The sequence below is a fragment of the Excalfactoria chinensis genome, chromosome Z, assembly GCF_039878825.1.
Source record: "Excalfactoria chinensis isolate bCotChi1 chromosome Z, bCotChi1.hap2, whole genome shotgun sequence".
Taxonomy (NCBI): domain Eukaryota; kingdom Metazoa; phylum Chordata; class Aves; order Galliformes; family Phasianidae; genus Excalfactoria; species Excalfactoria chinensis.
This window is the reverse complement of record NC_092857.1, coordinates 9,391,079-9,679,436: the sequence shown is the minus strand read 5'-3', so window position 1 is coordinate 9,679,436 and position 288,358 is coordinate 9,391,079. Positions and strand designations below refer to the sequence as shown.

The window sequence follows — 288,358 nt, the reverse complement described above, 5'->3', positions numbered from 1 at the left end:
CAGTGTTAGCAGATGGACTCTGTTGAATGGATTTGTAAACGAGAGATGACAGTTCCCTGGAGTATACATTTCTGCTTTTCATGCCTTATATGCCTTCTTAAAGATTATTGGTTTGAAAATGTGCACACATAAACAACATATATACAGCTAGAACAAAGTTTAAAACACAGAACTTTTCACCTCAAGCTGGGATTCTCTCATCACCCAGTGTTATAACAAATATCCCTTTCCAAAAAGTATTAGGAAGAATTATATACTCCACAGTGTGAGCTGAAAGTCAATATATTTATGCTCTGTGGGATATAAATTGATGTGATTCCATTCCATTGCCCTGAGTGAGAACAACCAAAAAGCACACCAGAAAAGAAATTATTCTCAACTCCAAATACTGTCTCACTATGCACTACTAATATATAACATGTCACAGTACTTTATTGCTTCATTCAGGTCTATGAAGTTTTGATAAAGCCATCGAGAGCAGTTCATGCAACAAGAAGGTGTTTTGTATCTATGCATTTAACATGAAGCAAAACCCAAATGCTCATGCCAGGTATCAAATGGCAGAGTGTTTCCCTACAAAACATGTTTTCATGCTACACTAGGCTTACAACACACCTGAAGTCACTTCTCTTGCAGAAGCTGTGGCATATGGCAAGATGCCATGTGGACCTGCATATGGAGGACTGATAAATCTGAAGAATATTTTTCATTTGCTCTTACAGAGGGGAGAAATCTTCTGCTCATTTTGATCCAAAACTTTAAAACTGAAGATAGGAATTTTGGGATGTATCAGCCTAAAACTCTTGAGGGATAGTTACAGAGACAGTGAAGCTGAACTCTTCCTGTATTGGCATATGAAAACGCAAAGCCACAGGTCAGGGTTTGGAAGGATCAAACTGGATATCAGAAATACTTCCTCACTACAAGGATTGTACAGTATTGCAAAAGGTTACCCAAAGTGGAGGTGGAATCTGCTCCATGGGAGGTTTTCAACATTTAACCACAAAAAAATCATGGCTGATTTGATATAGCTTTGGCGAAGGTCCTGTTCCAAGTAGGATGCTGGTCAAGCTGACCTCCAGTTCCTTCCAACCAACATTTCTGTGATTTTATTATAAATCAAAGATGCAACAAATGATATATAGCAACAATAAGAAACAACAGCAGAACAAATCACAGAATCATAGAATCCCAAGGTTGGAAAGGACCTACAAGATCACCCAGTCCAACTGTCCTCCCATCACCATTGCTACCACAGCTACTAAACCACATCTTGTAGCTACTCATCCAGACACCTCTTGAATGCTGCCAGGGACAACAACTCCACCACCTCCCTGGGCAAAAATTAAGTCAATTCAGGATTGGAAAAAAGGTTGAAAGAACTTAAAATGGACTAGCTGTGTTATTCTTCAACACCAATGAGCCTAAGCAACAGCTAATAATGGTTATATGTGCGAGCTTCCCATAAAAAAAGCATTTGGGAGCATTCTCCATTCAGTGTTCCTTCCAGTACTCACAATATAAGGGAATCAGTAGGTGGTCAAACGGAACCTACACTGGCTTTACCAGAGCATAGAAAATGAGGCAGATCATCTTGATAGCTTTAAGATGGACTCAGCATTGGAAGATAACTGTTGATGGTCTATTAGCAGCAGAAGCAGACCTGTATATATGTGCCTTTGTTCCCCAGTCCCTTCTCAGATGTTCAGCAAATGCTCACAATGAATGCTGTTTTACAGTTTGAATTGTGCTCTGCCTTTCTGTAGGAAAACTAGGCACATAATGCGGGCTTAATAATCCCCATAACAATTCAATTTCCTGTGTTTTTTCCCACTCACATGCGTGCTTTCTTTTTTTCCCAAGGACAAAGTAGTCTGTATTTCTTTAAAAATATTAATTTTAAAATATTACCACTACTGCCCTCTTATTGGCTGCTAAGTTAAAGAAGAAAGAATTTACTCAATGTCATCCTACAGTCAGACTCTGAAATGAAATAAAAGTATTTTTGAATTTCATTATTTTTCTTGAAGACACCCCAACTTATAATTGGTCCCAAGCTGTTCCTTAATTTCTCCATATTTGTTCTTACCGTGTTTTATTATCATGAGGACAGGAAATATGAGTCAGTAACCCTAAGATCATCCATTTCACTCACTTGTGGGGGGTTGAGGCCCAAGGCAAACAAAAAGTGTCAAATATTTCAAATAAACTGAAAATGCCTCTACCATTCGCCACCCACAGCTGAGTTCACATTTTCAGTAGAATCATAGCTCGTTTAAAACATATTTAAAGAATTAAGCATAGTATCCACACAGAAAGGAATGTTTAGGCTCTCAACAGTTGCTTCTGGAAAGTAATATATTGTAACGTTTTCTTTTAAACAGAACAGTTAACATCTTCGGATAAATTTTATATATGCTTTGATGGGTAAATAAGGCATATACATATGCTTTGGGCTACTGAATGTGTCTGTATATATTGACCAGACCCAACATTTTCTTGTTGAAAAAAATTCAGTAATTTCTTTCAAATATCCTTTTTTTTTTTTTTTTTTTTTTGACCTCTTTGTTTTCAACTGAATTACAAACAGCTGAAGGTCTGTTCTTTCAGTACTCTCTGTCACACAGAAAGCATTATGTCCTGGAGTTCTCTAGCACTCATCTGCTTTCCAGAGACTCTGAAAACTGTATTTAAGGTCAGAGGTTCAAAGAATTTAGGTAAGTTTATATGTGCTCCTCCAGACACACCTCAGCACAGCTAAGAGACTCCGGAGTGTTACTCCTGTGTCAAAACAGTGACTGAAGAAAACATCCGGCACCATGTGGTGACTGCTGGTGCTCTAATTTATTGAATTACCAATTATTACTGAAGTGACTAATCAAAAGCACTTAGGCAATGAATTCTTTAGCTGTAGAGCACAGTAAAACCTCTGTGTTATGAGAAAAGCATTCACAGAAGCCAGAACACAGAAGAAGATACCTTCACTAGCAAAGTGGAGCAGTGACAAAGAGGACAAACTATTGCCTCAGTCTGCATCGTCAGGCTTCCTACATCTCTCACATTCTTGAAAGTCTAGGTGGGAAGTGGGGGAGCAAAATCCTTCCCACTGATAGCAAAGAACAAATCTGAGATCAGCTGATGTGAGTGAACATGTGCAAGTCCAAGAGACCAGCCAACATGCATCCCAGGGTCCTGAAGGCTGATGTCATTGCCAAGCCACTCTCCAGCACATGGGAAAAGTCATGTCTGCTCTTTAATGTCACTTCCAACACAACTTTTTCTAAGATTCTATGATTAACAGTAATCTGTGCTTCTTCTATTTAATTAGGGAAGCAGGAATTGTGGGTTGTTCATTTAATTTAGGATCCTAAAATCTTTTAGACCTATCTTCCAGGTGTCTGAAAGCAAATGCCCTCCCCACCCACGCTCACCAAATGATGGAATTTTTGTTCCTTCACAACTTTTTAAAACATTGTGTATATTCTAATGTCTGATATGAAGAAATGCATATCTTGGGTTGTCAGACAAAGTGGGAGACCTGAATAATAAGAGGGCAGAGGGAAGGAGTTTTACTTAATTTCTGCACTGCTCTAGTGCCCTGAGAAGAGCAATCTGTAGCACTGAGTGATTTTCTACTTTCTGATGAGCTCCTTAAGCAGATCTTCCTGCTGATAGAACAAAAGTATCCAAATTTAACATGGTTCTTTAAGTAAAATTGTCTCAGAGTCATTTTGCTGATTAAATGGAGAGACTTTATGATGGTATTTGGCCTCTGTTTTCTTCTGAAGTCTTGCATTTCCTACACTAGGAAATTCAGTTGACTTAAAGCAGAAGTTTTTTGTAGAAGGTTTGCAGGATATTCAGTGCATCGTTATACATTTCCTTGCCATGTCATAGGCTGATTTGTGTCATGTTCTTACAGTGCTCAAGAAGCCTGGGAACAGATCTGAGTCTCTTATTACACATTTTTCTAGAGAAATGTGTACCTTTGAGAAGAGACAACTGCTGTTAAACCAGACTGTGTTAAACCTTCCATTTCCTACATCAGAGCAACACAATATAAAATAAAGTCAGGTGTGGGCCCTTTGCATTAAGGCAATGAGTACGGCACAGTCTGGAACATGATTTCTACCAAATTTATAATAAAGTCATTAACCTTATAAATAGTTATATTTCCCTCTCAGCCTGTCTGTCTGGAAAAGCTCTGCTAGTCTGATTGCCTCCTGATCCTTAACACAGTTTTATACATTTATGCTTAACTCAGATCAAATCACACACAAGTCTTATGCAAAGAGAAGGTTCCTCTAAATATTACCCCTTCAAGTGCAATGTGATCTGAAGTTCAAGCTAAGTTCTTGTGACTCATCAAGAATAATAATGTTTCTTCAAGACAAATTCTGGCATCAATTTCACAGCCTCACATTCACCTGTGCAAATAAATCAATGCCGAATTTGATCAACAAACAGACCCCTTTGGAAACAGCACTGTCCTCTTCAGAGTTCAGTAAACATTCTGCAAGGTCCAGGTCACCTTAATTTAGGTTTTTCTAAATAATTTCTCTTTTTTTTTTTCTCTCTCTCTCTCTAAAAGAGAATCCAGAGAATTTGCTCTCAGAATTTTGTTTTTGGTCTCTTCATGTTTTAGCCACAAACCAGAATTGAGCAACTGTAAAATAAACTGGAACTGCTGATTTGCCCAGCTTTCTGACTGTTTTGATATGTTTCAATTCAGATTCATTTCTAAATAACTTGAAGGTGAAAAAACCTCAAGCATAAATAACAGTTCCTAAATAACTTTATTTTGTTGTTTGTTAAAATGTTCCTTTCAAAAATTTGGCATAAATATGTTCAAGTTTCTTGTTCTATCAGATAATGAATACTCAGAAAATGAATAGCTTTTCTAACAGTTAGTAAAACTACCTGGCGGGAAGTGTCAGCATGTAAAGTGAGTGATAGTAGCAATGAGTCTAGGCAGAATGTGAAATAAGTTAAGGCAGGTTAGGTTGTCGGGGTAAACATAAAACAAAGGATTTGGAACTAGAAGTATGTTTGAACAATGAGAACATAATTTATGGTGAGTAACCAATGAAGACAGAAAAATAAGGAAAATCATTTAGTCATCAGCCTGGATGAAAGGTGATCCACCCAAGGTGATCCACCCCTAAGTTTTTTCTGAATTTTGTACCAGCAACAAAAGCTTGATAAAAATCTTCATTTTCCCTCTAAGTTCTTCATTTTCTAAAACAAAGCAGAAAAAAAAAATCGAACCAAGCCAAAAGAAAAGAAACAACCAGCAACTAAGATACGCGTACTAAATGCTTTCACACCAGGATGATGTTCTGTGAACATAAAACCTGGGATGATTTGTGGAGGTTCCAGCACAACAGAATCACAGAATCACAGAATGACCTGGTCTGGAAGGGACCTCAAAGATCATGAAGTTCCAACCCCCCTGCCTGGCAGGGCCACCAAACTTCCACATTTACGAGGTCAGGTTGCCCAGGGCTCCATCCAACCTGGCCTTGAACACCTCCAAGGACGGGGCATCCACAACCTCCCTGGGCAGCCTGTTCCAGGACTTCACCACTCTCCTAGTAAAGAACTTCCCCTTAACATCCAACCTAAATCTACCCTCTTTCAACTGAAATGCATTTCCCCTTATCCTGCTATTATCAGTCCTTTCAAAGAGTTTACTGCCCTCCTGGATATAGGTTCCCTTCAGGTACTGAAAGGCTGCAATGAGGTCACCCCGCAGCCTTCTTTTCTCCAAGCTGAACAAGCCCAGCTCCCTCAGCCTGTCTTCACAGGGGAGGTGCTCCAGTACCCTGATCATCTTCGTCGCCCTCCTCTGGACCCTTTCCAACGGCTCCACGTCTTCCTTGTACTGAGGGCTCCATACCTGGACACAGTACTCCCAATACTCCAGATGGGGCCTCACAAGAGCAGAGTAGAGAGGGAGAATCACTTCCCTGTCCCTGCTGACCACCCCTCTCCTGATGGAGCCCAGGATACTGTCACAAAATAATGTCACAAAACATTTGTTCCTAATTTCATCTTCCTCATCAGTTTTGTGGTCTGCATTGCTCTAGAAGAAGCAGTTGTTACAGTGGTTGCAACCTCACAATTCAAGACCTAAACGTGATCTATAGTTACTGAAATTAGAATCAAAAGCTTGAACTGTCATCAGAAGTGAAGTAAGGACTTGTAGACAGCTGTCACAGTTTGTAGGCCATTTGTATTATACTTTAACCTGGGCGTCAAGATCTCTGTTAATCACAGTAAGACTGTCCTTCAGATAGAGTGTGGCAAAGACAGCTTCTTTCACTCTGAATGAAGTTTGCTGGGAAGTCACAAACTAATAAAAGCTGTATATTCAGACTTGTCTAAAGGAGGTTTTTTCAGTGCTGTGGGCTGAATGCCTGTAGCAACAAATGGAAACTACAAACAATTTTTTTAAGAGCTTTTTTTTTTTTTTTTTTCTTTCTTTCTTTCCACAGTATTGTTTTCATCTTGCTTGTTTCAGCTTGAGTTGGCTGGTTGTCATCTGAGAGGTTATTTCCTGACCTGTGCTGGTGCTTTAGATGTAATGATAGCAGCATCAGCAAAGAACAAAATAAATACTTGGGGATTACCATTCTATTGCTGGTAGCTAAGACTATGGCATTTCTCTCCTCTTCTCTCATTATTATCATTGATAAAATAATCATAATGTAAAAAAAGGATAGCACTGACCTTAGCAGGATGTCTGAAGAGCCATTGCCTACTACTAGTAAAAAAAAAAATCTAGTAGTCTACCCCTACGTACTCCTGGTACATGATAAAGATGCAGATGTTAGTGCTAGTGTGCTTTGCTGCATCAAGATTGCATGAAAGTCCAATGGTCCGACCAGGTGTGTTTCATGTACATTTAAAACCTGGAAGTTTTCAAATAGCTTTGGTTTAAACTCTGCTAACTAGCCTTCCAGGAGGTCAGGTAATAGAACCTCTTATTTGATCTTGCTGATTATTTTTTCCTGTTATTTGGCCCCAGAAGAGAGTCTAGAATCAAGTCAGTAGCAGGAAAATACTCTGGCTACTGGTAAGCTGGGAGATGAAACGGCACCCTGTAATGTCATCAATTCAGCTGTCAGTGCCATTCTGTAGTCTAAGACTTACAGAAATTGTTGCAGCTGCTATTACCCCATTCTGAGTAAAAGAAAAATTAGCCTCCACCCACTAGAATGTCTTCAGTTTCCAGACATTTTTTAACAACTTTTCAATAAAAATAAGTTATTTTTCAAAATTCTGAGTCTACTACTCAGAGTCTGAAGCATTATTAAATGTTTTCAAAACTTTTACCAACTTACTTCAATATCCATCAGTGGGAATACAACTTCTCTGTTTCTCTGCCTTGCTTAGAGTTTATGGGCAATATCTTCCTTGTGAGCTATATGTTCAAAAAGAATTTACACTATTTTAGCTGCACTTTGTTGAACACTCATGTGACTCATCAACTGGTCTTGTTATTAGTGTGACAGCACAGCCATGTGATTACTTTGCTTGAAATCACGCCTTCTGCAGGCTGTGGAACCAAATCAACAGTATTCACTACACATATCCAGACTTTGGATTTCCTTAGCTAATCTTTATGCCTTTCTAGCTGAAAAAGTCTTTCAAAGACACTACTCATGGCTTCTGGCAAAGTGAGCTGCCAGGAATAACAAAGCTAGGCCTTATTTTAATATGTATTATTTCATACAGATAGAGATTTCTACTATCCTAGCTCAGGTCAGAATTTGATCTCTGGGGTCTACTAGTAATAGCCAGCTTCCGAATTGCAAAATCACAGCTCTTAGATGCTAAGTACCATGTAGAGTGGCAGTCAACCACTCTGGCCTCCAACGTCCAAAGCTGATGAAGCCAGGGAAAGTATAAAACAGAAGGCTGGAGAGTGGCAGATTCAAGCAGATGCGTTAAGACAGAAAGAGCCAAACAGAAATTCATCTTTACCTGACCATTTTCAAAGCAGAACACTCCCTATTGATGAGGTAATTATTTCCATATCAATATGATTTTTCTAAGCTCTTTATTATTTTATTATCCCCTCTCCTCGCAATGTTCAATTAATGCTGTCTTTGCACAGGCTGGGTTAGCTCTGCATTTCTGAGTTAGCAAGTGCTATCAAGATTCCATTCATTCCAGCTGGGGAACAGCGGACTGTGGGAACGGTTACAGAAAGAGAAATTCCCCTTCCCTCTCTCTGTTTTTCTCTCCCTTTCTAAACCTTTTTTCAGGATAAATATTTAAACACCAGAATGAGGCAAAACTCCCACAAGGCTGGAAGCAGACGAGCTCACTCCAGACTAGTCTGCAAAATAGCTTTTTTGTTTCATTTTTCTTTTCAGTGTCCAAGCTTAAAAGATTTCCAACTTTTAAATTGCCTTTGAAAAGAAGGGAAACCATATTACAGACACTTTGGTGAACATAACAAACTGGGTATGACTTTTAGTTCCAGGAATTTATACCATGTAATTACTAGAATATGTCTTGGTGACTAATAATAATAATAATAATGATAATAATAAAAGTCAGAGAAATTTTGGGAATAAAGCAGCAGAAACCTGATTTTTACTTCTTCAAATGACCACAGAAGTCACTGTCGTTCTGCCATCCTTTATCATTTTTATCCATTGTCCATGTAGAAGTTCAGGCTGGATGGGCTCTGAGCAAACAGAGCTAGCTATAGATGTCCCCATTCATTGCAGGGGACTTGTACTAGATGACTTCTAAAGGTCAAATCTTTCTATGACTTTATGACTCTGTAGGCTTTCAGTCAGGTGAAAGCAATTTCCCTACTTTGACGGTTTGTAAAATACTCCAGAGGCAGCAGTGGTTGCAGTTTCCTTATGTAGGATATGCGTATACACATATAGCAGGGTTTAATTGGTGAATCATTTCTAATTCAGACAAGCCTCAGTCAAATCTTCCTTACTGTGACTGGATATGTCAGAAATTGTATTAATGAGATTCCTCTGTCTGTGTATCACTTAATCCCTCAGGTAATACAAGCACTTAACTGGTAATTCCATAAACATGAAATTACTATTAGTGAAACTTTGTGTCATCTGAAGATATTTTTGCAGAATGCCATGTTTTCCACTACTTAGTTTAGGTTTAGGACAGGGAAACTGAACACTGTGTTAAGATTAGCTACCAACAATAGTTTCTAGTGTGGTTTTAATTTGTGGAAGAAGAGTGAATTAATGGTCTTGCCATTAATGGCCATTGTCATGTACAGTGTTCTGATTTCTGCTAAGCTAGTGTAGATTCAAGCAGAAAACATGGCCTGTTTCATACATGGCACAATTTCCACTTCAGTCTATCAAAATTTCCTATGTCCTTGTGTTTTAAACGAAATTCTATTATTTCTATTCTATTCTTCATTCAGAATAGAGGAGACTTTGTCCAAATTTCATACACTGTGTTTTGTATACAGCTCAGATTTCTGTCTTCATTATAAGTAGTTGTTTCAGTGTCTTATTTGCTATTCATATGCCTACTCTTTTTTCCTTGCCTCTCTTCTCTCCTCACTCCTCAGGACACACAGAGATTATGCTGCAGTAAAAATCTGATCAGTCGCATAGTGTTTTCCACTCACTGTGAGCTCAGAAACTGGACTGTATTCAACAGTTCTATCCATGGTGGAGGAATGCAGTATATTGATTCTTTGGGTGTAAACTTGTTATATTTCCCAGCAACTTCCATTGAGGACAGAATTAGAAAAGATCCTTCCAAATGATTCAGGGGTAGGTGTTAGACTGTTTTGCAGCACTGAGTCTAGCTGGCACACAGCACTGTGTGTTGACACAAAAAACGTCTCCTACCCTGACGGAGAGGCCTGCCAACACACAGCTTATTTGTTAGTGGTCAGTCCCAAACTGTGAGCAGTAATAGTTAGACTAGGCGCTCCTCATCCTCTTCACCTCTGCTAAGAAGCACAGGATCCATTTTCATCCACCTGTTCTTTAAGAAAGGTTCTTCAAGATACGCTAAAGATTACTAACAAGGAGTCTGATACTGGGAGAACACTTATAAAGGTCAAATTATGCTGGATACCACCAATACCATGCCAGCCCACTTATCTAGCATGCCTTGGCATGGTCTGAGTATGGATGAATTTAATGACCATTGAAAACTTCCCCAACAAAGCCATTTCCAGGTCTTCCTTGCTCCTACCACTCTCACTAGATACCAGTGTGGCAGTAGCAGCTGTACATGACCCTGTTGGTCTATATTGACTCTTTCCACCCTTTGAGGAGCGACCTCTTTCACCGGGAGTAATAGGAAATGTTTTGGCAAATCCTCTTACAAACAGAGTACATAATTCCCTAAAGAGTGAATAAATGGTGTAAACACATCTAAGGAAGACTTGCTTCATCTGAAATTTTATAAAAATTCTGCACTTAAGATGAAAGTAGGATAAAGAAATTGTTCCTTCACTATTTGCATTATTCTACATTATTCAAATGATGCTTTATCTGCATGCTGTAATATGTCCAGCATTATCTGAAATAATTATCTGAGTAACATTTTCCTTTATGGGCTGGACTTGCCATTGTGTTTTGTTGTTGCTTGGATGTTCATTGGCCTTGCCACAGAAGAAGCTTTAAGTCCCACATCTAAAATATTATCTACAAATTAAAGAACTAAGCTGTGATCTTTCTGTTTGATGTGTGAAATGTGGTGAACAGGAAAATCTGTAGGAAGTTGACAACAGTAAATCCAATCTTCTATGTTCTGAAATCTGTTTGTTTGCTGTTAAACAACAATTCAAAAATAAATGCTCAGTAACTGTTAGAAGACGAGACTCTGACTTTTCATCCTGCAAGTGGAGCCAAGAAGGTTCCCATTTCATTTCTCTGATCTCCTAAGCTGACTGCCAGCAATGCTAAAGAAAACAAGAGTAGAAATTCTTTGCATTTCTGAAAGGCACTAACCTCTTTTTTTCTTTATAGCTCACCTTCAAAGCTTAGATCTCATTCATACAAAGCAAACAAAAATTTTCAAGGAAAATATCTCATTTTCTAGTTCATATATGTAGAGATCTTTCTCTTACCACTCAGACTCACTAATTCCCTTTGGGATTCCTTACAGAACCTTTATTCTTACAGGCAGATACAACAGGATTCTCTGCTACATGGAGAAGATAAAGAGGAACACATTTTCTCAACCAAACATTTTTCAGATGAGAAGAAAAGTTAATGTATTCTTCACTTAGAAAACTTAACTGTCAGTTACCTACTTGTTACTCCCACTGGATGTAATCTGCACAGGCAGATTACAGGCATTATATGGCATTACATGACGTACATTACATAATCTGTAGAACAAGTAAGCATTGTCTAATCACAGCCTTCTCTCCACAAGCAGCATGAAAGGTTTCTGGATGAGTTCTTGGACATCCTATATTTTAGTTAAAAAAAAAAAAATCTGATTTTGTCTTAGAATTACCAAAGATAATCACTTTTGCACAAGATGAGAATTAACAAAATAAACCAACAATACCCTCTTTAGATTAATTTCATTTCTCCATAAAAAAAAAGTCCATACAAACTGTAGGCACTCCATCCACTCTTTCAACCCCATTTGCTCAGCTTGGGCACAGTGTCACCCTCCAGAGTCAATACTTCTTTTTCAGCCCTTAAAAAAGAGCTTCAATTACTCAATAGAAAATTTTTCCATCGGCAGCCTTTAAGAAAACTTAGTAGTAGAATAAGTTAATACTAACATCTCTGACACGTTATGTATGATCTCCAGGGTTTGACATGTAATCTAGTTTTATAAACTTTGTGGCTGAAACTTGATGTCCTTTGTTGTGTTCTTCTACTTTTGTTTCTCATTCATTCTTACAGTTCACCAACTATAAAGTATAGGAATAAAGGATATAAAAATCTGCTCATGCAACAAGAACCCAGTCATGCACCTTTTCTCCTGTAAAACCTAATACTAGGTTGTCCAGAACATGTTTTTCTTAGTAATAATCTTCAATGCAAAAAGCCTCCAAGCAGTAAGATAAAATCACGTTTTTCACTGTATCTGTTACTTATCTCCTTAGCTTCTCTGTTCTAGCTTTTTGAAATAGTCATGATAGAGTTAGACTTTCAAAATTATATGACATATTTACTTCATTATATCATTGAACAATCCAATTGTTTCTACAGACATAAAAAGCAAAAGTAACAAAAAAAGGATAAAAATCCAAAAAACATACTTTACAATAAGTTCAGCTATTAGTATTTTTTCAAACATCTGTACTTCTATATATATATATAAGCAGTGTCCACAGATGCATTTCTGATCTAAGTGATTTTTGTGCAACATGCAGCTAAATTCAGCCATAGTCTATGTCTGCACCATAACCATTCATTTAAATACCACTCAGAAATCTGACTCATCCATGCCAGTAGTTCAGTAGATATATATGTATAAATATTTTATTAAGTCTTTTGACCTGTTACTTAGACTGCTTTCTCCTTGCAGCTAGAATAATTTGTAACATGTGGCTGCAAATGCTCTTCTAAAATTCTTTTTTCAGTATGGCTAAAGATAAAGACCCCATCATAGTGACATGAGCACCCTTTTGTGTTTTGTCTACCTCTCTGTACAGTGGTGGTACACATCCTGGGCTGAGTACAAAAGGACACAGTCTAGTTCTGCTGTATTAATGGAATCCAATTGGATTCAGAGAATTCAGGAATGTGTGCCCTTTCCATCTTTTAAGTTCTGTCCTTCATAATGAGGCTTCCATGTATTTCTGTGACAGTTGTATCAGGCTACATTTTTTCCACTTGATTTCAATTATGTCATATTAATATGGGCTTTAGCTAACTTCTAGTTTTACTACTTTGCAAATAGACTAATAAATATCTGAAAAAAAAAAAAAAAAAAAAGATGAATGATTTTTCCCTCTAAAAGAGGAATTCACCTCAAACAATCAGGTCTTCATCAATCTGATTTCTAAAAATATAATGTACTTCTTGTTACTCCACTGATTTATTTCTCTTACTGAACATCATACTAATTGTGTCTAATTCAAACTGCATTACGTTACCTTGTTCACTGGGGTCATTCATGCAATGAAACAAGTGCATTTTCTTAACAAAGATGTTTATTTTGGGGGGACAGAGTTTAAGGCAGAAGAAGGAGTGCCCAAGGCTTTCATATATATGCTAGATCCCCCTGTGAAAAACATGTTACAATGAACTGTCTGCTGGAAGCTTCATGTGAAGCTTCTGTTGGATTCAATAAAAAATTCACTTCCAGTGACACTAAGTCATGATAAAATCACAATGACAAATCCAGATAATGAGTTTATGTTGAGGTCATCTTTCAGGATTTAAGGTGATAAAAAGACCAGCAAGAGCTAATGTTAATATGACTGTCCAAAAATACAGCATGAAAAAGGTTACTGTCTTTTAATTGAAAAAGAGATTAAGTATTTCCATTTTTTTTAAAGGACATTCCCTTAAAAATTAATGTTAAAATAACAAAATATTTGCTTTGTAGTCCAGCAGCAGAAGCTGAAACAAAAGTCTCTGAAATCAGTCCCAAATGCCACTGTAAAAGTTATATATATAGCACAATTTTATAGACACATGAAATGTGAAATGAATTTGGATTTGAGTATCATTTCAAGGAGCCAAATAGTAAACTCTGAGGGCTTTTTATTTCTACAATGGAGACATCAACAATGTTAACAATGGCAGCTCAAAGTTCTAATGAAAGCCTTAAATGCTTGTAAAATATTAATAACTACTAAGCCCATTTGTTCACTAGTGGAAAAAATCATTTCATTTTTATGTTTTCTCCACAGATCCTTTAGGTTGGGCTATACTCGAAGTGCTGACCACAGTAAGAACCCCAGACATATAAAAGAGCCCAAGCAGTTACAGTACCTGCCAAAGACAACTGTTAGTTTAAGCAGCAGTATGGTGAAAACACATTACACCACTTGGCGGGGTCAGACAAACGCACACAATTTAAAGAGAGAGAGAAACCAACCATAACTAAAATCTTGAGGAGCTGGCATGAATCGCCTATCTATTTCCTCTTCCTCTGAAAATGCAGAGAGAAATAGTACTATTCCCTCCGTTTCCCAGTCCCATGAATCAGAACTGAAACAAAATCAAATTGATTTTTTCCTTCCATGCAAACAAAGGACACACTGATGCTGGAAGGGTGCTTGACATGCTGGCAATTCTGCTTCTGTTTCTGTTACAACGGCTCTGAGGCTACAGAGTGGTAATCTGCCTGGTACAGAAGAAAAGGTCCTCATCATAGTGAGCATGATACCTATATGTATCCTAAGAGTGTTTGTCTTAGTCATGTAAGAAAGGAAGGTATTACTGCCTTCAGTGAAATCGTTCTGTGGGAAGAATTTAAAATCAAGAAGGGACTTTTGTAGCAAAAGGTACTGCCTTTCTGTGTTTGAAGGTAATCTGAGTGAATCTGAAGCATGCATCACAGGGAATACCAGTTGCTTTTCGTTTCTCTCTCAGTGTAAAACTCCTTTAATTCTGATTTCATTCATCTAATTGAAAAGCAGCTGAATCAGCTCTTTCCAAAAACAACTCGTGAAAGGTATTTTCTATAGACTACCATTGTACTGACAGAAAAAAGTTAACAGAGTTTCATCTCTATCATCCTACCATGCCACTCTTTTTGTATTCCGTGTCCCTGCTCCCAGACACTGAATATCACATAGCCAGCAGACTGAGGCCAGTCTGTCCAGTACCCATACGAGAGCTGGTGCTGTTGGAGCAGATCCAGAGGTGGGCCATGAGGGTGCTCATAGAACTGGAGCACCTCTCCTGTGAAGATAGGCAGAGGGAGCTGGGTTTGTTTCACCTGGAAGAAAGAAGCTTCCAGGAAATCCTCACAGTGGCATGCCAAAACTTAAAGGGAGATAACAAGCAGAGCAGAAATCATTTTTTTACACAGTCTGATAGGAGAAGGGGGAGTGGTTTTAAACTAAAAGAGGGGAGATTTAGATTAGATGTCAGCTCCTAGGATGTGTGTGTTATTCTAAGAGTGGGGTAACCAAGGCAGGCAAATGGGGAATGGCCCATCAGTAAGGGCATAACAAGGCAGTTTGCATGGCAGTTCACAAAAGGAGAGTGTAAGGTCCACCTCAACTGGGAGCAGTGAGAAACATCACTCCATTGAAATGCATATGGTAACCATCCTCTATAATGATCAGGCTGAGACAGAAAGTGATAATGGAGGAGCCACAGTCTTTCTGGGTTGACCTAGATAGACCTCAGAGGGAGAAAGCAATGGAGCTGCCCAGACCATTAGCTGTGGGGGGCCTACAGAATCTAGAAGTCTCCCATGGACCTGAAGGAAGAGGAGTTGCCAAAGGTGCAAGCCTGTCCAGCTTGATGAACTTTCCTCTAGGGTGGCCACATTTGATGAGGAAATCTCCAGGCTGAGGAATATCTGTGAATCAAAGAGACATTGGTGAGTGGTATCATACAGTGACACAGGCAGACCGACAGCCCTGTCTGAAAATAAGCTAGCTTCCAACCCCAAACAGAAAAATGGCAAAAACATGCAAGATGATGGAGACTGATTCCCTATCTCTGCTTGGAGCAGCAGGAGCAGCTTATTTTTTGCTACTGAAGTTCATGGGAAATAAGCAGGCAGACACGAAACCAGCATCGTGACTAGAGAAATATGAGCTATTTGCTATCACAGAAGCATTGTAGGTTGAATTGTACAACTGGAATACTACCACTGAGGGCTACAGACTTTTTAGAATAGCTAGGCAGGGTAAGAGGGGCAGGGGAGTTTCCCTCTGTGTTAAGTGGATAGATTGCAAAAAGCCGCCTCTGCAAAACAGCTGTGATCAGGGCAAGAGTTTGTGGCTTAAAATTAGGGTCCAGACCAATATAGGACATTTAGTGGGCACAGTATGCTAAGGACAGCCTGAAAAAGGGTGGCCTATAGATGAGGTCTTCTTGCTTCAACTGTAAGAGGTGTCGTGCTCACAGTCTCTCATCCTTATGGGTGATTTCAACCACCTTGGATATCTGCTGGTAAAATAATGTGGCAGGTTGTATGCAATCCTGGAGATTCCTGGAGTCTGTTGAGGATAACTTTCTGGTCCAAGTTTGGACTGACCAACCAAAGGTGAAATGGCTATGGACCTGATGATCACCAATGAAGAGGGGATCATTAAAGAGGTTAAGATCAGAGGCAGTCTGGTCTGTAGCTGCTATGCCCTGGTCAAGTTTGTGATGCTGAGGAATATGGGCAGGGCAAAGGGTAGAATCTGGACCCTCAACTTCAGAGAAGTAAATTCCAGCAGTTTAAGGAATTACTAGATGAAGTCCCTTGAGAATTCATCCTTAGAGACATGGGAACAGAACAGAGCTAGCAGCTACGTAAGGATACTTTTTTTCCCTCACCCATTTCAACCTCCTCAGGACTATGGTTGAGAGGGCCCCCTGGGGAGTATCTTTGGAGAGTGTGGGAGCCCAGGAAGGTTGGGAATACTTTAAGGAAATTGTCCTAAAGGCGCAGGAGCTGACTGTCCCAAAATCGCGAAAGATGAGCCGACGGGTGAGGAGGCCGGGCTGGCTGACCAGAGACCTTTGGCTTGATCTAAAGAACAAAAAGAGAGTTTACGGTCTCTGGAAGAATGGGGGAGCTACTTATGAGGATTACAGGTTTGTAGTGAGGCTGTGCAGGGAGAAAATTAGGAAGGCCAAGGCGCAGCTAGAACTGAGCTTGGCTTCTAAGGTTAAGGAGAATAGTAAATGTTTTTATAAACACATCAATACCAAGAGGAAGGCTAAGGAAAATCCCCATCCCTTGTTGGATTCTGAGGGAAACTTGGTCACTGAGGATCGGGACAAGGCTGAGGTACTTAATACCTTCTTTGCCTCGGTCTTCAATAGTTATGCTTGTAACTCCCTGGGAACGCAGCCCCCTACACTGGTAGACAGGAAGGGGGAACCAAAAGAGCCTTGCGTGATCCGTGATGAGATGGTTCTGGATCTACTTAAAAAGCTGAATGTTTATAAGTCCATGGGGCCGGATGGGTTGCACCCTAGAGTTCTGAGGGAGTTGGCGGATGTGGTCGCCAAACCACTGTCCATAATTTTTCAGCAGTCTTGGCTGACTGGGGATGTCCCGGTGGATTGGAGACTGGCAAATGTGACGCCTATCTTCAAAAAGGGTCGGAAAGATGATCCTGGCAGCTACAGGCCCATCAGTCTCACCTCGGTGCCTGGGAAGGTTATGGAAAGGATAATCTCAGGTATCATCATGGACAAACTAAAGGTCAGCCATGGGATCGGGCCTAGTCAGCATGGGTTTATGAATGGTAGATCCTGCCTGACTAACCTGATTTCATTCTATGACAAGGTGACCCGCTTAGTAGATGAGGGAAAGGCTGTCGACGTGGTCTACCTGGACTTCAGTAAGGCCTTTGACACTGTCCCCCATAACATTCTGGTAGAGAAGCTGGCTGCCCGTGGTTTGGATGGGTGCACGCTCCGCTGGGTGAGGAACTGGTTGGATGGCCGGGCCCAGAGAGTTGTGGTCAATGGAGTGGAATCCAGTTGGCAGCCGGTCACAAGTGGCGTCCCCCAGGGCTCGGTGCTTGGGCCGCTTCTGTTTAACATCTTCATTGATGATTTGGATGAGGGGATTGAGTGCACCCTCAGTAAGTTCGCAGACGACACTAAGCTGGGAGGGAGTGTTGATCTGCCTGAGGGGAGAAGGGCACTACAGAGAGACCTGGATAGACTTGATCGATGGGCCAAGGTTAATGGAATGAGTTTCAACAGGGCCAAGTGTCGGGTCCTGCATTTTGGTCATAACAACCCCAGGCAATCCTACAGGCTTGGGGAGGTGTGGCTGGAAAGCTCCCAGACGGAAAGGGACCTTGGTGTGCTGATGGACAGTCGGCTGAATATGAGCCAGCAGTGTACCCAGGTGGCCAAGAAGGCCAATGGCATCCTGGCTTGTATCAGGAATGGTGTGGTGAGCAGGACTAAGGAAGTCATCCTGCCCCTGTACTCAGCATTGGTGAGGCCTCACCTCGAGTACTGTGTCCAGTTTTGGGCACCTCAGCACAAGAAGGACATGGAGGTACTGGAGCAGGTCCAGAGAAGGGCAACGAGGCTTGTTAAGGGCTTGGAGAATCAGCCCTATGAGGAGAGACTAAGGAAGCTGGGGCTGTTTAGTCTGAGGAAGAGGAGGCTGAGGGGAGACCTTATTGCCGTCTTCCAGTACCTGAAAGGTTCTTACAGTGAGAGTGGGGCAGGTCTATTCTCACTACTGACTTGTGACAGGACGAGGGGAAATGGCCTCAAGTTGCGCCAGGGCAAGTTTAGGTTGGATATTAGAAAGAACTTCTTTACAGAAAGGGTGGTTAGGTACTGGAATGGGCTCCCCAAGGTGGTGGTTGAATCGCCATCCCTGGATGTGTTTAAGAGCCGCTTGGATGTGGTACTCAGGGATATGATTTAGCAGAGGTTTGTTGTTGTGGTATTGTTTTGTGGTTGTTTTTTAAGAGATAGGCTACTGGTTAGGCTGCGGTTGGACTTGATGATCTTCAAGGTCTTTTCCAACCTGAGTAATTCTATGATTCTATGATTCTATGATCATAAAAATAAAGGAGAAGAAGCAGGCAGTGGAGCTTGTACTATCATGCATACAACAGTGAGTTTAAACAGTTTGCACTCAACAGCCTTGTGCTTGAATGAACCCATAATGCAATGCAAAATGTGGATAAACTCTATTTCTAAACTGTCCGAGGTGATCAAACAAAACCAAAAAAATGTCTCACAGAATTTCCATCTGGAAGCATGAATTGGCTGAGCTGGATGAACAAACCTTGTCAAGTCTTCCCTAAAGTCTGGCCAGGATATTAACTTTGAAACAAAGCCTAGTTTCTCTGAGTTCTGTTTTGAAGATTTCTTCTCTATTCAGAATGTCTTTTTTCACCATCATTTTAAATGAGAGGAATTTGGAAATACATGTGTCATAAGCTCAATTACGTTGTTATCTAGAACTGAGCCCAGAAAACTAACTTATGGTTGTAATTATCTGCTTGGGGCACTCATAATGCTTTGCATGATCTAGTAGCTATGACCACTAGAATTACATCTGTCCCATGTGAACTCAGCTATCAACAAAACTCTGTAAAACCCATTCCTGCATCCTGCCTTAATATGATGCAGAAGCATTGGAGGATTGTGAGGAATATTTGAGGGAGGCCTCCTGGTAATAAATGTTTCTAAAAAACCTATTCCAAGTAATATCCTGAGGGTCATATTCCTGCTGTATATAAATTGTACCATTGACTTGTAAACCACTGGGGAGAGTCTGGAGAAGGGTGCAGGGAGACCTAATAGGGACAGACTCTTTAGCAATGTCTGTTGTGATAGGCCATCCATCCAGTTCTTTACACAGAAAAGACTGCACCTGGAATAGGCGCCCCATGGAGGTAGTTTAGTCACCTTCCCTGAATGTGTTTAAAAACAGTTTGGATGTGGTGCTCAGGGACATGATTTAGCAGTGGGTTGTTAGAGTTAGGGTAATATGTTTAGGCTGTAGTTTGACTTGATGATCTTTAAGGTATTTTCCAACCTGTGATAGTGGTGTCCACCAGGACTCAGTGCTGGGACCGCTTCTGTTTAACATCTTCATTGATTATCTTGATGAGGAGATTGAGTGCACTCTCAGTAAGTTTGCAGATGACACCAAGGAGGGAGGGAGTGTTGATCTGCCAGAGGAAAAAAAGGCACTACTTTTGGTGTTTTTAGGTGGTTCCCTGGTTCTTCTTTGTGACCCTTCTTGTAGATGGGCATCACTATGACAAACTTCCAGTCCTCTGGGAACTCTCCAGTTGACCAAGAACACTGATAGATGGTAGAAAGCAGCTTATAAAATCACCTCTGCCAGTTCCCTTAGTACCCTTGGGTGGGTCCCATCTGGAGCCATGGACTTGTGTCAGTGCAGGTGGAGTAGTAGGTCTCTAAGTGTTTCCAACTGGATCACAGTGGTTTTATTATGCTCCCCATCCCAGACTTCAAGGTCAGGGGTTGAAGTATCTTGAGGATAATTGGTCTGACTTGTAAAGATGTAAAGAAGACACTGAGAACTTCAGCCTTTTCCTTATCCTTAGTGGCCATGATCCCCACCACCTCCAGTAAAGGATGGAGATTCTCCTTAGCCTTCCTCATACTGTTTATGTATTTGCTAAAAAGTTTTTTGTTCACTTTTAATTCAGTGGCTGATTTGAGTTTAAGCTTGGCTTTTGCCTTCCTAATGTTCTCTCTGCATAGAAATGATTCCTTGATTCGCTCAGACACAATACCAATAGTGCTCAGTACTCACCAGCCATACTACTATGCAAGAAGAATCAACAAAGATCTTAATCCTGTGCCCACCTAACAGAAGAGGAATCTTACTGTGGTTATGAAAGATAACTGGTTGGGAAAGCAAGTGAAGTCCAAAATTAATTTAGATGGCTAGGTAAATTTTCAGACTTTTAGTAATATGACTTCATTTCTTTGCTGAGAGGACATGTTGTGACGGATCAACTGTATTTCTTTCTATTCCTAACAATAGCAAAATATTTTCTCAATCAGGATAAAACACAGATTCACAAGGAAATCTTGTCTTAACACTAATGCTAAAATCTTGAGGTGTATATCCAGTTATTTAAAAGCATGATTTTTTTAAAAATATTTCCTTTTTCCAATTGGCTTTCCACCTTTCTCTGAGAAAATATGTCTTAATGTGTCTCACATTTTGCATTATGATTCATCACCTTACAGCATCGATCATATTTGGATTGTTGAAAAGTGTGGAGTTTGAAGGGAAAAATGAAAAATTTGGCCTGACAGTTTCAGGCTGGGTGTTCTCTGCCCACATGTTCATGGACACCTCTCTTTGTACACAGTGCTAAAAAAATATCCACGAACCCCTTCACTCAGCCAAGGTCGTCTCAGTTAGTGGAGGTGAAGAAAAATATCTTTGACCTGTTTTTGTTCATTTCCAGGGTATTATATGTCAGCTGAATTCAGGTGAAAACTTCAACTGGAAGAAGGTGCAAGACAGTATCAGAGTTAGTGAAAAGCAAAAGACAGATTTGACTGATTTATGATACTCAGGAAAGCAGTCACATGGAAAAGCACTAATAGTCGAGCTGTGGTGAGCAACAGTGAGGACATACTTCTGTGATCTTCAAGAGTTTGTCATGAGGTGCCATTACTTCACAAGCAGCTGCTGGTGATGCAGCTGAAGTTCCTGGCTGAAGAGGCTGAATTGTTTGTGTTCCTTTGTCTCTAGCTGCATTTACAAGTCCCTACATTTTTCATGTCAGCAGTCATTTATCTGCAGCAGCAGCAGGAAACAAGCAGAGCCAAAGTTGATCTAACTGCATCACAAGTAAGAGCTCAGTGGAACGTCATGTGGTCTATGGAAATCTCTTAGCTTACACATAAACAACATACACAATTCAAGGAGGGAAACAGACCTGTTCTACTACAGGAGCAGGAGCAAACCAGTTTTGTATTTCACATGCCCAGTTTTGTGGTTATTTTAACATTTCTTCTCTCCTAACAGAACACCTGACCAGAACAGCCCTCCTGAGGACTGTCTGAGTCTGAAGTCAGACCCCAGACAGACTTTTTCTTTATTCCAGGTTTCTGCTGCCAGGGTGCCTTATTCATTTAGACCTTGGAAGGCCCTTGGAAGAGTGTACTAATACTCTTGTGTACTGTTATTTCATTAGTTTACTCCTCTTTTGATTTCAGATTATAAAGTCATTCCAAATTACAAGAGTTCAAAGTAAATACTGTTTATGAGCTCTTAGACTGGGATTCAAGGAATCTATTTTCAGCTGTAAAAGTGGGGCAGCTTGTCTACACTGGCCATCAAGACTTCTCTGTCAGGAAGAGACAAGGCCCTTCAAACAGCAGTTCACTTCAGCCAGAAACGGATGCCTCAAATAAATTGGATGAATCACCATCCAGAAGCTTCTGTTGTTCTCCAATGATAGTAGAGCTTGAGCAACAAACCTAACTGCGTTTCAGGTTACTCAAAATGTGTAGAAATATTTTAGTATATTTTAAACTGTTCATTATGCAGATCTTGAAACTTTGGAAAGAGTCTTGCAGGTGCCTTTAAAAAGCCTCTCAGTGAGATGAGAGCTGCACTTCGTACATTTACCACAGATGGTTTAGATCATTTTAGAAATGATTGAAGAGACGAACAGAAAGCAGACCTACCAGAAGAAGGTAGAACAAAGACAAGCTACAAAACTTTCTCCCACAGTGTGTTGTGGGTTCACCTGGAGTAAACTGGAGTCTTGAGGAGTTTAAGGCATAGAAATTCATGGACAGTCACATATACAGCACACACAGCCAACAAGGCACACAGTAACAAGTTGTGACAGGCTGCAGGACTGATCCAGGGATGCTGTGCTGTATTTTTCCTGATATATATACAAATATATATATTTATATACTTTGCCTTACAAATCTGCTTGTAGCCACTGTTGGAGTAAGAGTATGAGTTGGAGGGCATTATTCTGTCAGTTGTTCATGACTGCTCAGACTGCACATTCTTATTCCATTCCAGTTCCTCATTCACATATTTACCAGCTCGGAATCATCACTTTTGAAGATGAATCTTGTAAACCAAAGCTAAAATACTTGCCAATTAATATAATCTATCACTACAGTTCAATCACTTATTATATAGGCTCTAAATATAAAGGCTGAAGCTCTTCCTATAATGATGTCCCTAAAACTGATAATGGCAACAGTTACTTTTGTTATATCTATTTATATTGTTAAAATAATTCTCATCAGTAAACATGCTCAGCTGAACATTTTACTATATTCTCTTATTCCTCATTAGTATCTACCTTTTTTCCATTTTTTTTTATTTTTTTTTTATTTTTTATAGTAAGCTCCCATGTTCTACCTAGCCTTATTCTGCTGCCTTTATTGTCCATTCTGGTAAAAAGAAACCACATGAAACGGAGGAAAGACTAATGCTTTTATGTGGTCACCACCACGTAAGCCAAACCAGCTTCTTGGTAGCTTTGGACTCTGAAAATCTGGGTTTTAGCTCTACATCCTGTAAAGGAAGGAGGTAATATGACAGGATGCAGATGAGAAAAATAGGAGCAAACTAAATGCTTTAAAATGTTGTGATTCTCAATTAAAAAAAAAAAAATAATGGTGAAAATTTAATTACTATATTAATTGTCTGGGTTAGTTTTCAGTAGAAGTTGTGGGATGTTACAGCAACTGTTAGCTGTACTATGAAGGGCTCGTGGGAAATTTCCCTTTTGATATTTAGACTGAGAATTCATCACAGGTGTGCTCACAGAGACTTCAAGAATCTCTGGGCATGTGGCGTTCTCACCAATTTGAATTAGGAATTAGGAACTAGGAATTGAATTAGGCCTCACTTATTACTGTATATTACAGCAACACAATTAAATGCCTGCTACATCACTGGCAGATTTTTACATCTGTTAAGTAATTTGTTATAGCTCCAAATGAAACCAGATATTGTAGAAATGAAAAGGGTCTAAAAAAATGGTACAAATCAGGAATGGTTGTGATTCTGAGGAAAAACATTTGAAGAGTTCTGGGGAGATTTATTTGTTTGTAGTTCGTTTACTCTCCTGCAATGTGGAATGAAGGATAAATCCAACAAGATCAAAAGGCTGTTCATCTTAAGGTGTTGAAAATAGGAAATAAATAAAAACAAGCATTCTTTTAAGTAATGATTCATTATATCTTATGAACATGAATAACTGAAGGAAAAACATATTAGAGGACTTGCAAGAAGTGCATTGTATTGCATGAACTGTACAAATACCCTCTCTTGCATAAAACATGATTTAATTTTGGGACCGTAGTATTTAATGAATAAGCCAACCACCATCCAATAGGGCTAGGAAGAATTTTCCCTTTGTGCATATTTTACCATAATTTTCTATTTCAAGGTTTTCTTGCTTGAGGCCCATGCTGGAGATAAAATACAGGAATACTGGAGTAGGTGAACTGCTGTGTGCTCTGATCAGATTGTGACAAAAATCCTTAACAAACTGCATGGTTTCTTAATAAATATGAACCTTACTAAACACTTTCAGTGACTGTTTGTAACATCATGGAAGTGTTCCAAAGATAACCAAACCCAATCTTAAGGAAAAAACAGCAACAGTAACATAACATTCAAGTAAATGAGAGAATCTATGTGAGGAGAATTAAAAATGAACTGAGAAGTTTTTAGTCCAATCAGTAAGAATAGACAGCATTTTGGTTTCTAATAGAATAGATCTAATGTAAGAATATAGAAATACACATCCAAGGGAACATTAAACAAACTTAGCTAAACATGGCGAGCAGTGCAGTTAAAGCAGTAGAGAGCTGAATGACAGCTAATCCATCTTCTACAAGGGGATCAAGAGGCATGAGATGGTATTATGCAGTTTTAAGCACTACATTTTTTGAAAGATGCAGATTACCAGGAAGAATCCAGAAGAAAGAGTATTGAAAAGAAAGAGTACTGAAAAGAAAGAGTATTGAAAAAGAAAAGAAGAAGCTTAAAAACTAAATTTATTTAGAACAAAGAAAATCAATAAGTGTATGACTGTAGCCCTCTGATATATAAAACATTGATGATGTACAATGATGATAGAATGTCATTAAACAGAAGAAAGTGTTAGAAAAAATCTTATTGTGAATATTTCTGGATATCAGGGAATATGTTCTAATTAAAGAAGATGCGGAAACAGTGCAAAAAGGTACTTGGGTATGGCATCTTTTAAGGATCTTTATGAACAGTTCAGAAAAATATCTGTCAAGCAAGAGCAAAGATATCTGGTTCTGTATCAGAGCAGTTCTGGATAAGATGATGCATCACTGTTCCCCATAGCCCTCTAATACTACCAGGCAGATGAATTCCAAGGGAAGATTCCTTGTGCTTAGTGGGAAATCCCAGTGGGCAATGCCAAGGAGAACAGCAGGGAATCTGGGACAAGAACAGCTCCAGTACTTGGAGATACACTGGAAAATCTGTAACATACCACACAAGCAGCTTTTGTAATTCCCTATCCTGGTATGTATTCATCATTCAAAACTAACATTACACAGATGCCAAAACCTACATTGTTTTCTGTTCTGATTTATATTGTGGTTAAAACAGAGAGAGAGTGCCCACATTTTCATACAAAATACTGAATTCATGTACAAAAACTCATTTTTTGTCTTTCAAGTTAATGAAAAGAAAGGTCTTTTGAGATTTTTTTAAGACTGTAGTCCAGCCACCTTTAGGACAGACAATAACTGGCATTCAGTGGAGAAACACATTGTTGAAAAGGCTTAAAAGATGAATTGTTCTTCTATCAGGGAGAAGGACAAAGACTCGGTGGCAGATTCTGGAGCATTATCAAACTTCAGTTTTTTAGGCAACCTATCTGTTTCCTTTCAACATACAAAAATGTTGGTCACTTTCTGATTCTTAATTGCTTCTAATTGATTATGTCCAGTTTCTTCTGACAGCAATGGAGGTCACTCTTCTTGAACTATGAATTACATAGTAATGGGTTGAATTCTTTCCAAATTATCCTCACTAGAAATGATCATTATTATGACAGGGATTTTTCAAGAACTGTCATGATGCTGTCAGATACCATATAAATAAATAGGAGAAGTCACTGTTGGTCTACAAGGGCAAAAAGTTCATTTGTTCTGTGACAGCTTCCCTCTTACTGTCTGTATGTTTAATTTCTGGTCAACATGATGATAGTACTTCAGGTAAAATTTGGTCTCGGAGCAGCTTTACAAATCACCACAGGAAATGCTCATCACATTGGTGGTAGCATCAAAGACACCGCAAACAATAAAATCATGGGGTCTGGCAACAGCTATCAGATACCAGGAACAAAGGAAATCACACAAAATCATAGAGGTGTAGAAGGATCAGAGCATGTGAAACTGCTTTATTTGCCTGCCTGTTGTGTCAGAGATGTGACAGCACTTCAGAGGCCAAGGCTTTGGTGGTGCTCTTCACCTATTTCTTAAGCATTATATAAATATATTATTTATTAACTTATAATACCAACTATTGACACATAACATATAATTAGAACATAGAGCATGTTTAAACTTTAACTCAAAGGAGGAATTTTAAAATGAGGCAAAGATATTAGTTTTGATAGTAGGCTGGAATCCTGAGATTTCACTTCTTTCACCTGCCCTATCCAAGCCAGCTTAGCACTGCTTACACCAAAGGTCAGAAAGCTTGAATTAACACTTGGGGATCCAGTGATCATGGAGATTTGTAAGGTACAACCAGCTCTATAGGCTTCCTTTTTCAACCTACAGCCAGGTCAGGGTTAATGTAGAACATGCATTCCCACTGAAATCCTTGTGTTAGAGTCAGTACATGCCTATTACCCCATTTCTATACAGACATAGAGACAATAGACCTAAGAGATCATCATGACTTTTAATATTGTGGTTTTGAAGTGGCAATTGTAGCAGGGAGAACTCCAAAGGGAAATAAATAAATAAATAAAACAAATGAAGTAATTAATTTGTCAGTGTTCTCCAGAGTTGCTCTAAATTCTTTCACCTCTCTCTTGATTTAAGAAAGAGCCTTCGACTTTTTTTCCAAGCCAGTGGGCAAGGAGGGCATTTGGGTCTTGATGTTACAAGAGCTAAATTATAATACTATGCATGTTTTTGGAATGCCAGGAATGTGCAAAGATTTTGAATTTGTACTTCTAGGATTACATTTTTTAACGCAATTAAATCTGGCTGTGCCAGAAGCAGTAGCTGAAATTATAGATTTGGAACAGTTAATCATAGGATCTTCCAAAGTATATGTAAATCAAGCACCATGATTATTTTTAAATGAACCAAGAAGCACTTTGTTTTGTTTAATGAAAGCTTTTTAATACCCCAAATTCTTGTATGTTTGCATGTGTCCAGCTATTTATCTAGAGGCAGGATTACATCTACATTGGAAAACAAAGTACCCAGGAAGGAAAAAATATGTAGAGACTGTGAAGCATCATTGATATTTCGCAAACACAGGATAACTGATGAAGGCACTATGAATTGTACAGTGTGTTCAGACACATATTTGAAGCCTTTCCAGACTATTCAAGCCTCTGGAGACTTGAGGCTGAAAATATCTTTTTTGACAACTCTCCTACAATGTCTATCAGACCACTAAACTCAGTGCTGGTACCCACAAAGAGGACACTAATCCTCTAATCCAATGAAACTCTGAAGACCAAAGTGGATCTGCTGAGATTATTCTGATACTTTAAAATTTTGATAAAACTGGGTTATCCTGTCACTGTGGCAACCATTCTTGTAATGAAAACAGAAGCTATGCCCTGTCAGTAATGTAATCTCATTCAGAGGATGAGCTTTGTTCAGAGCCGTGAGTAAGGCTGTTTGGAAGCACAGTATGGACCTACCCAACTACATATCCACAGCTTTATAGCAGCAGAGGACACAAATGAAAAAGGCATCTTAAACAGGCTGACTGTCAGTCAGAACTATCAACTTGAGTGGTGTTTTCAGTGCAGTTCAGATGAGGAGAATGCTCACTGCAGAACAATATCATGAGCAAATTCCTCATTTGAGCTTGCCAAGGACTTGGACTCTGTTTTGAGCAGTAAAATACAAAATTCCAGTGGTAAGCAAATTAGTCAGGTATAAAAGCCATCCTTGCCAATACTCAATTCTTCTGTGACATGGTGGGAGAAAGTCAAGCAGAAGTAATATTAGACTTTGCAAGAGCCTGTTTACAGAACTGGTCACTTGAACATGGATGGGTAGGAGACCTGAACTCCCAAGAGATTTCCCAAGGAAAAGATTTATTGTGACATCACCTATTGCATACTTTCATTTTCCAGCTAATAATTATCTTAAATGGGTCTTCACAGCTGACAGAACTTGTTCTCAGACCGATACACCTGTAACCATGCATCTGTATTTGTCCCAAATCCAAGGCACAGTATGTTCCCATGCCTGCTCTGCAGAATTCTTTCTGTTCTAACAAAATTTCCTCCTTTCCTAAAACCAGTACTATTATCACAATAACTGGAGAGGGAGACCCTAGGATCATACATGACATCAAATGGCTTTTTTTTTTTTTTTAAGAGTTGAAAACAAATAAAATAAAATGCAGCTGCCATCCAGCTGCCAAGTAGATCTGCTTGAAGTCTGCACAAATGGCAATGCTTTGAAGAGAAAACATCTTTAAGAATTTATTTAGCTTTTACAGGGAGGGCCTGCTTTTCTCTTTCCAAACTCTCTGAGGTGGGTCATTCTTGAAGAGACAAATGATGATTCCATCTGTGCAGCAGTTTTTCCCATCAGTTCTGAGACTAGGAATTGGGCAGACCTAGTTCCTGAAACTCATGCCATCTCCACAATGACTCCATCAGTCAGAACTGTATTTGGAAGGGACCTCAAGGATCATGAATATCCAGCCCCCCACTGCCACAGGCAGGGCCACCAACCTCCATATTTAATACTAGACCATACTGCCCAGGGCCCCATCCAACCTGGCCTCCGGGGACAGGACATCCACAACCTCTCTGGGCAGCCTCACCACTTTCATAGTAAAGAACTTCCACCCAACATCCGACCTAAATCTTCCCTCTTTCAACTTAAAACCATTTCCCCTTGTCCTGCTGTTATCTAACCTTTCAAAGAGTTGACACCCCTCCCATTGATAGGCTCCATCTAGGTACTGAAAGGCTGCAATTAGGTCACCCTGCAGCCTTCTTTTCTCCAGGCTGAACAAGCCCAGCTCCCTCAGCCTGTCTTCACAGAGGAGGTGCTTCATCTGACCATCTTCATGGCTCTCCTCTGGACCCTCTCCAGCAGCTCTGTCTTTCTCGTATTGGGAGCTCCATACCTGGACACAGTACTCCAGATGGGGCCTCACAAAGGCAGAGTAGAGAGGGACAATCACCTCCCTGTTCCTGCTGGCCACCCCTCTTCTGATGGAGCCTAGGATAACATTTGCTTTCCAAGCTGTGAGAGCACACTGCTGGCTCATGTTGTTTTTCATCCACCAGGACCACCAGGTCCTTCTCTGCAAGGTTCCTCTCAAGGACTGCTCCTTCCAGTCCTTGTATATGCCTGGGATTCCTCCAGCCCAAGTGCAAAACCCTGCACTTTGCTGTGCTGAACCAATCTACTTTGCTGTAGATTCACCTGGGCTCACTTTTCAAGTCTGTTGAGGTCCCTCTGAATGGCTTGGGAGGCTGCTTTCTCTAGGACCATTTTTATCCCCAGCCTGCCTTCCTTCCAACCATGAAAGGTAATGCTGATGATGCACAAAATGGTAAAAATAAGTAATATGTCTTCAGAATTACTGATAAACCTCTAAAGTGATTGTGATATCCATTTCCTTTTACATATTTCTATAGAGAGAAATGAAGTACCTTTTCAGTCCCCATTCTAATCATAGCAGTAGACAACCTGCATCCCAAGGGGCACACACAGCCCTGGACAGCTAGCAATGCAAACACACAAGATTATGAACTTCTACTGTTATTACATGATTTTTAGTAATATTTTTTGTGAGTTGTGTGTAGGTCAAGCACGGCCTGTGCAGGCGACAACAGAATGCTGTGGAGGGGAGTGTGCAGTGCTGTGCTAACACCACCTCTCACACCCACCACACACACTCAGTCAAAATGAAACCCATGTGTGTTGCACATTACATGCACTTGTTTTTCAACACATATTTGATCAGTGTTCCATGAGAACAAGGTCAAATACCTCACTAGTTTTATGTTTTTACTGCACTCCTTTTTGATTTTCAATAAAAAGCAGAATAAAATAGAAGTTTTGTTAAGTACATCAGCTGCAGTGAATATTTTTTTAATGAGACCCAAGACAATTTCTCTTCACTCAGCATGACCCAGGCAAGTCAAAATGTTGGACACACATGATCTAAGGCAATTTGGCATAATGGAGACAAAATATTAAAAGTGCAGTTTCTTTCTGAATTTACTGAGATTTTTGTTATCAGTGGAACTACGGGATTCAGCATTAAGCTCATTATTATTTCAGTAATAGACTGAAAGACTGAAATAAAATGTCTGTTTTCTCACTGCAGTTTGAAATCTGCAGACATGGAATTTTCTCAGATGTTTGAGAGACTAAATTTCTGATATTCAGTGGCATTCTGGATGACCACGAAAAATGTTTCTTTCAGCCAGTAATATGCATCCATTCCATCTTTATGAAACAGAATTGTCACATTCATATCAGCATATGAATTCTGTGCCTAAAAAATAACCAGAATGTTTTGCAAACACCTCACTGGGGATAAGCCAATAAAGGAAATTATATGGTCTCTCTACCAGAGGTCCTTGTGAGGACATTCTCATCATGTAGTTGACACCAACCTATGAGGTGGGTGGTAGTGTGTGGTTCTGAGTGACCAATTATGTGCAAAGGTAAAGAAAACACTGAAAGCAGGCTGAAAAACACAGCAATTCACTATTGTATTTTTTCACCGAATCATATTTTACTTAAAGACATATAGAATGTTTCAAATTCTGAAGTTAAAAAAAATACTGCTGGAATTCCAATGCTTTTTTGTAATAAGCTTGTGTGCCGCTGTCTAATTTTGTAGCACTTCAACTGCTTGTGACACGTGGTGATTTCATGATTCAATGGAAACAGTACTTTCAGATCAGTCAGTTTATATGATGTCAACTAACTTTTCTAGCTTTTTTTATGTAATCACAAGAGGGATAAAAATGGGAGGATTTATTTCATTTTAAATAATTTCAAGATTACATTATTATTTAATTTTGTTAATTCCATATTAAAGGATCATTTTCAATAATGTGTAATTCCAGGAGAAGCAAGCTGAAGGGAAAAGGGTTTTCCATTGTAAGATCCCCACTTCCATCTCCTTGAAGATTTAGCACAATATATATGCATTTTGGTCTTTAAGGAGAGTGAAGTAGGGCTTGCAGATTAGTGTTTATGATACAGTTTTCCCTGGAAGATTTTGCATGGTTGGAGAACAGGTAGTATCATGACCACAGTAGCATACAAGTAAAGCTTAATTAATAGAAAGGGGAAATGGTTAATTATTTGGATTGTTTAATGCTTTGAGTTATTTTTGTTAAAACCTACTTAAGTCAAATACCTGAGAGACACCTGGGAGAAATATCAAATCCATTTTGTATTTCACTGGACAATTGAGAAAGCTCATAATATTCATATGGGACCTCCAAAGAGCCTCTTAGGGGAAACAGGTGAGATCGGTTTAAATATTGCCAATCCTTTTAAGAGGAAAAGCATTTGTGAATGCAGCACCCTGAAGAAATACAAAAGACAGCTTCTTTTTCCTTCTTCTCAGTTCCTTGGCTGGATATTTCTAATCCTGGAGGAGTTAATTTTCTCTAATATTATCCTTCAGGATGAGGGCACAGCAGACTGCTATACCACCATATGATCCTACCAGTAATTCCACTATTTAATTTGCAGTTTGCCATGGCAAGACTTCTGTTTCATAGAAGTGGCAGAGCACACCTTAACTAATATGGAAGCTGGAGAACATCACAATTAGATTTCCCTTAAGATTTTCAGTGCTGACTGGAGTATTTTGGTTGTAGGTTCAAAGCCATACTTGCTAGACTTAATCATTTCTGCAAGATCAGATTTGAATGGCAATAGCTGGCAGTAGAGAGGAAGGAAAGAGAAAACAGTACTGAAAAGACAGTTGAATCACAGCTGGGGATGATGGAGATGAATCTTCTAATCAAATAATGTTAAACTAACTCTGGAAATAAAAATATAAAATAGAAAATTATTTACAGTATACAATGGAAATAGATAGCAATTCTAAGAAATACCAGAAAAATCCAGGAAAAAAAAAAAAAAATATATATATATATATATATATATATATATGGAACATAAATAATTAAAATAGTCTTCAGCACCAACACAAGAAAAAATACCATTTCACAAACACATGTTCTCCCATGAAGGCAGTTTTAGGTGCAATATTAAAATAAGTTTCACATCTAGTCTCATACTTAGTCTCAATACAAAGATATGTAGTTTAGAAACTGAAATCTGAAATGCGTCTATATGTCAGAGATACCAACTACTGAGTAGGTAACATCTTTCTAAGGATATTATTAATCTGTATTCTTTCCCCTCGGCTGTGAGCATTTGATTGAAACTATAGGCTCTCTAGGCCATGAGCATAGGACACTTAATATAATAACCTCCTAAGTTATTAGAATTGTTTCTGTAAATCACAGATCAAGATACAATGAAGTACAAAGGTCAGGAACTACTTACTAGCGGATCAAAGTATCTAATAGAAAACTTGGATAATCAAAACCAAGTGTTTGAAACAATCCTGACGCAAAATCAAACACAGAGGTTTATTTACCAGTTACCTCAAGAAGACTGACAACCAAATGGTTATTTTTTCCAAAATACCCAAGTGGTTTTGATAACAGGCATGTTGGCCAGATACTCTTGTTATTTCCATCCAGTTTATGGGACATTTTCTGGCTATCAATGTTTGGTTTTCTCAGCCCTTTTTATACCAGAAACCTTGAATTAACCCCAAACAGTTGGTTTTTTTTTAGGTTAAAAGCAGCCAGAGTGAATATCAGTTAGCATTGAGAGCTGTAAAGTTTCCCAAATTGTACACGTGTGTGTGTGTGTGTGTGTGTGTGTGTGTGTGTGTGTGTATAGCTATGTATACTTTGACTATAGCAAAAATAAAAAATAAAATAAAAAATTAACAGACATATTAAGAACTTTCCTTGATCTATCTTTCCTAATGTTCTATGGACAAATCCATTAACACAAAAACAAATGCACAAACAAAATATTTGCTCACAACTCATGCAAATTTAAAAGACGTTTCTAATGGATCTAGTGGTAAGTTCTTCATATTTCTTCTGTTCTTTTGGGATTTTAATGTTGTTTCCTACTGTGTTGGGGACCTAAAGGCCCCTGACTGAAGAATGATCCTATGATGGAACAAAGTTCTCTACCAGTTTTAAGGGAAGGAATATTTGTGGTTTTAGCAAACAGTGGAGTTTGCCAAAGTGAAATTCATAACTATGTCTTCAGAGAGCAGTGCTCAGGAGATGGATAGAGCAAAGAATAGATCACATTAGTTAGCAATGAGATTAACATTTACAGACCAGAAGATGCTTTTCTAGTTCTACCACTGCCTGTATTTACAGAGTCTGACTTTGTAATTTGGCTAGTATCTCTTACGGGAGATTTTGGTGTGGATAAGATATATCACTAGCAATGCATATAATGACAAGGCAAAGGAAAATAAAAGGGAACTTGAAAGTTTATTTTTAAGCTGTTCTAACATTTGAGAAATCTCCATTTAATTAGTTTTCCAATTTGACTGCATTTACATTTGTAAACATTTTTGTTGATGGTCCAGAAGAAATAGATAGATGATAGATAGATAGATAGATAGATAGATAGATAGATAGATAGATAGATAGATAGATAGATAGATAGATAGATGGGGAGATCCCTGAAACTTAACCCATTCAGAAGATACTGTGAAATTCTTACAGAGAAACAACAGAAGAATAAGAGTTTCTAATTCAGTTGTGTTTATTTCCTATTTCCTAGTGTTCTCATCATCCAGATTTCTTTCTGCTACTTTCAGATGACTGTCATTTACCAAGTACCAGAAAAGTATCTTTATGAATCTATGGAGAAAGTCATAGTTATCTGGTCCATAAGTATTGTAATATATGTGTCCAGAATAACCTGGAATCTTTCAACTGACTTACCCACATCTACAAGGAGATGTTTCTTTCTACTGCAGTTTTTAGAGTAATGGACCTTTTTCATAAAAAGAAGCCTCTGTATCCTTCCTCAAGATCAAGTTGTATCCTTCCAGGCTCGAGATTCTCTTTCATAACATAGCTGGAAGAGTGAACAGTACAAACAAGTAAGCAGCACATGTCCAGGATTGTACGGCAAGAATTCTCAGTAAGCCACTGTCCTGGGGGAGAAAGGAATATAGAGTTGAAGCCCAGAAAGAAGAGGGTGGATTGAACCTGGTACTCTGCCTCTCTCTTCCCAAGAATGTAACCTCTGAGTTTCTGCATAGTGAACACTTACACTACTCTGGGAGAAAGACTGATAAGTAGGGCAGAGTAGAAATCTGCAAACATGTTCTGGAAAAGTCTACATCCATCTGAAACACATTCAAAGTAAAGAGATGAAGGTATTGGGAAGTTTAACATTAATATCTTTTACTTCTACAGATTTTAGGCACCTACAGGATTAAACGACAGCTGAACAGGGATTTAAAGGATCTAACTGTTAGGTTTAGTCACCTAAATCCCACATTAACATCTAAGGCCATTTGTGTGTGTAGGCCTTGGTCCAATAGCATCTCTTGCTGAGGAACAGAGTAATGTTCTTTGTTAACAATAACAGCGAAGAAAACAAATGCAAAGCAAAGATACCTTTTTTTACCCTACACGGATGTAGAGAGAAGATAACATATTTTCAATCAGGCAAATGGAGTTTAATCTCAAACTTTAGATCATCTGTTGTGCATAGCTTGCTATTTTCTTAGGCCAACTAAAACAGAATGGAGAAGTCCTCCAATCAGTTTCGCAATCAGGTTAACAGAACATTCTTTATTCTTCACATTAGCAGAATTCTTACAACCTCTGTTAAAACTAGTTTGTTGTTTCTTCAATTTTGTGTGAGTCAGGAAAACAAAAAATCAGTCTCTAAATAAATCTCGGAAACTAGTAAAAACAAAGCGAGTCCGTAGGGCAAAGCACTTGTAAAATAGCCAGATAGAACAAACAAGTAGAATTAATTTTTACATAAAGTAACCCTGCTTTAAAGTTCACTAAACTTAGCAGCATGATTTGGAGAAATTCCCCTTATATTATTTCTTATATTACTTCTTAGTGAAATAAAATAGTGGAGAAACAGACAAACATCTTAACATCAAAACAAATTGCTAAGATTGTATTTCTCTTAAGTTACAATTGGTCTTTTCCAGAAGGGTCATCTACCTTCTTACTGTTTACTGATATCTGAGCAATATAATTATGAAAATTAAATATAGGTGGAAGGACAAATACATATTAGTGTTAATCTTTCCATCAGCTTTTCCCCGCGTTCTGCCAGCCTCCAAAACGTGATTGATTACATAGTCACTTTCCAGTTTGCATTTGGAAATTGGTTGTCAGAGTTCAACATTCAATGGTTTCTCTGCAGGGAATAAATACCTGGATTAATGTGTAATTCAGCACTCAGTTGTATTTTGAAAACACAATCTTTGTGTTTAGATGTATTTTTACTTAACTAGGAACTGTTCGAAAAGTCTGAGATCAGGCAAGGCCTCATAAAAGTATCCCAGAAACTAAACAAGGCTATTAGGATCAGGGACATAACTCCAAACAGTTGAATTTCAATGTGATGCATCCCTTTTATTTGCCTGTTATCTGTTTCAATGAACAGAGGCCACACAAAAAAAAAAGTACTAGAGTTTTTGCTGTTCTTCCCTTAACCAATGAAATACTGTTTTAGCAAAATTTAGCAAAAATTAGCAAAACAGCAGGGTCTTTCCTGCTGCTTCAAACTGATGCTCTTTCACAAAATAAATAAATAAACTCTAAGGTAAAAGTAAAACCACCCATTAGGAAATAGAAAACATTTTGGTAAACACTTTTACTGTTTTTCCTGAAGAAATGTATTCATTGCATGAATAAAGCCAGAGGAGCACAGATTATTTCCAGGAACAGCACAGCAAGGATAACGTGTATAGCCTGTGTTGCAAACACTTTGGTGAAATATTTCTTTTCTAGGGTCTTTTCTTTAACTTTATTGGGCACATCTGCCCTGAAGATTTTTCTTTCTTCAGTTAAACTTACTCTGGATAAAATACAAATAAGGAGTACTGGATTAGTCAAATTGCATACATTTTCAAATAACATTTTGCTGGAAATTGTTTTTATACAGTCAGGCTAGCTAATAAACTCTCCGGACATTGTTTTCTCACTTGCCCTGTAACTCCCACTCCTTCAAATAAAATGGCATTCCTTGTTTCTGTGTGGCTGAAATGCACATTTCATTCGAGAAAACCAATTTATTTTCTGGAAATGCTGGGCATACGTATTTGAGCACATTCCTGATATTTGTACCCAGGTATGCGCCAAGTCTATTAAATAGTAAAATAGTGTCTTTTGCTTTTTCTGGAATTTGCAAGTAGTAGGCATTTGTCATGTCTTATAACCCCGCACCTCCCTACAACTGTCATACTGGAAAAGAAAACATATTAAAAGATGCATCTGTGCAAGTTAACTTTAAAACAACTTCTAGGCCCACAGTTATAAAAAATGGAAAACATATTTCTCTCTGAATAAAAAAAGCAAGTTAGCTAATCAGTCCTTAGCCTCAGGGATTCGGAGGTGTCACCTGTGGTTTCTCCCTTTCATGCATAAAACCCGCCTTCCAAAAATAGCAGAGATATGGGCCATAAACCATAGAGCGATTCCTTCTCCACCTTTACAGCTGCATGTTCTAAGTTATTTGTTCTCCAGCGTAGTAACACTTAGGCTAGCCCTAAATAGTCTTGTTTCAGCATCTGAATCACTCTAGGCTCGGTAGCACTGTGCTTGGCAAAATCTACTTGACTCATGCATCAAAAAGGCAGCCAAGGACATTTTACAGTTTGAAACACTTCCTTTTCTATCTCTGTCATCACTCACAGGTTTTTTAAAGAGACATTAGTAAAACCAGGATGTGTTAACCTCCTCTGAGAGGTTAAAAAAAAAACCCTTCCAGATTTCAAGGACAACAAGATCCTGTGACATTTTTCTTTGACCTAAGATGGATGTTGACTTTTAATTTCTGTTTCAAATTGCCATATCAGATCCATACCTGATTTCAAAATCAGGATACAGATTCTGGTTTTGACGTTATCAGTGAGACTTACCTCACCTCCACTTGGGCTGCCTGTGGCTGGCCCTCCGACTGAGCTTGTTGTTGGTTTTTACAAGTCAGTGTAGGAAATCTGGACCTCTGGGTTATTCATCCTTGGTGCCTAACACTGGAAAGACAGATCAGCACCTGAAGCTTACAGAACACAAGCCCGCAGTGCATTAATAACTAACTTTCCACAGATTTCAGTCAGGCCTTGTTTCACTCAGCCATATCAGCAGCAGCCGCTGTGGCCTATGAGGAGAACAGCCCCTTGCTGAAGCCTGGAGGGCTGATCTCTGGCTTTTGCGGCAGAAAGTTTCCTTCCTCTGGGCAGAAGTTTCTAGAAAACCTACTTCTGCCCTGCCACTCACCTCCATCATTTGCTGTTGTTTAAGAGGAAAGACATGCCAGTGCCTTGACATCTGCTTTCCCTCTGAGCTTGGGCATGCTGGGGAACCATAACCCTGAGGAATGGAGAGTCAGAGCTGAACATGGCACCAAGACAGGGCCTCGCCAGCTTACACTGCACCCAGTAACAGCAGATCAAGCTGTGAAAGCCCCATGTACTACTTCAAGTGTATCCCTGAGTCCCCAGGTCTGTCCAAAGACAAGGAGCAGGGTGCACTAGCTGAATTTGCCTATGGGTACCAGAGGGGTGAGGGGTTGCTTCATTGCACCACGTTGTCGGTCTGCCCTGCATGGCATGAAAACAATGAAATAAATTATTTACGAGGATGATTTATTGAACATATTTCTCTTTGACATCAGCGAGCACCAAAGGATAAGAGTAGAACACAACTCATTCTCTTTGGATGGCAATTGAAAACCCTTATTTAAAAAACAAAGCAGGTAAGCCAGATCCCTGTCCCACAGACTCTCTGCTGCATATGACCATTTTGCACAGCACAAGGCTTTCTTCCTGTATGCAAGCAACATGACAGGGGGCTGTTTCACTTCAAGGAAAGCAGAGGCATCCCATGACAGAAATTAGAAAGTCTGAGGAAGGAATGAAAACCAAAAGAATATTTGAGGTTGCAAGATGGGCTGAGCATGCAGCGGGAATTCGCTGCCCAGCACATTCTCACATCAAAGCTCCACTGTTTGCTTTGCGCGCTCACACGGCAAATGTGACGTTTGCACATTTTTGCTGTGGCATACCTTTCCTTTGCATTGAAGAAAGGCTTTGCTCCTTTAGCAAATGTAGAGATAGGTTTTCTTCCTTTCTTCTCTTTCTCCCTTCCCACCTTTCTCCCCTCCTCCATCAAAAAATTTGCCATCTGACTGAACCCTTTGAATGTTCAAAAGCATGAAACAGTAAATGTCAGAGATTGGGCTTTCCATCTGTTTATACTGGAGTCAAATCCAAGCACTTTCAAACACCATGTCCAAACGTAGATTTCAGATGTAAGTAGTATGATTGCTAGACTGAAGCTTTCACTTCATGCAAAGACTTATGTGACTTCAAAAACACTGCTTCAGCACTAACATGCATATCATTTTATCAAAGGAAATTAGAAGATTGCTGTGATCTTAAGAGATAAGGAACTCCAAAGGGAGACGATTCTGGTCTCATTTGTGTGCTTCACATTTTTAATGAATCTAATATAACACAAGTCTTCTTTCTGTGGTTTATTTTCAGCAGACACTCGCTTCCATGTAGACAGACTGATATACTCGAGCTGTATCTTCATATGTGTCTGAGGACATTCCATGGAAGTCAGATGATTATGGAATGTATAAAATTCAGAAGCTGACTGACCTGAAGAGAACATTAAAGTAAACTGTCAGGACTACTTCTAGTCCTTTTGAGATGCCAGAATTCATCTGAAGTCAGTGGACTTATGACAAAGTAAGGTAGATAAAGACTTGGGCTCTTCCTTTCTGGTCTGAGCACAAAAAGTAACAGCAGTACTTGGTTTATGTCTAACTTTTCCTAACACTTTTCACTGCCAGCAATGGAAGAGAATCACATAGTAAAATTTCTCTGTTGTACTAACAATCTGACCACAATTTTCAAAAGCAGATGTTTTGATTCATTGATACCATCCATTCTCATGCTATTTGCCCAAATTCTTTAGGTTGAGCGATCATTCAGTGACCACTATATTCAAACTTTCAGCTGTTCCTCAGGGCTCTTTACATTTCTGGATTTCATAATCTGGATTTTTTTCAAACACATTAAGAGCATTTTTTTTTCTTCCTTGTAAGTTTAATTATCTAAAAATCTCTCAGTCGTGACTGAATTTGATATGGCTGAGCATTGCTGTGCATTGCTAGCCCAAGTCAACAAAACTGCATTTCATCTAGTCAATAATCAACCTATAATGTTGAAAGACCTTTTTCGCCCCAGAAGTGTTCAGTTGAAAACCTTCCAAAATGCTGTTCTTATCAGATTCAATAGGGCATGCTGTAGGTAACTGCTACAGCTATATGAAGAATCTAGTTATTAAGCATTTATATTTACTTCATTCTTGATGTTTAAAACATTCAAATAGTTGTAAAAGGAGAGTTAAAAGTCATAAAGTTATGTAAAAAGAATTGAAAAAAATAAGAGATGGAAGATTCGGGTGATCTAATCACAATAAACTTGGAGACAATATTGTTACTTGGAATACCTGAATACCAGAAAACTGCAAAAATGTGAATTTGTGCAGTTTAATTGTATTTGTAGTGGTTATTCATCAAGTCAAAAGCTGGCAGTTTCTCACATCTTTCAATGTGCAGACACAGGTAGAACTAACAAAAAATATGGTTGTCATCTGATGTAATTCTGTTGCTCTGAAACTGATAAAGAGACATTTATTCAGACAGATGGATCATCTTGCTATTGTATACATGCATTATGTCTAGATCAAGAAGCCTTACATTTTGTCTAAGGACTGCAAGCGTCACCATAGTAAATATATATATATATATATTACTGCTAGACCTCAAAGATCATCAAGTCCAACCACAACATAGCCATGCTACCCTAACTCTAACAACCCTCTGCTAAATGTCCCTGAGCACTACATACAAATGGCTCTTAAACACATCCAGGTATGGTGACTCAACCACCCTGTGGAGCCTATTCCAGTGCTTAACCACCCTTTCTGTAAAGAAGTGTTTCTTGATATCCAACCTAAATTTACCCTGGTGCAACATGACATCATTTCCCCTCATCCTGTTACCTGTCACCTGTGAGAAGAGACCAGCTCCTTTCTCACTGTAAGCGCCTTTCAGATACTGGAAGAGAGCAATAGGGTCTTTTCTCATCTTCCTTTTCCCCAGACTGAACAGCCCCAGTTCCTTCAGCCTCTCCTCATACGGCATATTCTCCAAGCCCTTCACAAGCCTTGTTGCTCTTCTTTGGACCTGCTCCAGCACCTCCATATCCTGTCTGTACTGAGTTTTCCAAAACTGAACACAGTATTCAAGGTGAGGCCTCACCAATGCCGAGTACAAGGGCAGGATGACTTCCCTAGTCCTGCTCACCACACCATTCCTGATACAAAACAGGATGCCATTGGCCTCCCTGGCCACCTGGGCACACTGATGGCTCATATTCAGCTGACTGTCCATCAGTACAAGATCCCTTTTCATCAGGCAGCTTTCCAGCCACTCCTACCCAAGCCTGGGGTTGTTGGGACCAAAATGCAGGACCCTTGGCTCTATTGAAATTCATACAGCTAACCTTGGCCAATTGATCCAGTCTATCCAGGTTTCTCTGTACTACCCTTCTCCCTTCAGGTAGATCAACACTTCCTCCCAACTTGGTGTCATCTGCAAATGTACTGAGAATGCACTCAATCCCCTCATCAAGATCATTAATAAAGATGTTAAATAGAAGTGTTCCCAGTACCAAGCCCTGGGGGACAACGCTTGTGACTGGCTGACAACTGGATTTAACCCCATTGATCACAACTCTTTCAGCCAGGCCATCCAGTCAGTGTTTCACCCAGTGGAGCACACACCCATCCAAACCATGGGCAGCCAGCTTCTCCACAAGAATGTTATGGGGGACAGTGTCAAAGGCCTTACTGAAGTCCAGGTAGACCAACCACATCAACAGCCTTACCTTCACGCTCTGAGTGGGTCACCTTGTCATAGAATGAAATCAGCTTTGTCAGACAGGATCTACCATTTGTAAATCCATGCTGACTGGGCCTGATCCTCTAATTGACCTTTAACTGGTCCATGATGGTTCCCAAGATTATGCATTCCATAGCCTTCCCCAGCACCAGTAAGACTGATAGGTCTGTAACTACCCGGACAATTTTTCGGTCCCTTTTTGGAGATGGGCACCACATTTTTCAGTCTCCAGTCTGCCGGGACATCCCCAGTTAGCTAGGACTGCTGAAGGATGATAAAGAGTGGCTTGGGAACCACATCCCAAGATGTGGTTTAGAGTTAGGGTACCATGGTTAGGCTGCAGTTGGACTTGATGATCTTCAAGGTCTTTTCCAACCTGGGTAATTCTATGATTCTATGATTCTATGATTCTATGATCCACCAACTCCCTCAGCACTCCAGGGTACAGTCCATCCAGCCCTATGGACTTGTGAGCATCCAGCTTTTGGAGCAAGTCCAAACCATCTCATTGTGGATCATGCAGGGCCCATTCTGCTCCCCATCTATGTTTTAGCCTATCATCATCTAGGTAGCACTAGAATTTATTACTTATGGTGTAGAGTAAAAATATAACAGGAAGGAAAACATAATAAAATGAGTTGTCATTTTTTTCTTATTTTTGTATCTATTGATTAAAGAAGAAATTCTTACCTGTGAGAGTGATTGTACTATCATTTGTGGAGAAAATAAATTTATTTCTGTTATGGTTTTGCAATACCTGCCATCTACCTCCTCCACAAAAAATTATATTAATGATTGGAGACAAATAAATTCTCTGTAGATTGTTCTAAGCAAATCTGTTGTTTTCTACTTTTTTGCTAAAGTCCTGGTTGGAATGTTTTGTCCATGGATATCCATGTGAAAGGACCATAGGTAACTAAAGGGATCTTTGAAGGTCATCTAGTCCAACTGTGCTAGCAGATAAAGTATGGATCTATTAGAGACAGAGAAAAGACAACCTGCAGAATTGAAATGAAGGTTCACTCTCTCTGCCATCTTCTGAGGCCAGTTACTAGAAAACATTAGAAAAGCATTGCAAAAAGTTAACTGGCAGCTTTTTCACATCTAAGGCTCCTTGGTTGCAGAGGAGAAATTATGCTCTGCATACTGACAGAGTGGCTCAGGTCTACAGTTGTCATCTCTGTGGGACCCAGAAAAAGATGAAACTGGAGATGAGTTCTGTATGCACCCTCCAAACATGGGATACACAGCATGGCAAATGCTGTTTCAAGGTCAAAGAACATTTATTCTAAACTCCACTTCCCATGATGAAATATTGTTTTCCTTCAGCCCAGTTCTCTCAGTCAGCCTTAAGATGGGGATTTGGGGATTAGACCTAAATGAGTTATTTACATGAAAGGATAACTTGTGGGTCAAGTTCAACAAGAACTGTTAGAATAAGCAGTGCAGGGCTGCCACAAGTTTGAATAAAACCAAATATTACTATATTTCTGGGAAGAAAATAAACACTACCCAAGAAATGAAGTGCTCAGAAATCAGAGATGTGTTTGACCTGAGCAGTACATACCATGGTGTTGTTCCTCAGGTCGGCATTCCCAGCAAACAACCAGCCAGAACAACGCCACCGCTGAATGCAGTCACCACACTGTTAACCCAGCCATGAAATGCTGGGAACTCAAACAATAATGTTCTAACAAATTGAATTAGCTTTGTTCCCACCCAACTTTCCTTTCTCCCCTTTCACTTTATTATTTAAAGATCTGTTACCAAGGGTTTGTACAGCAATTTAATCGTACCAGGCCTGATCCTGGGAGGTGCTGGATACCTTCAGCTAGCACTTACCACACATCACTGCAGGAATGTTTTGTCTTTGGCTGCATTTTCAGTCTAGCTGTTTCCCATGTCTTTCCCACATACAGTGGTGCTGCACGATCCATTTAAAGAGCACCTTCACTGTACCTTGTACTCCTGATGCAGTTACTAAAGGAACTGGTTTAGTAAAATAAGTGTTTGTTAATTAAGCATGTTTATTTGCTTAAACTCAGAGAATAGCTCCATGGACTTCAAGGAGCATTCATTTATTAATTTAGATACTTGCCAAATGAGACCTTCTTTCTCTGCTTAAGCTTTATGCATTCTGGGGCAGTGGCTAGTACAAGAGCTGCACAAAGCTGAAAGTAAGCTTGTGACATTTACTGTCACACTGCCTCTACAAGCAAAATAAATATCACTGACACCGTAAAAACACATCATCATCTTATACTAATATGGCATTTCAGAAGGGCTTTCCAAAATGCTTTGCAAACAAAGGTGGACTAAATAAATACAAGCAAGGACAATCAAGTCCATGTTTGAAATAATTTGTCACCTATAAGAAGGACCATGACAGCTCTTGAACAGCTTTGTGGGTTACAGATTCTCCAAGGATGAAGGCAACAAATCAGCCCATTAAATCTATTAACATCAATACATAATATACTTTAAAAATTCTGAATCTATTTTAATAAAAAGCAGTCTAATTCCCCAGGCTGTAAGATTTCAATTATAAAGCTGCCAATTTCATTAATTTTCTACTCCTCAACAAGTCTATGGAAGAGTGGCCAGCTATTCAGTATGAACTGTCAATTATGGTTGTACAAAAACAGGAATTCAAGCCAGATCTTTTCAGAGATGCCTGGGAGGGAGTTCTTCCACTTTGTCTATGTATTTGTGATTACCTCAACTCAAGGGCAAAACCTTGCACTTTGATTTTTTGAACCTCATTATGTTCACAAGGACCCATCTTTCAAGTTTGTAAAGGTCTCTCTGGATGGCATCTCTTCCTTCTGCTGTATCAACCACACCCCTCAGCCTGGCATCATCACCAAACTTCCTGAAGCTGAATCCCATCAACTCTGTCACTGATAAAAATATTAAAGAGTACCAAACCCCAGACAAACCCCTGGGGGACACTGTTTGCCACTGGCCTTCACCTGGACATAGAAGTCCCAATATATGACATCAGTTGCTTTGTCCACTGATGCAGTCACTCTATCATAGGTTAGACTGAAGTAATCTAAATGGCAAGTCTTTTGCTAAACTAACCTGTTCTGAATGCAACACTGCAGAGTTACCACCAGCAGACAGAATGGAAGGCAACAGCTGTCTCTCAGAAGGAGCAGCTCTGATCCAGGAAAGAGTCATTTCTCCAGCAAACCATGCCCTCACCCATGCAGTCACTTTGAAGCACAGCATATGTGCTTCACTTTTGAAGCTGGAGCAAACAACTCCTGCTCAGCTCTGATGTGCAGCTTTCCACCAGATAGCTCCAGACATAGCAATTTGTTTCTTTCTGAATTCTTTTTGACGGGGAAAATAAGGCAGCAGCTCCTCAGCTGCCCTCATGTAAAGGAAAGCATCATTGCCCTGAAAAGATTTCTTCATCCAAGGAGCTGTGCCATGGGCTCTGGAAGCTATTGTTGTCATAAAGATCTTCCCTGACTTCAGAGACAAATGAATAAAAATACCCTCTTCAAGCTTCTTAATGAAGTATTTAGCATCCTTGGGAAAGAAAATAAGCACAGTCAATTGCATTTGCTTAAAAGTCGGTCAAAGGATGAGCATTCAAACTGAAGCTACAGCATTTATCAGGCCAGAGCTAGTCCTTACACTTGCCCTTAGGCAAGCCACCAAAAAATTGTATACCTGAAAGCACTGACTTTGAGAATATCCTTTTGTACTTAAAGATATCATACAAGGGGAAGGCTTCCCAGTGTCATGAAGAGCTATAAAATTATTGTGTGCTAAACAATATGAACATGAATAGTGTATGCTCTTAGGTTATTTGCATTATCACCTCCTGGGACAGTGAAGATGCAAAACTAATAATTAAAATCTATATTGGCAGATTAATAGCATAATACCATGTTCTTGCCTTGGGTACTTGGAGATGTCAAGATAGCATTATAATTAAAATTAATTTATTGTGTTTTCATAGTCTGATTGAAATAGTGTTTGAGTAGAACAGCAGTGTTTAATCGGTAACTAATTATAATGGCTGAAATTTGTTAGAAAAAACAGAAGAGTTCATGGAACAAATCGTCCAAATGAGTTTCTAAAGTGGACATTAATTTTCCTGGCTACAGTTAAGAAAACAAAATTTAACATTTACCAAAGTTGCTGACAAAACACAGCTTAGCGCAGAATCAGATTTTCCATGAATATTTGTGATAAGTGATTGATGGCTTATATTATTACCATATGCAGTAGTTAAACATTTAAAAAAAAAAAAATAAAAATGCAAACCTTATAAAGAAATAACATCAAAGATAATATTTAATTTCCAGTGGGAAGAATGTAAGGTTTTTTAGATGAAAGTAGTCTGCAAATAGAGTGGGTAGATCATGTAAATATGATTTAGATGTTTGTAACCAAGCGGTTGCAAAGAGCCTTAAAATTTATGTGAAAAAAATTAGTATTGTTTTAAACTAAAGTAATAATCAGGTTTAAAATTTGTATAATACCTGAAGATCATAGCAATGTGTGTTAAGCACAGGAAGGAAATACGTTGATGCACTTTGAAAATGCAAACAAGAGAAAAAAATAGAAGTCACTAAAAAGTGCCTAATTTCCCTAAACAATAATCTATCTGGATTTGGGTTTCATGCAAACTACATCAATTTCAAAAGCTATAGAAAAAGTAGATTTGTAAGGAGCCTTTGTTCTCAACATAACCGATAATTACTGTTCAGCTCTACATCACAATGTTTTCTCTTGGGATAATTCTGTCTTGGTTGTGCACATTTAGCACTTCCATTGTGAAGAGGCAATTTCCAGACTTCATGCAGACTTAATTCTTCTAAGTTTCTTCCATTCAGTCCTTCATTTAGAAACAAAGTCATGTAATATTTATTGCCACTAGAGAAGTAGCTGGACTGATGCATTTCTTTTAGAATATATTCAACTACCCCCAAGAAAAGGGTTCAAAATATGCTCCGACTGTGACCTGTTGTTGGAGTTCAGCAGAACTTTATGGAAAGAGAAATGTCAGATCTTCTTTTAATGGCTGTACATCAACAACAAGTATTGCAGGCCCTGTTCCAAGGACAACAAGGCAGCATTTTAGAGTAGCATGTAGCTAAGAGCACAGCAATAAGTATCAGTCTTTTCTACTTACTCTATCCAGGAATGCTTTCATCTAAATAACTTAGTCCAGTAACTTTATTCTTTTCAATATGCTATTAAGAACACAGAGAACTATAAATTTTATCACCATTATTGCTGAATTTGCCTTTCTTTGTAGAGTCTGTGAGGAAGATACAGAGAAAAATAACAAACATTTTTTTTTAAGTCTTTTACTCTGGGAACTGCGCTTTTCTCACAAGACATATGCCATAGGGTTCCTTTTATTGTCCCTCACTGACACCTGAGTTTATATAGATGAGCCAATCCTATGCAAGGTGGAACCTTGTTTTGAGTTGGACAGGCTCCTATGTACACAATCATCCCCTGGAATCAAAAGCTTGTTTAGAAAAAATATATCTTTATCTTTCTTTGAAGCCGAAGGTGACGGGAGCACTGACGCTGGTAAGGAGAGTGGGGCTGGGAGACAGCTGTTGGACTGACAAAACTGAATCAATGAAACCAGACTATAAGTCTGGCAGCCCAGTGCCATTTCTTCCAGTGACGATGAAGTCACAGCAGCCCTGCTGTCCTCGAGGAAGAGAATGGAAAGTAAGGAGGTGTATCGTACGTTTTAAAAAGCATCTTTGTACTTGGGCTGGCAGATTGCAGGTTGTCATATTTGCGTACATATATCTGGAAAATACAAAGTGAATTACATTTATATCCTTTACACTCACCTGGAAATTGATATATTTGGTTTAGATGTTTTAACCTCAAAGTGAAGTTTCCTAATACATATATTAGAAAACCAGATTTCTCATCCCTCAGTGAGTGAAGCCAATTCGAACATTGCCTGAGCAAAGACAAATCCAAGCATCCTCCTGGAGGTTTTATCTAAGTTGATTTCATGGCCTGATCCAAAGACCACTGCAGCAGCTGGAAGCAGCACCAGGATATTGCTCCGGGCTTCAGTTTGTTCTGTACTCTTGGTCATTTTGTCATCAAACATTTCCTTTGCTAGTTTGCTGCAGACAAAAGGAGGATGAGGGAAAAACAATCACCCCCATTTTCCTGGAAACAAGAAGGAGTAAAAACTTCACAAAGTTTCACGAAGCAGGGGCTTACCATGGGTGCTGCGAATTGCTGTCTGAAGGCCAAGGAAAGCAGTTTCTACTATTCAAATCAAAATGCTTCCAACACTCATTCTGTTTTAGTTAATAGCTGTTTTTTTGTGTTCTTTTTTTCCTCAGCCCACACGTTTCACTCTGCTTCTACTTCCCACCTCAGCCCACTGTGGTGAGAAGTGAGCACAACTCTGTGGTGACAAGTTGCTTTTAAATGGCACTTTTGGATTGCATGGTGTCATTAATTACAATTTATTATCTAGAGTCCATATGCAACCAGTGTGCAAGTGAACACACAACACCAATAACGCAATCACTAAAACAAGAGATTAAAAAAAAAAAAAAAAAAAAAAAAAAAAAAAAAAAAAAAAAAAGAGGTTAATTATTTGTAGAATTTCTTATGACTATGATGTTCAAGTATATTTTCCATGGAACTGCTCAAATACAGGCATAAACCTCTATGCTGATGACATTTAAAGGACAACTTCTGACCCTAGCAATAACTTACCTGTAGATTCAATTGAGATGTTCTCTGAAGGTAATAACATCACCTGAAACTTTTATGCTGGCAGAAGTCTTGCACAGGGCTCATTGAAAATCAGCTTGCCAGAAGTTAAGACCATTCCTGATGTCAAAATTAAACCCTGATCCAGAAAAATTCTCACTCATTTCAAATTAGGTGTATCCTAGGGGTGTTCCTGGATCAAAATGGAAAGTTAACAAGAATTTTTTAATTTCCTTTTCTTTTCTTGTGTATTAACAAAGAATCTTATTAAAAGACCATACAATACTAATTGCAACATACCTTTTCATTTATTTTTTTTCTTAACAAAGTATGCAGTGCTCTATGCCAGTATACTGCGTGTCAGGTATTTCAAATATTCATCTGAAGAAACAGAATAACATTCAGGTGAAAAATTCAAAAGGAAGAGATTAGGATTTACAGGTTTAAAGTGAAGTAATAAACATAATGTTCATTTACAACTACTTATAACTGAGGCTACTCAGAACCTATTTTTCCTGGAACAGACCCAGGCACTGCTCAGGACTCAAAACTATTTTGAATCCAACATGTACTTTTAAGATCTCACCTTTTCTGGTTTACAGAACATATCCCTAACACTTTTGCCAGCCTTAGCATCTCCAAAACCTCTCAGGATAATTATTTTGTCATTAACTACTGAACACATCATCCAAAAGTTTTCACTGAGAACACCTCCCTCATATCCATGTATCTGAAGTGCATTTCATAGAATTGCTTAAGTTGGAAGCTACCTCTGAGATAATATAGTCCAGCCCTCAGCCCATTCCCATCATGCCCACTAAGCCATGACCCTTCATGCCACATCTACCTTTTATTGAAAACCTCCAGGAACAGTAGAAGGTGCTGCCGTAACCACACTTCCGTCTGTACTTCTGTGTTTAATGGTGTTTCAGTTCCAAATCTTTAGAATTTGGAGATAAACTGACAGAAACATTATGTCAGGACCCTCCACTTGAACTTCAGCCCACTTCAGTGAAAAGCATATTTGAAACCACACGGTGAATGTTTTCAATTCTAGTAAACCAAACCAAACCTCTTTGAGGAATTGCTTTGCAGGCTCACAACATTAGATTAATTACTTCTGCTTTTCAGAGGAAATACTGTGTAAAAGTGAAAACTTACATGACAATGTATAGAAGTGTTTGAAACAAATACTATTTCAACCTAGTCGGTTTTAGATGCATTTCTTCTGTTTGCTTTTTTTACAAAACCAAATTTTGTTAAAATGGTCCTTTTACTTAACTACACTGAAAACTGATTTAAAAAAGCAAATCAGCCTCTCCCCAAAGGTTTCTGATTATGAACAGCAGTATAGAAGGAGGCAACGTGTCAAGGCTGTTGAAAGGTATGCTGGTTATTAGAAAGCCTGTTGAGTTTTAAATCATTGCCACTGTGGATGTGCTTTAAAAGACTCTGTATGTGATTTTGATTTCATGCATCTCCTCTTTCAAACCACTCTACTCTCACATTCTTAGTGAACAGGCAGCGCACGAAGCCTGCTCAAACTGATCTTTTTATTTGCAAACTATAAAACCCTACTTCAAAACCTCAGGAAGGTAATTTCAAAGCTTTTCAGATGTTCAGGAACCCAGACTAATCCGCTGAATTCTACTGACCTCACATATGGAAAATAACCAAGTAGGAACTAATGTGTATATCCTCTTTGAACTTCCTCTTACAAATTTCAGACCCACAGTGCTCAGAAAAATCTGAAAAGGAAAAGCATTCTTTCCTATAAACATTAAGCTTTACAATACCATTTGCTTTCCGTTCTCAAATTAAACCAGAGTGCACATTTTGTTATGTTTTTAAGTTGTCCACAATAATAACACCTTCTCCCTTTATAACAAATAGGAGGCAAAGTGTACCCAGGACCATAATGTTTGGGTCTGTTTTAAACCACTTAGGAAGTCTGCAGAAACTGGACTTCCACAACTGCTTTTCATTGAGAAGGGAACAGGCTTCCAAAAGGACACAAGAGAGGTCTTTGTTTTGTGTTGTTTAAGATGCGGAACAAAGGAAACTCTTTGACAACAAACAAACCTTAACAGTCCTTAGAAACAACTAGGGTGAAGTAATCTTTCCTTGACCAAAGAAACAAACTTCATTGCATTCTTCAGGCTTCCTAAGTTTTTTTTCCCAGGAGCTACCTGACCTGATCCCAAAGTCACAGGGAAATCCATCCTAGAGGATGATGAGAGCATTCAGACCTTGTGTGTTCTATTCAGTCTCCTAAGAAGTGCTGGGAGTGTTGCATACCCAGTTCCAAAGTCCAGCTTTCCAAATGGCAGTGTCCTGCTAACACTCAGCAGATAGTTTTTCTTCCATGATGCAGAGCTTTCTCCTGTTCAGTGTGATATCTTTTGCGGATACAAATACATCCGTTTCTAAACAGACTCCTTTTTTCTTTTCTGAAAGATCAAGTTTTCATTTGCTGTTTTTGTTCCGTTCACTGAGTGACCAGATGAGTGTCCTGATGTTTCTCAGCATCCTATGCCTATTGTTTTGTGAGAGGTTTTGGTTGTTCTCTTGTCTCTGCAGTTGGCCCTACAGTGCTGAAATCAGTGGGAGTTTTGACACTATATCAGAAACAGATCCTCAAAACAAGATAAGCCTTATCAATGCCCAGTTGAGTCTCTATTCTAAGCAGATAATAGACTCACTTTCATACTGACTTGTTTTGCTTATAACAAACATTCTCGTTTCTAGAAAGTGAATAGAATAGTGAAATACACAGAATTGAACCTTTATAGGGTTTTCAAAATCAGCATTGTTTTTTCATCTAAATAAATAACTTAAAACGTGGAAGCTTAGAAAACTCTTTCTTTCATCTCCAGAATAGTACTTCAGGCAAATGAAGAAATCTGCCACTTGCCTTTGAGATACATTTGAACTGATACCCTTCAAGAGTATAAAAACCCATGAGCTCATCCACTGTAATACAATATTCATCACCGTATCACATTTTCTTTCTCTTTTAGTCAACACTGCACTTAAAAGAAGTGTTTGTTATGAATAGGTGGAAGCAAGGTGAGCCTACAGAGAGCACTGTTGCATGGACACTTCTCACTTCATGTACAAGAAGTCAGAACAGATGTTCAGGATTCCTCAAGTGCCTGAAATTGCTGGCATGGCTCTGCACACCCCAGAAAACTGCTGGCATTGTTCTTGACCTCCTCACTTCCCCTACAAACCACAAACTGCCTTTCAGCAGATGCTTCAGGAAGCAAACTAATGTTTTCTCCATTATCTGAAGATGGGCAGCCCTAACTCTTCCACAGACACAAGGCCTCAAGGCCTGGTTTGCAGCCAGCCCTCACACAGGAACCCTTTCCCTTTCCTAATGAAACATAAATGAATATTCATCCATCTCTCTCTTTTGCAAGCTCTGTGACTCTGATGGAATCACGAGATAACTCCACTAGAAAAAAGGACCTGTGTATGTTCACCATGAGAGCTGCCTTGGTGCAGAGTGCAGAGCAATGGCTTGGGTTTGAAGAGCTGTTAGACTGAAGGAAACAGAATCTGCCAGTTCTGTTTCCTGCTCCATCAGGATACCATAAGGATCTTCCATAAAAATCACAATTACAGAGGCAGCAATGATTGACAGATGAGACATTTCATTTCTATAAAATTTGCTGGCATGATACCATGAAAAAAAATCCTTTTTGCAAGAGGAGAGGCTGCACCAAATGACACTAGAATGCAGCCACCTTTCTGAGGATTAATGGGTAGCATCCAAAAATCCTTACATATGTCACTTCCAGACAGGCACTCCCTCTTTTGCAATGTCTACAGGTTATCTAAGGCTGTAAGTAAGGTCATTCTATATCTGAGTTTTATCCTTACCTTTTTGGCCAGGGATAAGCAATAGACAGATAGCCCACAGTGCTGTGTGGCTGTGCATAGGTATATCATTTTTTCCAAAGTAGTTGCTATTTTCTTTCCAGCCTCCACTATTTCATAGTAATTTTATAATCATCTGATCACAAAAGCATTCCCTGTACTTTAGGCAAGAGACAATGACCTCATTCTGCTGTCTGGTTATCATCTAGATGGTAGGTTTGTCTGATCTCATGTAATCATTTGCACTGGCTCCTACTGAAGGCATGATATTGAGAAGTCTCAAACCCTGTTTTCTGTTTTGCAACAGAAAGTGAGCTTTGTGGGTACAAGAAATGTGATAATGCTTACACCAATTTACTGAGACAAAAATCAGCTTTAAATCATGCAAAAATCAGGACGTTTACAAGTTTCATCTGATGGGAAGCTCTGCTGTGCCCAGCCACAGCCAGGGACTACTAGAGGAACCTGTGTGTTCTGAAATATGGCAGGACATCAGCCAGCATGAGTTCAGCATAATGCAACAGCCAATTCCATCCAGCATGCCAGGACTCCTCAAAGTCACAGTTCCTTGCTTCTTCTATTCATACAGACATAACAGAAGATTTTAAACATTAAAATATAAATTCTGTGAACTAGCTTGTCAAGAAAAAATGGTCCTACAGGTACTTCTACCACCTTGTCCTCCAAACAGTAACAGGTGGTGAGAATTTGGGGCTCAAAATTATTCCTTCCCTTGCCATAAGGATAGGGTGGGTTCCCAATATGCAGCATTGCACCGGTCTCATTCTGCCTTTCCTGATCCTCCCTATGATATTTTCAGGTCCCCAGGACTTCTGGTATGAGGTTTTAATGCTGATGTTCAGCTCTTATCAAGGAAAGTGGCTGTAGTTAAATCCTATACTTCACCAAATCCTTTCTGCTGCTTGTCAGGTCTGAAGATCTTCAGGTGTGTGTTAGTCTAAAACTGCTTTCCACTGATGTGTTTGCCTCAAACGTCCTGCAATTACAACCCTGCTGCCTTTCAATAAAACCTTTTCAATACTGACAGCCCCTCCTTAAAGGGACAGCATGGAGTAGGAGCACACTAACCCTGCTACTCTGATGTAATGGCTTTATTTATTTCTGAACAGTGACTGACAGTAGCTGTCTACTACATGTACCGTCAGCTTCTTATTTGAAGTCTGATTAGGTACAACACTCCAGATTTTGCTTCTCTCCATTTTAGTCAATTTTTGCAAAACTTACTTAAGAGGATGAGAATAGAGGATGATTAATGTATCCTTAAGGGAGGAATCTTCCTGACTCTGATAAGGAAAGTGTTATCGATCAGCATTGATCTCTTCTAGTAAGGTGTTTCACATCACTGGATGGAAAAGAAATCTTCCTCTCAGGGATTCAGTATCAACATGATTTGAACAGGGACAAGGAAGTGAAAATAGAGCCCTTATCATCTCCTTAATTCTGACTGAGAATGAATAATTTTTGCTCTTACCAGGCGATTCAAACAGGAGTTTGACTGTGAGACATTGGTCTCAGTTGTGCAGTGTCTTAAATCATGGTCCCCAGCCACACCTGGGCACAGACAGAGCCAGTGCTGTACAGTTGTTGTAGTAATCTTTCATTAACATTTGCCAGCTACATTTGCTATCCTATTTCCTTTTCTTCTACACTTCCCTAACCCCAAAAACAGTGTTAAAATGAACAGGTTATTTAAATTCATTTCTTTCTGGTAAGGAAGAAATCACACGTTTTTAAGTGCCTAGATCTGGCTATTTCATTTTTTCCAGGCTCCTAGAGAAGTGTGGTTATGTTTTACAGGTCTTCCTGAGACTAACCAGTCCCTAGCAATAAGATTAAACAAAGAAAGTCACTCTATGGAGATGAAGAAATGCATTTTCAATTTAGAGTTCAAGCCAAGTGCAGATACAGAGATCTTTCTCGTCATCTCTTGAAACACAAATTTGGACTCATTGGTAACTAGGCTGAGGGAAGAAGTGAACTTGGATTAAATCTAGTTGATATCTGAGGGCTGACGCAAATAAATAATTATGCATTACTATCTCTACCAGCAGTCTGCAAATTTTACTGCATGACTACAGAGATAATCAAACATCAGTGTTGATTCCCTACGATCAGTTAGAAACAGACTCAGAACTATAGCCATGCATTCATCTTATTTCTAAGAAGCATCCTGTGTTTCCCTGACCTCCATTCTAGCCAGTACTAGCCTTCATAGGAGGCATAAGGTATCCACACTTTAAAATGAAAGGAGGCTTTATGTTTAATGAAAAACCACTCTGAGCTGTGGAAGTACTGTGGAATCTGCTCACATGGATCTTCACACAGGAGCTTGGGAGAAGCACTTTTTTCTCACATTTTCAGCCTGGTGACGCAGCAGCGGCTGCCACATGACTTTGTTTTCACTTTGCAGTCACTGTCCTGATCTCAGCGGACCACAGAAGACAAGTAACACCTCAGAGCATCACCAAGACTATAAAGAGGAACAACCAATCTTTAACCTACAGAGCCTCTCATTGCTGCAAGATGCCTGACCTTCACTGGCTTATTTGATTGTGGGTAAGCACATTTCAATTCCAGCGAGATCAGACTTGGACTTTTGACAAGCATTTGCTTTCAGCATGAAGGCAAGATCCTGTTGATTTTAGCAGTTTTCCAGCATTGTTTTTATTGGCACTGTGAAGAGGTTCTACCAATAGTGGTGATCTGATGCCATCTCTGAAACATTCTTCGTTATCAGAGAGCACTGCAGTCAGGGACTAACAATCATACCAAGGAAGATGCTTCATCATCCTGCCTTCATCCCAGCTCGTGAAATAATCTTCATGCTAGAAGTAACCAGGAGATGCGTAGGCTGAAATGCAGCAGCATTTGGTTATCACATCATGTTTTTCAACAAACTATATTTTTACATGTAAATGAACATCTTTCTAAATGATGATAGCAGGAGTAATATCACATTTGGGTCAGATGAAAATTATACTTCTTGCATTAAGACAGCAACATGTAAAAAATTCAAATGAATTGAATGCTCATTGGATTTACTTGATGGAACCTGAAGGATGGCTCTCACCAGAGAGACCTCTACTGCCAAACCACCAACATCCACCTCTGGTGTCACGCACCAACAAAGTAAAATAGGAGACATTAGTTTTGGAGCAGTTCTTGCACATTCAGCAGCTACAATTCAGTTCCATGCAACATACATTTTGTATGATATTTAAGTTTTAGACAAGGAGCTGAAAATACAACTAAATCCAATATAGTCTGCAGCCAAAAATGTATAAAAATGTATGTTCTGCTTTTTTTAACCACCAAACTTGATAATCTGCTTAGCTTAGGCCAGGAACAAGTCCCTTTTCTCTGCAGAGTTTTGCAAACATTTGATTTGACATCAGACGTACAGATGCAATGTGCCATGGCATTGCCTGCATGCCAGCCTACTTGAGCAGTATTCTATTAAAAGCTTGAGGATGAATGGCTAATAATCCTACTTTCTAACATAGAGGGGTTTTGCTCATCTGCTCTCTCAATATGACACAAGGTGAACAAAAATTGCCTTATGTGTGAAAGCGAAAACAAAGATTTCAGCTGATCAGTCTCACTCCCAAGCCTGTTCTTTGAGCTCAAATGACTTCTAATTATAAAATTTCTCAAAAGATAAGTAGTGCCCTGTATGCAACTGAGTGCATAGCAGAGCCAGCAATGGTCATTGTGAAAACACAGAACAGACCTTGAATTCAGCTGGGATTTGGGGTGAATGACTGTGAGAGGGAATGAAAGAAAGAACCAATAAGTGGCCTGAATGGCAAAAGGCACTCCAGAGCTGAGGAGCAAGTGGATGAAGAAGAGATGTTTCATTATAGAGCCATGACCTTGAACTACATCTGAGGATTTCCTGCTTCCTAACAAAAACTGACTTCCTGCTTGTGGGTGAGAAGTGCTAGAGAAAATGGACAAATATATTATTAAACAACCGCATTTCCTTCCTATTCCCCCTTTCTGATATTCCTGGACATTAAGTGCTATTTTTGTTTCTTCTTGCTGAGCCAACAGGTAGCAAAGTCGGGATCCAATAGTATAAAGACAGTTCTTCCCCATTTAAGCTCGTTTATATGTCATTCAAAAACTTTGCCAAAAAGATTCTGTTAGACAACACACAGTGGCAAAGCAGTCAATATTTTTCTTCCAGGGAGTCAAGTATAACATGACATTAGGTTTCTTTAGGTAGTGCTGCTAGAACAGCGATTTATTAGACTCCTCTACATTTTAATACATAGCAGAAATCTTTAAAATACTTTTTTTTTAAGTTCACAGATTTTAAAATGTCTTTCTTCTTCCAATTCAGGATCAGAAAATAAAGTAGGAAGGGGAAAATTATGATTTACCCAACATCCATGTAATTCAAGCAATGACACAGGACTACGGTGTAAATCAAGACAGAATTTTGTTAGAAAGGAAATCGGGAGTGTATTAAAATAAAGGCCATAAAAAGAATATATTTCAAATATCTATAATTGTTCTACAATATAGCTGAGATTTCCTTGATACTTTATGATTTAAGGTGACAAGTTGAATTGTCAGACCCCAGAGAATGGACTTCCTCAACGTTTTTCCTGAGGCACAAGGCTAGAATCTCGCTAGATCAATGACTGGCCCACAAGCAGCATTTTTTTGATTTTTAAAGACAGTTTGCAACAGAGAGGGAGCTAGCAAATAGATATTTTCATCTCATCTACAGCCTCAGTGGGCAGATGGGGAAAAAAATCTGTGTTCATTGCAGACGCACTTCAGGGATCCCCACACTTCCTTTGGATTTCACCCATTTCCCTCCCACCTCCTTCTTGGAAATTAAGACACCTTGTGAACTCCTTGGAAAATATGGGGGAAAGCTGTTGTGAGGCTTGTTGGTCACAGTCCAGTTTCTGCATTAGAGAAAAGCTAGAAAAATGCCTCGGGTATAATCAGAACTGATTTTAGAGACTGAGCTTATCATACTTACATGAAAAAAAGCCCCCACTGAGCATGCACTGACCACAAAAATCAGGCCATTAGTCTGGAAGATGCAAGCTACATTTTAGCTCATTATTTCTGAGAATAAAAGGCTATATAGATTTTGGCAAACAGAGACAGATATTTTTTAGTGTCTCTTTAAATCTTGCTTAATATATAAATGACACTTGAAAGTACTTTTTATTGCAGTTGGCATTCTCCCTAAGGTCATAACAAGTTGCTTCCCTAGTAAAATGTCTTTTTTTCCTAACCACAAGGATATAATTCAGACTCTCAGATTTATAAAACAAAACAAAATTTAAAAAAAAAGAAAAAGAAAAAAAAAAAAAGTTTAAGTGTTAAAGCAGCCTTCTGGGAATAAGAAGTAGGATTTCCCATCGAAGAGAAAGCAGTCACTTCAGTGTGCTGAACTGGCAGGACACCAAGGCCTGTAGTACTTCCTACAGACAGCTTTCAAACACAGCCCTTGAAAGAAAAACTCACTTTTTCACCCACTGAGGTCATCTATGATAACAGAAACTACAAACAAAAGGAAAAGAAGTCAAAGGAAGTTTCTCTGCTGAGACGTGAGGTGGCACTTTATTTGCTGGGAAAGAACAAAACCAAAAATGCAGTGTAGAAGCTCTCTGGTGCGCAGAGCCTCACACCTGCATTTGCATTGCAGGATGCATTTGCCTCCAGAATTGATTCCCATTGAGCTTCCCACGAACAGTGTGCAGAAGCAAGAGACTCTTTGTTTTGAATAAGGGGACCAGAATCTGGCCCTGTTCAAACAGATTAGACCCCAGGATTTATCGGTAAGCAGAAAAACATTTTAGCATCTAGCCAGTTGCAATCTTGTGAAGGCCGTTTCCTACAGGGGCCTCTCATTCTGGGATCAGAATGAAATGCTCAGTCTAAGTCTGTTTTTGCAATTGTGCTTTACCTTACAGTTGTTCTTCTTTCTAGGTTCTCCTCTGGCTTTTGCATTTCGTGTGTAAACTTGTAGCTTAATGATGCCAATGATTAGCAAGCCTATTAGCAGTCTGCAGACTGGTGGGGTGGCACCCACACCCAAAATGTACTCTCTATGCCTTCTGTTCAACTCAGTTATTTGAAGATACATTTTCAGCCAAGAAACTGATATACTTTGGACTACCACCTATACTCTGAGGAAACACTTTCCTACTGTGCGTATGCATTCTTAAAAGTGGCAATGTGGCCCACACAACAAAGGTAATTAGGAACTGAAGCCAACTCTGTTTTCGGCACCTAGCCAACACCAGCACAACTGAAATCCCAGTAGCTATTTATCTACAACCTGCAGCTCCTGAACATCTTTGCAATCTGTCAATATTTGTGCCAAAGAGAATATTTGCCTGAAATACTGCAAAAACGCTGGTTTGGTCATGAAGGTAATGTACAGGTTGGATTCCATACCCACTGGGGACCTATAGGAGCTTAGGCAGCACAGAACTACCCCCGTTGCCTGGCCCAAGAGATAAGGAACAGGTTCCAAAGGTTTCACCTAGAGGCATGAGGGCAGGAATGGCAGCCAGACAGGATGCCCACAACAGCACACATCTGTGCTCCACAGCTGTACTCATTGCACATCATTGTGAAATCCAGGAACCCCATTCCAGGGAAAATCCAGATTTCATGCAAGCAAATTTTTTAAGACGTTGAAATGTGCCTCAGGCACACAGGATCAACCCTGTGCTACTTTGGCCTTTCCAAGTCCCTTGCAGGCATTTTCTGGGACAGTGAACACAGTCTTGGCTGCTGACTGGCACCATGCAAACTAAAAGCCTGTCCAGCTCATGGTAAGATAAATAGCCACATAAAAGGGACCAGAAGAATTGCAAATAACATGGCCTCATGTGATGAGTATGAGGAGAGAATGGCTCCTAGCATACTTTCTTTCTTTGCAAAGTCTACATAGATATTCCCTTGCCTTTATATGAGATTAGCCCTTTCCCAGCAGCTTTAGAACAAAATTACAAAATCCAGATTGTTTCAAACCATCAGTGAACCTGTCCCTTCCATTGTTGTCACAGTAAGAAAATGCTTAACCACCTACGAAGCACAGGCTGGAAACACAGCCTCTCTCTCTAACATTTTTGATACCATGCCCGCTTGGAATCAGGAGAATGCTGTATAATTCTCCAGACGAAGAAGAAACCACAATCATTTGACTTAGAATATTTCCTTCTTCCTGTAGCTCTTGTGTACATTTCTTAGCTCATATCCCTGAAAAGTTTTTGTTTTTATTTTTAATACCTACATTCCCCTTTACCTACCTACCCTCCTCATCACGTAATGGTTTTCCTTTCCTAATTTCCCCTCAACAGGGTGGTGCCAAAAATGCACTCCCTGCATAATTCATAAAGGCTTTTATTTTCATTTTAGGTTTTTAAAATCGTCTATGGCTGTACATTCCAGTAATATACATTCTTTACACTCCTTCATTATTTATACTGAGTCCCAGTCATTACAGAACATCCCTTTCATTCCCTGCCATACGTTCATGTACTTCTGGTTTCTGTGGAAAAAAAATCAGCGAGCACTTCAGAGCAGTTGTTCTTGATGATCTGATTGCTCCTGTTCTCTTCCAGAATCGCACTGCAATTGTATCTTTGGGTCTTTTACTGCTAGGTATTTGTTTTGCTATAGTATTTTTATGCACCGTGGTCCAAGAGGACACTTCATGTAGAAGCTTATCTTCTGATGATCATCTCTGAAGTCAGCAGTCTTGATCCAGATCCCATGTGGTTCCCTTTTGCCCCAGGATGCTACAGTCTGACCATCAATCCTGAAAGCCTTCATTCCTGATGACTAAAATATTACCCACATTTTACTTCTAACTTACAGTAAATCCTGGTAAGAAGTTTCCAAAACAATTTATAATGAAGCTTTAAATGGTTTATTACAAGCACAGAAAAAGTCACAGTCTTAATATTTACTGTCCACTGAAAGAAAAATAAAGGTAATAAAGTCTTCTCTAAAACCAGCAAGTTGAAGTTTACTCTTTGCAGTGGTCAATGAAATGTTGCACATAACCATGCATATATATTCACTTACTTCTATGGATTTCAGTACTGAGGATTTCTTCAGCTTAATTCCTGCCTTCCTAACTCAGCCAGTTGTTCACTGTGGGGTGGGGAGGACACGGAGGGGTGGAGCAGCGGAGAAGGGCATGACTGCATGCTCATTCATGGCTCCAGAAAGATTTGCAGATGATTAGTGTGCATTTTTACACAGACTCTCTCCCAAGATTCTGCGGTCTCTAGTGATGGTGGAGGATCTGGCAGGGCTACATTGCAGTGGGCGGAAGTAATTTCCCGGGCAAGTGCCCCAGGATGTGAAATGGTGAGCCCCAGAACAGGTTGAGAAGGTACTAAATCACCTTGTGTCAGAGATTTTAAAGCTCTGTACGTGTTATGTATTAGAATATATAAATCTGTATACATATAAGCACATAATGTATGGCACTGTGACTGTGAAATCTGTCTTGTCCATGTGGACCTCTTCAATCTCCACGCTGCAGCTTTCTCATGCTTTATTACCTCCCAGATTTACCCAGTAGCACAAGGTAGTTTTCCACAGGAATTACCAGGAGCCATCCCAGCGACATACTGCTCTACTTTGCCTACTTTGTAGTAACCATACAGAGGAGGATCCAGATGCCATAGTACAAACCCACTGGGCTGACTATTCATCATGCACAATGGAGCAGATTTTTTTCTGGTACTGATCCCATGGAGCATGCACCAGGTATTGCCCTGACAGCAGGAAAGAGCTCACAGGATGCATCTCCTCTCTTGGGAGGGCATTGGCTGATGATGCCTCAGGGTTTTGTAGTTCTGGTGGCAGGTTTCCAGCAGGAGAGCTGCAGAGCCAAACCTTCTGGCATGGAAGACTTTGACAAGGGTTGGGTAGGAAGGGAGGTTCTCCCCAGAATCTCTGGGCAAGACGTGCAGTCTGTCCTCTGGCACCAAGGGAAAGACAAAGACACCCCATTTCCCACTGTGACATTCATGGTTTAATTTCAGTGCTTGTGTGTTCCAGGTGATTGTGATTCCCCCAGTGTTTGTAGGCTAAAAAAAAAAAGGAAAAAAAAAAAAAAAAAAAAAGGAAAAAAAAAATAAAAGAGAGAGAGAGAGAGAAAAAGAGAGAGAAAGAAAGAAAGAAAGAAAGAAAAAAAAAAAAAAAAGAGAAACCTCAAGAAATACTGAGTTAATTATTGCGGTTGCTTGACATGCCTCAGAAGGGAACCACAGTCCCATCTCTCTAGCTCTTCTGGCTGCAAGTCTATTCCCTCAGCTGCTTTGAATTTTCAGATGGTCTTGGCCAATTATGAAGATATAAAATGATGCAAGGACTGAAAACCCTTTTTAGAGAGAAATGGAATGAAATGCTTGTTTTGTGAAAGTAAGAAACAAACAAAAATTCAGGCATTTGCTTGAGACTGGATAAATAAATGAGGTACAGTGCATCAAAACTTACAGGATTTGAAATATGTCTTTATAAGGTGTAAGCAGGAGATTGTAAACCAACTTCCCTTGCTAAAAATCCCGGATAGGAATTTTATGTGGCTTGTTATTAAATGTTTAGTCTGAATAAGATGAAGGAAGAACTGAGTCCTCACAGGTTCTAAATGTGGCCTGTAAAAGAGTAGAACTAGTTTATTTCTCATGCAACCTGATGTGGTCAAAGCATGAAAAAAGAAAGGAAAAAAAAAAAAAAAAAAAAAAAAAAAAAAAAAAGAAAAACATCAGAACAGAAGCATGTAGAACAATGTTAAAAACAACACTTATATCAATTGCAGTCATATACAGCATATTATACGCATGAAAAATGCCATGATATCCATGGTCTCCTTGAAATCATCTATGTGAGATTTTCTTGCAGTTATCTGGATAGGTTCTCAAAGAAAAAGTCCAGTTGTCTTTCTGTGCAGTAATGGAACCAGTAACTACTTAAAATTCTATTTTGACTTGAACCCCAGTAATCTGCTTTTCCCTGTCATTACTGTTGGCTCCAATGCAATTCTTTCGTATTCCATCAGAGCCTGGTATGAAAGATTTAAAATGAAATAATGCAAAACGTTCTTCCTTAATGTGCTTTTTTTCTGATTTTTTTTTTTTTTCATTAGCTTGGATGGCCACTTGTCAGTAGAAGACAGTGGCAATAATAGTATGGTTTGTTGGGAGCACATTGTTTGTAAAATATTTTGAATTAGAAGCACATCTAGGGATTTGGATGGACGTAATCACAAATTATCATGCGTGTAAGTATACTACCCCAAGGGGCACTCATGATTTGTACCAAGACTGCTTTTATCCTCTACCACACAAGTTAAAACAGGGATTAAAATCCTGGAATTACACTCATTGTCTCTGCAGCACACATAATAAGAAATCCAATAGCACCAACACTGTACTTGGCTAATAAGCTATAGGGAGAATTAGTTAAGACTCTCCTAAACAGGACAAATGTGCTCCTACTCACCAGCCTTGGTGGTTCTGATTCTGTCAGTAGATCACAGCCTGATATTTGCATCAAGCGACAGTGTTAAGCCTGAGCTTTATTGACACACCTACCAAAAAAAGGAAGAGATGCCAGGAAACAAACATCGCACAAGTTTCCTACAAAAAAATAGACTTCTCTTTTTTTAGATATGTACAATTTTAAATACTAGAACAGCTTCTTGAAGTTGTCTGAGCGATGGACATGGGGTGAGTGGGAGTGACACTTGCAGCCTGACTTCCTGCTGTGCTGCTGCTGCTGTCAGCCCCACTGATTCAAACCACACTGCACAGATAAGACGCTTTGCAGCTGCTCCTCCAGCCATCTGGTAAAACCTTGCTCATGAAGAGGCACAGATAACTCTTGTGCCATCACAAATGCTTTTCTTGGGCATCCCACTGTCACCCCCAGGGGTGCAGGTCCTGGGCAGAAATCAAGTATAAACATCCAGTGTAGATCTTTGTGTTTAAATTAGTAAAATGTCCATTCATATAACATGATCCTTTAAATATTGTTTTCCACATACTCTAAAGAAAACATCTTAAGGTTGGTTTTGAAACAGTATTTCAACAGCCACTCTACAGAAAGGAAATGACATATATATAAGATCAGAGGGCTGAAGGACCTCTCCTATGTGGAGAGGATGAGGGAGCTGGGCTTGTTCAGCCTGGAGAGTGGAAGGCTCTGGGGAGACCTCATTGCAGCCTTCCAGTGCTTGAAAGCAGCTTATAATCAGGAGGGGAGATTCACTATTTACACAGGCAGGTGACAGCAAAAGGGGGGACAGTTTTAAAGTGGAAAAGAGGAGATTTATGTCAGACATTAGGAGGAAATTTCTGGTGAGGTTCCTCCTTCTTGACGAGGAAATTAGTGGTGAGGTGCTGGCACTGCTGCCCAGAAAGCTGTGCTGCCCCATCCCTGGAGGTGCTCTGGGTCAGGTTGGATGGGCCCTGGGCAACCTGAGCTGGTGGGGGCAACCAGCCCATGGCAGGGGTTGGGGATGGGTGGGCTTTTAGGCCCCTTCCATCCCAAGCCATTCTATGACTGTATTATGTTTTTACTTCTGTTTCTTTCCTCAGAGAAAATAATTTGAACTCCCAGGTTTAGGTACGGCTTTCATTTTCGCCATAAAGTTTGCAAATAAAAGGACAAATAAGGCCTCCCTTCTATTATTTGTACACTCTTTAAATGGCCTCCCATGTGTAATTTATAATATTCATGAAAATTGCCCTGACATTTTCCTATTCATTTATTAAATCCCAGGAGACCATTACAGCTTCTAGCCATTCACACAGAAAGTCACACCAGTTCTCACACATTCCAAGTGGAGCTAAAAATGCTGGCAACCCATCAAATACAGAGCAAGCCTATGAGCATATTTCCTACAAAACGTGTTTTCCTTATATTAAGATGGTGTGAAGATTTCTGATTCTTGCAGAGAAACAAAAAACAGTCTGTAAAAATTCAGCAACTTGGTAATATTTCAGCATTGTGATTGAAGTCACAAAGAAAATGAAGTAAGGAAGCTCAGGAACAACAACAGCACCTGCTGACTGACATCTCCAGCGGCCATGTGGTCAGAAGGAATAAAATCATTCATTTTCAAAGGAGGCCATAACAAAAAGAAACAGAATTACATGAGAGGCACCAGTCTGGCATCAGCAATAGAACTATAAGAAGGCAATAGACATTTCAGTGAAACACAGGGAAATGCAAAGCAAATGTTAAAATGCCAAGAAGGAGAGTAACAAACAAGGGAGATGTCAGACAGTAAGGGCTACACAGCTTTCACAGTGATAGGGTATAAATCCACAAACAAGTTTTGCATTTTCTAACCAAGACATCGAAGAAGGTGACAAAGATTAGTTCCAAACATCACAGACAACTCAAAGCTTTGTTAAAAGTTTGCATGAAACTTTGCTTTTTCTTGAAGTTCTTTTTCTCCTTTTCCTTCTCAACAGTACTAGTACAAGTAAGTAGGAGAGAGAGACAGAAAACAGAAGATAAGTTGCATATTTCCACATAAGGCAATTTATAATGTTTGTCAGTCACGCTGGCAAAACAATCAAGAATACATCCTGATAAATTAAAAATTATCATCTTTCCTTTAAATGTGGCCTTTCTGTATCTTTGCTGATGATCTGGATTAGGACACTGTAAAGCGGGTGCTGTGTGTATCTCTGTACTTTGTATCTATTCCTGGCCTTTCTTTTTACTACCTATCAGGGACTGGTTTTCTTAGGGTCTTGCTGCACCAGGACGTGGGTGTCCTGATGGAAAACAGGTTGGCCACAAGCCATCAGTGTGCCCTTGTGTCCCACAAGGACAGTGGTATCCTGGTGTGTGTTAAAAAGGTATGGACAGCAGGTTGAGGGAGGTGATTCTTTGCTTCTACTGTGCCCAGTACTCCAGAACTGATCAAGAAAGACAGGAAAGTTCTGGAGGGAGAGCACCTGAAGGCCACAAAGATTATTAGGAACCTGGAGCACCTCCCTTTTGAGGAAAAGCTGAGATACCTGGGACAGTTCAACCTGGAGAAGAGAAAAAGAATAAGGGATCTTATCTGTTCTTACAAATATCTAATGAGTTGGAGTCAAGAGGATGTGACCAGGCTCTGTTTGGTGGTGACCTGTGACAGGACAAAGAGCAACAGACACAAACTGGAACACAGGAAGTTGCATCTGAATATGAAAACAAAAATCCGTACTGTAAGCCTTGGAACAGGCTGCCCAGAGAGGCTTTGGAGGCCCCTTCTCTGGAGATATTCAAAACTTACCTGGACTTTTTCCTGTGCAACCCACTACAGTGAGTAGGGCATCTCCAGAGATGCCTTCTAGTCTCTACTATTCTGTGATTCTATGATCCTGTCTGGTGCACAAAAACCTCTTAAAATCACTAAAGTGCCTCAAAATGTCTTCATAAACCAACACAAGAATAGAGTACTATGTTCCCAACATTATGGATGGAAAAACCTCCCAGAACAAAGTCTCAGACCTTATCACAATTGCTTCCTGACAGGAAGCAAGGCCAAACAGAGACCAAGGCCAATCCAAACCTGCTAGGAAACCTTGTCTCTTGTTGCTCTAGGTATCAAAATAGGAAGTAAACAACTTAGAAACAGTGCTGAGAATGGTTTGGAGGAAGTACGGTTTCCTCTCTGTGCACTTGCTAATGTTCTTATCTTTCATGCTCTCAGCATCCCCCCTTTAGTCACTGCAGTCAGCAAATGCTTCAGAAGCTTTGCAGAAATGACCTAGAAAAATAACACTTATACAGAAACCTACTGCTCGTTCATACCTCTGAGAAACTCTGCAGTGCTCTGCCTGAGAATAAGCACTTGAAGAGCACTGCTTTAGTGGGAACAATATAACATATCTTTCAGGCCTCTCTACCTGAGGCCCAAGATCTGTACAAAAAAATACACCTAAACTGTTAAGTGTTCTTACATCTTAGCTAAAGTTGCAGCATGTCTGATTTTCACTCTATTTATACACGTATGATTGTAATGGCTAAAGCAATTTGAAATACATTATAGGCATCACCTAATGGGAAAACATATTTTTTTAGCTTTCTCTGGATTTTCATTGGATCCCATAACCAGAGATTTCTTTAAGCCACAACATGTGGGCCATATGTTAAAGATTATGCTTTAATACATAAAGATATTTCTCTGGACACGTAGATGGAAGGTGCCTGATCTGTTAACTGGAGATATAATTATCTTATAGTCAAATATGAAGGCTTCGATGAAAGACTGGAAAGCAGTAAACCTATTTATGGGAGAGCTCTACTGGCTGTACAAGTCACCAAGCCCTTGACACTACTCACAGCAGTTAAATAGGAATTGACACCACAGTGGATTTGAATTGTAGTGACCCAAGTTATTACTGGTACATTATGTTCTGTTGGTTGTTTGGCTTGGATGGTATTTGGGGGTCTTTTTATTGTTACAGCTACAGAACCTTTCTGCATCAAATATATTGTTCTTTCTTCCCAGAAGAAATTTATCAACACATTTGATCCATCAAGCTACATGAAACCTATCTAAACTATCCATTCCATACTATTAAAACAATTCCCATTGTTTTCTCTCCTGCTTTCTGTGACGCTTCAGTACAACTTTAAATCAACACAGGGATGTCCCAGTTTGATTGACACTCTTGTATTTCAGTTAAATTAATAGATAGTAATGAAATGCATGTAGAATATTGTTCCAGAGTTAGGAATCTTGGAGTAACATTCAGAGATCTTAGCAAGGGATACCAAAGGTAACAACAAAGTGGACTGAAAAAATACATTAATATTATGACGGAGAAGAAAAGATATGAACAGCCATGGGTAGAAAAACTAATTTTTTGTATTGCATTTTTCTCAAGCAGATGGCAAACTCAGTTAATACACTTTATGGAAGCATAGAAACTATGGTAGTATAAGGAGCAAGTGTGTGATTTTTAAATAAGTGTCTTGACAATGTTCACTCAGAGAAGTAGGTCAGCTGCAGAGCTGCTAACAGCTCTCACTGAAAATGCCTGATGGACAGAGGGATTCCCAAACCTGGGAAAAGCCATACGGTACTTTAAGGGATGGAGGGAAAGAAATCAGTCAGCTTCAATACAGTTATTAAAAATTACGAGGGCAAATAAACAACAGCCTCCAAGACAAGTAAGCAATAAATTACAGTCGACACTAATTGCTAAGAACAAATCTCATGAAACAACACCGGTTTTCTTTATGAGAATTACAGGCATTGTGGGAGGAGATAAGCCACAAATGTCATTTACGTTGATTTACACGGAGCTGTGACAAAACCCTTACTAGGCTTTCTCAGTAGTTAAAGAAAGACAAATTTTCTAGATGAATCTTGATGAAGTGCTAAACTGGTAGAAACCAGAGAAAGTATGTCTAGGTTTTTCACTGCAAGGAAGAGTGGAGCAGGACTTCCAGCATATCTGACCCAGGTGAGGTCTAATTTAATATGTTCATTAACTATTTGGTTAGCAGGATATAAACTGTTATTGCTAATAAGATGGCCCTGCCTGGGAGAAGCCCTAAGGAATAGTCATAGGTAAGAGCAGAAAAGAGAAGGGGATTGCTTAGTCCAGAGAAAAGGAAATATAGCTGAAATGTGATATTTGTCTTCAAATACATGAAGAGTAGGTGCAAAGAAAGAGGGCAGAGCCCATCCCACAGACCTGTCTGCCCTCAACAACATGGACCAATAGCCCTAAACTTCATCAAGGAAGATACCAGCAGTGCCCCAGTGTGGACAGTTTTGGAGGGGTACCTGTGGGCAACTGACTCTTTGGGGCTCAGAGCTAGAACAACATTCATCTCCCTCCTCCTACAGCTTTTCTTCTGACTTTAATTTCAGTGGTGTCTTTCTGTGAGGTTAAAACCTAAGGTGAAAACATGAACTTCTGTAGATGTGTTGCTTGGACAGGTATCATCTGGAAGTTGATACTATATGAGCAGCGAACATCTTTTAAGTAATTCATTTCAAATTGCAATTCAAGATCAGTTTTTCACAATGAATCGTGCAAGTATTGGATTGACTAACCAACAGGATCAGCTTCTTCTGGGGGAAGCTTCTAGATTGCAGGTTGGCCCAGCGTTTACATGTAAGTAGTTTTATGAAGTTTCACAAAGGCATTTTCACACCCCATCACTTCTTGCTTTTGTCAAGCAGGAGAACATTTAATATTTAAAATGAAAATCAAGATACTCTGAAAAACTGAGCTGAAGATACAAAACCTTTTTCTTACTCTTCAAAATTTCATGGCTTTAGTCCTTCTTGTGTATTAAATATACATACTATAAATTCCTTATTTTTTTTATTGGCCTAAACTCTCTAAAGAACAAAAAATACTACATAAAAAATGGTCCTGGATGCTGCTACGAGACACCTAGAGACTTTTAGTGTTACAATTGTAACGTGTGGAATTTTAGCCTTAACAATATTTTAGAAAATCTGATCAAAATTATGTAAATGTTTGTATTAGCATTTCATCACCAGTTTGCTCTCAGAGTTTAACATCAAAACTCTGTAAACTGGAACCGCAATTAACTGGAAATATTTGAGAATTACAGTGTTTTATATGCAAGCACTCAATGAACGAGAAAACAAAATCCTTTTAAAATGAGAGAAACAGGAACTACAGCCACTGTAAACCCTGGGGCTGGGAAAGCCAGACAGCATGATCATATTGGTCCATTCTTCTAAGGTCAAAAACAGGTCAAATTGCACAATGAAGACATTAGAGAAAAGAATAAAGAAGATGGAAGAACAAAATCAGAATACCAAGCTTTTGAGAAAGTCCTGGCATATTAAAGAAACAGAAGATGAATGACCGTGAGTTGAATGGGAACTATAAAATCCATGTTAGCTAAATAAAATGTTTCCCACAAACAGCTCTCTAAAAACTTGCTGGAAACACAGGCTGTTTTTTGTGATGGGGATATGCTGACATTCTCTTGTAGACCCAGTCAGGGATGAGAGCATAGTAAGTACCCGGAAAGAATCCCACAGCCTGGAGTTCTCCATCCAGCAGAGATTAAAGGTACATAAGAAATTGATTCACTCTGGTAGGAAATGGCAGAATAAATCTTTGTTTTTCCTCCTTAACAAATAGTATACCATAATAATGATGAGAAAATAAGGATGCAAAGGTTTGGATGCCCCCAGAAGATGACTTATTGGGAAACAGGAGTAGTTGGCAGACAAGGTATGAATCCTGAATGGGTAGGTGCAGTGATGTGCTGCCAGGATTTTGACAGCATTCCCACACACTTACTCCCTCACAGCTCTACTGCCCTGCCCTTGGATCCTGCAGAGCTGCCCTTCTCCAGGCATGACCATGTCTGCAGAAGAAGAAAGAAACATCCTGCAGGGCTCATAAGCAGGATATTTAATAATAGGCATGGGGAGAAGAGTGTTTTCCTCTCTATTTCTCAAAAGTTTCAAATGATCTTGGTTCTACCCCAGCATAGAAAAGGAGTATGTTGAAATATTTAAGAAGAAAAGGATTGCAGGACAGAAAAACAGTTTCCTGCCAAATTTTAATTTCAAGTCCATTGAGTCAAGCCATTCTGACCTCAGTGTTTAAATTTTGAGTTTATTTGGCTAGCCTTGGGCTTTTGGAATGGAAGTTCTTTTGCTGCACAAGCAGAGCTGTGAAAAGCCTCTCCCAAAGTCAGAAAAGCAAGATCACATTGGGAACTGGACTCTGACTTAGATGAGCAGTTGGTGTTGAGGTGAAGTTGAGTGTGCATGCAAGCCATTCTTCAAAAACAGTTTCCTCACAGTCTAAGCACATAGTGAATATTGTCCTCTCTAACGTAGGCTCAACAGTCACTCTGATGGAGTTTATCTCACTTGGATTGATTCGCAGTACTTTTATATACATGGGAAGTTCTTAAACGTATTTTTAGCCATGGAAGTCACAAATCTGGTGCTGCAAATGCACACGTTACTTCAGTATTTTAGCTGAATAACAGTTTTCACCATGTTTTATATGGCTTTGTGATAATAAAGCAACTTTTACTACAGAATGGAAATTGCCCTAGGGCAAAGTAAAACAGGTTATATTTGTATTATGTGAAGTGTTTTGTGATGTGATAAAATATATATATGCATTTTTTAAAAGGAGAGAAAAACGTCTTCCAGTTCATGTTTGGAAGTTTGGATTAAGTGCCAAGTTTTGATTGAAGGGAAATCTTAATTTGAACACCTGAACCAACAACGGATATTTCAAAATCCATCCATACATATTGCATTGCTTTTATTTGAAAGTTCAGAAAATAATGGTGGTAAGAATTTAAGTAGCATGTTAAATCTTCAGCCAGTCTTTCCACTCAATATATTTGTTAAAATAATGTGCTGAAGCAGCAGGAATTTATTAGTGTGCTTTTTCACACAAGACACACCTTGAATTTTTCCATTCTAAATCTTTTAGCAGATACATAAAGTGGTACAGCACTTCGTGAAAAGGTGTCATATATTGCACATGCTCAAATAGCAACAGAGAAAAGATAAGAATTATCAACTATTGAAGTATGTCTTAATTTCAGTTTTCTAGTCTAACATTTTTAGGTGTTTTTACAGTCACTGGTCTTAGAAAGCGAAGCCTGCAACAGATATTAGACTATCAAGAAAAGCCAGTTGTTGTTACACCTGGAGTAAGGTTCTGATTTAAATTTCTAAAAGTAGCTGTTCAAAATATCACTTTTATAAGTTCAAAATACTGATACGGTAAGGACTTTGCATGCGTCATTTTAAGGTAATGCCCCACTGCAACTGACTATACATTTGCCAGCAAGCTGGCTGAAGTGGTGTCAGAGATGAAGAAATAGAATCATAGAATTACTCAGGTTGGAAAAGAGCTTAAAGATAATCAAGTCTAACCACAACCTGACCATACTACCCTAACAATCCTCTGCTAAATCATGTCCCTGAGCAAATAAATCTCCATTGCTTTATCACAAGTAACTGCATGCAAAAATGACTTTATTCTTTGCACAAATGAAGTCAGACAACAGCATGGAGACCATGCAAACTCAATGACTAGCTAGAATATAAAGTACCTGTGCTTTTGGAGATGTGCACGCAAAATCCTGTAGATGCACAGAAATCAGACACTTGAGTTGCAAATACACACGTGTAATGGGTGCTGGACCAGACAGCACACTTGGCATAGCTTGTACATCACACCTCTGACTCATGCAGCTAACATGGGACCTGCAGAATAGACTAGGCCCGATTTCCTTTCCTCATTTGTTGCAGCACTGCACATTGGCCTCTTGCCCACGGACTTTTTGCCTGTACTCACATTATATCCACTCTCTCTAAAGGGACAGATCTCTCCTGATGACCATCCATATCAACTTTGGCCTTAAATAGACACCGTTACAAATATAAACGTCTAATCTGTCATGAGCTTACACTAATATTCAAAATGTACAAGGTGCTTTTTTGTATTTCAGCATGAGAACCAGTTCTCTGCATACTTTTTATAATCTTGATCTTCCACCAGAAGCATCCTACCATGTATTTATTCTCAGACAAAGCACCTATTGTACTATAGCACAAATGCAGTGCCTATACAGATCAGCCTCCAGGATCAAATCCAAAACAGGCAAAGCCTACAAAATACAAAACATAAGCCCTGGTATTTAAGATATGCCTAATGTCTTTTGTTTTCATCTCAGAAGTTTTAAAAGCACAAGCTGCTTGTATGGTTTTACCCTAGCAGAATTAATTGCTCACCAAGATCAAAGAGCTATTGAATCAGGAAAGCCAAAAATAATTCATAATGTAATAAAGCAATAACGCAATTATGAGAGCCTGCTGTGTAGCACCTAGTTACCTTTGCTGCATGGTATAGGTCACAGGACTTCATGGAATTTCCAATCCAGCCTTTGGAGCAGTGAGAGAATTGCTGACTTAAAACTGATACTAATAAACATCCACAAGTGTTTGGCTTTGCACTGAAGCAGTTATTTTGGAAAGAATAAAATGACTCTTTTGATAAGCAAATAAGACACAGAGTCCACAACAAGAAGGAAAACAACATAAAGAATTTCACTATTTCATTATTAAAGCATGTTTTAGAAGAAAATCACATCTTGCTTACCAGCAAGCTACATATTGCTGGGCAGATTCCAGTGCCTTTGGGCAAATCGGAAACATTCCTGCCAGTTCAGGGCACAATTTGCCATTTCATTCAACTCAGTATTTGGAAAAGAGAAACCAAGTGTGAGAAATGTGGAACAAAGTCTGCACTCGAGCAAGATTAACCCTGCTCATTTTCGTTTTAACCTTGTCAAAAAATCTCTGCCTAAGCCATTGAACTTTTGATAAAGACTTCCAGCTCTTGGAATAGTTTGGAAGATTATTTGAACAATTCTTGGAGGATTTTGTAACAAGAATAATAAGGCAGTGAGCTCAGCATTTGTAAAAACAAAGCAAAATTGTTACTGCATTAGTGCTGTTAAAAAATGGCTGCAATATAAAACTTTAGGAAAGTTCCATTCAAGCATTTAATTTACGCAGTCATTTGAAAACCTTCTGTTAGAAGGTTTGGTAGCACCGAGAGAGAGGATGAAGCTTTTTTATGTTTCTCTGTGATTAATTATATTATCAGACAGAATAGTCTAGAATGCATGTTCATTCAAAGGGATACGGGAAACCTGGAAATATGGTACATTTTCGTCTGATTTAGCTTCTTAGAAAACCTATGGAAGGACAAATGCAAGCAGACTTTGTTGAATTGTTGGATAATATTGGAAGAGAAATGCTGTGGCAGGAATACTGTTGTGTCTATAACAGATACTAAAATTGAGATGATGAAAAATTGTGCACCTTTACTGCTGTTAATTTAAAGATCAATATGCTCTGTTGGTGAAGAAGTAGGTATGCAAGGATGTTTCATTCTCATTGAAGAGTGAACACTGCTCCATAACACAGCAGATGGGGTTGCAAGTCCAATAGTCTACAAAAGATGTAGCAACAGGGAACAGCAAACCCTGAACAATGGTCTGGGACATATAGAACTGCACATGATTACGTGAATAAATGATGTGGGCAGAATAAATGCCCAAAATTTGCTCATTTTCAGGCAGAACAAACACAGTCAAAGAGATTGTTTTTTACAGCCTCTTTGTCCCAGCACCTGTCACAGGTCATCTTTCATCCACCTGTGCAAGTCTGCTTGCCTGGAAATCAGTTATGGACACACATTTTCCCTAGTGAACAGCTTTTTTTTTTTTTTTTTCTCAGATGCTACAAAAATGTGGCCTCTTCATTAAACTGCTCCCACATCCTACTTTCACAAAACATTCTTGCTACTTAGGAATGTAAATCACTTTGCATCGTGATCTTTGAGAAACATGGGTCAACACAAAAAGTGAAAGAATGATCCTTCTTGTTCTCAACCACCCAGAGGTCCCGGGGTGAGCAACCTCCACCCCCACAAGCAGGAAGAACTCGGTTGAAGGCACTGAGTGGCAAATTAGTGCAGGCAGTGAAGAGGTGAAAGCATTTCATTTACACTCAGCATGAGCACGCCCTGCACCAGCCTGCTGGAGCAACCAGACTCACTGATACAAATGACAGAGCAGTGCAGCACCTTTGAAAAGAGAACATTTCTTGTGCTGGAGGCTTTGTTTGCTCCTTTATTCTGTATACATAGCTGGCTTGCTGGATGCTCCTATGGGAAGCAGCAGCATGGCATGAAAGAACACAGAGATTCTCCTGAAATGTAATTAAAAGCTTTTATCAAGAGTTTTTAACCAAGTGGAAAACAGATTACTGCAGCACTAATACAGATAGTATCTTCTCTATATATGAACCAGTTTTAGAAACAATCTTTTTTTTCTGACATAGGCCTATCAAAGGACATGCAAGAAATACCACATCACAGGAGTAAGGAGAATTATGGTAGATAGCAGTCCAATCCATGGCGATCATTCCCCATAGATGCATTTCAAGTGAATTGTTATGCAAGTGCTGCCCTGTAAGGACTCTGGAGAGTCAGATGTATTCTCATCAATTTGCAAGCAGTATTAGGGAAGGTCCCAAGGAAATTTTGTTCCCAGAGACAGATATCAGACATGCAACGATTAATAAGGAGCACTCACTGAACCAAGCAATTCACAAGCACTTCACTGCCTACTGTTCTTCCTACTACAAGATGTTCCTTTCTTTTGTAGGCACAAACCACTGATTCCCTGCTGCTGTGGCATGCTTGCTTGCATCCATATGCAAAGCCATTGCTAAAGAGGGGCAGATTCACAACCAAATCAAGCAGCATTTTCCAAATTTCTCTTTCAGGCACATATTCATCCCATATTAGTGAGAGTTCTTCAAGATAAAAGTCTGCTCTGGAACACTGTATCTCTAAAGGCAAACAATATTTCTCAGAGTTGTTGAGCATCACATAATGTTCAAATTAGGGGGAAAAAAAATTAAATGTTCGTGTCCCATAAAAAATTACATTAAATAATTGTGGCTGGACTTGCTCAAGGAAAACATAAGCAAACAACGCAGTTACCAATAGTTACTCGAAAGCAAAATCTACATTCCCACTTAGATCTTTCATACTTTGGGGGTTTGCTAAATGGTTTATTTACTTTTACTAGATAGTATTTACTGATTCTAACAAAAAGCCCAAAAAAGAGAACAAAGAATAACGAGTTGGAAAATGTTTATGTACAAAGACAGAATTCACATACTGGCAAAGCATACCACGTCAGGGAGCCTTTAGCAATGATATAATCAGTTGCTTGGAGCCCTAAAGTTTATACTCAGATATTTGTAAGTAAACAGAAGGGCACTAATCATAAAGGCAATAATATGATTGTGAAAATTTGCAAAAAGACTACATGATATTTCAAGGAAAATTCTGTACAGTTAAAACAAACTAAGATGCTTCTTCATGTTAAAATCCCTTAGGCAAAAGACTCAAAGGCATTATTAGTTATTATGGTAATTGCTCAAAATCTCAACTTCATGAAACAGCTCATGTTACATAGAAACTACAGCTGAAAATGGAATTACAAATATGAAGTCAGATAACAATTGCTCTCCAAGACGATGGAGTATTCCTATTAACAGGTCTAGCTGAACATTTTTACATGATAGAAATTGGATTAAAATAACTCTATCTAAAGTGATCATTACAATATTATTGCAAAATGGTAGTCTTGTTCACACTGAATTTGTTGCTGAAATTTGTTTTTCTAATAAAACAAACAAACAAACAAACAAAAATTACAGAATTTCAGAATCTGAATCACATAACCACAAAATCACAGAATATCCTGAATTGAAAGGGACTTACAAGGGTCACTAATCCCAACCTCAACCAACACGCTAAGTCTGAGCATCCTTCAAATGCACCTCTATGCACTGCCCTTGGCAGCCTCCATGTGCTGCCCTCTGGGGCAGAGCCTTTCCCTGACCCTCAGGCCCTTCCTGATGCTGGATGTGAAGCCTCACAGCACAGAGAAATGATCCCTTGCCTCACCCTTTAGCAGTGCTGGGCCTGAGGTACCCAGGGTATGATTGGCCATTTAGGCTGCATGGCACACTGCTGGCTCATACTCAGTTTGCTGACAGCCAGAACCCCCAGGTTCCTTTCAGCAGGGCTACTTTCCAGCCTCCCATCCCTCAGTCTATATATGTGGAGTGCTCCATATCAGATGCAGAATCAGCACTTGTTAAACTTCATGCCATGGGGAATGCCCTTTGGTTTGCAAAAATCTCACTGCAAGGCCTCTCTACATGTGGGGCACCAACAGCTCCTTGCAATTTCATGTCATCTGCAAATTTACTTTAGTAGGTATTCAAGTCTTCCATCCAGACCATGTGTGAAAACATGAAATCCCCAGAATGGATTCCTGCGGGATACCTATCTCCAATTTGCCAGTTTACTACCATTTTTGAAATCACAAAGACTTATCAAATGGAGCAACTTTCTTCTCCCTTCATCAGCACTCTTCTAACTTCCCTTCCCATGAAGGAAGACTGTTTTCCTCCTTAATTAAACAAGTGTCATAGAAATTACCATAATTATAATTAATACTAATTATATGTTACACAGACAACAAAAAATCTGCTTCAAAAAACTGCCCAGAGAATTTAGAACATATAATGCTATCAAGTATAGTTTCTGACTAATGGCATCTTCTACTGTTGCTTCTCTCTGGAGGAAAAAAGGCAAACCAAACTTGTTGATTTCTGTGAAAGTAAAATGCAATTCTCAAATACTAAGCTTCAGTATTTCAGCAACAGAAAAAAAGAAAAAAAAAATTGACTGCAGCCTTCCTAATTGTAAACCATTTTTGTCAGTGTGCAGCTCTACCGTTTGCAACGTGACATCACATTCATGGTAACATCAAAACCTCAAATTGTGATATCCTCTCACGATGCTTTAAAGCTGCTCCTAGACTGCACAAAGATATTTGCTTGGGATCAAATATAAGATCAATAGTTGGTCATTTCCCCTCTGAGTACTGTTTATTGATGTGATTTCCTAGATGTCATACAATGGAAGCAATGGAAGACATAATTTGTAGAAGACCAATGCAATCATTTAGAATTAAAACAGAAATAGACACCAGTATTGTTTGTTCAGTCAAATGTTTTATAGTTAAAGTAAGCAAAAAGGCACACTTGCACACACATGGAACAGACTGGTGGGGAAAGGGTGTAACCACAACATTGAAGCCCAGCAAAGAGACTACAATCCTAATTCCTGGAGCTCCATGTGGACCTGCATGGCTGTGACTGTCAAAATGCAGCGTGTAATTGCAGGAGATTTTGCAGCCTATGTTCTCATTTGAAACTCAAGAAAAATATGCTTAGAATATTTATAGATGTGATGACAGCAACAATATTCATACTATGGCTTCTATATGCGATATTAGGTTCCTTCATAAACACATAATGTGGTCCCCTCTTCATCGTGTACAACCCCAATATACCACAAGGCTGATTCTTATCAGTTGTAAATCACTGTGCAAAACAGACCATAAAAATTACTAAGTCATAGGTACCATCCTCCCTTCAGATTAAAGTTAGGCCTGAACTTCATTTTAAACGTTCGGTTTCAGATTTTTATATTGTTCCCAGAGTCATTGTTTTTTAAGCATGGATTGAAAAGAAATCAGTAACATGTGTTGTGAAGGCAGATCAGAAGCATGCGACTGAGTGTGAAAATTGGGATGGGATAATTTTAATGAAAATCATGCTTTTCTGTCATTGTCACTCAGAGGAAAAAATGAAAGTACATAACATTAATCCTTTTTGCCAAAATTAAACAATGAAACATCCTAAGATGTTAGAGGAAGAGTATCCAAGCAGAAAAGCAAAGTATTGGGGGTTCTCTAACCATACGTGAAGCTGTCACATAAGGTTCTATGAACATTTTTGGGGAGCTTTAAGAAATTCTTTGTTAATTCTTTGTTATCTTGGAGGTAATTTGAAGTCTTGAAAGTGCTCTTTAAGTGCAGCAAACATCAGTGGCCTCCATGCTAGCATGAGTTCTGTAGAAATACAACAGGCGCTTATCCCTTTTATACTTAAAATGAAGAGCTGTTTGTTCACATGTAAATGGGGCCGTGACCCTCTTCAGTACTGTGTATATTTTTTCAGCATCTAATATGCATAAATATTTTCTGGAAAGACTGGCTGTTATGTTGTAAAGGAAAAGTGTAGAAGGTCTTACAATTTATAAAGTTATTCTGGTTGCTTATTGACATTTCTCAGCTATTCAGGGGAAAAAATAGGAATTCCTGAAGATATTACAACTGTGTTCTCCCAACTTTGTTTGTTATCTCCTCCTAAATTCAGTCCTTGACAAAGTTCAAAACAGATTAAAAATCCCTCCTCTTGGTTTGCAGTCTCAGAAGGTTAAAAGTTCATGAGTTTACCACCAGTGCTACAAAGCCCAGGTCTCACTTTGCCTCAATTCTGAAAGAAAGCCAGAAAGATAAAAAGAGAAAGAGAGAGAATACTTGGTTTTCTGACAACTTTTAGTTCAAATAGAAAAAAAAAAAAAAAAAATTAGAATTAAAATTAAAAAAATTAGAGAGGACAACCACTTGTGTTATCAAGATTGAGGCCTCTCAGTCTGCCAAACCAGTGGTTATAGAAAGAGCTTTTGCACTTCAGTTCTGTACTGGTTAACCTTCCCCATGCCAGGGCTAGATGAGGAAAAAATAGACAAGTGTGAGGAAAAGACTCTTTAATTATCTATCCATTGCCCTCTGAAAATGGGGTCATCAAAGTGAGGAGCTTACTCAGCATCCACCAGTAAAAACCTTTGGTAAGAAATCAAGCCATAAACACAGACCGGGCTCCCTCCTCCCTTCTTTGAGTTTCTAGCCCCAACCACATCTCTCCCACAGAGACAGCAGCCTACAGGAGTGCTGTCCTGGCAGGGTCAGCCCTGTGTCAGCTGCAAGCCTGGAGGTCTTTGGGACAGCCTTGACACCGGATACAGGGAATAATAATAGATGAGAATAGAAGTTCTCACTGGCTATATATCTACAAGGGAGCAATCTGGTAGAGTGAAGAAGCTGGGGCTTTCACGCATCAGAGTCATCCTCTCACTTTAAGTCCATCCACTGTCCTTCTGGGGCAGCCATTCCAGGAGGGCTTTCTGCCCTTTTAATGACTGTCCCAACCCAAAAAAAGTACAAGAAATATAACAGGAGGTAATTGACTGACCCCAAGGGACCTCATTAACTCTTTTGTATTCCTCATAAAGTTTGTTTCTTTCCTCCCACTATGAAAGACCAAGGGGCTCATAGTTATATTTAATAATAAAAATATATTTGTGCCTAAAATTCAGACTTTGTCAGTATTCCATAGGCAGAGGGTCACAATTCTCTGAAAACCCTGCCTTTATCTAGCCCCATATATCCTACATCATAACCATTCATTTTCAACAGATGGGAAAAAAAAACAGCTCTTTTCCAAGGCAGCAGGATGATCATGTTGTTCTCCAGAGCTGAGAAGCCGTGATTCACATGTCCTCGAGATGAGGAGTGTATGAAGCCAGGCACTTCCTCTATTTCAGCAAATGCACTAGTCATATGGACAACGTGCAGAAGGCTTCTTCTGTTTTGCCTGATAAACACTGTCTTCAAGGTTCAAACTTTAGCTAATGGATGAGGCATCTAGGCATCTAGCCACTCAGTTACTAACCTCTAAAATGTGGCATGGTTTCAGGGTCAACCAGCTGAGACTGGAGCACTCATGAGCAAACAATGAAGTTCATTTCTGAACATATTGGAAGATACAATGCAAAATAAATCTCAGAAGTACAGTCAGAGCTAGAAGTGATACTAACCACCGCCAGCAAGAAGGAGGTAGACAGCCAAAATATACCCTTCTTACTGACTATAGCTCTCAAAGAATGCAGCGAGTTTTTAGCAGTTCACACCTAGCTCAGGGTGGCTAGCGAGACAGAAATTAAACATATCAAATGTGGACTTGAGTAGCACTGGTATGGATTGGCCAGATAGGTTGTGGAGTCTCCTAATCAAAGATCTTGATTGCTCCTTGAGTACAGGTGGGACCAGGTGGGACCAGAGCTTTTGCCCAACACAAACACTCTGGGATTCTTTGTTTCTGTGACTTCAAAACAGGGATTGCAAAGGGAAAGTGATGCCAACTAAAACCAGTCATACACACGGAATTAAGTGCAGGCAGGAAGGTAGGTGGTAATTTCATTTTGAAATAAGACAGAGAATCAAAATGCCAAAAAGAAGTGCAATGCAGAAGAGCTGGGACAGCTTCCAGTCAAATGGGAACACCACTTCTGGGGCCTGGACCTTAATTTTGGGCAACACTCTGGGGTGAGACCCCAACTTCACCCTTGTGCTCTCTGAAGGAGGCCATCTCAGGTTGCCAGGAGTGGTTTGAAACATAATGGGATGAGAGTGAGATCCTTCTGTGCCATGACAAGTTCAGAGGGGAAGGAAGGGGCAGAAACTGCAGCATTATACAATTACACTTTTTATATACCCACAATGCCCAAACCACATAATCTTTTAAAAGAGGGCAAACCTTCCATGAGGAAGGTAAACAAAGGTAAGAGCTTTAAAGGAAGCCAATTTATTTCACAAACATTTTCAAGCCTTAAAAGAAGACATTCTACAGCCTTTGGGCAGAAGTTTAACTACTGCAAAACAGCAAAACAGCTGAAATGTGTTTCACTGAAAGTAAATTAAACCACAAACTTAAGCATTCAAAATAAATGCTGAGAGCATAAAATAAACCTTTGTCAATAATCCAGTGCCAGTTTAGATGATAGCCTTGGGCTGCTGCTGTTTTAAAGTGAAAGTTTTCTCTATATACAGTGATATAAACCAAACACTACGGCAAGCTTTGTTTTAATTAGGAGCTCTGAACTTCTCTATCTCAAAGAGCAAAAAGGGTCACGTTACAGTTGAACAGAGGAGAAAGGCAAAGAGGACCTCCTGGCCCAGAGAGTTTGCTCTTTTTTAGCATAGAATGCACAGGCTGTTTGTATAATTCTTCTTTTCATCAAAATATTTTAGTGACTTGAACGGAAATGTCTCTCTTTCTTCCAGGGACAATCCAGACACAGTTTCCTCATGCAAGATCTTTGATATCTCGCTATAATTCCTAGAAATCTCCCAGCTGCCTTACTAGGAATTACTCTCCTCCATGAGCAACACATCTGCCTTAACCATCCAGCCTGAAATCTTTCAAGCCATCCTTTTGCCCTTTGCTATTTTCCTCCTCTTGCAGCCACAGGCAGTGTGCAAGGGCTCTGAGCTGCAGTTGTATTCCCCAGCAGACTGATCTTCTGCATATGGTGTGAAAGAGTTCTGTGGTGAAAGAGCTGAAAAACGGGACAGCCTCATTTCCCTGGGAGCAGGAAATGAAACGCACTGTGGCTCATACTGCTTCTTGGTCAGCTAATCTGGATACTCCAAATGCTCCGCAGCAAATGACTAAAGCCTTGACAAGAGCAGTCTCAGCACCGAGTGGACATTTACAAGGGAGTCATAATCAATACCTCTGTGGACAAATACCATGGAAATATAATCAATATCCCTTCATGTTCCTATTCCTTCCTCAGCCTCATCATCAGGTAGAGAAATATGCTTATCTAGTCTTCTTCACTCCCAAAGATATCAAGGGCAAGAGGGATTTCCTCCACATAAGCCTTTCAGGTTCAAAAGTTCTAAGGTTCCAAATGTGTTGTGGAAAGGTACACAGCAAAGCAAGTACCACAATGCGTTCCTGGGCAGTTCAAAACCATTGCGTAGGAAAATTTCTACACTCTGATATTCAATTTGAATTTATTCTAGAAATACAAAATAAAAAGCAATGCATGCTCCAATTTCAATAGGTTCTTATCTACAACTACTGGATCAGGTAACAGACTCTTCACTGGGCTCTTCCATTTCCCTTCTGTCTACTTTTTTAGAGTTGGACAACAGTCTATCCTCTCTCCTTTATTGCCCCAAAGCAAGCTTTTCTCTCCTATTGTACAAAAAAAAAGAGAGGAAATATCCAACATTCACAGAACATAGGTAACAACAAAACGGGATGCCCCACTGCAAGGTCCCCTCAGCTCATATAGCTGTGTTTGCTGCTCCACCGCAGTTACACACTGACATAACCGAGGCTTTTCATTTTATAGCCCATCCACTGAAGCACCAGCCTCCCCAACACCAATAAATACACAGCTCCGACAACAGAGAAAACTGAGACAAGAAAGGCAGCTTCATAACTTGTTTCCTTCATGCTGTTCCTTTCAGTCCCTTTTAAGCAGAGAGAGGGAAAAGTGAACATCTCGATGGAGGAGATAAATTACTGCTCAGATGTGGGAAAGTTTCATTTTGTTCTTTGATTTGTTTTGTTTCATTTTTATTTATCATGGTCAACACTGGTGGCAATTGAAAGGTCTGAGAGGCAAAATGGCATTTGAATAAATGAGAAAAATATTGTGGGCTTATCTTTGAAAAGGAGATATTAAGTACTACATCATGGTGCGGGAATGATGCAGCAAGGGAAACTAAAAACGTATGTGTGCTCACTGTTTAAAAGCAATAGGCAAAGATTTTGGTCAGTACACAAGAATAACAGCACCAAATTTTGTTGTCACATTTTCAAAATGAGGGAATCTCTGCGGAGGTTGACAGGACAAAGACTAAAGTTGTTTTTCTTCCAAGACTCTGATTCAGTTCGACAGCATAAAGAAAAAAAAATAATGAGAAGCAAAGATTTTTAACTGATAAAGACTGCAGGCATGCATCCTTTTTCTTCCCTGGGAGACGTCACAGTCATTTTATGATGCTGGTAAGGAAAACCTTTGGTTTGTATTAGTTTGGAAACATAAATTCATTGCATATCATAGTCATTAACTAGCTTGGCTAAGAATCTCTCAGTGTTAACTCTGACCAACATAGACTGGAAGCAGTTCTCCCTTATTACTAAGAACTTTTTCATTCAATAACCAAAAAAGTTATTTTTCACCCCGGGCTACATTTAAAAAGAAAACCAACACAAACATGTTTTGCAAACCAGCCTAAGTGCAAAAAATGAACATTTACCCTAAAAGCAATTTGTTTAAACTGATGCAACATCACTTCTCATAATATATTTGGATCTATTTCAACAATTGTTGGAGAAAAACAGTGAGTCTGGGAGTTCAGAGCGCCTAAGGGCTGCCGTGGCAAGTTTGCGCCATTTCATTGCTGTGCTCACAGAGTGTTGTGTCATTGGTATGAGGTACAGCTGCAACGCTGGGGGGCCAAGCACACAGAATTGGCCTTGGCTATGGCTCTCGCTGCCCCACCACAGCACAGATGTGCACCCTTTCCCCCTTGTAGTAAATGCTTGAGCTGCAGCCAGCATCAGGGAGTTTCCCTCTTCAAGGGGAATCATTCACAGCGTCTCTCCAGCCTAGTTAAGTGAGCAAAGAGTTCAGGGTTTAAGTATCTCCAAGTAAGAGATTAACACTACGAGAGCTCAGTTTGTAGAAACAGGCATTTCAAACAGCAATTTTAAGTAACGAGTCAAGGTGCAGTATGAGGAAAGAGCTGCTACTCACATCTTTCCAAAAAGTGCTTATTCATATCCTCAAGCCAAACTGCCCAAAGCACATCTCTTGGGGGTTTTAAAATGAACATTTTTTTCCTCCACCAACTGAAAGTGATAAAAGTTTCCTATGATTTAAGCATGTAATAAGAGAATGACACAGAGGATTTCTGGTAAGAAACGGTGTTCTGCTTTCCAGTTCAGACCTCAGGACCTCGCTCTGAGCTAAGGACATTGACGAAGCTCCCTGGAGAGCAGGTGTCACCCAGCAGGGCTGGTGGCAGGGGCCAGCCTGCAAGGGAGCACAAAGAAACTCATGCACTGCAACCACTGACAGGTTTATAGAAGCACTGCAGTTTGGTTTGTTGAAACAAGGATTTGAGTTTACTTCTAGCCAGGATCAAGAGAGGAATTTAGCCTTGATTAGAAGTGGGGTTTAGCTAAATTTACAAGAGGGTTTCATGAGGAAGAACAGCTGAAACAGTGGACAGACCATAAGGAAGGATGCTGTGCTGTGGGAAGAGATGCCAGGAGAGATGTTTCTGAGCCAAAGGAAAATGAGTTGTGTTATGAGGAAATAGTGAAGGTGAAGAGCTGGTGAGGGGAAAGCAGCGAGAGACAGCAAGCACATGAAAGCACAGCCTCCTCTTTAGATTTCACACCCTGGATTATGCTGCTGTCTCCTGTGGTGAGTAGCCACAGCAAAAACATAAGGAACACATCCCACTGCAGATATGTTAGCTTCTCTATGTGAGATGAATTGCTTGCTCTGCTTTTTCCTTTTAATTTGTTTTTAGCTCAGAATTGGTCATGAACTTGTAAAAACTTTGCCTGGAAACCATAGGAAAAGCAAGAGGATCTTGGCCAGGGATGGCACCACTGCGAGGAGTCTTCCTGATCTCTCTGAGCAGAGCTTCACTCCTATGGGCACAGTGCAAGCAAAGCAGTGACCTTTCTTCTGCAACCTAGAACAGATGAGTTTGAGATTGTTCACAAAGGGTTCAGGGGCACATGGGAGGAGGGATATTTCATTACTATTGCCAAGAAAATCTTTCAATAAATGACAAATTGCTATTTGTTTTGTATTGGACCAGATTGCATCCAGATTGCTCCTCTGTTGGAGCCTGGTTGTATTTCATTCCATTTGTGTAACAGTTCTGGCCCTAACTTAGAGGGGTGGGTTTGCATTTTCAGTGATTGCCTGGTAAGTGGTAGAATGGGACCCCTCAGCACATCCCATGCAGTACATGTAGCATGTACGACTGGGCTTTTTCAAGGGGGTGGAGTTGTGGGATAGAGAAAGCACTACATTTTTCATGATACTTAATACACTGACTCAAAGGCCATTGGGGTCTCATTTTGGCTTCAGTTCTTCATTCAGCCCATTATTGACCTCTTGCCCCCTCTCTAGAAGTCCTGCTGGGTGACACCATTTTGTGCAAAGCAAGCAGCTCCATGATGTGGCTTAGACTCACAATATGGGCGGGTGTGCTTAAGTTGGAATTGAACAAAATATATCCTAAATGTGGAGCCAATATCTTATTGTTCAGCTTGTTGTTGCTAAGGATGCGCTACGTGTGTCCTTTCTGCTTCTGTCACACAGCTAAGAGAAACAATAAACCTCTTTGTCCCCAGAGCTGCTGTAAAGATTTGTGGGCAGCATCTGACCCCTCAAGAAAGCTGTCAGGGCCCTGTGAGTATCAGCAAGGGCATCAGGACCCCAAGGGCCTCCCTGACACCCAGAGTACCCTGAAAGAAGTCAAAGGATGAAGGCAAAGACAAAAGCTAGCTCCTTGCTGTCATCCGGCTTTGGAGGATCAAAGGCAGGAGGCATCCAAGACACAGAGCCTTGCACAGTGGGGCAAAGGATGGCTTGGGAGCAAATCTCCTGCATGGCACAGCTGATAGGTAGGTGCTCAGCTGGTGCTTGAGGTTCTGTATGAATGAATAATGGAGAAGGTAGCTGACAGAAACTGTTGCAGAGACATGAAGGCAATGTAAGTACACTGTGAAGCAACTGTGCTTTTCAGACGGATTGTAACAATTAACACTTGCTTCTCACACAAGCCATTGATTTTGTTGTCAAAGAGGTAGTAAAATACATATTCTTATATCAGAGACAGGGCCAGGATTTGGCCAATAATATGATCCTGGGGATTCACAGCCTCAGATCTCAAGTGCATAAACATGCAAACCATGCCTGGATGGAAAGTGGTGTTAAAAAGCAACACAGTTGAACAGGCTCATAGAGGCGACAGTGCCTCCCTCAGGGAACTAAGGATGGACTTCAGCATGGCTGGAAGGATCCATTTGTGAATTACTGCTGTTACTCTACTGCTGATTCAGTAATAGCTAGTTAGAGAAGCAGACAGAAGAGAAGGGTACAGATCACCTCTCTCAGATGGATGGATAAAACCAAACTCTTGTCTTTGCAGCACCAGAGCTGGATTTTTTATCACAGTAGCAGTGACTTTTTAAAATCCTTACAGCCCTTATAGAACACCTGTGGTCCAGAGAAGGCTGAGATTACCCAGCAAGGATTGGGAAAAAAATGAGCTTTCAGTCACCCCTCAGGCTGTACCACCAGCTCACTTTGGAACTTTCTGGGTCTTGCTTCTGACTAAAATCCATCTTCTTCATTTTTAATCTAAAGCAGCAGTCTTTAGGAAGAAAAACAATCTCTGGGCAAGCCAAGCTTAAAGTATTTGCATGGAGCTCAGCTCCGAGCAAACACGAAGGAAAATAGTGCAGCCAGCAATGCCACCTAGCTGCTGCTCTGCCTACGGGCACTACTCGCCCTCTAGCCCCCATGGCCCTTCTTGAAATGACAACCTGTTATTATTCCTTCTGCTGGAAAACAGGCTCGTTTTCACTTGGGGCATGAGATAAAAGGCTGGTGTTTCTGCACCAGTTGTGTTTTATTATACTTTTGATCAGTTCTTGTTTTATTCATCCTGCCTTCCTCATTTCTTTTGGTTTTAATCAGTTCTAATTTCAATCAGCTGTTGCTGTTATTCCCTCCACTCTTCTCTTTCCACCGGCACAGGAAACACTCTCCCCTTCCTGCTCCTTGCTACCTATGCCTGCACCCCACCAGCCACTTTTTCACTCCCTTTAACCTTCCCAGTAAAAAGCACAACTTTTCATTTCACAAAGCAGACATGGGCTACTGTGCAGTAATTTCCAGGACCTTTAGAAAATAAATGACTGGACCCAGTCCTCAGACCATCCAGTCAGCCCTGGATTATCGCAGTTGCACACACTGCTTCTCTGATGTCCCGGGACAATTAGGAAAGGAGTATCTATCCAAGATCTGATATTTCTCTGCCACTAATGGAAAAGAACATGTGAAATAGCTTAGGTAATGAGCACATCTTTTAATGCAGATGAGGACTGTTCCTTGTGAAAGTTTCGCAGTTCTAAAGAGAATTTCATTTTGAAAGTGTTCACTGCCCATCAGACTCTGTAAGCCACAATAGACCTACTCCTGGACACTCACATCATCCATGGATCCAGGCTCTAAAGCCATCTAACACCTGTGCAAACAGAGCTAGTATTTCATAGGCATTGTGCCCTGCCATAACATCCACTGTGCTGGTCTCCATGTGAAGGACACGCATCTTTCCAAGGGGATCTGATGCAGCAGTGTCCAGTGGTGATGGTGTCCTTATGTGGTGAAACAATAGCACAGAGTGCCCTCAGATAGGTCTTAAAACAGCAGCAGAGGGTGCCCGAATATCTGCCATGGTTCATTTGTTCCAAAGCACTCTGAGCAGCCAACGATTTGGCCGTGGGGGGAGATACTGTGCTCTGATTCATATACGGCCAATGTGAAATATCTGCAACTCAGTTGGAGCTCATTAGCCACTTATGACTCCTCTGCCTTTTCCAGGAATCAGTCTGATCCTGCAGATTATGGCCAATGACCCCACATGTCTGCCATGGTGCATGAAATGCAGCCAAGAAGCCAGGGACTGTGTAAGACACACAGAGAACGGCATGTTGGAGAATAGGAGATCTCTGGAAAATCACACACTGCACAGCATCCGTACCTGGCTGCTCCAGTTCTGCCCTGGGGGGCAGCCTGTATCTGTGGATTCATCCTTCCAAAACACAGCAAGGTAGCAGTGCAATAAAAGAAGGAAATAGATGGATGAGTTAATGGTAATGACAGCCCAACTGGAGCTTGTTAGAAACCAGGACAATGCAGGATAAGCTGTTGCTAACACACTTGTCAGTAAACTGAGAACCACATTTATTTTAAAAGGATGAATGCACATAAATGCAGGCAAGCAGAACTCAGAAAGGAGCTCTGTAAACTGCACTGTCAGAAAATCCCCTATATCAGAAACCCCTATGCACTATGAAAACCCTCTGCATTAAAGACTGCGTTAACACTTTAATTTGTTTATTTATTATAGATCCTAACAATTTGCTTCTGGAAAGAATACAGACCCCAAAAAGGCACTGAGCCCTACTCTGAACATACAGTGCTGCTTTGTCCGCAGTACAAGTGATGAAACAAGGTGTTGGGATGTGACAAGAGGTAGGACTGGCAGCTTCATCTTCTGTGTTAGAGTGAAACTCAGTCCCTCACACTGTAGACCCTATTTTCAACTACATACAACGCTGCCAAACTATAACCATTTGGAATGAAATTTTTCATGCCAGGTATCTGCCTCAGGCTGAAGCTTTTGGAGAATGTCCACAAACTCAGCCGTTTCCAATAATGAAGGTAAGGAAAAATTCATTGTTTTGTCCAAGTTAAAAAACAATTGTGACCTTTTCTTTGAAAAGCTTTGGCACCCCTCTTCCTTGGAGCAGGAACTTGTTAGGGGGATGCCTTCCATCAGAGACATCCCTTTTGCCCTTCTGAAAATCTGCCTAAATTTGGCTACATTTATGTCTTTGGAAAGCTGAATTTGCACATGCTCAGTAGATAACTATGAGATTCCTTTCATTTTAGCAACTGAACCTCTGAAGTTTTCATCCTCCCTGAGCAGGTTTCAGCCTAAGTTCAATCAGGTCTTTCCATGCAATTTCAGCCATAGATTTCCACAGCGTGCAACAGGGCCAGGCATCCAAAATGAGTGCCAGGAGTCTGTCTCCTTTGCGTTCCCAGTGATATTCATTGGGGTGAGACAATGTGAAGAAGAAAATTCCCTTATTCCAAAACAGAAAGGACAAGAGCCAGACACGTGGGTGGTGATCAGGGAGGAGAAGACTCAGAAATCCTCTTTAAAAGAGAAGAATAAGGAGCAGGGACTCAAGGGTGGCACATCAATGGGGAGCAAGAGGAAAGAGTAAAGAGAAAAGTTGTGGGAGGAGGCTGAGGAACGTGGTGATTTTGGATGCTGGATGAAATGAAGCAGGAGAAAAGAGGAAGGATTTGGAGAATCATAGGGTCACAGAATGGCTTGGCTTGGAAGGAACTTTAAAGATCATCTAGTGTGGAGACTCCCACAGTCTAGTTCCAGCCGCTCTGTCATCTCTCACTAGATTAGGTTGTCCAAAGCCCCATTCAGCCTAGCCATCACCTGAGAACTTTGTTCCATGAAATGTGTCATGGAGCCCTGGGTCAGCATTTCTGCACACCACATCTAATATCTGCAGAATGAATGACCTCAGCCCATACACTTAAATTAATTTGTAGCCTCTACATTAATCTTAACAGCTATTCCTTAAAAAATATAACCTCTGAACAATGCTGTAAAAATGAATTAAACTCTTGGCCATAAAAACAGAGTGCCGTGAAGAAAAAGCACAATGGATAATCACTAACTTTTGGCTTAGGGCAGAGTTTGAATAGTGGGACATAATTTTAAAAGTACTTTTATGATAGAGGAGAGAGTTAAAATTGCATGGATAACTTTAATTACAGTACTTCCTTACCTGTTTTCTGCTAAGATGTCAAAGTCAGGTGTTACGCTTGAAATATTATCTTTTTTGTTTTTGTCTGATTTTCTTGGCACTGCTGGCATCATCCATAGGAGCTGACTTGGACTTCTCACACCCCAGCCAGCCAGACGGATCCTGGGCTGCATCCAAACCATTTGGAGGGAGGGGATCCTGCCCCTCTGCTCTGCGCTATGACACCTCACCTGCAGCACTGCGCCCACAGCTGGAGTGCTCAGCACAGGAGAGACAGGGGCCTGTTGGAGTGTGTCCAGAGGAGGGGCACAGAATTGGTCAGGGATGGAGCAGCTCCCTGCAAGGACAGGCTGAGAGAGCTGGGGCTGTGCAGCCTGGAGAAGAGAAGGCTGCGGGAGACGTGAGGGTGGCCTGCATGGATCTAATGGGGGGCTGTAAGAGAGATGGGGATGAGGGGAGATTTATGTTGGCTGTAAGGAGGAAGTTTATTACAGTCAGAATGGTGAGGCACCAGAACAGGTTGCCCAGAGAGGTGGCAGATGCCCCATCTCTGGAAACTCAGGGTCAGGGGGGAGCTGTGGGTATCCCTACACATTGCAGAGGAGTTGGACCAGAGGAGATGTAGAAGCCCCTTGCAACCTTATCTATGATTATTTTGAGATGAAAATGCAGAAAAGCAGTAGCCATGGGGATATTGATAAATGTTGGGACCTGCTGTCGGCATGTATTTTTTAGAGATGAAAAATCTGAAGCACAAATCATTAAGAAATAAAAGTTAAACTAGATTATATTCCCTGGACTGGAGAAAATAGGTACTCTGGAAAAGAGTGTGATCCTGGAAAACTCTTTTTTTCTATATAGCTTGTTCTTCAAACATTTTTCTTGGCTATGTTGTCAAAGTTATATAAAAGAAGCACATCCATTGCCATATCACTTGATTTAATGTCACTTTATTGGAGTTTGCATTTCAACTGGAAAGTTTCTCCTGCAAATTAAGAAGTTATTGAAAATACTGATGAACCTTTCCTGAAAAGAACTTCTGACCCATGGACAAGTGTGGGCAGATACAAGGAAGCGTTACAAATATCAACATCTATTTGCCTGAAAGTCCTTTATATTATATTATTACACATATAGGGCTCTGAATGGGCACCCACATTCTTCCCATGAGACAATCCTATGCTTCCAATCTATGAAGCACTGGGCTAAGGACAGGATCAAGACTGTTAAAATAAGAATGCTGATGGCACAATTAATGCTCTGTGGTGTTGAGGTAGATAGCTTTACAACAAAGGAAAAGATTTGTACTTCATTGTTGTGACTATGTAAGAAAGGGGAGTTTCTCACTCTTTGCGGTCGGTGGTATGACTGTGTCTTACCTCAGTGACTATGAACAGAAACTGTGCTTTGAGAAGCGATCTCCTTCACACCCTACTATCTGCCTGCCCTTCCTACATCTGCCAGATGATGAGCCAGAGCCAGCTGAATACCATTGCATTCTACCCTTACAGACTTTCCCAGTGCAAACAGGTGCCTCTACAAATCCACCAGGCACCATTCAAGGCATCCAGCTTGGTGTCTCTTGCCTATACCTATAGGCTGGCTCACAAGTTCCTGTGCAGCTATTCTATATGTTTCAGTCACCCAAGATTTCTTTGAAAACCTTCTGACATCTTCAGCAGATGTGAAGAACTGCTTATACCATATGCTTATGGTTTCCAGATGGGAAATGTTGCTCTGCATTTAGTTGGTCCAAAATAAGCAGAGGAGATTTTGAGCAATACCAGTTAGCTCAACGTGGATCCCTTACCAGCCCAGACACCAGAGATCCCACTGGCAGGTCAGCAATCTGCATTCAGATCTGTGATTTGGAAGTGCAGAGAAGTACAATGTCCTGCTTGCAGTCATGCTGGTGTGAGGTTAGCCTGGAAGACTGCTGCATTCTTACCAGCTTGAGGAAGCAACACCTTTTTCTTATGTTTATTTTTGGGTTATTTTTGAGTGTGTGGGAGATGCTCAAATATTAGTGTGATGGGAACTAAAGCAATGAGGCTGAAGAGGTGACACTTTTTTTCTCTTGTGAGAGACATGTGAATATTCAAGAGTTGCAGTAATTAGTCAATTTTTAGCTTAAGCAACCACCACCAAAGCATCCTTTGTAACTGTTACTTCCCAAGAGGTCTGAGGAGGCTTTCAGAGATACTTATTCGCATGTCACTGAGAAAGGGCCATTAACCTTCCAGAATTTATTCTATTCATCCCCTTTGGAACAACTATCTGTGCTTCTCTTTATCCAGACACTTAGCTACAGAGGAGCAACAGGTTCTTTTCTTCTCCATATCCTCATTCTTCCAGAGTCAGTAAAATTTTTCAGTGCAGAAGAAGTTCAGAAGTGCAGGAAACTGCTCACACCACAGTCTGGAGTGTGGGTTCAGCTTGAGTGAATATTCAGACACTTCTCCAAAGCTTATCTGGCCCAGCCAAAACCTCCTGAATTTACAAAATTGGGCTGAGCATTTTATGAGAACAGGATCTCTTGCAGGATTTTCAGTATTTCCTCTACTGACTAGAAAATACCATGAGATCAGGTTGGAAATCAAAATAATTTATTTTGATTTTAGAATGGATCATACAGATCCTAAAAAGATTCATAGTGAAGCGGCCTGTAGAAATCGGTTGAAGGTTGAGGAGGATGGCTCCTTTTAATTTTGCCCTCCTTAATGCACTTCACTCTTCGTCAGTGGCATTCAGAGAAACTCTACCCTCGGCAGATGTATTTCCCATTTCAAGCACAGCCCTCCCCTTGCTCCAGCGTTGCCTTGCTGCTGCAGCACCTTCTCTTGAAATAAATTATTAAGAACTTGTAAATTCTATGCCAGAAATTATCCTTCAAAAGGTCAGGCAGATCAAATGACTTCCACATCAGCTCAAAGCTACTCCATCAAAAATGAGATGAAAGCACTGGTGTGCCTGATCCTCATTCCAGTCATGCATCCCAGGTTTCAAAGGCCACCCTTTGTTTTTGAGGTTAAGGGTGTAGTCGGCTACCTTGAAGCTCTCCGTCTTAAAGGTTTTCCTATGAGGCTGGTTGTCTGTCTGCTCTTCCAAGCACATAGGTCAGGTCTCCAGCATTCACACCCACTAGGGTAGCCTTTTTAATGTGCTCACAGCTGAGCAGGATTTATCTCTGCAGCCTGCAATGTGTCAGGAACCAAAATGCCACCTCCCAGCAACAAAGATTTGAAAGAGACATGGCTGACACTGCTTTGCTGATGAGCAGAACAGCATCTGCATCCCACCACTTGTTACTTCTTCACTTTGCTAACACCACCCTCTTTCCCACCAAGCATTTCAACAGCAAATGTTACTTGCAGTTCTTAGAAGCTCTCCCCAGAACTGCTTTTCCAGGTGCTGTCTATGAGGAGGAACACGGTCACTCTGAAGGCTTGAGGACACATGGAAATGTTGATGCTAAGAGTGGTAGAGACCAACCTTGCCATGACCAACAGGATGGGGCCAGGAAGTGGCTGCTCATACCTGCTCTGCATTCCTCTTTTCAGTTTGCTTTTGTTATTTGTTTCTCTCCTGGTCAGTGGTTGACTCTGATGACAAAGTTGTCCCTTCAGTGACCCAGGAGATGGTCAGAACCCACCGGTCATCTGCTTTGTACCCAGACTGTCACCTTCTCGGTGCTGACGGAGGTTAGGAAAGGTGATCAGAACAGGGCTGCTTTTACTCCAGTGTTGCCAGCTGGGCATGCTGCAAGGATCCACATGGGTGCATGTACATACAGCCCTTTCGGGATGCAGTAGCAGAGTATTAGAGCTTTTTCACACTCCAAAAGTCAGAGTCAACTGCAAAGGATAAAACACAGTAGCTGTGACTAGTTCAGAGAAAAAGTGAGCTCTGGCCAGACCTGGACAGCATCCATACATCACAGAGAAACTGCAGCATTGCCATGATGAGAAGAAGCAGCTACTAACCCCACAGAAGTTACTGTGTGAAAGCTGCTTGAATATCCCGCTTTGAACTACAGATTTTAATTCTCAGAATACTGCTCTGTCTTAAAACTTGCAGAAATTGAGGAATTTGAGAGGAGAACCTCGCAGCATCAAACATGTGAGAATAAGTTCACCATTCATTTCAGTGCATGCCAGAGGGTATAAAGGTACAGCAGCACTGTAGGTGATCTGCAGTCCATCTACATCAGCTTTGTCTGCTTTGCCAAAGAGGACACTCCTGCTGGATGTAGGTGAGAGTGTAGACCACACTCGACCATGCCTTACAATCAATGCAGCGGAACAGCACACTGAGACTTCATAGGAGTGACATGTTGAAATTCAAAAATACGATGCAGCCCTCAGGAAGAGAAAAGTGATGATAGAGAAGGTGTGGTGGTGAGCTAGTTGCCATGGGTTTCATTCTACTCTCACACTTGTACACCAAGTTTTCCTTTCCAAGGCAACAGAGGTATATACATATATGTGTATACAAATATACATATGAGTACATAAATAACAGGGCTCTTCCAGCAAGTAGAGCTTGAAAGTAATGCAGGAAGCTCCCTTAAGTCACTGGGCAGATCCCCACCAGTGCAAAAATGAGGCCAGTGATGCCAGCTCGGTTGTTTTGATAAATAATTTATAACAATAAAATTATGCTGACTTGTACACACTGGTGAGATCAGCTTTGAAGTCTTGTGCCAACAGGAAGAAGATGAAAGTGTCTATAAAAAATATCTGGGGAATCATTCGGTGAAAGATATACATCTCTGCTGTAAAATGGCCAAACCAATCTATGGAACCTATGGACATCATTTAATGCTCAATTCTGGAGCAATATATTTGAAATTCAGGGTGATTACTCTTCTCTGTAGGTGTTAAGGACACAGGTAGATGGATGCCAAAGTTGTATTCAAATTCCTTTCTGCTGTCACATTCTGGTATGACTCAGGCCATTGGAGAGATGCAACATCCGCTGCAAACAGTGTTGTCATTTGTAAAAAATGTCAGCACTGAGCAAATATTTGCTGGCCACAACAGAGCCTCAGGTCAGATATACGTGGGCATGGAGAAGTCCCAGTGAAAGAGCTGCACTCTTACCCTTCCGAAAGTTGAGATGCAAGTGCTTTAAATATGTATGTCTCTACTGCAAAGATTTCTTTGAAAGAGAAGTAACTGCTTCTCTCCAAAGAATTCTGGGGAGAGAAAAGACAAAGTTTAAGCAAGGAAAGACAAGTCAAAAAAGCAGAAGTTCAAAGAGACGCGGAGGTATAGGAAACTTTATAACAGTTATTTTCTGCAGTTTCCCTCTCCATTAGAGCCCAAAGCACTTTCAACAAAGCAAGTAGCCCATCGTTCCTGCTGGGATCACTGGGGCACTAAGAAGTAAGAGGAATTCAGGAGGCATAGGTACACCGTCACAGGGTATACTTCTCCTTAACAAAACTATATTGTGGGGGGGAAAAAATGTAGAATACCCAAATAAATACCTGCAAGACTGAAACAGAGGGGTGGGGGAGAAATCAGTCCAGTGTAAGGGGATGCCTACGTATCCTCCTTGCCGAACAACTGTCTTGTGTCCTCCTGGTCAGAACACCTCAGGAACAGACTGACCGCTTTAAGGATCCAGGTGAATTTTTGAGAAATAGCATTTTTTGTGCCCTCAAATGGCTCGCAAGCTTTTTTTTTAATGGTAATATTTAACTCGGACCTTTTCACGGTGAGCTGATTATTAACATGGATTTCACACCACTGACAGAATGTGCAAAGTCTACAAAGAAATACATTGTCTGCTTTGTTTAACAAATGACATTATTTCCCTTCTGCCTAGCAACCCATAACAGGGCCAGCGGATTTGTAATAGGGAGCTATTAGGACAGAGAATTTCAAGCTAGTAAACAGGTCTCGTGCATTCATTGCCCTTCAGCTTAGCCAAGAACTTGTAAGAGGGTAATAAAAAAAATAAACTCATTTTCTTACAATTTTGTTAGAACTATAAGGAAATACGTCTTTCAACAGTATTTCAAAATTATTTAGAGAACAGTTAACAACTTGAGTCCCTCCAAAATAATGGGAGCTTTACCGAATACTTGTATCTTTCTGTGCAGACATAAGATTACTGCCCTACCATGATGTTAATTTCCATAGTGAGAAATAAAGCAATAAAAATGTGATCGTGTTACTGTAAACATTAACAGATTTGTAATCTGGGCTATTTTCGCTCATTTCTTCATAGTGACCATAATTCTCTTCATGTCTCTGTTATGCTTAAACTAAAAGAACTGCTTTTGAAAATTTCTTCATTTGAATGAAGTTGCTCAGACTCACCTACAGCCAAGACATATGAGTCATGTTCTGTCATTCATGGATAGAAGACAACAAGATGGAAGCAAGAAGTGGGTTTTAAGATTGTAGCTGTCTTCCTGACAGAGCAGTAGGTCTTGTGCATGCTGTACAGTTGGGAGGTGGAAAGCGGGACATTACTACAGTGTTCATTTATCAATCTAGAATGGTTTGATGAGCTGATAATGCATAAGCTGAGACCTGAAAGCACATCAGGGAGCAGAAAGAGTTGTATATCTTGCATATGATGGCAAGTTAGAGCTGAAGGTGACAAAAAGACCATCAGGGAAGTGACAATACCAGCAGTCCCATTGCATAAGACCAGAGGGAATAGCCAGATCTGCTGCAGCCCAGGGATCACCAGACAGTTCCAAGGCTATAAGACAGGGCCAAGGCCAAACCAAGAAGGCAACCAAATCCAGTCACCCATTTTCTGGCCATGAGCTCAAGCATCCAAGCCCAAGTAGATATTGGAAAAGGCTGAATAACACCTTGGTGCACACAAAGCATGGATGACATACAGAACACCATGCCTTTCCAGTTTCTTCCTGGAATAGTAAGGACAGAAAAGGATTCACTGTGTTCATTACCTCCTTAAGATACTTAAAGGCCTCAGAAAAAGCCTCTGTCAGTGAGGCTTAGAAACTCCAACTGGAGGTGGTGCTCGGTGACACCATAGATCTCCCTGCCAGAAGCTAATGTGACACACAGGAAATGCTGTTCATCTCAAGGGGACACCAGGCAAGTACAGTGAAGAGAAATCCACTGAGAGTTACATAGAAAACACAAGCTTAACAAGTACCTGGGCTGAAGACAGAGGTTAGAAGACTGCTTCAGAGAAACATCCTATTTGCTTTTCCTGGATTTGCTCTTCCCTATTACTTACAGCCTTTTCGGAAACAGGACGCGAAGCTGGAAGAGTACTTCGTCTGAGCTGGGACAGCCACTTTGATGAACTTCCTACACATCCTAAAGGATCAGCTTCATTCCTCCTAAACTGTGAGAAGTTCATCTCCCTGCACAGTTATTAGAGAGAGAAAAGAACCTCAGAAAGGCTCTGCCAAGAATCATCTTCCTCCATTCATCCTGTACAGACCAGTTCCTCAGATTCCTAGTGCTATGCAAAATGAATCTGGATCCTAATACCCTTGGCTGAATTGCTCTAAAAGTAAGGCAGTAAGACATGAGTTCTGAAATTCATTGTTTCTTTGACAACTATTCATGGAAGTTCAAAAACTTTGTTTTCTCAAATAATTGCAAAATTGGGCATATTTTTGTATGTCCCTTACTTTATTTCCCGTGTATAACAGGTGAATTATAAACAGGTATAACCTTGTGAAAAGACACACATCCCCTTATGCTGATACTGATTCTGCTTTTTGTACAGCTTTGCCAAAAAATCAGATTCCTTTTTTTACCCCTGACCAACCGAGCAAACCAAGCTGTGATTCTGTGATTCTTTTTTAGGGACAGGCAAAACAAGGCCCCAGACAATAAAAGGTCTCCCTACAAATGACCTATCCCACCTTTTCCACGCTTGAGCTGTCTGCACCCAGAAGTCCATAAGACATTAGGAAGTGGCCAAAAGCGGTTAGAATAGTCCCACAGCACGCACATTTACACACAGACAAGGCAGCCAGTACAAATCTGTGTGAACAGTCAAATCTCAGACCAACTTTCATTTGATTGCAAATAAAAGCCATTGTTGCTATACAGCACAAGGTGGCTTTGAATTTTCTAGTTGTCTCTTAGAAGCTGAGAAAATCCAGGTCAGCATTTCTCTACAGTTTAAAACTTTTAAATTTTTCTTAAAAGGAACCGTGAAAGTTTTCTTCTACACACATTCAGGCAGCAGCGATTTTGGACAAGAGAGTATGTCAAAAGTAATTGTGAAAGAAAGACTTTGTAGATATAGGTACAGGTAACTAGGTAACTAGTGTTAGAACAACAGTTAATGGCCTCAGTTTGCACCAGTGGAGGTTCAGGAAAAAAGTCTTCGCTAAAGGAGTGGTGATTGATGCAGTGGCACAGGCTGCCCAGGGAGATGGTGGAGTCACTGTCCTTGGAGGTGTTCAAGAGCCATGGAGATGTGGCACTGAGGGATGTGGTTAGCGAGCATGGTGGGAATGGGTTGGGGTTGGACTGGATGATCTTGGTGGTCTCCTTCAACCTTAATGATTCTATGATTACATGATTCACGCTCTACATATAGATATATACGATAACATAACAACAAAGCAAAATGAAAGGCTGGTATATTTTTGGATAATCTCAATACTCAGAGCTCAGATTAGGGTCTACACAAGTAGTAAAACCAGCGGTATCTGATAGTTAAGCAATACAATTAATTTTTTGCTGAAGGTACCATATCTATGTATGTGGAAGCAGAGCATGCGCATACGTGGGAAGCAACAGTGAACTTCACTTCTTTCCCCCCACATCACGTGGATTCTGTGATTATTTTAACAGCACCATTTGTTTTTCCTTATTTCCATTGTTTAATCGGAACAAAAACAACCTGCAGCCTCACTCACAGAAATCGTAAATCTCCCGGTTCAGCAGTGTGCTCGGCCGAATTGTGTCGGAGCCCCTAGGCTGCATGAGAACTCAGGCAGTCCAGGAAGTGTTTATGCAGATAAGAGATTTTCAGTGAGGGGGAAAAAATAAAAAAGTTCAGGGTTCACGTGGGATTTCAATTATTCATAGGCTTGGAGTAGAGTGTGGGTTGCAATGAGGGCAGCATCACACCAGGATGGTCAGCTCAGGGGATGTGAGCACATCACGCAATGCCCAATAAGAGTTAACAAACCACGCAGTACATTGCGTGGCCTGCAAACAAAAGCCAAAGCAAACAAAAAGCAATAATTTATCCCTCAGAAGTCATCAGTTTCCCCTATTCTCACACCAAACACTGCAGCCAGCAGCAGGAAATCCGGACTGCCTGAAGCTTGCAAGGATTGCTCGCTGCACTGTGTTGGTGCAGGATGCGCAGGGGCCTTGTGCAGGCAGATGGAGCCCTATGGAAAGGCCAACATAAGAGAGAGGGCATTAGGCTGCTCCTCTGCTGCTTTCCTACTAGAAAGTGAGCAGGAAGAGAACCAGTATTTAAGGTATCATGGTGCTGAGAGCCCAGGGACAGGGGCAGTGATGTTACACAGCGTATGCAGCAAAGAAAAGAGAAATGATGACTCATTCCAAGCTATTAAAATATCATATGGAAGCTTAACGTCAAACTAATTAGAGGATCCAGGTTTCTGAATGAAACTGCCCTGGGAAACTTTGAGAAGCTGCTGAATCTCATGTGAGCCCAGGGACAGGGGCTCCTGTTCTGCTTGCAAGAGAAGAGCGAGTAATTGAATTAAATGCAAGTAATACAGGATGTTTCCCTAACCATGCCAGGAGACACACTGATCCTCAGGAGGAAGGTGCTGAAGGAGCACAAAAATTGCATAAATTCCTGATTTCACGGTCACTGCAAAAGTTATTAAGAGCTAGGTAAACAAAGTTATTTTCCCAGTAGCATGAATGAAGCAGGAACTGAGAGGCTTAGTTTGATTTAAATTGTGACAAAACACTCACAAACCATACTAAGGACTTAGGCCAAGCAGTTAGGGTGCTTTTAGAGCACAGCTCCTGAGCCAGGTTGCCTTGTCTGATCAACAGTGGGAGTCTCAAAGGTCACAAACGTAAGGCTGCCCAGAGGAGGTCTGGAGATGGCATCAAGGTACCAGTCCTGGCCTCTTGGCTTTGTAATTAGACAGCACAAGTGCAAAAGCGATATTTCCATGATTGCAACTTCTTCTCAGCAAACCTCTGTTCAGGCTATTCCAGTATTTGCACCAAGCAACTATCAAATATAATCCAGGAGAGATAACTGGGACAATAGGGCTGGAAGCAAAATCCCACAGCAGGAAATACATGTTTAAAATGCAGGTGCTGCATCTGACTGACCAGGGACATAGATTGAGTTATTATAGACAGCATGCTTAATTCAGTGTACAGCTGCAGACAAGAGCTGCTTTTGAGATGATACCAAACATGCTGCACTTCTACATTTAAAGTAACAGTTTAATTTGATCAATTTGGAATATGTTTTAAGGGTCCTCATGCTGGTAATCCCCACATTACAGCTTTCCCAGATCCATCTAACTCTAGTTGGCTTGTTTATTAGTACAGATCATAGAATCATTAAGGTTGGGAAAGACCACTAAGATCATCCAGTCCAACAATCAACCCATCACCACCAAGCCACTAAATCAGGTCCATCAGCGTCACACCTCCACAGGTCTTGAACACCGGCAGGAACAGTGACTTCACCACCTCCCCAGGCAGCCTAGTCCAATGCGTCACCACTCCTTCTAAGAAGAAATTTTTCCTAATATCTAACCTGGATTTCCCCTTGAGCAACTTAAAGCCATCTCCTCTTGTCTTGTTCATCAAATGCAATTGCTTGTCATCCAAAACACCCTCCCAGAGGAAGCTCAAAGTCTATCACCAAACTTCCACAGCCTTTGTTTTATCTTCTGATGAAACCAGACAGTGGAAGTTACCAGGCATGTTACTCAGTGGGTGCAAAGCATACAAAGACAGTGGCAGGCTCCTTTCAGTGGTACTCAGTGCTAAGACAACAGGCAAGGAACACAAAAGAGAACATCAAGATTCCATCTAAACATCAGGAAGAACTTCTGTGCTGTGCAGGTGAAAGAGTGCTGGCACAGGTTGCCTAGAGTCTGTGAAGTCTTCTCCTTGGAGATCTCCAAATCCACCAGGATGTGGTACTGGGCACCCTTCTCTGGGTGACTCTGCTTGGGACATATGGACTCAGAGGTCCTGCCAACCTTAGCCATTGTGTGACTCTGTTTCTGCAAAGCTAGGAGTCAGCTCCTTTCTCACTACACCCATCACGGAGATGGGTTGTTTGTTTGTTCTGCTCTACTGAAAGAACCCCTGTGGAGGGGACGAATGTTAGTGTTTGCCCAAGGCTGGGAAGCATCAACAGCAATGCCACAGCTCTTCCGTGTTGCTCTGGACAAAACAAAGCTGAGTCCAGCAGAATAAGTCATCTCATTTTCGTGTTAAAGAGCCTCCAGCCTGAATATTCAGGCAACAACATGCAGCTCCTACCACTAACATCACCCTGCAACCGACTGTGTTCATTGGCATGCTTGCCTGTTTATTTAGGTGTGTGACAGGCTTCCGTTGTTATTTGGATCAGACCTGCCTCATTATGTTCATTCCAAGCACTGCATGCATGCTGTTTTGTAGACATCTCCTAGACATGCAGGGCACCAAGGGGATTAATAACATTCATCCAAATGTTTTCCCAGAGGTTGGTGCAAGAAAGAAACATTCATATTGACCTCACAGACTTGGGATACAGATCAGATGCACTCAGAATATGGAGAGAGCCAAGGCTTGATGTGATGGAGGAAGAATATCACGCTCCACAGGATTTCAAGCTGGAGACTTGGAGCCTTGGAGATTTCTTTTCTGGAGACTCAGTGTTATTCCCTCTACCATGAGTCCAAGGAGAAACTGCTCCGTGCAGTTTGTGGCCTACAAAGAAGGGTGTATGGGCATTGCAGAAAAACAACCTACATGCTATGACTATAATGAAATATCACCTCTCCATCCACTCTGCTCCACTCATGGCAGCCATGTGGGTGAACAGCAAAGGATGAGTTTAGCCAGATATTTGGTGAGAGTGAGGACCAAATATAGTGGGTCTGGTGGTCTTTGTGGAGCTCATTAGTAACAAGCAGTCGTAGGAACAGCAATCTGAGCACTTGAACAAATCACCCCAGCAAGAATAAAAACAGGGCACAGGAAGAGGAATACAAAAGTATATCTTTAGCCGGTGTGGTTAATATCAGCAGGATGAGTTATAACTTTAACATCACATTTAGAAAGAAAGAGTAGGGACTGTGCATCTGCTCTTGTTGAATGGACGCAAAACAGTCATTTACACCATGGAAAGGAAGAAGATGACACGTAATAAACATGACAATCTCCACACCGCAACTCAGGAGAAAATTAGATTAGTGAGGGTAAGAACTTATATAGTTGACTTAATACTCACACTTTGATCAGCATGGATTAAAGGTACTTACTCACTTTCCTCACTACATGTGTACAATCCTGGATCTGCCATTATCAACTCTAGAACTAGAGAAATAAATATTACTTGCATTATATGGTCAGGTAAGGTTCTTGCTATTTTTGGATGTAGACGGGATGCAAAATCCATGAATGACTTCATTAAGAAAACAAAGATTTACAGAAGAATTTACAAACAGATGGGTGATGATTGGAAGAGTGCAGAGTTATACTCCCAGGGCCAGTTGGGCATGGGACATTGGAGGCTTTTTGTTTTGCTTCTAACAAGAAGTAATTCCACAAGTGGAAATCATGTTTATGACCCTTTTCATAAGCCTTTAAAGCTACTTGTTTCTATTGGACACTAAACAGGATTTTGGCAAAGGATTGACAAAGGAATAAGCTTAACACTCAGTGAAAAGCACTGTAAGAGAAGGATAAAACCTCTACATCTTTTGACAGTTATTACCCTGAAGTAGGTTATTACAAGGAATGATCCCAAGCAGTAAGCATCGGCACTGACAGCTATTACTAATTCATAGCACTTAAACGGAGATATCATTTCAACTTCAGCCCTTTCCAAAATCAACATTTGCCAGGCTCTTGTTGAAATCAGAAGGCACAGAGCCAAGACTGCACATTCATACCAGTAAGTTCGGCTCCACTGAGCTGAAGGTCTACCATGAGATGGAACTGGAGTTTTTCTCACATGGCTGAAGGATGAGGGATTGGTACTTGAAACCAGATGACTCTGTGTATGGTTGATTTGTTGTACCACTGACTTTTTCATCTCACATTCGCTTTTTAGATTCTTACTGATCACAGAATCACAGAATTGTAGGGGTTGTTGGAAAGGACTTCTTGAGAACACTGAGTCCAACCCCCTGGTCACAGCAAGCATCCTACAGCAGGCTGCACAGTTAGGCATCCAGACAGGTCTTGAATATCTCCAGAGAAGGAGAATTCTCAACCTCTCTGGGCAGCCTGTTCCAATGCTCCATCATCCTCACTGTGAAAAAGCTCCTTTGCACATCTGTGCAGAGCTTCCTATGCTCCAGTTTATGGTTGTTTCCCCTTGTCCTGTCCCCATGGACACTGATAAGAGGTTGGCCATGTCCCTTTGACTCCCACACTTAAGATATTGCAAACATCACCTCCAAGTCTTCTTTTCTCAAGGCTGAACAGACTCAGGTCACTCAGTCTTTCCTCATAGGGGAGATTCAGCAGGTCCTTTATCATATTTGTGGCCTTCTGTTGGATTGTCTCCATAATATCCCTGTCTTTTTTGTACTGGGAAGCCCAGAACTATATACGGGAAAGGTCTGACCAGGACAGAGTAGAAGGGGAGGATCATCTCCCTTCACCTGGTGGCCACTCCCTTTATTGCACCCTAGGATCCCGATGGCCTTCTTGGCCAAAAGACACACTGCTGGCTCATGGCCTACCTGTTGTCCACCAGGACCTCCAGGTCCTTGTCTGCAGAGCTGATCTCCAGTAGGTCATGCCCCAATCTGTACTGATGCACACATTTATTCCTTCCCAGGTGCAAGACTTTACACTTGCTTTTGTCAAACTTCATCTGGCTTATAGCTGCCCAGCTGTTCAGTCAGTCTATGTCTTGCTGAATGGTAGCACAGCCTTTCAGTACGTCAGCCTCTCCTCTCAGCTTTGTATCATTGCTGTACTTGCTGAAGGTTGACACTATCCTCTCATCAAGCTCATTAATGAAGACATTGAACAAGACGAGGCCCAGCACACACCCCTGTGGAACACCATGAGTCACAAGTCTCCAGACAGACTCTGCACCACTGATCACCACCCTCTGAGCTGGGCCAGTCATCCAGTTCTCAACCCAACTCACCGTCCTTTCATCTGTCCCACACTTCCTCAGCTTTGTTATCAGGATGTCATGGGAGACAGTATCAGATGCCTTACTGATGTCAAGGTAGACTACATCCACTGCTCATCATGACCCATGATCATCATGATCGCTAAATCAATAGTGTTATAAACCTAATACAAAACAAAAGTATATGAAAAAAAAAAAAAAATACAAGTGGCAAGGCAGATATTTCACACCTAGCAGCACATCTTTGAAATACATAAAGGAATAAAGTAGGCCGCAAAAAATGCTCCTGTTCAGTCTTGACTTCTACAGGTTACTTGAGGGCAATCACGTCATATTTTACATTGACAGTGTCACACTTGGCACCCATTCCTGGACCTCAGCTTTCCCAGAAGCCATAAAATGGGCCAGTTTCTTCATCTGTTTTCTTACATCTAGCTGTATAACGTAGGCACAGGATTCTAAAAGCAGCACTTCACTGCTGGTCAAGTGCTTGGTTGTCAGCCAAACTGAAGCCCAGCTGACACATCTTCGTTCAGATTTCACTTATTCTACCACACTGTCATCCAGGCTCAATGTATTGTCCTTATGCCTTGTCTGTTAGCATCCCACAGGACCCAAATGGACACTTTCCCAGGAGTATCTTCATAGAACATATGACGGACATATCTCTGTCCATCTCTAAGATCTGGCAAGAAGTATCCCAAAACTTCCAATGCACTGCAAGTTCCACACAGGGAGTGAGGATGTCATGTACTACTGCAGCAAATGGTGAGTATATTCTCCATTGCTTACAAAAGATCATAAGGAATCAAAACTTTATTTAAAAGCCTCTAATTTATCTTCCCTTTTCTTTTTTTTTCCACAAAGACTCACTCACTGACTTAGTTTACAACAAAGAACTGCTAAAAAATACTGCATTGAGAACTGTTATGGATCTCAGGTGCCAGGAAATGAAGTGTGAAATGGCAATAAAGTCAGATAGCACAGCATGCATTGCAATCCCTGCTCTCGGTGGCCTGGTTCAGAGATCTGCCAGAGCACTGATGGACTTAGCTCCCAGGGCGCTGGGATGGTCTGCCTCTGTGTGCTTCTACCTCAGGAGTCTGCAGTACAGATTGCTGGAGTATCCAGCTTTCCACCTCCCAGAACTTCTGTTGTTTCAGAGAGATGGTCTAAAGAGAAGAAAGGTCCACAGGCAATTAAATTTGTACCACTTAACTGAAGAAAAAAAGAACTTAGGGCAATCAAGGATTCTTGACCACTTTTGGATTTCTTCAGTTTAAGGCAACATGAGCCAACAGTCTGATTACCTGTTGGATATTAGGTAGTGCTTTCTGGCTTGCAAGGACCTGCTGTTCCTCTGTTCAAGGAAATAAATCAGTGCTTTGAGAACAATATTGAGATACAAAGAAGGACCATGAAAGTCTGAACAAAAAATTCTCCCAGACCAACTAAAACTGCCAAGTATTACCAGCCAGGCTAACATTACATTTTCAGGCTCCACTAGTGTTTGCCAACAGCAGAAGAAAACTTCATCCCTTCTTTACAGACAGAGTGCAGTACAGAGAAAACTGCTATCTCTCCCAAAGGCTTTATTTTAGGGCTTCTGTGGTTTTGACTTAGGCTACTTTGTCAACACCAGAATACCAGCACAACGTAAGGGAACTGTCCATTATTGGTGATTTTCAGCCTCGATTATCAGCTTTGATTATATTAGTGGTAGTCAGTTCACATATGTTAAGTAAACCTGTTTCCCAGTTAAATTCCATCCTGTTCAGCAAGGGTGAGGGAATGGAGAAACAATGTAAATGGCAGCAAATTCGCTTCTCCTTCTCCCACATTTGACCTTCACAGATCCCTCCACCATGGGTTCCACCATTCCTGCACAGCATAACTGCCGCAGGGATGTTTCCTGCCTCTCATTTCTTGTTTGAGAGCTCTGAATTACAGCTTTGTGTGGCTTTTGAATTGCATCTTTGTACAGCCTCTCTGCTGTCTTGGGAGCACTTGGTCATCCTCAAAACAAGGACTAAAATATCTACAATTTCAATGAAAAAAAAAAATAAAAATGAGACCTATAAAAATTGCTAGAACCATCAGTCCAGTGCCAAGATGAAGTGTCTCTGGATAACCTGTGCCTTACTCTGAAAACCCATCTGCTGGTAAATAGTCTTTGCAATACTCCATCACTGGATAGTGTGATGCTGAGCTCACAACAAGCTGTGTTCCTTCCTGACACCCCACACTTATTTTGTTGTTGGTTCCAGGCTGGAGAGATGCTGTTATGCATTCTTGCCATGTCTAATATTAAAACCATAGAGATTTATGCAGAGTTTTGGATCAGTCTCTCATCTAATTCTAGAACTGGGCAGATGGCAGAAAGCAAAGTGCATTCTAAGAGAATGTATTGGAATGCCATAAGAAACAATAATGACTAAAATTTGTTTTCATAGTGAAACATTTAATATGCATGACATACGCTACACAATTACTCACATTCTTAACATGAAACGGATAAATGTTTCCAGAAGGCATCATCTTCTAACAATTCTTTCAAGTGGATGCCAAAGGAAAAAAAAAAAAAAAGCTATTAAAAGTTCTGTACAGAACATATCATTATTGTCTCCAAATCTATCAGATGTGTTTTCATGAAAATTAGAGTCAGGTTAAAAGAGAGGCATCCAAAATATATTTTTTCTTAGGGTGGGGATAAGTCAGTGACTCACGTAAGGCCACTGTTTCACGTATGACATTCTGTTTCCATTAGAGAAGTCTGTGGACAAGAGCTTCCAAAACATATTTATCTGTATTTACAATTTCAATTAATGCTTACTTTAGGCTAGATAAGATGAAACATCCCATAGAGGAGAGTAAAGCTGTATCCTGATAGCATACTCAGCAACATGTAGCCTGTTCATTTTTAGAAGATGTTCTTACCTGCCAGGTTTACAAAACAAAACCCAAAAATCTGACCGTTTACTTTCTGATTGTATTTCTACTACTGGTCCGTTCCTCTTGCATATATGGTATGTGAAGCCATCCCAAACTGGCTGCAGCCCAAAAGTCTCCCCTCTGTTTCCAGACTCCTAGATTCACCTCTTCAGTCATGAGCTCTCAGGGAGACATGAGAGCAGCCTGTAAGGATCTAAAGGGGGGCTGTAAGAAAGAAGGGGACAGGCTTTTCAGCAGGGTCTGTTGTGACAGGACAAGGGAAAATAGCTTCAAACTAACAGAGGGGAGATTTAGATTGGATACAGAGAAGGATTTTTTTTTTTACAATCAGGGTGGTGAAGCACCAGTACCAGGCTGCCCTGAGATGCTGTGGATGCTCCATCCCTGGAGACACCCAAGGTCAAGGTGGATCAGGCTCTGAACAACCTGATGAAGCTGTGGCTATCCCTATTCACTGCAGAGGAGTTGGACTATGTGCCCTTTAATGATCTCTCAACTCATATGGTTCCATGATTCTACAATTCTATGACTCTACATCCTACTTTTAGGCTGGGATTATATCTAAGTTTTACAATAGTATCACCTGTTCACTATTACTACATCTGTTTTTGAGCAGCACTTACTTCAGACAGCACCATGGCAATATTTCAAGACTCCTGGTCCAGGAATCTCCAAAATATGGGCACTGCAAAAGTGCTGAGTACAGGTAGGTACAACAGAGCAGCATAAAGGAGAAAAGCAAAACTTGCAGTGAGCCAGCTGCTATGGATACAGACATCTGTACAAAACCAGGCAGTGCTGCACAGCCCCATGCCCCAGGCAGGTTTCAGGAAGCTGGAGACTGCAGGTTCCACTCTTAAATTCATGCACTCAGAGTTACTCATTGGATCTTCATTCTGTTCACTCTCCCTAGTTCTCTTTTTTCCTAGATTTCTCCTTGAGGCTTGTTTCAGCAGCTGATTTTCTTCCCCTGACTGCTACAGTACTTCACATATTTTTCCAGGGATGCTTTCCTCTCCTTTTCTGTTTCTTCTTTGTCTGGTTTCATAGTCTTCATTTACATAGTAATGGCCACTTTCCCATCATTCCAGATATCAACTACAGCAGTGACAGACTGCTTATGCTTCCAGATGAACACAAATGGATAACACAAAATTAGACTAACTTTGCTTCTGTAATTACTCAGTCACTAGAAGGGGACATCACATGTGATACTAAGCCATTGGGAAGGAGCTTTGTTCCTGCTCTGACGTGCTGGGCTGCCCAATCTGTCAAACTTCCTACCCTTATCAGTGCAACCATCCATGTGGCTGGTGACACGTTCAAAATGTGGGAGGAGTCAAGGGCCCACAATTTTCCTTCAACTTTTCTCATTGTAAAAATGCCATGTAACATTTCTGCAGCATTTTATGTTGCTGAGATGACTCATTACACACTACATCCCCTCTAAAGTAACTGTCTGCAAAATGCTGACCCACTGTTTCTGCTGCATATTATCCAGTCCTGTTGTCTGTGCAGGGCTGTAGATGCATTACCTCCCTGAACTGTGCTGCTCATTATGGCCAATGGTTGCACTGCTGCAGTTCAAACCTAATTGCCCACAAAAAGAGCATCAAAATCTCTGGTATCAAATAGCAATGGAAGTTTCTGCTGAAAGCCAGATCTCTACTTCATCACCGAAAGTTTCAGAGGTAATTTTACAGAAGACACACAAAGAAAAACAACTTGTAATGCAGAAACAATTCACTAAAAGTTGCTAACAGCAAGATAATTAAAAACATCCATCCTTCCTCTTCTGGTAGGCAGACTCACTGAATTTTAGATTGCTTTGATTACAACCCAAGCTAGAAACGCATTACAAATGCCACGCAACTTGTGTGCACAAAGTCTGAGCAGACATCAGCTTCATCACGAAAGCGTTGTTCTCAAACACCTGGGTCCCAATTTGTACAAGGGCTTGACATTCAGGGGAAGTTCAGACTGGATATCAGGGAAAGGCTCTGCGCCAGAGGGCAGTGGACATGGAACATTCTGGCCAGGGCAATGGGCACGGACCCAAGATGCTGGAGCTCAAGGGATGTTTGGACACTGTTCTCAGACATAGAGTTTGGATTTTGGATGGTCTTTTGTGCAGCCAGGAGTTGGCCTCCTTGGCCCCTGTAGGTCCCTTCCAACTCAGGGTATTCTATGCTTCTCTGTTTATTAAAATGGCTTAGACTGGAAGGGATCTGAAAGATCACCCAGTTCCAGCCCCTGCCATGGGCTGGTTGTCCCCACCAGCTCAGGCTGCCCAGGGCCCATCCAACCCAGCCTTGAGCACCTTCAGGGATGGGGCAGCACAGCCCTCTGGGCAGCAGTGCCAGCACCTCACTGCCCTCTGAGTCAAGAATTTCCCACTAACATCTAATTTAAATCCTTCACTATTGGTTTAAAGCCATTTCCCCTTGTTCTGTCACTATCAGACTCTCAGAGATATGCCAGTGCCTGATAATTTAAGGCATTTAAGAGTCAAATAGGTCCTGCGAAATCTTTAAGGGATTTGAACTTCGATACTAGGTACACACAGTCAACCTGCTTCATACTTCTGTGTCATTCCATGTACCTTCAGCTCTTCTTCCCTGCATGTTTTCTCCTTTAGTAACAGTTCTTCAGACAGAGAGTCTATTTTATTTCATGCGAGGAATGTGCCTACTGTGCCCTCAGCCCACCATCCAGCTTGAGGCCTCCCGAGGAAGAAACAAAAGTATATTACCACTAAGAATAATAGAACAACGATTTGTCCTTAGAAACCCCTTTAATGCCGTGTGCCCCACTGTGTGTCCTGTTTTATTCCCCTCCTGTTGACCAATGACTGGGCATGTGAAAGAAGATGCCTTCTGCAGGGTCATCCTGTGGAGACGGGTTAGCTGTTCTAACGAAGTTCTGGGAATAACAGTACATTCTTCCTCTTGGAGAAACAAGATACAATAATAAGGAATTTTAGTCAAATATCACATTATGTTCTCATCTTTGGTGAGTCTGAAAACATTTTCCACATGAAAAGAAAATAAATAATCAATAAGGGTTTTTTGTCTTTTTTGTCTTTTTTTTTTTTTTTTTTTTTTTTTTGTAATGGAACACATGCTGAAAAACATCCTATGAAATTACAAAGTCAAACACGGTGTGTTTTTATATTGACCCATAAAATGTTTATAAACATCGTGTATTTTCAGTACCATGGACCACTGATCCTGCAGTAGATAGCAAAGCGGTATCTGATTCATTTTTAAAGGCATTTTTCTCACAGAACTTGATTGCATATTCATCCAAACCCACCACATGCCAGTTCTTCTCTGTTTGTGATAGTAACCACAACTGAACGCCATCTCAGCTGCAGCAAAGTGTCCCACAAAGACAGGAATGTATCACTCGACCCAAAAAAATAAGGGATTGTGATGCCAGTGGGTTCACTGTTTTTGAAAGGAAAAGCATCGTGTTTTAAAGCATTCAGTACATGCAGGAAGTATGCTTCAGGATGCCTCCCCTGGTGTGTTTTGTTTCCCTTGCTGCACTGCAGATGGCCCTATCTTGCTGTTTCCCTTTTTCATACCTAAAGTACAGTTTCCCTGCTCCTGATGCATTCCAACACAATGGGAAAAAATATTTTGTCTTACACTATGTGTAGGAATTCCATCTGAAATGCCCCATCTTGCAGGTGAGAATCACACAATGCTGCTATAAAGAGAACTCTTCCAGCAGCTGAGACCACTGCTTGGGTCAGACACTGTGCATCCAGAGGGAAAACCAATGAGCACAGTGGGTCCATCATCCTCCAGTCCAGCAACAGAGAATCAGCAGGTCACAGCATTGTACCCCTGGCTGTATAGCTCGTTCCCATCTTCTCTGTCGCAGCTGGTTCAAGTACAAGTCTGCATTTATGATAGTATCCAAACACACCCATAAAATAGTAAATTTTGCCAGCATGATTTTAGAGAGGTTGAGCCCCAACGCTAAACAAATAACCAGGCACTTTGAATTCAATTTTTAAGGATATTTAAAAGCGAAACTCTTTCTCTAATATGCTTCCACCTTTGATGCACAAAGCGTCTCCTGCAGATTTCTGAGCAACACTTAGATGGATCCAGCCTGGTTAGTTTATTTATTATCTGGTTTTCCCATGCAGCAGGAGCAGAACCACTCTCCAGGTCTTATACAGCGCACTATAGTATATGTATGAAGGCAAAATTTTAGCTGTGTTACAAAATTCAGGAAAGTGGTTAGGGAAAAAATGTTTGCTTTGTATTCTGCCTTTCTAACATATTTTCTAATAAGGTCTTAAAGATTGCTGAATTCTGCACTGCTACCCAAATCTCTCCTTTCATTTGTTCTTGAAGAGGCATGCATGGTGAAGGTAGGGTGGAAGGGTGAGATGTAATGCCCTCAAGTTGCTCCCTGGGATGTTCAGATTGGATATTAAGAAACACTTTTCCTCCAGAGCTGTGATAAGGCACTGGCTCAGGGTGGAGTCACCCTGAAGGCGTCCAAGAACCGTGGAGATGTGGCACTGAATGACACAGTTAGTGGGCATGGCGGGGTAGGTTAGTGGTTGGACTGGATGATCTTTGAGGTCTTTTCCAATCATAACGATTCTGAACTATTCAGATGCATGCTTACCTCCAGCCTTCTCTGCACCTGGCTTTCCTGGAGTGCTGGGGCTAAACCTTTTAATGGGGAGTGGAAGAAATGCCTCATATCAAGCAGCAAACAAATTGAAATAGTTGTACAAAGTAAAAGATAATATGAGTTAGAAGGACTGTGTAGAGAGTGGCAGATTTATCAGAGTACTTAGGATCTATTGCCCTTCCATTCATCACAGCAGTGAGTAGCAAGTGCTCTGTCACAGGATTGATAGGGTGATAAGTCATCCCTCTGGGGACACTGTGGCTTTATCTGGGTGCATGCTGAAGGCTGACCTGTGACACAAGGCTGACCAAACAAGTGAAAGGCTTCACTGTAGGCTGGATTTCACTCCAACTTCATCTGCTTTAACCAGCAAGTTCCAGAACAGCTTTGCAACCCTCACCAAGTAGCAAGTACCACATTTACCCCAAACTGTACGCAGGTACATACAAGCCATGCTGGTGCAAACCCTTAGTTACAGTAGAATTTACATTCCATCAGAATCTGGAAGATGTGAGGACAAGAGACCCACCTGTAGGACTGCTGTCCTACTAGTTTGCTAAGAATCCCTCCCCCTCAGCAACCTCTCCAGTAGCCAGGATTCAGGCCTTGGCTCTCCATCTGTTTGTCCTCCTTTGCAGCACTAATAAAAACACTGCATATGCTATCTACTGCTATCTACAACATTAAAAAAATACAAAATGATATATATTCTTGGCAGGACCTTCTTAAACAAACAAGTCCAGGCTGCAGGCAGAGGGCCATTCTTGGCCAGAGGACATCTCGTGAGCCGGAGCATGCACCTGGAGGAGCCCCAGACTCACCAGGAGACAGATGAAATCCATTATCGCTTGGAAATAACAACAGTGAAGCAGTGACTGAAGGTGCAGGTGCAGAGTGAGGGATGACAGGAGCATCCACTGGAGCCATAAATCTGGGGGAGAAGCAGATGTCTCACCCCACCCCTGAAACTCACTTTCCCCAATGTGACTCCAGCCAGGCTACATCTCCTCTTTCAAGTGTCAAAAACCTTTCAGCTGCCTACAGACAGGGTACATGGTGAGAGCTGCCTGGTGCCACAGAATAGAGGGCAGAAGGGAGATTAAAGCAGCACATTTCTAGGAAAACTTCCCATACTCCTGAATTCTCCTCCCAAACCACATTCTTTCTTCTGCACTCCCTCCTTCCTCCTCCTTGCAGGCAGGAAGCACCTAAGGAGAAATGACAGCAGGAGACAGTGGGAGAGCAGTTGAACTTCCTGACCCTGCCTACAGGAAGGCATCCCACAAAAAAAAAAGACGTTTGTTCAACTGCCCAGAAGGATCTACCCTGCCTCACTATTGTAGGGAAGGGTAGGGGGAGAAAGGGAGAAAGGAAAAGGGAAAAAGGGGGGAGGGAAAAGGGAAAAGAGGGGAGGGAAGGGAACACAGCATATAGTCAGTTTTAAGTGTGAAAATTACATGTTTTAGAGGTGTTTGGAGATTTCGGTGCTGCCCGCGTGAGTTCAAATATCAAGGCCACTGGTCTGAGTACAGCCCTGTTTGCCTTGGGATTATAGCCACCACCACAGGGAAGCAGTCCTTGCTAAGGGCATGGTGTCACTGCTGCAAGTGCAACAGCAGCACACCCTGCTGTTCCCCACTTACACTTACCTGTGCACTGGTACTGGCTCTGCTCCTGCTGTATTTCAAGCATGGAGGAGTCCATGTTGACATCAAATTTAAGGAGGGCACTTAAATGTAATAAATTCTCAGCTACGTGTCAGTGCACCTCAGTGCGTGCCTTTCAAGAATAAATGAAAGGGGAGAATTGGGTAGCTGTGCAGAACTCAAAAATCCATTAAAATCACTCTGCATACTTGTGTCTGTTGTTGGCATTGCTCTCCTGCATCTCTACAACTGACAACCTATGCAGGAATGGGGGTCGGAGGCTGAATTCCAATATATAATAAGTATTTGGTTTCTTGGTCATTGAGACTAAGATCCGTCTGGAACATCTTTTTGGTCACAGTGTGGATCTTGCACCAGTGCAGAGCTAGGATGTGACCAGGGAAAAGTTCTGCAATGCTGGAGTTCAGAAGTGTGTCTGTATTCCTGGGGCAGACATAACCTGGTTTCCTGAGGAGAGCTGGGAAAGATCTTGAAGTCTGAGCTTAGGAATAAAAGGCCTGTAAATTAAATATGCATGCATTCATTGCATGGGAAGTCAATGCAATTTCACTTCATCAGCTCTAGTTGCATCTAAAAGGCAATGCTACAAACTAAGCACGTCCAAGTAAATTATCTCTGCAGCAACAGTGCTGGTCTGAAGTAAGTTTAACAACTACATTCTTCTAACTACTCTAATCATTAAGTATTTCAGTTACACAAACCATAGTTAAATGCCAATCCTCCTCTCAATGGCTTTAGTGCGTATATGGGAAAAACACAGAGTTTGTGCAGGCTCTTATACATAGATAGCTCTAACCTTGGGCTCAGACTTTAGAGCAACCACAGTGTCCTTCACTGTGGAGAGATAATGGAATAAAAGCATGTTCCGAAGGTAGCTTGGTGGAGTATGTACAGTTTAAAATGATGAAAATATCTCTCAGGACTTGCCCCATATCAGAGAAGTGTTATAGTGTTATTGTCTGGCATAGTTGTTCTCTAAGCAACAAGGCACTTGCATCGAAGATAGGTGCAGAATATGGACATTATTTCAGAAAGCATTGGATTTTATCATTCGAACATGAACATTCAAACATGAAAAAAGGTGTCTGAATAAATTTAACCCCTGATTATCTTTCAGATTCCAAAATAAACATCAGTCTTGAGTCTGAACATAAAGCTCGGTGTAACCTTGACTAAGGAAAGCTGAAATCCAGCTGAATAGTTTTTCAGACAACTCTGTACCCTTGCAGACACCTTACTGAAGAGCCTGGTTTACTGCTCCCAAAGCAGAACTGATGTCAGAGAAAGTCAAATAATAACACACAAGAGACACCATCAGTCACTAACTTCTGAATCTCAGAAAGGTTAAAGCCTAAAAATGCTGTAACTGAGAAAATAAGATCTCATTTCAAGACATTTGATTGAAATAGCTGATCAGACACCTGCTTTGGCTTCCCACCATGGAACTGAAACATATTTTTGGTTTCTTTTTTTATGTAAAATAATCAGGTGCAATAGGATCTATTTTCAAAGTAACATCAGACTTGTTGCCAGAAGATGAACAAACAGCTCTGATTGCTGAGGAGCTGCTGCAGCAATGCATTATGCAGTAACCCAGCTGGTGAGTATCAGGTATGAGTAGTGGGATTTAAACGTGAATTCTATGCAGAAGTTCTGTATGCTGAGTTTGCTGCTTTACTTGAAGGAATGGTACTACCTACCTCAACAGGAAATCAGGTAATGGTCCTTAGAGAACCCCTCAACTTTTAATTCAGGCAAAAAAAAATTAAGCAAAAATATTGCTTTTCTCTGCAGAGCAATGGGTAGAAAGGTAAATCCTTTCACTGGGCTACAGATTGTAGATATGATTAGACAGCTGCCAAGGATTATTCCTGACATTTACAATGAAATCAGGGTAAGTAATGCACTTTGCAGGCTGAAAAACAAAAGCAGTCATAAGGTTTTATCACATGGTAGCAAATGTGAGTTGTTATATCCCAGACAGCCAAGGAGGTGGGTGCTTGTTCCCACTGAGTGACAATGGGGTTTGGACACAAAAGTTCAAGTTGCGGGACAAGAGAGATGCAGGTGAGCATCTTAAGCCTGTGAATTATCTCCTTGAACTAAGGCCATCCTTGAAAGAGTAGTTGGCGTTACGTGTCTGGTGTTACACTTGGACTGAAAGAACAGTTGTTGTCTTTCTCACCACCTGAATCCACAAGCAAGTTCCCACACACCTAAGGAGTGCTGGAGGTCAGTTACCAACTGTGCAGAAGAGGGAGTGTAAGAGACGCTATTGCTCTGCCTTTTCATATTTCACATTTTGAGGTGTCCAGATGCACATTTCTGCTGGGACAACAGAACTTCAAAGTGAAAAGACAATGTTTATGTTGCCATTTTTCTCCTAGAGGACTTTCCCTCTCCAGCTCTTCAAAACACGTGATGACAAAGCTGGACTTTACCTTTCCTTCCTATTCTTTAAACTGTTTGAACCTCAGGATGTGGTTTCACATACAGACAGAGCTGAACTATGCTCACACCATTATCCAAAGGATCCCTCTCTCCGCTTATTTTCAGGTCTGTATTCCTGCTCCTTCCTCCCAAGTTCAGCTCCCAGAGCTCCCACATCTACGTAGGACAATCAGCTCAATTTCAGGTATTTCACACACAGAAAAAACACAGTTTTTCAGCAGCCAAATTTAAATAATCAGGAGATCATAATCCATCATCCTATTTTCTGTGTCACCCATGTGACCTGGGAGCCCCACCGCAGACAAAGTGCTTTGGGACCAGTGCTTCCAAACAGGCAATAACAGGGGAATATAAACAAACAGTACTGGAAGAAGAGCTTTATCTGCAGGTTGGTTCATTTCAGAGGAGAAAGCTATCCTCACTGTTAAAAGACAATAGGATATTTCTGTTCAGATGAAATAATTTTTCTTTTTCCCATTTGGGAAAAGTGAATTTGCAGGAAAAAGAAAGAAAGAAAGAAAAAAAAAAAAAAGAAAGAAAGAAAAAAAAAAGAAAAAGAAAAATAAAGAAGGAAAAAAAGAAGCATATCTCTTACACAGCAAGATGAAGAGTGAAAGATGTTGGCAAATTGTACCTCCTATGGGAAAAAGAGGAAGCAGATTAGTTGTTACAAGGGTTGAAAAGATCAAAAAGGGACCTTGGTTACGTCTTGGAAGAGAAATTATTTTGTGAGTTTATTTCCCCTATGGGCAGCTTTGTACTCTATCACGCTTGTGCTATGTGAAGTTGTGATGAAAGGTCATATACTCTCTGCTCAGCAACATACAAATCTGGAAGGGGAGAACTGGCTGTGCCATTGCCTGGAACAACACTGAACATTTTTAAAGGTATCACAGTGCCTCCTTATCGCTTTTACTAATGCAAATACTCAGGAATCACATGAAACATAGTATTTCCTTCTAACCACATAACTCTCTTCAGTCTGGACAGGCTTACAGTTGGTATTAGTTTCTGGTGCTAAAAAACAGGACAGCCTTATGATCTCCTGTTCAATGCCTTGTCTCCAAAAGCAGCTGCTTATAACACCTTTCTGATGGAAGCAATATGGGACATTTTCCTCCACAGAAAGCTGTCTGCTGTAGGCTGTTCCAAAAGCAGGGATTTTTCAGTACTGCTCTGATTTGCTGGTCATGACATAGGTGGTGAACATTTCCACATCCACCAATTTCAGTGCAACAAGAAACATGGGGACTTCTGTAAATGTGAACACATTTATAAGATGGATTTATAGATTAAGCTGTCTCAAGAGACCGTGGAATCCCATTATACCCCAAAAAGCATTCCTTTCCTTTATTCCACCTCTTTGTTTTCCTGATTGCATCAGCAAGCTGCATTAGGAGCAATGCAGATGTCATCTGTGGGATTACGGGCTGAACCACAAAAATCATAAAAGGTTGTAGAAACAACTTTCTGCTTAAATCCCTACTGCTGTTTACTGAGGTACTTGAGAAGCCAAGTTTTTTGTTAGGAACCTTACGGATGAGAAGTGGTGCTGTTGTTCAGTGCTCGATATTAAAAATGGACACAAAAGATCCATATGGATCAGATTATTACAAAGCTAAAATATGTAGAGAAAACTTTGAAGAAAAATCGCACAAATTTGCAGTGGTCCAATTCCATTAGATCTGTGGATCAGTTTGGAGCAGGAAGAAAAGAGCCAAGACAGTCAAATGAAAAGGAATCCACCCTGAATCCGGCATGAAAAGAAGTCACAGAAATGAAAATATACATTTAGATGTTCTTCCATCTATGCATTTAGAATAGATTCTGGTGCTTGTTTGATAACATTATTTTTTCTAAGAATGCACTGAAGCAGTGCTCTCTAACTAAAGTAGGCTTATATGCAATCTGTCATACGTTGCTTAAGTTGCAGATCTTCCAAAAATAAGGAAAATATTATTAAAAGCTGAAAGAAAATATTTTAGAATTCTATTTCAATAAGCTAAGAAAAGATACAAAGAGCCAAATTAATCTCTGTTTCCATTGCACTGACGACAACAGAATTGTGTTTGGAAAGGTCTGCATCAGCATTGCCAGACATATATCTGCATCTTACAAAACTAGAAATGAACACAATGAGACAAGTTGCTGCTGCTATCTGTATCTCTGCAGACACATTTGCTTTCACTGACGCTCGGAGAGAAACTTACAGCATAGGTCGAGTCCATCAGTCCTTACAGATGGGGACCTCATCTCTCTGCTTTGTTGATGAGTGAAGATACGAGTCGAGATCTGTAACAGTGCCAACAGTGTTATAAATTGCCCTGGTGGGTGAGACCCAAGGTCCATTTAGCCTATTACTATATGTAGATCTAGCAGTGGTAAAATGAACAGTGTTTACAGCATGACCTTGCAAGTCCTGCTGCTTTAAGACCTGTCCTTCCCCAGCATCCAGAAAGACAGACTTCATTGAGTACAGACCCATTTTTTCAGTACCCCTTTCTGCCCATGCCTCTATCACAGCTTTACTCCAGCCTACCTTTACCATTCCTCAGGCAGAAGGCTCCAGATGTGCTTTTCATTTTCTGTTTCAAACCTTTCCCCAGCGCATATCACTAGTTTTCCCACATCATGTAGTTCTCGTGTTTTAGGACAGAGAACAGAAATTCTTCATTTCAGTTATTCATAGCCTTCTAGGTTTTCTAAATCAATTACAAACCACCCCAACCATTCCCCCACAGACTTGGGTGCCCCAGTTTTTTCTGGGGTGTCACACAGGTACAACAACACCATGGATCAGCCCAGTGCCTGCCTGTGCTTTATATATATAAATTCCTTGTTTGTGGACAGAAGAAAGGGGCAGGAACTGCAATTCATTATAGTTAATAACAGTTCAGGATGAAATCAGTTAAGCATAAAGGTGAATTTTAGAACTCATTGCTTGCTTGCTTTTTTTTGTTGTTGTTGTTGTTTTTGTTTGTTTGTTTGTTTGTTTTAATAATAGGGGAGGGAAAAAAATCGAATTATGGGTTTATACAAAAAATACCTTAAACACATTATTTAACTAATTTCAACAGAAGTCCAGAAAACCTGTGATTACAAGCAGCTGCTGGGAATATCCACTCTGCTCAGACCCGCTGGGATTAGACTGTCCACCTGAAGCTGAGCTGTGCTGTCAGAAACCATAGAATCATTAAGAGGTTGGAGCAGTCTGATCAAGTGCTTGATTAGGCATATAGCAACCCTGCCTGTGGTAGGGGTATTGGAACATAATGATGCTTGAGGTCCCTTCCAACCCAATATATTCTATGATTCTTAAGCACCTCCAAGGGACACATTAGAAGGAAGAAATGCATCTAGAGGGACCTCAACAAACTCAAAATCTGGACTCATGATCTTACTGAGGTACAATATAGCCAAGTGCAAGGTTTTACACTTGAGTCAGAGGAAACCGGGATCCATATGCAGGCTGGGAGAAGAACCCCTTGAGAGTAGCCCTGCAAAGAAGGACCCAAGTTCTGGTGGATGAAAAACTGAACATAAGCCAGCAGTGTGTACTTGCCACTCAGAAGGCAAGAATGATGCTCCATTCCTAGAGGTGTTCAAGCCCAGGCTGGATGGGGCCCTGGGCAGCCTGGTCTAGTACCAGCTGTGGAAGTTGGTGGCCCTGCCTATGGAGCTTGATGATCCCTGGGGTCTCTTCCAATCCAAGTCGTTCTACGATTCTATGGCAGGTCTCGTACCACCCCCATGGGAACACCACTCGTGACCTATTTCCATTGCGTTTAATTCTTTTCACCACCATCCTGTGGGCCCTGCCATTCCTGCACAAGCCATGAGCTGCCAGCTTCTCCAGGAGGGTACTTCAGGAGACAGTGTCAAAGGCTTTACTGAAGTCTTAGCAGGTTATCTCCACAGCCTTTCTCTCATCCACCAGACAGATCACTCGACCATAGAGGAAGATCATGTTGGCCAAGCAGGACCTGCCTTTCGTGAACCCATGCTGGCTCAGCCTGATGGCCCAGTTGTTCCACACATGCTGTGTGATCACACTCAAGGTTATCCACTCTGTAACTTGCCCAGCACTGAGGTCAGGCTGACAGGCCTGTAGTTCCCCACATCCTCCTTATGACAGTTCTTGTAGCTGAGTGCCCTTAAGGATAACTGTCCTGACTGTTAAAGACAGAAGCAAAGTAGGCATTGAGTACCGCAGCCTTTTTTTCCTCATTCTTACAGGCAACAATAGTACTTGCTATATCTCAAATCCTAACCCTGACCTGTGAGCACTCACATTTTTATTAAGATATGTCAGGCTTCATGCTATCTCATTGACCCTTTGCAGTGGGGCATAACGAAGCATTCAGAATAGCCAGTCTCTGCTAGGTGAAGCAATCATAGTAAGACATAATGTATAGAAGTCCTTAAATAAAATTACCTGGTTGGAAATTTTCAGATACTCAAATATAGAGCACAGGGGTTGCAAAGCAATCAGGTCAACAACATTTCTAAAACATATCACAAGTATCTTGGCAGGAATAAAAGTCTAGCTTAGCTTAATTACAAAACTTAATGGTATTTTCCACAACAACCAGCTTTTCAAGTATAAAATACTGTTCTGTAAAACAAATGGGAAACCAGCTGATCCTATTTTTCTTTCAGACTCCCTGCAAAGCCTTGTGTCTAAATCAATTGTGCTCACATTTCAGAAAACATCAGCCTCCCAAGCTGAACATTCGTCTGCCAAGTTGTAGTCTGAAAGGTATTTGGGAGTAGGGGATGCAATACCAAATGTTAAATTCCACCAGGGTTTTTAATGGAAGCACTGACAGCACAACATCATAACTGCAACACTATCTTCCTGGATGCTCTCTCTCTCAACTGCTGGTTTGCTTCTGATTCAAAACCACGAACCACTGAGATGTACCTTTTCCAGCAATTTCTTACATTACTTATACTAGGTGTAAACTCTTCCTGAGGACTCAGAGTTCCGTTCCTGCAAGATGATGCACGCAACTCTGCACAAACTCCCATTACCTACAATAGGGCTTTGTGTGAGTGTAAAAGTTTGGTCAAACCAGTTTACAAATAAAAGCCTAGGAGACTGCATTTGAGAGCATTTTCTTCTGTCTCCTCTCCTTGGTGCAGCTGGGCCAGAGTCATTTCTCCCCCTACGAGACACTTCCCTTTCAGTTCAGTCAGTCAAGGCTCTCATCCCACACTTCACAGCTCTGCACTTTGGATTTCCATGTTCTTCATTTCTTACACAGCAGACAGAAATTTTCATTCACTCTTTTTTTTCAATTTTACCCCTGCTAAAAGCTCCAAACTCTCAGGCTCAGCTCCTCATAACCCTCACTCATGAACTTGGAGAACAGCCCATATTTTCGTGAAAGAGAACAAAGATCAGGGATGGAGCAGCTCCCTGCGAGGACAGGCTGAGAGAGCTGGGGCTGTGCAGCCTGGAGAAGAGAAGGCTGCGGGAGACTTGAGAGCAGACCGTATGGATCTAAAGGGGGGCTGTAAGAGAGACTGGGACAGGCTTTTCAGCAGGGTCTGTTGTGACAAGACAAGGGGAAACGGCTTCAAACTAACAGATATAGCAAAGTTTTTTATAGTAAAAATGGTGAAGTGCCAGAACAGGTTGCCCAGAGAGGTGCTGCCAGCCCCAGGAGACATTCAAGGCCAGACTGGATCAGTCTCTGAACAGCTGATGGAACTGCGGGTGTCCCTGTTCACTGCAGGGGAGTTGGACCAGATGACCTTTAATGATCCACTCCAACTCAAATGATTCTATGATTCTACTTGATTCCCCAAGCAAGAATTTGGCTCTTCGCAGATGTGTATCCCTGTCAAAATCTGTTCTAAAAGAAACTTCCTAAGGATTTTTATTTTTTTTTTTAACTTAAAAAAGCTTGTTTGCACTAAGTTATGTAAAATGCATTTCTAAACAAAAATATTTGCAGTGAACCAGCAAAATAAGCATGGTGTAACAGTTTTCATTTTGAAGATTTTTTTTTCAAGGCCAAACTTGCAAAACAACTGAAGAAATAACAGTGAGGATCCTTGATTCCATGGTGCTTGAGCCAAGTCTTCACTCCCTTTGTTACTGCAAAGGTAAGAATCAGGCGGTTTGGGCTGAACCCAAAGCTGTTATTTGTCCTAAATACTTAGCAGAAATTAAGATTTCTTTCGTCTTCTGTAAAGGGTCTGCCTCGTCCCAGATCTCTATGCACACTACTGAGCACACATTTCACAGAGAGGATGAGGTTGGAAGGGACCTCTGAGATGGTCAAACCGCCTCCCCAAAGGGGGCAATTACAGCAGGTGACCTAGGGTCATACCCTTGTGAGTTCTGAATATCCCCAAGGTTGGAGACTCCACCAGCTCTCTGGAGAATCTATTGTAACTTTGGGTCATCCTTGGAACAAAAAAATAGTTTTCTTGCGTTTGGAGTTTTATGTATTTTGAGCTTGCACTCACCGCCTCTAGTATTCTCGTTAAAAAGAGCCTGGTTCTGTTGTTTTTACTCTTCACCTCACCAGGGATAATAAACATGCTAATAACTCCAACCAAAGCTCTCCCTTTTCTAAGGTGAACCAAACCAATTCTCAGTCTTTTCTCACAGGACAAATGTTCCAGTCCCTTTGCCATCTTCACTGAACATATTTACTAGACCGGGGTACACATGACGTGTTTACCATTTTACCAGTTAATTCCAGACCTTGCTTCAATCCAGAGAAAATATACTAGCATAATGCAACACCCGAGTGTGAACAGCATAAGCATACACATCAAATCCGGAACAGGAAGTTAAACACGTTTCCACACTGTTTTCCTCAGGTCCATTCACATTGCTTTCATTGTTGGACTTGCAGCTTTTTGTTTTCACAGACATCAGCAGCATTTCCTTCAGGATAAGGTTTAACTCTGTGTTTGGTTCTGCTTTTTTTTATTTATTTTTTTAATAGGGATCTTTTTTTCAGAACAGCCATTTTAGAAGATATTTGTAGTTTAGAAAACTGGAAAGACAGATCCAGTATTATCTAGTAATTTACACTGGATGCACTGCCTCCTTTTATCTCTCTGAACTCTGTACAGACTGGAAAGCATAGAACACCAGTCTTGCATTTTCAAGCATGAAGACAGGCTGCTTTGGTTTTCACATTTCACGGTAACTAGATAGTCACCTTTCTTCAGCTTAAAATCTCTGCTGATCAATAAAGCTATTAGCCCAGGTATTTTCTGCAATTACTACTGCTGGAATTCTTAACTACACAGAACACTTGCCTGCTAAAACGCATTAAGCGCATTTTGGACATAATTCTGAGCAACTTAATGAGTTGTTAGATCTTGCTTCTAGATTTCCCTCTCACAGTAAAGAGGTTTTGCAGCAGATTCATTGCAGAAGCACTTCTATTGGAGGGAATGGTCATCTGGCTTCCCCACAGTGTTTTACAACCAGCATGTTTCCTGAGGATTTATATAAGTATACAGGAGTAGAGGTACATTCATTTAGATGGACTCTCAAGAAAACAAAACAAGATAATCTTTTGGCTTTTTTGAGCTGTCTTCCATCCTACAAAACTGAAGAATCACTGCAACTTCAGTAAAACAGCTATCAAGAACAGAATAGTTGTGCTTTGACGGCCTACAACGAGCATCTCCTGACAACTACCACCTGGAGAAAGGCCTCACCTGGGGCACCCTGACAGTCTTCCGTCCATCTGCTCCTGTTACGCAGTGTCCATGCACACCTACAACAAAAAATGGACCCGCCTCCCTACACTGTACCTTAGCTCTGCAATATCTTCCTGCAACCCAGAAAGAGGTAATGGCATTGTAAATGGTGATCCATATCTACCAGAAGGTGTGGCACATTCAGTAGACAGAGGTGTTTTCAAATTATTGTGGTGTAAATTTCAGAGTAGCGTGGAGATTTTCAGCATGCACAATGCTCTCACCATTTGAAAAACAGCTGAAGGGGTTTCTAACCTGCAGACCCACAAGTGTAAGAATTACACACACCCTATCTTATGACTTTCTTCACCATATAACTGGTCAAAATAGAACAAATTATAACACACATTTCACCAGTGCTAATTTTTTGTTCTCTCTTCTTGTTCCAAAGCAACAGCACATTTTATGGGGGGGGGGGGGTGAAAGAAATCTATTTATTTTTTGTAATTACTTCTGGTCTCAGACCAAGTTTCCAAGTGGAAGCAAATTTCTATGTCCAAGTTATAACCTCTGAAAACAGCATATAACGAGAATGCTGACACAATATTAAGTGGAGTGACATGAACGGCGCCAACATAATGTAGTCAAAACATGTGGGAAAAAGTATTTTGTTCCAGAAGGATATGAAATTCCCAACTCAAAATAAAGTATATGTCTGGTATTTACTGGATTCTACCAAACATAACAATTTTGAAAAACATATAAGGGCTTTGGGGAGTATAGAATTCAATAACACTTCAAAACCTCTTAATCTCAGATACTCTTGAGACAAAGGGATCCACAAACCACAGTAAGGGGTAAACTCTTTCCTTCCTCCGGAAAAGCAAGAGGGGATTCACCCCAAGTGAATAATGTTAATAGATAAAATAGGAGTTCAGAAAAAGGTTTGTGGAGGAGAGGCATTCAAAAGCCCACAAAGAATACAAAATGTTATAAATCACTTAAAACAAACTGTGTAGCATCTATGCTGCACAGCAACTTTAACACAGCACCAGAAATTAATCCTTTGCAAGACAGCAGAAGTAGTTTCAACACTGACACAAAGCTAAGTGTCTTCTTTACCTGAAAGCCCTTGTCCTTTGGGACTTACAGCTGCAGGCTTTCTGCCACTTGCTCAAGCCAGCTTATAAAACCTCTCAAACTCCAAATGTCAAGATGGATAAAGAAATCCACCACCACAAACCACATGCTCCCTCGCCACATCCTTCTCTCTAAATTGGAGAGGTGTGGATTTGAAGGATGGACTGTTTGGTGGATTAGAAATCGGCTGGCTGGACGCAGCCACTGGGTTGTGATCGATGGTTCTGTGTCAGGGCGGAGGCCAGTCACAAGCAGCGTCCCTCAGGGGTCGGTCTTGGGACTGGTGCCCTTCAACATCTTTATCAATGACAGACGATGGCACCACGTGCACCCTCAGCAGGTTTGCAGATGACACCAAGCTGAGCAGAGCAGTCGATGCACTGGAAGTAAGGGAAGCCATCCAGAGGTACCTGGACATGCTGGAGAAATGGGCCCATGAAAACCTAATGATGTTCAATAAGGCCAACTGCAGGGTGCTGCACTTGGGTCAGGGCAATCCCAGGTGATTATACAGACTGGGTAAATAACACCTTGAGAGCAGCCCTTTGGAGAAAGACCTGGGGGTCCTGGTAGATGAGAAGCTGAACACAAGCCAGCAGTGTGTACTTGCATCCCAGAAGCACAAAAAAATGAAGGATCACAGAATTGCAGAGGATGGAAGGGTTGCATGGAGATCATCTAGTTCACTCCCTGCTAAAGCAGGCTCCCTACTACAGGTTAAACAGGAAAGCATCAGGGCAGGTCTAGAATATCTCCAGAAGAGACCCCATCACCTCCCTGGGCAGCCCACTCCAGCACTCTGCCACCCTCACAGGGTGAACACAACAGCAAAGTACGTAACTACATCTGTCAACATTTCCTCTCCGCCTTCCTTCCCTTGCACTCTGACTGCACACTATCATTCTTGGTGCTGGTTTGGACGCTTGTTTGATCAGAGAGCAGTTGTCTTCTCAGAATAAAACTCCTCACTTGTTCCTGCTCTGTTAGTCGATCTACCAAATAAGCAGTACTGAGAGGACCATCCTTTCGGTATCAGTGAGCTATCACATCTGGTTAGTTAACACTCTCCCTAAGATGCAACCCTTAGTTGTGCCCAGCAAAGCTGAAGAGCTGTGTGGTACAGAAGCATTTCACTGGCAGAGAGCCGTTAGGGCAGCCTGCATCACCCTGGCACGCTGCTAGCAATAGGGATTTCAGTGAGCATTTCACAGACACAACAGCCAGTAGCCTATTGCACTAGTTATCAAGTCCTGCATTAAGCATTACCCATTTTAGCAGAATGAACCTATAAAAACACCTACTGGCTCTGACCCTAAGCATACAACACAGCTCCTACTCAGTCAAAAATCAGCTTCACTCCTGTACAGCTCGAACAGGAACGAACAAGTAGTTCTGCAGTTGATATTTAAAATAATGCTGACATCTAGTGGCTGGATCCACTCACACACATCTTTTTCACATTACTGCTGCATACATCTAGATTCCGTTCTTAACCTCCAGTGAAGAGAGGCTCCACCTGGCAGGGTCACCACCCCTCTTTGTAGTCTCCTGTTCAGTTAAAACATATCCCAGTTGAAAAGAGGACATAAAGATTTAATCTTATAGCAAGGAAAAAAAAAAAAACACTACACTTGCCCTCTTGGAAACTGAAATCATCACTGGACCGTAGGATAAAATCAATTTGAAAACAAAAGCTGGTAAGTGTCCCTGTTCATTGCAGGGGAGTTAACAAGATAACCTTTAAAGGTATCTTCCAACTCTAAGGATTCTATGATCTATGATGGGATTAAGTCTTCAGCCAGACAGAGCCAAATATATCTGAAGTATATCCCAGCCTTATCTAAAATAACAGGAGCTTGAAAATTATCATACTGCATGAGTTGGAGCTGGGCACCCACTGACATTCATCAACACCTGCTGAATGTTTATGAAGACCAACCAGCGGATGTGAGCACAGTGAGGCAGCAGGTGGTGCACTCCAGCAACAGCAGGTCACCCTCTGCTGGGGCAAGGTTTTACAAGCATGACATGAAGGTGCTTGTTCATTGCTGGTGAAAACCACTGAATTACAGAATAATTAAGGTTGGACTAGATCTAAGACATCCAGCCCAGCCATCAACCCATCCCCACCATGCCCACTAGCCATGTCCCTCAGAGCCACACCTTCATGTTTCTTAACACCTCCATGGACGGTGACTTCACTACTTCCCTGGGCAGCTGGTTCCAATACCTCACCAATTTCCAAGATGAAATTTTTCCTTATAACCGATCTGAACTTCCCCAGCACAACTTGAGGCCATCATCTCACATCCTATCACTGTTACCTGGGAGAAGAGGCCAAACCCATCTCACCACAGCCTCCTTTCAGGTAGCTGTAGAGAGCAATAAGGCCTCCCCCAAGCCGCCTCTTCTCCAGACTCAACAGTCCCAGCTCCCTCAGCTGCCCCATATAAGACTCATGCTCCAGACCCTTCACAGCTTTGTTGCCCTTTTCTGGGCACTCTCAAGGACCTCCTTCCTGAAGTGAGGAGCTCAAAGTTGAACATAATTCTCAAGAAGCAACCTCACCAGTGCTGAGTAAAGAATGCATAGCTAATGGTGGTGACTATGTTGAAGAACAGTGTCTTGTAGCTGAGAATTGGCTCCATCAGATAATATCATTGCACTCTCTGTAGCTATTGTAATTTCCATTGAAATAAATAGGAGGCACTACTTTCAGGGTGACCTGTGTGCATTTTCCAGTGTAACCTAAACATGAGGCCTTCAAAGACCAGAAAAGCTATGCATATATTCATATGATCACTGAAATGCAAGATGGCTTTGTCTCAGAGTTAAGCGTGCTAATCTGAATTTCCCTCAAAAGGGGTTAAAAGAGCACTCATTAACAGAAGACAATTTATCCTGCAGCATACCTGCTGCAAGTAAAAAATACTCCAGAAGCAAGCAACTCAACCTTACTTATGTCAGAAACTGAGTCTGGCCATTTTCAAGACAGAAACAGCACATCCATCCTGTAAACAAATTACCGGGTTAGATGCACAATTTCCTTCCTTTTTTTTTCTCCCTACCAAGAGAGTCCAAAGAGGCTACTGCTTTGCCACAGTACCTTACCCCACTTCATAGCACAGCTTTGGAGGAAGAAAACTGCACTTCCTTCAGGAGTGCTGGATATACCAGAGTAACACGTGCCAAAGCAGATTGCAGGTACAGTGCCAGTACTCCAGGAGGAACGCCCATCCATAACTGCGAGAAGCTGCTGGGTGAATTACATAGGCAGGGCCATAGTAAGATAGCCAACCATAAAGGAAAAAATTGTTTGTAGTAAAGAGGTGAATTAATGCTTCATGTCACAAAAAACAGCTTACTACAGTATCAGAAGAACAGTTACAAGTAGAACTCACACACTGCCAAAGTACCAGCCAAGAAACTCTCTACAACAACCCATCCTTACACGTTTCCCAAAGGAGCCTTCAAATTTCCATTTATTCCTCAGCACTGAAAGCTCAGCAGTGCCTGAAACAATGAAGTTGCAAGGCAACAGACAGTGCTATTGTGGCCAGCATGATCTGTGGCTTTTCATATTGCTCATTCCTACATGCTGAAACACAATTCTTAGCAACTGAAAACACTCTTAAGTATCCTGAACAATGAACATTGTCATGTTTGAACATATTGCTCCAAGTATTTATATCAAGACAAAAATGTACCTGTAAAACTTTGGTCAATTAAGTCATCAAATGGAACTGACACAGGAACGTTTTTCCTGAGGGCTGAAGATAACTGCTCCTAGTATTTGCAATCATTAACACAGTAACGGGAAGTTATTAGAGAAAGCGCTTTTAACTTCAACTCTCATTACTTAGATGACTCAAATCCTTGTTCTATCAAAGACAAAGCACTGACCACAGCTTTGTGTGTCAAGCAGTAAAAACGACTCCTACAAATGCTCAGTTTCCAAACACTGCAGCTGCCTGTACAGTTGGCAGCCAGCAGTACAGAACACTCAAACAAGATCTATTCAAAATTCATCTGCCATCACAACCTCTAAGCCAGCTTCAGATGTCATGGTTTTCACAACAGAGCCCTCTATAAGACAGGGAAGGATTTAACCCTTAAAGTCCAAGTAAGGTAGAGAAAGTATTTACATTCAGGAATACTTCAAGAGAGAACGAACACTGGCACTACCCTAACACAGCAACTCCCATTCTAAATACCCTACAGATTATGCCGACAGTTGTACACCAGCAATCTGACTCCAGCAGAAATGTAGCCAGATGCAAACCAGCATTGGAAAGCTAACTACGCCTTGGAGGGCTATGCAACAGAAACCAACAAATCTCTTTAAATAAATAAATAAATGAAAACCAGACAAAACCACACGGATTAAATGAAAAAGAAAAAAAAAAAAAAAGGAGGGTGTGTGCATGCATGGGATAAGAGGGTAAGTCTTCACATGCAGCTTAGGAATGTCTCTCAGGCTACAAAAGCAACTGTGTTTGCCTCCCATTACCCACCCGCAATTACAAATGCCCTTCTTTTGGCAACAAACCAGTACCCAGGTGATGATTCATTTTTACCCAGAACTACCTCCTCGTAGCATTATTTCAAGTTGCTAATACCTGCCTGCAGGGAAAAGCGAAAGATAGAATGAAGAAAGTTTCCTTTGGGATGTCAGCTGACTCAGTTTTGCACACACAGTCGCCAGAGCTATGGCCAAAGGTGGATCCTGTCAATAAGGAGAAGGCAGCAATGAGAAACAGGTAGAACAAGGACTCTCTACCAACCCCAAATGGTGTTTCATCCCTTTAAGACACACTCTTTTCTACTTCCGTGGCTGTGAAATGCTGAACTAATCAAAACTACTTTAAAAAATCTGTTTGGTTCAATCACAGAATCAGATAATTCCCTACGGATCAGTCACAGCCACTGTGTGAAGAAACAAACGTCCTTCCTGAAGAAACCTAGGCTAACCTAATTAGTGATTGAAAACAGTGGGTGAGTAGCTGTCTTATACCCACCCAGCCTACAGTGATGTTTATAGTCAGATAAAACTCCACTGGAAAGACCACTGCCCAATTTCTTCACAGAAGTGACGTTTCAAGCCCTTCACCTCAGGGTCTGAAAATGTGTTACTATCTGCTGCTTCCATATTAAAAAGATAATTGCTCTGTTCAAAAAGGAAAAACTTTTATCCTTCTGGGCTACAGAATCAAACCCCCCTCCATAAACACAGACCAAATACAAAATGATTAAGTATTCTAATTCTCAAATTACAACACTTGCAAGAAACAAACAGCAATTTTCACAAGAGAAGGAAAAAACAGAGCAGTTAAATTTCCATTCGAAATAATGCTATTTCAACAGAAGTCTTCATTTATTTCCAGGTGTTCAAATTCTTATTACACGTTTGCCATTTAACTTTTTTTATTTGAACATGAAAATTACAATTGGAGGGCTCATATTTCCAGTGGTCTCTCTGCAGTAGAGACCATCAGAAGAAGAAAAAGAAACCAAAACATTCTACATGGTTAACAATATGACATTTCAATTACCAGAATTACAGTTACCAATGTTGTTTTTTTTTTCCAACAGACCACATAATAAGTACGTAAATGGGGCATTTCCTTTAATAGAAATATCAAACTTGGTGCTGCATTTCTTTAATTTCAATATGAACATTTCTACATAAGAGCAACATCATACATGACACTTTGATTTAGTAAACGCGTGGTAGTTTGGCTGGCCTAACTGATGTATTTTTCCTCCTCTCAGCCATTGTATTTATATATAACATGTTGCTAATATGCCCTACATCAGTATCACGCAGCAGACAAATCTTTTGCAATGTCAGTGGGAAAGGGAATACTGTTTAATTTTACCCCACATTAGCCTTTTCATACATGCATAATTTTCTTCTATGTGTACCCCACGTACTATTTCATCTGTGAGAAAATAACCTGTACCCAAAAACTGGAGTTCTCAAGTAAGAAGTAGTACAGATGAAGACAACACACGACAAATCACAACCAACTATTAATTTCAAAGTAACACTGAATGTTTAAAATACACGTCAACTAATTAGCCATCAGTCATCTGAGGTGGAAATTATTCCCTCTCAATTCATTTTCAGTTTTGAGGTCAACTGAGAAACTGAGAGTTTAATTTAGCTACCCTGTTTGGTAGGACATTCATGCAGATGTTAACACCAGCTCAAGTAAAAAATATATATTTTAATCCATGTTACAGGCAGAAATATAACTGGCAGATTGGAAAGCTATTTTTCAACACACAAGCTAAGCAAAATCAAAGTGCCTCAAATTTTATCTAGTAAAATAGGCTAAGCAGCTCTGGTAGATATCCCCACAAGTACAGTAACAGTGTTGTCTGTAAGAACTAGGAGTAATTTATTTGAACATCTCTATCACTAGTTTCCACAAGAAAACTATTCACAATACCAATACTTTTTCACTTACTCTCTCCAAATGAATGAATTTAATTCTTCCCCTTCCTGAACATAATTATCTCATACTCTGATATACAACTGCCATCCAATTACTTATACCACATTAACCTAACTGAAGAGTGTTCCTTCCGTTCTGATAACAGTGCACACTAAGGTAGCCACATGAAGGTTCTGAGGTTAGAAGATACGATCTGGTCACAGAACTTCATATTTAAAGAAACAAAAACTGTAAATACATACCGCAATTAAAAAATGATAATAATAATAAAAAAAAAAAAAGACCTGGAACTTCTCAGAGCCCTAAAGGAATTTACTTCGTGCACTGATGTCAACAGCTATTTCATTTTCATTTGGTCCAGACGTCTGCATGTCATTAGCAGTTGCAGAAAGTTGTGCCCAAAAATGATGCAGCTACCCTAAGAAATCCCTTCACCTTTTATCCAGCCTCACTGTAGTTCTTAAATTCATATTTCAGTAATTTAGAAAGCAGAATGAAGTACCTTACATAATATTTAAATTAAATAATACATAGTTAATATCATTAAGTCACTTTCTCTCACCCTTCATTTACCACGTGTATTGAATTACAAACTCTGCAGCACAAGAACAGTCTGCATAGGGTACTTAGCACAACAGGATGTCCATGCATGTCTTCAGTATAAACAATTGCATTAAGTTAGTCCAGAATTAAGTAGCAAATCCTGTTTATCTACATAAAGTCTGAAAACACTTAAGTTTGCCGTCAAATGGGAAATTCATGGGTGGGACAAAAAAAATTGTACATTCATTACATACTCTTGAAATGTCAATTCTCATGAAGTTGGTTCATCATCTTCTTTCTGTTACCTGAAGTCAGCCAAAAAACAAACTCCTTTCTATTTCTGCTAACAGAAAGGTTCTTCACTGTATTTTTTCTATGTCAGCTAACTTTGATCCTTCAATATTAATTTCTCTGCTGGAGCGCCCATTATCTCTCCAAGCTTGATACAAACATCATGTTCTCCCTTTTTCATTCTATAGCCACAACACCTATAAAGATTTCCTTAATTTGAAACAACACCTAGTCCAGCAGAATCCCCAATGGATAGAAGTTTCTCTTATCAGAATAGTACACTGGTGAATGATTGAAGTTTGCTAGTCATGGATTCACTATGCACCAGTGCTCCAATTTAAGCACTAAATACCTTCTCTAGAAAAGATAACAGTTGTGCACATGTAAGCTGCACAAGGCAAGCCAAGTTAAATGATTTGGTCAGGCAGCGAGGACAGGGAAAAGGCATGATAGCCTGATGTTTTGGCTGAAGATACTTTAACCCTGTGTGACTGTTTAACCTGTGTTACAGCCCAGTTTAAGCAGCGTTGTTTACACAATGCTCTCAAACAGAAGCCCTACAAAGACATATTAAATCTCATTTTCTATAGAATAACTGATCAGTATGTGTTCAAGAATAAATTTAATGCAAAGTTTGAAAAGGGTACCTAAACTAATAACCAAGTCTGGAGCTTTTTAAATACTGTCTTACTCTGAGGTATATGTCTATTACTGTAAAAGTTTATGCATCACATTCTAAGATCTAGAGTCCTTGAATAAAGCCTAACCGTATTTCCTAAGTCAAGCAAGCTATACAAAAATTAGAACAGATGATGTGTGGATGGTGTTCCAGTGTTACTGTTTATCATAACACTTCATGCAAATATGCAAGAAAGTCTACATACTCAAGACTGTTTACATCTGAATAAATAGGGTAAATTAGCAAATACAGTATTTAAAATTATCTACAAAAATGTGTTTTACCAGGTTTTCACTGTTTGTATCAAGTTTTAAAGCTGAAAGCTGAGGGCAACAGCAAAGGATATGAAACAAAACAAAAAATTTAAACAGACATTTTTAAAATCCCCTTAGAATCAGTAACTATTAACTAAATTTAAAAAGCCTACTACTAGTTGGTGGCCTTGTCAGCAAAGATCTTTAAAAAGGCCACAAACACAAACAGCTTTACATATTACTTGACTTGTTCATTTTACACCATGAGGTGAAAGCAACACACTTCCTTTTAGTAAAGTATACACAAATAGCCTCACTCAGAATACATGTTTAATGCACATTAAAAAATTATTCATTTTACAAATTGTTTTGCAATCCAAATATACAATAGCTTGGAAAACAATATTTTAGAAAACAAAAGCCAATGTAAAAAGACTGCTTGAAACAACTAAAGTGATAAAGATTTCTGTATGGCTCTGTCTTTACAGTTTTCTTACTGCATCATCAATATCAGAAATCTGTTCCTTCAGCTGGTTCCACTGCTCTGGATTTAAAGAAATACCTGAAATGCATTAAAAACAAATATTTAGTACAAAAAAGAAAACTGCAATTCAGTATGTTGCATACTTACAATCAAGAGTGATTTCATACACAAAGCCTACATCACAACTCCTAATGCTTGAGCTACATCAAATTCAGTAACAGACTTAGATCCATGGTTAAACTATTCACTTGGAATACTTCAGTTTAGAACTTGCCTATCTCTAGACATGCTTACCTTACAAAGAAAACAGTCACAATATAAATTCATTCACATATGTTTTGTAAACACAGGAAGGCAAAGGAAGGGAAACAGAGCTCTGTCTCTGATAGGAGGTAGCACAAAAGACCTGCTTGAGAAGTAGGAAACAGACTATACTTTTGTTTGCTGCTAAAAGTTAACCTCTGTGGATGGAACTTCATGTATTTGCATGATTCCAGTTGGTTATTTTTTTCTCCTTTTTTCTTAAAGCAGTGTGAAGAATGAATTCTTTTCCATTCCCTAGCAATCACAAACCAACGCAGAAGGGTTCTTGCTTAGCTGCTTTTTTGTTCTTGTTGTTTAAGATCACTATAAATGCTTATGACAAAATAATCAACTAATGATTATTTTCCCACAACCCATCACCTCAGTTCTGAACATTTATTTGTTCAGGCTACAGACCACACTTCCATCGTGCTTTACTCTTCTGACTCTTTCCCTACAATCTCTATGCCAGCTCTATGCAAGTAGAGGCTCACAGGCCTATCGCACTACCTCTCCATCCAGGCTCCTCTAATATTTAACCCCTCTCTCCCTCCACCAGCGATCCAAGTTTCTTTCATTGCTTTCTCCCTATAAATAGAGCAGGACCTGAAAACAGGCGAAAGTACAAATTCCATCTCTGGGGTGTGTCACCTTTTTTTTTTAATCATTATTTTTTATTATTTTTTCCCCTTTCTTTCCTATTACCACCAGAATTTCACCACAGAATCACAATTATTTTAAGCAGAAAACCATCTGCATGGCTCTGCTTTAAGCAGTTGTTCCAGCGGTCCTCAGGGGAAAGGTTCTGATAAGTTGGCCAGGCACTATTAGGATAAAAAAATATAACATTGCCCCAATTTCTAGCTACCAGATTTCTTTTCTTACTTCTATTACAAAATTACAATTGTATCCCTTTTAGGATAGCTACATGGAGCAGCCTTTAAGTGTATCACCAGAATATTAGACTCAGACGCTATATCTGAATAGTAATTTTATCCTAATAAAATCCAGAGTTGTTTGGGACACCTACAAATATTTTCACCTATATCGCATAATTTTTGTGAATTTGGCTGCCCATCAAGTATCACTGTGGTTTCTCACACAAGCTTCTGACTGATCTTCTTTTCACTTCTACCTCCAGACACAATTTAGTCCTTCAAGCTTGGAGTAATCGAATTTGCCATGTTATAGTAACATGCTCAACAAAGGCCTCCTTGTACAACCTGTTCACATAAACCCACTGTGGTTATTTAAGATATATTAAAGACAATTCTCAAGCTTCTCAAGTGTTTGTTCGCTGTGTTGCTCCTGGACACATCAGGAAAATACAGTAAACATGCTGATTCTAAATTAAATGCCTTTAATCTTCAGAACAACTCACACTTACCTCTTTCACTGGTACAATACGAAAAATAATATGCTTCTAAAGAAGCAACAAGACATGAAAAAAATGCTACTACTGCAATTGTTAGCCCACCCTCATCTCTCAGATGGCAAAAGTTCTGAAAATGGTCCATTAAAAGGATGCTATAAAAATTAGGCATGGCGGTGGCAACTAAAGACTTAAGGTTTATGCGCTATGCTGCAGATTACAGACAGAAGAACGCTCCATGAAATGTTCCTATTATTTTAATCTGAAATTAAATAAAAATTGAAAAACATAATTGTTTTAAAGAACTTAATACCTTATTCCAACCAAAATTAAGCCTTTTCAGTCGATTTAGAAATAAAAATCCTATTGGAACAAAGGTAAGAAACAGGCAAAACTAATTTATTTTAAAATAAAAAAATTATCCTAAAAATATCATGCAGTAAATTATATAAGCCTGACATAAAATTTTCCAGTAAATTGTAAGCAATGTTTTAATACAAAACAATGTGAAGCAGAACAGTACCTTTTCTGCCAGGCTTCATTTCACCTTCTTGATCCATCCAATATTCTCTAATATCAATTAAAACTTTCCCTTTGAAGTCACGAACGCTGACATACCTCATTTTGCCAATCTGTTAAAACACACAAGACATTTTACATATTTTATATATTACAGTATTCACTTTTCCAAACAGTATTAGACTCAGACATGTGACATGACCCACTGCAGCTTATTTTAGACACCAGAGAAACAACCAGATCAAGAGCTTAATCCAGAGTAGGCTAGTAGATAATGATAATAAAAATGCAAGAAAGACTTAAAGCCAGTTGAGCATTCAACACTCTCATTTTTTTGCAAATCTCATGAGCCAGCAGTGTGCCCAGGTGGCCAAGAAGGCCAATGGCATTCTGTGTTGTATCAGAAATAGTGCAGGCAGCAAGAGCCAGGACGTGACACTCAGCTTTGGCAAGGACCCACCTTGAGTACTGTATTCAATTTTAAGCCTCTCACTGCAAGACAGACATCGAGGCCCTGGAGTGTGTTCAGAGAAAGACAACGAAGATGTGAGGGGTCTGGAGCACAGGGCTTACAGGGAGTAGCTGAGGGAAATGGGATTGTTCAGTGTGCAGAAGGGAAGGCTTGGGGTTATCTTATCCACTTTCTAAAACTCCTTAATAGGAGAATGTGGCAGAGAGGGGGGTCAGCTTTTTCTCCTGTGTAACTAGCAATAGCACTTGAGGGAATGGCCTCAAGTTGCACTAGGTGAGGTTCAAGTTGTTTATTAGGAAGAACTTCTCTAGAAGAGTGGTCAGGCACTGGAATGGGCTGTCCCAGGGAGGTAGTGGAGTCACCACCCCTGGAGGTGTTCAAGAAACATTGAGATGCTGTACTGAGGAACGTGGTTTAGTGGAGGAAAACTGGTGACTGGTAGACAGTTGGACTGGATGACCTTGGAGATCTTCTCCAACTTTAGTGGTTCTGTGCTTGATTCCTTTCCAACGAAACTAATGTGCATCCTCCACTGACAACTAAACAGAGGATCATATACATCTTACTAGCATTAAGTCTGACCAGAAAACACAAATTCTCAAATCAACAATCACCCACAGACGTTTAAATCATAAGTCGTTACTTCATGAAATAGATGTAAACAAGTATGCTTTAAGTTCAGTTAAAGCTGCTTTCCTTCCTATGCAGACTATGATGAATTAACTCCAAAATTAATTTTAAAGCATTCTTAGATGCTGTAAACCTAAAGCGTGTTTTTCTTACTTTAAAGTACTTTAAGTGAATGATAAATTTCAGTTTGTATTATTTTGTAATTGATTTATTAAATACTTCCACAGCACTACAAACACAGCAGACAAAAATAAGGTATGATGTCAGATGAGCTGAGTTCTTTCAGACTTAACTTGGTATAGCCTGTAGGATTGGCCAAATCTGTCAGCACTGTTGGCAAAGAAAATCACAGCCTGTATAAAAAACATTTCATTGTTTTTTACCGTAACACTTCACCAATTTCAATTTAATACTTAAAGCAGCAGTATTCTGGAATATATATCAATTAACTATTAGTGCATTACCAAATAATTCCAGATTTGCCTAAGAAATAAATTCTGATAAAAACACATCAGATTAAAGATACAAATACAGTAGAAAGACTTAGTGTCTGAATATTAAAAACGAGTACCTATATTAATTCAACTACAATAAGGTGAGGGGAGAAGAAAAACAAAGCTATCATCACTTAGCCAGTAAGTCTAAGTTAACTGGAAATTGTTCCATATGAAAATAATTGAATCATAGAATGGCCTGGGTTGAAAAGGACCATGATGATCATCTAGTTTCTAGGCTTTTAAGTTTTCTAGATTTTTAGTTTCTAAATTGATTTTTTTTTCCTCTTCTTCTTTTGAGTTCAAATATCTATTGTTCTGGCATTAAGTCATTTCTGGACAACTTTTTCACATAGCAGATCATAGTACTAGAATAACTCCCCTGGGCTGAAGCACTTTGTTGTCACTACAGTCACAGTAGTGTTCCAAAAGAGTATGATTTACTGCAGAGTAGTTAATGATGCTCAACTTTCATACACAAGTTCATATGCTTTTTATAAAATACCACAGCATTTTAGGCATACCACTCTACTGAATTAAGTACACCAGAAGATACTATTTCCAGGTTTTCATTTCTTAGAATACAATGCATTGAACTGCATCTAGGTTCCTTTCACAGCTATGCAACTGACTTCCTGTATGAGTTTCAGCTTATATCTACATTTTCGTTCCAATTGCCAGTTTCCTTTAAGCACACACGCTGAAAATAAAAATTACAAAAAAACAGCCTTCTTTCTACAGTATGAGGAGTGCAGTAAGATAATATTACACAGATATATGATAATATAATATAAAAAGAATGCAGGGTCCTGTAAACAGATGTGCTCTGCATCACAACAAATTGGTTTAGAACACTAATTCTGAAACTGATACTCATGCAACATTATCTCACAATCAAGCTCCCTTCCAGATCACTGCAAACACGTATTTTATCTATTTTTAGGATCTTATGATAGGTAAAGACATTGCACTGTGAAACTGATGAACATATTTCTGACGAGTCAAAAAAGCAAGTACCACATAATTCTCAGAAAAGGGGGTGAAGGGGGTGGGTGTCTTTTCCAAAAAAAGAATTAACACATTTTGTCCTGGCTCCTGGACAGTTACTAATAGTGTATCCTGACAGCATTAACAAATGTTACCCAAATTAGGCATGGACAGAAGACAGGATTTGTCAAACTACCCAGAGCACGTGATGCAGAGCTTATATGAGCTGAAGCCATAGATCAGAATCTAATACAAGAACCCTAAAACCTTCCACATAAATAATGCTTGTCCTTAGGACTGCTAGTAACACATCATACAAGGAGTTAATTTTCTGCATCTCAATTGTGCCCAAATCCCTTTGCCAAATTCCAAAGGATACAAAGCTACCTTTTAAGTCTAAAGAGCCCAAGACACATAAATAAACAAAATACACATGGGTGCATACTGAAACAATTTCCTACTAACAATAATTCTATTATTTATGAGTTTCAAGTACTAACATTCATTTTAAATGAAAACATTAAAACATGGATCTTGCAAAAAATGATGTCATAAGGGATGAGCTCTACATTAAAAGGAAGCTGCAATTCTTTTAGAACACAGAGACTTAAGGTTCTAAATGTTCAGGCTGTGTTTCACATCATTTGTTGCCACTCCCACACAAAACATGGACATCACAAAACTGAATATCTTATCAATAATTCACATCCTGATTTCTAACAGTTCAAGTCATATTCAGCTGAAGCCCTCCCTCCAATTATGCATGAGTAAAGCAAGAACTGATAGCTAATAGTAGCTGACCTGTATTACATAATCAGTTATGCAGGCCTTCTGTCTGGAAAACACTTTTTTTTTTTTACTATACTATTTTGTACAGCAACAGCCCAAAATGATTTCTTCTGCCTTACCCAGAAATGGGATCATTCTATAAAACACCCCACACATACCCAGACTCTTTCACAAGCTTAAGAATAAGAGCCTCCCTAAGATTCTCCTTTATTCCCTGTCTTCCCTGTGACAGCTAGTCACAGACATTCACTAACTCCAAGCTACATACATTCTTGCACAGCTTGCAGTACACATTGCTACTACCCCAACTAACCCAAAAGTTAGTCTACCACTCTCCAAGCTCACAAATACTTTGTGCTATGGAAAAAAATCTACATTCACTCCATCTAAAACAAGAATATCAGAACTGCAATCTTTCTGGATGTTTAGTGAGAAAAAACTGCATCAAAAACAAAGAAACAAGCAAAACTTACTCCAATGCACTGCCTTATAAAACAGAAGCCAAGCTGTCCTTGGCCTAGTTAAATAAGAATTCAGAGACCCTATTTTGTATTCCAGGAACATTTCTTTCAAAAGCTCTGATTAAAAGCGTCCGTGCACAGACTGTCCTTATTTAATATCTGCAGAGTACTTATGATAAGTGCTGTATTTACAGACAAAATGATTACCCAGAGAGTGCAAAATACATGAGGGCTGGATCAACTGCCATAACTCAGTTTCTTTTATTTGACTAAAACCTGATGATCGTTCTCTGAGTACCTCACCCACATTGTACCATTCACTGTAACATCCCTAAAGGACACTTCAGGAGACTAGGCACCACACAACCAAGATGTTCACATCAACCTGAAATTAATACTGAACATGACGTAACAGGCTGCCTTAAAAGTACTCATTAATTTTTACCTGAAACATATTCTCATCTCTGTTGCTGCTTTGCTTAGAAGAAGCGGCACCTTTTGAACTCTCACCCGTTTTTTGCTTCTTTACAGGCTTTTCTGGAGCAGCTTGCTTTTTCCGCTTTGCCTTGGAGCAAGAATAAAACAGATGTGTGAACCACAACTCATTCTTGTAAGTTATAGAAAAGCTTACATTAGAGGCCACAAACTGCTACCATGCAACACACACTATCACGTCCCTTTTGTGAAGGCAGGCCTACAATACCATACAATTTCAAAATTAAATCTCCAAATGAGCCTAACTCTCTTTATTGTGAAGCATACCAGAATACTTCAGCTTTAAAAAGTCATATTATTTCCATTTATTATTTTTAAGAGACTGCTCTTTTTGCACAGTGCTGTCGGTTCATTAGTTTTAATCAAGAAAATAAAATCCGGTGGAAGTTTCACATTCCTTTCCAGTGAAAGCAACAAAAATGCAGGACAGCTAACAATACTTCTGAAAGAAAGACAAAATAAGAGACAAGATAATGAAGGATCTGGGAGTCACCTCTATCAGGGAAGCACTTTTTTCATTTTTTTTAATCAGAGTCCAATCTCTGTCCATAGCAAGATAAATTAAGCATGTCTCTATAACATCCAGATCATATCACCTGTATATCACACACATTCCTTGCAGATACTATGAAGCTACTATTTTTACCAATATTTATACAGTAATCGTGCCCTTACAGCTCATCTTCATCCTCCACTTCAAAAAAGTGACACAGAGAAACCAACAATTATTCTCAACTGTTAGAATCATATTGTGGATAATTTATTTTAAAGAGGAATGTTTGCAACAAATGTAGGCAGTTGTGACAACAAAACCCACCAAAGCAGACTGTTCAAGTGGATCTTCTTAGAAATACATACCTGACCATGTTCTCTATTAAGATTTGATAGAGAGTCCAATTTGTTTAGGGCAACTAAGTCACAGTTGAATCAACACAGTAGAGCAGATTGTGTTTTTTCAAGTACCAACTGTAAGTCTGCATTAACACTAGTATACTAGCAGAAACTTACAAACTAAATAATTACTAAAAATAGCTGGGAACACCCAATTTACACATTTAGAAATAGCTAACATGTTAAAATTAATCAGCCAAAAGACATTCGACTCAGTCATTCGTTTCAGTGAGAAGGTAACAGATACAGTAAACAGATCACACTAAAAATCAGAATCTGAAACAGAAATAAAAATATATAAACAAAATAAGCAAAAGGCATAGGGATGACCGGGCAGGTGCAGGCTTTCACTTTGAACTAGCAAGTAATCCAGACAAAACAAAGGGGGAGGTTGGGGTAGTCTTAAAATTAATCCAAATTCTTGCCACAAGGGGCAGCCGATACCAAAATCTTCCCCCTCTTGACACAAAGCAAGAAAGAATTCCAGGAAGATTGAGGCTAGATATGTGAAAAATAAATAAGGCAAAATACAACCTAAGAAAAAGTTCACTGCAAAGCAAAAAGTGTATTTTTTACACAAACACAAATACTATTTTTTCCAAGTGTCTGATAAATGATATGGAATGGCAGGCATTTGATACACAAATGTTAATACAATCATATTGAACCACACACAATTTTCACCTTTTTGTCAACTTCACTGTCTGAATCGCTTGCAGATGAGCTCGAAGACACGAGTTCCTTTGATTTAGGCATTCTAGGATGAGAAAGGTAATATGAGAACACTGATAAATCACATTACATCTAGAAGGCAGTCTTGATACTGTTTATTCTCCCAAAGACTTTCCTGCTTTGGGAAAGCTTTTCACACAAGCTTTAAGGCACATTAAGGATGCAATCTCATACGCAATTCCTTTTCATAGCTTTTCCTTGCTGCAACTGCCTTAAGTGTGGCATTTCAGTTTCCAAACAGTTTAGAAAGGGACAATTTTTTGTCTAGTTCCATTAAGGAAATACATACAACACAGTACATGACTATCCTCAGCTTGAATTCTCAATATTACATTAATTTAATCTACAAAGGCCACAGCATTATCCTTATTCTTACGCAGGCATTTTGCCTAGTTGAATTTGCAAGCAAAATCTATATAATAATCTAATAAGAAGCTAAGCTACCCTATCAGTAATACAAGATCAGAAAAAACATCTTAGTTACAATGAACTACAGTACTGCAATTATTTCAACTGCAGCCTTAACAGATCAGTCATTAGAGTCTATTCATTTGCCAGACAAGTGGACATTCAACTTTCCTTGAATGCATGCTGCCAGATGTACTTCTGCATCTCTCCACTATGCAAACATGTGGTTAGATACAGCAGCAGAGCATCCAGCCTGCTACTAGAAATTCTTTGTGATAAATAAATAGCCCATTTGTTCTTCCCTAACAATAAGCATGACAGAGAAAACAATGATAAGTTAAGAAAGACTAAGAGAAGCATGTCTCATCCGAGGAAAAGGAACGGCATCTTTTGTAAGTTGGTGGTGGAATCACAGAGTATGAGTCTGAATAATGCTAGTAGCTCCATGTAGTTGAAAAGTAGGACAAGTTCTGTCGTCACAGCTCAGAGTACAATGCTGGAAACTGCCGCACTGAAAATGAAACAGGGTATGGGGAAGCACACAGCAGGACAGCGGCAGATGGGATCTAGAAGGGGACAAGCACAGCAAGGACGTGAAGATGGGGATCAGAACGAGGTTGATTAGAGGGGAGCAGGGGGGCACAAGCCCGTAAGTCTGCCTCAGGATGTGCGAATGGCGGTATGGGGGAAGGCGGGGGAGGAAACTGCCAAAAGGAGAAAGTGGGAGCGGAATGATCTGCTGGGGAGAAGCAGGCAGGCAGCGTGAGGAGACGCCGAAGCACCGGGGGGAGTGAGGGCGGAGTGAGACGGGCCACGCGAAGACGAGGCAAGGAAGAGGAGAAAGACAGGCCGGGAACAGCCGTAGGCGGATCCAAGCCGCCATTTTCCTCCCCTCCTTTCCACAGCTCCCGCTGCCCCCCGGGAAAGAGGGGCGGGGGTCCGCGCGGGGCCAAGAATGCGGCCCCGAGTCCCGCGTGTAGCGCGGCAGCGAAGGGCCGCGTCCCAGCGCGGCCGGGAGGCAGGAAAAGCCGAACAAAGAGGAAGAAAGAGAGGGAAAAAAAAAACAAAAAGGGGTCTGGGGTCGTCCGCGGGCAGGGCCTGATCCCGGCGCGGGGGAAACGGAGCCGGGCGGTTCCCTGACGCCATTTTCTCCTTCCCTCTCTCCCTCCCTCAAATCCTCTTCGCCCCCCAACATGGCAGCGGCTGCTCCCCGCCCCAGGCCCACCGCACAGCGGGGCATCCCCCCCGCGGGGCACAGCGGACACTCAAGGAAAGGAGGAAGGCCGCACAGCACGGCTTATCCCCGCGCCTCCCCGACGCCGGCCGGGAGATGCCGAGCCGCAGCGGCCGGCCTCGGGATAGAAGGCAGAAGAAAATGGCGGGGGCTACAGGGGGGACCCCAAGACTCACGTCCTGCTCCGCTCGCTGCCCCGCTGCACCAGGAGAGGAGCGGAAGTGACGCAGCGCGGAGCCCCCGCCCCCGCGCCGTGCCATGTGACGGGGAGGAGTGCTTAAAGGGCGCGCGTCCCTTTGTTGCTCGTTCCCGCTTCCCGCTGGCAGTGGAGGTGCGGGCTGGGAAGCGCTGCTCGTTGTGAGCCGCGAGCGACAGAGAGCACAGGATGGCTCCCAGCGCCAGAATGGGACCCTCAGCGACGTGAACAGCCGCTCTCAGTTCCTCGAGCTCGTGGGGGGGGGGGAGGAAGCGCAGCGGGGGCACGGCCGCTGCTTTGCATGCCGAGACCGCAGGCCCGGCGACACCTGAGGCCGCTTCCTCCTTGCCCGCTTCCTCCTTCCCCCCTTTCTCCTTGCCCGCTTCCTCATTGCCTGCTTTGCTGTATCTCCGGGTACGGGGGAGCGAAATGGAAATGTGGCTGATGAGAAGTCGGCCTGGCTTGCGCAGGACGACGTGGTGAAATAAATCAAGCAAATGAAACGTGACTGTAAACATCCCTGACAGGGCAGCTCACCGACCTCTGTTGCAGGTTCACCCCAGAGCATGCTGCACCAGGATTTCGGTGCTGATGGCAGCTGCGAGGTGATTTGGAAAAGAGGAGGCTCAGTTGTTCTAAAGTGCTCCTTAGAAAAGCCAAAGCAGCACCAGTTCTGGAGGAAAGGAGTGAGGAGAAGGTGACAAGGGAAAGAAGGCTTCTGCTAGCCTTGCACTCGTGCCACAGCTGTCCAACCTCTTGGCTTGCCTGGGCCATATTGAGTGAAGAGGGATTGTCCTGGACCACACATAAAATACAGTTTACATATAGAAGTAACAAAACTTTTATTTCTAATTAAAACATAAGGAGGGCAACAAAACCACATTCGGGAATACATGACCTCATTTATGCACAACTAATGCAACAGTGTGCTTTGATGGCCATGGTTGCCATTCTCAGTGAGCTCTCAAGGTTGTCATGAAGTTTTACTCTTCCTGGGCTTCATCCTTGAAAACAGTTGTTCACAAATATACATGCTCCCAAAAGCTGATGATGTGAATAAGGGAAGATGCAGAAGCAAGGGATATTTTTCTCTGTTAAGAGGAGCCATGTAAGTTTGCTGAGGTAACACAAATGGTTTTGAGTAGAATGCCTAATTGTCACTCTGTATTTCTTTGTGCCAAGGTGAAGACACTGCAGATACTGTAGCCAGGCTCCACCCCTTCCAGTCACACAGCTGAATTGCCTTCACCTGTGTTCCCACAGCTGACTCAGTGCTCACCTCAGGTGATCAGTCAGAGGTTCAGGCCGTGATTCAACAGTTCCCATACACTCCACCCTTTCATGGTGTGAACCAATGATTGAGTTACTTAAAGGGTGAGTCTTTCCTAGTACAGAAATCCGACACATTGTGACCCTTACATATGTCCTGTAGTGATGTATGTTGACACAATTTAAGGAGAGTGGTGAATGGTGAAAGTTCATGTTCTTCCATGGGCCAGTGCTAGATGATGTTACTGGAGGTAGTCATGAGCTGCACGTCCACCCTGTGTTTCATCAGTCCCATGTAGATCATCACTGAGTGTTGCACATGATCTGGCGGCAGCACTGGAATACTTTTAGGACGTTTTGTTTCTTCTGGTGGTCCCAGAGGCTCAAAGACTCACGGGGAGTAATGCAAATGTTTCAAAGGTACCAGGAGGGGAAGGCCTGCCCTCCAGGGCAAGATACAGGCTGTATTTCTATGCTGGGTCAACACTTCAGCTTGTACTGGCCCCAGCCACCTGTACCGTACCTTCTGGCCAGATGTCTGCAGCTGCATATCTATATCTGGCACAAAAGGGGGTGTCGAGATCTGCCATAGGGACATGATGGGGATCCATTTAGTAATGAAGACTGGAGTGTTGACCACAATATCAGTAGGCCATGTACCTATTACTAGAGGGACTACCAAGCCTCCCACCTCCAATAATCTCCCCCAGGGTGCAAGTAGGCCACAAAATTTAGGCCCTACCTGCACCTACCAATGCCATTTTGTCCTGTGAGTACCCAGATCTAAATTCTGAGGGGTGGGGAGAAGGGAGGGGCCTGTGACCCCTGTCATGGACTTATATCTTGAGATAACCTCATGACAGCCTGGTTTCCTTTTGGTACTGGGTAGGCCTGCAGTAGCCTACTTGATATGATATTACTAGAGGCATGCAGTCATGAGGTGCACGTTCACTCTGTGTTTCATCAGTCCCATGTAGATCATCGCCAGGTGTCACCCATGACACGTGCAACTCATGGATCTTGATTCCACTGAGTGTTCGTGGCAGGCACAAGTTGTGGAGCACTGTGCACTCCTCTCTGCAATGCTCTGTTGTCACCAATGCAGCCCGTGGTTGAGCTAAGCACAACTGATTCCTGGAAAATGTTGCTAAAAATCACACAATAATGTTAAAAGTTCTATGTTTAAAGCTTTGGGATGCATTACTGTCTGTCCTGGACCACACACATCCTGTGAGTTATAGGTATGCGTGATGTGTGCTGTTGGAGCACAAATGTATTTCCCAGGTAAAGCTGATGTGGGTGCAGAGGTTGTATGTAGGTGAGCATCCTCTGTGGTTTCAAGCGCAGTTACCTCTCAATAAAATCTTTAAAACCAAAAGTGTTGGGTTTTATAAATTCCAAAGACTTCTGTTCATCAGACAGGGTCTGTAGGATGTTCCAATTGAGGATAATGTCCAAAGTCAGCAAATGCTAAGCAGTCCTTATAAATACTCAAGAAAAATTAGATTGGGGGATGAGGCTGGTGAAGGAGACTCATGGGGTGTGCATAGTTTTCACTCTAAACTGGCATAAATAGGCTCTCAATATGACTTTTGCCTTTATTGACAGAAAAGCAGGAAGTTAATGGCAAAAATTAGAGGTAAGCTCTTGTAACTAATTCTTGTAAATTCACAGTTTTGTAATGATACTTTATATCTTGGAAAATAAAAAGAAAAAAAATATGCAGTTCTCCATACTTTGGTATATAAAATGTATGCAAAAACACAAGTGAAGCACAGTTATGTCATATGCATGTAAACAGTGCAAATATCAAAACTGTCAAGCCATTTAATCTTGGAAGATGAACAGATGATCATTTACTACATAATAGTAACAGTAAAGAAATTCAACACGAGATGGACTCCATATTTGTAATCTTTATGCAAAAACAAATATTCTCTGACTATGACGTGGTCTCAAGGCCTGCACCAACTTTCATATTAGAGTAGAAATAGCAGCTCAAGTCTTTGTAATTCCTATCTGTATTGTGTTCTTATACCCAATCAACACCTGGTACACAAAGAATGCAGAGGTTTTAGGAGCATCACATTCAGATTAACAATTCCTTATGCATTTTTAATCAACTCCCTCAGCACTGACATAAATCAAAATTACTTAACAGGAAGAGATTTTTTCCATCTGGATCTTAATGAGTTAACATCTCCCACCTCTATCATTTCCTCTGAAGCTAGGACCTAATTCATTTCTATAGCTGAATTCTCAAATAATAGTTTAGTGATGGGGATGGAGTGTTTGCTGCAACTAGAGCTTTCATGTTATGCTCTTCTGTAATTATAGGTTTATTTGAGAATTACTCTGGTGTTAAGTTCAGTGACCATTTGAGCTTTCGGTATTTTGTAGGCAAAAAATCTTAAGTTTTCCAAGGTAAATTCCTCCTATTACCTTCAAAGTGAGTCATCTATCCACCCAATGGGTATAGTTCCTTTTCAGAGCTCTTAACTATTATTTTTTTTAAATCTCTTTGTTCCTTCATTAGACACTTTTATTTGGTAGTTGCCTTAAAAAGGCTTAAATTCTTCTAGTGACTGTCCGATTGCCTCACTTCATATCACACATTTCTCTGGCTGAAAAGAATGTTGTAAGCATTAGCTTTTTCCTCAGATAGCATTTTTAGAATGCAGATTTGAAAAAAGAATGCTGAAAAATAGAAGGTTATACTTCTGATCTCACATCAATTAACTGTGATTGTTCACTAGTTACAAATAATAGAGTTGGTAAGAAACGAGTTTTGGGGAGGCAAAATGACATACAGCTCTTTTACTATTAAGTACTAAATAGTATAAAAAATAGGTGAAAAAAAATGGATGAGGATGGTTAGTTTACAGCACAGATATGTTTTTTTAAATGTCAGGAAAGAGTATAGGGATTTATTAGGCAATTTGTTATTTTTGCACGTGTGCTGTAAATAGCTCATTTCCTACGTAGGCTCAGTGTGCATTAACACTTGAATGACTTTGTATTATGACTCAATGTTAAGACTTACTTTCTGCTGGAAAGTAGTATTATAAACACCAATGAGTTCCATGCATTATTTAAGAAATCTATTTTACTACCATGTATGTTAATCTTGCCACTGTTCAGCTTCTAAACCCTGTCATGAAAAGATAACTATTTTTTTCCCCACTTTAATCGTTTAACAAAATTGGTGGAAACATTTGCTTTTTGTCTGCAGCACTTAAAAAACATATTTTCATTTTAAAAGTAACTTGCTGAGATGATGAAATGTCTTACCTCTGTGTAGCTATCCTAAATAATTCCCAGGTGAGAATGGGACTCCTTATGCCGATACCAAAAACTCCTTTTATCTTGGGCTTTTACAACGAGATCGGTAGATACCAGATCATCTTTTCAAGAAATGTAAGTGCAGCTTTTGTTGTCACGTTCCTTATACGCTGTAGAGAAAAGCTTTCATCCTCTGCTACATCTGTCCCGCCCTCTGGTGGTCACACCAGCCAGCTAAAGGTCTCAGTTTTGAATGAACTGGAAGGCTGCCTCTGAGAAATCTTACCTCAATCCACTACCACCACAACCACCACCACCAAGTATATATCCTCTGTTTTCTTAGTTTTATTTCGTTTAAGAGAAGATACAAAAGATTTAGAGCTTTTTCTTTCTTTCTTTCTGTCCTGTGGTGGAAGCATCTTAAAGCAGGATTCATGACACTGGTTACACACAGAATCACACACAGAATTATCAAGGTTGGAAAAGACCTAAAAGATCATCCAGTCCAACCATCACCAATACTTCTCAGCTAAATCATATCCCTCAACACAACATCCAAACGTTTCTTGAACACCCCCATGGTTGGTGACTCTACCACCTCCCTGGGCAGTGCTTTCCAATGCCTGACTACCCTTTCTGAGAAGTAGTACTTCCTAATGTCCAGCCTGAATCTCCCCTGGCGCAGCTTGAAACCATTCCCTCTAGTTCTATCACTGTCTACACAAGAGAAGAGGCCAACCTCCAGCTCACTACAACCTCCCTTCAGGAAGTTATAGAGAGCTATGAGGTCTCCCCTGAGCCTCCTCTTCTCCAGGCTGAACAATCCCAGTTCCCTCAGCCACTCCTCATACAGCCTGTGCTCCAGACCCCTCACCAGCTTCGTAGCCCTCCTCTGAACGCGTTCCAGGGCCTCAATGTCTTTCTTGCAGTGAGGGGCCCAAAACTGAACACAGTACTCAAGGTGCGGCCTCACCAGTGCTGAGTAAAGGGGGAAAATTACCTCCCTGTTCCTGCTAGTAACACTGTTTTTGATGCAAGCCAGGATGCCGCTGGCCCTCTTGGCCACCTGGGCACACTGTCGGCTCATGTTCAGCTGTGCATCAATCAGTACCCCCATGTCCATTTCCTCCACACAGTCCTCCAGCCACTCCACCCCAAGCCTATAGCGCCGCCTGGGGTTGTTGTGGCCGAAGTTCAGGACTCGGCATTTGGTCTTGTTGAACCCTATCCCGTTGGCTTCAGCCCAGCTCTCCAGCCCGTCCAAATCCCTCTGTAGGGCCTCGCTACCCCCAGGCAGATCCACACTCCCAGCCAATTTGGTGTCATCTGCGAACTTACTGAGGGTGCACTCAATGCCCTCATCCAGGTCATCAATAATGATATTGAAGAGGACAGGCCCCAGCACCGACCCCTGGGGAACACCACTCCTGACCAGTCGCCAGTTGGATTTAACTCCGTTTACCACCACTCTCTGAGCCTGGCCCTCCAGCCACAGGGGGGTTAGCGTGCTCCCCAACCGAGACTATCAGTTCAGAGAGAGGAGTACCCTTAGGATAACTGGTCTGACCTTTAAAGGCAGATGTAAAGAAGGCATTTCAGAACCTCCGCCTTTTTCTTATCCTCAGTGGTCACATTTCCAGCCTCATCCAGTAAAGAGTGGATATTCTCCTTTGTCCTCCTCTGACTGTTAATGTACTTATAAAAGAGTTTGTTATTCCTTTTCACCCCAGTGGCCAGGTTAAATTCAAGCTGGGCTTTTGCCTTTCTGATTTCACCTCTACACATCCTAATGACATCCTTGAGTTCATTCTCAGTTGCCCATCCCTCCTTCCACAGGCGGTAGATTCTCTTTTTCTCCCAGAGCCTCAAGAATAGCTCCCTATTGGAGATCATCTTGGACTAGATGATCTTCTAGGTCTTTTCCAACCTGAAAAATTCTGTGATTCATCCACGCCACTCTTCTTCCCCACCATCTCATTTTGCGGCTCAGGGGGACCGCCTGCTCCTGTGCCCTTAAGACTTCCTTCTTGAAGAGCAACCAGCTCTCTTGGATCCCTCTGTTCACTAAGACTGAATGCCAGGGGACTCCCTCTACTGGTCTCTTGAACAAATCAAAGTCCGCCCTCCGGAAGTCCGAGGTTAACAGTTTTACTATTCCCCCTCCAAGCTCCACCATGAATCGAGAAATGTATCATTTCAAGGTCACTCTGTCCAAGGCAGCCCCCAACCTCCACATCTCCTACCAGACCTTCCCTGTTCGCGAACAGCAGGTCTAGTGGGGCAGTTCCTCTCATGGGCTCTCTGACCAGCTGCATCAGGAAGGCATCCTCTATGCACTCCAAAAACCTCCTAGACTGTTTCTTCTGTGCTGTGCTGTACTCCCAGCATATGTCAGGGAAGTTGAAGTCCCCCATGAGGACAAGGGCTGACGACCGTGCAGCTCGTGCCAGCTGCTTGTAGAACACCTCATCTGTCTCTTCATCCTGGTTTGGCGGTCTATAACAGACGCCCACCAGGATGTCTGCCTTGTTAGCCCTTCCTCTGATCTTTACCCATAGGGATTCAATGTTATCATCCCCAGTCACAATCTCAGTAGCAGAAAAGGATTCCTTAACGTATAGAGCCACACCACCACCCCTCCTTCCTTGCCTGTCCCTCTTGAAGAGTTTGTAGCCATCCACTGCAGCACTCCAGTCATGGGAGCAATCCCACCACGTTTCTGTTATGGCAACCAGGTCATAGTTTGCCTGCGGCACTACGGCTTCCAGCTCTTCTTGCTTGTTGCCCATGCTGCGTGCATTAGTGTAGACGCACCTCTCCTAATCCCAATACCACTTCCCCAGGCCAATCTCTAGCAGGCCTGGCTTTATCCCCGTCCCCTTCCTATCTAGTTGTTCAATTACAGAATTTCTTCTAACCATATTTTGAAGATTTCCTTTTATATAGATAAAATTAAGATCAAAGATTTGTTTTTTCTAAATGATAGCTTGCTATTTTTGTCTATTATATTCTTAGACTCCCTGAACTTTGGACAAGTAGGGTAAGTGTATATTTAATCCTAATTTGAAGTTTTGTGTTCCGTTGTACATTTTTGTAATCTTAATAGGAACAGAGGCCTTCTTTCCCATTTGGTTTTAGGTAGATAGATAAATAGATAGATTATATATATATATATAATGTTTTACTAGAGCTTATTATCCTTTCTTCTTCTGCCACATGATTTGCGTTTTATCACTCCATTTATTTTTCTTCCAGCTGAGAATGCAGAAACAGGTAGAATTCAGAATGCCCTAAAGGAGGCATTCTAAATTTATTACTGTTTCATCTTGCTGCAAATGTGATATACATCATAGACAGATGCAATCTTGCTTTATAACTCACTGAGGCTTTTTAAGTGCAGGCTATGAATCTGATCCTGTGAGCCAGTAGTAACATAAATAGATGTTATGTAATGGCTCACAAAGTCACCAAGAAGCATCAGGTTCTTATTAGGAAACTGCTTAGAGAAAAACTTCCACAATAACACTGTTTTTTGTTGTTTTTTTTTTTTGTGAATACAGAAAATCTTGAAAATTTTTTTCTGTTGTTCCAAGTGTCGCTTCTCATGAAGTGTTATATTATATTATAATCTTTTTAAAGTGATATATGCACTAAGGATTCAATGGGTAAAATTGGTCTGGAAATCTGACACTTCTGGTGAATTTGCAACCGAATCCAGATGCCAAATGAAAATTGATGCACAACAGACAGAGGGCTTAGGGAAAAAAAAAAAAAAAAAAAAAAAAAAAAAAAAAAAAAATTGAATATTTGAATTAGAGTCTTCCAAATGACTTAGACAAAAGAAGCTATGAAACCTAAAATATAAATCTGCATTGTGAATAAATACACTGTGCTCTTGAACCTGAATGTTTGAAAGAGTAAATATTCCAAATTAATTTCATCAGGCTAGGAAAGAAAGGGGAGGGGAGGGGAGGGGTTGGGAAGGGAAGGGAAGGGAAGGGAAGGGAAGGGAAGGGAAGGGAAGGGAAGGGAAGGGAAGGGAAGGGAAGGGAAGGGAAGGGAAGGGAAGGGAAGGGAAGGGAAGGGAAGGGAAGGGAAGGGAAGGGAAGGGAAGGGAGAAAAAGAGCAATTGCATGACTTTCCACTTGAGAAATATAACTTTAGTGATACAATTTTAAATGGCATGCAAGTGTCTAAGTGTGCATATAAACATTTATGGTTTTAATTAGATGTGTCTTGTATACTGAGTTTTTTTCTCAGTATATTGAAAGGTTTGTGACAAAACTTGAAAAGCAGTGGAACAAAGAAATTTTTTATTTTCTTTTTGCCTAAGTAACACAAAATGGTGGTCCAGTTATGAAGGATTTTTAATACAGTAAATGTAGATATATCTCAGTTCTGTGTCCTAAGCCTGTTCAAAATCTAATTATAGAGTTCATGTCCTGTAAGATCTTCTATGAACAGCTGTATAGAGACCTCTCCTGAAGTACACTTGTGCTTATGTTCAGGATTAGGAGTTTTATCTTTCTAAGCAATTGTAATTACATGAATTTACCTAATACCTGCTTTCTTCACAGAAAAGCACTTTGACCTGAAGGACACAGCATAAGTTGGAAATTCATTCCTTTTCTTGTGTTAATGCCTGAGAAGACTGCGTGAATTCTGGGATATGGGAAACCTATGGTTGTGCAAGAACAGCAGGCATGTTTTGAATAAGAGCAGTTTATGGAAAACAAATACTTGTGAAATGAAATGGTCAGTTCCAAATTAATCCAGCGTTTTATGAGATTCAGTTTATAAGAACTTGACATAATAGTGCAGAGCTCACAAATGAGATGTAAGTATTTAAGCCACTTCTCATAAGACTTGTGCTCCAGACTCTTCATAGACATATTGCCCAGGGCATAGAGGCCCTGGAGCGTGTCTTAGAGCAGGATCTGGAGCACAAGTCTGAGGAGAGGCAGAGGGAAATGGGCCTGCTCAGCCTGGAGAAGAGGCTCAGGGGAGGCCTCATCGCTCTCTACATCTCCCTGGGAGGAGGCTGTGGCAAGGTGGAGGTCGGTCTCTTTCTCCCAGGTAACAGTGATGGGATGAGAAGCGATGGGCTCAAATTGCACTAGGAGAGGTTCGAACTGGACATTAGGAAAAACTGATTCTCAGAAACAGCGGTGATGCATTGGGACGGGCTGGGAAGCGGTGGTGTCACCACGGCTGGAGGCGTTCAAGAAATACATAGATGTGGTTCTGAGGAACACGGCCTGGCGGGTAGTGGGGGTGGGGTTAGCAGTTGGACTGGGTGATCTTAATGCTCTTTTCCAATCTTAATCATTCTGTGAGCCGACAAACCATGCTGTGCTGCGTCAGTGTGAGGAACAGTGCGAAAACCGGGCTTATATATGCCGCAGCAGTTTGTGGGTGTGGCTGTAGCGTGATTATAAGCCCAAAAAGCGGGATAACGATGGCAGGAATGCGCCAGTGGAGGACTACGAACAACGCCCCGCGCGCCTCGGCCTCAAGATGGGGGACCACAGTTCCCAGGAGGCATCGCACATCCCGCGCATGCTCACTCTCACCTCTTCATGGCGGCGGCGGCTCCCGCGCTCCGCGGCAGGCACTGGGAGGAGGCCTGCGTGCCGTGCGGACTACAGCTCCCAGCGGCCCCTCGCACATCTCGCGCTTGCGCACGGCGCCGGCTCGGCCGCGCTCCGCCGTTGTCGCCGTAGGTGGGTGGGAGGGGGGGGAAGGGAGCGAGCGCGGCGGTGAGGAGGAGGAGGAGGAGGTGGCGGCGGTGGGAGGGGGGGGGTGAGAGTTGAGAGTTCAGACGCCGCCGTCGCTGCCGCCAGCTCGGACTCATGATTCCCATATGCCCGGTAGTTTCGTTCACCTATGGTAAGTAACTGCGCTCGAGGCGGGCGTGTGTCGGGGCGGGCAGGGGGCGGCTGTAGGGCGATGGGTGAGGTGGCGTGGTGGGGAGGAGGGCTGGAAGCAGGGGGGGGGGCATGGCGGTCCGGAGGCGCCCGTCTGACCTGGCGCTCTCTCTGTCCCCTGTCTGTGTGTCCGCGTCCCCTTCTTTCCAACCCCCTCCCCCGCCTCCCTCCCTCCCTCCTCCTGCCGGGCCTCCTGTCATGGCCCCGACCGCCGCCGCCTCTGCGTTACCGCCGCCACAGTGCCCAGCCGGCTGGGAGAAGATGCCAAAATGGCCACCGGCAACTACTTTGGATTCACCCATAGCGGTGCTGCTGCTCAATATAGGTAACCGCCGCGACCCCGCCCCGCTCTGCCCGGGCCCGCAGCCCGCGCTCTCGTCCCGCATCGGGACCTCCCCGCCCCCTGGGGCTACGCTCCCGGCTCCGCACCTGCCCCCCCCGCCCCCCCCGGGGCCTGCTGCGCTCCGCGCCGGGACCCTCCTGCTGCTGGCCCACCCGCGGGCGGCGGCGCACCCTCGCGGCCGGGCTGGTTAGCCCCGTGTGTGGAGACGGGAGGTCGGGCTGGGCCCCGCGGGCGGGGGGAGCCGAAGGCAGCATCACGTCCCGGGGCCTTAAATTAAAATGGCCACTTTCAGCCGGCACCGGCGTGTTGCGCCTGCAGCCCGGGCCCTTCGCCTCCTTCAGCCCCGCGGAAGGTAGGGCTCGCTCTCCAGGTCTTTCCCCCCAGCTCTGTCAGCGTGGGACGGTGCAGTCCTTGTTAATCTAGGTTTAAAATTACGCCAGCCCAACCTGTGGGAGAGTGGGTGGATGAGGGAATAGCTGGAACGCCAGAAAATACGGGGGGGGGGCTGTCTCATTTTCCTATAGTATTCTGTTAGAAAGAACGTTCTGTCTAAATAAACAGAAGAAGGTACCTTCAGGGCTTATCATCTTTCAAAAAGATTACCTTTCTTGGTCTGATCTAAGACCAGGAGAGGTTTTACAGTGGAGCTCAGGGACTTGAAACTGTACCTCTTGTTCAGAGGCACTCCCATAAACGTTGGTATTTTTGTTCATCAAAGATTATGTATCAGAGGGTAAAAACAAAGTAGTAATAGGTAGCATCTATTCTATCTCTCTATTATATCTATCTCTATTTCTGATATCAGCTTATTTGATTTGAGGGGGGAAAAAGGGGTATAAGCAGAAGCATTTATGTTTTTGACTTGTATTGAAGTAGCAACCTAAAGCCTGCATTTAAATCCATGTTAGCTGTTTCATAAATCTGTAATGAAGACTTGCCTTGACTCTTAAGTCTTGGTTAATGAAGGGAAATTAAAAAATAATAATAATAATTTTTAAAAACTTCAAAAAACAGAAGAATAAAGCAAATACGTGAGAAGTTACTGGAAACAAATGCAAGTACGCGTTGCTGGTAAGAAGCTGACGTGCTTTCAGGAGAGTAGAGTTTTATGGAGGTCTTGCAGTGACTCTTAAGGCCATACAGCTATTCTTTCCTGGAAGCAGACATGGTATACTTTCATTTTTATTTACTTCCAATGTTGAATATTTAAAGGAAGGGATTAAATTCAGCATATCTTCTCGTTCTTCTAAGATGGGGTGCTTGCAACATGTTTATGTGCTACTTGACAGATATAGTGAAATTTGAAACTGAGTCCTCATGAAATGTGAAGGAGTTTTTAAATAGCATAGAGGATCTTTTTCTTTTGGATAAGAAAACAAATGGTCTGTAAGTGAACAATGAACTCTGAGATCCATATGAGTACAATTATGAAGTGGAGATGCAGTTTTATTTTTCCTTTTATGGTGGAGCTGAGGTGTATAGATTTAAGAATTTAACTCATTTGAAACTTACTTTTGCACTGCAGCTTAAAAACATAATTGGGATAAAGTTCAATTTTGAAGCTGTTTTCATTCAGTCATAAATGTGTTTTGGAAAAAATGGAGAAACTGAACTAAAGGAAATTTTTCCTTTTTTACCACAAGTACGTAGAATGTTCTGTTTGCATATCAGTAAAAGACTATGTCCTGTAAATGGTGTGTATGTCTACCATCTTGAAAGTTAAGAGAGACAGCGGTCAGTGTTAAGGCAGTTCTTTCATAACAATATTTTGAGCAGAAAACACTTAAAAGCAGCTTAAAAGATCTGCGAGGGTAATTAATTATCACAAAGCAGATCTGTCAGATCGTTAATAGCTGGTTTACTGAGTGCTACAAAATGTAGATTCCTTTCTAGTATATTGCAGCAGAAGATGGTGGTGGTTGGGAAAGGTAATTGGAAGGCTTAATGCTGCAGCAAGCTCTTTAAGATGTCTTTTGTTGTTCACAGACCCTGGTTTTCATAAAGAACACTTGAAATCTTACCTCACTTTATATTTAATCAAAGGCAGCAAAAGAACTAACTGCTCTTTAAACCTATAAATAATGGATTAGAAGCATTCTTGTTCCTTTCAATGTAGTAACTGCATAAAATTTCCTGCTGCCCGCTTCATTCAGAATTCTGTGAACTAGCCAGTAATAATATCATGACTTAATGAGAGAATAATTAAAGTATGCAAATACTGATCCCGGAAATTAATCTGAGTATTACACTTTATACTTTCTGCTGAAGGTGGTATTAGGCTCTAAAGTTACAAACCTGTGTGTAGTGCAAAATCTATCTGCTACTTATTTCAATAGCAGTATTCCATTTATTTACAGGTTCGAAATAAATGTGTAATTTGTCTTCACCGGTCTTCTTTTGTGTGAATATGTGCACGCTGTAGTTCATTTGAGCCACTGAGTCTATTCAGTTTGAGATGAAGATCTTAATATTGACTTGCATTCCACACGTAAGAAATATTCAGTGTGTTGCTATGCTTTCATTTGGAAGTTGGCTGATTGATGGGATACTGATGGGAAGATGAGGGCACTGAGAATTCAGGTAGAGAAGTGGGCTTTTCTTTCCTTGCAACTGCAGTGGCCCTATCTAATGAACTTTGTGTTCACATTTTTGGTTTCTGTTAAGAAAAGTAACTCTTCAAGTTTTGTTTAGAGATGTCCCTGCACAAAAGAGCCTGGTCCTAGGATGGGAAATCCTTGGGTAGTTAGGAGTGATTTATTAATGTTAGGTTGCCCACAAGTATTATCAATTCAATATTGTTATCCATAGCAGATAAGGGAAATGGTAGCAATTCAGGCACACAGCAGATCACGGTGTGTCTAAGTTTAGGTTTAGATGCAGTCTTCTGTGCAGCAGTGTAGACAGGAATATGTGTGCTGTGCGCAGTTTTACAGAACATTCAGAGCTGGCACAGAGCAACAAAGGAAGGGAAATGCTGTGAGTGGATAAGTTTGTTATTGAGAAATTTGGGAGCGTGTGGGTGTGTGTTTTCTTTTTTCCATGATTGATAGTACATAACTTCACTTTTATTTCAGCAGTGTTTGTTTTTCAATCAGATGCAAATTCCAGAAGCATTTAGTGTCAAGAGTGTAATTCACACAGGCCTGCTGCCCAACCATAAAGCATCACCAAGCATAATTCAAGCTTACAGTGGTGGACAACAGGAGAATAGGCAGTATGAGTAGGAGTTATAGCTTATTCTGAAGTGAAAATGCATTATTAAACAAACCTAAGAATGCTTATTAATTTTAGGTTACATTAAGCACACCCAACTCTTAAAAAAGGGCAACAAAACTAATAGTAAGAGGGCTGCTACAAAAGAGATGCCTCCTGTTTTATTATGCTGGCCCACGATGTTAGAGGCAGATGCTGGTGGTATGGCAGTAGAGGATGAACCTTCCCACCAGACTTCTTTTATGCTTTGTTGCTGTGTAACAGAAAACAGCAGAGGGGCAATCTGGCAGAATGGTGGCTGGCATGGAAATGCTTATGAAGGAAAGGTGTGTAAAAATGGCACCTATTGACATTCACTGTCCCTTGCTGAATGTTTATGGAAACCAGGTAGTTGATGTGAGCAAGGTGAGGCGTTTGGTGGTGTTATTTCAGCATTGGCAACAAGGGATAGCAGATCACCTCTGCGGGTGCATATTTCTATGAGTATGGCATCCAAAGGCTTGTTCGCTGCTGTAATCAGAGGAGCCTTTGTTGTTTCTGAAAGGGAAGTCTGCCAACTTGTTTAAATTTGCATCAGGATCACGTGTGTAAGAACCAAGCTCTTGGGGAAAGTTTTTTGTTATTGGTATGGTTAAGTCCTTTGTAGTTGTAGCCTCAGATTGGTTTGATGGTTTAGGCTTAACACTGGAATTTTACACGAGAAGTGAAATTTTGTCTGCTGGTTAAATACGAGAATGGTAAAGTGTGGTTGCATTGTTGGTACTTAAAAGAACAAAGCAGTGGCTAAAGTCAGGAAATAAAAGAATGTCTGAAGAATGGAATACAGTTTTCCATGCTGTTGAAGTTTTTTTTCCCCTAAAACAGAACTTGCCTGTTTTAGCTTGCTTTATTTATTTATTTTTAATGACAGGGAAGATGTTAGTCATTACTAGTTTTTTAGGCAGATGTTGCATCTCATCTCGTTCTTTTTGTTTTGTACTATCATGGTGAATATGGCTTTAAGAAGGCTCTTGAATAACTGCAACATTTTGATAATGGAAGACTCTGTAGGCAATGAGCAGTCCATTGTGTGCAACAGAGAACAGGGTGGTAGATACAGAGCATGTATTGCATCACTGGTTTAGGTGCATCAGTTATGGTGTGATGTGAGGAGAGCTGCCAAATTTGATTGGTTTTAAAACAAGTAGCAAGAATAAATGTGAAGATTAATTAAACAGGAAGAGTGATGAAAAGATGAGTGTCTTTGAGATGAGTTATTGATAGTCTATTATTTAGCTATTGGTAGCAGTTGTTACTTTTGGAATGTAGTGGAATAATACAGGAATGATTTTAGAAGCAAGGAAGAGGAAGGGAAAATAACAGTTGCTTTGAGGAACTGTGCTTTCCAGATGATGTGTGATTAGATTGTAGAATGCACTACCAAGAGCTGCTAAAATTCAGTGGGATTCAAGAGCACTGTATGTGCATAGCTAAAGGCCTCCCTTTGGGTTCATAGTGAATTGCATTACAATCAATATGCTGTTCACAGAACTATTATAATAGGAAGTAATATTTTCTATTAATGTTCTAAATAATTTTATTCAGACTTCATCAAAATTGTATGCTTATATTCAGTGGCAGAACCTCACAAAATACAAAATATTGTACTGGAATATTTTATTTCACCATATTATGATGTTTATTATTAAGTGCATTCAGGAGAAAAGAATCTTATTACTATTACTGATGTTATTATGATTATTATTTCAGCCCAAATTTCATTCACAGACCTGCAACTTCATTTGACCAGTTACTTAGTAGTCTCTCCTTATCTGTTTCTGTGAAGAAGCAGTAGGTTGTAATGCTTATTTCAGTTTTTGTAGATTTAGGTCATACTCATTTCAATCTTAACAGTCTCTGAAAGAAAAAAATGCAGAACTGTATTTTTAGACAGAGCTTTGCTATTCTGCTGGTAATGCAATAGTCAGTCAGACCTTGAGAAAGTCTGCAGTTGGATCTCAATAAATATGAGCTCCCAAATTCTCAAACATTCACAGAAGTTAGAATTCAAGAAAGAAGGTTAACTGTTTTGTTTCAAGATATTTGTAGATTAAAATTTATGAGTAGTGTAACTGTTACATTAAGCTATCCTGAAAAATATATTCTTTATATGAAAAAATAAGTTTCCTAGAAAAGTAGTTTAGAAATTGACATTTCTGAGAAAGCTTATAATTTGGGTAGAGACAAAATTGGTTTTAGCCCTGGCCTTAAATTTGGTGCTCTTTAGAAGGCTAAAACTGAAAATGGAGGGATGTCCTTTTTGTAAGAAGAGAGTTTTCAGTGTTCGGTGCGCTAAACTAAGCATGTCCAATCCATGGGCTGTCTGCACCCTACAAGAGCCAGTAACACAGCCCCGCGAAACTGTAAACTTCTACCATTACTGTGATTTCTTTAGCAGTATTTTTCGCTAATTGATTGCACACAACTTCAGTGTGAACTGAGTAGATGGCAACAGAACTGTGGAGTGGAGAGTGCAGTGCAGTGCAGTGCTGACTCCATCTCATGCCCACAGCACATGTTCCATCCAGCTTGTACGCACATGTGGGTGCTAATTTTATGCATTTTGATACATTGGCTAAACACACTTCTGTGAGCACTAAAAAGTATACAGCCTTACTTTCTGTTCTGATAAATGAGTGTGCAAATTGGTTCTAAAATTTCAAGGAAAAAAAAAAAAGCTTAATTTTTAAAAAATATTTGCAATTTCATTTTTAGTCGGCATAAATACGTTACTTCCATATTTTCAGTCAAAATGCACAGAGTGGCAATCAGACATTCAAATTTAAGAAAAATCTGATCGTGTCTCTTTACCAAACTCTTCGAAGGTCACTCTTACCACAGAAAAATACCCTTTGCTTCACAGTTGCCCCTGATTAATGTAGTCACGTTTTGGCAGTACATACGTTTGTGACCAACTGTTTTTAAGGATGAAGCACAGGAAGCGTAATATTTCATCAAAAAAAAATCTCAGAGCACCTTGAGAGCTTACTAAGAATTGCAGCCACTGCCATCAAACCAGACCTCTGATGCATTACTTTTGAAATAAGGTCAAATATTCCATTCTGGTTTTGTTGCTCTTTTCTTTTTTTTTTTTTTTTTTTTAAATGTTAACAAAAAATGTTTCTTATACAGATGAACTATGTTATATATTTTATATATGGCTCAAGGTAATTCCTCCACACTCAAGTGTAATCCAGACAAGCCAAGATACTGGGCACCCATATTCTGAACAAAGCTGGAATAGCTTTCCCAATAAGGAAATAGAAATATGTGTGGTGGCAGTTTAGGGCAGGTAGGGAAAGAGTAAATTAGTTAAGATGCTGAAAATGAACTTTAATTGACTGAAATGTATACAGAACATTGGGCAGAATACATCAGTGCAATATTTAAACGGTAAACTGGACATGACTGGGATAGTGAAAATAAAGCAAAATAGAAGTCTGAACTTAGAGGATAAGTACTGAAGAATGTGTGTGCCTGGAAAAGAGAAATTGAAGTGTGCTTGGTGAAATAGCTCTGTTGGTATTATGATCAGAAAAAAATAAGTTAGCATGATCAAAATGTATACCTTCTGAATTGAAATCTTTGGTAGAAGAGTTGTTAGGGTAATACAGCAAGAGTACAATTTGAAGCTGCCAAGTCCTTCCCTAGCAACTTAAGTCACAGAGCGGTGTTTATTTTGATTTTGTTCTGATAGTAAAATTATAAAATTGTAAGAACTGTAGTATGAAGTTACCTTGGATGGAGTGGTCACAAGGTGGGTTTACTTTAAGGTGTTGGACACAAACTCTTCTGCTTTTTAAACTAAAACCTTTATAAACTAAGGAAAATGATCTTCACACTGAGGGTGCTCAGACTACGTAACAGATTGCTTAGAGTAGCCTTGCAGTCTCCATTTTGGAGATAATCAATATATGGCAGCACTAAGCCCTGAAAAACGTAATTTAACTTCAAGGTTAGCTCTTTGAGCATAGGATTAGAACAGATCACCTCTGGAGGTTTGTCTCAGCCTACATTATTCTGCAGTTTTAAGCTTTATGTAGTTAGTAAGGACAGGTGGCCTGAGGAGCTTGTCAGAGGAGGAGACCTGGGCCTCTAAACTCAAAGATATTTATGAGAACATTAGAATTTATTTGGGGGGAAGGAAGAATATATGTGGATATGGGATGCAAAGGAAATCTATCCATGTTTAGGTGACTTCACAAGAAGCTGTTCTGAAGAAAGTAGAGTGGAAAGAAAAGCGCAGTCTGGAGCAGGGTGGATAGCACAGTTAAAGCCTGATCTGAGTTGATGAATATACTTTTTGCCATGCATGGTCAAAAAAGATGAGTAGATGGAGCACTAGAATAGGTGCAAAGATGAGCTGAAGAACCTGGAGAGAGTTCAGTGTAGTATGGGATCTGGCAGAAAAGTCTGGGAGGAAGTGGGTTGCTCTCAGCAAGTGCAATGACACATTACATTTGTCACTGAGCAAGGATAAAAACCTCTGCTGAGTTGAAGGTCAAACAGCACAAAAATCATTTGGCAGAAATTAATTATGTAGACGTGTCTGATCATCTTAATGTTAAAAGATTTTTAGTGCGAACTCAGAGAGAAAAAGAAACAGTACTGTCATGGGTTAACCTAAAATCTACCTGCACCCATGACAGGGGTACAGACGGCCTGCAGGGCCACTGTTCCAAAAGGAAAAGGGAAAAAAGGGAAAAGGAAAATAAATATAGCGGCAACGATCTATGGAGGCACACTTATTTACTAAATACTATATCGGAATACAGAATAACACAATATAATACAATATAATTGGAATTAAGGCTAACGAATCAAGTAAAATAAGAGAGAGTGAGTCCCGAAACCGAGAGGCCTACTGTAACTCTAGGCGAAATGGCTGGAACGCTTCCACACACTCCCCCATGGCTGGCAGGATCCAAGAGAGGGAGTCCAGCACCGAAGTGAGATTATATAGAGTCCGTGTCATATGACTGACCATGATGTTCTCTGGGACATTCAGTCTTTTGTGAGCAGCACCTTCGTCAAAATTATCTATGCTTAACATGATGTTATGATGTGGAATACTGATAGCAAAATTACAGAATTGCAAAACCATGACATTCCACCCCTTATTCTACATCATTACATTATGCTTATTACACACACACACACACACACACACACACACACACACACACATATAGTTGTGAGCAATCAGCAACCTTATTTTCTTAAAAATTTTTATCTATTTCATGCAAATCCCTAAGCTGAAAATAAAACTCCATAACTTAACACACTATTATTTACTAACTTGAGAAAATGGCAAAACTGCCGGAAAGAGGAACATGACAAGTATGAATTTGGAAAAGATGATGCCATGTACTGCAATGAGTGGTTCTTTTAAAAAGGAAGAAATAGTTCTAGAGTATTTTTTCTTCTAGTCTTGCAAACTCGATCACTAGCTCTGCATGATGTTGCAGAAGCAAGGGGAACAGGTTTGCTAAAGTAAACATGGTAATAGAACTGTATTAGCCTTAGAAATCAAATTATTGGGGCTGTTAATTCTATACCATGATAAGGAAATTTGTTTCAATGACAAAGAGGTGGCAGAATGTTAATGATTCTGTTTAGAGCAATGACAATCCCTTTGCCATGTTGAATACTGGAAACTCAGGGAAGCTTTAATAATATATATTCTGAGGAAAAAAAGCATTTTTTTATAAACTGTCTGATAACGTTACTTCACAGTGTGTTGTAAACACCTTAATGTATTTTGGAGTAGTAAACTGAGCACGAATCTTGAGTAGTTAATACTTTTTAAAGAGGCTTCTCTTCTTTCCCTTTTTCCCATTTTTTCCCTGCATCCATGTATATACCTCATGTGTTCTGGCAGCCATACTGTTCTCTGAGCTCCAGTGTTTCTGACCGTTCTTCCATGTTAAAAAATGAGTCCAGAAAAAAAATAATCTGATAGTGTTCTCCAAGATGAATGCAATAAATCAGTATCTTAACAGGTGGCAGAACTAACACAAGGGATGGAATAAAATGGCAGGGATTGAGGATAAGTTGAAGCAAGACTTTTCCTTGTCAGCATTGGATTGATGAAGAGTTCAGGTGCTGTACAAGTAAAGAATGCCTGCACTCTCAGTGCTGTATGTTTTTATTAGATTCACGTGACACTGTGAATTACCTTAACACATGAACACTTAGCGCTTCTTTGCTGTTAATTAAATAGATAACGCTGCCTAACGCTATAGATTACCATTCACTTTTACCATCATAAATCTTGAGGTTTCTGGTGGAGTCTGATTTTTGAACCTGAACTGATGAAACAAAGACACTACCTGTGTATGTCAAGCAGGAGGAATTGCTCCAAGCAGTGTTAGGAGCTACACCAGAGTGTGCAAGTGAGTTCCTCTCTGCTCTGCCCTTGTGAGGCCCAGTCTGGAGTACTGTGTCCAGGTCTGGGGTCCCTAATACAGGGGTGATGCGGAGCTTTTGGAAGGGGTCCAGCGGAGGGCTGCACAAACACTCAGCTGGAGTACCTCTCCTGATCTGGGAGATCTGAGGTAGCTGGTCTTGTTCAGTCTGGAGAATAGCGCTGGGAGACCTCATTGCAGCTTTCCACTATTTAAAGGGAGATTATAAACAAGAGGAAAACCAAATTTGCTGTGCAGGTAGAAAGTGATAGGACAAGAGGAAATGACTTCAAACTAAAAGAGAGGTTTAGATCAGTTGTAGGGCAGCTTCTCACTGGGAGGGTGATGAGGTGCCAGCACTGCTGCCCAAAGGCTCAGCTGGGGCCCTGGGCAGCCTGAGCTGGTACTTAATCTGGCACTTGGCTGCCCTGTCTGCAGCCAGGGGGCTGGACCTTGATGATCTTTGAGGTTCTTCCCTACTCAGTTTGTTCTGTGATTTTGTTACTCAGATCTTTTCCTTCCATTGTTAAGCTTAGAAGCTGAAAATAAGATGAAATATGCTTGTGAGTTTAGTTTGGATGGGATGTAGTTGGTGTTTCAGGCAATGAAATACCAGGGGCCTGTGGTGGAAAAAAAGGTAGAGTCCAGATAGGGAAGTCCAGTAGTAATATTTTTTTTTTCTGTGTGTTTCTGCCATAAGAATGGCTTCCTAATATGTTAATTTGTTTTGCTGTGATTAGATTACAGTTTTACTTTTTTAATTACTAAATTCAAGGGAGTTATGGAAATGTCTGTAGCAAAAACTATATTTACAGCAAAAAGGTGCTTTATTTCTGGTAGTTACGTTAGAAAGAATATTGTAGGCTTCTGGAAAAGGTGCTGTGGCTTTTTGTTCCTTTTGGTTTTGAGTGAAACTGCACTGCAGCTCCAATTTTCTGAGTGTGTTCTAAGTGAGATAGCATATTTCTGTTTTCTTTAAAGTAGGAGGTACTGTCTCTTGATAGACATGAAATGGGGCTTTCATTATCTTTTAACAGTGCTATGGAGATTAGAAATCTTACAGTGATTCTTAAATATGGTTGAACAAGAGTGCAGGAAATGTGAGAACAAAAATCAGAGTAACCACCGAGTCTCCATTTCATGTAATTGTTCCAGACAGTGTTATTTTGCCCAGTTTGCTCTATTTGTTTAAAAATCAAAGTAACTATTCTAGGCTTTAATTGTATTTTATGGCTACAGATTGAAATAGGACGGTAATATCATTTTTTCTTTAAATAATTGAACTTCGGAGGCCATGACTTTCTGTTTGGACAGGTAGTACTTATTCATTCTTTGTAAATAGCCACATATTAATGTCCTGCCTGCAAATTTTAGAGAGGCAGATTAGGCTCAGCATGTGCTGGGAAGATCGCCAGAGCTCTGGTGGCTTCTTGCTTGATCTGACTGTCCTTTGTTGATGATTCATATCATTCATGTTGCGAGGCTGTGGACTGCTGTACAGGCAGGGCCAGTATTGTATAATTCTAAATTTTTGTGTGAAAATGGTACTAGAGGTATGTTTTTAAGTGTCCCTGTCTTAACTTGAAGAGTTCATGGAAGTCAATAAAGCTTATAACTTCAATGCAATTTACTGGAAAACATCACGCAAGTGCAGGTCAATAATGAGCTGTCACAGAAAAGTAGTATTTATCTTAATTCAGGAGGTGGTTTTATTGAAGAACTAATGAAGCACTTAAAATTTTGTCAGACGTGGAAAGATAGCTGTTTAAGACTTACATGTTGTTTTGAATGAAAGACTTCTTTGAATGAAAGAATTCTACCGCTACAGGAAAAAACAACCACAGGACCAACCCGCAAACCCACTCTAAGATAAAGTTATCAGCCACTCAATTTTCTGTATTCATGGAAACTTTAAAATGATATAGATTTTTTTTTTTTTTCGCAGAGGAGGAAGAGAGGTAATAGAAGCCATTTAAATGTATTCATAAGTAGATAGCTGTTCTTAGGTGACTTCTAGAACAGCCATGTATTAATCAAATCCAAGGTTTTGAAATGTCTAGGCGTTAGCTTAGTATGTTGAATTAATCTGATTATTCACTTACTGTCTTTTTCCCATATAGCCAGCAGCCAGCTTCGGGTGTAGCATATTCCCATCCAACTACAGTGGCTAGCTACACTGTCCACCAGGCACCAGTTGCTGCACACACAGTTACTGCAGCCTACGCTCCAGCAGCTGCTACAGTTGCAGTAGCCAGGCCTGCTCCAGTAGCTGTTGCAGCTGCTGCAACAGCTGCAGCATACGGAGGCTATCCTACAGCGCACACAGCTACAGACTATGGTTATACACAGAGGCAACAAGAAGCTCCGCCACCACCACCTCCTGTCACTACGCAGAATTACCAGGTGTGTTAAACAGACAAAAAAAAATTACTGCTGAATTACTGTGATCCATCTGTGTTGGAGTTTTTAAGGCCACTGTAGGATGATGGTTGGGCCCCACCTCAAGCACTGCGTTCAGTTTTGGGCACCTCAGTACAGAAAGGACATGGAGGTGCTGGAGCAGGTCCAAAGATGGGCAACAAGGCTTGTGAAGGGCTTGGAGAATATGCCCTATGAGAAGAGGCTGAGGGAATTGGGGCTGTTTAGTCTGGGGAAAAGGAGGCTGAGGGGAGACCTTATTGCTGTCTTACAATAGAGGTGATTTCAGCAAAAACAGGGCTGGTCTCTTCTCAGTGGTGACAGGTGACAGGATGAGGGGAAGTGCCCTCAAGTTCACCAGGGTAAGTTTAGGTTGGATACCAGGAAACACTTATTTACAGAAAGGGTTGTTAAGCACTGGAATAGGATCCCTGGGAAGGTGGTAGGTTGTTGAGTCATCATCCCTGGATGTGTTTAAAAACCCTTTGGATGTGGTGCTCAGGGACCATGATTTAGCAGAGGGCTGTTAGAGTGAGGGTAGTATGGTTAGGTTGTGGTTGGACTTGATGATCTTTAAGGTCTTTTCCAGCCTCAGCAAGTCTGTTGTTCTATGATGTTTGTTAACTTGTGACTTCATATTTTGTCAAGATGTGCTTTTTTTTTTTCTATGTGTATTAGAGGATCGTGATGCAGTCACTAGGAAAAACAAACGAAAGTAGTTGCTTTTTTAGTTACAAGAATTATTTGTGAAGGAGAGTAATTTAAAAGTATTTGGTTAACTTTAATTAAATCTGGCAAGGTGTGTCAGGTTTTTCTTCAAGTATAAGGTACTTGTAAACAAACAATTCATTTAATGTGTGTATATATATATATATATAATGCCCTGTGAATATTTTTTCAAAAAAATGTTCTTCAGTGTAGATTAGAAGGAAATGTTACTGGATTTTTTTCCTCTGCCAATAACCTTTATTTCTCCAGATGCATATTTTAAGCATAAGTTCACTGTTCTTTCCTTTTTAAATGTATAGGATTCCTATTCTTACGTTCGATCTACTGCCCCAGCTGTAGCTTATGACAGCAAGCAATATTATCAGCAGCCAACAGCAACTGCTGCAGCTGTGGCTGCTGCTGCCCAGCCTCAACCTTCAGTGGCAGAGTCATATTACCAGACAGGTGGGTTGCATGCTCCAAGCTCCTGTCATTATACAGTGTAGGTATTGCTGTAATATCTTAAAATATATAGGACCAGAACATAATTCTAGGCAAACTTTTTGTTTATTTGTCTTGGAAGTTTGCTGATCTAGGTCAACATGTCAAGGGTAGGTTCAGGTGATAATTTGGTTTGACGTATTTGTAATTCTTTAGTTAGTTAATGTATGTAGTTCTTTAAATTTTAGTATCATGACTGCTACAAAGCATAGTTAGTTTTTTACATTAGTAAGAAGTGACATGAAAATTTAGATGTACTTCAGTTTTGCTTACTCCAGTAAAACTGTTGAATGAGAAGGTTAGTTTGGCAGCTGTGTTTTAAAACAAACAAAAAGATGGTAACTGATTCTTACTAATATAAACTTGAGATATCATTATGTGGTGAGTTACACGATTATATAGTGCATAACTAGACTTCAAAAATAAATAAATTAAAAAATATATATAGCAAAAGGAATGAACCAAAAAAGCTACCTCCACTTGTTAAATTTTTTCCCTAGAATACCATTAAATATCATTAATTAGTACTTAATATGGTTGACACTTCATTCAACTAAAGCCTGTCTATGTTTGTGCACTATTTTCTATCCTAATTAGCTCCGAAAGCAGGATACAGCCAAGGAGCAACTCAGTACACTCAAGCCCAGCAAACACGACAAGTAACAGCTATAAAACCTGCAACCCCAAGTCCAGCGACAACTACATTTTCTATATATCCAGTATCCTCTACTGTGCAGCCAGTAGCAGCTGCAGCTACTGTTGTTCCATCCTATACTCAAAGTGCAACATACAGTACAACAGCAGTTACTTACTCTGGTAAGAATTTTACGTATTATGTTACTGAGATCTTTGCAGTTGTTACAGAAGGTTACAGGATTTAAATGCTCAGAATTTTAGTCTTTTTTTTTTGTTCAGTTACATCAGTCTGCTGAGAAGTATCAACTACTTACATAAAAATATTTTGCTAATATAATGATCTGTCTTTAAAAGAGATTCGATGCTTGAATATACCTACTTTGTCTCATTTGAAAATATACAGGATACTGACAGTGTGTTGAGACTTGCCATAAGATTTAGTGAAAAGATGAGGGGAAAGGGGAATAAAGAAGGAGACACATCCACACAAATATTAACCCAGGGAAATTGGAAGGAAGCGTGATGCCATGAAACAACAGTTGTAGTGGCAGGGAGGAGTGATCCATTATAAATCTTAAAAGTCTGGGTTGTTTTGAACCAAAACAGAAGACTAATCGGTGCTTTGGAGGAAAAGCAAACACAAAACCAGGGAGAAATACCAATCATCTTTCCTTCAGTAATTGGCAATCTGGCATATTATAGCTAGTTTGAACATTTTTATTTTTTCTTTCCCATTTATAATCGGGATTTTAAAGGGATTTTCTCAAAACAGAACCTGATCAGAGGATTAAAATAGTTGAGCCAGTTGTAGAACTAATGAAGGCAATGACAGAGCCTTTATTTGAGAAATAGGCACTATAGGAAAATCGTCAAAATATCAGAAAGGATATCAAAAAGAAATTAGCTCACCCATCAGTAATAGTCTGGAGAAAGGATGAGCTGAGGAATATGGCCCTTCTCCATTCATACCGTTGCCCACCAGGGAGGAGAGCAGAGAAAAGGGGGACCTGCTCAGACTCCGATTGCATGGAAATTGTTGTGGAGACAGAAGGGATGGCCCCAGACCCCATCCTCGCTCCAGGCACCTGTGCACTCACATAGCACACCCATTGGTTCAGGCTGTGACCTTGAAATTCCACTGCACCAGTAGATGTAGAAAGTTTATGGGAAAAATGGCTCAAAGGTATGAAAGCCCACTTTCCTTGACTTATTCAACTTCAGTGGCAGCAGTCAAGGAGTGCATACATGGTGTGTGCTGCAGAAGTCTTAGCAGGCCAGCAACTTTGCACTAAAACAATTTAAGTCACTGAAGTAGAACATGATAATGGAAGGTGTTATATTTTTTGTATTTTTTTTTTTCCCTTTTTTCTCTACATAATCTCTGCCTTCCTTTTCATCTCGAATCTTGAACTGTAAATCTGGTTCAGGAAGACTTTACTTCAGCTGTCCATTGATAAATATTTTATTCTTGTTACATCATAATGAGACCTACAGGATATACCAGAAATTTTCACATACTCTTTAGGGATGCTGGTTATACCCAGCAACATAACCGTGCGTTGCATAGATGTGTCAAAAGTCAATTATGTTTCTGAAAAAGTTGTATGTTATGTTTTTGTGTTTTGTGAGACATTAAGAAAAACCTAAGCTGCTTAACAAGATCTCAGTACATTGTTTATATTCTGCCCTGCTTCCTCAGTTTTATTACAATGCGTGCTTGTAATTTGCATGTTGTGTAATAGATACATTATGTACAGCGATGTAATATTTATTTTATTTTGATCTTGGAGGTACCTCTTACTCTGGCTATGAGGCTGCAGTGTATTCAGCTGCATCATCCTATTATCAGCAGCAGCAGCAGCAACAGAAACAGGCAGCAGCAGCTGCTGCTGCTGCAGCAGCAACAGCCGCTTGGACAGGGACCACCTTTACTAAAAAGGCACCATTCCAAAACAAGCAACTGAAACCAAAACAACCTCCCAAACCACCCCAGATCCACTACTGTGATGTTTGTAAGATCAGCTGTGCTGGACCACAGGTACCTGTATTATGTAATATTCTGCTATACATTTTTGTCAAAATTTCTGCAGCTAAAAAGAATGACTCCTTCAAGAATATTTGTTAACTATAATAAATAATAAATAATCAAAATGCTACAGAATTACCATGAGAAATTAGAAAGGTGCATTCTGTTAGCTTGTACAGAGAGGCGGCAGCTATATTTCAGACTCAGAAGTATTCTGAACTTTGAATTTGATTTGCTTTTTTAGCACAGCAAATTTCTTAGAAAATACTTTCTTCAGAACTCCTGAATAAATGATAAATGAAAAATGATAAATAGTGATAAATCTGAAAATGTATTCTTTGTTGTATTCCATCATCCCAGTTTAGTTTCACAGCAGATCCAAGCGTATAAGAAGTAGATAACAAATAATGCTGTGTTTGCGTGTGATAGGCTATACAGATATTTAAGTGAATCTCCCATTATTTCCTGGGTTGCCACTGTCAGTCAGTACAGGAGCACATCTCAACTTCTGCATTTCATTTTCAGCACAGCTTTCTGTGCTACCTTTATTTGAATCTGATTTTTTAGTTCTTAGAATACATTGCCTTCATACAAGTTGATGAAAAATTCAAAACTTAGAATTACTCTGTGCAATGCAGGAAACTGCAGCTGAGATAAACTTCTGTGATTGTATCAAGTTTTCAATCCCGTATCTCTTGAACACTGAGGAGTAGAATGCTCAGATAGTATTACCTGTAAAAGTGGACTTGTATTGGAGGAGAAGAAAATGTCTTAGTCTTACAAGTGGTCTGCTTATGCCTTAGAGCTTGTTGTATGAAAGAAATGCTCAGCATGCCAGCAGTTTCTTATATAAGACATGTATTTTATGCTGTGTTCTATACTATGTGTTTACACAAATGAGGGACAAACAATATAAAGGCAGCTCACTGTGTCTGTATTATTTGTTTAAACAGACTTACAAAGAACACTTAGAAGGTCAGAAACACAAGAAGAAAGAAGCAGCGTTAAAAGCATCCCAGAACACCAATAGCAGTAGCACTTCTGCTCGAGGAACTCAGAATCAGTTGCGCTGTGAGCTTTGTGATGTGTCTTGTACAGGAGCAGATGCATATGCTGCCCATATCCGTGGAGCCAAGCATCAGAAAGTAAGAACTTTCTCTTATTCTTGACGTTTTTATATTTTACCCCTCATCTCAGGGGGGAAAAATGAGCAGAAACAATTCAATCTGAATAATTTTGTTTAAAATATTTGTTTCAAACATGCCTTTGACCTCACTATCAGAAAAGGCTTTGCTGGGAGAAGGGGGGAAAAATATTACCTCTGCATCAGTGGGAAAAGGATGTTTTGGAAAGTTTGAAAATTATAGGATGAAGATTTTGAATAAGGTAGGGATGAGTTTGAGCAAGGGCATGTCCTTCCTAACTCTTTCCAAGACTTTTTTTTACGTAGCTGTCTTGCTCATTGTTCCTCGGTATTTTTCGCAAAGAAAAATACGAGAGCAAGAACAGTGCCCTGTAATAGACTTTATAATGAGTATTTGGAAAAAGAAAACGGTAAGTGTGCATTAAGGTATGAATTCTGGAGTACTGCACTGTGAACCCGTGTGACCCCTGTTTGAATTTGGCCATGCAGTAGTGGATGGAATGTTGGAGTGGGTCCAGAGGAGGCCACCGAGGTTCGCAGAGAGCTGAAGCATTTCTCCTACAAGGAAAGGCTGACTGAGTTGGGTTTGTTCCTCCCAGAGAAGGGACTCTGGAGACATCTTATTATGGTCTTCCAGTATTTAAAGTCAGTTTATAAACAGGAGGGAGACCTACTTTTTACACAGTTTGATAGGAGGATGAGGAGGAATGGTTTAAAAGTGAAAGAGAGGAGATTTAGATTAAATCTTGGCAACAAACTGTTTTCAGAGAATGATGAGGCACTGGTTCAGGCTGCCCTGAGAAGCTGTGAATGCCCCATCCCTGGAAATGTCTAGGGCTAGGATGGGTGGGTCCCTGGGCTGCCTGATATTGTGGGTGATAGCCCTGCTGTAGCTGGGGGGTGGAAGCTTTAAGGCCTGTTGCAACCTAAGCTATTTTATGCTTCTGTGTTTCTATAATTTAAAAGTTTTCTAAATAATTTTTTTGTTAGTCTAGTTGTTAGTACAATTTAAATTGATTTGTCTAGTGTTCTTTCTTTTATAAATGCATTGAGATGTTAAGTTTTTGGGTTATGCTAAGTAGTCAAGAAGTACATGAGATGTGTTACTTATTGTCCCCATACATCTGGATGTAGCTTTCTCTTCCCTGTAGGTAGTCACTAGCCACTATTTATTTAGGATTTCATCTGAAATCTAAATCTATTAATTTGGTACGCTATGAATGATCTTGTCTGTTCTACTACAGAAAGTCATTTGAAGAGCTGCTTTAACTTCCACTATTACCTGACAATATGTCTATATTCTGATGGGGAATAGGATTTACTTAAAAAATAAGAACAAAGGGGAAAAGTGTATGTATGCTATTGTATACATATTATCATCATCTACAGGTGTAGATAAAAGCAGACTTTTTGTGCTGTTTTCAAATCTTCCTTAATCTTCAGCTTTCATCATGTGTATTTGGTTCTTAGGAACCCCCTACATTTGTTTCTCAGGTGGTGATCACCTGCCTCTTTGCTTTCCATGAATTTTAGGGAGCACTGAAAATACTCCTCTCACATCCTCCTTAATTGTCTCTGCAGATCTGCATTTAAAAAAAAACAGACAACAACAACAAAAAACAGAAATTAAAAAGAAACAACCTCTCCTTAATGAATCTCTACAAATTTGCTAGGTAATTTGGCAGTTCTTTCAATATTCTTAAAAGGTAGTGAGCAAAAAAGGCAACGCTCCTGAATTTGAATTAAATCACTTTTATTTACAGATGATATTTGGAACCAAAATAGCTTAATGTACCACATGTTTTGAAGAGAAGAAAAACAACCAGGCAGCAAAGCTGTGACATAGAAACAGTCTGAGCAAAACACTTCCTGCTGTGTTACTGTCTTGTCAGTTTATTGGCTTTCTGTTTTCTTATTTCAACATAGCTTTTGAAGTAAATATATAGATTTGTGATGAAAATAAGCGATCTGAAATGATGGTTAAGTATTACCTTGTTTCAGATGACAAAAGCTTTTTATCTCCATCCTTTTTGTACCGAGGTCACTTTTTGTTAAGAAGCAGTAACTAACTTTCTAGTTACTGATTTATTTTTTTCTTTGGTGTTACATTCATGTTTTTATTACAGCTTCCATAAGCTATAGGCTTGTTTTTTCTAGTTTTTCCAGGTAGGTGATACGAATTTATTTTTATTCTTACAGGTAGTAAAATTGCACACAAAACTTGGCAAACCCATTCCTTCAACTGAACCAAATGTGGTTACCCAGGCTACTTCCTCAACATCCACATCTGCTTCCAAACCAGCTGCCTCTGCTTCAAGCATAGCAACTAGCAGCAGTACTGTGAACTCCTCCGTTGCATCCTCTGCGGTGAAAATTCTTACTCCCACGGCAAACACACCACTTAACACAGCGTCCAACAACAAAACATCTTCAACTGCTGCTAATATAGCAGTAAAGAAAATATCTACACCGAAAATAAACTTTGTTGGCAAGTACAGAAGTCAGTCTTTATTTTGAAACCTAACCTATTCCATAGTTGTTTTTTTTTTAAGATCTTACTTTAGCAAATACAAATGTATTTAGTTAACTATGCATGAATAACTTTGTTGTATTTAGGAGAATTACTGATAAGTGAAAATAAAAATGTATATAAAAGTTTTGCTTCACAGTTGATATTTTCTGTCCTGTTGTCTCTGTCTTTCCTGGAAGCTTCTGTATACTTCATAAGAGTGTAGTAGCTTCTGGAGTACGGCAGTTTATAGTCCATCTGGTCCTAATTTCAGTTTATAGCCTGGGCTGTTAAAGCACATTGGTAGTTGGTAACTGGGCAACTAGAACATCCTTGTAGTACTGGAAATGTAGCATGGAAACTTTTGTAATGAGCATGACAGACATTCAGAAATGAGAAGCAGTTGTTCCAAAATAAGCTTATCCTGCTCTTGAAAGAAAGACTCTATGCAGTTGCAACAGCGAGAGCACAGTACCTTTACTTACACAAACATATGGTTTTAATTACTTTTTTCATCCATTTCCAAAAATAGTATCTGATGATGAAAAGAGATCATTACGGTATCTTTGCTAAGCTGTTCCCTTTAATTTCTGTCGCTTTTGAGAAGGCATGAAAATGATGAAAATTGCAGTTTCTTATGTAACTTCTGTTACATAAGTTGCATTTATGCAGTAAGGTTTTTCATGCTAAAATAAAATGTGATATTAAGTGTTGAAGTAACTTAGATATTTTAAAATATATTTATTCAAAACAAAACCCTGTTTAATTGTAATTTAAGCACACTAAAGTTTTAATTAGTTTTATGACTTCTAATGCTTTGCCCAGGACACTGATACTTGTAAATAAAGTCTCCAGTCTGCATATCACGTGTAATCATACTCTCGTTTGATGAAAGCTAAAAATTGAAATGTTTTGATTTCTAGGTGGCAATAAGCTTCAGACAACAGGAAGTAAACTGGAAGAAATGAAATCAGCTGAAAGTGTTAAAACTACTCCTACTGCCACAGTACAAACACAGGAAGTGAAAGCAGACACAGCAGCTGAACCAGTGACTCCTACAACTCTTGCTGCCTTGCAAAGTGATGTCCAGCCGGTGGGACATGACTATGTGGAGGAGGTATTAATATGACAATTTGTGATGGGTTTTTTTAGCTATTTTGGTAAAAAAAAAAATAAAAAAATTCAGATGATACCAAGCATTGAACCTGAAAAGGCTTGTTTATGTACTTACATTATTGTATTGTGTGTTTTTGTTGTAAGCTTAGTGAGGCTCTATGCAGTGTTGGTGGGATGAAGTGCATAGGATCAGAATCTGATGTTATGTTTTGCAGATTTGCAATTACTGACTTCAACTCAGTATGTTCATGTTCAGGTTTGAAGCTGACAATTCTTTTGAATGGAAGAACTCTTTTCATAACCAAGCACAGTGGTGTCTCTGACAGAACTGAAAGATCTAGTTCGTCTTATTTCAGTTAGTGTTTAAACAATCATTTTAATGTGTGTTGAAATCAGACAGTGTCCAGTATCACTGAATGAAAATCATTTTTGCATCAGTTTGGGGTTTAAAAATCAAAATCCACAAAAACACATGTTAAAATTTTATTTTCCAGGTAAGAAATGATGAAGGAAAGGTGATCCGCTTTCACTGCAAACTTTGTGAATGCAGTTTTAATGACCCTAATGCCAAGGAGATGCACTTAAAAGGAAGGAGGCACAGACTCCAGTATAAGGTTAGTAGAAATGCTTATGCTTCAATCGAAAAATGTACCGGATGTCTGCTGACTAATTGCATGGTCTTAGACTTAGGATTACCAAATTAAGTGTTCTGAGAAAACAGCACATGAAAAGGTAGAGAAATGCATTCACCTTCTAGTTGATTTTTCTTCTAGCTTTTAAATATGTTAAGCAGACTGAAAATGCATTTTTATTTTTTATTTTTATTTTTTTAACATTTTGAATACTGTATTTGGGAACTTTTGCAATGTTAAAATATGGTACAATGTATGCAAACAACGTGAAGGTTCTTCTGTGTTGCTTACTGTTAATTTCAAACACTGTAAAAGAGCATTGCTGAATAGTTTTGTTAGGGTAGACAACATGAACCTTTTGGAGAGACATGAGAAACAAACGTAGGCCACTTTTTTAGTCACAATTCGAGAGAGACTGATGTACAGTATGCATTTTGGTCATTATAAAATTATGTAAGAAGAATCTGCTGTGGTTATTGGAGATTTAATGGGCCTGAATAACCTTGGAAACGACAAAAGAATTACTAGAAAAATGTTTTCAGTAATTTATGTATGTGTTCTTTCAGGAACAGGGTATCAGGAAGCACACAGTAGTAGGGAGGAAGTGGTTTTTTTCTGGCTACGGAGTAGTCATCCAGCTACAGAATGAACAGCAAATTATTAGGTATTACATGAAGCATTTTCATATTCAGTTGCTTGGTTCTTGAGGCAAACAAAGAAGGAATTCATGCTGTTTGTAATACATTATTTCTTCAGAGTAGTGGAAACATCTTTTTTTTTTTTTAACTACTCCATGTAGTTCTAAAACTGTATTTAATTGCTCCTGATGTTATTGTACACAAGTAACGTGTGTTAAACATTCCACAAAAACTTTTAACAGTGAGATGATGAGAGGAAAACCAACGTTTCCTTATTTCTTTTTTCTTTTTTCTTTTTTTTTTAAACTAGAAAAAAGTAAACCCAGATCTGCAAGTAGAAGTGAAGCCCAGCATTCGAGCAAGAAAAATTCAGGAAGAAAAGATGAGGAAACAGATGCAGAAAGAAGAATACTGGAGAAGGCGAGAAGAGGAAGAACGCTGGAGGATGGAAATGAGGTAAATGAGACAAAGCTGCAGTGAAATTAATCTAAAACTAGTTGGTGCCTCTGGAGCTGGTGCTTTTGTTTGTTATGGGAGCTCTGTTCTGCCTTGTTTTGAATTAAACAGTTGCTGACCCTCTAGGGTTTTTTGTTTATTAGTGCTTAGTCCTTCTGAGAAATGTAGACTTATTAGAATTACTTTGCTGTAAAGAGTCTGACTTTCAAAAAGCCATTCATTTTTATTTACCTTCTGGAGTTTCCTGCTATTTGCAGATGACTACTAGAAATGGGTTAGAGAGGACATCCAGGAATTCATTACAGTGTTTGGAAGTGCTTATGGTTATGTAAAGAGAATGCTTTGTTTGATGCACTTCAGGCGATATGAAGAGGACATGTACTGGAGGAGAATGGAGGAAGAGCAGCATCATTGGGATGACCGTCGTAGAATACCAGATGGAGGATATCCTCATGGTCCTCCAGGACCTCTTGGCCTGCTGGGGGTTAGACCAGGAATGCCTCCTCAGCCCCAAGGGCCAGCTGTGAGTTTCTTAACTTAAGAGAGGAAAAAAAGTGAAATCTTATTTACCAAGAGGCACAGTTAAAGACTGTAAGTTATGCAGTGCTGCATTGTCTCCAGTATTTCCTACTAAAGTATTTGGATAGTGAACAAAAACTTCTATGTGAATCTGTCTTCCAACATAAGTCCTTATAAGAAGGAGGTTTTGTCTCAAAGACAAATACTAAATCTTATGAAACACGTGTCATTATGGATTTGTGTATTACTTTCTCTTTAAATGCATTATAGAACATAATTTTCTTGATCTCTAAAGATCATTTCCAACCCAAAACGTTTTGTGAATGTGGACAGATGTGTGAGTAAGAAGTGGCTGGAGCATCAATCCCAGTGGATGGTTAGAATCATTGTAGAATCATGGAATGGTTTGGATTGGAATGGATGTTAAAGCCCATCCAGTTCCAACACAAATTCTGTGGGAAGTGTTGCCACCCACCAGATCAGGCTGCCCAGGGCTCCATCCAACCTGGCCTTGAATGCCTGTGCCAGTGCCTCACCACTCTGTGTAGAAAAAATTCCTCCTAATATGTAATCTAAACCTCCCCTCTTTAGTTTAAAGTCATTCCCTCTTGTCCTATTACTATCAGACCATGTAAAAAGTTGGTCTTCCTCCTATTTTTGAGCTCCTTTAGTGGTGGGTCCTTCTCTGCCTTGAGATCAGTAAACCCACTATATGACTTTATCTTGAGGTTTGTCATGTTAGTACCTTATCAGTCATCTGAAAGTTATGGAGTGAGTTCATGCTCAGCAAGACCACAGTTTGCTTGTGAGGAATATTAGTTGTTAAGGACATAGTTTGTGTTTTATTGCATTTAATGATTTGAGGTTTGAATATTCTGTGAAATATTTCTGAAATACACTTTCTCATCTGTTTAGCCTCTACGGCGCCCTGACTCCTCAGATGACCGCTATGTGATGACCAAACACGCAGCAATATATCCAACGGAGGAGGAACTTCAGGCAGTCCAAAAAATCGTTTCTATTACTGAGCGTGCTTTGAAACTTGTTTCTGACAACATGACTGACAATGAAAAAAATAAGAGCAAAGAGGGAGAGGACAAAAAAGATGGCAGTAAAGACAGGTATTTTTATTTTTTTGAGAAATTCATCTTTTGTTTCTAGAAGTCATTCTTTATTTTTCCTCAGATTGTTCTCAGTGCTTCCAGGGATCCTGTTACTGTAAGGTTTTGATGTAGCAAATTTTGATAATGGCCGTGTCCTCAAATGTGTGAGGGACATTCCTGTTTTATTTCATTTTTCTATCTTCAGGATTCATTTTGAAGTTTTAATTCTACTTTGAATGCAGCTTTTAACTATAATTTACTTCACAGAGCTTTGAAAGGAGTTTTGCGGGTAGGTGTTTTGGCTAAAGGCTTGCTGCTCCGTGGAGACAGAAATGTGAATCTTGTTCTGTTATGTGCTGAGAAGCCTTCAAAGACATTACTCTGTCGTATTGCTGAAAGTCTTCCCAAACAACTTGCAGTAAGTAGAACTGAGATTTTTTTTTATTTGATTTTTATGTGATGATACCACTAAAATACAAACCATGTATCTCTTCATGGGATAAGTCATATTCTTCAAGCTGGTTGCTGTATTTGATAGCTCATAGTTTATTTTGATTTTCTGTGTTTCAATATGAATTCAATGACCACACTGTATGTTTTACTTTTTGCATATTGTGAGCTTACAAGTTTCTAGATGTTAGTGATGTAGTATCGATTATCATTTAATAGATTTTATTTAATTGTCAGTTAAAAAGAAGCAGGGGAAGAATTCCTGTTACTGCAGTGTTATAGGAAGCTTGCTACATGAAGGTCAAAGTTCTGAATTAATGCCTATCTCTTTTCAGTGTGTATGCTTTGAGGTTCCACAAGTAAGTTAAGAAAATAAGACTTGTATCTTTTTAGTTACAAAAAAATTTCCAAATCAAACATTCAGTTTTAGACTGTTCAGTGGAATTCATATGAAATATTTGCATATGAAAATGAACTCTTTAGCTCCACTGATCCCTACTGAAACCAAGTCTGCCATAGCATCAGTGTGTCAGTATAATTCAGTGAATTGGATGGCACAATCAGTACCGTAGTAGAAGTATCAGCAGGATCAGATTAATTAGGAAATAATATCGGGTCCTATTCAAAGTAGCAAAACAAGAAGATAAAAATTTGTACATCTTGGTCTGTCTGTGTGAAGAAGTCACCTCTAGGTTGTCGAAGGCGGTGACTGATGTGCCTGTTGCTTCTTGAAGTAGAGCTATTAAATCTAGTAGCAAGAAGCAATTTGGAATAACCATTTTGTTCTTGTAACATTTACCCTGGGTGTCTATCTGGCCCTTTGTTCCAACCTGAGGATGCTACGACAGCTAAGTAAAGAATCTCCCTAGCAGTACTCAGCCTGTAAAAGTGAGAGCTGGAAGGAGAGGAACCACTGTAGCTTTGAGGCTGCTGTGTTCAAACGGGAGACATACCCAGTTCACAGTTCAGGTGGCTGTGAGGATTCATTCTAAATGCTTTTAAGATTCATGCTATGTAACGTACTTTGCATGTGAATTCCCTTTATGAGTAGTGCCTTTTCTTTTGCGTGTTTGTTGACTGCTGTGTATTTTCATTAATGATTTGGCAACAGTGTAAGTCCATATCTATATATACATATCTATGTTTATAAATCTCTTTTTAATTGAATATACTGTGACTCCTTTGAAAATACATGTATATGCGTTGTATAATTATTACTGCGTTTCTGTCTTTCTGTTAAAAAAACATATGTTGAAGTCCAGTTTCTCCTCCGTACTTGCCTTGGTCATCTGCTAATAGAAATCTCTGTTTCCCAATATTTAGGTAATAAGTCCTGAGAAATACGATATCAAGTGTGCAGTCCCAGAAGCAGCAATAATTTTAAATTCATGTGTGGAACCCAAAATGCAAGTTACTATCACACTGACATCTCCAGTCATTCGGGAGGAGAACATGAGGGAAGGAGGTTGGGAAGTTGTTAAAGATATTACCTCTCTCCTATGTATTTTGATATGTTTATCTATTCTGCTTAAGATGGCATTAAGGTCCTGGAAGGTAACATGCTGGCACAACACTGATTGAAACCTTGTTTTTCAACAACCAGTCTTGGTAGACAACAGTTGGTTAAAATAAATACTTACTGATGCATTTATTTAATTTTTTTAAATTCTAACTTTATGTCCAACCTCAGCTTTCTGGAAAAGGTACAAACTTGACAATTTTTTTCCCCTCTTCATTTTGATTAAGTGAAAAACTAAGCATTCTATAGCAAGTGGCTATAAACTGCATTCTAGAGCAGTCTTGCCTTCAGAGAAAGATTGTATCATTTTAGAAAACCAAATCATGTGGGTTTGGATTTAAACTGGATCAGTATTACCATCACTTACACGTTCCAATTAGCATTGGCACTTAAAATGCACTTGTGTAATACTTCGATGGTAATAGCACTTCTGACTTTAAAAGACAGTGCAATTTTTCCAGCTCTCTGAGGTTGCATTTTTGGTCTGTAGTGCTTTTTGAGTACATTTTAGGCTTCTGGTATTATAATAAGTCTTATATCCAACTGGCAAACCCAGACTAGTACAGTAAGAAACAGCTTGTCATTGAGCTGAAGAAGAAGGTGGTGTTCGTAAATCAATTTACGTTTCTGAAGTCCACAGTTTCTCTGGTGCCAGCAGTGTTGCTTTAGGGTCTATTCTGTAACACTTTCAAAGCTCCAAAAGCTTTTAAGCCAACAAGCATGATTAATGTCTGCAGTACATTGGTTCTTTTTGTCTACGGGTCAGATAAAATTAAAGTTTGTTTCCTTTTAATCCTGTACTTTCATTGTTGAAAGACATCATGGCAAACAGGGTTCTGGACAGTGAACCTACAAATAGGAAGTCTGAGGTTATTTTAATGCTTCTCATGCAGGTTGAAAAAATGTCCATGTTTATGTATAAATGTGCTTGTGCATATACGTGTTTATATAAGCTACAGTTGTGCTTTTATTTTATCTCATTATTATATGTCCTCTAAAATATTTGAGGTTCTTATCCTGCATTAGTTAAGTTCTGTAGCTGTGACTAGTGTGTCATAAGCAAACTGAGTTAACAAAGTGTAATCAGAGAAAATTCCAGTTGTCTCCTGTAGTTCGGATGACTTCTGGAGAGTAGTTAAGAATGCTCTGTACATAATTTCTAAGCTGCACCTGTCATACCCAGCTATAAGTGCATTATATGTAGACTGTCACAACCAGTCAGTACTACTCAGGATTTGGCGATCTTAAATGCAGCGTGACTCTTGGTTGGTCTGTGTTCAATCTGACTTTGCATATTGCTTAAGTTTATAAAGAGTACTTTCACTTAATGGCTTTGATTATTAAGTCAGATAATGGTTAAAAGAATTTAACCTTAAACACCATGTTAATGTACTATGCAAAAAGTGCAGTATTGATTTTGCCACAGTACTCAATTGCAGTTAAACTGCTTGTGGTCTAAAATAATATACAAGCTAAAAATAAAAGTAAGATGCTTACAATTAATTCCTCATCTGATGCCTCCAGAAGGAAACAAATTTGTATTTTTGTCTGACCCACTCTTGACTTAAAATGATCACTGTGAGTTTATTCACTGCTGAATGCAGTACTGCCTCTGGGCAAGCAAAATCAAGTTAGATTTCTCTCCAAGACACTGAGCAGTATGAAATAGATGTTCAGTAAAGTTCACTCTCGAAACAAGAGAAAACAGAAGACTGAATTGCAAATTGTTGCAGCAAAGAAGGCCTTATTATGAAGACTGCTGCTTACTTGCTGCAGAGTTATAACAGTGCGTGTTTTGTGTTCTTTTTCTTACTGCAGCTTCTCATGCTCTGTGTCTTAACAACGGTTACAAGTTTTCTTTTTTTTAGCTCGCTTGGGGAGCTAGTTCAGGTGATAAGGAAGGCTTTACCGGAAGAACCAGTTTGAGTAAAGATGAGACTGAGACTTACACATGGAGAAGAATTATGTGTGATGTGTAATAATCCTATTACATGATAAAACAATACGGTGTGAAATAAAATTGTTAACCGCATAGCTACTGTTCTTTACAGTGTTCTGCGTTTGACAGTTTCCCAAATCTGATATAATTGAAGTGTTCTAACCCCTGCTGTGGAATCTTTCCTTCAGCAAGCAAAGTGTCCATATCTATAAAGCATACGTGTGTGCGCGTGGTTTTTTTATCCTTAGCTAACAGCCCCGGTCCAAAGCCTTCTAGCAGAGAGACTTGATTCCTGTCAGGGGTTGCTGCCAAGACATCGGAAGGATTTTTGACCAAGGTTTTCAAAAGCTCACTGTCACACCTGCCATACATCACAAAGAAAGGGGGTTTGGATGCATCGTCCTAGCATCTACTGTTACTTTGTGTTTATTTTTTGTTTGTTTTGTTTTTCTTTTTGTCCTTGTCTCTCTCCTAGAATTAAGCAGTGTTCACACTAGTTTTGAAACAGTTGACTGGGTAATATGTATTTCGCATAATAATGCCACGAAATTGATATACCTGTTAACTTTTAATGAAGAAGTAGTGTGGACACGGCATGTCTAACTGAAGATTAACCCCTTATACTTAGACTAGCTATAAATATGTCACATAGGGTGAGAATTTGTGATTGAGTTTTGTAAATTAACTCTGCGCCTTAGTGTAACAGGGTGGTAGGCTGGGGGTCTGAATTTAGTTAAATAGTCATTAAGGGGTTAATCCTATAATGTGAAACAGATGCAAAAATCCACAGATTAAACATTACAAGAGTTTCCTTCTTTTTTTTCCAGTCAGTATTTGCTCAGTGTGAGAGGTGCCTTGGCAACTTCTGACTTTCACAGTCTTCTTAAGTTTCAAGGGTATCCATATGTTCTTTTTATACTGGTAGCACATTTTAGATTTACATTCCTAGCATTGAGAGGATTCTCTTCTGCGCAGTTGGTAGTGTGATACTTTTTTTTAAGACTGTTTTCCAACTTGAGAGTTTTTGAGAGCTAGAAGTTAAGTAGAGTTTAAAATAATGCAGTGAACTGTGCTGAAAATTTGCAGTGTCACCTCACTGCATATTAGTTTTAGAAGAATGAAAATGAACGATGAGGCCCACCAAAACCATGCTTCTGCTTTAAATTTCTCAGCCTTACTTTGCCACTCTTTTCTTCTGTAGGTTTTCTCTTAGTGTACCTCTTGTCTCTATTATCCAAGTTGTGCTCGTTTCATCAGTTATCTTACCTGGCACCTTGCTTGCTTAGGTTTGGGGTTTGGTTTCACTTTTTGTTTGTTTGGTTATTTTTTTTTTGTTGTTGTTGTTGTTTTGTTTTAAATACCACTTTAAATGTGTTCATTTACTCTGTAAATACCTTTTTTAGTTCCTTCTTTCCACTTTAACACGTGGTCCCTAAATTTTTGTATTTTTGTGAGAAGATAACAATATTCTTCTTAACCTGGTTCTTACTTTGAAATACTTTTCTATTTAATTCTGCTCAGAGCAATAAGACTATCATATGAAAATGCGTAAATCTAAATACAGTACTTCAGCTTAAATTTAACTCTAATATTGGGAATCTATAGTACTGTGCTTGTATACAGGTTCTTGTCATCAGGAAAGTATCCAGTTATTTATTCTGCTTTTCTAGTAAAGTAAGTGGCAGCTTCAAAGCTGTCTTTCTGCAGCATCGCTACAAGTGACTTAGCTAAATTTATGTCTCGCTGCCATAAACTATATTGTTTCATATAGTCGCTTCTTGTGAAATGCATGCTATTGAGGTCATTTTCTTTCTTCCTATGTTACATTACTAATTATGCTACCAATATTGCTAGTCACTATAGTTAATTTCATAAACAATAAACTAATTTTTAAAGCTGATGACTGCAGCATAGCCTTACAGCTGTAAGTAATCTGAAGATACAATTTCACTTTATTCAGTAGTTCCCGTTTCATTAACTAAACCACTTCCAAAATGGCATTGTGGTCTCTTCCATTTAGATAACAAAGCAGTCAGCTCAGTCAGCTTGTCACTTAATTTTCTGAGTATTTAGCAGATAGGATCTTCTGTATTGTCTTTATCTTTCAGACGTTCTGCTTTGTTTTTAAACTATTCTTTGCTTTGCTTTTTGTTTTGTTTTTTTTTTTTTTTGCTAAGTCTTAAGGAGTCCCCTTTCTTTGCATACTAGGGTATTTTGGAGCATATATGTCATAGATTGGGATATTAATTTGTCTGAATAAGAGAGGGTACTTGGAAAGCAGTGGAAATGTTGAAGAGCATTTCCAGTTCCTGTAGTCAGCTTTTAAAGCAGAATCATTATGTTCTCATGAGCTATAATAACAACAATATCATTACAAAACATCTAGGTTTTTCTGAGATTTTTTTTTATACTTTTGAGGTCTTAAGTCCCAAAAAACAGGTGACAGTTAAAATATACAAGAAACTTAAGTCTGAATGTTTTTACTTAGTTAAAGTGGATTTTTGTGTTCCTTCTGTCTTGTGTTCTCTGTGCTGGTGCACTGTGTCCAACCATCCTTCCTTCAGTAGTTAATTTTAAGTGATACGTATTTTTCTAGTGGCAGCTTAAACAAAGAAACTAGGCATTGCATAATCTGCAATGCATTTGGAAGTAACCAAAAACATACAGTGATTACACTCTTGATCTTCACGTTGGGTTGATGCCCTAATCCTAATTGAATACCTTCTATGGAACATTTATACTCATTCAAGGGTTTAAACTTCAAATGGCACGTGTGACATTGAAGCTACTTTAAGGAAGTGTCTTGCTCACCTGGTCAAACACCCATTCCTCACTGCATTTTGCCAATTCAATCCATTTTAGATGTAACCTCGGGTATGGTGAAAGACCCACCGGACGTCTTGGACAGGCAAAAATGCCTTGACGCTCTGGCTGCTCTACGCCACGCTAAGTGGTTCCAGGTTCGGAACATCATTTTACTTTCTTCTTGTAGCCTTATGAGAGATTAAGTTCAGTTGCATTATAAGTGTTTAATTGTCTGAAAACACTCAGCGTTGTTCATGCTAATAATACTTGATATTTTTCTGGTCCCTAAATTTAAATGTAGAAGGTTGAGTATGAAGGAACTGCTTTATGCAGTTATGACTCATTTGACATGACTTTTTTTTTCTGGTCTTTGAGAAGGCGATGTTGAAAGTTTGACTCGCTTGGGGTGATCATATATTGTATATTTGTTATATATTCCATAAGGCTGCAGAGTAACTTTGCTTTAAATAATGGAATATGTGTTTAAAGCTTTGTGTTTAGATTTAAGACTTTTTTTCCTATTTCTTTAAGTGCATTGAGTGTAGGGAATGAAAGGTGAGAAGCAACTGTTTGGTTTAGTGACTTTGCATTCTGGCAAAGGCACGATAAAGAAACCAAACAGATTCCCTTGACCTTTCAGTCTCTATACCTACTTCTTAGACCTTTACTTTATCCTTTTTATTTCTAATATAGAAAGATACTGTATTTATTGTTACAAGTGAACATGGGTCAAAGTGTACAGGGGATCAAGAAATGTTATTCTTGTATAACCTGGGCACTTTGACTTCTACCACCTTAAATTACTAACCCAGTATAAAATACTGCTGTAAATGGCAGCTCATGGAGTAAACTTGTAAAATGATTTGTTTCAGTCTTGGATCTGAGCTTCCATTGAACAGTGGTGTTTTAGGCTTTCAACAAGTCATATTTGCTGTTGGTGCTGGGATTGATTAATTTGATTTTGTATTGTTCTCAAGGCTAGAGCTAATGGTCTGCAATCCTGTGTGATTATCATTCGTATTCTTCGTGACCTCTGTCAGCGTGTTCCAACTTGGTCTGATTTTCCAAGCTGGGTGAGTAATGTTCTTTTGAATGAGTCTTTTTGAAGTGCGTATACAGGTTCTGGAAGAGAAGGTTACTGACATTAAGTGTAGACTTATTCAAGCAGCAGTGTTTTCTGCTGTTTGTGTATTTAGAGGGAATGTATGTTGTCCCTTGTCATGGTTTTGTAATGTTGCTGTCAATATTGCAAATCATAACATCACGTGCATGGACCATGACATCCCTCCAGAAACTTAATTTTCTGAGGTTTAGTCATTTGGAGGTGGAATATTTTTTTCTAAAGGAATTTCTTGTTCATATTAATTTTTTATTGGTAGAATCCATATTCTAGATGCTAGGTCTTTCTTGTTTGTTTGTTTTAACTGTGTATAAAGAAATCCATTTTTTCTGGCCACCTACTGGTGGTTGGTTAGAAATTGTCTGAACTTTATTAAATGAGACTTAACAGTTATATGTGCCTAGGTAACACTGATAACAGCAAGGTTACTTTAAAAGAACAAATGAAGAGATCACAGTAATTCCCGTGGTTGTTAATACAACCCTTCTGCAAGGTGACAGTACTAATCAGTGGATGTATCAAAATTTGCATCTTGATCAGTGTCACTTAAGAACAGGTTTCTAGGTTGAACTCATTTACTTCTCATAGATTGTCCAGTTGGATATTCTTGGAGAACTGCTTTTGCATTGACTATCTTAAGAGATGCTCTCCAGGAATGTATTCTGTTTTACAGTTTGTTGACCAGAAAAGATTAGCCTGAAATAAAAACTCTCAGAAACATGTATGTTATGCAGGTAAATTGACTGGTTTGTGTCGCATACCAAATTCTGTTGCAGTGTGCTGCTTCCCACTGTAAACTCTTCGCTTTTCATAGAATGAGAGCTAACATTGCCAAGGCAGTTTAAATGGTTGTCACTATTTTAGTAAACAATGTTTTAGGCTGTGTTAGGCTTGGAGATAATTCTATTAAAATACTTCTGATAATATTGGTTGCTTCTGGAAGAATGTAAAAGAGGTTACGTTTAAGTTTTGATAGTAATATGAAAATATCTTGCTGGTTACTGTGCTATATATTTGAAAGTTAGGCCGTACAAATATAGCTTTAAAGAAGCTAGAAAAGTATTTAACTGACCTCTTTGTTATCACCACAATACTGAACTGCCAAAAAATAACCCCTGGCATACTTGTAGAAAAGCATCCTTGTAAGTATCACAAAACACAGAAGGCATATGTGTGGAATACAAGGGATGTTGTTCCCTCTTTGCCCCATTGTTCTGATGCACATCCGGAAGGGAACAGAAATTTGTGTCAGGCATAGCTGCATAGCTGTGTTCTCTGCAAGAAGGCTCCCTGATTTGCTTCTGGCACAGAATGACAGAACAGGCTGTGTTGGTGAGTGACATGGACCGACACTGAAATCTGTGTAGTCAGCTATTCTTCTGCACTGTTCTCAAAGTCATACTGGCAAAAGAAACAACAGAGTAACAAATGGGGATTTTTAAACTTATGTAATTTCTGCAAGTCACAGCTGGAATTTTACTGATCTGGATACAGAACTTCTCCTGACATGTATGTTAGTAGCCTGTAACAATTGAAGGACCTTTCCAAAAAGAGCTCAACTACTTTTAATAATAGAAAATCTTCAGAAGATTAAACACGGAAATTAGTAATAGCCTCCTTATGTACCTAAAAATATAAACTAAACTTGAAGAATTTTGTCAGCTTCCTACAAATCATTCAAGATTATTCATGGTTAATTCTCCAGATGTGTAATCTAGCCTCTAACGTGCACAGACACCAGGACACTGTAATTCACATTGTCCTATCTTGAATCTGGAAGAACTGGATTTGAATAAGTGGGAAAACATTATTCCTTTTCTTTCTTTACTGCTGTGTTTTGCTTCACGCTTGAGAGGCTTGGTCCAGAGAAATATGGTGGGACCATGGTAATGTGATGCTCAAGAAGTGAAAATGAAAGTTAGATCGAGCCAAAAATAGAAAGGAATGAGCATCCTTAATGAAGAATTGTAGTTAACATTGTCTACAGTAACTTGCATGAATTTATTCCTAAAAAGTGAAAAGGTAATATTTGAAAAACTGTAAACTAAGATGAAAAAAAAAAAAAGAAGGAAATAGTATTGAAACATCCATTTAATGCTGAAAAAGCTCAGGAAAGCTCTTCCTTTCTGCTGCTAATGTCTTCTACAGTTTTGCTTTGTTTTTTACAAACAAAAAATCTAAGGAAAACAAGAAGAAGAAAAAAATAAATAGTCTCAGATGGAAAAAAAATAGTATTTAAGATGCTGCTTGTCATTTAAACCATTTCAGATTTGTTAATTTTTGAAAGCCTGTTAATCATTAAATGTGTTATTTCTTTCTTTTTTTTTTAATCACACTTGTTGAACATCTGAGTTATTTTTAGCTTACATCCAGGAAAAACATCTGCAGTAAACTTCAGTTTTGTTGAACGAAGGGCCTAGTAACCATTTAGATTAAGCTTCGAAAGACGATGTTTTTGATTATTTGGGTTTGCATTCTTATAGCAAAACAGTGGTGTCATATTCTGTTGATCTTGTTAAGTATACTGTGCATTATTTGTTCATACATCTGCCAGACTCAGCTCATATTTTTTCATGCATATTCAAAAAGATGTTGGACTGGTTGTCTAACTTAATGAATGCGATAGCACTGTATAAACTTACAAAAAGCTTTTGGGCTGCATGTGGAAAGAGAGATATCAAGACTGATATCCAGCTTTCTCTTTATTTGCCTTTATAAAATCAAGTGGTTTTTTTGCTTGTTCGTTTAACTGAAATGCTTCTGTGCTGTACAGTGGTCTTCAAAATTCCTGTATCAAAAGCTCTGAACTGGACAACAGTAGCATCATTCTTCTGTTTCAGGCAGTCTTCTACATTGACTGTGTTTTATTATTATTACAGGCTATGGAGTTGCTTGTGGAAAAAGCAATCAGCAGTGCTACTGGACCACAGAGCCCTGGGGATGCGCTTAGAAGGGTTTTTGAGTGTATATCTTCAGGGATCATTCTTAAAGGCAAGTTGAATTTGATCATCGTAAGCTGAAGTAATATAAAGATTTCTAATCTCAGTGAAAATAAAGTAAAGATACGCTGCTAATTAGCCTAACCATTCTAGGTGGCCCTGGCCTTCTGGACCCTTGTGAAAAAGACCCTTTTGATACACTTGCTGTAATGACAGATCAGCAACGGGAGGATATTACTTCAAGTGCACAGGTAAGGCGAAGTATGTTTGGAAAGTAAATAAATGTGGTTGACATTGATAGCTGCCACTGTCCACCTTCTTTCCAGAAATAAAGTCAACACAGTCATACATGCATGTAACATTTGCTGTAGGAAGTTCACATTCCCAGCTTGAACATCATGTGTTTTAGCTGCTGCACGATGCAGCAAATGTGACATGCACATACTATGTTACCTGTGTTATGGGAAGGAAGAACGTGGATAGCAGAAGCTGAGGGTGATAGTATCTTACACTGCTTCTCCATTGCTTGACAAATTATTTAAAATCGATGTTGGTTTCTGACTGAAATATCTTCTTTCTGCCCTTTTTGTAGTTTGCACTGAGACTCCTTGCATTCCGTCAGATTCACAAAGTTTTAGGAATGGATCCGTTACCACAGATGAATCAACGCTTCAACATCCATAACAATCGTAAAAGGAGAAGGGACAGTGATGGGGTTGATGGATTTGAAGCAGAAGGAAAAAAAGACAAAAAAGATTATGATAACTTTTAAAAAGCTTCGTCTTTTTTGCTGAGATTGAAGGTGATAAACTATCCATTTGTTGCCTTGTTTTTACTCCATGCATAATAATGTCTGTTTAAAACATCCAAAGCCAACACGGTAATTAGATTTGGAAGAGGGTGATCTAGTGCTTGTGTGAGATTCTGAACATTGTAATGGATGTGCTGTATCAGACAAATTATGAATGGAAAGACTACAAATGGAAACTATCATAGGAAAAGAAATAGTTCTGGGTTCTTTTTTCCCTCATAGTGTTTTCTTTAGAAGTATTGCTAACTTCAGTAACTCGTTATTTTTTTTGTCCTTTTTTTTTAATGAACAAGTGGGTTGTCTTATCTTGACTGTATTTAACGCAGCATTTGTGCTTTTGTTGCAATGTGTATTTTGACCTTTTCTTTAGAAGGTTTTTTGTTTGCTCTTGACACTAGTTATGTAAGTTACCTTGTGTTCGATAGTATAAACTGTTCCCCTCCCAATTAATATTTTACAAACTTTTTTTTTTTGTAAAGTGAGACTGCAGGATTATGTTGTTTTTTTTTCTAAATGTGAAGGGGTTACCAACGCAATTAGCCTGCCGTTTGAGTTAAATGTTTTTTGCCAATCTTGTGGCATTTGTCTTAGTGTGATATAACGTTGTAATTAAGACAAATTTGTGTTAATCTAAGCAAATTTGCTGTTAGTTGTGCATTAGCAGTATAAAAGCTAATATATACAGTATGATCTTGCAACAGTTTTACAGCAGCCGCATAACTGATTAAAGTTTTGCATGATGTTTGTTTTTAATAGAAGGGCTTTAAAGACTATTATTTTAGGTTAAATGCGTAGTTCTTTGTATGATTGACTTTGTGACATAGCAAGGCCAAAAAATAACTTTCTGACTTTCTTTTCTGAACATATAAGCAGAAGCAGGCATTTCCCGTTTGGACAAAGTTAATCATTCTTTTCCATCAGTTTTTGGCAACATGGTATTAATGCCTCTCAGTCCTTAAAAAATAAATGTTTGTCATATCGGTGCCTGTGAGGTTATTCCTTATAGCTATTCCTGTATAAAATTTCTTTGTTTTTTTTTTTTCCCCCCCCCATAATTCAAATTTTAAAAGTGAGGTATTGATAAGTGGAGGTAATCAAAGAAAATACCCAGAAAATTATTTGGTGTGGCCATAGTGTATGCTTATGTCTCTTATAAAAAGGCTAAAATATAGCAGTGGTGTAAGTCACATCATACCATTGACGTATGCTCTGATACACAGGTGTGATTTGTTGTCACAGCAACTACAGTGGAAATACGCAAATAAAAGCTAAGATTTATTAAATGACTAAAATTAATTACACACTGGAAATTGAAGTTTCACTTACTCTGTTCAGTGTTTATTACAGTTGGTTTGCAAAACCATGAAACACAGATTACCACAGTCTAACATGATGGTAACTGCTTTATCAGTGGCTGATGAGAGTATCAGGTGTCACAAAGATAACTCGTCATTTCTGATGCTGTTCATTAAGAAAGCCTTCTGTTGCAGTTTGTGGTTGAATTTATCTTTGACCTTTTTAACTAAATAAATCTTAGAGTAGGACAGTACTTCTTTTTCACAGCAATCGCTGCTGACGGGATGAATCTGAGGAATATGAGTAAGATACAATAGGTAGTAGACAGACTCTTGAAGAAAAAATGAAATGCAGTGTTGTTAAAACATCAGAGTATAAGTTTAAGAGGACTGTGTGTGAGTGGTTAGTAAGCAAGGAAAGCTTTCTCATGGTAGGCAACATCTTTTAAATAATCTCAGCATCAGGAAAACAATAATTAGCATGTGCTTTAAGATTGCTTTAAGAAAAGATTAGGCTTGTTTCTATAGTCCAGCTTTGAGGTGTAGCTTCCAAGCATGTGCTTGTTCTTGGTCCTTTTTTTGTTTTTTGAAGGGGGATATCTTGCTGCTATGGCATCTAGGTAGCCATTACTGTTTATTTTGAAAGCTACAGGTGCTATTCATGTGGCAAGTTCTACTAAATACCAAAGTTTATTCCACATAAAGCTAAAAACTTGTCTCCTCAGACATGTGACCCTAAACTTCAGGCTTTGTAAGGTCAAAGATGTATTTTGGATTTCCTGTGTTTTTGTTCTGCTGGCTTTCCTTTTTTAACTAGTTTCTGAATCTTTTGAAATATTGTATACTTAAAGCGATTCCACATTAAATATGAAGCTGTGACTATGATTTTTACCTTGTGTGGTGAAGAGTCAATTACACTTTGTTGCCTTTTTTCCTGCCCATTTTAATAGGCTTGTTTTAACCTAGTTAACTGCTGACTCTGGCAAAGCTATGAAGGATGGAAAAGCAAGGTTTCAAAACTACAGAGCTAGTTCCAGCATTAAACTGTGTGCTTGGGAAGACCATGTAATCATTTTACAAACAAGTAATTACTTTTAAGTGTTTTGATAGTCCCAGCTGCTTACAAATAAGCAGAATTTGCCTTTTTTTTGTTCATCAGTGCTGTGTGAAAACTCAGAATGCTCTATTACATGACAATACACTGAAGAGAAATGAACACAGCAGGAAATATCCCCCCCTCAGGGCTTACCTTTGAGGAACAATTGGTGAGAATGAAAGCTCCTGGTTTGACACTTCTTATTTAAACTTTGACTCATCTGCCTCGTTTTCAGCTCTGTCCTGTCCACATATAAGCACATCCTTGGTAGGATCCATGTCAGATGGTTGGTTTATTGAGGTGTTGCTGGAAATGAAATCTGTTGGATACTGTCCATCAGCTTCTTGCGGTATTGTGAAATTCTGTATGAACTGCTAATTCTATAGAACTGTTAACACGGTGTGTTCATTTGCTTCTGTTTTGAGACTTTTTTCACTACTTGGAAGTGGTTTACTTACTACTGCTTATTTACCTCACAGCACTGAAAGTCTGAATCAACCTTGGAATCAACCTGAATCCTACTACGATTTTATGCAGATTTGATGTTCCTGTAGTTTGTGGCATATCAGCCATGGTCTATTAAGTATTCACACAGCGCCAAATTCGTTTTCTTGATAAACAATGAGGACTTCTTGGGACTGTGCAAATGCATTTTACTAGCATAGCACCAGTAAGGGGATGGGGCAGGGGAAATTCAGATGATCAACTTTTTTCCCCCCTTACATTGTAGACTATCAAGGACAATGACTGCTTTATTTCTGGATAGCTTAAAACCTGACAGCTTTCACAGGCTCAGCCTAGCTCATATACTTTCAAATGTATTCTTCATCATTCCAATTTCAAGTTGGTATTTCTCGATACCTTCCACATATCTCTGGATTTAGAATATCTATGAATTTTTGGAATTCCTACATTTGACAGCATATGTTTTCAGAACGGAACAGCGATACGAAGTGCATCATTTCATAATCACAGAATCACCAAGGTTGGAATAGACCTACAGGATCATCCAGTCCACCAGTCCATCCATCACCAATAGCTCTCACTAAACCACGTCCCTCAACACAACATCCAAATGTTCCCTGAACACCCCCAGGGTCGCTGACTCCACCACCTCCCTGGGCAGCCCATTCCAGCCCCTGACCACTCCTTCAGAGAAGTAGTATTTCCCAGCACCCAGCCTGAATCTCCCCTGCCACAGCTTGAAGCCTTTCCCTCTAGTCCTGTCACCAGTTACATGAGAGAAGAGGCCACCCCCAGCTCAGTACAGCCTCCCTTCAGGTAGTTATAAGAGAGCAATAAGGTCTCCCCTGATCCTGCTCCAGACTGAACAATCGTGGCTCCCTCAGCTGCTCCCCATAAGGCCCGTGCTTATTCCACATATTCCACAGAGCTGTGGGACCAGGGGAGATAAACTGAGAAGAACAGTATCAGAAAGAACAGAACTGGTTGAGTGGGTCCAACTGGAGTGATGAAGTGAGGAAGGCTCTTTGATAGTGATCTACAGATCAAAGCTAAATGAAATCCAGAGGGAAAGGATATGTGTCCCATAGTAAAAGAGCCATGTGGCAAAAACAGCTCAGGAGCAATAAGAGAAGAGCTGGTGCAGTGTGTGATTTTGTCATCCAAGGAACAACTGCAGTGCTCCACTGAAATTGAAGAAAACAGAAGCACCAGCTGGTTTAGGAGGTCAAGTATGACCGGGGTTAGGCTAGTCAAGCTGAGGTGCTAATAAGGAAGTGTTAAGAGATACTCTGTGTGTGCTGGAGGGTATGGGAAAGACAGAGAAGGAACTGACCTTTAGCGTGTCTGTCTGTCTTGCCAAGTAAAGCTGTGTGTCTGGCATTTGTGCCTTGCTGTTACATTTGAATGAATAGTGACTCTGTGCAACGTGTAAAATAACTGGAAATCAAAATGCTGCACAGGCAAAAAGAAAAATGTGTGGTTTTATGCAGGAAATCAGCCATATTAGCTGGGATGGTACTTGAAAGGTGTCTGTGTGCTCTGAGCAGCAGAGAGCGCTCCATCATCAGCAGCTGCTGCTGTTTGGAAAGGCTGAGGTAACACATCACCGTGATGAGTACAAAGCAAAAACTGTGGTGTTCCAGCAGTTCCTGTCTATTGCCAAAGGCACACTCAAGAATAAATAAATAAAACACAAATCTTCTGATGCAGCAGGGTTGCCACTACAGCAATACCCAGTATAAAATCAGTGCTGGTGCGTAACTTGAGAGCAGTGGTTAGAAGCACAACATGATAATCAGAGAATCATAGAATGGCCTGGGTTGACAGGGACCTGTAAGATCATCCAGTTCCAACCCCCTGCTATGTGCAGGGTTGGCAGCCACCAGACCAGGCTGCCCAGAGCCACATCCAGCCTGGCCTTGAATGCCTGCAGGGATGGGGCATCCACAGCCTCCTTGGGCAACCTGTTCCAGTGCAGCACCACCTTCTGTGTGGAAAAATTCCCCCTCATATCTCACCTAAACCTCCCGTCTCAGTTTAAAACCATTGCCCCTTGTCCTATCACTATCAACCCATTCCTCCTTCTGTTGGTACGCTCCCTTCAAGTACTGGAATTCTTACAAACAAAGAGTACTTACTCAGAATTAAATACCTTCTGGAGTGAAAATGTGCAATATTTTGGGTATAGGGGAAGGCAGAAGAGAGATTCAGTACATTCAGAAGCAATGTGGGCTGCAGAGAAGAGCTGAAGTTTTCTCAGGTGAAGATTTGTGCTGAGGAATGCAGCCTAAGAAAGAGATTATAAAGGAGGACTTGAGAAAATGTGCGTCAGAGGAATCTGTCTTGCAAATCACTGGGAACAAGAGGAGAGACGTTTCAGATGTAATTCCTGCATGAAGGGACAGCCTATTTTGGCATTCTTGCTTCCGTTCCTTAAGAAATGTCTTGCAGCTGTTCTGTCTGCATCTCCTGCTGTCAGGGGTGACTTCAGGGTAATGGATTCAGGATAAGCGTTCCTCACATGGCAGTGGTAATTCATAAGCAGGGATTCTGGATGCTTTGACTAATGTCCCCAGCATGTTCTCCAACGTATTCAAAAGCATGCCGCTTTACAAGATGCATGACCAATTTGCAGCTTGCATTACAGGACGTGCCAAAGCAAAATCGTTTCCCAAGGAGCAATGAAGCAAAGTGAAAGAAAATCAACATCAATGCCAAGGCCTTGGAACAACATCCCATCCATCCTCTGCTGTTTTATACATTCTCCTTGAGGGGTGGTTCCTCCACAGACGTCACACACGCATCAGGAAGGGAAAGAAGATTTAAAACAACTAATTTCCCTGGAAAAAAAAAAGATGTTCTGTAGTTCTGGAAGCACAGGTGAGTGTTGGAGTTCCCAGGACAGACAGGCTGATTTCCAAACACACATCTGACATTCAGGTGAATCAAACCCATTGCACAAATCAACATGAATGTGTTTAAAGTCTATAAAGTGTGTCCGAAAAAGCTTTTTCCACATGCTTAGAAAACCACAGCAATCCTAGTGAATATTGCTCTAGCAAATGGCAGACAATTGCTAATACAGGATACATGGTTTCAGCAGATTTGTTCAAGATCTGCTGCTTTTAGAAGATTTGCTCCTTCAAATATCCATTTGCCTTATTAAAATGACAGTTTGCCTTGCTCAGACTTAAGTCTTTTTTGATTCGGGGACAAAAATAGGGAGCATGACAGGGGTACTGCTAGCAAAAGCTTAGTCTGCTCATGCGTTACAAAGAGAAGAGGCTGCTGCTGAGAGCTGAGGCAGGTTGCCCCGCTGGCACACTGCCTGCCCTGCCCAATCTGACTCAGATGCTGGGTGGTTCTCTTTGGCTTCTTCCAGAGTGGGACCACTCAGTCAGCAGGAAGAGTCCAACAAGAAGCAGCAATTACCTCGATGGACTGCATTCTCAGCTGGTGATGGAGAGCTAGAAATCTTCCCCGGGGACTTCTGGTCCACACTGGAGAAGGAATCTGGGCTGCCTGGTAATTCCAGCAAGGACTCCTTAGCAGCTTTCTCCACCATCTAGCACAGGGATGGGCATCCAAACTGAAAGCTGAATGTGTCCTTACTTGAGATTCTTTCCAAGGCAGAAGAATCAGTTCAAGCAATTTATCCTTCTTAGTTTTCTGAGAGCTCATGATGCTCAGCACTTGACTGCAGGTTGAGAAGAACCGAGGCTGGGAGGCAAGCCCTGATGTTGCTCTGCCTCACCCTCAGCTCTGGCTCGGGCCTAAGTGCTGATGTGGACAGGCTTTGGCTCATCCTTCAGGTGTGAGTGAGGAGAAGTCCCCAGCCTGAGGTAATTTGGATTCAGAGCCTTTGGAGAATAAAACAAAGAGGTATACCACACAACAAACTGTGCACCCATACACAAATAATTGTCTGCTTTCAGAAGGGCTGAAAAAAGGTGGGGAACTTCCCTAGCTGCTGTGTGCTTTTTTATTTCTGTGCTTCCTCTGGTGACTAGAGAGATTGGTTATTCCCTCTTCTTCCACATAAAGCAAGGAAAGGAAGTATGGTGGTTTTGCTATTAGTTGTTACGTGCCTTCTTCCCTCAGTTTTCACAGCTTTCCTTGCAATACTACGTTTTCCATTCTCACCTTTAATATACGTAATTCCCAAGTACATCTCTATTGCTGAAGTAAATGCCCATCTCCTGTGTGTGTTCTTAGCAGCTAATGCCTCCATCTTGCTCTTCTTTGTGTCATCACTTAATAAAGTCTTGCAGTCACGTTTTGGCAGGCGGTTGGTGGGATGCCTTCATGGCATCTCTACTGCTTTTCAGATCAGGGTTACTGCTTGACCAGGGCTTAAAAGCCTCACTAGCTCTTCAAAGTCTTTGTAAAACATTCAGTAATTAGAGTATGGTTGTTTCCATTAATCCAACATCAAATTTAGGCTCAAGCCTTCCATGTTTCTTGCACGCTCATTTCAGTAATGTGGCCTCGTGCTGTTTAATATAGCAAACCCTGAGCTATTTATTAGAGCAATACAAGTATGAAGTGTCAGGTTGACCAAGCCTGGCTGATCTCTGGGCTCACAATGTAAATCCACCGCTTCTGGGACACCGACCTCCAGTGCATGCATGGCCATCTGTAATGCTCTAGGGAATATCAGCCTAATTGTTCTGTAGAAATGTCCAGATTTCTACACCTATGGATTGTTGTTCTGGTAATGGGGAGAGTAAAGCAAGAAGAAACTTCCAGTTGTCTCAGGGTAGCTTTGCAGCAGAAAAGCTGTGATGCAGCAAAAAGCCATTGCTGGTGACCTTTGCCAACTGCGCTCCAGCTCCAGCCTAGGATAATGCCTTATCTGGGGGATGGCGTGGGGCCCACAGTATGAAGGGAACCCTGATGAGGAGGGATGACTGTCCAGAAGGGAAACAGGAGAGAACATTTCTTGTCGTTCAGAAGATCCCTGAAAGAGAACAGAAAGTAAGGCTGCAAATGGCTGGTTTGTGGCTTCCCTCCATCAGCTGCTCCACTGAGCCCTGGGCACAGCTGAGAATTTGGCCAAAGGAATTACTCAAATTCATGGCATGTCAGTTTTTTAAACAAAGCAGTCTCTGTTCACAGGAAGGGCAGAGCTGGTCTGTGCATTGCCCTCCTGCAGGTAGTTCTAGGGGTAAATACCATGATTACATGTTTAGAAGGAATGCCGAATATCAGGAGTAGGCTTTTTTTAAAGCCCGTGATAAAGCAGAGACTGTGAAATGCGGAATGTTTTTCATCCACCACAACAGTGCTAGAATATGGCTCTTTATAAAGCTTTGCTCTCTCCTCTATTTGCATAACCGTCACTGACAGGCATCTAAAAGTGAATGAGGTGACAGGATTTGATCTGCTCACTTTCATTTGCAAACAGAGTTGTTGGAAGCACGGAGCGAGACTTGCTGAAGTGATGTGGGTGGGGGAGGCAGCATCAATACACCACCAGGAGCTGCTTTAACTTCTGTGAACGCTCCTCACATTTACTCCTGACTGGAAGAGAGAAGCAGGGAAGGCAGCACAGGGGGCTTTTTGGGGAACTGAAAGAGAGCAGAGCCCCGTGCCCTCGTTGAGGCACAGTGACTTCGGGCTGCAGCTGTCCTTTTCAGAAGCAAATGTGCTTTCCCGAGGTACGTTGCTTTGCATATGTACTCGCTTGGTTTCTTCCATTCTAAAAACATGCCGACACTGACCGATGATGCGGGGACCCAACTCCAGCCCTCTCATTCTTGGAGAAAGGCTTCGTATCTGCTCTGCAGTGGGCTGAGCCCCGCGGGCCGGGTGCTAGGGAAGCTCCCCGCTTCCTCACTTGCCCTCTGCTCCGCAGTGGCCCTGATTGCTGCTGGGACAGAGCGTGGGGCTGAGGGGATGCAGTTGTTCAGCCCAGAGAAGAGAAAGCTCTGGGGACACCTCACTGCAGCCTTCCAGCACGTGGTGGAACTTGTGAGCAGGAAGGGAGCTGACGTTTTACAGTCTGACAGTGACAGGACAAGGGGAAATGGCTTTAAACTAAAAGAGGGGAGAGTCAGGTCAGATGTTAGGAGGAAATCAGAGGGCAGCGAGGTGCTGCCCCATCCCTGGAGGTGCTCAAGGCCGGGCTGGATGGGCCCTGGGCAGCCTGAGCCGGTGGGAGGCGATCATCCCGCCCAGCTCAGCCGTTCCACGAGTGTTTTATAAGCGTTGCCGTGGTCGCTGCCCGCCCGGCCCGCCGCCACCGCTCCGCGTTAACCAGCCGCGCTAAGTGCCCCCTCGCAGCCAGACACTGACACGGCGCTTCCTCAGCGCCCCGCCCCGCGGCCGCCAGCCAATAGAAGAGGGGCGCGCTCATGACGGACAGCCAGTCCGCCCAGTGAGCGCGGGGGGGCGGGGCAGAGGCGAAGGGGCGGTGACGTTCCGTGCGCCGGATGCCGCGGCCTCGCTGAGGAGGAGTCCCGCGGAGCGGCCGCGGTGCCGCTGGCTGGCGGGGCGGACGGGAGGCGGCCGGGGCCATGTTGGGCAGCGGGGCCAAGGCGGCCAAGCCATCCTTCGTGTCCTACATCAGCCCGGAGGTGCGGGGCCGGCGGGTGGGCGCGGCCGGGTGGAAGGGCTGGCGGGGCGGCGGAGGTTCCCGCGGCGCGGCGGTTCGTCCCGCTTCCTGCTCGCGCTCTCCCGCCGGTCTCTGTGCCGTGCGTGGGGCGGAGGCCGCGGCCGTGCGCAGAGCGGGCCGTACCCGCTGCCCCAGCGGAGGGCCGAGCCTTGAGGCTGCGAGCTGCCCGCGCGGCCCTCGGGGCTGTGCCGCGGGACCTGCCCGGCTCGCTGCTGCTGTTACGCGCCCTGGCATCGCTTCGTCTTTATTACTCGTAGCGGTGCCGCAGGGAAGCCCGGCTCTGTTTCCTCCGCAGCGCCGCGCTGAGCTCAGCCTGCGCGTCCTCGGTGCCGCTCCGCTGTTGTCCTTTCGCTCGATGCGGAGTGCGGTGCTGCTGCTGCATGGGGCTGGTTCCGTGCCCTTCAGCTCGTTCGTGGTGCCGACCGCTGCGTTCCGGGAAGGTTGATCTTCTTGGAAACGAGTCCTTTGTGCTTGTTGTCTTCCTTCGTGATTCCCCGTAAGCTGTGTCAGAATCGTGCTTTATCTTCTGTCCTCGCGATAGCCTCTGTGGGAAAATATTTCCTTGTTAATTAGTACTGAGCACGTTGCTGGTAGGACCTTGGAGAACCCGCTGTTTTGCTTGTCACTCTCTCTGAAATACCAGCTCAGTTACTGTGGCCTCTTTAAGTCAACTGTGCTGTTCAAAGCCTATTTCCTTATTTGCGGCAGCAGCTCTGTTTTTGTAGGTTTTTCAGCCCTGGTGACGTGTAGTTTTGGCGCTTCAAAAGCTTCCTTATACTCCCCAATGAAAGGATACAAACAGCAGGTACCAAGACTTTTTGGGTCTGCAAATACATCCACGTGAAGTCAGTCTTTCACCTTAGGAAAGGTGATAATAAAGCTCCTGGCATCGAGGTGGGAGCTTCACTTGTTGGGTTCGCAGGAAGATAGTTCACCCTTTAAACAAGCACTGGGTGATTATACTTTGCAGGGGGGAAAAGAAAAGGCCAGTGAGAAAGGGTGTAAATCACATACATGACGTGCAGCAAGCCAGCAAACAATGCAGTGTAGTTAACCTGGTTAGAACTACTGCTGTGTAACACCGCAGCTCTTGATGGCTGCAGGAAGGATAATGAGAGCTCTCGGTATTGAAAGGTGAAGTTCTTCATTAAATATCCCAATGTATCAGAGCTCAGTCATTTGTTTTTTATTTGTTCATGCTGCTTTTAACAGTCTAACTGATGTGCTTAAATTTCACGGGTCTTCACAGCCAAAGCTTTGAAATAGGTAGAGGCTGATTTCTGCCACAAAGCTGTCGGCTTTCTGTGGCTTCAAAAGCTCCGTGAAAGAGAGGTCAGATGCTGGCAGCAAGTAAAGCAAGTTTAGCTGTTTGCTTTGTCAAGTGTTGCTGTCTTTCTGACGACCTGTAATTGCCCCATGACGGGATTGCACGGGAAGCTGAAAGACTCGGATGGTTTTTAGTAGTATTAAAAGTATAATCCTAGATGTCTAATGAAACCTGTGGGATTGTCTGGGGATCTAGAAAACTGCGTTAGATAGACTAAAAATAAGCAGAAGTGAGTATCTGTCAAGGAACTGGACTCTGTGTGCATGTGGAAACGACAACCTTCAGGACACAAATTTTCTGTGTGCATTAACTTTCATGTAAGCTGAGCTTTGAAAATAGGGCCATGCTGGTAAAACAGTGGAAATGTTCCGTTCCCTCTTCTGTGGAACGTAATTTGTTGAACTGGAAACTCATTTCATCAAGGTAACACAATTGCTTTACTAGGGTAGGCTGTTGCTTTCATTCCCAGTTGGCTGGGAAAGCATGTAGGTGACAGTCGTGTTTAGTGTCCACCTCCTGTAGACTGCTGCAAAGCTGCACAGGGGCTTTGTGAGCTTCAGGTTACAGCTGGATGGCATCTGATCTGATGGTGGACCCTCCTCTGAATGTGTGGAGCCTTGTCTCCTTTCTGTGTATGTTTCTGACTTGCAACAAGACTACCTGGCCATACAGAGCAGTATACTAGCATTACGCTGTAGCTGTTCACGCTTGCAACCTTCATTGGGCTTCTCCTTCTTTGCCTGGAAGATTGTTTAAGACCTGCTTGTAGGTGAGGGGAGCCCTGCACTGAAGAAGTGCAGTGGGCACAGTTAAGCTTGGTTCCAGCCCCAGCTGGCCTAGGCTCTGTTTGTTGCACCCAGGGGACACTGTAGGTAATGCTCAGTGAGATCAAGCTAGCTTTAAGCTGCTTTTGCTTTTTCATTGAAAAGAAGTGAGAGTTCTATGCACGGTAGTGCTCTATGGCATGGTAGAAGTAAGGTGTGAACAGAAGATGCTGTTTGTTAAGGAATGGAAGTGTTTTCCGTTGCATTACACAGAATGTCTGGAAAAGTGGAGTTTCTGACATCTGGCTAAATATAGCCTCGTTATGCTCTGCTGTATGGAGGCAGATCAATCAGTGGTCTGTTAGGAGCGAGCCCATAGGATGTTGATATTAATGACACACTTCCCCTCAGGACAGACTTGGCTACCCTGCAGGAAATGGGGTGAACACCAGGGTGTAAAAGTCAATGTTTTGACATGCCTGGTCGTAGGCTGGGAATATTTGTCTGTAGGGACACAGAAAACAGAAGCGGTCAATTACTTCATGTTCCCTAACTTTAAAACTTAGAAACTGTAAACATACGCAATGTTAACATGCCGAATAGTGTTTTTGATAAAGCCTCAGTCTGAATACAAACTGTGGTGACAAACTGGATTAGAAGCTTACTCTGTGATCAGAGAGAGAGGGTGACTGCTGGTTGTTCTCTAGATGTAGAGTGTTATGCCCTGTGGAATGTGTGTGGAAGTCAAGCAGCCCCTAACTACTACAAGTGCTTGTTCCTGGTGGATGCTGGTATCTCGCTGTGTGTTCTGTACTGATGGCTGTCCAGATTAGAGTGGTGGGAGTGATGGGTGGTGTAAGGATTAAAAGTCCCCCAGCTGGGCAGCTGGGCTGCAAGATGACGTGGGGGAAACCGGGCGTTGAAGTCAGAGGAGATGGACAGAACAATGGGAGGAAAGAGGAAAGGATGAAAGATGAAACAAATGTGGAAAACATGTGCAGTGATCTAATGGGTTCTGGGATAATGGAGCTGTGAAAGGAAGGAAAACAGGCATTTAGAGATTATTTTCAGTACTGTTATTTTAATTAAAATGTGGTGAGTATCTTTTCTGTTTTATCTGGAATACAGGGTGGGATTAGGCTTGTTTGATTAGAAAATAGTCTTTAAGAGAAGAGTGAAGTACAGTTTAATTAAAAAAAAGAAAAAAAGAGGAAGTTCACAGCACCCTTCAGTGTGACATGGAGCTTTCCTGCAGGCTGTTTGAGAAAGCCTCTTCAGAACATTAGGCAACACCTTGGCATTGAAGCCAAGGATCCTTGAGGAGCGTGGTGTCTTCAGAGTGGTCACAGTGCTGCCAGCTGAGGTTGGCTTGGAGCAGTCAGAAGGATGATGCAGAACAAATTGTGGTGTGCCATGTCAGCCTGCAGTTTTGGCATGGTTTTATGTACTCTGAAGTTACCAATTAAAACAACGTAAAATGTGGGTGTGTTGCCTCTTGCTGTTTACTCAGATAACCTGGAAAAAGGCATGCAGAGTATGGGATACACACATGGGTGGGGGACGTCTGTATGGTCTTTAGTAGAGTGTCTTTGTTTCCCTCCTTTCTGAGGCAATCTGAACTGCATGGTGTCCTATAGATGTCTTTGATAATCATTGCTAATAGGATTTTCTGTGTTGTACCTTGAGTGAGAAGCGTGAAGATGCTGCTTCAGGTGCTCAGAATGAGGACAGTGGGGACGCTGCAGGTGAAGAAGCATCAGCACAGAGGTGTGGTTAGCTTTCAGTGGTCAGATGCGTAAGGTGCTTGCACGCTTTACTTCAGCAGGTGGTGAAAGGGTGAAGCTTCCTGTGGTCTGAACAGATTTTATAACTTGTTGGAAGGAATAAACCTGCTTCTTCTTCCCTTGCTTTTGGTTCTGTGCTCATCTGTCCTGTTCATGAGCTGGTTCTGCTGTCACTAGGCGATAACAATAAAACCAAGCACATGTAGAGGCTTCCTGTCTGGTCTTAAGAACTGTGAATTACCTCGCTATGCAGTCACACAGACCTGGGTATAAAGGAGCATAGCCTGCTGTTATTAGCTGTGATTAAACAGGTGTTAAGGTGTATGTCTTTGTAATTGCTATAGCCATTTAAGTCCTAGGATCTTACTGTCCCAAACTAGAACCCACTAGAAGCTTCAAGCTGATAAAGAAGTAGCTAAACTGAGTTCAGTACAGCTGTTATTGACTTGTGGTTAGTTAACAACTTTTCCTCAGATCTTTGCCTTATCTCTTAGAAAGAACATGTGTGAACTGACTTTAATAGAATTCAGTTAGTGTCCTTGCTTGGGAAATAAGTGCAGCAGAATGGATTCTTTGGTGGTGGTGTTCACTGTTTGCATTCTAGCCATTTCAAGTGCGTTTTAGTGAAAACCATGTTTGCAGGACTTACGCTTTTGTCAGGGAATGTAAGTGTTGACTCTCAAACAGATCCCTTGTTTGTGGGGTCTCAGCAGTTGTAAGCTGTTATGTAGGAACTCTACTTGTAGTTAGTACATCATTTTGTTTCCTGTTAACCAGTGGTGGAGTTGCAGTTTTAACAGCTGATTTATATGTTTGACTGAAGTCTCTGATTTGCTGTGGTGCTGTCTGTGTAAAAATTCCTACTGCTTTCAGAAGTCAACTAGTTTACCCTTTAACCACTCGTGTCATGGGGACAATCCATTTTGAACCTGTTATAAAAAGCTTTGTTGCACTTTAACAGGTAGATGTTAACTCAAAGGAATTCCTGGGTTACTTTGTTGTTTTGTTTTGGGGTTGGTTTTTTTTGGTCATTTTCTGACAACACTGAAAAAATGGTAGATTTAGTGTGAATCTTAAGCAATTTATGTATATACACAGTAGTTATTACATTCCTTGGTATCTCTTTAAAGCTAATAGGAGGATGCCAAGTCTGTATGCTACTTTACTGCTCTATAGCAGTGATTGTTGTTGTATGGCTTGTAAGTGAACAGTGCTGCACTTAGGTGCACGTAGTGATATAGGAGGCATGGTTGTAAAGGTGCTGGAAAACACAGTGTTCAGTGCAGAGCTGCCAATAGCCAGGACCCAATATTAGGAAGCCACATTTCTTCTCTGAATACGGCAGTGTTTGGCCTGAGCTGTATTCATACGGTAACTTGTTTAACCAACAAACATCAACTTTTATTAAATGTACTTGTGCAAAGAGCCAGTCTTATAAATCCAAGGCAGCAAACCGTGTTCTGTTCTCTGTGCCAGCTGCCAACTGTAGTTACAGACTTTTCTTCATAACACCACTGCTTTTTTAGAACCTTTACCTCCCTCCGCCCGCCTTGAAAGTCTGCTGCTCTCCTCACAGTTTCCTGGTATTTTTAGTTTTACGATGGAGCCGTAAAACTGAGCTTTGAGAGCTCATGGTTTTTATGAATGGTAAATGGGGATTATTTTTATGCTCTCAGAGCCTTTTATTTTTTCCTGTTGCTTATGTCTCCTTTTGATTGCTTGTCTAGATTTGAGCAATTTGCCTTTGGATGCTGTCAGAAGCTAAAATTAGTTTGCTTACTGCTGTGGCCCTGGGGGTGGTTTCCAGTTAACTAATAGTTTTCCACAAAAACTTGAGAGCATGCAAAGCGACTCTGACTGCAGGAGGAAGTCTGATCCGGCCAAGCAGGAAGGGTGTAGTGTGATCTCCTGTTTAATACTCCTTCAGCTGGAGGTTTTCAGCCCAACCGTCAGCACCTCGAGGCTAGAATAAGTGATACTGAGGGTTGATTAGGTTTGGTTTGTGCAGGTTGAGTCCAAACTGAAGTCCAAACATCTTCTTATTTATGTTCCCTCCTTGCTCTGAGATTCTGAAGTCTCTGTCACTGTAACCTTAGGGCTGTTGAACTGATTTATGTACCTTGATTGCAAAAGTACATGTAAGAAAAGTGGAAAAAAGTAACAAAGGACGAGGAACTAAAAACTACTAAGTGTGCATTATAAACAAATGTGAGTTATGGGGAAGAGCTTCCAGTGAACTCTGGGAGGTACTGTAACACTAGGTTTACACTTACCCATTTATTTTTACTGGAAAAAAAAACATGAATGCTATTAGTAATGCTTATTTTTTGTCTGTTCCTTATGAAAGCAATGCGTTTCCCTTTTCAAGCTTTCAGCAGTGTGAAACTAACTGATCTATCTAGTGGACAGCTGGCCTTAAGCGGAAGGAATGTGCTGCAAACTTTACCTTAGGAGAGGAAGTACTCTCCCTAACTTTAATTTTCCCATTAGCTAGAATGTGTGTGCAGTCATGTACGGTGTGTATTAAAGATATGATTTCTGCAAAGAAGTAATTACTCTTCTTCTCTCTAGGAAATACATATAAAGGAACCCATTGAAAAGGAAGTAAATCCTCATTTACTACCAGGTAACTGTGCTTGGAATTAAACAATGAGAGAATTATGTAAATTGTGCATAGTCTCATTTGTGTACTATAAACACCCAAGTTACGCCCATGTCAAGGATGGTAAAATACTTGTTTGTGGGTCACCACCATGCAGGTTGAATATTTTAAGTATCTGTCTGCATGGATTATAGAGAAGTTATAAAAAGTTGATGCACATTTTGTAGAGAACAGTGTCTTCAGCTAAGATGCATGTGGAAAATGGTCCGAGCTTCCAGTTTGTTCTGTTTCTTTAAGGTTGTTTAGATTTCTCCTGTTTTTGCCTTCAGACTGAAGACTCTGAACTGGCTTAATTGTTTTCAATATAAGCTATTTTGACCTTTCCCTCTCTCATTGTTAAGAGTTTTCTAAAATCTGCATTTCTTTTAAAATACAAGGTAAGGAAAGATGAGATTGCTAAAACAGAGCATGAGTAAAAGCTTAATGCAGTGTTGTTCTGTCAAGCTGTCTTCCTAGAAAAGAGCAGACTGAGTGTCTGTACTTACTAAAACCTGTTTTGATAATAAACTCTTAGTTGAGTATCTTGCTAATCTGGAGATTAGGATTTCACTAAACATTTATGTAACTTGTTTGAGAACGTTAAAATGGTTTGGGATGTGTAAAATACAGATCTCCAGTTAAGGCTATGGAAAACTAACTGTGAGGACCTTGTAATAATTAACTCAGATGTTTCAGCATTATTAACAGTTTAGTGGTGTGGAAAGCTGGAACAGTTTTCAGTTTGTTCATTGACTATATTAACTGCTCTCTACTGGGGTTTGGGTTTTGTTTTTCAAATAATACGTATGTGTGGTGGGTCTTTAATACTCAATTATTCTCCAGTTACGGGGCCATGATCAAGATGCTTCTGATTACAAAATAACATTGTTGTGTTCAGCTGAACAGTGTTTAGTTCATCTTTAGTCGTGTTAGTAATCTGAGAGGCTCTCTGGGTACTGATTTAAAGAGCTGCCTCTTATTCTTTCTGTAAGTACTTAAATATCTTCAGGCGTACAGTTACAAGAAGCTGTAAAGGAAGTAAATGCTGATTTTTAAGATGCATTGAAATAATTGTACACATCAGTCGTGTTACAAGTTAATGTTTGTTTTACACAGGTGAACAGCTGCTTTGTGAGGCAAGTACGGTATATAAGTACATACAGGAAGATGGGTCAAATCGTGGCACTTATGGAAAACTTGTCTGCACAAACTTCAAGATTGCTTTCCTTGATGATGATTCTACTTCAGATGATAATGTAGGAAGACAAATCTTATTATTATGACCAAACAGACTCTGAAGAAGTACAGTGTCTTTGACTAAATAAATTTACCTTTCCTTTCTATAAGAATGATTGTATACTTATAGAAAGTTTTAATGGTACTAGACTTGTGTTAATCAGTTTGCATCTGTTTGATCCGTACGTGTCCTGCCTCAAGCTCAGACTATTTCAGTGAAAATATTTGAAGTCTGAAGATGGATATTTATAACCAGATGTAGTTTATAAGTTTTTATGTACCTTGTGAATCAGTAATTATGTTTAAGCTTAAGAACTTAAGTTAAAATAATGGAGTAGTTTGAAAGCTAAATCTACAGTTAGTTTAAACCTCACTGCCTGTCTAGAAGCAATTGCAAAAATGTCATCATCAAACATTTCTAATGCTGTTTAACATTGGACTTGAATTTGGGTTGAATCCACTGAACCAATTTACAGTTCCAAAAGACTTGGTAGGCTGAAACAGTGGAAGCCCTCAAAGTAACTGCTGTATGGCTCAGTAAAGCTCTGTGTTCTTCTAGGTCAACTCCGAAGATTTCAAGCTGACCAATGTTTTAAAAGCTAAAATGTTCCCAGTTCTTAGAAATAAGTTACTGAGTTTCCTTTTCTTTGGTATCCAAATTCAGTTCTCAAAGAGTAGTGTTAATGCCACACTTTTCAGGTGTGCTGGAGCACGTGATCCTGGTCCATTTAGGTGTTGCAAGTGTAGGAAGAACTAGTATATGGCTCTTAGGATTGCAAGATAAACTTGAAAGTGACTGAGATGTGTTGATTACAGTCAGATCTTTGTGGGACAAAGTTTCTGGGAATTTAATATTGAAAACTAAGGCTTCCACAGCAAAATATGGGGTTTTGCAAACCTTCTGAAAGGAAGCAAAGCTGCACAGCCCTTCCCACAGATCCCATGAGATGTATTCTAAACATGGTAGCGACCTTGCTAATTTCTGTTCTGTTCTGTCTTCAGCTTGTTACATACAGGGTTTATAGCAAGCTGAGTCAGCAAGCATTTCTCAGTATAAGTTCACTGTTAGTCACCTATTTCAGAGTAGTGCAGACCTAGAAATTGTTTGAATGAGGCTGAGTTTGTTCACAGCTATATGTTATGTGCTCATACAGTGGCATTAGTATTTAGAGTAAGTGTTTAATTGTGGCGTCTCTCAAATCCTTTTTTAATCCTCTGAACCCATGGAAGGTAAAGGGAACCTGATAGAACTGACTTGTGTGACCTTATTTTGCCTAATGATAAATGCAGTTCTTACGTTGGAATAAGTGTCTTGAGAACACTTGGGGTATGCATTCTTTTAAGACACTTTCTGTTTCCTGCCAGTTTCCCACAGCAAGGAAACTTTTCATAAAAGGGCTTGGATTACATAAAGTTACTGTATTTCCTGTTTACTGAACTGATTCTAGTTTAAAATACGACCTTCAGTAGAAATGCATGCTTCAAAGTTACTTGAAAAGTAAGAATGATGGTAGATGCAGTAGAAACTCTGAATGCAATCTTAAGTGTATGTGTCTTGCCTGTGTAACCTGTGTCTGTGATTTAAGAGCTGTTTCATCTTTTGTCTTACACAGCTCACAAAAATGAGAGTAAAACTGGTATTGCAATATGTACCAAGTACAGACTTGACTTGTAAGAGGGTGCTAGTTGTTTGTAGTGCAAGATTTCAGGGTTTTTTGTTTTTTGTTTTCCCTGTGTTCTAGGAAACACCATTTAAGAATAAGATCATAGGAGAAAATGACATAACCCTGCAATGTGTAGATCAAATCTATGGAGGTAGGTCAGCTCTTGTTTTAACGTTTGTCACACTTCTAAATGCCTTCTAATTCTCGTTCTGTACATATCCTTTTTGGAAAATGAATAGAGTTCCTGCTTTCAAGACTAGGGTGGGTAACCTGGGGAGGGCAACTGTGGTTATTTTAATGGTGAAATGATGGATAAAAGGTCTGCAAGAATCCAGTTTCATCCCTCACACTTGTCTGCCCTAAACAAAATGTAGATCGATCGATTTCTTCAAAATGCATTTATTCATGGTGGAAAAAAATGTACTGTACAAAGTCTCTGATTACGATTGTACAAATATCTTATTCTAATATGTGTCAGCTATTTCCTGTAAATATGAAGTTAGAAACTGCACTTAAGCAATTGCATTGTAGAGTAGTGCAAGTGAGTAATTCCTGAATGCCTTCTGTTTGTGTCTAAGGGAACTTTGTTTGATGGGACTACTGATTTCTTCAAATTACCAAGGGTGGTAGGAAACGAGCTTTTTCTTTAGAAGCCAAACAAAATGGTGTTTTGCAGCAGAGCATATATGTATGCCTGTGTTGCTTTAAAAAAAGAAAAAAAAAGCAGGGATGGGATTAGTAGTTTGTAAGCAGTAAGAAGGACTTTATTGAGCAGCCTGACTTTGGATTAGTGCTCAGAGTATTTGTGAACGGTGGTGTGAATTGGTGAAGGAGTAGATGAGGGAGAATATTGGAGCATTGTTATGAGATAGTTTGGTTTTGTTTCCAGTGGCCTAGCTGATAGTACTTGAAGATGCAATATTCTCAAAAGGAAGTGAACAAAGGACTGTCTCGAGGGATTTGTAATGGTTTAAAATAAATACATTTTTAAGGTCAGTGAACACAGTTGTCTGACTCTCAGGCCAAACTACTAAATTGTTCTTCACGTGTTTCAAAACTGAACTTATTATTCTGTCATAATGAACAAAAGTAAACAGTGAGCAGATGGTTTGGCTGTAAGACCAGTTCCTACCTTGTAGCAAGTAGCATGAGTGGGTTTATGTTCAAGTTGATAAGTGCACCAACCCACAGCTTGCAATATTATTGTAGCATGCCTGTTTCAAGTTGCTTAAACATGGGATTGTTTTAGTTTCTCAAATTTTGAATGGGCAAATAGGGGTAATTTTATCAATTGATAGTACTGTTCTTTTTATTTATTTATTTATTTTTAATATTATTGATTTTGCAGTTTATGATGAGAAAAAGAAACTTCTAACTGGACAACTGAGAAAATACCCGGAGAAGCTAATTATCTACTGCAAAGACCTTAGAGTATTTAACTTCTGCCTTAGATATACAAAAGAAGAGGAAGTAAAAAGGGTAAGTATATGAATTTCATTTGTATTTTGTTCTTTTTAAGCCTGGTTTTGGGTATTAATTTCTTTGTTGGGGATGAGGGAAGGGTGAACTTAATTCTAAGAGATCCATTTAAGTTGAAGTGTTTTTTAAGCATTTCCAATTGAGAGAGAGAGATTTCTTTAAGTCAGCCTTATTCATTAAACATTTTTACATACAGCATTTAAAAAGACAAAATGTGGTTGCACATGAGGGTAAGTGGAGCTTGAGAGTAATATGTCTAATTAGATTCAGGTCCAATGAACTTGTAAAGCTGTTCTGTGCTTATGTGATACTGTTTTACATCATTGTGCATCTCAGTCTTGCTAATAGAAGAGCAGTTAGTTTCCTGATAGTCTGAGTTCTTTTGATGCAAAACTGGAATTATTACTAGCTTTATTTAAATGAGTCTGTCTATAAGTTGAACACGTAGAATGCTTCTCATGGAGCCAAGTAAGTATATTGCCTTAAACACAAGGGAAAAGGCCTTCCAGAAGTTACTCTTCAGCTGCTGTAGATAAAACCCATAGAGCAGTTTTGTTTTAAACCTGGGAGAGGGGATTGAAAAGTGATGTTGTTTACACTGACTGTTTAATTAGCCTGGGTGTTAATTTTTGGTCCTTTCCTAGATTGTCAGTGGCATAATTCATCATAGCCAGACTCCTAAGCTGCTTAAACGCTTGTTTTTGTTTTCTTATGCATCAGCTGCCCCAAACAACACAGGTAAATGTTCTTGCATTTTTAGATTGTGTCTGTTGCATGCTGTTAGTTCCTAAAGCAGTCCGGGATGCTTAGTAGTTGGGTCTGTACTTAGCTTATGACTACCTGATTATCAGTCTGCCTCTGAAGATTCGTTTGTCATGCATTGTTCCACTTTGTCCTAAAAAATCTCTAAATCATCTACAGTTGATCCTTATGAATGTCAGTGAAGTTGTACAGAATTTTTGTAAGAATTTTTGGACTGAAAACTGTTATCAGTATTTGTAAATACTTTCCGTAAGCATCTCCCCAGGCTGCTCTCATCTGGAAGATATTTTGCTTATTTTATTACTGCTTTGTGTAGCATTGTAGCAAACCAGACTTCCTGCTCTTAACTTCTAAATTATTACAGTTTCAGTAGCCACTGACAGAGGATTTCCCTTTTCTCTCTTATTTGCAAGCAGTATACTTTTCCTAGGCAACTACAAAGAAATCCCATAGGTTAATATAGTGCTGTTCCAGTAATTATCTGACTTCCTTTTTGCTGATTTTTTTTTTTTTTCTTACATAACTTTCCATTTAATCTAACTTGGCTGAATAGTATAGTAATATTCAAAACTTAAGATAAAAAGTTATCAGTGCACTTTCTGGTATTCACTGGTCTTGTTTTAAGCTAATTTGGTTCTTGATGCACCAAAAATACATGTTTCTTTTCGAGAAGAAAGTTTTCCTTGTACCCAAGATGTTAAATGGACACTTACCAAAGTATTTCATGCAATTTAAAAGTCACTGGGTCAGATGAAACCTTTGGACATCAACCAGTCATGTGCCTTTCCATCTCCTCCACTCTGCCCTGCCCCACTCAGAGCAGTCTCAACTACAGCAAGTTCCCCAGAGTTGCATCCAGTTGAGTTTTGAGTTTTGTCTCTAAGGACAGACTCCACAATTCTGGGGCAGCCTATTTCATTATTTGACTTCCCTCATTGTTATTCTTATGCTTAAATGGAATTTTCTGCATTTCAACATGTGCATGCTGCAATATATCATCTCACTGAGATAATATATGAGAGTCCAGCTACAAATTCTTCATTCCCTTCTTCCCACATCTACCCCATCAGGAGTTTGTGTGTTGAGATCCCATGAGTTTTTCTATTCTCCAAGCTGAATAATGCCAGTATTTAGGCTCTTATCTCTTGTTTCAACTATCCCTGAGTGGGTCTTCACTGGATTTGTCTGTGCCTGTCCTGTACCGGGGGCCCTAGTGCTGGTGACATTGTCCCAGCAATAGCCTCACCAGTTCTGAGCTGAGAGGAATAATCAGCTCATTAGATCTGTGGGAAGTGGTTTTCCTGATACAGATAAAAAATACATTGGCTTTCTTTGCTGCAAGGGCACATTGCTGGCTTAGGTAATTCAGCTGTAACTGCTATTCAGTTTCAACTACAAACATCAGAAAAGGAGGTTTTTTTTTTCAGGTAGAAACTAAGTAAATGTGGAAGAAGCTAGTCTTCATTAGGCTACAGTTGTATCTTCCACGGAAGTTCTAGCACTGCTTAGCGTTTCAGTTTTGCAGGATGTTTTATTATGGCCAGTGTGCAGAACAATTGACAATACTCCATAAATTACGTGTCTGTTGAATTGGAGTTGTGGACAAATCAGTCTGCTCTTATAACTGTTGCTGAGATGTCTAAGTGGAAGTATGGGGAGAAATCTTAGTTGAAATGATCGTGGCCAATTACTGTAATCAATTTGCCGTTCTTACAAAATTCCTCAGATTCTGTATTCAGTGTAAAACTCCTATTTGTGATGAAAGAATGGGCATTAAATGAAATGTGAAATCTGAATTAACGTAACTTGTCTGATAGATGGAAGAAACCAAACTGTAATGTTTGATACTCTTGAAGACTGGCGTGATGAGTTGGAGCGAACAAAGGGGAATGTGCAATACAAAGCAGTATCTACCAATGAAGGCTACAGAGTCTCTGAAAAGTAAGCTTGCCGTGTCTAATAACAAAATTTAGATATACATCTCATTAATTCCTGCCAAAAATAAATAAATAAATAATTTTTGGCATCATAAGGTGGCATTATACCTGATTTTTAGCATCTGATTTACTTTTTGTGTTATAGTATGCTTTGATTTGAGAGGTTTTTTTATGCAGTCCTTGCTCAAGCAGAATTAACTTCAAATTTAGGTCAAGCTTAATCAGAATAGTTCTGATTATCTCCAAGGATGAAGAATACCACATTAAAGTGGAATTGAATTGTGCATCTGGTATCTTTACTTTGTCACACTTAACCAGCCAGGATGACACTTACCTTGTTAAAGGTTCAAACTGCATGCAGTTAAGACTTTTTCTTTTTTAATTTGGGGAAAAAAAAAGAAGTAACTGATCTAACATATGTCAGCAAATGTGCTGGTGGAAATTAAATTGTCACTCCAGTAGTGGAAGGTTAGAGATGTGTACGCCTTCCAGTTGAGATAAGGAGCATCTATTTGAGATCTGTAGAGTACATTGTGTACCACTGTTCAACAGTCCAGTACTGGAAGGTTTCACAGACCTTGGAAAGATCGTCCAATTTTCAAAGTAGAGTTAAATCTTAATTACTTGTTTTGGATCTGTGTTGAGACTCAACATTAAATGCTTAATCATGGTTTGTGTGGGCCTTAACCTAAGTGGTATCTGATACTGGAAACTCATGATATATTAAATGACATCCTTGAATTGTGACTCGCGTGGCTTACAAAATACAGAAATTGAATTGTTATCTAATACTATAAGGATGTTTAAAATGGCTAGTAGTATGAGAACAAAAACTGTCTTAATTACAATTGGATGTGGGACTTAATTGCAGCCTTAAATAGTCAAAGTAGTGTTGCAATGAAAATGAACAGCTCAGGATTGGAAGAAAATGTTAACAACCTGTAAATCTTGAGGACAAGATTAACTAGTTGTAAAGATTTTTGTAGCTCTAAGAGTGAATACATAATTAGCATGTGGGCTAAAGCACATGCCATCATTAAAGGAGCTTGGAGCTTGTCCTTTTTTCTGTTCCCAAGTGCCTGAAACTTTTTTTTTGTCATCTTAGGTTGCCTTTGTATTTTGTTGTTCCCATATGTGTCTCTGAAGAGAGTATTTTGAAGTACGAAGGCAGAGGCATTCCTGTAAGTATATATGCATGTGTGGCTGAGCTCAATAATTGTATTGAGATGATAGAATTCAAATAGTACTCTAGATGTTACTGCATTCCACTTCAAAACACATTTCTAATGGCTCGCATTTAGATTACATAGCCTATAGTAAAGGAAATAGGTTTTGGAAATTGAGGTGCACAAAGTGTTCTGTATTCCCTTGAATGAAGTAAAGCAAAGTATGCAATCTGCTGATACACAGACCCGTTTACTTATATTAAATATCTGATGTCCTATACTCTGCACATACTATTCATTTGAGTTTCCATCAGCCTATGTTTCATGAGGATGAGTGCTGTTATCTAGCTGGGGCAGGATGTGGAGCTGGAAATTCACTTTGTATGTTGAGGTGAGGACCTGCATGTGCAGATACAGTAGAACAGCACCAGATAGCCAGCTTAAGTACTGTAAATAGTATGTCTGTAACAGTGCAGCATTTATACAAAGCCAGTAGGGGAAAAGAGGAATCAAGTAATTCTACCAGTCTCAGCAGGGAACGAAACTAAATATGTTCTACTACCTGTAGCTGGATTTGGTTTCCTGACTTGCACCACTCTTGAAGAACTGGTAAGATGGAGTACAAACAAGAAGCAGAGCAACCTCACTTAGGGTATTTAACCTTAGTTGCTGAGTGTCTATCAAATTTGCCAATTAAAAACATGTATACTTCATACTCTTGATTAGTTAATGAAGATAGTTCCATACTGTCCTGTCTAATCTTTGCTTTTCAGTAGTGAAATTCAAAAGAATTTAATTTACCTGTCTTCATTTGACTAGACAATATAAAGAAGCTTTTTTTTATTGCATTTTGCATTGGTCAGCTTAGTAGAATCCTTCTGCTTTCTTCCAAATCCTTTATGGGAAGTTGGAGTTCAAGATGTCTTGATCGTATTCAGAGTGTTTGAGAGAATAGTGAAGGGACAGATCATTTTGAGAGATTTAAGATGGGACTCAGGAAATTGTGTAGGGTAAGTGAGAAGCTCTGAGGACTGACCTCCTGTAAAGAATACTTGTAACAATACAGTTTGACTTATGAGGGTTGCTCCAAAAGTAATGCCTCCTATTTGATTCTCTTGGCCCACGGTGTCAGAATCAGATGTTGAGGGTATGGCTGTTGAGGTTGAGCATTCCCAAGCAATATTTCTTTATATCTTGTTGCCATGCCACTCATGGTAGTGAAGGTTGGATGCCATTTTGTCAGACTGCCCGTGGAAGTGCATGTGAAGCAAAGATGTATCATTGAATTACTCCCTGTGGGCAAAAATTGTATCCATTGACTTCCATTGCACTTGCTGAATGTTTATGGAGACCAAACATGACAGCACAGTGGGTCACCTCCCCTGGTGCAGATTTGTAAGTGCAGCATGCGTGCTTTTATTCATCACTTGTAAAATGCGTAGGTAATGGTGGTGTCTACGTAGAAAAATAGTGTTTGTAGCTGAAGATTTGTTCTATTAGTGTTACTGTACTATTTGCAACTGTTGCAGTTTCCATGGAAATAAATAGGCATTACTTTTCTAGCAACCCATGTAGCTGTGGAGCTCATGTTTAATGTTTCACAGACTCAGTGACTCTTCACATATAGTTCATATGGAAACATATGACGGTGTATCTATTGTGAGTTATTTTGTGGCTTAACTACTAGAAAAATACTGCTATTTCTGTAGAGAAACTGATGAGTATTGAGTTATTTACAAGAGCCATCTTTAGCAAATCTTACAATGTAAGTAGCATACTGAGCCATGTAGTTGGGATGCAGATAGTGAAGTTTGCTATTACTTCACTGTATACATAAAATGTTCAACAAAGCCCAGCGTAAAGGAATTCCGTGTAATGACTCGGTCAACTACTTCATATGAAACAGTTTATCAGCTTTTATCACAGTAAATGTCTTTCTGCAGATTTGGTGTTGGTCTTGCCATAATGGTGCTGCTCTTCTCAAAATGTCTGCATTTCCCAAAGAACAGGATGACAGCACGTCGCAAACGCAAAAAGCCTTCTTGGATGGGTCAGTAATAGCTATTCTGTCCACAACACTTTGCTTGGTATGGACCTTGCTTCTCTTTTTCCATATATGCTATATCTTTAAGCTTGCACGCATCAGGCTAGAGCTAAAAGTAGTTTACTGTAGTGAAATGGGTTTAAGCCCTTGGCGTAATAGCATCCCTGGCCAGTTGTGCAGGACTGTAATGTCACTGAAGACTGACTTTCAGAAATATATATGTATACCAGACTAATTTCTGTACAAACTTAAGCAAGGTTGGACTCAATGATCTCTGGAGGTCCCTTCCAACCCCTATGGTTCTGTGATTCAGTCATAAATGGGCTCAACGGCTCTCAAGTGAATGAATCTGAACTCTTCGTCTCTAAACATGAATTCTTTTTAGTTGAGGTAAATCTCTGTAAAATCAGCTTTCTTCTCAGCTGGTTTTTGGTAGTTCAGTACAGATGTGTCAGTGAGGCTTTTTTTTGTTTGTTTTAAAGCTGAATTAGTGAGTTGATCCAGCTCAGCAGTTTGAAAAATGTGAAAACTAAGATAAAGAGAAGAACTCAGATGCCTGTTGATGACTTGTTGTTTCCCCACACCTAGCTTTTTTTTTTAACCTGTTTGGTGTCCTGGAGAGAACTACCTAATAATTTGCACCTAAGAGGTGAAGTCAAGTCAGTATCTACTGTCTGTACTGCTATACCACTAGCCACTTGTTTGCCATAGATGAGAGCCTGTTAATCAGAGAACAGATCATAATTTAATTTGACTCTTTATTTTCAAAACCAAGAGGTTCTTAATTATATTTCTGTGGAAGAAGCTTTTGACCCTTCCTACAGATTCTCAAGCATTTCCTTCTGAAATGTGGAAGTTCATGTCTTGTGGCTCTTCTTAATGCTGCTTCATAAGGCAGAAGTAAAACTAACAGTAAGCGGTAATAAAGTGTCAGCTGTTATCCTTACCTGTGGACTTCTGAATTTGTGGGCAGTATTGGTGTGAATGTATTTTTGCAATGGAATGGAGTACTGATAGTTTATTCAAAATACATACAAAGGATGTCCACAGAGATGTGTTAGTGTGCCATGGGAATCTTGACTAAGTCACACAGAAGATGCATACAGTTAACAGCATATTTTACTGAAAGGGTTTTAGGGCCAAATATCCTGCTGCAAATTGTTTATTTCAGTTTGGAAGAAGTGCCATAATTGACAAGTAATTGCTTTTGCTTGATGCTATTCTGTTCTGATGCATTCTCTAGTAGATCTGATGACCTACATTTCTCAAGTGTACTCCTGTAAGTCTTACTTAAAGCAGACTTCTGTTTTACAACAACCAGGAAACAAAATACTGTCCCATGCTGACCGAGTGCTTATCAGGCGTACTATTTTTTTCCTCTCCTGGGGGAAAATGTACGTGTGTGGAGAAGTACAAGGCAGGTATATAGTCTTGTCTGAGTTAGGGTAGTTTCTTCTTTTACTCTCATGTTTCATGAACAGACTTGGTAGTTAAGTACCAGAATATAACTTGGTAGAAGTCAGGGAAAATTGTGTCTGCTTGGAAATATGGGCATTTCTATCCATCCTCTTCCTGGATTTGCCTGTAAATAGTCTTCTGTTAAAGTAATTTTGGTATCTGTAGGGAAGACAATGCCTACTAAGGAAGCAGTAGTTGAAATCGAGCAGTCCTTGTAGTATTCATAAAGTGCACAGATATCTATGGGCATTACTTTTTTCAGTGTGAGAGGTAAGAGGAGAAAAACTTTTAGTGAGCTTGTAGGCAAGCTTTCAACCAGTATGTAGAATTTCATGGAGTTCATTAGCTTTTGGGGATCTGTGTCTCTTAGTCTTACTGTGGTTTCCCAAGCTTATGCATATTAACTTTGTATTGAGTTGGTGCATTATTTTACTTGTGAAGCAGAAGACTTTAATCTCTTGGTGATTTGATATAGAATCTATAGGACAATTAGAAAACCTCCCTATGAACTCCTGAAGACAGATGACTTGTCAAGCAGCCTTCCATCTCTGCAAGAAATCCAGACTGCATACACAAGATTTAAGCAGCTGTTTTTGATAGGTAAGTTGAACTTCAAAGTAATCCTCAGTCTCTGAAATCTGTAAAAGAAATAAAAATGTGCTGTTCTGTGTCTAACAAAGGTAGTCCTTCTCTTTGTACCTTATTTTCTGATGCTGTTTTTGATACAGAAGAGAAAGGTAGGATATGAGATAGCTCACCAGAATTCACAGTGGAGATTTCTTTTTTTTCTGGAATATGCTGTCAAAATTGCAGCGAATCCTTCCTACTAAAGAGCTAAAAGCAATGGGTTATAATTTCAGTATAGTTACTACTGTCTTATACTCCTACAAGAAAAAGACCAGCTTACGTTTAAGACACATATCAGGAAATGCTGTATATCTTTTAATCAGAAAAATGTGGACTTGAAAGAAGCCGAACAAAGCAATAGTTCCCCTTCTTCTCTGCATTTAAAGTTTTTGCACTCTTGATCCCAGACTTGACGGCACTGCAGCTTTGTTACCTGCAGACCAGAATGAGCTGTCATTCTTGTCTGAGGAATTCTTTGATCAGTGTGAATTACTAGTTATCAGAATTCAAGCAGCATCAGGCCACAGAACTGGAAAACCAAGAGCAAACCCGAAGTAAATTATTTCTGAGAGCAGTACTGTGCTGTATGTCTTAAAAGTACTAGATTTTTTTTATCTGAAACTCTTACCTGAAAGACTTTCTAGCTAAAAGTTGACATATCATACTGAGTCTGCATGGAGGCCAGATCAATGCTTTTAAGCGTCCCTGCATTCTTATATTTTGTGTGATCTGTGATAAACAGGAGCTGAACTCGGACTCTAAATACGTGATAATTCAATGAATTACTCATGGAAATTAGAAAGTTTTTTTTTTTTAATCAAGAAAACAACACAAATTGCTGTTACAAACTTCATAGCTAGCCTATCGTCTTTTACATAAATCAGTATTCTTTTGAAATATGTTATCTCAAATTTGAATGGGAAGCTCAGTAGTAATAAACAGTGTAGTCAGTTCTACAAGAGCTGAGAGAACAGTGTTAGTTTGGTATATTCTTCGAAGAAAAAAATGCATAAAATTAATATTCAAATCTATAACAATACATAAGTGCGATGTTAAGCAGTATTTAGCTACAGCTTCTGGTCTGTCTAGTTTTCAAATCTGAGTTAGTCCCTTTTCAGTTGAGCCCACAAACTTCTATGTGTAACAGCTGCACAGAAAAAGAAACATTTCACAATTTAATAAGTATCATTGGGCAACACTGCTTAGGCTGCTAGTTGATATTCTGATCCTATTTTCACTCTTCTGGAGTGTTCTCCGTGCATTCTGCACCTTCAAACCAGTACTTAACTGCAAGACCAGACTGTGAAGGTTGGTGATAATGGTTGAGTGAACTTGATTCTGGAAGGATATATTGGTGCCTTTGAGTTTGCCTTATAAAATATCCTCTACTTCCATCTGGGCTCTCACCTCAAAGTAATGCTGCCTGGTAGCTGCTTAGTAGCACTGTCTCCTGGAAATGCATGTTGTTCATCAGTAAAATAATCTCTCCTGCCTGTTGTTGAGGACTTTGCACTAACAGGTGTCTTCTATGGAGGTGATGCACTGGCAAAAGCTTTGCATCTTGGAATGCATGCCTTATCTGGGAGAAGCCCACTCTTAGATGAATCGTACTATCGCTTATTCCTGGTTTCAGAGCTGTGTGATGCTGAAAACCTTGTGAGTTTTTTATTTGTCTGACAGCCTATGAGAATTTGACACGTCCCTTTATGTCCAGTGGCTGTGCATGAAGTACCAGCAACTGCTCAGAGCACTCCAGAGCATTTCTACATTGGTTAAGCTGATTTTGCAGTATATGAGCCTCTTCCTGCTGAACTGGCTATATTCTACTTCATCTCATCCATTGCAGGCTAGAATCTGTTGTATTCTTCATCCAAGTGGCAGTGCTTGATTAATGGTTGCACCCAATGATTGGAGTTTTTTTCCAGCCTAAATGATTCACAAGTCTTAAGAGAAGTGACTGAGGGAACTGGGACTATTTAGTCTGGAGGGGAGGAGGCCTGGTGGGCCCTTATCATTCTCTACAACTGGGAGGAGATTGGGGTGAGGTTTAGCCAATGAATGGTGAATGGTTTCAGGTTGTACCAGGGGAGATTCGGGTTGGATATTTAGAAAAACAACTTATCTGAAAGAGTTGTCAGCTGCTGGAATGGGCTGCCCAGGGAGGTGGTGGAGTCACCATCCTTGGAGGTGTTCATGAAACACTGAGATGTTGTACCAAGGGACTTGGTTTAGTGGGGAAGTTTTTGGTGGTAGCTGGGTGGTTGGACTGTGTGAGATTGGAGGTCTTTTCCAGCTCTGGTGATTCTGTGGCCATATAGACCTAATGAGAGCCTTTCAGTTTCTGAGTACTGATTGTGCAAAAACAAAAAGCAATAGAAATGCAGGTTGTGTTTAACCAGCTACAAACGTTCTAGTGAAGTTCATAGGGATCATATGCCTTTGTGATATGACACTGGCCTCCTGGTTTATCCTGGCTGTTCTTTTTTCGTGTGTGTTTTAATGCTGCTCTACTGGTATTTGCGAGACAACTTTACTTCCTTGTTTAGTTATAAATCAGCTTTTACAGTAGCTATGATTTACTGACTCAGCATTAGTTGTGTAACCCTTTGTAAATGAGAAGTAATATAATGGATGGCTATCACTTGGTGCTGCGTGTGAGTAAACTGCTCTTTTTGTTTTGTTCAGATAACAGTACGGACTTCTGGGCAACTGATGTGAAGTGGTTTTCATTGTTGGAGAGCACAAACTGGCTAGAGATCATCAGGTTTGCAATTCCTATAACTCTTGTTTTCACGTTGTTGCTAATTGAATTTCTAGAGGGTTTTCAAGAATTTTCTTTCCTACTGGAAAGGTGAAGGATGTCCTCATATTGCAAGAAACTAAGGCAGTATTATGGTCCTATTTATCTTACAACATAGTTCACCATTTCTACAGTGCAGAATTGTGTTACGCACCCCACTTTTAAACGATTGGGAGAAGCAACTGATCATTCTAATTACAGTTCTTTTAAGAAATCTCTTAAAACTATGGGTCTATGAATTTCCTTCCTGTACTTAGTCAGCTTCTTTCCAAACTGAAGTATTCTTTCTTTCTTTCTTTCTTGCATGAAACCTGTTCCATGTCTGACTAGCCTTGCCATTCTTTGTACTCTCTACTTCTATAATATCCTTTAGGATGGGATGAACTGCAGTGTTCAAGATGTTAGCCCACCACAGATTAATAAAATGACAGTTGTTCTCAGTTTTGTCCCCTTCCTCTCCTGATTGTTCCTCAAGTTCTTTTTCTTCTCTCAGCAATCCACAGTGAGTAAGTCTTGGAATGGTGTTGGCTGGCATAAGGCTTGTTGTAGTGGAATGTTGAGGTTCTTTTATTTGTTTTCAGTGTTACTTTGTGCTGTCTGAACTATCTGTTGGCTTATTCTGTGATCAGCTTGTTACTATGAAGTACTTCTTCAGTTTTTTTTTGCAGTCAGCTTAAGTTCATTCTGTATGTATCAACAAATATTGACGTTGATTGAATGAGAGGTTCTAGTGAAGGTCATATGTCGGGAAGTCCATTGACATAACTCACTTATTATGTTTAACTAAAGTACATACCAGCCCAAACTCCTGTCCCTAGGTTGCTTTGAGACTGGTCGGTTCCATACTTGGATGCAGTTACTTTCTGAATCAGTCTATTCTTGGAGTCAGTAGGAATGCCTTCTCAACTACAGTAAAGAATCCAACAGCCTTACAATTGGAGACTAAACTGTTAGCTTCTGTTAGTGGCCTGATCAGCTGCAAGAATCCTCATTGCATGCAAACGTTTTCAGAAAATGCCAACTTCATCAAGAGTTAGGACTAGAAACCAGCAGTGTAAGTCTGTTTTTACATGTTCTTTAACTCCACTCAGTCATCCTTGTGTAATGATAATCTCTGAATAAGCATTGTCTGCATGCTTACAACATCTGATTGCTGGTCTTCCCCTCTGTTGCTCAAAAACAGATTGTGGGAGAAATATACCATGTAGCAGGTTGGAAAATAAGTGAGGCTATGTACTAGGAAAAAGATCTGGATCTCAGCAATAGTAATGCTTCATCTTTGTAATGATTTGTACTGACTCAGAATCAAGTACTGTATGATGAACGTACAGAACTAACAACTGGAAATGTGATTGATTGCTAAATAAGGATACCTCCTGGAAGCTTGATGTTGAAATGAAGTGCTTCTTCATCTGTAGAAGATGATTGAAGTTTTATATTAAAAGAATCAGCAGGTTTCAGTAGTGCATTTTAACTCCTTTTTAGGGAGCATTTTTTTTACTTAAAAAACGAAACAAAACATCTTAGTAGCTAACTGGCTAACATCTTAATGGTTAAACTAATCTCTTCCTGTACCACAATAGGCGAGTCTTGAAGAAAGCTATAGAAGTTGTTGAGTGTCTGGAAAGGCAGCATACAAATGTTCTCCTTATTGGTAAGAAATTAATGAGATTATCCTATTTTATAATATTTCAAATTTCAATATATTATCCTATTTGTAGAAATAATTCTGATTTTTTTTTTTTTCTTTTGAAGTTATTAAAATGTAGCTTAAGCTCTCAGTTCATAAAAAATATGGTAAAGCTGGTACAATTGATGTGTCTGCTGCTTTAAGTATGCTGAAGATCACATGTTCCTGGAAATACTTCCTGTAGCTTAAGAACAAGACAACCAACAGGACAAACAAACAGGAAAAAAACAGGAGGAAGCATTTAATGAGCATAGCTCAGAGCTAACAGGAACACGTTATGAATGAGAAAGCTGCCTATGACTTTTATGCAAGTTATACTGTCTCTTATTTGTTCTCACTTCCTTAACTTATTTTTAAGGTCTTTTGCTCTATTTTGAGGCTGAAGAGAGGATGAGCTTCACAGAGAACATAGAGAATAAGACCTTTTTAAAACATTATTTTTGCTCTAGATGCACACTAGTATATATAATCACTTTACTAAAAAGCGTATGCTTACTGTGTATACATCTTAAGCAGTGTGTCTGCCCAGACTGATGAAAGTAATCACATAGAAAACCAGACTTAATGTTAACCAACACCTTATTTTCCTATCAACAATTGAGGGATTTTTGACCACTCTACCATTTGAGAAACCTGGCTCTGGAAGACGTTTCTCAAAGGCACGTGAATGACAGAGGATGGATATTGCACAAGGGAGCAATTTCAGCGCTGTTGTACACTCCTTACCTTATGTCTCTTGTCTGCATTTAGAAATACTTAAAATCACAGCTACACCTTGTGCAAAAGCGCATGCAGAACAAAAGGGAGAGGACTGAGTAGCTGGCATAATAACTTGAGGCAGGAGGGGGCAGTATGTGCCCTGTAGGAGACTGAAAGGCGTAGAGATCAAAATTAGAGTACTGAAAGTTTGCTTTGTATTTTGTCTAGCACATGTGTCCAAAAACCTTTGTTTTCAGGAAAACAAAATAAAAATAAAAATAATTTAAAAAAAAAAAACAGTATTAGAAATACAGATTTAATGTTTCTCTGACATTTCTTGTGAGGAATTGTGTGCTTCTGTGTTTTGAAATACAGTTTTGTTTGGTAACACGCAGTTAGTAATTCTTTGCTTTGTTACCCAGAGTTTAAGGAATGGTTTATACAATGCAGCTTTTTCTTCTCTTCTGTAGAAGAGAGTGCTACTGATCTGTGCTGTGTAATCTCCAGCCTGGTTCAAGTGATGATGGATTCATACAGCAGAACAAAGTTGGGATTTCAGAGCCTTATTCAGAAGGAGTGGGTAATTGGAGGACATGGCTTCTTGGATCGTTGTAACCATTTACATAGAAGTGACAAAGAAGAGGTATGATATATTTTTCTTTAATTTTCCTTACCTGATACTTAAAATTTTAGCCAGGGTAAGGAGGGGCTTAGCTGTCCATCCAGAAGCTCCTTTGTTTTTTTTCTGCTCCGTGGGTGAATATTTGGTATAGTGTTAGTGTTTCTGCTATTTAAAGTTCAGCAATGCCTTTACAACTAAAGAATAAACATGAAATTTCACTTCAGTCTGTGAGCCTTTCAGAAAGGGCTTGCATCTTGTGTCCTTTTAAACTTTGAAACAGTTAACATCCATAGAAATAACTCAAGTGAATTATGCGTTTTTGTCACAGCTCCCTATGTTTGTATTTTGAGCATGAATAAGATTGCTGTAAGGAATTGAAATCATAGGTGCAAACTGTTCAATTCTAATTAACAGTGGCTCCTTTGCAGCCTTGTATAGTGAGCTAATGTGTAAAATTCAACTTAGAAAGTCTTGCTCTCTCCTGTTAACAGCTGGCTTGGGGTCACTCAGATGATACTGCAGAGTTCAGCCTAAGTTGTATGCAGCAATTCCATAATTCACCATGTTGTGTTCTTTGGTATGAGTTTGTAGATGCTAAATACTGTAAAATAAATGGTCTGCATGACAGAACATTCTTTTTTGCGTGAAACTAATGAGATATTTTCTTTCAGGCTCCCGTGTTTCTGCTCTTGCTGAACTGTGTCTGGCAGTTGGTACAACAGTATCCTGCAGCCTTTGAGTTCACAGAAACTTACTTAACTGTCTTGTCAGACAGCCTCTATGTGCCTATATTCAGCACTTTCTTCTTCAACTCACAACATCAAAAAGACACTACTATGGTAAGGGTTTGTTTTGTGTGTGCAGTCTGTTGGATAACAAGTTTGACCTATAGGCAAGGAATATGCAGAAAAAGAATAATATCACTAGTGGCGTGTTTTTCCTATTTAATTGAAGAATGGTGCTTTGGAGGTGAATCGGTGCAACTTTGGGTCTAGAGAGTTATGTCCAGTACTTCTGGGTGTATGATGACAAGATGAAAACAACTCAAATCTGTTACTTCTGGTGTGGGGCAGTAGTTCCACATTCGTTACTTTTCAGTGAAAACTGATCTTAACCCAGGCTGCCCTGCAGAAGTTATCTACAAAATTCTCCTGTCACATACTCTGCTTTGTTCTAAAATCAGTGGTTTGTGGCTGTTGATTTATATTTGGTTAATGCTTTTCCTTAGCTTAAACATGTGGAAGTAGGCAGTAAGGAGCCTAAGAAATTAAGATCACTGTTTAGCATGTGAAGTGCTGAGCATAACATTTAAATTGGCATCATTGCATGACTGCAGTGAAATACAGAGAGGTTCATTCCATAATCCTGACATGCCCTTTGTGTTGGAGTTCAAGTATCCATTTCCCATCCAGCTTTCAGAGTGTTTCTGAAGTTCACCTTGACTTGGTCAGAAATCCTTTCTAACTGTCTTAGTTGTGACCTGTTTGTTTTGGCAGACTGGTGAAAGCCTGAAGACACAAAGCAGTCCTTTCAGATTTCTTACTGTGTGGGACTGGTCTGTGCAGTTTGATCTCAAGGCCCAGGCTTTTCTGAACAACCCTCTTTATGCAGAGAAACCAAAACCAGAAAAAAGTCAACGGAAAACGGCACGATTCAAAGTAAGATATATATATATATATATTTTATTATTATTATTATTTTTGCTTAACCTGTTATTTCCATAGTTCAAAAATAAGAAAAAGTAGCACAACTCGGTTATACTTCTAACATGCTTACAGTAGCGGTATTACTGTCAACTATCAATTGACAAAATATATGTACAACTCAGACTCATCTAGGTCTTGAGTGCTGCTTGCATCTCTCTCAGCTTTTCAATCAATCTTTCATGATTTCTGTGCACAGCACAGCTTTTCTTACTACTGCATACAGCTACTAACTTCTTTCTGGGACTTAATGTTCAGGTGAGTTGTAATGATTTTAAGTGATTTTATTGTTTTGTTCCAGTAAGTACTTAATTGGAGTGCATAGCAAGCTTGTAATTGCCTCCTTGATTTTTGCCTTGAGTGTAATGGGAGTCTGTGCATGCATTAGAAAACAAAACAATCAAACCCAGAATCAAACAACATCAAGGGTTCGGAGTATTGAGTGGGTCACCTCATTACTGGCAAATAACATAAATTCAAAAGAAGGAACTTATTTGGGGTAGCTGTTCTGTAGTTTCCCTGTTGTCTGAAGTCTGTTTTGTACTAAAACATTCTCAGGTGTGACGCTGTTATGACATAGAGTGTGATATGCTTCTGTAAAGTGGCAAGTAATGAGGAAATGTAGAATTAAAAACTTCTAAGTCAAATGCGCTTTGATTTGTATGGCCATCTTAAATTGTGGTACCTGTTTGAAGGGTGTTTTCGTGTTTCAAGGAATGCTTTGTTACTTTGCTACAATAGTTGAAGGCAAAGTAGATGCAAATACTGTGTGATTTATTTGATATGTTAGCCATCAAGAGTGGCAGACACTATAGCAAAGGCCAGGCTGTGTTTAAGTCACTTCATTGCTCTTAGGTATTTAGTTAGGTATAACTGCATTTCTGAATATGGTTTCAATGTTTTTCTTACACTGAAGATTTTTAAAGTGTCATCAATATTTATCTTTGTATATTTTTATTTTCTTTTTCCCCTTAAAGCATCAACGGCAGCTTTCTTTGCCACTGACACAAACAAAATCTTCACCAAAGAGAGGATTTTTCAGGGAGGAAACAGATCATCTAATTAAAAACATTCTGGGTAAAAGAATTGGCAAGTTCATTAATTCTTCAGATGAACCTCCTAACAACTTCAGGGAGTTTTATGATAGCTGGCATAGTAAGCCTGTTGATTATCATGGTCTCCTGTTGCCTCGCATCGATGGACCTGAAATCAAAGTCTGGGCTCAGCGCTATTTACGATGGATTCCTGAAGCGCAGCTTCATGGCGGCGGTACAATAGCCACAGCCGCCAAGATTTTGGACTTGATGGAGGAAGTGCAGAACTTGCAAGTGAAAATGGATGAAGAACATAGTCAGGCTGTTTCTGGAGACATATGTGCTGTCCCAGTGCTGAGAAATTCTGCTCGTTTGTCGTCTTTGTTTCCTTTTGCTTTACTTCAGAGACAGTCTGTCAAACCCGCTTTACCCACGAGCACCTGGAAAGACTTGGAAGATGAGGATGACTTGGTCAAGAGAGATGATGAATTTGTTGATCTAAGCAGTGATATGTTATAAAGTGTGTATAAATTTATGTATGTATTCTGTGTGGTTAAGCTCTGAGTTTAAGATGTTTTGCTGTATCCTAATCTAAAGAACTCGAGTACCTACAGCCTGCTGAGTGGGTTTGTAGGGTAAAGGAAACTTGGCTGAGTATATTTTGAACTTTGAATTTACGCTAACAGTATTTATTGCAGAAACACATCTTTAGTATAGGTGTTAAACAAAACAGGTCTAGGCTGCCATGAAAAGCAGCCATGTGGCTGCTTTATGCGAAAACATATTTTCTGATTCAAAGGTAGAATACTAAATGTGTGCAGCAGCAGTTATGAGGAATCTGCAGACTTGCTGAACATCAAACCTTCTTCCTTTTGTGCTAAAAACTAATAGGACCTATTAATACATCTGCAGTTGTCTGCCATGTGAAATGAAGAGGGGAAGGTGAAACTAAATGTGCTTTCAAGCATAAGTTTTTACAACTAAGAACAAAACCTGGGGATTTCTGTCTGATGTGGCATCAAATGAAGTCATGTGCTTGTCAGCCTCATCCTTTCTAGCAGTGTACATCATTGGCTTGCAGAACTTGACTTTGTGTAGTGGTATAATAGCAGCTTGGCTTTTCTGAGACTCTGCTTGCACTCAGCTCTTGCACCTGATCTTTAAGCTAAACTAAACATTTCAGGACCTGTTGTGTCTGCTGTCATACTCCCTTGCTGCCTTGGAAAATTAAGTCCTAAATGTTTGCTGTTGATTGTAGGAAATGGCCTGACAGAGATTCTAGTTTGTTATGGATATTCTTTTCCTCTCATGTAGACGAGGAGATTTTTACTCTAATTTCCCTGCATATGCCGTTTGCCTTTGAGGCTTTCTGAAGCTTGCACTGAGACCTCCACACGGAAGGGAAGACAGTCTTGAATTTGCAGTCTGTTGCCACTTGACATGAGTTAGTGGTACAGCTTATGAATGTGGCTTTCATACCCTACAAACATTTGCATCCTGTTACTGGATGTTCTAACAGTACCTCAGTGAAAAAAGCCATAAAGAAATGCCTGTTGACTTTTTGATCTACTGTGTGTGTGTTTATATAAAAAGTATTTTTGCTGCAGATAACTGTCCTTTGTAGAGTTGAGTGTTATTTGACTGTCAGATCTATTTTGAACCCTTAAATGGTAGAGCACCCCAAGAATGGATGCAAATGATAGCACTGGTTAATTCGAGATGGTGGATGTTGAATGTTCTCTGTATTCTTGTATGATTTAGAAATCCATGCTGGAAAATCTAAATAGTGAAACTAACACTTTAAAATTTGATCAGCTCAGTGTAATCAGGGTTATTAAACTAAGTTACAGATCAGTGACTTTGCAGTGAATTGTACTTCATACGTGTGACAAAAGATCATCTGCAGCTCCTTAAAAATAGTAACGTTAGAAGAGATGTGTAAGTGGAGGAAGGGAGAGATCTTGCTGCAATTCTATGCCAAACTGAAGCTTCTCAACTCCTGATTGCCTTAATCTTAGTAGCCCAAGTTTGTAGCAATGTGTTTAAAAATATGCTAGTACTTACATATCCTTTCTGCTTTGATGCATCTCTCGTTGTTCGTACAGCTAGCATTTACTGGAATGGGCTGTCCAGCACATGTCATTCAGACTTTATAGTAGCTCAAGCAGTCCATTTATCCAATGATTTCTTTGCGTGTTTGAGCAATGCATTTTTGTAGAGAAGAAATATCCATCATTCTGAGGTCATTTGGGTTCAGGGGGTTTTTAAACACTGTCATTGGAAAAAGAAACCATTACATGAATTTTTCTGTACTTTTGATCAAACTATTACTATGTTTCAGTCCTGAAGGTTACGTATTTATATTAAAGAACAGATGTTGGACATCTGATTTGTACATAAGTTATCAAAAGTTTATATAGATGAGGAACATATATGTGGAATTGAATATATGGACACTTCTAATGTAGAGTTGATACCGTTGTTGTTGATTTTCCGCGCTGCAGGATTGGAAATGTACTTAATATTTTCACTCAAATTCTGTTTATACCTCCGAGTTTTTACACTGAAAGCAAGCTAGAAATTGTATAGTTGGCTTAAAAAAAATAAAAGAACTCTTTTTTTCCTCTTTAGTGGGCAGTGTAGAGAGTGTCAGTAAAACATACTTTGTCATATTTACCTTGAAGTGACAACGTATGTTTAAGCTCTGTTTTGCGAAATGACACTTTAAATTGTAGTGGACTCGACAATCCGCAGGGACTGAGTTGATTCTGAGTTGTGCACAGGGTGTTGTCAGGCTTGCGGAGAGGACGCTGTACAGTTTTGACCTGGCTGTGCTGTAGGACGAGTGTATCAGTTCAGGAAAGATCAGAATTGGGTGCAGTGCCATAGGATGGCTACGGGAAGCTGCTCAACTGATGTGGAACGTGTCTGCCGAACGGCATTTTTTTGGGGATCTGTTAAAATATCGCAATCTGAACTGTTTTGGGGATCTATTAAAATTTTTCATTCACGGTGGTGTGCTCGTGTTTCATTCAGTGCTTTCCCCATCTGGAGAGGCAGCCTTCTTACCGTGTTAGCACAGCATCCTCCTGAAATTACAGGGGCAGACTATTCCTCAAACTGAGCGTGTTCTGAGTCCAGGTTGGCTGCTGGTCACGGTAAGCTACAGGGTACAAATGAAAAACGTGGCGTTTATTTTTTCCAGAGACGACAAATTACTTGTTCCTGCCCCAAAATCCAACGCGAGCACAAATTGCTCAGCAGTCATTTCCTGAAGGGAACGTATGGAATTGCTGTGATGTTGAAGAAGGATTTGCTGTTGGAACAGGAGCTGCAGTGGGGTGCTGGGTCGCGTTGTAACACAAGGTGTGCCAGAGCCTCACCCACATCTCACACCCACGTGTGTACTTTGGCCACTTGGCCCTGAGACAGCATACACTGTAGTGAATGTGCTCAGCTATTGCCGTGTGCCGTGCTGGGATGTGAGTGCTTTATAAAGCTGCTTACAGCTGGCTCATCCTCCTGATCTCTTCCTGCCATTAAACCTTTTTCCGTTCATGTTCAGAGCATATAAGCATAACTCTAAGGAGGTGGTATGACACCCTGTGCGCTGCGTGTCTTACCAATGGGTTATTTGTCACACAGAGATTCCCTTTCTTCAGTTCCTGAGCTGGAAACTGCTTTCCCGTAGTGTCTTCTTGTCCGATCATGCGGCTGTTCCTTGGAATTCCTCCTCCCCTCTGCATGTCCCAGCCTCGCTCACACCGTGACACCTTCGATCTCTCCCCGTCTCCTCTGTTCTGAAGTGAGACATGTTAGCAGTTAGTCTGTCATTGCTAATAACCCGCTGAAAAGCCAAGTTTAGTAACTCTGTTCCTGAGGGACAAAATAAATGGGCTCGTGGTGCCTTGGCCAGGCCAGGTGGTCTGCATCCTGCTTCTAAGTATCTGGGAACTTCTGACATCTGTTCCTGTTAAGCGTGATCAAAACTACCTGCTGACTGTCAAAGTTCTGATACAGGCAAGGGGAAATGTGAGCGATGCTCTGCGGTCACTGGGGAAAAAAGGGTGAGAAGAGGAAGAAAACCCCATGCCTGCGGCGTTATGCAAAAAATCCTTGTTAATAGTATTCCCATTCTGGGGAAAAAAATAAGTAAATACACAGTTAACCCAGCTAGAATTAATGTACAGTTTTGCTGATTAAGTGTAAATCCTCAAATACTTCGTAATTAGCGCCAAACCTGTGGGCCAGTATCTCGCTCACTTTGCGCTGCGTAGGATTCACTTCCTTCTTTCTGTTTCTACAAACATTGTTTTAAAGAATGTTTTTGGACAAAACGTGGTGACAGGTAAACAGGTGTAATGTGGAGAGCTCATTTCTTGCATCATCACCAAAACATGGAGCAAATACTTCAGCTTTCACTGTGACCTCGATGCACAAGACAGAATTCCTCTTACCAAGTTCCTCGTACACAGATTAATGCTGTTCGTTTCTTACAAAGCCACTTCCTCCATTTTCTGTTTTCCCAGCCCAGACTTTCACTGTGAGCTCACTCTGAACAACTCTTTCTTGACACGCCTCATGAAAGCTCGTCAATGAAGTCTGAAAAAGGCTGAGTTTACACTTGCTGTGTTTTTTCCTGCTGTGTTCTTCTGAGATGGTGAGAATATGTGAAAGCCAGGTGAGGGAGTGCTGCCGGTGACCTAACTCACAGCAATTAACACGCAGGGTTTCAGGCTGCAAGACCCCTGGCTTCTGTGCCAGTACGGAGCATGGCAGCTCTGGGAGTTGTCCTGTAATCAAGAGTAAATACTTAGAATAAATACAATCCTGATGCGTGTTATTTTTTCCTAAATGGAAACTGCATCAAAGAAAATGCAGGCTGATAATCCCAAACTAGGTTTTCGAATGCAACGTTTCTCTTGGAAGGTTTCAGTACTTTGCTGGGCTGCTGCCTGCCTACAGGAGTCCTGATTGCCTGGGTTTGGGTTGCATGTGATGTGGGGCGTCTGCAGGCTGCTGCTCGAGGACTCTAGCTGAGCGTTGCCCCAGCAGTGTGCTTCTGCTGCCCAGCTGTTAGTTTGACTGCCAGGTGATTGCATGGAAATACTTATTTTGCTGTTGTGGATTAGTTTTCTATTACATCAGCCTGTTGATGCAAATCACCCCATGGTTGTGCAAGGGAAACATCTGCAGCAGGTTGCTTGAGGATGACTTTCTCAATAGGCAACTGCCAATTAGAGCAGAAGAGGAAGGTGGAATCACAGCCACAGTAAAGACGGCTCCGGAGATGCTGTGTTGTTGAAAAAGAGGAATTTTGGGAGCCAGACCTAACGTGCATTTATGTGAAAGGTTATAAAGGATGTGCAGAGCTAATCCCAGCTGTTTAACACTTCTGAGAAGAAAACACAGGACGTGCAAAACCATTACCAAAAACAGGCAAAATAAACCACCAACCAAAGAAAAGCAGCTTTGGTTTGAGATTGCCTGAAAAAAGCCTTCCAGGATGACCAGAGCATAACTGCATTGGATCTGAGCTGGTTGTTACAGGACGAAGCTACGATAAGCAGAATAAGCCAGCCTGATCCACAGTCATCGGGCACGTTCCTCAGGCTGTGCTTTGGTTCTGACTGGGGCACGTTTTAAATACCATCATTCATCCTGCCTGGGCTGTGATTTAGCAGTGATTGTGGCTGCTGAAAAGCAAAATTCATGTTTTGACTTGTAATGTGAAAACAATCAACTCCCTGAAGGTGGTTCTGGATTCCCGATACATTTCTGCTTTTCTCACTTAAGCATCTGTTACACATAACTAAGGGGTTACTCTTTTTTTTCCCCCCCCAGCATATTTTACTCACTCACATCTCATTTCTTGTTAGTTTTAATGTGTTTGATATGCTTTGTCCACATGCAGCCCATTGTCCATCCCAGGAGCAGCACGGAAGTCTCTCCCTTCTGACTAAGACTCTAATTTTCCCAGGCTATTCATCCACACAGTGCTGTTTGAAGATAGTGGTCCATTCTTATGATTCAGATTGCAGCTGAATAGCTGTCTGGTAGAGATGATGATAAAAAGGGCTACTTACTGAAATGAAGTGCATTAATAGTAAGATCATTATTTAATGCATTGGTATTAAGTAGAAGCTCCATGAATACACAAAGCCTCTGCAGGTAACGGAGGATGCTAGAAAGAGCTGAAATATAATTACCAGGGGCCTGGACTCGGGCAGCAGGAAACGATTGAATATAAATGATTCTTCATAGTCTTTGTACCTCATTAAAGCATTGGTAGCCCTCTTGGTTCTGGCTGCTAACATTATTATTCTGTCTAGACTGGCAGACGTCCTTCCCCTTTTGAAGACAGCCTGGACTTCCCTCACAAAGCAAATGATTCTCCAGCTGAAACATGTGCTGATTGATGCCTTTACATTTGTCAGAATAGCGTGTACGGCTGCTCTTGCCACCAAGAAATTTACTTTGGAGGTTTATATTCCTAGAATCAAAGCGTGGTTTTGGTTGGAAGGGGCCTCAAAGGTCACTCATTTCCATCCTCCTGCCGTGGGCTGGGTGCCCCCACCAGCTCAGGCAGCCCAGGGCCCATCCAGCCCTGCCCTGAGCACCTCCAGGGATGGGGCAGCACAGCTCTCTGGGCAGTAATGCCAGCACCTCACCCTCACCACCCTCTGAGTGAAAAGTTTTCCCTAACATTTAATCTAAATCCCCCCTCTTTTAGTTTAAAACTGTTCCTCTTTGTTCTGTCACTATCAGGCCATGTAAAACATTGTTTCTCTCCTGTTTATAAACTCCCCTTAAAGTACTGGAAGGCCAAGATCCCCTGTGCCTTCTCTGGGCTGAACAAGCCCAGCTCCCTCCACCTGTCTCTGTAGAAGAGGCGCTTCAGCGCTCCAGGCTTCTCTTGTGACCCCCAAGACTTCTCCACAGGACTGCTCTCAAGTTCTTTTGCCAGGCTGTAAACATACCTGGGATTCCCCTGACCCAAGCACAACAACACCTTGCACACCTTGCGCTTGGCCTTGTTCAACCTCATTAGGCCCCAAGGTGGACCCCTGGGGAATTTCACTCACGACCAGCCTCTATCTGGACTTAGAGCTGCTGAACATATCCCTCTGGATGTAGCCATCCAAGCAATTCTTTATCCCTCAAATATTTCACCCTTCAATTTTGTATCTCTCCAATTTAGAGACAAGGATGTGGTGCAGGACCATGTCAAAGACCTTGCACAAGGCTAGGTAGATGACATCAGTTGCCTGCTTTTTATCCACAGACGCCATCACTTCATCACAGAACCAGATGGGTCAGGCACAATCTGCCCTTAGCGAAGCTGAGTTGGTTGTCTCAGATCACCTGTTTGTCCCTCATCTGCCCTCGTTTCTGTGTGAGAACTGGAGTTTAAAGAGTAAATTTAATCATGGGGCTGAACAGCAGTTCTTTAACAGGGCTGAACTCTTTTAAGTGAGGAAGTGGTATTAGCTCTTCTTTCAGTGTGGGGGATAAGAGGTTCTGCAGGAATTAAAACCTGTTACCAGCCTTTTGCTCAGCTGGGGTGACTGTGGAAAGGCTACATGGACAGATTTAGTCCTTAGTGAATTTTCTTAAGATGTGGCTGGGTGCTGAAGTATGGAAAATGTATTTAATGCGTCTATCTTGGCTTTTGTTCTATTTGTGTAGCTGTTGGCTCGCCAGTAGGTGCCACACAGACAACTACACTTGTAGTAGTTGCAGCAGCATCTTTCCCAGGTGAAAACCATAGAACTGCAGAATCACGAAGGATGGAAAAGAGCTCTAAGTTGAGTCTGTTACCTCTCATCCTCAGTCACACGCTGATGCTGATTTCCTGTCTCTCCTGGATATCTGCTTGGGTCAGCTGTAGGGAGGTTTGCTGTGCATTGATAATCAAGTCATCTCCACCCGGTCATCACCAAATCCTCAGTGCTGGACTATGAGATCACATCTGTGTTGAGGTAGGCAATTGCAGACTAAGTGCACATGGGCAGCTTTGGTGTGTCAGGTCAGACTCTGAGGTGTATGTGATAGTGGTGGAGAGCACGAGATGCATCAGTGCCTGCAGAACTGGAGGGAGAAGCCTCACAGAAGGGCTTTGAGGTCAGGGTTCTGGCTGAAGGAGCTGTGTTTAAAGAAGCTGTCTCCAGATGTTTGATTTAAGCCGTGCTTGAAGAAGCAGGGCTGTGTGTTTTTGCGAATAAACCACATGGTATGAAAGGAGCTTTATTGCTAACTGGAGTAACCTGCAGGACTCTGAGCTGGACAGCTGCCCAGACCGAGAAAGATCCCTTCCTGCAAAAGGAAAGTCGTCGGAGGGAGCATAATCAGGAATTTTGATATAGATTTTCAATTTTTGTGTCAGATGTGCTGAAGAGACACAGTAAAGCATAGCCCTCTTTGAAGTTTTTATCTATGTGTTTTCAAATCTGAACACACCGTTTGTGTGCAACAGCATCTTTCCAGAATGCTCTTGGAAATCCACAGGGGTAAAAGCGGCATCTTCTCACTCCAACAGTTGCGGTCCTCCCTCATTTCCATGCCCTATTTATTGATGTCGGCATCAAAACTAAGTCCCTGCTACTGTCAGCACTCCAGAGAAGGGAGAAGAGCTCTGAGTACACCTTCGTAAAAGGCATTTGCTGAGGTGTGTGGTTCAACTGCAATCACGTACCCGAGAGCAGTGTGTTCATATCACACTTCCGATATAGCTCCTGTTGGAAAACAGGATGCTAGGAATGCTTTAGCACTTCATATTAATCTCAGATTCTGAATACGTGTTCAAAGATGACGTCCATATCTGAGGGCACATCATGTTCTGGGGTCGTGCAGATTCAAGCTGTGCTTTTATTTTGGCCACAGGACATTTATGACCAACAGTGAAGTGCCAGCTCAGTTCTCCAGATCCACGTTGAGTTTGCAGTTAGGAAAACGGAGTCCATTTGAGACAAAACGGTGGGAACCTCCTAAAGTTTTCTTTTAGAGCCAGTCTTCAGAGTGGGACCATACTTCCAGGACTGGGAATGCTTTCTGCTCTTTGGGGTACACCTGGTTCTGCTCATCCACCATGAGCTGAGAGCCATCTCTTCACTGGATGGCAGCCGCAGGTGCATTCAGCAAAGGCTTGAGTTTTTTCTTCTTGTGTGTTTGTTCTGCAGGCACACAAGGGTTGCATTTGCTGCTCTGTGTAGTAAAATATGAACGGTGAGAGTAATTTTGGTCTTGGGGGATTTTTAAAGGCTGTTTTAATTTCTCTCTGAAGGTCTCACTGTAGTAAATAGCTGTTAAATCACTGCTTTATCCTTTGGCACAGAGAATTAAGCAGCTGCCTAAGAAAACATCAGTGAAAACACTTAGTAAGAAAAGATCTTACTTGCCAAAGTAGGACACCTTGATCAGGATGGTTGACTCATCAGTTTGACATATTCCGTGTTAGATATGGAAAGCTCATATCTGGCCACACACTGCTGGATGTATTTCGTTTCCCCAGTCTCTGGCTGGGTTTCTCCACTGAATTCACATTTCTAACTTTCGCTAAAATTGTGAACAGCAATAATTTAGATGCTGATTTCTCTTTCTCTCTCCTCCCCATGGAAGTCACTGCAGTCTCAACTGTCTGATCCTGTCTTTGGTGACCCCTGGGAGCATCAGAGCCAGTCTGAGGCTCAGCAGCCAACAGACTCAAGGAGGAGCATTCACTAAACAAGTGAGTGAAGTGTGTTTTACACAGGTCTTCTAGGTGTCCCTAAAAACTGCATAGGATCCTTAGGAATAAAACAAACGTCACTCTCATCTTTCCAGCTATATCAGTTATTTCTGGTGCTGTTTCAGCTCTGTTTGTCTTCAAGAATGAAGCCCCAAATCCTCTCTCTTCTTTCCCAATCCAGTTCTCCATTAGAAGAAAATATAAAAATCCACTAGAAGGCAGAAGCATGAGCAGGAATTACAAGGCTGACTGTAAGATAATTGCTTTGCCATCTGGGCTCCTGATTACTTAGTCAAGTTTCTGCTCTGTTTGAATCCATGATAATTGCTAGAAATACTAGTATTAAAAAAAAAAAGGGGGGAGATGTTGTAATCACTCTCTCTTGTGACTCATACTTGAATATTATACATCATCTTATTTAGCCACGTGCAGGTTGTCTTGTGCCCAGTGCTGCACAAGTGCACAGCAGAAGTTCTGATGCATCTGCTGGTCATTAACGAGCCCATAACAACGCATTCAGGAGTTATTGAAACCCATTTATTAGACTGGACAGCAGCATGTTCTCCCATGGCCTAGCTTAAATAAAGCTAGCCTCAGAGACCGTGTTGAGTTTTGCACTCAAATGCTCTTCAATCAATATTGTGCACAGTACAGTTGTCGCTGCCCCACCAGTTTGAATGATTAATTTATTTAAGCTAAGGATGCGGTCTGTAGGTTTTGATTTCATTCAAAAATTTCTTGCAAATCCCCTCTGAAGAGATTTGTTTGGACAGCAGCTCTTTAGCATCAAATACATTAATAAGTGTTTGCATTGATGGTGAAGTGTTATCTGGTGAGAAGCTCATTTTAAAAGCCACTGCACAGAAACGACCCAGTGATGATGTTATTTTATGACACTGAAGATAGATGGTGTTGCACAGACGTAGTCCAGTGCAGGATTTACCCAAAGAAAATCAATCCACATTTGGCTCACGTTAACCCTGTGGGAAAACATTTGTGGGTGATTTTCTCAGCCTTCTCCTTCGCTGTCAATGGAGGCACCTGAAATTTGGGTCAAAATGGAAAAAGCTGTCAGTGCCTGGCAGGGTGCTGTGCTGCCGCGCTCCTCCCCCAGTGGGGATCAAGCACACCCATAGCAAGAAGGTACAGTGCTCTGTAACACTTGAGTAGCACGAGGCTTTGTCTGTGTTTTCAGAGCCAACTTCCAGTGTAACAAACCAGATAATTAGATGTGCTTCCATGCTGTTTTGAGTCCCGAATGAGTCAGGGAGAAACGTAACCCAGAGATATCTGCGTGTGCCATCAATGAATGCCTATCGCATGCTTGGGGTAGATGGTATTACTGGAAGTACTATCACTTGTGCTACTTCAAAACGCTCTGTGGGCTGTGATCACAGCCTGGCTGCTGCTGGGAGTGAAACCATCATGTGCAAGGCAGGTGTAGAACAGACCTTGTGATGCGCTTGGCTGAGCCCTCAGGAACAACGTAACTCCATTCCTCTCCTTCACCCCTCTGCACAGAGGCTTGCAAATTACGACTCCATGGAAACATCTTGTGTGCACCATCTGGCTTTATGTATTTTTCAACGAGTTGATGAGTATTTACGTGCTTTACAGAGAACAGACAGTTACTGATGTGTTACACAGGAAGGGAAATAAAGGTTTTTAAGAACTGATTTCATATAAAAGCCATTGGATTAAGTGCTTTAAGTTTTGCCAGAATCCCAGTGGCCGTTTTGGTGTTGTTTTCACAGGATTTCCACCCCATGTTCCTCACTGAACTTGCCAAGTAAGACAGCTACACATTATTCCTAATGATAATGGTTGGATTGAATCACCGTGTAGAAATGAAAACGCAGCTTCCCCACAAACTGCACTTTAACCGATACTTTGTCTTTATTATTTCAGTGCTATGATTGCAGAATTAAAATAACAAGTACATATTCTTCCTACTGAGCAATATTGCTCACACAGAGGGAGAAGATGCCACTAAAATACAAAGATTCCAGCAACAAGCAATCGTCTGAGCTCCACAGGTGAGGGGGAAATGAGAGGACCTGGAAATACATGAAACGAAGGAGATCTCTTTGAAAAGCGAATGCCTTTCTGCGCCTGCCTTTGGTCTCCCTAAAACATCTGTCAGTCAGCCTGCAAGAAAAAGGCCTATCGGTTTTGTTTGTAGAAATATGGAAGGCAGTGCTAAATTTTTAATTCAGAGCCTTGCGGAGCAAAGAGAAATCATTTTACTGACTTAGTGGCTGCTTCATGTATTATATGAGCCAGGTATTAATGCCTGGCACTACGCCACTGGATGTAAACTGTGCACTCATCATAACCAGATCCAATCTGTGTCAGATATGGAATAATTCTTCATATTTTTGAGACAATATCATTCTTAAATCTGACAAGGAAGAGAATTATTGGAAAAGATACATTGCCTAGTTCCATCTTTGTGAAGTGATAGTTTAAATGACATCTGACTACTGAGTGCTCATTGCTGTCAAAGCATGGGCTTGTTGTATGGACAAAAAGAACTGTAACAGTTGGAGCTTTTTACTTAGCAAAGTTTGCTGCTATGCTGTTAGTGTTGGGAAGTTCATTGATAAAACCAACAAGAAAATGCCAGTTGGTCTGCAATGGCTGCTGATGGTTTTATTTGGTACCAGTATGAGTAAAACAGGTACAGCTCAAACTGCAAGAGAGAAAACACTCGAGAACAGCGTGCAGCCACTGTGCCCTAAACATGGCTTTTACAGTCATTTGGCCACCAACTCTTGTTTCTTCCCACCCAAAATACCACATGTTGGTCTGCTTACCTCTCTGGCCCAATGGCAAGTCAAGATCAAAATCATTGGCTCCTTCTCCCCTTGTCTTTCTGTGCCTTTGTTCCTACTGCAGGTCAAAATCCTGTCATCAGAGATCACTGATAATATTGGATAGAACAAACCTCAAGGTATTTTTTTCCTTTGAACTGCTTTTTATTATTGATGCTTACTGCAGAATTTACTTAAGCACATGCCTGTTATCAATATGGTTTTAAGGATTGTCTGGTCTTAGGAAATCCATGCATCTCTTTGTTCCTGGCCACTGTTTTCCATGTTGTAAGAGCTCCTTCAGTCGTGTTACGGTGCCTATCTGTAAGGCAGCCTCATCAATAGATTCCTGAAATTATACAGGTTAACACCAGCTTTAGTGTGTGTGTCACAGCAGATCCTTGCAGGGATTCCAGCAGCATCTCCATCTGACACCAATTGCAATGGCATAGGTGGGAGAGGCAGACTTTCACTGTAAAGGATTGGAAGACACAGATAGGAATGAGAACAAGCTCAACTGGCAAAACTACGGATGGGGAAGCAGTACGAGGGCGGGCAGCCTTCTAGCTGCTGTTTCTGTTAGGTAACAACTTCTGTATTCTTGATATTAACCTCAAAATGTGTACCTGCTATTAATCCGATTGTCCTTCAAAAGAAAACTCAGCTCAGCAATATCTTGCTATGAAGCTATAACAGTGGAACTGACATTTACCCACAAAGCCCCAAGTTGTGGACAATATCATGGCTTACAATTCTACAGCTTCCTGTACTGACCAACTACATGCCAAGCTCAGGACATTTAAACTAGAATACATTTGTCAAGAATGAATAGCAGTTGACCTCCTGCTTGTTAAATAAAGTTACTTATTGTTTTACCTGCTATCCAAAGACATTTGCATTCAATCTGTTAATTGCCTTTTCTGCTGATACCAGAGATTAGCCCTGCTCCCACTGCAAAGTGAATCACGGGAACTGCAACCAGTGCGACACGAAGCGAGTCTAAGATTCATGCCTTTGCTATTTTCCCTTTAGTTTCTGCTTCCCAAGGGGCTGGCAGCAGTTCAGAAAATCCAAGTGCTTTTGAAGTCTCCTACACCTAGCGAGGATAACTTCAGATCATCAGCAGCTGTTAACAGGAATTCTGCCAGATACTGGCTTAGGAATAAACAGGGATGTGTTACGAGTTTACTGCGAGCCAAACAGAAACTACGAATAGATGACAGCCCCTGCTCTTGCATTATTTCCTCTTAACAGGGCGATTAAACAATGTAGACCTTCAGGTTGGCATCCAGGTGCCTCTGGAGTCAGGGTAGGGATGTGCCCAGTGACAGCACGTGGCACAGTGGGATCTCCCAGGTGAAGATCCAACAAGCTGTGTGGTCCCCCTCCAAAGCAGCAGCTCTTGGTACTGCACACGGCTTCAGATCCAGTGGAATTGGATGCTGAAATGTGTCTTGTTTGCCTTCCTTTGGTTTTGTCTGTTGGCAGTGCTCTGGTATAATGTAACAATAATAATAATGAACTGGATCAAAATTCAATTGTAAGCAGTTTTGATTCCTACCGAGCTAATTAAGGGGAGAACCACATTAACTGCATGCCTGTCACCCTGACCGTGATCCTCCGCAAGGAGGGCTAAATTCATAAGGATTTCACTATTCAGCGAAGACATCTCCACAGAACAGGTCCGGTGACGCTATCGAGGTATCTTTTATTTATGCAAATGCCCGTTGGACACGAGCAATACCGCTGTTACGGCCCCGAACCAGGAAGGCCGCGATAACGGCGCTCTGCGGTCCGCCTGCCGCGCCATCCGCATCCCCACAGCCGAGGCCCGCCCCGCTCCGGCCCGTCCCCGCCCGCAGTGCGGTGACGCCGGCGCTCCCTCAGCGCGGGGCGGAGCGCAGCGCTCCTCCCGCCGCCGTCCCCGCCCGTCGCCGTCGCCGACCCGTCCCGTCTCCGTCCCCTCCTGTCCCCGCCCGCCCCCCGGGGCTCCTCCCGCCCGCGGCCTTTTCCGGCGCCCCCCCCCCTCCCGCCGCTGCCACATCCTCCGCTGACATCAGCCCGCGCCGCCATATTGCACCAGAAGCCGCCTTCGCCAGCTCGTCCCCCGCTGCCTCCGCCTCCGCGGCCCAGCCCCGCTCCCCATGACCGCCCCCGGCCGGCCGCAGCCGCGGTGCGGGTAGGGCCGAGTGGGAACGGCTCCCGCACCTTCGTCCCCGCGCTCCCGAGTTGTCGTCGAGCCCCCCCTTCCCGCTCCTCCCCCGCCGAAACCCCCCGGCCCGGCCTCTGCCCTCCCGCCGCCCGCAGCCATGACGTCCCTCACGCAGCGCAGCTCGGGCCTGGTGCAGCGCCGCACCGAGGCGTCCCGCAGCGCCGCCGCCGATAAGGAGAGGGGGGCCGGGGGCGGCCCGGAGGATGAAGGCCGCCGGGAAGAGCCGGCAGACGACGAGAAGGGGGACTCCAAGGAAACGCGGCTCACCCTGATGGAGGAGGTGCTGCTGCTGGGCCTCAAGGACCGCGAGGTGAGGACCGGGTGGGGGTGCGGGGGGAGGGGACGGCGATTACCGGGAGTGTGTGCGGGGGCACGGGGGGGGGAAGGGGAGGGTAGGAGTCTGCCGTGTGTTGGGTGGGCTGAGGTGGAGGTGGTGCGGGGGAGGGGGGCTGTGGGGTGGGGGGAAGCCCCGCCAGCCTCTGGAGACGAGGTGAGGAGGGTTCGGGTGCCTGGGAGGTGGGACTGCGGCTGGCTTGAGGCTCGGGTAGGCTTGTGGTGGCTGTGCTCTTGCAGCTTACCAGTGGTACATGGGAGGCTTGACTCTGTGCTGCCGTGTGCCCACAGGGCTTCAGGACGTTCAGCAGCCCTTTCTGGAAACACTTCTCAGACTAATGCTAGAGAAAAAGGCCTTAAAGTTCATGGAGATAGACGTGATAAAAACAGGCCTTGAATCCTAAGTGGGTCAAAATGAGGAAATAGCGTTATTATGTAACTCAGTGTTTTCACTGACTTTATAACATGCTTGTTCGTCATAGCACTGTGAACAACAAAGTGTATTTCTATAGATGCGGTGGTCAGTTTTTTATTGACTTACCATTTTGAAAGGATAATCAATACAAAAGACGTGCATGCTACATAAAGCCCTATCAGGGAAAACAGTTTGATGTGCTGTGTGTTGAAGCGTAACATGCTTTTATTTTAGTTACTAGCTGTCGTGTGAACTTAATTAAGTGACCAGCTTAATTCTTTGTTGTTGTTGCAAGTAAACTAAAGACTGATTTGGGTGGAAGTATCTTGAAGCTGTTCGAAAGCAGAGAATAACAGGAGGAAACTGCCAAACAGTGTGTTCCTTGACATTGCATTGCATCCAGAATAACTCTACCGATTGATGATGTGTAGATTAGAAAGTAGTTTTTCTAAATAATGGTATTTTTGTTGTTGGGGTTATGTCTATATATATATATCTGTTGCAATAACTTGCTTTATTTCTCTCTCAGTCTATGTGCTTCAGGCCACGTTCTTCTAATCCCATTTTTCCCAGACGGACCTTGCCATGGCATCCCAGTACAGTCAGCAGATACTCACAGTGATGTGTGCTTCTGCCTGCTGATCCTGAAGACGTGCCTGTGTGTGCTGCTCTTCTAACTCACCTGAATAGTTGCAGGGAATAGTTAGGCTTGCAGAGACAAGTCAGGATAGGAGGTCTTGCTCTGAGGAAGATGGGTTAGACTGGGTGAATTTCCAGCCCCGTTCTTCCTCAGGTGTGTGGCAAATCTGCTGAATCTGTGGGCACTGGGCAGTAAAGATTTCAAACTAGGGAGTATTCTGTCTGCTTAGAAAGAATATGCAGCATGTGTGTTCCTAGAATATTGAAAGTTAGTAATTCATACCGGGCCCAAAAAACACAGCTTTGCACTGTTAAATCATCTAACTTTTACCATGAGTAGCAATGGTGCGTGCTACAGATAATGCCCTGTCCCTTTGTATGAAATAGGGAACTGATTGCAGTGGTGTGGGTATTCGTGACTCCTTTGAGGTTTTGCAGTCTAAACAGACAGGAAGAATGATGAGAATGATAACATCGTTTGTAGGGTGGGGGGCTTATATGCACCAATTAGCACGCAGTTTCTGAGGCTGTTAGGCATGAGTAACTTGAGCCTGTGTTTTACGTCTGCGTTTCCTTGTACCACTGTCTTTAATACAAAGTAAAGCTCTTTATCTTTAGGGCTTTTTAAATTTAAAGTAAAACTGTAGATATATCTTTGAAGGTTTGGGGATTTGCTTTCTGTTTTAGCGAGCAAAACAAATTTACTTCATGCAGTTGGGAATGCTTTTTATGAAGTTTTTACTTCCAATAGAATTGGTCCCCAGTGATGTTTGTTTGAGACTTTCTCATGTCAGCAAGTAGAGAAAAGTAATAAAAGGTCTATAAAGAACAACTGTGAAACTGCACAAAGTATAAGGGACGGGCATAAGCAGGTTTGCGAGCTTTAATCTCAACAACTACAAGCCAGTAAATCTACAGTTGACAATGTCCTTGTTTAACTGAATGCTGAATTACTTCATTCTGCTGGAATAGAATAAAAGCTGCAAGTCTGTGCTTGTGTGAGAGTGCAGTTCCCTAAGAACAGTTAATTGACAGAAGTCACTGCTAGCTGCAGTGATAACGGCTTCAACAGCTTTGGGGGGTTAGTTTTTTGTTGTTCTTTTTTAATGTTACATAGTAGTGGATATGGCATAACATGTAAATCTTACCAGAAATGCCTCACGTGCCAGTAGACACTGTTTATAATTTCTTTGTGTAGGTAGAAGAGCCTTTGCTCTTCAGGGAGTTTTACAGGAAGATTCAGACAGTGATGGATTGCTGTGTTCAGTGTTCCTAGGAGATGCCTGTAGGTCTGTTGTGAGAATCCCGCTTTCGTGGCAGCACAAGGCCTTGAACGGCCACAGCAGAGCTTGAGTTGTTGCCTTGTTGTCCTGCGGTGTTGTTTCAGCAGTGTGCACGTCCTGCTGCCCTAACACATGCAGAACGCTTCATCCCCATTCTTAATGCTCGAACACATTTAACAGCGTTTGCACATGCTTCTTGGGCATGGTCTTTTTTCTTACTTTTTCTTTGTTTTTTGTAAATTTGATCTTATTAAAATGTAATTTATGTACATGGGCTGATTGTTCTTTTTTTTTTTTTTCCACTGATGGTTCCTTTTCTGTTTGTGTCTTCTAAGTACACATAACTATTTCTGTATTCCAAGGTCAAGACAGGTTGCAAGGGGTATATGCTGATGTATGCACATGCTTGCATAAGGTGTCAAATGTGATGTCCTTGGAGAAACAGATAATGCAGTGGAACAGAATGCATTACTGCAATTCCAGAGGGAGCATCCTTCAAGAAGTATTCAGAATCCCTTTGGAAAAGAGGCTGGGAAAGGGAGTCGTGTTCATCCATCTAGAGCAGAGCAGTAGCCTGTTGCTAAAGGAATAAAAAATACTGAAATAAAATACTTTGCTGTATTAAGTTAAAAACAGTGTTGTGGTGTTATAGGTCATAGCTGTGGTGAAAGGGAGGTTGTTACATGGAACTTCTGAAGCATCTGAAGTCATCACTGCCAAAAGAAAGGAGTGACAAACACTAACAGCTTGTTTGTGAATGACAGCTAAAGGGCTGGTGTAGGCCAGTTTGCTCTTTGACAGTGGCTTTTCCAGATACTGTCCAGCTCTATCCCATAGGATGCTGGATGGCTATGAAGTGCTTTGTAGCCATCCCTCCATTTAAAGTTTTTCTATATTTAGATTTTGAGTTTGTTTTTTTTTTTTTTTCCTTTTTGGAGTTCACTCTTGGCAGTGGTTGGGAATCTGCTGAAATTCAGCAGTGCTTACAGCAGTTCCTGTGTATCCTATGTCACAGCTAAATCAATGAAAGCAGCTATAGAGGTCTATAGTTCAGATAGTAATGATAATAAAGTAAAACTCATATTCGATCTGTAATTTGTTGCACGCTGGAAGAAAGCTCGTGTGAAGTATGCTGGAATAAGTCATACTACTGCATGCTCCAACAGGGAATATTTCTGGTTCTATTTTTTTGTTCCTTTGGTGAAGTCTAAAATGTCTGTGAGAGTGAAGCAATATTCATTCACTTAACTAGGTGCAGAAGTTCTTTGGGATCTTCATTCATGCTGGCCTTCAGAAGTTCCATTTATTGATGAAGTTTCAGTGTTGCGGTAGAGTAACAGTGTAGCTTTTTGTCAAAATAGTGTGAAGGCTCCTATATTAAATTTTCATTCTATTGAAATAAGTTATTAGGGAGTTAGTTTGCCTGCTTCAAGCATGTTGTTTGATGCTGATCAGGATAGTGCTGAAATGTAGTTTATCCTTAAAAACAAATAGAGCAGTTAGATTTATTAGTGAAATTTTTGCTAATCCTAAAGAGATTTTCATGAAAAGTGGTGAAAAAAAGCATTAAAACTTTTGAAATTGAGTGGTGTTTCATCCAGTCTTAAACTCTGGTTTTGTGATGTAGGGGGCTGTGGGATTGTATTTTTTTTTCTTTGCCTACGTAGCAAATTATCAAGCTTTGAGAAGTTTTATTGCTGTCTTTTTAGTTCTGCTTAAAAGAAAACTGTATCCATAAGTGTAATAATGTAGTATGTAATGTCTGTGATGAAGTTATTTCTTCCATGGTTCCCTACCTTTCTGCCCTTCTTTTTTTTACCTCCCAACACAAGGTCTGAGCTGGCAGAAGATCAGAGGTACAAGATGAGGAGTACACAAATTCTGAGATGCAGCAAAGTGCCCCTTTACTGTGCTTGTCAGTAAATCCTGCCTTGAGTCTTTGGAGGACATGCTGGTCTGGAAGTAGTATTCATAAGTAGTTTTTGTGTTGAAAAGGTGCTTATTTTTCTTAGTTCGGATGCAGCCAGTGTGTTATACCTGCTCCTATAGCATAGCTAATCTGTGATCTGTGTTATTTATTCACGAATAATTTCAAGTGTAGTGTGATTCTTCCTTTCATCTCAAGCTGTCTAGTGTAAGAAAACCGAAAGGAACTTATCCAGAGCCTTTCGAATGATACATCACAATTTTTATTGCTCTTAAAAGCAAAGCTGTAACTCTTCTTCCTCTCTTTCAGCAAGCTGTTTTTCTGGCATTTATTTTCTTGATGTGTACCTGAGAAAGTACTGCTGGTTAATCATGGAGTAAGTAATTGTGGAACAGAAAAACAACATTTTGTATTTAAAAAAAAGTCATATCCAGTGTGTTTTGGTTTTGTTTTGTTTTGTTTTTTTTTGATGGTGAAGCAGTTGAGGTTCTGATGCATTTATCTCAATTAAGCTGCATGTAATGGGCCTTCTTTGCAAGGCTAAAATTGCAGCTTAAGAATTGCAGGCAGTATGCTAGCTATGAATATTCATTGCAGAGCAAGTGACTGCAGCACCTGTTCACTTGTTTTGCCTTAGCTGGGGAAGGGGAAGGTAGTCCACAGTAAAGTGTGGGTCAGTTTCCTTTGCATGGACACATTTGCACTGAGCATTTAGTAAAGAAGGTAAAAATATCAGTTGTCTTACTGCGTACTGTTACTGATTACTTGTTTTTCCATAGCTAACCTGCTTGTAAAATGTCAATTTCAGTAATGTTTTCTTTAGTTTCAGAATGAAGTATTGATGAAACATTACTGCAGAAAGATTTAACATGTATAATTTTTATGTCAGAAGTATGCATGAAATAGAACAAAGCTGCTCTCATCCTCTAAATGATACTGCCTGTAAACCTGGGTGTGTGGGAGCATGTAGGTTGTGCTGTGGTATGGTGAAGACTGTTAGTGCAGACCCATAGGTCAGCTCCACCTCTTAACTCACATTGAATTACAGTATTTCTGCCCTTTTGTTTCATTTTGTTTGTGGTGAACCATTAAGATGATAAATGGTATGCCTTGTGAGCTATGTCATTGTGATTGGAAAGGCATTAAACATTCACAGGGCCTGTTGCTGTTTGTGGATGTTGCAGGGTGTTGTTCATCACACCAGGAAGTTTGAAGCCTGTTGGGTTTTTTGTGTATCTGCTGCTAGTTTTCTTCTCATGTGTAAGCTGCTATTTTCTAATAATCTCCTCTTATGGTTCTTTGGGTAGCATCACGTGGTTATAACCAGTTCTTACCTTACAGACTTGCAGTCTGTTGTATACAGACAAGGATTGTACCATGGATTTTCTGTTCAGCAAACAGTCCTTCCAATTTTTACTTCTGTAGAGGTTTGTTTCTTCCCCATTCAACACTCGTCTATGAGAGAATCATTCCTTACCTATTAAGTTTCAGCACATTTTTTGCATGTCTTAGTGGAGGAGGCAAGTGCAGTACTTTCTGGTTGGATTGAGGTATATGCCAGGAGTACCAGGGCTGTCTCTGAAGCACCAACTACAACTGCTTTGCTTATGTAGGTTATTTAAATATGGTTTCTGCTTTAGCAGCATCTGCAGACTGTGTTCAAGAGTTTACCAGTGGTACATCTTAAACACTAAATGGAATAACTTGTTCCTTTTAGTGCAAGAGTGGTGCAATGGGTGGCTTTTTTCTTATCTCACAGTGGGAATTTTGCGACGTGGCATTCTTATGAGATAGTCTGTTTCTTGAAATTTTTTTGCTCCTGGGTAAGTGAAACAAAGGCTGTTCTGAAAACAAAGGGCTGGAAGGATCTAGGGAAGTTCAGACAATTTCATTTTGTACACTTTTTTTAAACATCTAAGACAGTGCTCTGGAAATTCATCTTCATTATCTTTGCAGTGACTGATTAATAGGGATGGTTCACCTCCTTCAAAGTGAATTACTCTGCTGCTCCTCTGTGTTAACCTAGTGCTTTACTTTGTAGGTAAATTATCACAACTACTTGTGAAAAAGTAGGAGACAAGGATAGCTGTTGTATTTAGGGGCTGATACCATTATATTGGTAAGTCAAGAGGAGAGAGTTCTAGTTGTGGTGTTACCTAGTCAATCCAAATTAGTTTAGCATCCACCTATTACTTAGCCAGCATTAGACCCACTTTCTCTGCATTAGAAGGAATTATAGGATTTCAGCTTTTCTCGTTCTGTGAGAAGAGCCTGCCGTGTCTGGCTGAGGTGGAGTTAATTTTCTCTGCAGCAGCTGGTTTGGTATGCAGTTCTCTATTCGTGACCTAAACAGCGCTGATAAAGGATCCTGTTAGAGCTGTTGCTGAAGGCTGCCTGGCAGCATCAAGGCCTTCCGTGTTTGCGCCTTGGGCGCAGCAGGGAGGCATCACCCGCGGCTGTGGGGACTCTGCCAGGATAGCTGTCCCGTGGGTATTGTGTGCCATATGGCCTCACGCTCAGCAAAAAAAGGAGGGGATGGGGGTTGTTGGACAGGGAATGTGTGGTTCTCAGTCTTATATGTGGGAGGTGGTGAGTTTTTTTCCTTTCTTCTTATTAAACTGCTTTCGTATTCCAACCCACAGGTGTTTGACTGGAGTGTGGGTTTTGGTTGTTTGTTAGTATTTTGGATTTTTTGTGTTGCTTTTTTTTTTCTCTCCCCCTATCCTGCTGAGAGCAATCTGCTATGGGACTCAGCTGCCTGCCAGGGTCAGCCCAGCACCAGAGGCCCACACTGTGTGCAAGTGCTGTGCTGGGAGATTCTGCTTGTTAAATTTGCATCTGGGCAGGATGTGATCTTTTTGTTCCCGTTCCTGCCATGCTTGCTTACTGCTGTGGCTTGAAGATACCTTTTGAGCGAAATAACTGATTTGGAGGATTTGAGCATCAGTTAAACATTTCTTTCAAAGTGGGGCTGGATTTTATGCTCAGTAACAATAGTTGGTAGTGTAGAAATTAAGTTGCAGGTTACGGAACATATTTATTGCAAATTTTGCTCAGCATATAGAGAATAGAAGTTGGACTCTGATGGAAGGCAGCGTTGCATGAACTGCACATTAATTGAAGTAGCTGTCTGCGTGTGTGCCCCTAGCCATGCCAAAAGTGAGGATTCTTGTCTTTTTATTCCTAAAGGAGCAGTCAGGCTTCTAGGTGTTGCTTTGTTAAGGATTCAGCATTGTGCGTGGCTAAGTTGCTTCTTCTTCAGTAAAGTTTTGTCTTTTAGATCTTCCCTTTGGTGAAGAGAGATGTCTATGCACATGCTTACAAAGCTGGGTGGTAGTATTTAGCTTTAATGCTTTCAGTAGTCAGCAGCAAATGCTATTTGTTATTCTTGTTATTCTGTCTTGAGTTAGTCAAATACCTGACAAGTTTCTTGTCAACAAAATTGCACCTTCCAGAATATGCCTGCTTGCTTTCCTGAAGTATTTCTAGTGTTTGGCTGCTGGAGCACTTCTGAGACTTTATTTACAACCTCACCTTGTGTTTATAACTAGACAACAATTTATATTCCAGTAAAATGGCTAATGATTTAAATGTCATTGAAGTTGGGAAAGGGACTGCAATCTGGCACTAAGTTCTTCAAATTGTAGTACTTGAGCACAGTTCTGCACTCAAGTTTGCTTTTCTGTCTTAAACTTCTGCAGTGCTGAGAAGGCAATGTCTTGCCTGAAATATAAGAATTGCCATGAAGGGTTGGTTAGGTGTGGGTTGGCACAGTTTCTTAGAGACAATAAAGAGTACTCACTTTTTATAATTGCAAATTAAATATCCAGATATAGAGCTGAAAAGTTTTTCCTCTGACACACCAGAAAATGTGAGTATTCTTCAGAGAAGTTTGTCTTGAATATTTTGACTATTCTCCAATTTATTTCTTTTTCCCCAGTACTGTTTCTGAGGTATGACTGAAGAACGATGAGTGTCTCTGTAGCATTCTCATTTTTTCCAATTACGTAGATTGAACTGTTTCTTTTGCTGAATCTGAAATTATTTTGTACCCATTTAAGAGCTAATTGGAAAATGAGACTCCCTGTTTTCTTCACCAGATTTATAGAGAACTCAAAATTATCCTCTCTGAATGCATTTGCATTAGGTGGAACTGGGTTGTGTGTTTCTTTAACACAAACTAGTTAGGAAAGAAGTTAAGACTGAGATCTGCCAGATGTTACTGTTGCCAAAACTAAAAATCAGTTTTTTTGCATTTCAGGGAAACTTCTTGTCTTATAATCTAAATGTGATGAAACAACTTTGAGTGTCTTCTCCAGAACAGGTTTTTTGTTATTTGCTTGTCTTTCAGGTCCATTATACAAGGAAACTGTGAGTGGAAGGAAATGATTATTGAAGAATTCTTTAAGCAAGACTCTAACCCTGAATGTTTTGTTTTCAGCTAAGCATGAATAGGTTGGGCTGAGACCATGCAGTTCCCTGACAAAGGAAATTGATTTGGGTCTTGGCAGAGAATACTGCCACAGAAAATGAACTTGGCTTGTGTTTTAACCCATTTAGCATCGTGCACACTGTAGTGTTATGGGAAGTGAGATTTTCTTAGTGGTAAAAATATAGAAGTTATACATTTTTTATTTTTATATGTAGGGATTAGTATGTGAGCTTTGAACATTTTTGGAAATTAAGAGAGGATTCCTGGATCATTAAAGGACATGCAGAACATTTGACCATATCTGCTTTCTTGCTTAAGACTTCCACTGTCTGCTGCATCTTCTGTACTGTTATGCTTGTCTACAGGAACATTAAATTACAGTAACCAGCCTTAGAAAGGAAAAAGGGTATTTTTTGGTTATGCGAAAATGGATTAGTTTGTGTAATAAAACATACCTGTAATGAGGTCAGCCTAGTATTACTGTGATGGTTCAAACAATTTTACACATTCCAGCCTGTCTTCAAGTCCTGTTACAATGAAGCTTTTCCTTTCTCCCATCATTTTCTTTTGTTCGCATTTTCCCCCAGCTCCTTATGCATGTGATTAGATATGCTGGTAAAAAGACTTTTGATTGGTTCTCTCTGGAATTAAGGTGCTTTGCATGTTTACAGTCTCTCTAACATTACTTAAAGAGCTGGTTGAGGGCCTTACAGAGGACTGTGTAAAGACCTAGTTGAGGAGAAACGCGTGCTGGCTGTGCAGGAGAGGAGCATAGAATTGCCCATTATATTCCTGTCATTCCTCCTTTACTTGCAGTGAGCTGTCAGCACTTTGAAGCTTATTAACTGATAAAGCTGAATTTCCAGTTTTCCTGGTTGTGAAAAATTCCATTTTTTTTTGTAATGATCTTTAGTAAATATACAGAAGTAGTAACTGAAATAATTGTTTAGACATTAAAATGGAATTAACAGATTTGTTGAGTGTATAGTTTTACACAATAAATAATTTTGGGGGAAAAAAAAAAAAGAAACCTCTGTGGTAGCTGACAAAGCAAACAGTTATTTTGGTATTTGTACAGGTCAGACACATAAGTAGCGTTTTTGCAGTGCTTTTGGTAGTTTAACAGTCCATAACTTTTGCAGCTGCTATTCTTCTGTTTCTAAACATAGATGTCCGATTGCCAACAATTCCTAGTAGTGTGGTGGTGTGTGTTACCTAAATTTGTGCTGCCTAGCCTTGTTATACAGACTGTGGCTTTGAAAGTGTCAATACAAGGGATTCAAATTGTCAGAATGGCCATGCAATTATTTCTTCAAGTAGTGACCAGCTTTTCCTATTTGTGTCACTGAGAATGTAGAAAATTCTGTTTTTTTTTTGTACTTTGTGTTCATTTTTTTTTTAACCAAATCTGTTTGCTTGCTTTTATGTTGAGAAGCTTCTTGCAACGATTCGCTGCAAGAATAAACATAGGTAATTTTTTTCAGAAGAGTTTTTTATTCTAATATAATATAAGCACTTCCTGCTCAAAAAAAGAATGTTATTCAAGTTTTTAGGATTGCTTGGAAAAGTCAGGTGCCAGATACTTTGCTGAGTATGCTCAGGTTTGAGTTAAGCATACATTGCATCCATGTTCTTGACTTGCACCCAAGATGTGTTTGTTCTTCTTTGTAGAATGATAGTATTCCTAAATGAATCACTGTCTTTCAAGGAGTTTCCTTATCTAAGAACTCAGTATTGCAGCAGCTTGGTTATTGACTTTGATCTGCATGAGATTTTGTGAAGCTGCACTGTCACTGAGAACAGATTTGCTTACCTGCAACAATACCAGGCAGTATTTCCTAAGCAGCAGTTTTACTTTTGGCAGTGTTATGTAGAGGTTCTGAATTAGAGGTTCCCATTCAGTTTGTCCTCTTCTGCCCTTCTCTGCTGGGGTCTCCATTTAGTTGCAAGACATGATGGGAATACCCAAGGAGATATAGTGTGTCTGTAGAAGAGTACTGATGGTAGATGCATATGGAATTAATTCATAAAACAAACATTTTTGGTCAACATAAAGGAGTGAAATTTTATGTTAAAACACAATTTATAATAAACCAGATGCTTGCTTTATCCTTTTTATATACATACTGCTTATAGTTTGTATTTCACCTCTTGGAATATAAGAACAGCTTTAAGGAGATGTTGCTGTTTTTTAGGTGATTCTAGCTTTTAAATGTTCAGAATGTTAGTAATAAATGCAAAGGGCCTACACAAAATAAACAGTATATTAAGGTGGTTTTTCTTCTTTGTGAGAGTTATGATAGCCCCATGCTCCTTAATTTGCTGGTACTTTTCATTAAAAACAGAATACTTAATAAAAGAAGTGTATTCCATCAAACATCATAGTTCAGAAGCAGAAAATAAAATCTGTAGTAGCAGCATTAGAATTGTGTTTGCAGAGGGTGCAAACGAAAGGCAACGGCCATTCTTGATGTGGAAACAGTGAAAGAAAAAGTTTTAACCCATTGCAATGTGCCTGGACAGTGTATGCAGTTACCCCTTGCCCTCTGTCCTCCCCAGCTCTCATTCTGTAGATCCAAAAATAAGATGTTGCTTCAGTCAGGAACTACTTGACTGAAAAAGTGGGAGCTCTCTCACTACTGTGGTCAACTCCATTATGAAGTACATCATAACATCAGCCTACACTTCAAGAGAAATCATCTCTGCCTGTCTTTTGCAGTAGGTTTCAGTGGGTAATGGATAATGATTTTGGATTATTATGTTTTATCTGTGCTTTGTGTTAGCTAATAATAGAGTAACAGACACCTCTGAAGAGCTTGGTATTTCTTCAGAGAATCATAAAAGGATGCTGTTGCTGTTCTGTCAGATTTAAATAATATAACTTTATAACTTCAAACTTACGATGATCAGGGTCATCTAAAGCAGGGAGCTCACGTTAAGTGCTGAATGTAGTGTTTAATACACTCTTTATCCAAAAGACAAATGTGGGGTTGTTACTGCAGGGGATACTGCTGCCTCTTGCTGTCTGTCCCAACCATCTTCCTTTCCTTTTTGTTTGTTTGTTTTGTTTTTGTTTTCTGTCTGTTTGCTGCCACTGAAATCATTTCGGCTGCTCAGTGAATCAGATGAGGGAACTACCATTGGCTTTCAGAGAGACTGCTTTCTCATATAGCTCTCTATGCAAATACGGCTGTGGACTCAAGGGTGAGAATAACAGTGAGTTGTCACCAAGTGCAAAAGCAGATACTGTTTCTCAGCAGAAGTTTGGGTTCTGTTGAGCTGCCTTTTTTGGTGTGTCTCTCAGGTGGCTAGAAATGAAAACACAGAGAGGACATAGCTCCTCAAGTTTAAAGAATTTTGTGCAAGGTTGAGGTGAAATGCAGTGATTTTTATAAGTCACTAGAACTGAAATGAGAGGAAGAACAATTGAAATGATGTATGGAAAGTAGTGGTTCAAAATCAGTTCTTATGCTGGCAAAGTAATAATGCACCAGGGTATCATTTTGACCTCTGTTTCTTATCCTGCTTTTCTTTTTTCTTTCTCCCCCCCGGTGTTTCTTGCAACCATGTTAAGTACTTCCAAGTACATTAAAAATGTGCATCTTTCTCTCATTAGTGGGATGGCTACTCAAAGTGATCATTTGAGTTTTCCTGCTCCATTATGCATCATGCTGTGTAAATACCATTAGTAGACTTTCATAATTGTGCAGTGCAGTTTGTAATTTATATCATACTGTTTTGCCTAGGCCTACAAATAACCCAAACTGACTGAGTACTTCCACGTCCCACACTTGATTTATCTAGTCCTTCTCAGGTTATACATTTGTTGGCAATGTTGGCAATGTTTTTTCCTTTTCTTCATCCCCAAAGGAGAAATGAGACACTTTGCATTTCTTGTGTTCCCAGAACCATGGCTCACCATGACATTTCCAGCATTGTGTCTTTATTATGCTGGTGTGTTAATTTAGGGAACTGATTGTGGAGGCCTAGTTTAATTGATCTCAGTAGTGCCCCACAATGCTGCCAGGCCTGGAATGTTTTTCTGTATGTTTATCATCTATGGTTTCTGAGAATATGTCTGCCACATATCAGGAAGAATGGAAGGCAACGAAGAAACTACTGCTTGGGAAAATTAGGTATCTTATATAAACATAGTAGTTTTGTTCTTTAGAGGCTTTATGTGGCTGCCATTGACACAGTATTTGAATGCCAGCCATGCAGAAGTAATAAAAGTAAGGGCAGGCTCCAGAAGAGTTCAAGACTAGTAGCTATCTTTAAACACCCAAGTAGAGCTGGTTGAACAGCTTCTGAAATCCTCTTTTAATGGAAGACTACTTGAAAATAGAGAATTTACAGTGTGCTAACTTGAAAGCTTTCTTTGATTACGCCTCCAATTTGAGAGACCCTGATTTTTTGGGTTTCATGTCTTCATGGTAGATGATGCAGTTTGTTTTGTAACTTGGACTTTGAAACACCTCAGGAGCTGTGATTGTTATTTACCTTGGCTTTCTGTTACTTTCTGTTTGTGTATTTTGTAAGAGAAGAATCTGGAATTCCCTGAACACAGGCATGTATGATTTTAGGTAGCTCCACTGATGTTTTTTGTTCAGAATGCTCCCCTTTAATTGTTTCATTTCAGTTTTGTTACAGTAGATCTTCTGTTCCCTTTTTAAACAGAGGGTGTTGGGTGAGGGTGTGAGAGATCTGAGATCTGCATACGAAATGAAAAGGCTTTTATGGAGAGAAGTTTAGATTGGGCAGCATTACTTCATGTGCTATCATAGTATGGCTTGGGTTGGAAGGTACCTCATGGATCATTCCAACCTCCCTTCTGCATGGAGGGCCACCAACTTCCCCATTTAATACTAGACCAGGCTGCCCAGGGCCCCATCCAACATGGCCTTGAACGCCTCCAGGGACGGGGCATCCACAACCTCTCTGGGCAGCCTGTTCCAACACCTCATCACTCTCATAGTAAAGAACTTCCCTGTGACATTCAACCTAAATCTTCCCTCCTTCGACTTAAAACCATTTCCCCTTTTTCTGCCATTATCTACCCTTGCAAAGAGTTAACTCCCCTCAGAAGCTCTGCTGTTGTGGCTTTTCATAAATATGAATTGAGTCTGAGTCAGAGCTGAGCCTTCAGCCCAGCACTGACCTCTAATACTGAATATTATTGAGTCTGCAGAGTTGAAGCTGAGCCTGATGAGCCTGTTCTCTAAATAAATGAATTGTGTTATTTTTTTTTAGCAAGTGGGTCATATTAACTCTCAGTAACCTTCATGGACTACTACGTAGCTTTATGATGTTTTTTAATTAAGACTTATAAAGATCCCATTCATTTGCTATGGTTCTGTGGTCTGTAGAGTAATCTGTAATAGCTTGAGACTGGCTGCATTAGGAAATGCACTGAAAGTCACAGTCTACCATGTGCTGAAGAAGGTTCTATAAACAGGTGGCCTTAACCAACTAGGTTAAGCATGGTTTGTGTTACCACATGTGTATCTTGAAAGTCTCCGGTTTGGAGCTCTGCAGCTACTTCTCTTTTCTTATGAATCTGTGATGTTTTTCAAAGTTCTCTGCCAGTTTCTGACCTATGCAGAGTATAGTAGAACTTCTGGTTTTCTATTACGAGATGATCGAAGAATTGGAAAGAGGATGTCTTTTTCTATAATGGGAAGAAGTTTTTAGTAACTCTTATGGATAAAACAGAGTGTTCTGAAGTAGAATGGTACGTGGCCCCACTCAAGTCCTTTGTCCTCATTTTTGATAGGATGTATTTTTAAACCTTCACTCTGTTATCTGTTATCATATCATAGTATCATAGTATCGTGCGAGTTGGAAGGGACCTTAGAGATCATCGAGTCCAACTCCCGGGTTTCGAGCCCCCTGTGTAGCGAAGCGGTACTTCTACCCCTGCGCCACAGGGGGGGGATTCGAACCCGGGCCCTCCAGTGCCGCATGCAGCAGCTTAGACCACTGCGCCACTGGGGGCACACAGTTAGAAGCTTTCTCAATCAGTATTTTCAGATGATGTCTATAAATATAAAACAGCATCTGCAGTTCTGTTGTATTTCTTTGCCATGCTATTAGCTGACTATCAGTTGATTGAAGTTTTTCTTAATAATCAGATTCCATAATTTGCATAAGATTTATGGATTTTAAATGTGCAGAAGTCTATACTGAATACCTTTGAAACTGGAAATCCTTAGGAATGTATTCTATTACTTTGCAATAGCTCTCTTCCTGTAGTTGTTCTTAGTTGTACTGAGTGATTCAGTAAAATATACTTTTTTTGCTCTGGCTTTTTTTTTTTTTTTTACAGCATAATCAGATGCTACAAAGCTTTTCATAAGCAGGGCGATGTTGGAGCTCCTGAAAGACATTTGTTTATTTGTGCAGGATTTCTCATAATTTCTAGCAATCTTCAGATCTTTCTGCACATGTCCCAGGGCCCTACTCCACTTTAAATATAGTCTTGTGAAGTTTGAGAGTCAAAGATATTGGAAGTAAGCAGAGTAAAGATGCTGGGAAACAAGTGAAGGTGTCAGGGGACGCTGGTAGGACCTATCCAGTCAGGGTCATTTCCTTTCTGTGGGGTATGTGCATCAGCGCAGACTCCTGTTATATTCTGCATGCCAGCATTTGTAGGACATGGCTTCCTGTATATGTTTGTGTTTCTTTTTTTGTATACAGACCCCAGCTTTTGGATTCCCACTGCATGTAGGAGGAAGCTGCAGGAGTTTTGCTTAGTTCATCATTGCTCAGCCCAGTGTATTGGTAAGGGTAGCTTGAATGTGTGCCAATACGATCATGTGGCTTTTCCCCCTCTTCAACTGGAAACAAAAGTAAGATGACTGCTCTCCATAAATGGTGTAAATACGCTGTCTGCTGTCTTGTCTGCACCATATGCCTGAACAGTTACAGTGAAATCCATGAGGATCATAGAAACTCAGTCTCTGATAAATGCAGGTGTGAGAATTTAATATCTTATTGTCACATGAGCATGTAGCAGGGAAGCGAGCTGCTTTAGGAGAAGGGTGTTGTGGGTGAATGGTGTAGACATACAGCTGAAGAGGCAAAGTAAAGGCAGGGAGTGGTGGATAAGGCATAGGGTAGGTAACACACTGGTGTTAGATCCATGGTCAGGATATGGATGGTGTTCGGTAAGTAGAAGCTGTGGTGATCAGTGGCTTACTGGACAGAAGACCTCTGAGAGCTGGGAAATGGGTCAGAGAACAAAGCGAATAGGTGCTTCACCGTGTGTTGGGAGAGAAATGCTTTAATGAGTGTGAATTTTGGATAACCTATTTTTTAAATTGAAAGAGGGTGTTAGTCTTAGCTCTGTGCTTTTCTGTAATTTAGTGGAAAGTTTGAGCTTTCAAAGTTAATACAGTTGCAAGTTTCTACTATAAACATTATTTCCCTTTATGCTTGTCTAGCAAAACTATTTTTTATACTGGAATTTCTAGGTCAGCTCAAAAGAAAACCACTTTTCTGCTGTCTTTCTGTAAATAAACATGACAGCTGTAAACAGTCTAAGGATCATTGAATCAGTGTAGATTTAAAACTGTCTTGTGAGCTGTTCATAGCTTTGTGCTATTCTGATGTGATTGCTGTCAGATAAAAACAATTACAACTCACTACCTTCTAAGTCTCCCCCACCACCATCGTCTGCCAGCTTTGAATGTTTATAAAATTAGTAAAGGCTTGTAGGAAAAGTGAAAAATATTTGGTTTTGTATTGCTGGGAATACTAATGCTGTTGAAGAATATCAAATAGTGAAAATATAGTGACCTTTGTTCTTCAAGTATTTTGGGACTGTTAGGTGTTTGGAACGTAACATAAAAACAGTGTTAAAATGTCAAACTGAACCCTTATTGTCTTCAGTGCTCTTTAACCAGCAGTGACTGGGCAGCGTTCAGGAACTGACGTACACAGAAGGACTTTCAGTGCACACTTTGTACTTCTCTGGCAATATCCCAGATTGTGTACTGCTCGCAGAATCCATTTAGAAGTTATTAGAAGAAAACTTTCACCTTCCTATAAGAACAGTCTAGTACTTGTGTAGACAAGGAATTTGTCTTTGACAGGTTAGGAAATGATAGTTTCAGTTGCCACCCCCTAGTTCTTGTCTGGCAAAAGGAGTAGTTGCTTCCTGTACAAACAGTACACAATTCTACAAAGCTGTTCTTCCTCTCTGTATATTCTCTCCACCCTTTTCATTCCTCTTTTCTTTGCTGTTCACCTATGACCTCTTTAAGAGGTAGTACTATAGTGCTGAACATTATTGTTTTTCTTTTCTGTTTCTTTGACTACATGCATCGTTTGAAGTAGGTGTCAGGGAACTCTTTTCAGAGTGGAAGATAAATGTCTGCTTCTACTTTGTTTCACCAGAAAGCTTGAGTTAATTTAAGGATGATTTAGTTAGACTGCTGTGTGCTAACTTCACCTTCTCAGAAGGTTCCTTCAATTGACTGACATCTTTGCAGTAAGTACTGAACACGGTTGGTCAATCAATCTGCTTGAACTATCTAGAAAGACCAATTTAGTGGATTGTAAAATGTTTAGGGTGTCACTGGCTGTTATAAAATACCTTGTTCCTTACTGTGCTAATACAGTCTCTGTCTAATGAAACGTTCCTTTTCTTGTGGATACCCTGCAAACTTCAAGCCTGAAAAAAAGTTGAGGCAATGTACCTTCTTGTGACTTTAATGTCATTGAACTCATTAGACCAAGCAGTTCCTTTTTTGAAGATCATGGTCCCCTTGAACTGCCTTTCAGAATTGCTTCATTAAATCATCAGATAGTTTTGCAGTCTCTGTCCTCCCAGGTTTGCAAGACCTGCTTGGATAAAGCCCTGTGTAATTTGGACTGACTTCATAGCTGAACCTGCTTTGAGCTGAAAGTTTGAATAGAGATTTCATGAGGTCCCTTCTGACCTGAATTATCCTAGGATTATTCATTTATCTACATCACGCAGCCTGTGGTTGTACATGTTGGATAACTGCTGAAACAAAGGATTCAATGCTGAGTAATTGCTGTCACCTCCTTGACAAATACTTTAAAAATAAATCTGTCTTTTCTTAACTAAACAAGGAAGTAATTTCCAGAATTTAAACTCTTTGCGTAATAGTATAATACTTCATAGTAGAAAGAAATATTAATTTATCAGGCTATGGCTGTTTGTTTGATTCTTGGTTTATATATATCTTGTCTGATTTCAGAAATTATTTTTTACTTTAAAGGGTGTAATTGATTCGAAACAGGATGTAGGAGTCATCATTTTATTTCATAGAGCAAGTACTGCGCCTTATCTTACATGCTTGTTTTTCTTTTGAGATGGAAGTGGTCTGATGCCAACCAAAAAATTATGGAGTGGCAGACATTTGGTAATAGCTGATTCTCACAGAGATCAGTTTTGAATAGAAAGACTGGCTAGATAACGTCCAGAATGCCTTTGCAACATTATACTTAAGGCCTTTTAAGTAAACATCTGATATTTTATTAACAACTTTTTAAAAATTCTGTGGAATTTTTACAACTGTTGTTCATTTATATAACACAGCTGTTCAAAACACCTAAGTGCAAAATGGCAACGCATTAGCTGGGGGCTGGTTTGTGTATGCTGTCGTGGACCTCTGGTATGTTTGTCTGGTATCTCTGTGCACTGACATGTCATTTGCAAATATTGTCAGGTTGTGTTGCTCATGATTTGGGCTAGTCTGAGTTGCTGACTAGGGTAAATTTTATGAGTGCTCTCCTTTTTTTTTCTGTTGTTTCCTGTATCCCAAAGTGACTGTTTTCATGGACAGGATGCATTGCTACAGGATTTTTGGAAGGCCTTTCTGGGTCATACCAGTATTTCTGCAGTCATTTATCAGAAGGAAAATCATTTCTTGAAATGATTTTGTTTTGTCTTAACGTTACAGAACTTAAAGAACAGTGCTGGGTATTTAGTAATTAAAATAGAATCCTTTTTGTAAGTCTTTGTCACAATACGTGAAAAGAGGAGTACAAAAGTCAATAAATGGTGTTTCTAACTGTTAAGGAAATTTACTGGTTAAGTGTGCTGTTCTGCAGACAGCTATCAATGCAGAAATATAGATGAAGCGTGAAACGTGTGATGTGGTTCATAAAATAAATGTGGTTTGTGGAAAAGTATGCCTCACGTTTCAGAAATATTAATGTTTTCAGGAGGTTTAGATGAAAAAACAGTTACTGTTCCAAATATTTGTTTGGAAACATTTTGTTTTCTTTTGGTTTACTATTGTAGAATCACCAACATTTGAAAAGACCTTCAAGATCACCCAGTCCAACTGTCCACCAATCACCAGTATTTCATATTTTCCACTAATCCACATTCCTCAGTACAATATCTACACATTTCTTGAATGCTTCCAGGGATGGTGACTCTGCAGCCCATTCCAGTGCCTGACCACTCACTCTTTCACAGAAGTTCTTCCTAACAACCTGAACCTCCCCTGGTGCAACTTGAGGCCATTCCTTCTTGTCGTGTCACTAGTTACATGGAAGAGGAGGCCAACCCCCACCTTGCCAGATCCTCCTTTCATTGAGTTGAAGAGAGCAATAAGGTCTCCCCTGAGCCTCCTCTCCTCCAGGCTGAACAATCCCAGCTCCCTCAGCCACTCCCCATAAGCCCCTGCTCCAGACCCCTCACAACTTTGTTGCTCTTCTCTGGACACACTGCATGGCCTCGATGACTTTCTTGCGTTGAGGGTCCCAGAACTGAACACAGTACTTGAAGTGCAGCTTGACAAGAGCCGAGTACGTGGGGACAAACACCTCCTGCTGTCTGCACTATTTTTGATATAAGCCAGGATGCCATTTACTTTCATGGCCACCTGGGCACACTGCTGGCTCGTGTTCAACTGAGCATTGACCAACACTTCCAGGCTCTTTCCCTCTGCACAGTCTTCCAACCACTTTGCCTCAAGTGTGTAGCATTGCCTTGGGTCACTGTACTATGTTCAGCCTGGGAAATCTGGTCTTCAGTTTGTGCTGATTGCAGCATTTGTTTGATCTTTCCATTTAAAGATGTTTTATATCTTTCTTAATGCTTTTTTTTTTTTTTTTTTTTTTTGTTTTGTTTTGTTTTTGTTTTTTCCTCCAGATAATCATTATTTCAGTGCCGTATTATTTATGACATGTTTCTGTTTATCATGGAACTCAGATAAGCCTGTGAGATGCTAGTAATGCCAAGTGGTTGAAGTCTTAGAAATATATGGTTTATTTTGATGTACTTGAGCTCTGTGGCCTATCATCTGTTTTATTTTCTGTCACTCCTGAAGTTTCCTAGTTCTTCAAAGAACTGACAAAGCCTCAAAAGTAGGAGAATTCATCTGTTTCTCTTTAACATTTTCAGTATAGAAACAATGGTTCTGTCATTAAAGCGTACAAAGGCAAGATAACTGCTTAGAGAACACAGCATGCTTCTTTTTGTTTATGTTCAGGTGCATGTGGAAGTATCTGACTGTCTTTCATTCTTCACAGGGTTACACATCCTTCTGGAATGATTGTATCTCCTCAGGATTGCGTGGCTGCATGTTAATTGAACTTGCATTGCGTGGACGTCTTCAGCTAGAGGCTTGTGGAATGAGGCGTAAAAGTCTGCTGGCAAGAAAAGTAAGTGGAGTTACGTGGTCATTTTCACTTTTGTGTTGTGTTTCAGACAGTGCAGTACCTATAAATTTCAAATGGTTGTAACAAAACACATTTTTTTAGAAATGTGGTTGGAGATTGAATGGTGACTTAAGCTGCCTCCATGGAGTTTAAACACAGAGCAGAAGTACCCTGGAAAATCTGTGTTTGTTCACAGCTCCTGTTTGTTCTCGTTGACCTGTTCCTGTTGTACTTGGGAACCTTTCATAATCAGTTGGCAGTGGTGGTGGCCATGGTGCTGTGGCAGCAGTTGCTACTAGGAGCTAGCAAGCACCAGCTGTAATCTGCTGGAGGAACTGGCTCTTGCAGCATGGACTAGATGTGGGCTGGGGCTGATAGGGACAGCTGACTGTCAGTGTGCTTGATGCATCCTGCAGTTCTCAAGGCATACACCATGCTACTGACCCTGCAGTGTAAAAGGAGACATTCCTGTGCTTTGGGCCCCTGGCAACACACAGATCTGTCTAGTTAAAATAGTGTTAGTCACTTGACTTGCGGAACAAACTCTGTTACCATGGAGTTGTTGTAGAGCAGGTACGTTTTGTCTGGTTGGGTGCATGGGGGGTAGCTCCTTCCTAGCCTGCACACTGGAAGCATGTAAACATCCCTATTTCTAGAGGGAATACATGTATATTCATGGTACAAGGAGTAGTTATTGCAATTAATTCTAGAAATTCATTATGATATTCCACACCCATTCTATGCCCCCAACTCCACCCCTAACTAATGACCCCCTATCATTTCCATTGTTCGTGCTCAACTACTGTTATAATTCTAACAATATAACAGATGAGCCTTTTATTTGTTTCCCCCCTTTTCTATGTCATAGCAAATTCTTTTGCTAAATTATTCTGTTATAAGCTATCACCTGTTTGTTTACACATCCATGTGAAACAGCATAGCATACAGCATACAGATGTCCCGAGGAAAAGTAAATATATGTGTTGCCTTATTAAGTTTAAGCTTAAGGGGTTCTTCAGCAGTCCACAGTGGTTTTGTTGTCTTCTTGACTTGAGGATGATGAATCCACAACACCTTTCATCCAGATTGCTGTTTATGATGTTAATATTACCAAAAATGGTCCTTCCCACTTGGGGTCGAGCAGTGAATCTGAGCGGGATTTGACTTATACATAATCTCCAAGTTTAACATTATGAAGAGATCCATCCAGTCTTCTTGCAGTTAGGCCCAGAGCAGGTTTTTCTGTTTCTTTTTAACTGCTGTTGCAGGCCAATTATGTGTCATGTCAAGGTCTCTTCATCTGCTTGATTTGAGGTACAATTCTGAATCATATACAGTGTACCATATGGTATTTTGAATGTGCTTAGTCCTTCCTTCACTCAAGGTTTGGTTCTTAATAACACCATTGGTAATGCTGAGGGCCAAGTCACCCCAGCCTCCTGCCCTAACTTAACAGTTTTCAGATGGTTCATTTTTTCTACTTGACCATTTGACTGTGGCTGATGGGGAGTATGTAATTGCCAGTCAGTCCCTAATAACCGACTTATTTGTGCCACTACCTTAGCTACAAAGTGAGGCCCTTGATCAGAGGAAATAGTTGCTGGAACCCCAAATCTTGGAATTATCTTCTGTAACAATAGCTTTGTTGGTCCTGCAAGAGAAAGCCTCTGGCCACTCTGAAAAGATATTGGTTCGAACTGGCATATAACAAAACCCTCCTTTTTCCTGGCAATTCCTTAAAAATCAGTTTGCCGTTGTTGCCCTGGAAGGTTCCCCTTCCCAATAGGCCCCTTGTACCCTGTTCGTGGTACTAGGATCATGTAATTACTTCACCCCTTAGAACCAATTTCCATAAATTACTAAAGGGCACAACAATGTGTCTGTCTGGGTATGCACTCATCTGTCAGCTTGCTCTCTTCTCTAAATCATTGATTAGATTCCTATCCTCTTTAGAATACCTTATAGGTACTGACTCCAGTTCTGACACTTTAAATTTACCATCTGGAATTAAAGTCAGTTCACCAATTTCTTTTCCTTTAGCTGCTTGTTTTGCCACCTGATCCACCATCGTATTTCTGGTTTCCTTTACAGTGTCACTCTTCTGATGTCCTTTAGAGCAGCCACACTCTTTGGTGGATTTACATCATGCTGAATTTGTTTTCTTTGTGTGTAAGCAATCCTTGCTCTTTCCAGGTGGTACCATTAGTGGGTACCACCCCAAAAATGTATTTAGCATCTGTCCATATATTTAAGGTTCTTGTCAAGGCAGTTATTTCAGCCTTCTGAGTGTAAGTCCTCACAGGTAATGGTTTTCCCTCAGTTGCCTTGTCAGTAGCAGTTACTGCATATCCTGCCTTATGGTAGCCTTGTCTCACAAACTGCTTCTGTCGATGAATCCAGGAATCCTCTGCATCATCCACTGCTTCTTCCTGTAGGTCTGGCTGACTGTCACAGTCTCCATGCAGTCACACACTGCTGGTTTGGAGGTAGCTCTGCATCGCTGTCCTGGGCTTTTGGCAAATTGCTTCCTTCCTTCCCTTTGGTCAGTTGAGCTTTCTGTTGAGAAACTTCATAACCGCTGAAACCAAGACATTCAGCAAACACACTGTCCATTGCACAGTCCTCTTTTGTTGCTGTGGCATCCATGTACTGCAGTAAAGTTCCACCTTGGGATGGAGGAACCAAGTCTCAGGCTCATGAACTGAGTTCCCAGAAATCATTGGGCTGTTCTCACAACCCTGGTAACACTGTCCAGGCTAACTGATTTATTTTCTTTTTCTCTCCCCATATTGGGGTTTTCCTATTCAAAGGCAAATAATTTTAGACTTTCCAGAGGAAAACCAGGCAGAAAAAGACATCCTTCAAATCCAGAATGACAAACCACACCTACAAAAATGTATGGATTTGCCACCACAGGTTGTATATCTTCAGCAATTCTATTAATTACTCTCAAATCTTGTATCAAACTATAGCTCTTGCCATCCAATTTACATTGGCAAAATTGGAGTGTTGTATTCAGATGCCTATCCAATTAATAATCCAAAATCCATAAGGTTATTTGTTATTTCTTTTATCCTCCTACAATCTCGCATCCTCAAAGGACATTGCTTTATCCTGACTGGGCTGGATCCCATCTTTAACTTCTATTGGGCTGCATTTTTGGCTCTTCCTGATGCCCGTGCTCCTGAGTATACCTGATATAAGATTTCTGTAGCTTCTGGGGGTACAACATTGCTTTTACCAGTTTGTGTTAAAGCCGGATGTAAAATTCTCAGTCAGTTGGTCTTGCTTGACACTCCAGTTTTCTTTACTGAATTTAATCTCTACATTCAGCTGTTCTAATACATCATGCCCAGGTAATGGTTTTGGAGAGCCTGGTGTGTACAATAATTCATGTATTCCTGCTTGCTCTCCAAGCCTGTATTTATTTGGTCCCAAAAAGTAAGCTTCTCTTGCCAGTAGCTTCTACAGCGATTACAAAAATCATCTACAGGTAATAATCCTTGATGTAGTGCAGAATAAGAGGCACCTGTATCAGCATGTAAGCCTCTTCACCCTGCTTCCCATCCAGTGGGGGTGGAACTCTCCCTGATCCCTTCCAGACTGCCCCTTACCTCTTCTCTGAGGGAATCTCTGGGTCATCAGGTCCCATTCTGGTGCAGCAACAGTGACAGCTGCTATTGTTCCCAGTTTCCTTACTTCCTTGCTATTTCTGTTTCTCGATCCATTTTTCCAGATCCCTCACCTCTCTTCTCTGTAAGGACTCCCCTGTTACACCTTGTTCAACTTTGCCTTCCTCAGCCTGCGTCTTTCCCAAACTCTTGTCACTTTCCAAACTTTCACTACAAAAATTACTAACGTTACATTTCAGTTTTACCCCTTCTCCTCCCCAGGCTTCTAGTGTCCACAGTGGGATACCGGGTTTCCTTAGGTCACTGCAGATGAGGGCTATTGTCACTTCAGTGTCCTGTCCCACCCCCATTCACAAGTTACAGTTACAGCGGGAGTCCGGCCCCAGCTCTTTCTCTCACTCCGAGTTGTTCCTACAAGATGTGGAGGGTGGTGCTGTGGGAGATGTGTTCTCATGCCGGCACAAAGTCTGATATCCCAAACTCACTGTTTTCCATAACCCTCTTACCGCTTCCACCCCTCCCCCCCACTATTTTGCTGATTGAACCCTCAGTTACACTTCCATATACCGTTAACAATTGCACTTCCACGTACCATCAGAACGGTTTCTCCCACTCCCTTCAAAATCCACAAATCAAACACTACTTCACCTTCCACAAACACCCAGTACATGGTCTCTTGATTAGGGTACTCCATTATAAATTATAAATATAATTGTAAATCCCATTACTCCATTTATGTGCCTGGTTTCTTATTCAGCATTCCCGCTGGCTCACCAGCAGTGTTTCTCCAGTGAGCCAAAATACAGACCAAGGGGGGTCTCCTCAGACACCTCTTGTCCCATCGCAGCCTCTTAGGTAACCCTTTCACAACATAAACATTCAACAACCATAAAGATAGTGACAATAATCAGTACAGTCTATCCCCTAGATCCTTCTTCTCTCTGCCTCCCTCCAGAGCCCAAACTTCCCTCCATATTCCTTTCCCATGCTTGCACAGTTGCCCACCTATTCACACCTCTTTCCTCTCCAACATACCCATGATAAACATAGAAATTAGGCCCTAGAAATTGATCTAATTGTTCTGCTACTCTTACAGAATCCTCAATTAAGGAATTAATTTCCTTATTGAGACTCTAGCCTTTCTGCTAGTAAAAATGGCAGGCATTAGTATACAGTATTTTCCCTTGACCTAAGAAGACTTCCCTAGGAGGAAAGGAAAACTTGCCAGGTCCCGTTTATGTTGTTCCCATTCCCTCAGTAATCGAGAGTGCATACTCCCTCTAGGACCTTGCATGGGATCAGCAGCTCAGCCACTCCCCTTCTCTGGGGAGGTCACTTGCCACTTTAGAAATAAAAGAGGGAAGTTATTTAAGGGATTTTCCCCACCCCTTTTTCTCCTTTTCTAATGCTAAAACCATCGGGTCCTGGGGTGGCACCGTGCCACAGTCCCACTGCCATTCAGGGTCATTATGGAGAGTAAAGAACATCAGCATAGGTGGCTTCCTCCCCTTTGCCCTCCCTCCACAAAACCAACATTAACTGTAAAAGGGTGTTGTAATTCAAAGTGCCGTTTACAGGCCATTATTCATTGCTTTCCAACTTGTCTAACAGCCATCACTGATTACAAAACTTGATTAAAGTTTTCTTGTTCAGGGTGCTCCCAGGCTCCCAGGCAATATCTCGCCAATGAGCCAAGATGCATACAAGTGGGATTCAGCTGGGAACCTTCTTTCTCTGTGTTCCCCCCATATAAAAAATCTTACTAATTCTTTGTTCCCAAAAGTCCACGCCTTATAGCCAGTATATCAGTTAGACCTGATATGTGTTGTTCTTTAAACCCCAGCTCACAACCCCAACAGAAATATGCCGGTCTCCTATGTTCACTGTAATTCCTGGATAGTGTTACAGGTTAAGCATCTAACAACAAATACAGGGTTGCAATTACTTTCACGGTGTAACAAGCATCCAATTACTTTCAGATCACACAATAATACCACCCACAGCTTGGATCCAGTATTTAACATTCACACTATATAGCAGCCGCTTATAAATTATCTGTTGCTGGGTAATGGAGTCTGCCTACTTGCCCATGGTGTAGGAATTCCCTGGATAAGAGCTATAACCAATGTCCCCAGCAACAATAGCACTTATATTATAAATGGAATTCCACAAAGAATGTTGTTATAACAGAAACACTGAACACTTGCGAAGACAACAACGATGACAAACAGTTCCTATCATGGAAAGAAAGAAAATCAGTTTGTGCTTTTGTTCTCCCCCTCGCCCCCCCCTTGTCCAGTCACTTTAAACATTTCCAGTAACAGTTTCCAGCTCACAGGAGAACAAAACCAGGGATCCGACATACTTTTGTAGCTGTGATCTTTCGGAAGTATTACAAAGCTTACATTCCCGAGTGCTCTACAGCCTCATTCTCGGGATACCTTGCTCGGGATACCTGCGGGGTCCCTGGGATTCTTGAGATACCTCCCGAAGTGGGACACTCCCACACTGATCACGATCACCCAACCTGCCTGTGGATCCACCCTCAGGGGGAGCACTCGTGCTCCTTCAGCCCCTCGAAGGACATCTCCCCTCATCTTATGGGTCCCTGTACCTGTAACATACCTGGTTCCTGCCAGAGCTCCTTCTCTGCCCTGCAGTGGATGTGTCGGCCTAGGGAGTCTGGGTGTGCCAGAAGTGTCCCCCAGTCCTACCAGCCCTGTGGTCCAGCAAAGAGTTCTCCTGCCTGACTCGCCAAAACTGGCTTGTGGAACAAACTCTGTAACCACGCAGTAGTTGTAGACCAGATAGAGTTTATTTGGCTGGCCAGGTGCAGTGGGGTAGCATCCCTATTTCTAGAGGGAATACATGCATATTCATAGTACAAGGAGTGGTTATTGCAATTAATTCTAGAAATCCCTTATTATATTCTGCACCCATTCTATGCCCCAAACTCCACCCTAACTAATGACCCCATATTGTTCCTATTGTTCATACTCAACTGCTGTTATATTTATAACAATATAGCAGATTACCCCTTTATTGTCCCTGATGTTTAAGATGAGTTTTTAAGGTTCCTTATTGAATTAAGCTGAAGATTAGAGGCTTTAATTTATTCCTTTTGCTGCTGGATTTTTCCTTTTCAAGATGCATAAAACTTCTTTGAAGAATTTTTACTTCATCAGCTTCAGTGGATATTTGTAAAATACCTTTACTGAATGCATGGTCAAATATTTCTATTCACCACAAATAAATGCACTTTTGTGGGCTATTTCCCTATCAATGTTATGCTTCCAAGTTCCTCAAACGTCTCCCAGCTTCCTTCTTTTCTGAAGAATTGAACCTCTGTTGAGGCAAACAGCTCCTACTTCTTTTAGCTTTATGTAAACATATTCAGCACTGATTAGTTTGCACAATCTTTTTTTTTTTTTTTTCCCCCACAAAGCTTTTGGCTCCTCAGACATTCAGGAATGTTGTTTAGCAGTTATTTTCTTTCTATGCAAACTTCGTCAGGTCTGTTTAACTGAAGTTTTAACTGTGCTTTTTAGGAAAATAGGAAAAATAACCTGTGCCATACCCTTACTGCAGCATATGAACCAAATTCATGTATTCCTCCTTTTGTTAAGCATCTGACTTTGGGGTTTGGTCTGTCTGGTTTTTGACTTTGATTTTTTTCTTTTTTTTCTTTTTTAAGCTGTGTAGCATTTTAATGCTTCATTCTTTTTGTTGTTGTAAGAAAATCTAGAGATTGTTTTGCAGGCAGGAGAGTTCTTTGGAAATGATTTAAGATAAAATTCAAATGCAGTTGATTTCTATCTAAGGAACTTCATGCAAGTACTGATTCATAATCTGACGTTTCTTCTCCCCTACTTCACCTCTCAGTGTGGAAATAATTCTTGTATTGCTTCCAATCTTATTTCAAGTCTTGCAGTGTGTAATACTGTATTGCTGTTTTGAAATCTAGGTGCTCTGATTTGTAACTCAAACCCATGTTATCATTATAGCTGTGTTCTGAAGGGGAAAGTTTAACTTTCAATTACTTGTTCGTTTTTGTGTTGTTTTTGTTTGTTTTTTGAGTTTCCCTTCAGCTGTTAATAGTGTTTGTGGAGCCTTATCAGGTAATCACTCCATCTTAAAACTCATTTACTTCTCTACTCAGTTAAATCTTTACAATCATTGTCTTGATCTTGTCATCTGAGGTGGGATACAAGCAATGAGCTGAGAAGAGGAACGGTAGGACTAGTTTTTTGGGCAGTAGTGCAGGCACTTAACTGTGCTTAAGTGCCAGATACAGATGAAACTAAGAAACAGGCAGATCGGTGATGAACATTATTTAGAGAGACTTCTCATAGCCAGTGTGACTGGTCTTTGTGTTGTCTGGAGAGTGTATGATCACTACATTGTTTCAGAGTTCTATTTGCTGGTGCTGCTACTGGAAGCAAAGAAATGAAAGTTGAGGTTTGTATGTAAATAAAATAGTTTCTGAGACCGGTGGTTGTTGAAGATGGAAAATGGAATTCCGTGCTGCCTTTTACTATCTCAGAAAGCAAATCCAGTGATTACAGCCCTTTTTTATTTTTTAAATAAATCTCAGCAAATCCTTGGATTTACCTCTGTTTTATAACTGTCAGTTCTGAGCAATTCATGCATGAGTGATTTTTTTATTATTATTAAAACTAAATAATGAAGAGTTCACTCGAAAAATGAGTGCATGAGGTGCTTAATCTTCAGTGCTGCTTAATTGCAGAACGATGTTGTGGAAAATGCAAATTAAATACTTCATATGATTGAAATATTCTTAGTGGCTGGATATGAGGCAAATCTAGTATGTGATAAATTCCTGGAGAACTGGAGTAAAGGAAGATTCCTGCAATGAGGCTGAGGATCATCATCTCTGAATAATCAGGTTTGCAGCTTCTGTACCTTAGTTCATCTATTAAAAAGAGGAAAAAATGTTTCCTCATGTGGATACTTTGACTAATATGATGGTTCAATTCACAACATGCCCAACTCAGTTTCCACTCTTGTTGTGCTTCAGTGACTCTGGAAAGAATTAACCAAGAGATATTAGTCAATAAATCCTTGTCCAAGAAAGGCAGATCTGTGAATAAAGGAAAAAGATATCTAAGCTCCCCTTATTGCATGTCTTCATGTGCTGAGAGAGAGAGAGAGGAAGAAAAAATACCATGGAATTGTAAAGCAAAATAATTGGAATAATGTGTTTAGTGGTGGTTCTGTTTGGCATAGAATTGAGAAGAAGCAGTTGTTGTCTGAGCGCCTAGCTGCAGTGGTAAAATTGGAGGCAAAATCACCGTGTTTTGTGGCTTCACAAGTGCTCAGAGAGAACTGGTTGAGTTGGATGGAAGACTCCTTGTAGCTTTCCTCTAAGTGCCTTTATGTTGAGGCTCATTCTGTCATCACAGATCATATGCTGACTACCTTCTTAAGCCTCCTTGCAGTGGTAATAAAAAGTATCTTAACTCCACATAATCAAGGGAAGCTGTTTCCTAAACTTTTTAAGAGATCTTCTTTAGTGAGTGTGTGTGTGTACGTGGTGGTGAGGATGTTGTGTTTGGAATTAGTTTCCTCTAAAGCGGGTCAGTAACTTCACACCTCACCAGTTAAGAGGGATGGTTAGTAGCAGTAGGCTGCTCACTGCAGGAGGCTGGAGCTGCCTGCTGTAACTGAAGATGCTGTGAAGTTAATCATATGGGAGACTTCAAAGAAACGATCTGCTGCCAAAATGATAACTTTTCAAGAAGGTAAATAGGTTGTGGGGTTGTTGTTGTTCTTGTTGTTGTTTTCTGACCTTTAAAGACAGTGTAGAAGGTTGCTATTAATTGAACACAATGTAGCAACTAAAAACACTTGAAACTTGCCCTGGTGTATTTAAGGAATAGAAACTTCTAGAAGTTCAGAAAAACATGGTATGAAACTGGAAGAGATGCAATAACTTGGTATGTGGTTGATGAGGTTTTTGAGCTAAGCTGTGCTTCAGGCTTGTAAATCAGAAAGATACACGTGTTGCGTTCTGTTTCAAACAGGGGTTGTCTGGACTAAAATTAAACCCTGAACTCCTGATTGATGCCTACTTTGCAAAAATATTTTGCATGCTTTATTTTTATATCTAACTGAATCTAATTCTTTGTAGCCCTCCACTGTTCCAGTCTTGCTGATTTTATTCAAATTTCAAATTGAGTGCTTTATGCACGCTATCTAAAATGGAAATGACATTCCAGCAATGATCAGATAGCTGTTTAGAGATCTTTCCTACAGTTTTCCTGTTAACACAGCTTAGAATGAAATTTTCACTTTGCTAAAAGGCTGCTTTTTTGTTGTTTCCATTGTCTTGCTGCTGGAGGGTTTGGGTTTTTTTCCATTCTAAACTACATAACGGTGTATAGTATCTTTTATATGTGCTCTCTGTTTCTCATTCTGACTAAACTACTTTGCATTTCTTTCTAATTTGACGTTTTTTTCTTTGGACACATCCCTGGTTAAGGATGATCTTGTCATTATGAAGTTTTCTCACTGTTGCAGCTCATTTCTGTTCTGCTCATCTATAGACTATGAAAACCCATCTTAATTCCTGTGTTGTTTATAATGTGGATTATTTGAGTGACAAAGCTAAACCTGGGCTGTATTTCATTGGAATTCTTTAAGCTTTTACTGTCTGGCAGCAAGCACCTTTTGACTTTGTTTGAAAGTAAGATCTCTTACTTGCTGCTTCTCCTGTAGATGCAGAATTGTTTTGATGTGGTTGAGTTTTTCTTTGTTTCCTGTTATTTCTCTACCTGCATGTGAAGTGCCAGCTTGTGAGACAATTGCCTGATTTAATAGTTTGCATAAGCAGCTTTGTATCTGGCAATTCATCTTTTCTAAAGAAATAACGTTGTGAGAAAAAGGAATGTCTTCCTTATTAAGTGCATAGAATCAGACTACTTAAATCTGTATCTTTTTAGTTTCACACTGTTGTCTTTTTAACCAGAAAAGCTGGTATTTGCACATGGGTTTATATAGCTGCTTGTACTTATTTAAATAAGCAGTTACTCAAATTCTTATGCTAGTTATGTTACTGTGAATTTTTTTTTCCCCATTGCTCTCTGGGGGAAAGAATTCAATTAAATCATTTTAGAATTAAGTGACAAGCATTAATTCCCGTAACACGCAACATCAGTTTTGGTATGTATATAGTTTGCTTAACTGTTAGCGAATGGAAAGTCAGGTTTCTCATCATTGTGTTCTGCAGAGCTGTAAAATTTACTGACATATTGAGCTCATAGTTTCTCATTGATCTTTGGGAGAAGAAAACCTGCCTTTTATATTTTTCTAATTGATTTCTCAATTTCATATTGCCCAGTTGCTTAACTGCAGTATTTTGAGTCTGTTGGTTTGAAACACTGCCCCCAGAGAACAGTTTAAAACTGTAGTATCCTTCGTTTCTAGGACAAAGAGAAGGACCACCGTAGTGGTTTATCTTCCTTAAGTAAATAAAAGTTAGTGTTAACTCATGCTTAGTAGCTATAGTTTTAGTTAATTAACTTTTGATATTAGATAACTGACTTAACACAGATGTTTTTGTAATTAAATGTTGAATAGTTTTTTAATAATGAGATATTTTAAAAACCTGCATATTCTTAACAGAAAGACTTGTTGCTTTTTTATTTCCCTTTGTTCTCATTACAAGTAGATTTTCGTAATCGTTTTTTGTTTGTTTGTTATTGGATGTTTGTGGTGTCTGAATTAAGTGAAAATACTGTGTTTTATTCTGTCTTAGGTGATTTGCAAGTCTGATGCTCCTACAGGGGATGTTCTGCTTGATGAAGCTCTGAAACACATAAAAGAGACCCAGCCTCCTGAAACAGTACAAAATTGGATTGAACTGCTTAGTGGTAAGCCTTGGACATAAAGTATTTGCTTTTTTTTCTCCCCTCAATAAAGCAGGTTACTTGCAGTCACTGGAGATTATGCTGTTAGATTTTGGAGAAGAAATTATGCAAAAATTTAATTAGTCTGCCTTCTAGAGTTGTTTCTTGTTGATTGTAGCCTTTAATCAAGTGTAAGTAACTGTTGCTTTCAACTTAAGTTGGTACAGAAAGGATCTGGGTGGAAGTGTCAGAGAACATCTCAGCTCTGCAGTGAAATGTGTCTTCTGGTAATCTGAAGTGAGTCAGGACTGTGCCCTGGAGCTGTTACTGTCTTTACTGTCTTTCTTTGTATCTGGAAATGAGAGCCAGTGGAAGCCTGGAGTTTAGCCATATGCATTCAGCACTCAGAACTTTGGGTAAGAAGTTAAGAAGCTACCCATATGGTTGTCAAGATTGAGAGTGAAGATTCAGCCGTCAGTCATAAGGAAATAATAAAGACGAGTTCTTTTTTTTTTTTACCTGGGGAAATGTAACAAATATTTTCAAATACTGCATAGCAATTCTAGTTGATCTGAATGGTTTGTGCACAGATCTTCATATGAAGCTAAATGTTTTTTGGAGAAAAAAAAAAAAAAGGAAAAAAAAAAAAAAGAAAAAAAAAAAGAAAAAAAAAAAGAAAAAAAAAAAGAGGAAAGACATCAGTTTGATGTCATCTTTACAATTGCAGTTAAAACTCTTAATATAACTCTCCAACAGCTGTAGTCGTGGTCTGTATAATTTAAGTTGATCAACAGCCACATTTAATAGCATGTACTGGCTTTTTTGTCCAGTTCTCTGCTTTTTGGTGTTTCTGTTTTTCCTTTACTGCCTCAATAAGCCTTCCTTGCACACTCTCTCGTGTTCTCCTGCACAGCTCGTACTTTGTTCTTTCCATTCCTTCTTTCTAGGTCTGTGATAGTTCTTGTCAGTAGGGGGCAGGGCTGCAGCACATCCCCACGATTCAGTCTGTTCTTGCCCAGCCCTCCTTCACTTCTGCAGCTTGTAAAGGCAGTTCTTTTCCTCTTCATAAATACAGACATTTAACCTTAACAACATCAAGTTTGTACTGATTCAAAGAAATTCATGCAATAACTGAAATATATGGTAGGTTTTCCTTGAGGCATGAGCCTGATAAACTTTGGCTCTAGGAAAATTATTGTCGTTAGTGCTGTGGCTGAGACTTAGATCAGTCCTTTTTGCTTGCACGAGTATTTAATTACTGGTTCTTCTGTGGCATTAGGGTACTTTGCATTTCTCATGGTTGGGAACTGCTCTTTGAAGAATATTTTGAATGAGTTCTTTAATCTGAGGCCTGATCCTGGGAAAATAGTTGTTCCAGGTGTCGTTATCAGAAGTGCAAGAATAGTGCTTCTGTTCCAGTGTGTATGAGTTCAAAGCCATTATGGAAATCTTTATATGGACGTTTGAAGCTACATTTGCTAGGACAGTGTTGCTTATAAGATAACCTCAAAGAGAGGCAAGTACAGGGAATACAGAAGTTCGGGTCAAAAAGCCAAGTCTCCCTGTATTAAAAACAAACATTCATCTGTATTGGAATAAATGTGTAGTGTTAGAGATTGGTCACAAGGTGTCACCACAGTACTAGTTTTTAGTATCACAGGCACATCCACATAGCAGATTTAGAAGCATCTAAGAAGGATTGTTTGCTCTGTGAAGTGCTAAAAGGACACTGCCATTTGGGGGGTGATGGTGTGTGATAGCTTAATTCGTGGTCAAGCTGGAAAATTCCATAGCAGTAAGGATTTGGAACTACAGGACTTTAACTATGCAGGTGGTGTCACCCCATTTGTTTACTTGACTTGGCTGTTACTTGCATACAGCTTGTCACTTTGAACCAAGTGGGAAAGACTTAAATTCTTCTGTGTTTTTATTTATTTTTACTGAAAAATAACAGAAAAATAGAAACACACTGCTGTAGAAGTTGTTATATTGTTTATGGAAAAACTGTTTCTACATGAGAAATGTTCAATGCTGTTTATCTTTCCTCACCTGTAAAAGTGCAGTGGCTTTTTAATATCAGGAGGAGATCTTAATGCTGAAACGCCGAGGTAAGCTGGACTGAAAAATTTTAGGCAAAGTAAACTTTTAAATAAAGATGAATTTCTCAGTGCTTAACAACTTCAGCTGCATACGTAGCTGTTGACATACTTTGTGCTTTAAAAATTCCCTTCTTTTAAGTGCATACATGTGCTCTGAAGTGCCCTTGAGAGGAGCGGAAATGGAGGAAAGAGCATAAACTTGAGGTTACAGAAAAAATAGTTGTGTGGGGTAGTTACACATAAACTTGTCTTTATGGCAGAAAGAATGGTGGTGACAGTTCTTCCAGTCTCTGAACTGATAAATACTGGAAGCAGACAAATATGTTTTAACTTTTGGTTAGCCCTGAAGAAGTCAGGCAGCTGGTCTAGACAAACTTGGAAGGTTCCTTCCAACTCATCTACTCTGTTCTAAATGGACAAGGATGGAGGAAGTGCTTTTTAAATTCTAAATAATAAATGTTTTTGTTATTACTATTAAAACTCTTATGATTATTCTCCGTCAGTACAAGGGTGCTTATTTATTGTATTCTTGGTCAAGGCATGACTTAGCTAACATTTAATCCCAACTTTAAATGTACCCTGAAACTCTTCGAATTTGTTCTCATGGTTTCTGTCCTTATGCACGTGTCTGGATAGGTCAGAGATCAGAGAAATGCTGACATGCCCACACTATCTTACTGTAGTAGTCAGCTGTATGAATTTGACAGCTCACTGCACCACAGGGAAAAGTAATCACTGTGCAGTTCAGCTTAGTTTTTGCCTGACTAGCTTTTTTTGTTTGTTTTTTTAGGTGAAACATGGAACCCGTTAAAGTTGCACTACCAGTTACGAAATGTCCGTGAACGGTTAGCTAAAAATCTAGTGGAAAAAGGTGTACTGACAACAGAGAAACAGAACTTCCTTCTTTTTGACATGACTACGCATCCTCTCACCAACAACAACATCAAACAGCGCCTCATCAAGAAGGTTCAGGAGGCAGTTCTTGACAAATGGGTGAATGACCCCCACCGCATGGACAAGCGCTTGCTGGCACTGGTTTACTTAGCCCATGCTTCAGATGTTCTGGAGAACGCTTTTGCCCCCCTTCTGGATGAGCAGTATGATTTAGCCACAAAGAGAGTGCGGCAGCTTCTGGATTTAGACCCTGAGGTTGAATGTATGAAAGCCAACACAAATGAGGTTCTGTGGGCTGTTGTAGCAGCTTTCACAAAATAACTGCAATCAGACTGAAGTGTTCTCTTTTCTTTTATGTAAACCAGTTGTTTCTCTTCTATTGACTATTCATATTTTCTGTAATTTGTACCTTCTCACATGATGAATCAGCTCTTGTTTAATGGGGATTATAAGTGGTGTATTCCTTCCTTCTCTGTGCATCTGTATACAGGATTCTGCTGGTACAAGAGACCTTCCTGTTTAAAACAACAACAGAAAACCGTTTTACTGCCATATTGGCATTCCATTTCCTGTTAAGTAGGAGTTATCTGAAGTACTTTGGTTACTCTTATTTTTCATTTTATTGTTACTGAAGTGGTTTAACATGGAAAGCACCTCGAGGAAATGTGCATGCAATTGGATCACTAGTCTCAGATGACACAGATGTGTGCATGCATCAGTACTTCTACAGTACGATTCATAACAGATCAAAAAGGGCCTTTTTAAATCACCAAAGCTCTATGTTGAAGTGTCTGTCAGGGCATTTTACACACAGACTTCTATTTCAGTTATGTCTAACAAAATTACTTTAAAAGCAGAAATTGCGTTAAGCAGCTTCGTCAATAGTTCCTGTGAGGATGCCCGATAAGTTTTACTTTTCATGTAAGTATCTTGTGTACTTATACTTTCATTAGGATGATAGGTGAGTCACAAGGCTAGTGTAGAAAGGTCCAGTTGTTTCATAAACCAGTTTTAGGATGGAATACATTCCATTATCTTGTATATATAGTTCAAGTTGTATATTAACAACTGCCCAATCTTAGTATTTTGCAAGATCCGTTTAGTTGTACGCCTGGTGCCCCTTACTTGCTGTCAGTCGTTGCCATCTGTTGGAAAGAAAGGCCTCTTATAAAGAGCATGTATGTGAAAGCTTTTTGTTTCTGGTGTCTACAGAGTTTGCCATCCAGATATTCTCAGTCTGTACATTGCCTTTGATTATTAGTGTACAGAAAGAGACCACTTTCTGTCACGGATAGGTGTTTGTTTTTCTTTCCCCTCCTGTGTGGAAGAGGCTTGTGACCAGCACAGTTCTTGAGTGCAGTTACTAATTTTGTTTGTACGCAAGTTAATGTTTGTCTAAATGTCATCGTCTGTTTTACATTTTAAAATGAAGTCAGCCCTAGCAGGTGTTGCATGTAAGTGGTTTGCAAGTAATGGCTGCGGTTCGGATGATTAAGATTTCTGTAATGGGACACTCATTTTAATTTTCGTATACGATTATGCTGATTAGCACACTATTGTGGGGGGAAAAACAACAACAACAAATGTATACGACTTAGGCTTTTTAAAGTTTATTGCCTCTTTACCACTCCGTGTTACATCTCCCACCGGTTTCACAATGTAAATATTATGCATTGAACAAATAAGCATTGATTTATATATTTTTTTCCTCATAACGCAGATTTATAGCGGGGCTAACAGGTGTCTAGAAACGTTATTGGTTAATATTCAGAGCAAGAATACTAGATGGTGTATAACTGTAGAGTTGAAATTTAAGGGATCTCTTAATCTGTATACTAGCTTTTTACCTACAGTAAATAAACTATGATCTTGAAAGTGCCTGAAACAGAGCAAGCATGTCATTTTTATTTTCTGTTGCTAATTAGAAAGGTTTTATTGCTTAACTGAAAGCTTTAGTTCATATCCTTCTTATTAGAAAGGGTGAGTTTATATTGCGTAGATCAAACTGACCTGATCAGCAGCATTGCTCAGAGCTGCAGCATTCATGACTGAGGCAGGCAGGGGTAGCTTGTGAGTGTGCAGCTGTGCCTGTCCACTGCCTCTTCTGTCATGGCACAGCTCTGCAGCCTCATCTGTGACCGGACTTTTGATTTTGCACTTCATTTCAAATCATTTGGATGCTCACGTAGCTTAGTTTAAAACAGAAACTGAATTCGTCGTTCCTACATCTCTTAGTAAAGGTTTTGAAGACACGGTCCTCAACTTTTAACACCACTCTGTTCATTCAGTACAAAGATGAAAGTCAAGTATTTCAAACCCTGGTTTGCAAACAGAAAGATAAGCAGTGTTTTCTCAGTTGCAAGACGCTGTTTAAAACTTCGAGGAGCTTGGGCATGAACTTGCAGCTTAGGCAATTATTTTAAACATTTTCAAGCCTTGATTGTTGTAAGTGGAGGAAAAATGAAGATTACTGTGTTGCTCTTTGACAGCTTACAAGGCACATTCCGTGCTTGGTAGTGTTTGCTGTTCCACTGCTTTCACTGTGTCACTGGTGATGCCTTCTTGTATTTTGTAGCTCTTTGAGAGGAGAGAATAAATTAGTTGGAGAAGTCAGAGAGGCAGTGGAGCGCTCAGAAGCAGGTTGAGTGCACAAAGCTTCTAAAGCAGCTTCGAAAAGTTGGAACAAAATGTTTTGGTCTGGCAACATCTTTCATCATTCCCTCTCATCATTCACCTTCGTTCTGTACTTGTTGCGTTCCTGCCATGTTTCACATTAGGTTCCCCCACATTCAGGGCTTTTGTCTGCCTTTCAGCCAGCATGTCTAAATATGTCACTCCTCTTTAACTGTCCGCTCCCCCCCCCCACACACAGATATGAACTGCCTACAGTGCTTAGCACCTTGCTTTTCCTCCAAGGTAGAACCCGTGTGATAAGGGGACTTGGTGTCAGTGCTGAGTGGTTTGTGAAGAGCGACAGCATCTTCTGCTAGATTGCTTGATATGAAGCTGGGTATGTGGGGGAGATAGAAGAGCTTTGGGGTCTTCAAGTCCAAGTGCCTCCAAACCTTGAGGCTAACAGTGACGGTAAGTTCAGAAGGTTAATAGGGGCTGATTTGGCAAACAGCCTTGCCTTCATTACTATATCAGGTTCTAATAAAGCGGAGACTGCTTTGTTCTGCTGAGATCCAGGTGCCCCTCCTCCTGCTGGCTGCCACAAAGGTGGTTTTAAGGGAGTTTTGGCTGCTTGGGTTCCAGCTCTCACAGGCTGCTTGATGTGAAGGCTGCTAGCTGTAGGCTGAAGAACCTGAACCTCAAGGGGAAAGATGTTATTCAGGGACTCGTTCTCTTAAAATACACTTCCACCTTAATGTCAAAAGGAAGGGTAAATTCACGAGTGACGTATGCACATGCAATTAATTTCACAGTCCTTGAGATTTACCTCTGTGTTTCTAGAGATGACCACAGTGCTCCTCTATGGGGTTTTGGTGAAAACTTTCATGCATGATGCTTTCAAGGTACAAGTCGCATAATTTGGCTATCAAAGACTGGTGACTGAGTGCTTGTGTTCATGCCCATTTCTCCTCCAAAGTGAAGATATGTATTAACTGATGTGTTCTCTGTGAACTGAATCTGTACTCAATCAAAATAAAGCACCCTTTCAAGCTATCAACTGCAAATGGTTAATGTGTATCACATGCACGTCATACCCAAAGGATTTTTTACTCGATTGTTGGGTAGTTCACAAGTGTTAAGGTTTTGGTCTTCAAGCAGTTTGGGAAATAGAACTTTTCAGGCTCCCATTAAAGCATCAATTCCATGTAAACTAGGCTTTCAGCGCTGACGGTATCAGAGCCTGTTGTGTCTGTCCTTACAGAGAAGCACGCGTTTCTTGCAAACGACTCATTTGTGCTGTAGCAATGCTTAATGTGTTCAATGGTGTTTTTACTCAAGAGCTGCAGCCAAGCGCTTTCTAAGTGTTAAATATCGAAGTGAGATTTAAGGGGGCCTTGTGTGGAAAGGCAGGCTCTTTGGGTGGGAAGAAGCCAGGGCTGAACCGCTGCCTGTGCTCTGGACAACATCTGGAGTTTCCTCCCGTCAGTTCTTGTTTTCTCCTTTCTAGAGAGCAGCAACACGAAGTCTGTGAGGAGCTGAAGAAGTGCCTTCAGACTTGGAAGCAGGAGAAACTTGTGTTAAAAGCTGGCTTAAACAACAGTGGGAAAAGCAGGGAAAGAAAAACTGTGGCATCATCGCTTTTCTTTTCCCTTTTTCCTCCCCACAACCTACCTGAACTTTGAGGCAGTTCGCTGTTTCTCTTTTGACTTTGGCACCTGGTCTTCTGCTCCTTTTCTCTGTATCCTGGTGACTTCCTCTTTTGTGCTCACAAACAATCTGTACTGACTTCCAGCCTCAGATGTTGTCAGTCTTGCCTTTTCATTTTAATCTTTTATTATTGCTTTCAGATTGAGAGCCACCTTGAGCTCAGCTTTCCATCACCTTGTCCTCAGAATTGCTTTTACCTCTTCTCTGGATGATGGTTTGAGCGGCCTCCCCTCCAACAAATAGCTTTGTCTGAGCTCGCTGGCTCTGTGGCTGAACTGAAGCAGCTGGCTTTCTGGTATAGCTCATAAGGTATGATTTCATAAGATGAACAGAAAAAATGATTTAATTTACCTTGACGCTGCTCGTTGCTCGCTTCAGCAGCAAGCTACTGTCCATGCAGCAGAGGGAGGGCTTGCAGCTGACTAATGTGACTTTTGCCACTTCTGTCATGTAAGCAGATCTTGTTTCTGAGTCAGTGTTCCGAGGACTTGCTGTCTCCTTATTCAATTTATCTTGCAGTGAGGATGCAGACAGGATTCCTTCCTTTTGTACATTTCCCCTTTTTTCCTTTTTCCCTCAGTGGATGCCAGGAGAAGCCTTCAGTGGCCTATTGTGAAGTCAGATGGCAGAGGGTTTGTAATCTTGCTTTGCCACTATCAGAGTGTCTGTGTGGGTCCTTCTTTGTTCTCTGCCTTTTCAAATGGAATCATGTTAGAACCAGCTTTTAAGAATCTGTTCTGACTCCTTAATTTCCTGCGGACCTCAGTCACTTCTGAAAGGTTTGCCTAAGCCATGTGGTACATTTTGCAACGCTAAGCAGAACAACGCCTACTCACCATTAAAATCTCTGCGTTCGGAGGACTTGGGGAAGGAATTCAGCCACCCAGGTCTTTTAACCAGGCAGCAGTTCACACTAACCCACCTCAAACACAGAGAAGTCAACTTGATGGGGAAGTCACAGGGATACCTGAACAAAAAATGGGTCAAAAAGGTCTTCCCCTCCTGCAAAGGCCCGAGGTTCCTGAGGCAGTTTATGCAACGTTCTTAGCGGCGTTTCGAAAAGATCTCCTATGGATGCATGCCTTATTGCTCTTGGCCCACACCCGTGTGAAAATGGATTTGGCCGTGGGCCATAGGTGAGGAAGTCTTGCTGCCTCTGGTGGTGCAGTGCTGCTGCTGGACCGGGCGGACTGTGAGCCGTGACAGCCCTGCGATCAACCCAGGCACCTTCCACTGGAGCTTATTCTTACTGGGATCCTGTCCCGTGTGCACCAGGAAGAGGTTTAGGGCCGATGCCTTTCTGTGAGCACAGCGGAGGAAGCTGAGAGCTGTGCATAAGGGGGTCTGGGCTGAAGCACCGCTGGTCAGCACCCTGCAGATGTCGGGTGTGCTCCCGGCTGCGTGGGAGAGGAACAGAGGCTGCTCACAGAAGTTCCAGTCATCCAGGAAAGCACCGCGTCTGGGGAGCGAGCGGTTGTGCTTGACATGGGGAGTGCGTGTGACCTTCCGTGAGCTGGAATACATACAAATAAAACAGGCTGGAATAAAATGGAATTATAAACACATTGGGAATAACAACTGAGGGCTGACTGTTGGATGTGTTGCAAGCAGGAAATGGAGCTGAAATTGCTGCACTAATAAATTGCTTGCTGCAAATATGTTGCCTGATGTTGGGCAGCAGCACTAAGAGTGATCTAGCTGAAGATTTACGCTTGTTTTAGTATACCCAAACCTGACACACTCTGCCAAAGGGATACAGGATCCCCTTTTTGTGGGCTGATCTGCAGGGGAATTTGTACACAGTGCTTACAGATGGGCATTTAAGCTAACTTCTTACATTTGTTTGTGAGAGAAGGCCGTCTTCTTTTGATGTTGCTAAAGCAACCTCTTTTTTTCCCTGTCTTTCATAGAGAATACGCTGCCAGGTTCATGCATGTCTGACTTTCCGTGTAAGGCTTAAGTAAGCTGCAAGCTGCGGAAATGCGTGGTGTATTTTTGTTTGCCCTTCACGGTGATGGAGAGAAGCACCCATCGCTCCATCTTTAATTGAGCTGTATCTTCAGAAGCAATCACTTAGATGATAACTAAAGGAATGAGCAGGCTGGTGACTATCCTGCTCTTAGCATGTCTTGCGGGCAATTTTTATCAGCCGCATTGAAAAGAGTTCAGAAATCCAAGCACTCACCCCGAGGGGTTATGGTAATGGTGGGATTCAAGACTGCTCAGCCCTCAGCCCCTTGGCTGTACAGTCAGACAACTCCCAGCTCTTCCACCTGTCTCTGGGCTCCCTGGAGCATGCAGATGTGCTGCTGGCTGGTCTCAGATGAGCAGCCAACTGCCCAGGCTGCCCCTCAGGCTGCTGTCCTCCAGGCTTGTCTCCTCTCCCATGAACATGCAACCTCAGCCTGCAGGTCTGTATGCAAGTTGCATGGGTGAATGCCATGGATCCACCAAGAAATGAGGGAGACAATAAATATCAAACATGGAAAATGCTGATGTAAATTGACAGAAAAACTTAAATTAGAGCCCTGACAGCTTGGGGTGGAGGGGGCAGCCAGAGAAAAACACAACTTGGAAGCGTGGAGATCCTTGAGGTAAACCTATGGGTTTAACCCAGGGGGCTGAGAGTGATACTGACCTCCAGCCAGGAGAAATCACATGGGCTCAAGGAGGACCTTGGGTCAGAGAAAAGACAAAGATTTTGCCTGTCTGTGGGACAGGGAGCGTAGCACAGCCAGCCTTGTCTCCAGTCTTCCTTGCTGAACTTCCCTAGGTGTCTGCTGAGGAGAAAGGTTCTGCGTCTTCAGCCATGGCTGCTCTAATAGCTTAAGCCAAGACATGAAAAGCCATTCAAGTCCATGAGCGTCATTTATGTAGTTGTTTATCTACTTTAGGCATTTGTCTCCTGTGTGGAAAGGATTCCTATTGTAGATACTGCTGCTAAACAAAAGAAAGTGAGAAACTGTTTTGCAGAAGTGTGAATTTCTAGGATATTTTCAGCAGATATATGCATCTGTCACTTCCTTCAAATACAGAATTATGCATCCACACCAGTGAAGTACTTGCCTTCCCTATTGAATACCCATCCATACATATGAATGGACATCGTGGAACTTAGTGCTGCAGCACCATCTCTTTCTCGTGTGGGGGTCTCTCCTCGTGTACCGGTCCATGTATCACAAGGCTCTCATTCACATCGTGGTTTTCAGTGCAGGCTCTCGGTATCTCATCATTTTCAGATCAACTTTACTAAAGCCGAAAATCAAATTGCCACCTCCATCCGACCCCCCTCAGGAAGAGAAAAAGGCTCATGTCACTCCAGAAATAAACAGCCGGAGCACCCATGAAATTGCTCCCCTTTGGAATTCTGCTATAATGAGAAGCATCAGCTAGGACCAGTTAACAGCCAGGAGTATCAACAAAAAAAGGGGTCAAAAAGCAAACTCAGCTGTAATCACAGTTGGCTGAAGTGTTGATTCATATCGTAAATTGTGGTAATTGTTTTTTAATTTAATTAAATGCACACGTAGCTGTGTAATTAAAAACCATGTAGGTGTTCTAGGTTTTTTTAGGAACTAACAGGCACTTTCATTCTTGCTTTCTGTCTGCACTGAGTCACAGCTGATGTGAGGCAACGATAGTGATTCTTTTAATGGCTTTTTCTATCTGGACATGAGGTCATTTATAATCAGCTATCTTTTATTTCACTGCTGACCTTGTGCATGTTTCAGGAAGGGCCTCATATTTAGACGGCTCACTGTTCTAATATGTGACCTGGACTTTTTAAGTTCTGCATTCAGTACCTTTTGGTGCTCATTACTTCTAGTATGGAAGAGGCAAATTTTGGTCTCCTTCCTGTATTTTCTCTCAGTAAGTGACTCGTTAGCTTTCCTCTGCGACCTGTCACACTGCAGCACTCAGCACTGAAATGCACAGTAGAACACACAAGTCCATATCCCAGGTTGTGGAGAGTTACTGGGATATTTCTGCTTAGCCATGGCTTCCCTTGCATTGCTATCTGAAATAGTTGGGTTCCTTCCTGAGGTCACAGCTGCTTGTGTAGTGGCTGCTAATGAAAGACCTTGAAGGACGAGGGGGACCGAGTCTCATCCAATCTCCTAAGCAAATCCTGTATCTGTTTCCCCCTCTGTGTCCTGTGTTTTGGCTAAATCAGGCTTTCTGGTGAGACGTCCTGCCTTGATGTCTTGAGCACACCAAGAGATTGGGAGCCTTGCGTATCTTCTGTTTCATGCTTGGGTAGTTTTGTTTGTACAGGGTTAAATCAGTGCTGATATCATGCAATTGTCCTACATTTCTAAGGCTGGTCTTCCGAGTGTAACTCCCAGCTGTTACATTGTGCTATTTTCCCTATGAAGATGCATTTATATTGTAATTAAGTCACTTCACAATGTTTTCAAAACCAGACTGAACAGCTTCAATTCCTTAAGGGCATATCAGTACAGAAGAGTAGACAAGTCACACTGACATGATTATACCAGGAAAATAAAACTGCCAGGCTCCAGCGGAGCTCCACACAATGACATTTGTTTTGGGGTAGAAGTTCCTTTCTTCTGAACTTCTTCCAAAGGTGTATTGGTGTGAGGTGGTCACCCATTGCTCTCTCCTGCCTGGGGCAAGATTTTGGGGTGGGCAAGGAGCATCTGGGCTTTGGAGAGTGGGAGAATCCCAGATAGACTCCGTGCTGCTTCCATCACCCGTTTGGATGTAGGACGTGAGATTTCATGAAGCTAAAAATGCTCAAGACAGCCCCTGGTGCTTCCCATCCCTCCTGGTAAGCCCAGCACCATAAACACTGCTGAGATCCCACTTGGCCCTCATGGCTCACGCAAATGGTGGATTGAGCTGCTGTAGTGTATTTGCAGTCATTTGCTGAGAAGAGCCATTTCGGATTTAGAACTCACGGATAGGGTTGCCTCGGAGGTTTTTCTGTAAGTTCAGAGCAACACGAATATAAAGACATGAAAGTTCATGGGAGCCTGTTTCAGCCTGTAAGTGGGTCACAAGACGCCGAAGCGCTGAGTGAAATAACACCCACACAAATCAAATAAAAGAGTAGCTAACCTGTATTTAAAAAAGAATAATCTTTCTGGGTGCCTTAGTCATAGATGTCTTAGGCATGAAAAATTCAAGAGAGCGAGCACTTAGTGGAGAAACGGCCGCAGAGGATGCCTCAAGCCTAAGCACAGAATTATCAGGCTGACATTAGCAGGTAAATCACCTTCCCTCTATGCTCAAGGGAGAGGGGTGTGTGCAATTTCACTGGGAAATAATGAAATCCGTAAGTGTGAACCCTGGAAGTGGTGTCTAGTGAAGGCTTTAGAAAGGGAAAATCTCGACAAAAAATGTCTCATACAGGAGCCCGCAGTTATAAAAGGAAAAAGAAAAAAGATAGAAGAGAGAGAAGAACTGGAGAGCAGGTAAGGTGGGATAAACCCTACACGGTGCTGACACTGGTTACAGAGGGATGCAGCTGTGTAAAGTGATGCCCAGCAGAGCGGAGCCATGGTCTCAGTAGCTTGGGAGCCTGCTGGTGGGTTTTATCTTAGTTCATGGTAATTACAGCACAGCCCCACCAGCGCTGCAGTGTGCCTGTAATTACTGTGGCCCTACAGGGTTCCTAGAGGAGGTTTTGGATGTTTTGGTGGCTGAGTCCAACTGCTAAGAGGCTGCAGGCTGAGCATGGATGGAGCTGCTCCCAGGGCCGTGCCCCAGGGCAGGCTGCCTCACCCAGGGGGTTTCTTTGCCAGATGCATTCAGCCTCCTGCACCGGGGGCCATGTGGAGGAGAAGGGCAGCATCAGGATGGGGCTGAGTTAGCTCTGCTGGGAAATGGGGGTAAACACAGTTATCCCCACATAGTTATGGTGGAGGGAACACTGTTATTCTGCTCTGGGCTCATCCTATTCTTGTGCTATGGTTTCCTGGTAAAAACAGAGGAACGAAGGGTATTTTTCTCCTGTACAGATGCATTTCAGCTGGGTTTCTGGGTGTCTGACAGTGAGCGATGCTGCCCTCCCATCAAGCATTACCTGTGACTTTTTATTTCATTGTTTTAACCAAAAGTAAAACCAGAATGGAAAAAAATCACACAAAATGGCAACAATTCATGTATAAGACATGAGGGATGAAAGATTATTTCCATTCAGTATAATGCGTTGAAATGGGCCTTCCTCGGAGAGGTGTTTCCCACCATCTGCCTGAGGTTGGGCTTCAGCACAGCAATGCATGAGCAAACACGGGGCTCCTGCCCACACCAACCAATGGCTGGCTGGAGAGGAAGATGCTTTGTGCCAAGAACTTGGGATACCAAAAGAAAAAACAGCAGCACGTTATCGAAACATTTTCTATCTTAGTCAAAACTGCCTCCTGTTTGGCGTCAACTTACGGACAATGCTTTCACAGCCCTACAGTGCTCAGAGGATATCAGTGGCTGTGGCAGTGCAATTAGTGGCGTTTTCTCAACAGGCTGCGGTTGGGCTCCGTTTTTGGATGCTGATGAGAGCGCAAAATACTTTTGTATTGCCTGTAAATACAGACATTGAAATCTGTACGAAGCCCACTTTGCCAGCTGAAAACCCACTTTAGGAAGAAAACGAAACCTCTTGACCTTGAAATAGCTTCCAAATTCTAAAAACAGCACATCCAGCCAGATCACTGCCTTCGTAACAGACATTAATCACTGCCGTATTTTACATAGCGTGTAAAATGTAAGTAATAGAATCACTGTCCCCATCACCATATTTGCAACTAAGAGCTGATAAGTAGAAGTGCTGACCTCAGCTGGTCGATTCAACACGATGAGTCATGGTCTTGGGGCCACATACGCTTCCTCTGCTAATATCCTTGTTCCTATTTATTTTTAAGAGTGCACTGGCATGCTGTGTACCACAGAAGAGCTTCTTTACTGAGCAGATCCAGAAATAGCAATATTCCATTAGTTCTCTCTCTTTCGTAAAGGTTTCACAGTCTCCACTCATCCTGCAGCATCTCCAAGAGACTGGATGGGGAAGGCACACAAGCAGAGCCAAGCTACTGAGCAGTGAATTCATCTTTAAGTTCTTTGCTGAGGAGCTCCCTGGTGTCTTCTTGCTTTCTGCACCGCAGGGAGCTGAGCCATAGAGAAAGGCGCAGCGGATGTAGGATGCTCCACTGAGGGAGATCTGGCATTGCTCTCAATGAGATTTTCTCTGCAAAATTCTGGCTTTCTCAACACAGCTGAACCAGCTCGAAACAAGTCTCCATCAGTACCTTGTTTTGGTCTGGTGGTCCAGAGCAGGCTGCCTGCCTTTAATGAGATCCCCCAGGGCTGGGCACTCAGCTGATGCAATGCAGAAAAGTCTTCTTACCTCAGCTGCCCCACGACACAGCTTAATAACCATGCAATACTGCAATGAATGCTTGCTGCTATCTCACCAAATCTGCTGGTCTAAGCTGGTGAACCACACTCCTGGGGATGTGGATGCTCACCCTGTCCCTGTCTGTGTGAGTGCTGACAGGGCTGAGTGTATGGGGAATGAATGGATGCTCAGTGCCACTGCCCTGCAGCAGAGGGGCTCCACATGAGGAACAACCCTGGTGCAGTGCTGCCTTTGCCACTCCTGCAGGCAGGTGCATAATGGAGCAGAGCAGAAGCAGCCGCTTGCACCCCCACAGCCATTTGGTTTGGGTACCTCTTCAGGTTGCAAACCAGCAACAAAGTAGTTTAAGACAATTTAAAAATAGCTGTATATACTAAAGCAGAATCCTTTGTCTGCCTGTGTAACAGCCCTTTGTATCACACTAGCATCACTCAGTTTCCTTTGATGTTCATGATGTTTATGGTGCTTAGGCTTCTTTGCTCCAAGCAAATTGACTCTAAATCAGGATTGGCCTTCCATTAGACCCGACAGATTCACAGTGCAGAGAGGGCTTGTTCATTTACCGCTCTTGGAAAAAGCAGGAGCACAAACAGCTGTTGTGCCGACTCACTTTCATGTGCAAGCTCACCAGGCTGGGGACCAAGAGGGACACTCATCTCAGCCAGGAGCGAGGTCCCTCCCCTGGCAGCAACTTGCTGCATTCTGGCTGGGATTTATGTGGGATAATTTCATCAAATTGCATTAATATTTGACATTTCAGCTCAGTGATGTTATTTGCAAGGACCTTTCTTAACTGCTGCAGATTGCAGTTCTTCAAGAGCGGTGTAGCGGTTTGGTTTTTGTCGCTTTGTCTCTCCCTGGAATTCTGGTGATTTATTTGATTCACTGCTCCTTTGGATTTCCTGTGCCTGTTACATTGCACCCGTGTCTCAATGACACAGAAAAACGTTCATTAGAAGGAACAGCTCTGGCTCGCAGTGCTACGGGTGTGATACAGAAATAGAACTGGAGAACAATTTCTTATTGGCTTCTTCAGAATTTCAGACCCCAGGTAGTTCAAGATAAACAACAACATGTTTCACTTAAAGTAGGAAACCAGATATTGGTTGCTGAAACCGT

General features: G+C 40.6%; 4 protein-coding genes and 1 non-coding gene across 8 annotated transcripts; 4 read left to right on the top strand and 1 right to left on the bottom strand.

The window, feature by feature from the left end:
• Positions 1–128,790: 128,790 nt before the first annotated feature.
• SUB1 (SUB1 regulator of transcription) lies at positions 128,791–142,300 on the bottom strand. The gene is made up of 5 exons (XM_072359601.1): positions 142,227–142,300; positions 140,361–140,433; positions 138,736–138,855; positions 134,462–134,570; positions 128,791–132,341 (listed from the first exon to the last, which is right to left on the bottom strand). The coding sequence occupies exons 2-5, from the start codon at positions 140,430–140,432 to the stop codon at positions 132,262–132,264; spliced, it is 381 nt and encodes a 126-aa protein (XP_072215702.1). The 5' UTR covers position 140,433; positions 142,227–142,300; the 3' UTR covers positions 128,791–132,261.
• Positions 142,301–152,513: 10,213 nt separating this feature from the next.
• On the top strand, positions 152,514–190,900 carry ZFR (zinc finger RNA binding protein). 4 transcript variants are annotated; one of them, XR_011905972.1, is made up of 21 exons: positions 152,514–152,686; positions 152,965–153,049; positions 164,847–165,129; positions 166,173–166,317; positions 166,951–167,169; positions 168,780–169,027; positions 169,969–170,160; positions 172,359–172,659; positions 173,592–173,785; positions 174,279–174,398; positions 175,365–175,510; positions 175,871–176,033; positions 176,945–177,150; positions 177,400–177,550; positions 178,906–179,047; positions 183,903–184,000; positions 184,823–184,918; positions 187,845–187,956; positions 188,058–188,155; positions 188,497–188,966; positions 189,114–190,022. XR_011905972.1 is itself a non-coding variant. In XM_072359114.1 (20 exons), the coding sequence occupies exons 1-20, from the start codon at positions 152,650–152,652 to the stop codon at positions 188,674–188,676; spliced, it is 3,204 nt and encodes a 1,067-aa protein (XP_072215215.1). In that variant the 5' UTR covers positions 152,514–152,649; the 3' UTR covers positions 188,677–190,900. The 4 variants fall into 4 exon arrangements, 2 of the variants coding, with proteins under 2 accessions (XP_072215215.1, XP_072215214.1); XR_011905971.1 differs by having other exon boundaries at positions 172,359–172,647; positions 189,114–190,014; XM_072359114.1 differs by having other exon boundaries at positions 172,359–172,647; positions 188,497–190,900.
• LOC140264685 (small nucleolar RNA SNORA66) lies at positions 161,751–161,887 on the top strand. Its single transcript, XR_011906074.1, has one exon. It is a non-coding gene; the product is annotated as a small nucleolar RNA SNORA66 (small nucleolar RNA).
• A 7,107-nt stretch (positions 190,901–198,007) lies between the features above and the next one.
• MTMR12 (myotubularin related protein 12) lies at positions 198,008–228,634 on the top strand. Its single transcript, XM_072360369.1, has 16 exons — positions 198,008–198,149; positions 204,634–204,688; positions 205,820–205,959; positions 207,682–207,754; positions 208,952–209,082; positions 209,727–209,820; positions 211,662–211,785; positions 212,887–212,962; positions 214,891–214,997; positions 216,925–217,049; positions 219,762–219,840; positions 221,460–221,530; positions 222,736–222,908; positions 223,559–223,726; positions 224,384–224,545; positions 225,568–228,634. Exons 1-16 carry the CDS (start codon positions 198,090–198,092, stop codon positions 226,141–226,143), a joined length of 2,214 nt encoding a protein of 737 aa, XP_072216470.1. The 5' UTR covers positions 198,008–198,089; the 3' UTR covers positions 226,144–228,634.
• Positions 228,635–240,339: 11,705 nt separating this feature from the next.
• Positions 240,340–279,200, top strand: GOLPH3 (golgi phosphoprotein 3). Its single transcript, XM_072360111.1, has 4 exons — positions 240,340–240,686; positions 260,920–261,051; positions 272,458–272,572; positions 275,438–279,200. The coding sequence occupies exons 1-4, from the start codon at positions 240,474–240,476 to the stop codon at positions 275,860–275,862; spliced, it is 885 nt and encodes a 294-aa protein (XP_072216212.1). The 5' UTR covers positions 240,340–240,473; the 3' UTR covers positions 275,863–279,200.
• Positions 279,201–288,358: the final 9,158 nt, after the last annotated feature.

Excerpts from the sequence above, each read along its gene's own strand:
- SUB1 (XM_072359601.1), bottom strand. The coding sequence starts at position 140,432 with ATGCCTAAATCAAAGGAACTCGTGTCTTCGAGCTCATCTGCAAGCGAT. Across the intron at positions 138,856-140,360 it reads ACAGTGAAGTTGACAAAAAG|GCAAAGCGGAAAAAGCAAGC; the intron begins GTGAAAATTGTG and ends TCTTGCTCCAAG. Across the intron at positions 132,342-134,461 it reads AATGAAGCCTGGCAGAAAAG|GTATTTCTTTAAATCCAGAG; the intron begins GTACTGTTCTGC and ends AATGCATTTCAG.
- ZFR (XM_072359113.1), top strand. The coding sequence starts at position 152,650 with ATGATTCCCATATGCCCGGTAGTTTCGTTCACCTATG. Across the intron at positions 167,170-168,779 it reads AACAGCAGTTACTTACTCTG|GTACCTCTTACTCTGGCTAT; the intron begins GTAAGAATTTTA and ends TTGATCTTGGAG. Across the intron at positions 169,028-169,968 it reads TCAGCTGTGCTGGACCACAG|ACTTACAAAGAACACTTAGA; the intron begins GTACCTGTATTA and ends TTGTTTAAACAG.
- MTMR12 (XM_072360369.1), top strand. The coding sequence starts at position 198,090 with ATGTTGGGCAGCGGGGCCAAGGCGGCCAAGCCATCCTTCGTGTCCTAC. Across the intron at positions 209,083-209,726 it reads AAGAAGAGGAAGTAAAAAGG|ATTGTCAGTGGCATAATTCA; the intron begins GTAAGTATATGA and ends GTCCTTTCCTAG. Across the intron at positions 222,909-223,558 it reads ATAGAAGTGACAAAGAAGAG|GCTCCCGTGTTTCTGCTCTT; the intron begins GTATGATATATT and ends ATTTTCTTTCAG.
- GOLPH3 (XM_072360111.1), top strand. The coding sequence starts at position 240,474 with ATGACGTCCCTCACGCAGCGCAGCTCGGGCCTGGTGCAGCGCCGCACC. Across the intron at positions 261,052-272,457 it reads AAAGTCTGCTGGCAAGAAAA|GTGATTTGCAAGTCTGATGC; the intron begins GTAAGTGGAGTT and ends ATTCTGTCTTAG. Across the intron at positions 272,573-275,437 it reads TTGGATTGAACTGCTTAGTG|GTGAAACATGGAACCCGTTA; the intron begins GTAAGCCTTGGA and ends TTGTTTTTTTAG.